At 39.8% G+C, this 288,358-nt stretch overlaps 8 protein-coding genes and 2 long non-coding RNA genes across 19 annotated transcripts; 4 read left to right on the top strand and 6 right to left on the bottom strand.

The window, feature by feature from the left end:
• Window positions 1-7,107: 7,107 nt before the first annotated feature.
• LOC121634341 (zinc finger protein Gfi-1b-like) lies at window positions 7,108-10,255 on the top strand. 2 transcript variants are annotated; one of them, XM_041976913.1, is made up of 7 exons: window positions 7,108-7,179; window positions 7,316-7,394; window positions 8,140-8,411; window positions 8,519-8,682; window positions 9,442-9,579; window positions 9,661-9,826; window positions 9,937-10,255. In XM_041976913.1, exons 3-7 carry the CDS (start codon window positions 8,162-8,164, stop codon window positions 10,155-10,157), a joined length of 939 nt encoding a protein of 312 aa, XP_041832847.1. In that variant the 5' UTR covers window positions 7,108-7,179; window positions 7,316-7,394; window positions 8,140-8,161; the 3' UTR covers window positions 10,158-10,255. The 2 variants fall into 2 exon arrangements, with proteins under 2 accessions (XP_041832847.1, XP_041832840.1); XM_041976906.1 differs by lacking the exon at window positions 7,108-7,179 and having other exon boundaries at window positions 7,331-8,411.
• Window positions 10,256-10,381: 126 nt separating this feature from the next.
• On the bottom strand, window positions 10,382-35,740 carry engl (endoglin, like). Of its 5 annotated transcripts, XM_041976895.1 has the most exons (18): window positions 35,508-35,738; window positions 33,086-33,192; window positions 32,643-32,815; window positions 29,598-29,735; window positions 29,268-29,442; window positions 28,377-28,524; window positions 28,125-28,269; window positions 26,540-26,729; window positions 25,271-25,428; window positions 24,496-24,651; window positions 20,656-20,736; window positions 20,309-20,557; window positions 20,023-20,173; window positions 19,718-19,809; window positions 18,711-18,813; window positions 18,522-18,623; window positions 12,008-12,119; window positions 10,382-11,355 (listed from the first exon to the last, which is right to left on the bottom strand). In XM_041976895.1, the coding sequence occupies exons 2-17, from the start codon at window positions 33,189-33,191 to the stop codon at window positions 12,010-12,012; spliced, it is 2,277 nt and encodes a 758-aa protein (XP_041832829.1). In that variant the 5' UTR covers window position 33,192; window positions 35,508-35,738; the 3' UTR covers window positions 10,382-11,355; window positions 12,008-12,009. The 5 variants fall into 5 exon arrangements, with proteins under 5 accessions (XP_041832829.1, XP_041832803.1, XP_041832794.1 ...); XM_041976869.1 differs by having other exon boundaries at window positions 19,718-20,173; window positions 26,549-26,729; window positions 35,508-35,737; XM_041976860.1 differs by having other exon boundaries at window positions 10,383-11,355; window positions 19,718-20,173; window positions 35,508-35,736.
• A 3,480-nt stretch (window positions 35,741-39,220) lies between these two features.
• pkn1b (protein kinase N1b) lies at window positions 39,221-99,560 on the bottom strand. 3 transcript variants are annotated; one of them, XM_041976831.1, is made up of 22 exons: window positions 99,020-99,560; window positions 60,995-61,295; window positions 59,202-59,347; window positions 58,987-59,107; window positions 55,040-55,185; window positions 51,820-52,033; window positions 51,519-51,713; window positions 50,675-50,784; window positions 50,306-50,449; window positions 50,052-50,127; window positions 48,499-48,640; window positions 47,287-47,377; window positions 45,562-45,653; window positions 45,147-45,219; window positions 42,483-42,574; window positions 42,198-42,374; window positions 41,979-42,041; window positions 41,814-41,890; window positions 41,574-41,716; window positions 40,448-40,555; window positions 40,272-40,352; window positions 39,221-40,178 (listed from the first exon to the last, which is right to left on the bottom strand). In XM_041976831.1, exons 1-22 carry the CDS (start codon window positions 99,044-99,046, stop codon window positions 39,975-39,977), a joined length of 2,823 nt encoding a protein of 940 aa, XP_041832765.1. In that variant the 5' UTR covers window positions 99,047-99,560; the 3' UTR covers window positions 39,221-39,974. The 3 variants fall into 3 exon arrangements, with proteins under 3 accessions (XP_041832765.1, XP_041832757.1, XP_041832748.1); XM_041976823.1 differs by lacking the exon at window positions 99,020-99,560 and adding an exon at window positions 72,788-72,952; XM_041976814.1 differs by lacking the exon at window positions 99,020-99,560 and adding an exon at window positions 71,612-71,926.
• LOC121634356 lies at window positions 85,766-104,941 on the top strand. Its single transcript, XR_006009220.1, has 3 exons — window positions 85,766-85,902; window positions 94,227-94,228; window positions 104,931-104,941. It is a non-coding gene; the product is annotated as an uncharacterized LOC121634356 (long non-coding RNA).
• A 3,315-nt stretch (window positions 104,942-108,256) lies between these two features.
• wu:fb95e10 (cell surface glycoprotein 1) lies at window positions 108,257-140,939 on the bottom strand. Its single transcript, XM_041976957.1, has 5 exons — window positions 140,624-140,939; window positions 123,593-124,307; window positions 123,175-123,262; window positions 112,960-113,168; window positions 108,257-112,772 (listed from the first exon to the last, which is right to left on the bottom strand). Exons 2-5 carry the CDS (start codon window positions 124,131-124,133, stop codon window positions 109,696-109,698), a joined length of 3,915 nt encoding a protein of 1,304 aa, XP_041832891.1. The 5' UTR covers window positions 124,134-124,307; window positions 140,624-140,939; the 3' UTR covers window positions 108,257-109,695.
• A 6,216-nt stretch (window positions 140,940-147,155) lies between these two features.
• mcoln1b (mucolipin TRP cation channel 1b) lies at window positions 147,156-158,362 on the bottom strand. The gene is made up of 13 exons (XM_041977112.1): window positions 158,138-158,362; window positions 155,537-155,784; window positions 155,274-155,435; window positions 153,911-154,067; window positions 153,397-153,478; window positions 153,193-153,289; window positions 151,645-151,744; window positions 151,441-151,547; window positions 151,176-151,325; window positions 150,984-151,085; window positions 150,754-150,876; window positions 149,563-149,769; window positions 147,156-149,058 (listed from the first exon to the last, which is right to left on the bottom strand). Exons 1-13 carry the CDS (start codon window positions 158,178-158,180, stop codon window positions 148,924-148,926), a joined length of 1,713 nt encoding a protein of 570 aa, XP_041833046.1. The 5' UTR covers window positions 158,181-158,362; the 3' UTR covers window positions 147,156-148,923.
• A 5,356-nt stretch (window positions 158,363-163,718) lies between these two features.
• On the bottom strand, window positions 163,719-168,671 carry trappc5 (trafficking protein particle complex subunit 5). The gene is made up of 3 exons (XM_041977212.1): window positions 168,564-168,671; window positions 165,046-165,318; window positions 163,719-164,971 (listed from the first exon to the last, which is right to left on the bottom strand). Exons 2-3 carry the CDS (start codon window positions 165,313-165,315, stop codon window positions 164,675-164,677), a joined length of 567 nt encoding a protein of 188 aa, XP_041833146.1. The 5' UTR covers window positions 165,316-165,318; window positions 168,564-168,671; the 3' UTR covers window positions 163,719-164,674.
• Window positions 168,672-169,579: 908 nt separating this feature from the next.
• Window positions 169,580-174,221, top strand: pglyrp6 (peptidoglycan recognition protein 6). The gene is made up of 5 exons (XM_041977138.1): window positions 169,580-169,720; window positions 172,215-173,030; window positions 173,197-173,407; window positions 173,491-173,785; window positions 174,136-174,221. Exons 1-5 carry the CDS (start codon window positions 169,654-169,656, stop codon window positions 174,154-174,156), a joined length of 1,410 nt encoding a protein of 469 aa, XP_041833072.1. The 5' UTR covers window positions 169,580-169,653; the 3' UTR covers window positions 174,157-174,221.
• Window positions 174,222-177,141: 2,920 nt separating this feature from the next.
• On the top strand, window positions 177,142-215,790 carry si:ch211-194b1.1 (protein Wiz). Of its 3 annotated transcripts, none has more exons than XM_041976926.1 (17): window positions 177,142-177,509; window positions 178,033-178,187; window positions 178,270-178,471; window positions 178,756-178,831; window positions 182,782-182,930; window positions 183,024-184,598; window positions 197,477-197,905; window positions 200,428-200,844; window positions 202,466-202,588; window positions 202,979-203,536; window positions 203,629-204,081; window positions 204,196-204,702; window positions 204,811-205,380; window positions 205,468-205,679; window positions 210,724-210,973; window positions 212,420-212,585; window positions 213,006-215,790. In XM_041976926.1, the coding sequence occupies exons 2-17, from the start codon at window positions 178,104-178,106 to the stop codon at window positions 213,340-213,342; spliced, it is 6,108 nt and encodes a 2,035-aa protein (XP_041832860.1). In that variant the 5' UTR covers window positions 177,142-177,509; window positions 178,033-178,103; the 3' UTR covers window positions 213,343-215,790. The 3 variants fall into 3 exon arrangements, with proteins under 3 accessions (XP_041832860.1, XP_041832869.1, XP_041832877.1); XM_041976935.1 differs by lacking the exon at window positions 177,142-177,509 and adding an exon at window positions 177,822-177,918; XM_041976943.1 differs by lacking the exons at window positions 177,142-177,509; window positions 178,033-178,187 and having other exon boundaries at window positions 178,404-178,471; window positions 178,758-178,831.
• A 35,671-nt stretch (window positions 215,791-251,461) lies between these two features.
• Window positions 251,462-270,166, bottom strand: LOC121634544. Its single transcript, XR_006009254.1, has 3 exons — window positions 270,007-270,166; window positions 267,767-267,772; window positions 251,462-251,472 (listed from the first exon to the last, which is right to left on the bottom strand). It is a non-coding gene; the product is annotated as an uncharacterized LOC121634544 (long non-coding RNA).
• Between the last annotated feature and the right edge of the window lie 18,192 nt (window positions 270,167-288,358).

Consider the following 288,358-nt stretch of genomic DNA (forward strand, 5'->3'; position numbering starts at 1 on the left):
TTGTGTTCCAGGTGCTCTAGTAACGTGTGCAGCACCGTGGCGATGAAGTCCTCAGTTGAGCGGTTCTCTCTGTAGGCAAATTGGTGTGGATCCATTGAAGGTGATATTGCAGCTTTTATGTGTTTGATAACCAGTCTTTCCAGGCATTTGGCAGGAATGGAGGTAAGTGCCACAGGTCTGTATTCGTTAAGACATGTGACGTTTGACTGTTTAGGGAGGGGAACAATGGTGGCGGCCTTGAAGCAGGCCGGCACCAGAGCGCAGGACAGGGAGGTGTTGTAGATGGAGGTGAATACATCTGCCAACTCCGCAGCACAGTCCTTAAGTACACGGCCCAGCACTCCATCTGGTCCTGCTGCTTTCCTGATGTTAATGCCTCGGAAGACTTGTCTCACCTCGTGTGTGCTCAGGACTGGAGCAAGATCTGTAGAGGGGAGAGGGGGCAGGGCAGGGTCAGTGTTATCCCTATCAAAATGGGCAAAAACTCCCACATGAACAGTATCACCCGGTCTGCATATTTTCACTTAAGAAACATTTCTTGTCTCCGTCCCTCTCTCACCCCCCACACCACTACCATCCTCGTCCACAGTCTTGTTACTTCCCGGATTGACTACTGCAACTCTCTTCTCTTTGGTCTCCCCAATAAATCCCTCCAGAAACTGCAGCTCCTCCAAAACTCTGCAGCACGCATCATTACACGGACCCCTTCTACTCACCACATCACCCCCATCTTACAACAACTTCACTGGCTCCCCGTAAAACAAAGAATTAACTTTAAAATTCTCCTCATTACATTCAAAGCACTCCACAATCTGGCCCCTCCCTTTATATCTGATCTCGTGCACATTGCCACTCCGATCCGTTCACTTCGCTCCTCCTCTTCTCTCCAGCTTCTTGTCCCCCCTGCCCGTCTCGCCACCATGGGGAGCCGAGCATTCAGCCGCTCTGCTCCCCATCTCTGGAACTCTCTTCCCCCTGACATCCGTACCACAGACTCTCTTCCTCTCTTCAAATCACAACTTAAAACACATTTGTTCAGACAGTCCTATGCCATCTAGTCATTCTCCATCTTTCTGTTGTCCTCCATTCTGTTTAGTTTTGCACTTATTGTTTTTAACTGTTTTAATGTTTGTTTTGTACATAGTGGTTTTTAAACTATTTTAATGTTCCTTTGTACAGTGTCCTTGGGTGTTTTGAAAGGCACTTTTAAATAAAATGTATTATTATTATTATTATAAAAGAGGTGGAGATGGTTTCCTCCCGTAATCCGTGATGGCCCTGATGCCCTCCCAGACCTGCCTCGGGTCTGTGGCAATGTCAAATCTGGCCTCAATGTGCCTCTTGTGTTGTTGTTTGGCAGCTTTAATGCCTCTCCTCAACTCAGCCCTGGCAGTGCTGTATTCCCCCTGGTCCCCAGAGTTAAATGCAAGATTCCTTTGTCGGATGAGTTGTTGTACTCCTTTTGTCATCCAGGGTGATGTGTTGGAAAATACACGGTATTGTCTCCAGAATGTAACTTGATCCACACAGAAGCAGATATAGTACAAAACAGTGGAGGTGTAATAATCCAGTGCATCACGCTTGTCAATGGCCTGTTCTCTGAATACATCCCAATCCGTGCGTTGGAAACAATCTTGGAGCATAGGAATTGCGTCCCCTGGCTATATTCTCACTGTTTTGACGGTGGGCCCAGTACTCTTGATCTTTGGTATGTACCATGGGTGTAGCAGAAGAGAAAGGTGGTCTGAAAGACTCAGGTGGGGGTAGGCCTGGGCTCTATATGCCTCTGCTACATTGGTATACACCTGGTCCAACGTTCTATCTCCTCTAGTGAAGCACTGTTTTCAGATTCGCGTGGTTAAAGTCCCCAGCTGCGATAATAACACTGTCCGGATGTGCTACTAGACTGTTGTTAATGCTGCTGCTCACTTGTGCTAGCGCTAGCTTAGCGTTAGCGTCTGGTGAAATGTAAACAGCACCGATGTAAACAGCAGTGAAATCGCGTGGGAGATAGAATGGCCGACACTTTAACAGCAACAGTTCTGCATCTGGGCTACACAGTACATCCGTAACGTTAGTGCACCAGGAGTTGTTGATGTAGATGCATAGTCCCCTGCCGGTCTTCTTACCAGAGTCCGAGATCCTGTCGGCTCGGTAGGCAGTGCGACCAGCTAACTCTATAGCCGCGTCCGGAATGGAGCCGTCTAGCCAGGTCTCAGAAAAAATCATGCAGCAACAGTTCTTAATAGCCCTCCGCGTGTTCATTTGCAGCCGAATCTCATCCAGTTTGTTCCGGATAGACCGTGCGTTTGAGAGAAAGAGGGTCGGGAGCGGTGGTTTGAATGGGCTAGCCTTTAGCTTGCCTCTCTTCCTCCTCCGCTCACACCTTTTCCTCCTCCCGCCCGCCTGTCGTCTTTACACATTATGTTTATTACATAGTACATGTAAAATATGTATTAGTTAAATTATTGTGGGTGTTGGCAGACCGTGGGTATGACATTAAAGACAGTACTGGATCAGTGTGTGCTGAAGTCAAAACACCTGCTTTCACTGGAGGAAACTGGAGCTTGAGGAGACCAGTGTCCTCCAGACACGAAAAGAGTAAAAACCAGTTTAGACAAGTAAAATAGGGCAGAAGGAGTTCACCATATTATAAATACACTCACTCATAGAGTTTTAAGCCAAGTCTTAAAGGTCCCATATTATACACTTTATTCCCAATCTGAGACCATTCATTAATATCTAAATGAAATATTTCCGCCATGGTATGGACAAATCGACCCTCAGTTTGAGTGCAGCGGCTTCTCTTCACCTCCCTCTTTTTAGCAGCTTCAGAAATGTGCCGTTTATGGTGGGCGGAACCCTGGTGGAGCAGCTCAGCTGTTGGCTCCGCCCATCGCATCGCCCGTCATGAGGTGATTGACAGGTTAGGCCTTAGCAGTTACTAGACGCTGATTACAGCGTAGTGAAGGATAAACAAACGCCGGAACACCGGAACCCATTCCTGAAGAAGTTCGAGCAAGAAGACTAACAGGACGTTAGTGAAAGGTTAGTGTGACTTTTACTCGTCCAGCCAGTAAAATTTCAGCCATTCCATTAGTCCCTGTCTTGAATTTTTTCCCCCTCTTTTGTAACTATGTTCATGGATGATGCCCGTTCATGCCGCTCTCGTGAACAGCAGCGTTATGGCAACTGGTAGAGACGCTGTCGTTCTCCCTTACCAGTTTGAGCCAGAGTCGGAGCCGGTAGGCGGGTCCATCGCTCTGTGGGGAGTGGTTATTGTCCCTTATGACGTCATAACGTACACGCTTTCAAACAAGCTCATTTCAGCGCTTACTTCCCTAGAGGTGGAGCAGGGGGGAGAGAGAGCGCCTGAAAGAGTTTCACACTTACGGGTCTCCTACACATGCGGGGGGACCAGTATGACTGTTCCAAAACCATTAAAAAGTGAATTTTGCATAATATGGGACCTTTAAAAACAGGCTGTCTGGTTGGTAGTTGCTTCCACCAGAAAGGAGGACCAGTTATATCATAATGTTAGAAGCAATTCTAACATTTTATGTTTGACAGCCTTCTCATGTAGTACTACATTTATGTTTCCACTGATCATTTAACTGAAGTGAACTCATTCAATTATAATGCTTTATAAAAAAGAGGGACAAAAAAAGCTTAACGTGGCTAAATTAATAAAATTCTGATGTGATAGTTTAACATTTTACATGCCATTTTGAAAAATGATGACCAAATAACCCATTTAAATATTTCTAAATTGCAATTACAAACTCTGCAGTGGTGCAAAGTCAAACAAATCTCACAGTGGTAGTGTTGATTTGTTGGGATATTTTCCTATAAGACTAGCCCAAAAGTAAAACTAATTCTGTCTTCCAAAGCTGCACAGACATGTGGTGAATAAAGAGCAACCTCTTTTACTTCAAAGATTTTCTCATATCAGAGCATAAAAGAAAATAAAAGGAAAAATATCCAGATTGCGACACAACATCGTTTAGATCTCCAAATGCAATTTGCGAATGATCTGTTGAGGATTAAAACAGAAAGCAGCAGATCAACATTTGCAGTCTCAGAGAGGATCGGATGGCAGATACTGCTCTGTTTCCTTTTCAAATAAACCGAGTGTGGTTTAGATAGAGCTGACTCTCTAGAGGTGTGTTTCACACAGCATGTCATCGATGAGGTGTCAACTAGGACTGAAAGAAAATCGAGAGTCCAGCGGGTGTGAAAAGAGACAGGACAGAGCAAAAACATGCTGAAACCAAAGATGAAACTAAAAGCATAAAAAAAGATCCTTGTGTGTCCCTGGGCCTAGTCAGGATATATGATCTCTACAATGACATTTCTACTCTCATGGCGTTTGAAGAGCCTAAGTCCAAACACGAGGTCCCCCCAAACATTTCTTTAAATATCTGCAACCGAGAAGCTTCATCTTAGCCAGACAAGGCAACAGTTTGAGACGTTCCCCTCTATCCACTATAAAAAAAACCTTACATTGAACTTTTCACATCTCTTTGCTGTATAATCTTGATAGTAGGTTTACTGAATCCTCACACAACACTCTACAAGCATGGAGGGCAGACTTGCAGGAGAGGAGGAATGGTCCGAAGCATGTGTTTTGGCTCAGATACAAACCATAAACACAAACTCTAAATTATTACAGTATAAATGGCTGAGTAGACTGTACATTACTCCATCTAAGCTTTTAACCCCGACATTCATGATACATGCGTTAAAAATCTTTATTCCATTGCATGTGGAAATGCCCCAACATACTGTTATTCTGGAAGAAAGTGTTGGACATAATCCATCAAACTGTTGGTGAAAAGGTGAACCTTAACCCAAAACTATTTTTACTCAATATTTATCCAGAAAATGTAGCTACATTTAAAACTATGAGATTGTTGTGGAGTACTTTCTGACTCTGGATGCCATGGTGGGGTTTATTTTGTGGAAGCAGGTGTTGTGGAGAAATAGTCTGTTGTGGCATTTTGTAGTTTATTGTCCTTAATAACGTTCTACAGTTTTGTGAAGCCGTCTTCTGGTTGATAACTTGTCCTCTCTGTGGTGCTGTACGGTGGTTTCCCCTTTAGTGTCCTCGGTGTCTTCATAGCCGTTTCTGTGATATGATGACTTCATCATATGAAGATCTTCGTCTCTGGATCATACTATTTTGTAGTAAATTACTTTAGGCTTATGCTGTGACAAAAATACTTTCAGGTAAAAGAAGAGCTCCGGACATCAGCTTTATGTAAAAATGATGATGGTTTATTACGAAAAGTGACATCGTAAACAGATATGCATCTCTGTGAGGTTTCTGAAGCCAATCGTAGAAAAACCCCTGACTAGATGTGTAAGTCTCTCTTTTATAGTTTTCAAACAAAGAACATTCCCCAGTCCTGAATCGGCCAATCATAGATCAGACACAAGTTTACATATAGGATGTTCGTGTGTTCTTCTCCGAATTTCATGTTTATATCCTGTGCTGGGAACGTTTCTAAGTTGCAGAGTACAGTCCTTTAAGACAGACCCTTATAAGAAAACAATCTACTGTAAGTGTGTCTTCCACAATGCTATGTTTAGATACTCCTAGAGGCCTATAAGCCTGTCCATGCTTGGATCCTAAAGCAAAGAGCCGTCTGCTTACAGCTGCAATGAAGTATAGTTCTAATCTATGTATTTTAAGTAACTCTAATTATGAAATGTTGAGAATAAGATACTTCAAGATCTTTACTTAAAATCTGCCTTTTAGAAGTGAAACTGTGTATAGCACATGCTTGGAAAAGTGGCTGAAGGCAATGACAAGTTTTGGAGTATCTGGAGTACTTTCTGTAAATTTATAGATGATAAAATTGTCAGTGACTGGAATGAAGATGAGATGATCTGAGTCGACCTTTTGTCACTGACACTGATGTTTCTAATAACTGGATATGATGTGTGTTATAGATGGAGGGATCTGTCTATATGTAATTTTGGGTAAGATTAACCTTAAATCCACAGATTAAAACCCTAAAGAGTCATTACTGCATATTGACTGTATTTTTTTTTGTATTTTTTGTGTTTTAATTTTTTTTATGTAACAGACTGAATAATAAAAATGGTTAAAAAAAAAAAAACAGATCCTATTAAAGGTCGCAAGGCCATTGTTTTCTGTTGGAGTTTTAATGTAAAGTTTTGTATGTGTTGATTTATAGCTCAATCATAATTTCACTCTCATTTACCCAAACTTTTAACCTGTTGTGTAGATGAGCTTATTTATTTTATTTATTATCTAAATTGTTGTGTTTTATATTAACTTATTTCCTTTATCCCATCATCTTTATTTAGGAATATGGCTTATTTAACTTGATTTTGCCTCAGTGCTTCACTGTAAACACTTTTCTACTCTGTTTTGAGCCAATTTCTTCATATTTGAATTCCTATGCTTATTATCATATAAGTAACTTGTATCTTAGAGAAATAAAATATAAATATTCTTATTCAAAAAACTATATTTGCAGTGTTTCATTCAGTGTCCTTTGCCTGTGGGACACCTTTATGAGATGCTATTACTAATTTTGACATTAAACTTTAAAATATAACATTGGAATTTAAGTTTGAAAATTAAATTATGTTCTCTTTAAATTTAGGGAACATCTTTGATGAGATCAGCTGAACAATAATGTCAATAAAGTGAAAAGCCTTAACCTTAAACATGACTCATAAAAGGAAGCGGGCATAAATACATACACTAAAAAGGAGGGGTATTTCCAAAGAGTCACCAATTACTTAATTTAACAGCACAAGTTTATCCCACCTCAAGTCTAAAGGTTCACATGTTCACATGAGAGCAATGACATATTCAAACTTTCCAAACAATGCTCAGTGCATATAAAAGTCCACCCACATGTATAGTCATTGTGGTATAAATCCAAGAGAGCCACATTTCTACCACATTAAATGTTTAATCTTGCCACCTTTCTTCACTCTAAGTCCAAAAGGTGCACAGTTAACTAAACATATGGAGATTCTTTTGGTAGATTTAGCTGAAAACCAGGGCAGCAACACATATACACTACTCTTCAAAAGTTTGGGGTCACTTCCCTATTGAATCCCATGGCAAAGTGACCCCAAACTTTTGAACAGTAGTGTAAAACACTCACAACCAACGTGGAAAAGGCTCATTTACTTGTAAGTTACGCATTTAAATGTAATCGTGTTGAATTCTTGTAACCTGTGTGGACTTTTCAGGTAGTTTGGGGTCCGGGGAAGCAATCCTCAGCAGACTTTTCAAATCAAATCAAATCTCTTTGTGTCATGTCATCAGTAGATGGGTGTGAGAAAGAGAAATGAGGACGTCAGTGATGAGGAATCAAACAGTCAGCATTCAGCTGCACGATACAGAGGTAAGATCTGCAATTTCTCTCAAGTCCATTTGACATGACAACATAATTTATATTTTCATATCAATTTATGCATCTTTTTTTTACTTTAACTAACTCATATTTACGCTATCATCTGGTTGACTTAACCTTTTTAGAGAAGTCAGTGTTCGATAATCTACAGAATGATCTGATTAGGAAGTAAAATAAATGTAACGACGGCGGAAAATGGAAAATCTCTTCAGGTTTTTGAATCAGTTAGAGTTTCCTTTTGCTTTTTGTAGTAAGCTTTCATCTTTTTTACTTATCTCATAACCTGTCGATAAATATACTCAAGAATATTTTGTAGATTTTAAACCAGCTACAGCATAGTTAACAATTCATGCAACTGCATAAATTATATGTTTGTTTGTTTGTTTAACTTTATGATCCTTTTTTTAAATTTTGCTTTAAATATCTATATAAATATCTCTCTATATATAATTTAATGTATGCACTTCAAACAGAGGCATAAAAAGCTGCACCAGAGTCAGTTAAGAGGGGGGGGGGGGTTATCCTTGGTGAGAGCCCTCAATCTTGCAGGTGTCAGGCTGAATTTGTTAAGGAAACCTCAAAGATTTGGCATTTTAACTGAAGACGTACCAACAGGTGTGCGACTTGTGAGTGTGTGAGCCTCTAAAAGTGACATGAAAGAGTTGACTTTTCAGACTCCAGCAGATTTACAGTGCAGCGGTTTGTTTTTCTTCCCCTCCCTTCCTCTGAAAACCAGCTCCCTCGGGCACCTTTTTGCCATGCCGCGCTCTTTCCTCGTCAAGAGTAAAAGGACTCATCTAATTAACCCACCTAAGGACTACTTTAAACAACAAATCCACCCTCAAAGAGATGCTGAGAAGCCTGCAATCGGACAAGACAGCAGGCAACTTGAAGAGGCCGTGCAGCCATTGCCCGTGGTCCGAGGCCTTATGGCTGAAGCCTCCTCACCGAGGGGTAGGATGGCCGACCGCTCTCACGATTCCCCCACAGATAGACCTTGGTCTTCGGGTATGAAGAGCTTCAATATTCAGTACTGAAAACCCACCAAAGATAAAACAAAGCTTAAAGTTTATTCTTATGATGTTTCTATCTTTGTGATCATTGTCATTTTCTAGCAAAAGCAAAAGGAGAAAACCATTTGCTGGTCTCCCCGTGGCCATTGGACAGACAAGGATCAGACAGGGAGCGGGAACTGGAGAGACTGGTCTTCATGTTGCTCAACCACACATCACACACTGACCTGAAAGCCCCCGTCAGAGAGTGCCCGCTCTGTGAAAGGGTAAGACAGCTCTGGAGGATCACCGTTGTCATGACGAAAGAGAGTGTGATGCGATTGAAGGAATTTAAAATAAAAAACAAAACTCCTTTCTCATGTTTGTATGCTGAATTTTAAAATAAGTTCATCTATTTTCGTAAAAAAATGAAAAAAAAAAGGGGGAAGTTTTTGCCTGGTGCAGCCTGAAAGTATTTAAACCATTATTCATTATGCTCATCGGCAAAGTGTGCTGACTTTTTTGTGCTGAGAGATTTGGGTGATATGTAGGCAGGATGATATAATTCTGCTCAGATTTTATACTGAACTCAGGGAGAATCTTACGGAGAGACAAATTTGATTTTGACCACCTGGAAATGTTGAATCAGTTTAAATTTCCTACCTCAGGTTGCCAGTTTTGCTATTAGTGTCTTAACTTTATTTTGCTTTTATTCCTGCTTTTGTTCTCTTATTTCATGTGTTATTTATACTGAATATTTTGGTATTTTGGGGTTGAATTTTCTACGTGGACGTTGATTTAAAACATAGCCAGTGTTGTGCAAGTTCATGCTTCTCATTACCTAGTTCATAAATTAGTTAATTTTAGTAGTTATAACCCTGACCGTAGCAGTGACTCATTATAAATGCAAATGCTTAAAGAAAATTTGTAGCTTTTGTACTTTTTGTATAACTGTATAATTCGAAGCTATGGATTTTGAAGTAATTCAAACATAAATCCAGAAATGCTGAGATTAGATCAGCACGTCATTCCTATTCTGTCCTCAGTCTGTTTCAGATGTTTTGATGTCAGGTGGGCTTCAGGAACATGCTTGCTCTGTCCCACTGACAAGATCATTCACGGCTGCAGAAATATCCCACATGCCCTTCAACTTCAGAGCGGATGGCAGCTACGGTCGAGCTAAGGTGAGAACATTTGCAATTACAACTACTATCCAGCATTTCCAGTTGAATAAACCATTATAAGCTTTATTTGTGTGTTTCCAGGAGCGCAGCTTTGGCTGCAAGGTGTGTGGCAAGGTGTTCAAGCGCTCTTCCACCTTGTCCACTCACCTCCTCATCCACTCCGACACAAGACCGTATCCCTGTCAGTACTGCGGGAAAAGGTTTCACCAAAAATCAGATATGAAGAAACACACTTTTATACACACAGGTGAGTGAAGACGCCAGAAAAAAGAGAAAACAATTAGTTCTTAAAAGCTTTAACTCCCCTGTCTGAAGCATGCTGTCCTGAATTATTTCCTGCCTCTGGTTTCTGATCAGGTGAGAAGCCACACGTGTGCAAAGTGTGCGGTAAAGGCTTCAGTCAAAGCTCCAACCTCATCACCCACAGCCGAAAGCACAGCAGCTACCGGCCGTTCAGCTGCCCCCACTGTCAGCTCAGTTTCCAGCGCAGGGTTGACCTGCAGCGCCACCAAGAGACACAATGTGGCTATGGAGACATGTATGCTCACACCCGAGCCCACGAAGCAACAACAAGATGATTCTACCGGGAGAAACAGTATTTGTACATAACTTTAAAACATTAAGCATTCCTTATTTTAACATGCATGTTTTATATGAATAAAGACGGGCTTGTTTGCTATGGAAACATTTTCTTAGCCTTGTGTGTTTTTTATTTTTAACTTTCATGGCATATTTTACAAAGAAATACCACAAAACGTTTTTCACAAATGATGATGAGACTATTTTGGCTTGCCAGGAAACAGTGTGCTTAATATTGTGCAGTGTTAGACATTACTGTGCACATGCAAGATTGTGTGTCCCTGTCTTATTTCACCACAACTGAAGGAAAAAGGTACACAAAAAACTCCCAACTTTCTCATCATTTTCAGTAGAAACCACATAAAAACACCTTTAAAGCTGCTTGACTCCAGGAATCATGTGAAGAAAGTCAGTAGATAATTATGAACCAACCATTTTCCTTCAGCTCTACTAACTGTTCATTTTCATAATTTAGGTATGTTTTCAGCAAAGATCAGTGTGCACTTTCTGCAGAGTATCACATTTTGGAGACTGCAGATTTATTTTCTAAAGCGTTAACTGAGACCACAGCAGAGATGAAACTAGATGCAAGATGCTAGAAAATGCAGCGGACAGTTTCCTGTGCTACCCCTGAGGGGCTGGAAATCTTTTATTACTGCTTCAAACAAACACATTGATATAACATCCAGTTTTCCATATGTCAAAACATGTAATTCATACAAAGCACATTTGATTTGACAAACATAAGACTCGAGATGCATCTTGGCTTGGCTTGCTGCTTGATCTTATTTGTCACACACACATGCAAAAACGAAACAAACGAAAAAAAAACAAACAAACAAACAAAAAAAAAAAAACCATCTGAATGCAATGGTGTGTTTTCTTTTTGAGTCACTCCAAACATGTTTAGATGTTGTTGCACCCGGATGAGGCGCTCTCAGCGTGACTTGCATCATCAAATAAGCAATCTTTCACTTTGAATCAAACACGAGAACGCTGCGATGAGTAAATTTTACTGTATTTACATGTTTTCTGGCCTCTTGTATCCTTGATGCACAGCAATGACACTCATAAAAACTGTACGAAAATGTCTCTGCACACACACACACACACACACACAAGCAGCTGTGTTCTCTTTCTTGATGCACACACAAGTTGTGTCCTAGTTCTCCTCTCTCAGATTTGCAGGAGGAAATCCTGAGAAGGAGATAAAAGAATAAAACTGTTCAGACTTATCTGGCATATCAGAGAGGAAATCTGCAGGTGCTCGCCTAATGGTGGCATATTTTTCTGGTAATGGCGCCTCCAACCGCTACAGTTTATTTTAATGTGCAGCTTTGGTTTCAAGTTCACACTGTTACGCCTTGCAAGTGTAACAAGTGCAGATCCATCGTCTTTAATAAGAACAAAGGTGACTGATAAGCTGCTGATTGGTTTGAATGGCTATTATTAGCATTCAGTTGGCATCATTTCGGTGGTTCTTTGAGGCATGAAAGAAATATGAACACAGCTGAACTCTAGAAACAGAAAAAATTAAAAGCTGTTGCATGTTTTTATCAAAGTAAGAAACAAAAAAAATATCTGTACAGGAACGGCTAATCCCAAATAAATATATATAAAACAGAATATTAAACAAAAATTAAATATAATTACACCCCCTTTCAATTATATAATTTTCCGTACAATAAAACATAACTAAGTTTTAATAAGATGTTTAGATGAGATAAACACAACCTCAGATGAACAATAACTCAACCTTTAGTGTGGCTTGATTTTTTTTACCTTAAAATGTAAAGAGGCTGTCCATCTACATGTGGCAGTTCCTCTTACATTTGTCTTCAGGTCTTACCTCTACACTGAGCTGGAGGACTGATCAGACGGGGATGGTGGAGTCCCGATGTTGTGGCCCCAACGAGTCTGGTCGGTTAAATGACCCTCTCTGAAATACACGGGACGTCCCCCTTCAAAAGAACCACATATACTGCTGTTCTATAGTTTCTACACAGGAAATATCCACAAAAGAGTGACTCATCTTTAATAGTTCTACATTATGTTTGCATCTTTGATGGTATTAATAAGTGGGTGCAGTGATGTGGTCATCTAGTGACCCAGACCAGATCAGCATGGGCACTGTTGTAAAGTTACTGGGTCACTAGTATTTCATTCACTTACAATCAAAAAAAAAATGTCTTCAACATCAAAGCATAATCCTGTTTCTTTAAACAAAATAAGCATAAATTCAAACATGAAATTGAGTATTTCCTACCATCACTTGGTGGTGCTGCTGTGTTTCTTTATGCCAAGAGGGTTTTAAAAGCTTAGTGTGTTTAATGCCAAGCAACAGTTTTCAGTTACAGTTTGCAAACAGCATTCAAACCTCTATTTTTGAGAAGAGGAGGTGGAGAAATAGCTGTATTAGTGTGAAAGTGAAAGTAAAAGAACAGACGTGTTTACAAATTGTTTCACCGCAGTTGTGTTGTAAAAATCCAAGTTAATGCAAATTCTTTACTGTAAATAAATGTGTAATGTACAGTATTTTGCATAGACTCACTAAAGTATTTAGCATAAAACAATTATGGAGGTCAAATTTAGCTCATATACAGGTTTTTGTTTTATTTTACTCTGTTTTAGCGCTTTAAAGCCCCATTCAGTCTTCAAAATATCCACTCATTCACACACTCACTATGGAGTGTTCACTGTGGATGTCACACATGTAGATCAATACTGATCAGTGGTCCAAAAGTACCAATCTAAATTCAAAATATCTATAAAAAAAAAAATAATTGTAAGATGTGCTTAAGTTAAAACATGTGGAATTGTTTCTATTTGCTTTATCTGAGTAACCAAAATGCTTTCGTTAACCTGATGAGTACAAATGTTGATATCTAAAGGTTTGGTGCAGAACTATGTCAGTCAGACTTGAATAACTTGTTATAACTAAGTTTTAAAAATATTTGGTTTGATTCTCTAAATCGGACTAAGTTTACAATTTGTCCTGCTTTTATGTCTACAACTAGAAATATATTCTTTCAGTTTTATTTTACATCAGAGGTCCCCAGCCCTGATCTTCAAGGCTATCCTGCGGGTCTTAGATGTCTCCCTGCTGCAACACACCTGATTCAGATTAATAGCTCATTAGCAGACTTGTGCAGAACTTGTCAGGGAGCCGTTTAACTTGAATCAAGCGTGTTGCAGCAGGGACATGCCCAAGACCTGCAGGATAGTGGGCCTTGAGGACCAGGGTTGGGGAGCTCTGTTTTGCATGTGAAGATTTTAAAGCTCAAAATATAGAATGTGCAACAGGGTTTTTGTTTAAGTAACTATACTGAACTTTTGGCATATTTTCTCACTGAGGCGCCCCCCAACAAAGGCTAATTCAACATCCATTTTGCATCCTGTCTCTTCTCTGAACTCTCTCCAGCCAGTAAAAATCAGTCCAATGTTGACTCTTTTCTCTTGCTTTGTGACCTTTTCTCTTTCTTTTCCCCATTTGCTTTAATAATGTCCTCTTGCATGTCTTTGCTGTGTGATCTACAGTCAGTGTGTTGATATCCAGTTTCTGGTGTGTGACACAGTGCCGTGAAGAACCGCACAGCTGTAAGCTGATGGCCCTTGTGATGTAAGAGTGCCTCACATGTCATGATAAAGAAAAAAACATACAACAAATATTAATATTTTCCACTGATCTGTGTTAAAAATGCATTTTCAGTATGACTCTGGCGAGCTGTGCCTCAGCTCTGACTGTGCCATCCAATACAAAGTGGGTTGCATGACACATGCATTTCGCCAATATGAACTTTACAGAAATATTTGTTATACACCATGACTCTCTACAGTCTTTGTAATGTATTTAATATATTTGTGAGAGACACCATCATGGTGTGTGAGTGTTGCCAACTTAGCAACCTTTTTTTGTTTGTTTTTTTAAAGTGACCAGCAACAAATCTAGCGACTTTTTCAGTATTTTGTAGACTGACGTATATGAAAGCAGTTTATTCTTCTTAATGAGGAGTGGGTGCTGCTGCGCAGGCCCCTCCCCTGTCCAAAAGCAATCAGAAGAGGCTTCTGGCAGCAGCAGTAGCTGCATTCAGAGCAGGAGATGATCACGTATTTCATGACCAGGCTGAAAATGAAAAGTTCAAAGCTGCTGCAGGATGATCTCGCGCTGGCTTACCGTCAGATATTAATGTCTATTAATGAAGAGTGTGGAGGAAAACAAGTGTTGTGAAAGCCTCCTAATTAGAAAACAACCTACACTTAATTAAATTAAACTAGAATAAAAGAAAATATTAACTAAAGAATTTGTTTTATTTTTATTAGTTTTGCCTTTTTAAAAATTTTTAGCTTGTCTTTTCGTCCATTTTTGCCTTTCCTATAACATTCCTCTCCACAGCAGCCTCCATGTACCAGGCTATTATGCACATTAGATGATGTCATTTAGCGACTTCTAGCGACTTTGAGGACAACCAGTAGCTACTTTTCTCACTGAAGAGTTAGTAACAGTGGGTGTGTGAGTGTAATTGAAAGAGGAATGCTGATGGGATATGAAGCATTACCAGTTGCATGTTGTTGGATGAATATTGAAATAAGATGCTCTTTTCAGTTCTTTGTAAATCAGTGCCTCTTCAACCATAAACTTCACCGCACGTCACTGCAGTTTTAGGTCTGAAAACTAAAGCCCCGTTTGAACAAATGGTTCCAGGCAGATGGTTTGTTTTGGTGTATTCTGATCTGTGTTGCGATAGGCGTGTCAGCTACGTAATAGCTTGATGCCACAGCAGCGCCTTCCTTGAAATATAAAAAAGAAGAACGTGACACAGAAACAAAGCAGGAGAATGATGGACATCCAGCAGTTTGAGTTTCTTCTTCATATGTGGTTTTTGACACCTTTCCCATTTTTTAGTCTGTGGAAATGCAAAAAAAACAAACAAAAAAAAAAGCATCTTAATGTAGTGTTTGCTTTTCAAGAACAAATTTTTCATTTAAATGTCTGATTGAGCTCAGGAATAAAATTTCATTTTGATATTGTGGTTGCTTCTGTACCATGGTGGTGTGGTGGTTAGCACCGCGGCTTCACAGTAAGTAGGTCCCTGATTTGAGCCTTGAAAAGTGGCCTTTCTATGTGGAGTTTGTGTGTTTTCTACACATTAACGTGGCCTCTTTTCAGGTGCTCCAACTTCCGTCCAAAGACATGCATGTTAGGTTAATTAATTCAGGTTAATCAATCTAAATTCTCACTAGGAGTGAGTGTGAGTGGTTGTTTGTCTCTCTCTGTTGATACTGCGATGTACTGGTGACCCTGAACTGGACTAAGTGATATAGAAAGGGAATGAGTTACTTTTTGTGATGTAGTATAAATGAAAGTGACTGTGTTAAATCAGCACTTGACGTCATCTTATATCGAGTGATGGTGCGGCGGCAACTAAATCTAATCAAACCAAAATTGTATTGTGGCAGTAATATGAGACTATCGCGATAGAGCTGAATCTGAATTAAGCACCATGTGGAACCAATCACTCCGGGAACATAGTCGGTCAGGTTAGGTTGACGTACAGCACAGGCGAAGCTAAGCAGCACGTGTGTAGTTTGAGCTGCAGTAGCCGACTAGCCGACGCGGCAGCCGAAAAAAATGAGTGGTTCGTCTGGAGAACCGTCAACCATGGATGACGAGGTCACTGAAAAGGACACGGATCAACGTTCAAATGCCGAAGAAATTGTTGAAAGGAAGGGCCCAAAAAGTTCGGTAGTGTGGAGGTATTTCGGTTATTTAAAGTCTGACAAAAAACAGAGTAGCGTGCACTGTAAACTGTGCAGAAAGCATGTTCCCACAAAGTCTGGAAATACCACCAACATGTTTTATCACCTGAAGCAGTGCCACCCACTAGAGCACGCTCAATCTCTAACTGAAATGAGTGCTCATTCTATATCAAAAACAACCAGAGGATCGCCTGCCCAGCAGCAACAATCCATACTTCTTTTATTTTGTATTTAAAAAAAACAACCCAACAGACTTCTGTATATAAGGACAAGGAAAGATTCTGAGAATTTAATTTTAATTTCTATCTTATTCATTTGATATTGACAAATGCTTGTCCATTTTATGTCTGTTCTCCTTTCGAACTTGAAAACGTTAATCTATTTTTTAGAATTAATATTTGTTTTTAAATGGAGTAGACCAAACACTTTAGTGGTCTGTTTTGTTATTGTTCTCTTTTGAAGCTTGAAAGCTTCTGCCTTGACTTTTAGTTTGTAATATGTACCTTTTTTTTAAGTTATTTTAAACAGTTGCATTAGGTTCCTTCAGTACATCTGTCATGCTGTACCTATTGTAGGAAATAAATAAACACCAACAAACCAGCAACATCCTGTTTTCTTTTCTGCTGTATCAAACTAAAAAACATTGACAGCAGATGTATGATAATGTTGTTCAGCTCTTTTATTGCTCCCTTTACACGCATATATAGGTACGCCCGTTTCAAACATCACTGCTCTCATACACCCATGTGTCCTTTACGTTGGTATGGTTGTTAGGCATTACATCCACCAGAGAGCAGTGCAGAGTTCACATCAGTTTTAGACTGATCCAAGCTTTCTTGACAAATTATAAATATTACAGAAGAAAGTGATACGTGTTACATCATGGGCCAGGTACAATGCTCCCTCGGATCCTCTTTTCCATAGGTATAGACTTCTAAAACTGACTTTCATAACGCTTGTATTATGTATGATGTAGTATTTAAGCTTAATGACAGACTTTGTCATCTCATACCAATTAGTTTACCTACTCATCAACATAATACAAGAGGAAAACAACTCTTAAAGGAAAGAAATGTAAACTGAAATGTACATGTTTTAGTGTAACATGCAAAGGTCCTCAGATTTGGAATGAGTTAGATAGTACTATAAAAGAGGTACAATCTCTCTCCATCAATAAATTAAAACAAGCACTTTTATTAGCATATATTTAGCTTTAAATAAAATCTGGCTGGTATATTAAATTAATATAATATTTAAATATAACTTATCATAAATTATATGGAACATAGCCCTTATGATTGCATTCAATGGAAATGAAGTCTGATGTTTAAAACTTGGAAACTAACCATATCTTCATAAATATAGAATTCTAGGTAGTTTTCTAGACTTGATTTAGATTGATGGAATTGATTAGATTGGATAAATATCATATTGTGTGTTTACTGGGGCCCCATTTATAAGCCAGCTATGGCTTCTAGGGTGTCCCATTTTACAAGGCCTATTTTGTGACATTTGTAAATTGTTTTATACTGTTGTCTTGTAATAAAAAGCTTATGAAATTTGATTTAGAAATTCGAAAACTTTAACAAACGTGGCAACGGTGCAGGAGATCGTGACAATGTTCACGTCTCAGAAAGACAAGCATAAAGAGGCAGCGCTGTGATGGCGTTGATCTGTGCAGTCACTAAGTATATCGCAGCTTCTTTGTTCTTCCATTTCGTTTCTTTGCTGGTGGCACATCAGCTATACGGAAAAACACTGCCCGACAGTTTCTGATGGTACTGCTCTGTATGCTGCGGCGGGCTATGCATCTTTAAACTCTCTGAAAACAGACCAAATTATGCACGTAAAGGATGATGGCGGAAGAAAGGTTGAGTATAAATGGGCCTTAAGTTATAATACAGTTCACTACTTAGCTCAGAAGTTTACAGTTTAAACTGAACTATAACATTTTAAACATAATTCTTACAGTATTTCTCAAGTTTTGTGTCTCAGGCAGAAAAGAGAGACGCTACATCATGGTTGAGACATGTGAGGAGTAATACTTGCTCACCATCATCTCTACACTAGTATATGTATAAATGTAGTGCATTATATAGTGAATGAGAAGTTTATCTCACTCATAAAGTGAACAAGTGGACAACTTGAACACAGCATCTGTTTATTCTGAGTTGGTCAAATGAAAAGTTAGCAATGCTGGAATGTGAAGCAGTTTGAGTTGCTTCAAACTAACCACTAGAACTAGACTGTCATTAAACAAACATTTTACATGGTATAAATAATAATAAAAAAACAGAAATAGAAAAAGGCCTTTCAGAGAGTTCAGAAGCAGTTTTTGCGGGACAGGAGGATATCCTTTGATCTATACGTTAGGATTTGTAACTGAAGACTTTTGTACTTAAAATAAAAGCAAAAAGAAGAAGAAGAAAAACAACAACAACAAAAAAAAAACCTATATAACACATTAACAGCATAGAAACAACAAAAAAAGACCTTTTTAAATACAAAGATCGACTTAGTATTGCATTGTATTCTTTGTATTTAAGATAATAATGTTTCAGTATGGTGTGTCAGAGGCATCAGGTGTTGTCGGTTAACCTTTTTACCTGTATGATTATAGATGCACCACAGCCCCCCCATCAGACCGACGCCAATTGCAAAAGCTGCCAAAGCAATTCCCATCACTGGTCCTGTCTGTAGTTCAGGGTCTGCAAACAGAGATTGATGTTAAGTTAAAGAGAAGCAGAGAAAACTAGCTGAGCAAATTATATTCTCTGCTCCCTCTGGAACAATACCTAATCTTTTGGTTTTTTGGCCAGCGAGAGTCCACATTTTAGGTGCCAGTGAAGTCATTGGATGGGTGACCACCATGGGTCTGGAAAGGTTTCTGATCTCACACTGTGATGGGAATACAAGAGAAAGTCTATTATTTCAATTATGTTGGATTCATTCCAAAAGTAAACTGAGCTAACTATGAGGCGTGAATATAGTTAAAGTTAACTAAAAGATGTAAGTCTATGAGTTGTCATGTCAGATAATGTGAATGGAGGGAGTTAAAAAAAATCATCCAACTTGAATGAATAAATAGTTGATCAGTGTTAAGATAAAATCTGTAGATCCGTTTATTATTCATTTATGATAGGAGATAAATTTAACGTAACTGTGTGTGTGTGTGTTTGTGTGTGTGTGAACTACAACATCCATAAGCCAAAATAAAGGTCAGTCCTGAGAGGACATACAGCAACTTTATCAGGTCCACCCTGCAGGTACCAGTTTGGACCCTTTTTACCTCCAACTGTCTTAATTCTTGGTGTCATAGATTCAACAAGGTGATGGAAACATTCCTCAGAGATTTTGCTCCATGTTAACATGACAGCATCACTTAAATCCTTTCTTCCTTGTTCCGATGCTCAGTTTGAACGTCAGTAAGTCGTCTTCATCTTGTCTACATGACTAAATACATTGATTTGCTGCCATGTGATTGACTGGTTAGATATTTGTATTAACAGCAGTTGAACAGGTGTTTCTAATAAAGTGGACAGTGTGTGTCAGTTCTTACCACCTTGCAGCACCAAAGTTGTTCTGTGGAAAACTGTCTGTTGTTCACCAAACTGTGGCCATTTTACTAAAGTTGCATTAACCACTCCTGATTCTTTTTCCCAGTGAACATTCCCATATGTTCCTGATTTAAGTTGTCTCACTAAATTCCGATCCAGAAACTTCCATAAACACAATGATCTTTAGTTTCACTGTCACATCTTAACTTTGTACAGGTTGAGTGGAACAACATGTTTTTTTTTACCTGATTACTGGGTGATCTAGATCCAAGTAGAGGAATATGTGTCCTGCCCTGGCAGTCATTCTTTACCACTTCCTTCATGGTTTTCTCTTTTGTTGAGTCAGACACACACAGGAGAACACTGCAGTGAAGAAACTGCATCGAGTCATTAAAAACTGGCCGCAGGATGAAACTAAATCTTAAAGGGTGTTTTTCTCCACTTCTCCAACTCTCGGCCATTCTTGAGCCTTTCCTTTCTTTGTGATAATTTCTCTCCGTCTCAGTGTTTTCTTCTTCCAGTTGACCTTCGAGTTCTTCTTTTAATTCACCTTTCATCTTGGTGATGAGGGTCAGCGATGGGTCTGAGGAACAACCGTTGCTTATCACGGTCCAGAAAGGAGATTTTTTGGGGTTGGACTGAGGAGATAAAAAACATGACTTCACTTGCACGACGTCTGCGAGGGGTGCTTCGGCTGAAATCTGCAGAGGAACAGACATAGGAACTTTTAAGAAAACATCATGTTAATGTTTATTTGAGTTGAGAAACACAATTTAAACCAAAGAAACGAAGACGTCTTGGCTTTTAAGCAAGTTGAAGAAATCTCAAAAGCAGACCTCAACATAGACTCTGTGGTCAGCCGTGATGACACAGGGCCCATAACAGGTCTGCTCATAGGTCTCAGTGACAGAAAGCTTTAAAGCAAGAGCAGGTCCAGATCTGTGCCTGTGAGTTGGGAGATGCCTGATTTCTGGATCAGACTCTGAACCTTGTGGTAGACCACTTGGAAATCGTCCAATCAGAGGAAGGGTCACGTTATCATCAGTGGCAGCAGGATGTGCGGCGATGGCAAAAAAGCAGCTAATCTGCGAGAGGAAGAAAAAAACAGGTCTGGAACATCATATCACAAATTAAAAATATGAAATAAATAAGGTACATGCATGAAAATATGCAAATATCACACAGGTATGCTAAGTGGGCGCTTGGACATCTCTGTCTCACTGAGAGCTACGGTGGTCTGAGTTTCATCTTTCCACAGTAACACCTGTAACATAAGAATACAGAAAATTTCAAAGTAAATATAATAATATTACCAGTAAAGTCTCAGCCACACCTTTCCATCTCACCTTCAGTTTAGATTCATCACTGTTTTCTGTTTACGTTCCCTTAAAGTCTGAGTGAAGCAGGTTTTTTTTTTATAGATTTGATGTAAAATGTGTCAGTTAAGAACATTCTGGCTTTGCACAAATGCAAAAAAAATGGCACATTTACATGATTTTCGCATAATTTTTTATTCTTTCTTCTTTCTACATTTTAGTCATTGTGAAACTAGTCACACATGCACACATGATTTTCACTCCCACGCTAATAAATAGGTTAACGTAATGAAAGGAACTGTAAGAAAACGAAAAAAATGAAAATAAAATCAGCTTTATTTTGGGTTCAGTCATGGAGTCAGAACCAGAGCAGACATTGCTGCATCAGAAAGACCGATGGGCAGCAACAGTTGCTTCTCTAAAATAATTGCTAATGTCTTTCCTCTTTTGCATTGTGTTAGGACATACCTTATACTACAGATGGTCAAAATGACTAAATTTCTGCTTTTAAGGAGGTAAATGTATTTAATTAACAACAACTGGCTGCTAATTACCCTTTTAATTGTTGTGGAAATATGGAGAATGTATGAGTTTTTCACATGCTGATACTAAATTTAGGTTGTTTTACTAAATTAATGACATGTTGCAAGAAGTCTGTTACAGCCTGTCCTGCCAGTCCTTCCACCTTCAGTCAGTCACCCCGTTCCCTGATCCTCCACACTTGTTCCTGATCCGCTCATCAGTAATCTAGTCAACCTGCCACACCTGTCTTTCTTTGTTCCCCAGTCCTTATATACACCAGCACCACAGCCATTCCCTGTCGGACCTTAAATCTACACACCTAATGGACTCACTCCCTCGCCGTTCCTGACTTCCTCAACCCCCGGTGCCTTCTCCAGTACTGGTACTAGTATGATTCTTCTCCTGAGTGCTGAGTTATAATAAAGTATAGTACCTGCGCTTGTCTCCTTGAAGTCCTGTGTAACAAAGTTATGTCTTTTTTTTTTTATCTGACATTTTAAATTCCTAGTTTTAAACGGCCTGACATGTCAAACATTACAGTTGCAAGATGGTGTAGTTTTTCACGTGACTGTATTCTTAATTTAACATTTTAAAGTATTACCCTTGTTCTTTTCCTTTCTTCCTTTAAGCCCATCTTTCCTTCCCATTTCTTGCCTCCATAGAGACTCTCACTTAATTTGCCTCTTTTTCTGGTTTTTAGGCTTTGACTTCGCCATGTTCTGGTCATGTTGACACAGGTCATGAGTCACCCAGAGATCATCCAGATAGCACAAATTAAAGTGTTCCTTATGCACCACATGGCTTGTTATATCATTGCCTGACATAGATGCAGTTTAAGCAGATGAAGCAGTGCTGAATAACATGTGGATTCAAACTGTGTGTCTCACAAACAGTTTCTACAGCAGCAGTGGCCACTGGTCAGAAGTAAAAGTCGTTTAATGGCCCCATAGATTTCAACTGAGATCCGATTTTGTGATTTGGTAAATTGACATTTTGTCCCAGGTTTTCTGCTTCAACCCTTAATAGGCAACTGCGAAAAGGCGAAATTCATCATTACCCAGGTGAAACCAAACAAACGGGACATGACAAAAGCAACACCAGCGGCAGCATCGTGCATGGCACTCCTGCATTGCTTCTCTCCAAAAAAAAATTATTGGTTATGACATTGGAGGGATTTTTTTTTTTTTTTTTCTTTTTCAAAGCAGTCCATGACAGACAAGGCATCAAGGATGAAGAGTCAGAAGAATTTGCTGGAAATGACTGAAGTCTTGCTGCTGACTCTACTGAACCAAAGAGAAAGACAAACCTGTGTTCATCCTGTTTTACAAACAAGGAAACAGCATGGTGAATATCATCATTTGATGGCAGAACTCAAGGTTGATCCAGATAAATCCAGGACCTATGTTTGGACAAATTCACCCTGGCGCCACGCAACTGCCTTTTTATTTACATCTCTATAATCTTTGCGTGAACTGAAGTATGGGAAAGTCTGACACAGCTAAAATGATCTTTTCTTCCATGTTGAAAGTGTTTGCAGACTGCACTGCTCTCAGCTCATTGGTCAGTCAATGAAGCCCCTCACTGGTTGGTTGTAGTCATAGACTATATAAAAGGTGGACAGAGCCTCCGTGACGTCACACGTAGGTTTCTGAAGAGCTGAATTGAAGCTCAGTGGACAGTTCCCACCGTCGCCATCTTGGCAGGGTCACATGTGTTGTCATTCCCAGAAAATCCAAAAATGAGCAAAGAGGTGGAACTGAGAGGGGGAATGTGAAGGTGGGGTGGATGATTGACACCCATCAAACTCTGAGCTGCCTGTAGCTAAGAGCTAACTGAGCTAACCTGGAACTAATGGTAGCTAACCAGCTAACGGAGGCAGGCGGGCTAAAGCTAAGGCACACTGTTAGCCGGCTAAAAACCACGGTTGAGCTAAACTCGCCCGGTTATTGGACAGCTGTCATTTAAAAGAACACGACCCTAATTATGCCGAATTTCAAGATTAAATAACATCCAAACGGATGAGTTAGAAAAAAAAACGTCACAGTTGTCATGACTTGACCTATTAATCCTGAAATGGTTTTTTTTTTTTTTTGTACCAGGCTTTAAACATGTTTATTTCTGCTGTGAAGTTGGTCTTTTTAACATGTCTATGGGGATTGACTCTGTTTTAGAGCCAGCCTCTAGGGGATGAGTGGGTGAACTCCAATTTTTTGCACTTCCGCATAGGCTTCAAAATTTACCGGCAGAGTTGGCTGTAGTGCCTTGCGACAGCAACAAAAGTACAACATTTTTTAACTTTCTTGTGTCGCGTTGCGAGCCCCCATGTTCATGTATGTGGACGGGTGCAACATTTCACGTGAACAAATGTCGCCTGTCTCTTGGCTGGAGGAGGGTAGTGATTTTTGCCTCATCGCACAAGTTCCATAGAAAATGAATGGAGAAGGAGTGCCGTCACCTCCTGTGTGTCAAACCCATCATCCTGATATTTGTTTTAAGCTTCTGATTCAAAACATGCAAAATTATGTGGAATGAAATATAGCAATATGTCAATATGTAGATATTAAGTTTACATATTGCATTTCCATGCAAAACCCCTTTGCATATATACTATATATATAAAAAAAAATTGCACACATACAATACATAAAAATACAGTCAAGTGAAAATCACCTCCATGCAGACTGAAAATGCAAATAGGACTGGAAATGATGTAATGTGCATGCCAGGGCTATAGTGGGCGGTAAAACTTTGAAATTAGACACCCTACGTGTGCGCTACGTCCTCATCAGACCCGATCGCATAACAACCAACTGTACAGAGGTTCATTGGTTAATTACCACATGTAGTCTGTGTGTCTTCGCTGACGGCATAAATGTTGCACAAAAAGCATTTTTTGCTTTAAGAGAGCAAAATACTTTATGAGATTCAGCAGCACAAACAGAACACAGAGTTGTGCTTTGTTTGTGTTGACATAAAAGACATCATCATCGCCAAAAGATTTCAGTTTGTTTTCACACAGACAGGATTCATCTTGCATTCTAAGATCTTTGCAGCTTTGTCCATCTAAAACTCCATTACCTTGTAAACAAGAGGCCAAAACTTTTGCCAGCATCGTCATGTAAATGGGACCTAAAACATAAACAGATTTTGCATGGCACTTAGTCTGTCAAAACTTCTTATCTCACCGTGTTTTTGTACTGCACCCCTCTGGGCTCTCCCACAAGTACGGCCTCAGTTCTGCAGAAAATCACTGGTAACGCTAACAGGAAATGGCTCCCATTGAACAGAGCCTGGCATCTCTGATCCTGCAGAGTCATGGCAGCAACTGGCAACGACAAGCTCTGAAGAAAAGAGCTGTTGTTAGGACATTTCACTTCTAAATGTAGTTGATTAATATTCAGTGTTAAAAATGTTAAGTAAGGCTTTCAGATGTTTTCTTGGTGGATTTCTTAACTTGATGGGGGGAGGGGGGGAGGGGTAAATTGTCCATCAGATAACAGGACGTTTATGTGCCACCAGACAGATAGCTGTCTTTTGGGAGGACCCAGATTTATCTGATGCTGATGATACAGATTATCAGCACCAACCAGGAAAGGAATAAACCTGCTGTAGCTTATAGTGAATGTCAGTTTCCTGATGATTGGTTTGAAAAGCTTTGCTGTAGATCTGGAGTGCTGCTTTATCCTGTTTATTTTATTTGCTGTTTCAGCAAGATCCTCAGTTGTGAATGAACATAGAAACAATCATCAATTTGCCAAAGCTGCTGGAGAACAGAACAATGACACTAAAACCAGAAGAAAGGTTTTAGCCTGAAAAACTAAATTAAACTTTGTCAAAATAAGGGAAATCCTGTTTAACTCTACTCAAAATTGTGAGGTGGGTAGCTATATTCTCATTTATTTATTTTATTTATTTAAAAAAACTGCACATGTCACTGCACATAATAGGTATGATGCACACCTGCAGGCTTTGCTGGTCCACTGTGACACTAAGGAGTCCACCCTCACATTTCACTGTGAAACTCTCTTGTCCTTCCCCAGTGTTCAGCCACTGCCGCAGCCTACTTTCCTCCACCCTAAGAGGCTTCATAACTAGAGAATTCATCGCTGCAACCTTATCTGTGGAAGAAACAGAGAAAGGAGGACATAGAAGTCAATGAATGTTTCAGTTTGAGTAAGTAAATAGTAACTGAAGAATTGACATGAATGGAGTAACAAACTGGAGAAATGGAAAAACTGCTTGTTTCTTTTATTTTGATTTGAATAAGCTAATCTAGCAGCAGTCAGGTACAGTTACCAGTAGCTAGTACCCGCTTACAGCCGTTAGGAGCAGCTAGCAGAAGTTAGCAGCAGCTAGCAGTAGCAAGGAGCAGTTACCTGTAGCTAGTAGAAGCTAGCAGAAGTTATCAGCAGGTCCCAGCAGTTAGCCTAAGGGTGGAGTGGTAGCCTAATGCTTTCAGAGATGGGCTTGGGTGTGGAGAACGCATATTCAAGTCTCTGGAGTGCAAACAGGTGAACCGATGTGTGCCCTTGAGCAAGGCCCTTAACCCCCAAAAACTGCTCCCCGGGTGCTAAAACATGGCAGCCCACTGTTCTCTAGTACACCTAGAGATGTGTCAAAGGCAGAGCTGAATTTCCCGATTGGGATTGTAAAAATTTTAAAATGTTATTAGCGACAGTTAGGAGCAGCTAGCTGATAGCTGCAAACACATATTAATCACTAAAGAGGAACATTATCAGGTTCATGTAGACGTCTTTTCTTTTTTTGCAATAATAATGCAAAATCTTTAGCTTTACATTAACACTAGCAATACAAAAAAGATAGTGTTAATGTTTGATGCCATGGATGTGCTAAAAATATACAGAATCATGAATAAACTTTAAATGTAATAATAGCTGTGTTATTGTGCCCAGCCTGCACAACAACAGTCAAAATCAAAATTACTGTAAGCTTGTCTTTTTCTTTTTTTTTAAGTTGTTTCCTGGAAAAATAGAGAAAGGTCTCCAGAAATGACTTTCAGCTGTTTACAACACATCTCCAGCAAGTACAATCTACAAGCTATATAAATTAGTAAATGAGTGATTTGATACCATCTGTCTCTAGTAACATGGTAGCAAAAGGGCTGAGCAAATAACCAAATTGAATGAACAAAAATAAGCTGAGTCAAAAACAGCAAAGAGAATATACTGTACTCAACAGTGACAGGCCCAAGACACAAGGGATCCTGACCTTTCCCACCCTCCGCTAGGTGGATCACAAAGTGATTGGCCAGACCCGCCTCCGTGTATGAGGTCACCTTGTAGTCTTTCTCATCAGCCCAGACAAGAAGATCAGATGTGGTTGAAAGGTCAGAGTCAAGTGTGCTGGACAGCGTTAGGTCAGGCTCAGGTGGAGATGGTGGGGACACACTGTTGGAGGACTACCAAGAAAGGAGGATGAAATAAACTGCTCAAAACAATGAAGGGAACACTTAAACACCACATCTTAGACCTTGATCAATGAAATATTCCAGTTGAAAGTCTTTATTCATTACATAGTGGAATGTGTTGAGAACAAAATAACATGGACAGTCTGTGATATGAAGTAGCAGTGGTGAAAGGAATGAGACATGATGTCCAAGAGGTTTGGACTCAGGTCTGTCCATAGCATCAATGCCTTTTCATACAGGAACTGCTGAGACACTCCAGCCACAAGAGGCTGAGCATTGTCATGCATCAGAAGGAACCAGGTCCCACTGCAGCAGCATATAGTCTGACAATGTGTCTGAGGATCTCATCCCGGTACCTAATGGCAGTCAGGGTACCTCTAGCCAGCACATGGAGGTCTGTGCGGCCATCCAAGGATATGCCTCCTTCACTGATCTACTACCAAACTATTCATCCTGGATGATGCAGGCATCAAAATGTTTCTAATCCAAACCTGCTCTCATCTGTGAAGAGCACAGGGCGCCAATGGAAAATCTGCCAATCCTGGCTGCATGGTGTTGGGCTGTGAGCACACAGGCCCCACTTGTGGACGTAAGGCCCTCATACCACCCTCATGAAGTCTGTTTCTGACAGTTTGAGCAGAAACATGCGCACTCAAATGTTTCTGGAGGTCATTTTATAGGACTCTGGCAGTGCTCCTCCTGTTCCTCCTTACACAAAGGAACAGAAAGCTGTCTTGATGCTGGTTTGCCGTCCTCCTAGAGTCCCCTCCATGTTTTTCTAGTATACTGGTCTGTCTCCAGGTATCTCGTCCGTGGTCTCCACACTGTGGAGGGACACAGCAAGCCTTCATGCTACAGCACACATTGATGTGCCATCCTGGATGAGCTGCATTACCTGAGCAACTTCTGTGTGTAGCAGACATGCCTCGTGTTACCTCTAGTGGTGGGGGCACTGGTAAAATGCAAACACAGCCAAAAATCAGCCAGAAAGAATGAAGACAGGCAAATGGTCTGTGGACACGACCTCCAGAATGATTTGTTTATAGGGGTTGTTTTGCTAATTGCATCTCATTTCAACCTGGTGAAATTGTAACACCGTCAGTGTTACTTCCTAAGTGGACAGATTGATATACCAGAAGTGGGACTGACTTTGAGTTACATGGTAATGATTATGTGTTCCCTTTTATTTATTTATTTATTTATTTTGTGTGTGTGTGTGTGTAGTGTATACAACAAGCATATAATCAAAGTAAATTAATTGAAAACACCAAGAAAAGTTTGTCTTTAAAAAATACAAAACAAAACAAAGTTGTCAAACAGCTGTTAGTAATATTAATCAAATAAATTGTTGGACTGGTATTTGGAAATAAAGGCGGTTGTCCTTACATGAACATGGATGTGACCCTGGACACCGTGAGAAGCAATAGTCCAGCTGACTGGCTCTGAGCTGCTGAGAATCAGAACAACTTTATGTGACTTTGCACTGGCCACTGGGGATACAAGAGAGACAATCACTTTCCCATGCAGGTAGCTGAAAGAGATGAAGCATGAAAACAAGGTTACTCTAAGATAAAACAACTATTTCTCATTAATTAGTCAGATCTCTGATGCTGCAGGCTCTCATGACAGAGCCCTGACCCTGCAGAATGGAGCTTAATCATATGGACTTCGGGGCTCATTGGGGTGCAGCTACAACCCTTCACCGTCTGTGGCTGCAGGTCAGAGATCATGTAATTGTCAGAGAGGAACCTGGGCTCCAGCTGGCACAAAGCAGGTTGATTTGGATCTGTAAAATGGAGACAAAAGATGCCTCTAAACTGAGTTTACAATCACAAAATTTTTCTCAAATCTCTCCAACTTTAACCCAATGGTCTGTTGAGAACAAAGAGGAAATTAACTGTTACTGGAAACACATAAATAAAAAAAAAAAAACTCTGAAATATCGCTAAAAGTTTTTACGTACTCATGAGGTAGTTTTTCAGATGTGTCGACATAGAAGTATAATGCAAAAGTGTAATGGAAACACTTTTTGCACATTTACACATGACTGGATGTGACGCAGGGGGTCATGTGACAAGCTTATTTCAACTAAAGATGGCGCAGTGTGTATGGACAGAGGTGGAGACGGAAATATTTTTACAAATAATTAAAGCGAAGAATATAACCGTCATCTTTGAAAGCAAACAACTACAAAATGCAGAGTTTTACAAATAATTGGAAATCTCCTTCCTCCTCAAAGTGGAGTTTCATGTGTCGAGATTTTACAAAAATAACGGCTTATACGCTAAACACCATTCAGTGGAAACACCTGCAAATCGCAGTTGGACTGTCAAAGTTTTAGAAATATCGCTTTCATTTTGCAAAAAAAAAAAATGTAATGGAAACACAATTTATGATAAGATGTTACCTGATTTTTAACCCTACAGATCATTATTCTGGTGTTCAGATGTTTAGGTTAGCCATTAACAATGAGAATTAAATAGTTTATACTACAATAAAACTTTTCAGTATTGTTTCTTTTTTGCTCACCTTCTCCCAGTCGGATATAGACACGATTGCCTTGTGTTGTGTGTATCAGAGAGGACAGGTTGCCATGGTGCTTTAGAGCCCAGCGATGCAACGCAAAGGGGCGTAAAGGTAATGAATGAACAGCTTGGACATGGAAACGTAGGGTCTGTGACTGTACGCTGGAGTTTGGGGACACCTTCCAGATAAGGGTAAAAAATACAAAGAAGAGTTAAACAGATGGTATTTTAGTAACTTGAAGCTCATGGATAATCTTTTTACTTGTGTGCTCATACAACATAAAATCAAAATGTGCACTCATGAAAAGAGAATAATTACTAAAATCTGACTGACCTGCACCAGTACTGGGAGGTTTGGAGAAAGCTGTTCAGCCTCCAGTAACCAGGTTACTGCAACCTTGGAGCTGAGCACCAGGTGGATGGTTCTGAGAAGGGAAGGGGTCACGGACAAAGGCTTCAGTAACACTGTTACCTGTAAACAGAAGAGAAAAGATGCAGTAAGATATGAGGACCTTCCTCCTTGTACATACATTCAACAAACAAGAAGGCATTTCAGCCTCATGTCTACAAATACTACATGAAAAAGTCAATTACAGGAGTAAAAACTTATAACCAAATTCATTCTGTTTTTGTTGTTTGTACTTCCATTTTGAATTAGATTTGTAAAATTATGCAGACAATGTGGAAGCAATGTATCATCCACCAAAAAATACATCTGTTTTTCTTATAATAGGACCAACATTTACAACATAATTAGGCTGTAATGCTAATGATGATAAACTCAGAAAATTTTCACTAAGGTAATAACTTAGTGTTATTTACTTTCAGATTTCAACATATCTGGACTTTTTGTGACCACACGAATAGTGTTTTACTGGCCATTAGAAAGACCAACTCCACATTGGCTTCACTTCTCAGACCCAGAGGTAACATCCTCAACTCGACTTACCTATTGGATTTTTATTAACGATTAAAATAAATTTGAAGTAATTTTTTTAATGCCATGAAGCAGATTTGTGAATTAGACATTTCTATGGACTGGTTTAAAATAACTGACCTAGACTATGTAAAGTCACATAAAGAGCTAAAAGTGTAAAGAGTAAAAGTGATGTGGTAGTTATTCAATAGAAGAAGTAGTTATCCTAACCTGAGACTAGAGACTTTTGATTTAACTTGTCTTCTTCACAAAGGATAATAATGATAATAATAATAATAATAATAATAACAAAACTAAACACCTCAAGCAACACTTTATCTCTCTATCTCTGTTTTATGGTATTTGCTGTGTTTTCTTCCTCAGTTTCACATTTAAAACCATCTTGTGATTTCTCTGAGCAAAAACTTAACAATCACAACATAATATTTGACAATCAGCTGTTGTTCAGACACTATCAGGATTTATCTGCACGATAATTGTGTTTTTTAATAGCATTAATACTACAGTACAAATTTTTATAAACAAATTATATTAATGAAACAGTTGTTTTTATTTTATCATGTGTTTTGCTTAATAAACTGGGTTCTATTTAGAAGGCCGGAGTTATTTTGTTACGATCGGCAGCTTTGAATCTGAGCGAGTGGTCATGACTTGTGGAGTCCCCCAGGGGTCAGTCCTTGGACCTCTTCTGTTCCACTTGTATATGCACCCTTTGGGTCAAATATTACAGAACTATAGCATTAATCATTAAAGTTATGCAGATGATACACATCTTTATGTGTCTCTGTCACCAGATGACTGCAGCCCAATAGACTTATTGTGTCAGTGTCTGTAACACATAAACACCTGGATGAAGGAGAATTTTCTACAACTAAATGAAGACAAAACAGAGATTATTCTGTTTGGTAGCAAAGAGAAGAGGGTCAGCATTGGTAAACACCTGGAGACTCGGGCTCCTAAAATCACCATCCAAGTTCGTAACCTTGAAGTGTTGATAGACTCAGACCTGACTTTCAGCAGCCAAATCAAAGCTTCACTAAGAAGTTTTTTACCAGCTCAGAAACAGAATTAATGTTCAGTCTCCCAGAAAGACCAAGAGAAACTCATCCATGCATTCATCTCAAGTAGGCTGGATTACTGTAATGGTCTTTTAACATGACTTCCTAAAAAGAACATTAAACATCTGCAGCTCATCCAAAACGCTGCTGCTAGAATTTTAACCAGGACTAAGAGATCTGAACACATCACACCAGTTTTAAAATCTTTACACTGGCTTCCAGCCAGTCACAGAATAGATTTTAAAACCCTTCTGATTGTTTGCAAATCCCAGAATGGTTTAGGCCCAGAATACATCTGTGATATGTTCAGAAAATATAAACCTAGCAGAGCTCTTAGATCCAAAGACTCTGGTCAACTAGTCCAGACCAGAGTCCAGACTAAACATGGAGAAGCAGCATTTAGCTGTTTTGCTGCAAACAAGTGGAACAAACTGCCAGTGGAGATTAAACTTTCACCAAATGTAGACATTTTTAAATCCAGGTTAAAAACATTTCTTTTCTCATGCGCCTATGCATGAAATCTGCATGGTAACTTTTTATATAATATATATATATATATATATATATATATATATATATATATATATAATATATAATATATCTTGCTTTTAATCATTTTAATGCAATTTATTATTTATTGTGATTATGTGTTGCTGCATTTTACTATTTTTAAATATCTGTAATACTGTTGTTTTACGTAAAGCACTTTGAATTGTCCTGCACATGAAATGTGCTATACAAATAAAATGCCTTGCCTTGCCTTTTGCCAAATTAATTAACTCTCAGAATATCTGTGTAAGAGGGTGGAAATACAAACTAACTGTACAGTAATAGTGGTGAAACCTAATAGTGAAAAGACAAACATAATTCAATAAACATGCGCCAAAATCTGTCATGTTAGCTGCTCTGCTGTGCAGCTCTGCAATCAAGCTTATCTGCAGATTCTGGCGCAATGTGCCTGTTGGACTCATCGCCTTTTCCATGATCACATCCACTTTTTTTTTGGCAACCTTTTCCTGTTTAAAACTAAGATTTGTGTGTGGCTGAACTTCTGGGTTTTCAGGAGCTAATCATTACAAAATCTGGTCCTTGATACAGTGTAGGCTGAAATTAAGACTAACAGAGTATGTGTATGAACCACAGGCTGACAACCACCTGCATGAATCCACTTAATTTTTAAAACTGTCCATTTTCATTTTGTGGAAAAAAAGAAAAAACTAAGAAATGTGAGTATATTGGACCTCAGACTATATAATGGTATATTGCAATATTTCTGGTTCAGACACTTTGAAAAGTCAGTCACTTTTCTCTCGTTGCCACAAAAGTTTACAAGTCTGGATTTCTTTCTTTAATCTTTTTCAAATTAAAGTATACCGTATGTTACCTTGTTTTCAGGGCTTTTTGTCACTCTTCTTAATCCAATGACATGAGTCTCTTTGTTCCCGCGCTCCCTCGCAGCACAGCCTGGGCCCGCCTCAAACTTTTCCATCAGACCCTGAACAGGGTGTTGCGCCCCCACCGGGCCAACCAGCAGACATCCCATATCAGTACTTAGAGCTTAGGAGGAATAAATGCATGATCATGTAATACAAATTTACCATGGAATACTGGTATAAGGATGCATGTTATCGTTGCAACTTATTGACATTGATCCAGCAGGATCATAACTTTCTAATGTTGGTGTGTTTGAGTTAATTCTTTCAGAAAAGACTGGGAAATTTCCCAAATTTGATATTCGACTCTTAAAGTCCTTGACAAAAATCACAAGCAATACATAATATTTACTACAAAGTTGTTGTTGCTGGTGCAGATGTGATCTTACTGTACCTGCCAGTCTCTCCCATAACAAAAGGAGGAAAAAAACAGTCCATCCAACCTGAGGCAGTGAAGGCATCGTCGACCTGAACTGACGTAGTGGAGCCCCTGGTGACATCCTATAAAATTAAATATCTGCCTTGTTAGCTCCATTTTTTTTTAAAAACTGATACCAATAAGGTAAGGCTTTGAATCAGCTAGATCGGGCCATATAACTGTAATAAATTAATCAAAGCATTTCCTCATAATATAACTTTCATAATATCAAGATGCAATTCTTTTAATTTATCATATAATTGGCCAATTGCCAAATTTGAAAAATGCCTGAAACTGTTGACAGACAGCAGCTCAGCTAGCAAAATGCAAAGCGAGATTCACAAAGCACCTACGCCACAGGTGGAAGACTTTTCCCCTCCTGAATCTCTTCAGTCTGAGCCGTTAGCGCTGTTACGCTGCAGCTCTGGAAAGCTGTGGAGACTCACGGCAGGCTGTGGCAGCTGCAGGAAGAGCTGCTGTAAGCTGCTGCTGCTACGATTTGAGCTGTTGTCTGTCACCAGATGAGGATCAGCAGGTAAAGAATAAAGTCCGGTGTTACTTTTACACCCCTTTTAAAAATTTTTAACCTCTCTATGTCACGAAAAACATAACCTGGTTTTATCCTGTAGAGGGCATTATGAGCCATTTTTACCCACAAAATCCAGTTTTTAAAACAAACTATAAAAAAATTAAAAATTTTATCCACAGTATATGTGATTTTCATCACAGTTAAGTAATTCTGTGTTGTTTACAGCTCAAAAAACACATTAATGGGCGCACTTCCCCTTTAATCTTTAATCAGACCAGATCTGATGCAACATCTGTTTTTACCCTTCAAACTTAAAGCAACACGTGCATCCAGTCAACATTTTCAGAACATCAATAGTTGATTTCTTATAGTTGATAGTTCAAAAAAGTATTTTGTATAATATTTGTATACACACACTCACTGGCCACTTTATTAGATACACCTGTTTAGTCACGTAGACACACTGAAGACAACTTGCTGAAGTTCAAACAGCATCAGAATGAGGAAAAAAAAAATTTAGGTGACTTTTAAAGTGGCATGGTTGTTGGTCTGAGTATTTCTGCTGATCTACTGGGATTTTCACACACAACCGTCCCTAGGGTTTACAGAGAATGGTCTGAAGAAGAGAAACTATCCAATGAGCTGCAGCTGTCTGGACCAGAATGTCTTGTTGATGTCAGAGGTCAGAAGAGAATGGCCAGACTGGCTGGAGATGATACAAAAGCAAGAAGTTAAGTAACCACTGGCTCCAACCAAGGTATACAGAACAGCATCTCTGAACACACACATGTCCAACCTTGAAGCAGATGGGGTACAGCAGCAGAAGACCACACCGGGTGCCTCCTGTCAGCTAAGAACAGGAAACTGAGGCTTCAATTCACACAGACTAATTCCAAAACTCAAACCATCTCCAACTGAGTTAACTGGACTCCAACGGCCTCCACAGCCACCAGATCTCATTGCCGCAGAGCAGCTTTGGGATGTGGTGGAACAGGAGATTCTCATCATGGATGCAGCCAACAAATCTGGAGCAACTGTGTGATGCTGTCACGTCAATGTGGAGAAAACCTCTGAGGAATGTTTCCAACACCTTGTTGAATCTATGCCACTAAGAATTAAAATATTAAAGCCAGTTCTGAAGGTTAAAGGAGGTTCTAATAAAGTGGCCAGTCATAATATAATGTATAAACACATGAAACATAATGCACAAATTCATATAAAAATGAAAACAATGAATAAATTACATTAAAAGTAGGAATAATTTCTATTTGTTGTGTAAAATGTTTTATGAGGCTGAGAGAATAAAATAAACATAAAAAATTTTTGGTCAGATGTTTAAAGTTTTACAGAAATCTTAAATTTTATTAAACTTTTTAAATTTTAAAGCTGATTGCATCACAACAGTTGTAAAGATCTTGTTAAATGTCTAAAAAATACTTGTTTCCCTCTTTTTTTCCCATTAAATATGAACTTCCATTGGCCAAAATATCTGAAAACATCCCTAGTTTAAAGTTTCTTAAGTGAAAAAAAAATTATTTATCTCAAATTTGTTATCTGTCACAAATATTGTATAGCTCATTAGTGGACATATTTCTGGAAAAATCTTGCAGAATAAAGATAACTACACAAAACACTTTAAAATGAACAACCTGATGCACAAGATTGGCTAATAATAATCTTTTTTTTACTTTCATATAATGTTTTTTTTTCTGTGTACTTATAATTAAAATAATTGTTTTAGTCAGTGAAAACAACTTGCAGCTAACTTGTCTTTCTGTCCTGCATAAAGGATAATTTAGGATCACTGAAACTCTCCTTCCTCAGAAGACAACCATTCAAACTGAGCATGAAAACAAAAGTGAGACTCACCTGCAGCGATGCACAGAGGGATTACTGACCCAGCTGCAAGCACAGGCTGCGCGGGCTGGATTCTCAGCTCACGCCCCCCTCATTTCCTAAACACACAGCCACACATCAACACACACACTGACTTTTTACGTCTTCAACCAAACACAAAAGAAAAAGAAAAAAACTAAATTTCTGTGAGTTCAATTAATTTCCTGTTTGAAATATGGAACGAAGGGGTGAAACACTTATAAACACACACTTAAAAGGACATTATGGGAGGGACTGTGGGATGGTGTGACAGAGTGGAGAGAGAGAAGGCAAGGAAAGGAATAAAAGGCTTTGCAAATGTTTCCAAGCTTGGATGGCAACAGGAAGGAGGGCCAGAAGAAGAAAGAGGGATGAAGAGGGAGGACCTTGAGCTTGACTGGCAAGTGAATGATTACAGAGGAGGGAGTTCAGAGGCAAAACACATGAATAATTCATATAAAAAATAAGTAAACTAATTTACTTTAAAGTTTTTATGAATCAGAACATTGAAGAGCAACACAACTTTTATTTATTTTTTATCTTTTTAAATTAAGGTTTAAAGTTCAACCTTACTGCTTCCATATCAGTTAAGAGGGTAAGTAACAGCCACGAGATGTTAATGTTAATCAGAAAATTAAATAGTTTTGGTACCTATTGTTTTATATTTTTCATAATGTACTGGCTCAACATTGTAAATCAGAGTATTTCAAACCAACCACTGTCTTTTACTAAACCTTAAAAAGTAGCTTTTATTCCTCACCCTAACCGAGTACCTTTGGTGCCCAACGCTGGCCAGACCAAAATGAAAAGAACATGAAAGTGAAACAGAAAAGCTTAACTGCCTCTTCTTTCTGTGTCCTTTGACTTCCCTCCATACTTCTTCTTGGCAACTTCTAAAAATTTTATCAGTTGTTTATTAAACAGAATAATGTTTGCTTTGTTTTCTGTTTGTGTCAAAGGTTAGAGATGTCTTTAAGCATATACACCTCTTATTAAATAAGAGGTCTATCTTCTCTGGTTTCTTTCTTTTGCTTGTTGTATATTAGCTATACTGCTCAACACGGACCCCGCGGTTTATGGTGGTGTTGCTCCGTTTGCTGCGTCAAGCAACAGATCCGCAAGGCCTCTGAAAATGCACCAATTAAATGTGTAAACTACGCAGGAGTCAGACAAAGTGTCCGTTCGTCAGCATTTCCGCCTTCTGCGTCGAGCATGAATAGGGCTTTAGACAGAAATCAGTTCTTCTCATTGACTACAAAGAATCAGCACTCAGAGCTGATTCGTTCATGAATGCCACATCACTACTGAACACTGAGAGTTAAGCAGCAAAGGGAAAATGTAGGAGCTAGCTCTTACACGATGCAAGCTGGCTCCTCTAATTCATTCATTTTTGAGCTAATTTTTCTCTTAGCTCAGTTTTGGTTTCCACTTAGCCCTGAAAAATATCCTGTTCCCTTAAGCTTCTAAATCAAGGATGTCCAATCCTTGACATTTAAAATCTGCAAAAAGGGACTGGAGTTAGACACCCTTGGGCTAAATGATCTTTTATTTTAACTAGCTAGATGGTACCTTTTCTGTTTGATGCCACCAAAGTAGCCTACAGATGTCATTTGTGGCCTAAAAGGATGCTGCTTTTGTTGCTAAGCTATGAGGCTGAGCAAATGTGGTAGCAAATTTGCAAGCCATTACAAAACCATTACAGTTGATTAGTCCTCTAGTAAAACTGATCACCCGTTTTGTGGTTTTGAAATTACGTTTTCTTTTTAGTTAATGCAGGAAGTAAACTGCAAGTTGAAGCAGCACTAACTGGAATCATGTTCTCATTTGTAATTATTTTTAGTTTAAAAAAAAAACAATAATAATTAAAAAATCCTGCTTTGTAGCATTTTTACAAAATGTCTGTGTGTGTGTGTGTGTGTGTGTGTTGAATGTCATTTGCTTTTACTCATTTCTTCAAAACCAATTTTCATTCCCACTAATGGCTCCACCAATGTTCTCATGTACATCCATTAAAGCCCACCATTAACAACAGCAGCTGGGTCTCTCGGTTGCTTGGACATTTTTATCCAATATTTTATTTTACCTGCATGTCTGATCCAGGAAACCCATCTGAGTATTTCTGAGTTAGGAGAATTGGCATTGTCTTCAACTGTACTGATGTCACGGTGACCCAAAACCAAAATACCACAGAGCATACCATTTGTCCACCGTCCTGCACATGTATTCAGAGAAACATCCATCCAATTATTTGCCAATAAAAACTCTGCAAAGTGACAAATAGGAACCTAAAATTTTAATTTATTTCAAGTATTAGTAATAAATGTTTTTCTCCGCAGTGAGGTGGTAATACTTGTTTAGTCATTCTGCATAATTACACACTGTTGGGTTAAAGTTGGAACCAGTACGTTTAAAGGCTCATTTTTCCTCATCTTGGATCTTTATTTTGAATGAGTCATGCCATAACAACTGCTAATGGCTGCAAGGGAACAAGCCATCTCTATTGAAGTCATAGTCATAACTCTATATGTGTGTGTGTGTGTGTGTGTGTGTGTGTGTGTGTGTGTGTGTGTGTGTGTGTGTGTGAACAAACATTGATGAAGACACTGATAAAACTGATGACCTGTTTTTTCTTTTAATCACTGAAGTGTTTGTGCGGCAGTGATAAAAGTCTTACAGCAGCATCACCCAAAGTAAACACACCTGTTGATAAAATAGACCATCGGCTGTTTGTTTTATGAGTTTTTCTCACATTTTTACATTACATGATCACTTTAGTTGTAATAATCAGTTCAACATTTCATAAAATCTAGACCTAGACCTTTTCCTGGTCAGTGCTCCTGCCTGGTCCCCAATCAAAACTTTTCTAGACCCACCCCTGCGTAGCTGAAGTATAAACCCTGTCTACCACCAGCCAACTACTGTGTTTGAGAAGGTCCTGCAAAAAACAATACTTTTGGGTAAATATGTGACATGTGAACCATAAACCGCGAGTTTCCTTCTTCTCAGCTGAACCATAAACAAACGCAACAAGAGAGAAAAGCCGATCAGCTGATCACCGACAGCCGTCATGATTCACAGAACATGTGGAGAAGAGGTAGGAAGCTGCTACACAAACACTGAGACGACCAGAGGAAGCTAGAGTAGACATGTTGGCGCAAACGTTGGTGCAGGATCAGTTTAAAAAAACAAAGTGCATTTGAGGTTCATCTTTTCGTCCCACTGTCATAAAAGAGAAATGACGGATGTGTGAGGCTTGTCATGCCATGCATGCGTTAATTGCATTAAAATATTAAAGCAATTAATTACATAAAACAGTCACCGTCGTTAATGTGTTATTTTTGACAGACCTAAAATAAATATAACAATATGCCATGGAGAACCATTAAGGGACCAGTAGGAACATAACTTTTACACAGTAGACTTTATTCTGTGCAGATTATTTTATGGATGAGAGGTGTAGTTTTTAAACCACAATATACCTTCCTATAAAAGACAGATGGGGGATTAGGTACTTGTCTTTGTCCTTGTTTGTTTGCAGCTTTAAACTGATGAAATGAAACCCTGATCTCCTCAAAAACTAAGTTACATTTCAGATTGTGAGACAATCAAAATAGTCACAGTATGTGAGTGGAAGTAATTTGTATGTATTGAAAAGAAAAATAATATTTAAAATGACCATCTGCAAAAAAATGACCAATGCCTCTGTGTTGGTTTCACATCTTTACTGAGTCACAGTTCCAACACATTTCACCAGCAAATGAATAAAGAGTAAACACAGGAGAAAAAAAATATCACAGAAATCATTAAAAAATATGATGTACCGAAAGACAGCATGAGGAAAAGATGAAGTGTCTTGTGATTGAGGAAACGGCAACGGCAGCTAATAAAACACATGAAAAATGATTTGTTCTCCTCTGGCTCCCCCAAGTGGCATTTTATAGGTACTGCATGATTGTGGCTGATTTGATACATTCAAGACCAAAGAAGGGTCACTTTTCACAGCTAAACACAGATTTGCAGGAGCAAACTGCAGGGATAAAAACAACAACAGTGGAGCAGATGCAGAAAGAAAGTTAAAACTGCTTCCCTCACTCTTCACATCTGTGATTGTGAGGCTTTCTGAGGATTTCAAACAACACAGTGGGATCTATTGTCTGATCTTCCATTTATTACTTAATCTGGATTATCTTCCTGCTGCTCTAAAAGCCACACCAGTAAGTTTATCTTCAAGACATGTGTGGCACTGCAGATGTGTGTGACACGCAATCACGTCACACAAGTTTTATCCTTCACGCCGTCGATGACACACAGAGACAGAGTGACACCGATCCTCGCCTCTCGTCACCATGAAGTTCCTCTGTCTTTACAGCACAGGTAGTCAGCCTTCGCTTGTCCATCTCCTTTCAGGGTCTGCCGTCGACACTGAGCAGATGATGACCCTTTGACTCCTGAACCCAAACCTTAGCAGAGGTCAGAGACGTAGTCAAAATCCTTGAAGTAGTCCTGCTCCTTACGAGAAAGGGTGCGGCGCTCACGGGGAGGCGTGAGGGTGGGTGCCTCGGTGGTGAACTCGGCATCGAAGTTGCTGACATCTTCCTTTCCTACGATGGTTGGGATGAAGGGGGGCAGGACTTTCCTCTGAAGAAGTGCTTCCCAGTCCATACCCTAAATGAGTAGTTACAGTTAGTTTGTGGTTAAGTTAAAGTTCTCTCTTATCAACATTCATGAGAATTTGAGCCTAAAAAACAATACACTCACCCGGAAAAATGGTTGTTTCTTCACATCTTCTGCATCCTTTTCTCCAGAGCCGAGGCGTCTTTCAGGGTTTCGTCTCAACAACTAGAAACACAAAAAAGTTAGAAACAAACTTCCTTGAAAAATGAAGATGTATTCACAACCTAAATGTACAGTTTAAACATGTGGAAGAGTCTAACCCGTCTCATGATGCCGATGCCCTCGGTGGAGAGGAAGCGCGGGTAGCGCACCTCATCGTTAACTATGCTGTCAAAAACCTCCTCTTCATCGTCACCTGGGAATGGAGACTGAAACAGACACAGAATTTAGTAATGTATTTTATTACACATCATGTCTTTGTTACACTTCAGAAAAATAATCAATAAGACTTTTGTTCATCTTTACCTGATGAAACCTGGAATTATGGTCATATCAGGTAAACATCACAGTCCTGACTTGATTAACCCAACTACACAGTTCAGATGGACATGACATAACAATTTTAAGGTAGTAGTATTATAAACAAGGTATGGACACAATGATTAAACATTTTAAGCCTACAATATGTGGCTAACATCTAAGCCAGTGGTGCTCAAACTGGGTCAGGACCCCCATGGCGGTCACAAGATAATTTCAGGGGGTCGCCATATAATTGTTAAAAATATAACATCTACATTTATCAAATAAATTTGGGATTTTTACCAGAGCTGTCACAATTAAACCATTAATGGAGAGATAAATCTTTAAAATTAGCACATTAATTTTTAAACACAATTACACATAAACAGCAAAGTTAGTACACGTGCCATATTACAAATGTGAAGTTGACATTATTTTGTCGAAAGAAGCTGATTTTAGGCATGTAGGTGTCTGGTCACAACAGTGAACCACCAAAAAGCACTTCATTTTTATATAGATTTATATTTTTATAAAGATTCTCACATTTTTACCAGCCTTACATTTAGAGGATGCTGCAGGATGACCCATCTGATACATGACACAATGAATCATTTAGTCGTCACAAGAGGGTCGCAAACACCAACTCATGTTATCTTGTGGGTTGTGGCTCAAAAGGTTTGAGAACCACTGATCTAAGCAACCTGTTGCTTGGTCCCTTATAGCTTGGTTGTCCTCTGCTAAGCCCCGTAACAAAGCTGCTAACTTTGTTCAGAAGCTAGCTGTTAATTTAATGCTGTTTTCTTTTTAGGGGGTTCTTTTCTTTTTCCTAACATATCTCTCAATCTAACATATTGCACTCTGCAATAAAGCTATAGTACAGTTAAAGTAAGTAGCCATTTTGGATGTATCATGCAGCAGAACCCTCACCTCTCCAACCAACATCTCATAGATGAGCACACCAAGCCCCCACCAGTCGACGGCTCTGGTGTACGATGTGTCTGTCAGCACCTCCGGGGCCAAAAACTCAGGAGTGCCACAGAATGTACTGGTTCTGTCTCCAAATCCCATACCTTGGAGGAAAAAAAGGACAGTTAAGAGATTAAAAATGCAACAATTCATTTGTAGAAAGACAGATTCTTGAAATTGTGATGAAGAGGAAGCAGACACCTTCTTTGCAAAGCCCAAAGTCTGCGATCTTCACAAAACCCTGTGTGTCAAGGAGCAGGTTGTCCAATTTCAGATCCCTGATTAAGAAAAGAAATGATAGCCATAATATCCTTCCAGTTTAAATCATCTGTGGAAAGTGAGGACAAAGACAGTCCAAGTTCTCACCGATATACGATCTTATGGTCATGAAGGAATTGTAGACCCAGGACTACACAGGCAGAGTAGAACCTGTTGATTAGACATTGTGTAGAAAGAGGGAAGAGTTTTAGAAAACATGCGACACAAACATCCATTTTCACCATCAGTGGGAGCTTAAACGTAGACAGATTCCAAGAAGGTCCACACATTTGGCTTGTTTTCTTAAACACACACAGCAGAACTCACACAGCGCGTGGCTCAGAGAAGACGTCGGCATGTATGTGCATCATGAGGTCTCCTCCTGCCGTGTACTCCATGACAAAACACACATGTTCTGGCGTCTGGAAACATGCAAACAGGTTGACCAGGAAGGGGTGGTGCGAACCGTTGACAGCCTCAAAGATCCGCTTCTCACACATCAGACTGGAGACAGGTGCATGAGCGAGGGGGAGATATGAGGGGAATGAGCTGTGTGTGTGTGCAGAGGAAATGTTTATTGAATCAGAAAATGCTACGTCATAAAACACTTGCCTTTCTACCTCGTCCCTGGCAACAATGTCTCCTTTCTTCAGGGCTTTGATGGCGTACTGGCTGCCTGTCTTTTTGTACTCCGACAGCAGCACCTAAAGAGCAGAACAACATCAGATTGGATAAATTTGACCATTTGGGTGAAATTTAGTGATAAATTTATCATTTTTCTATTAAATCTTCCAAACTGTCTTAACCTCTTTCATTGCAGATAGTAGGAACTCAAGATATTTGTTCTGTTATCATTCCTTCTCATGACTCGTAAAAGGTCACTTTTATAAATAAAATAAAATTGAATTTATTTGTGTATCACATTTAAAAAATAACCAAAGTGTTGAACAATTTTTAAAAGCAATAGATAAACAATAAAACAGTTATTAAAAAAACAGATGATGTCGTGAAGATGAAACTCGTTGAAAAATAACTGATTTTTTAATTTAGCCTTGAAGATATGTATATAGGTGTCAAGTCTTAGACTGAGATGGGAAGAATGTTACAAATCTTGGGAGTTGCTATGGAAACAGCATCATCACCCGTTCTTACTCTTCTAGATAAGCAAACGCAGCTTTGAGACATCTAATGTGCTATATGTGCAGGGGAGCTCAGCAATGTATTACCTCAGTACCTCTGTTACCTCAGTGCTGAGGAAACAGATTTTAAGTTGTTTTAAGAGCAGAACAGCTAAAGTTTGGCTGCTCTTCTTAACTGGAAAAATTATTTTTTGACAATAGAATTGATGTGTTTATCAAATGCTAACTTTGAGTCAGAAATTACTCTAAGGTCCCTGGCCTGCTGGTGGATATGAACTGATAGAGTACACTAGTGACTGGCTATTTGCTTACTAACTGTTTTCCCTCATCAAACGTACCAAATAATAAAACGTTTCAGGTGTTATTCTTCCTGCAAACAGGTGTGAAACAATACAGGTTTGTATTTGCATTACTCCCCCCCTTTCAGGATTCTCTGTGGGTTCTCTATTGGGTACAGGCCAGGATTGCAGACCAGCCAGTCCTGTATCCTCCTCTTCCTCAGCCTTTCCTTTGTAATGTGTGCAAAATGTGGTTTTCTATTGTCTTGTATCTGGAAAAGATGTGGTTTTGAAGGCAGCATATGCTGCTCTATGGCCACTGTGATCTTTTCTGTATTAATATTGCCATCACAGAGGTGGAAATGAACTGTGACAAAAGCTCTAATAAAATCTCATACCATCATATAGAAAGTCGGGCCAAAGGGGGGTGACCTGGGGAGGCACAGGCAAACCTCAGATGTCCAAGTGCAAGTGAATGCAGCATGCAGTGCACTTCTATGTGTTGTTCTACATCAACCCCACCATGTTTATGATCATAATGTAACATTCAAAAAGCATCTTCTAGCTGTCTGTAAAAACTATTTACATTTCATAAGGAGGATGTAAAATCATAAAACCACCATGTTGAGACTGCACATGGTATCCTTTTCCTTCAGACATAAATAGTGACTGGTCTTATCACAGTACATGTTTCTACTGTGTGATGGTCCATCCCAGATGCCCCCGAGCACAGAGAAGTCAACACCAACTCTGGACAAGGTTAACATAAGGCTTCTTTGTTGCACAGTGAGGCCTTAGGGTGTTTGTGAATGTACCGCAGATTACTCACAGTAATCAGCTGTTTATAAATTACATGAATTTATTTTATTATTTATTATTTATCTTAAGGATTTTTGTGTGCATTCAATGATAAACTTGGGTTCTTTGGTCTGTCTTTGCTTCTTAAAGGCTCAGTTTTATATGAATGTTGCTTATCAATCACCCGTTTTCATCACCTGTTACATAATAATGTGAGATCATTATAAACTCTAATTCGTCCCCCGTCTCAGTGTCTTTTAGAAAATGTTGTAGGCCTGAAATATAGAAATAAATGTTCAGAATGTTAACATACATTCAAGCTGAAAAGTTTTTGAGCGTCTGTCCTACTTTTTCTGTGAGGCGGAATGAAGATGACATGGCCCGTGTGCTTCACCAGAAAGACGGTACTGCTCTGACCAACTATCGACATGGAATTCAGTGATTTAATTCAGACTTTAGTTTAGATTTCCTGGAGCTAAATAATACAAAACCAAGGAGTTGTGTAGTAGGGGCAGATAGAAACTTTTAACTCCACTTTTTACCCCTTTAAGTATCCAGGGTCAACCTGGTACTAGATTCAAATATCTGGGAACAGAGACTCACTCATATCTGTCTTTGGAAAAGCACAAACTTGCCTCCACCTGCTGAGGAAAGTGAGGACTTTCAATGTCAGCAGACAGATTTTTCACACCTTCAGTAATTCATCCTGGTACAGCTTCCTCTCCATCAAGGTCCCATAGCTCATAAGAACTTCTACAAAAACTCCCTCATTCCCTCTGCAGTAAGCACCCTGAACAAATCAAACAGCCTCCACTGCACATGGGTTTTACCTTTTAATGATATTTTTAACAATGTTTAATTTTTTATTAATTTTATTCCGTCAGTTTGAAAGCGTTGAATTGTTGTATTTACTGTAGCCATGTCAAAGACCAGTTTCTGTCACTGGTCTTAGACAGATAATAATGTTTATTGATACATCTATCTATCTATGTTTGGGGTAACACATCATGATGCATAGGTAATAAAACTTATATGGGGTTTTGGTTCATTTTTAACACTACCTTTCCAAAGTGGCCCCTGCCGAGAACCGCTATCAGCTTGAAGTCCTGCAGGCAAAGAGAACCTCTGGTGGGTCTGACAAAGAGATTATAAACAGATTTTAGAGTCAGCGAATGCAGCATGCAGTAAATATGACATCATTTGACTTCATGCTCTTACCATTTATTCTCATACAAAACAAATTATGACTTTTACATGCTAATATGAGCTATAATCCACATTAATTATGACTTGGATTTATTAGAAGGTGTTAACAAAACAACACAGGCCCATATTGTGCAGGGCTGGGGGAGGGTGGGGGGTGTTCCTGATATCATGCTGTGTCGACCATATTGCAGAAAGATGCTAAGGTGTGAGTTTATTGTGTATGTGAATGCGTGTTTGTAAGAGAAGGGGTTTGAGGTGTGTTTTTTGCACCTGCGTAAAGAGTTTTGGGACAGCGATCTGGTTGGCTGTTCTTGAGCAGGAGCAACCGGCGTGGGCGGGGGCTCTATGACCGGCATCTGTTCCTGAGAACACATACAAAAAACATTAAACAATGAAGACAAAGAGCACATAAAAATAACGTGACAGCGAGGGGCTGATCAGTTACGAGGACAAAAGGACTGCGAACATCTGTAAAAATAGTTGTCACTCATTATGCCTGATCCCCAGATCTCCTGCTGGCTGATGCTCCCACTCCTCCCTTCATCCTCTCTTCCTGCTCCTTCTTCTCCTCCTCACTGTTAATTAGTTGTCTAAAAACATCAGAGTAATTAATCCCATAATACTTCTGCCTCACTGAACACACCATCTGCTACATGCCCTCATCTGAATCCCTCAGTGTTCCCTAAAATTCAATGTCACAGTCAGGACCAATAACAGTATGAGCCAAGGAATGATGGACACGGTCCATAACACAAATATACTGATTCAGAATGGCAGAAAAATTAATTATAATAAAATAAAATAAAAACATGTGGGAAACATAAATAGAAATTTAGTTTAAAAGACAAAAGTCAATATTTGGCATGACCATGTGCATTTTGCAACACAGTCTGAACATTCAAATTCAGTTATTTGTGTCTCAATCTGCTATATTACATTAATTAAAAGGAAATTATAAAGGAAAAAACTGAAATATCCATAAATGTAATGTCATAAAATGCATGTAGAAGAAAAGTACTGTTCAGAGGGCCTCTAAGAAGTTAAAAGTGAAGGAGTCTGTGATTGTTAATGGTGTATTAGAATCAGTTTAAGTTTAAAACAGGTGGCCATCGTGTGTGTGAAGAAAAAACATGAAGTTGTGGTTGCAATTTGAGAAAATAAGCATAAACATTGGTGATTGTTTTAGATAGGCTAAACAGGAGGCTTAGATTTGTCAGCGAGTCTATCAGGTACATCTTACTACTACCAGGTTGGACCCTTTTACATTCAGCACCTTAAGTCTTCATGTCATAGAAGGAGGTGTTGACAACATTCCTCATACTAACTTGACAGCATCACACAGCTGCTACATATTTGTTGGCTTGATCTTGACCATGTCTACATGACTAAATGCATTGAGTTGCAGCCATGTCATTGGCCGATTAGCAAGCAACTTAACAGGTGTACCTAATAAAGTGACCTGTGAGTGTAGGGGCCATTTGTTTCTGAATAGTGACCAGACAGCTTTTAAGATGACTGCTTTCCCCACTTTGAAATCTGGATGTCAGTAATCATTTTGCTGTTCTTCAACAAAAGTACAATCTTGTGTAAACAAAACTTTGGATTTGGTGTGAAATGAAACCAAAAAGAGAAAGCAGGACTTCTGTCTTCCTCCTCTACAGTTTCTCCTTTAAATCTGCTTCAAACATGTGGATTTGTGCTTGATCAAATTAAAGCATCAGATTAAGTCTCACTTAATCTGCCTCCCTGAGATTTTACATCTCTGTTTCTCATTAATTCATCCTGTCTCCTCTCTTTCGTCTCAGGCCCCTGCTTTGCCTGTCTTAGATTTCCCTGCAGCACTCAGCAGAGCAGCACCATGACCGAAGCACTGTGCCCAAGACAGAGGAAGGGAGCTACTCCAGTAACACGATAGTATTGAGAAGCCCGACTTTTCCTATTGGAACATCCTCAGTCTGCTTCCTCTGCTCTTTGGCCTCCATCCACCGTACTCACCAAGGTGGCCGGTGCGTCCACCACATCTCTCCTGACTTCAGCTTTAGGAGGAGAGTCGCTGCCCAGATTCAGCTTCTCCACCGAGATTTCTCTGTAAACACATGGACACGAAACAAAGCATGAAAGTTTACATTGCAGAGGGACAGTGAGCTGCACTTTGCAAACAGTGGTGGTGAAAAAGCTGAAACAAACATGGTTAGTTTATTCATCCTCTTATGAAATAATTACAGAAAATGTAAATACCTTAGTCAAGCATGTCTCTGAATCTATACTCCCTAAATAACATAAAATATAAAAGCAAAAAGCTTGAGCTTTATCAGGTTTATCGGCCACATTCAATCATCCAATTAGCCGATCAGATTTCTTAATTCCAGATCAAAACAAAAGAATCTTAATCAGGTTGTTTCACTAAATGAATTCAAACTAATTCTAGACATCTTAAATACTTGGCTTGACCATTCTGCCTCCTTTGACATGCAGTGACTGTAGCAATTAAATTTTCTTGCATTTTAACCTCCTAATGTCTGAAATTATGATAATTTTATAGCTTCTTTTTGTTATTTTTTATATACATTTATTATTTCTGTGGTGTAATGTATTTGTTATTGTTGTCTATCTTGTCCAGGACAGTTTTGGAAAAAATATTTTAAATGTCAAGATGTTTTATTTCTTGAATAAATAAAGGTTAAATGAACAAATTAATAATAAACATGTTGAATGAACAAACATCTTTACATATAAAGCAGCAGATAAGCTTGGCCATAAATTTGCCCCAATAATGCAATAATTATTACATCAACAAGCCATAAATACAGTAGATTAATACCTTCCTGTTTTAAGATTGTGTACCTTTTAAAACATTACTTATCCTGGTAATGTTTTAACCTTATAGCTGGTTCTGCAGTTTTCAGGCTCAGATGGTTCTCATTTCACACACAGTTATTTGTCCATTTAGAGACACCGTAGTAAAAATGGTGGCACAAATATGACAGCTGCCATGTATGTGGTCCCACGGCAAGTAAATATAAATGGCTCATTCTAAGAGGATAACATACAACATTTATTTTAGTAAAGCGATTGGATACCAATAGAAAATTTGACGGGTCCTAGAGCACCGTTTATCCTGCTTTCTGTCTGTTAGATGTCTCAATAAGTGATTTTTGAGGTGTATTTATGAGCATTTTTGACAATGACAGATATTCATTTACATACCCTGTGGTGTGTGACAGGGTGTTGCTTGTAAAACTGGGAGTGTAAGTAGGTGTGTTGCTCCCACTGGGAATGACATTCCTGAGCAGGCGGACCCAGGTAGCGATGTCCACGTTCATCTGACGGGCACGTAGGAAAGCTTTCCCTGAAACACATGTTGGAATGTGTGGCATAAACATGAAATATGAAACATGTAAACATCTGCAACATGACGTGTTTCATCTCCTGTAGCTTTAAAGATGCAACACAGCTGAGCTGGTGCATCACTTGTGGATACATTTCCTGAAATGCTGATAATCTCGCTTCCAGAAAGAAATAGAAGTCATTAAGACTTTATGAGCAGCAGTTTGTCGTAACCTCCCTGGATTATAAAACCTTTCAATGTAACATAACAGGCATAAAGTACACAGTTATAGCAAACCATTCAGCAGATGATGTTCAGTCAGGATGTAAATAACTCATCTGAGATAAACACGCTTGTAATGGATTAATATTTTATAATTCTTGCTTTTTAAACTGTTTTGATTCGGCTTGTGGGAACCTGCTGGGTTACACTCATATAAACAACACACATGTACAGCTGTTAAAAGGGAAGTACACATACCCTGTCAATTTTCAGATTTCATGTATTAAAAGTTCTATTTATGTAAAACTTCAGATGAATTACAACATATGACATATTACACTGTGACATTAAAAAAAAGAGGCCAAAGCCAGAAGTGTGCAAAAAAAAAAAAAAGTACACCGTTAGATTTAATAGTTATTAGTTTACTAATTTAGCAGCATTAACTTAAATTATTGCCTTTTGATCAGTCTCTCACATTAATAATGTGAATGCAGATCTTTCTTGAGGTCTCACCACAGTTATTTCAGTTAATTTGAGGTTTAGATTTTGGATCATTTCACTCAGTCTTTTGTAAATTTGCTTCCAGGTTTAGGATCATCGTCCTATTGAACAAAGTTCTTCTTGGTTGAAACTGTGATTTCAAGTCAAATATGAACTCTGCATGCCAATGACCCAAATCATCACCCCTCCACCGCCGTGCTTGACAGCTGGTATGAGGTGTTTTATGCTGATATGTGTTTAGTTTTTGGACTCCATATTGTTAGGAAATCTTCTTGGAATCCTTCCCAGATCAGTGTCTGTACCATTTTTTCTCTAAGATCATTGCTGATGTCTGTTCACCTCCTTTATTCAAAGTTATCCTGATATGTAAAACCTTAGAAGAGAAAGAGGGATTATTTCTTTTTCACTTGACTGTGTTTGTTTGGATGGCTGATCATTGAAGGTGCTGCTCCTTGTCTGCAGGTAGATGGCGTCACAGAGTACCCAAACTGTAAAACCTATCAGTTAAAACTCAGTATTTTAATAACATTTAGGGCCCCAGTTTGTAGTTTTGAAATTCACCCACTAGTTCAATATAATTAAAAAACAGGTGGACCAAATTAACAAAAATTTCTTAATGTAAAAGTTTAAATTAAATTCTGGTGTTACTCTTCCTGAAGGGAAATCATTAGTGGAAAAGTCGGGTGTCTGCGGGTACACTTGGACATACCGTGTTGTTTAGAAAAGACTTTCTTCTGCCTCTGGAGTCGCCGTCCTCTCTCTATGACGGGGTTGAAGAAGGTCACCTGACACGTGCAGATACATGTTAAACAACAAGCTTCTACCACACTGCATGTGTGTTTGAGGTAGTGCTTGCAAACACACATGATGAGGAGCAGTGTGTGCTATTATTTGATCATATTTTATGTTTTATGAATTAATTTCATGTTGTTCTTTGTGTACAGAGTGTGTGCTGTCCTGCACCTCAGCCAGTAGCAGCCCCTGAGGCTCCAGTTCCAGCTGGACTTGGTGTCTCTGGTTGTCCAGGAACTCCTCCAGCTTTAGGTACTTCAGAGCGCACAGGGAGCGGTAATCTCTCCAGTGCACCGCTATCTCCATCTCCCTGGACTAAACAAAGCAGAGAAGATTTATTTCAGCACTTTGATGAATTTTAAAACAGCTCATCTCCAGATTCGTTCAGAAACAAGATTGCAGCTCTTGCATATGTTTACAGGAAGGTTTGCAGATTTATGATAGTTGCACATATATTTGCTTATCCACAGGGACTCTGATGCATAACCATCAGCTAATTTGCATTTCCTCTCTGAATCCCAGTCATTTGCCATGTCTTACCCTCTCCAGTTCTACAGTGAAGGTCTGGTCCCAGGCCTGTTCTCCCACTGTTCTCCAAGCTGTCTGTCCCACCACAGTGTTCTCCAGCTTTAGCACTGCACTCACCTCCACTGGAAAACACATGTATATGCAGAGGCATGTCAATTTTCTAAGAGAAACACTGAGCAGGGTTCAACATAATATGCAACATTTGCTTCTTGTTAACGGGAATATTTTGCTTTTATACAACAGATTAGGCACCATAATCTAATCTCCTAACAACACCTCCAAACTTGCTTTTGGTGTTTTATTGTTTTTTTTGTTTGTTTTTTTGTTTTGTTTTTTTTTTTATCTAGATTTTGTCACTTAGGTTAGTGTTCTTCCTTGTTTTTGGTCTTCCATGTTTCTCATCTTATTTCATTTTCCTGGTTGTTTCTCACCTGTATTTAGTAACTCATGACCTTTCTCTATGCAGCTACATACTGTCACTGTCCACTTTATTAGGTCTACCTTGCTAGGAATGGGTTGGACCCCCCTTTTTCCTTCAGAACTGCCTTAATTCTTGGGGTCATAGATTTACCAAAGTGTTGAAACATTCCTTAGAGATTTTCTCTAAGTCATGTATTGACATGTGATGCTAACATGTCAATACATGATAGCATCACACAACTGCTGCAGATTTGTCAACTGCACATTAGAATCTCAGTATTATTAAAATTATAGGGAGCCTCTTTTGTTATTGTCAGCGTGTCGTAAAGAAAACAGCCATGCCCCTACACCCCTCATATTTCCAGTTGGGAGAGAGCATCTCCAACAGACTTTAGCTAGTGACAATGAAAGTTAATATAAAAGCAAAAACACTTACAGGAGAGCTCTTCGTTCTTGCTGGGAATCTTGAGGCTCATGCTGCTGGTGCTACGGCTGTAGAGGCCGCTCAGTTTGAACGAGGACCGTCCATCTGCAGTAGAGTATGAAGGGAGAACCACGGGGGTCCCCTTGCTCCTCCCTGGAACCACCTCCAGGAGTCCTACGCAGCCCAGGAGACGAACCTGGAGACTACCTGAACAGTAAAATATATAAATAATGAGAGACACGCTCAGAGATAAAAAAAAAACAACTAGATTATCATCCACACAGAGACATCTACCAGAGGCTTCTGCACCTACCTGTGAGTGGTGATGGTTTGCTCAGCGTGCTGTACTGGTTGTGGACATACGGGGTGCTGTGGCGGGAGCTGAAAGCCGAGGAGGAGGCCAGCACCAGCTCCTCCTTGATGAGGCAAGCTTTTGGATGATCCTCTGGCAGATCTTGCAGCCTCTGCTCCAGAGAGCACCTGAGCAGGTCCAGACGCTGGGAGGACTCACTCAGACCACACTGAGCCTGCAGAGAGACGCAAGGGTTCAGGATTTCTCTCGTTTTCTCTCATCCATAAAAGCTGATTTTTGTGTGTGTGTAACTTAACAAATGGATTATATGTACAGATACATTATAAATAGATAAGTTTGCTCTAAAATGGAAATTATCTGTGTGAATAAAAGATAGTATTGCTTGTATTTAATCTTTTGAATTTTGCAGGCTTGTGGTTTTCCAGTGAACGAAGCGGTGGTCAAACACACACAAAAAAAAAGGAGAAAAGGAGATAAATACTCATTAATCCAGTTCCCTGATGTCTAGAATTAATTGGTGCTTCAGATGAACTTCTACCTGGCAAAGCAGTTGGGATTTAAAACCCTTTAAGACCTTTCATGCATTGTTTCACACATTTTGGTGTTTTTAATTCATCGTTGCTTTTTATGTTTGGTGAAAACAAACTACAAATGGCTGTTTTACTCTATCATGAGCTAGATTTTTCATTGGGGTCTGCTGTCTTCTTCATAAAGAATGCTAAGACATCCTTGTAAAATAAGCAAAACCATTATCTGATGTGACAATTAGCTCAGCTCATGTTTTGTCGGGTTTTTGCTTAGCAAAATCTTAGCAAGTAAAACAAGACAGCAGGTATGGATTTTAACACCCCTTGAGTTTAAATTTACCAGAATTTATTTTTAAAAAAACAAAAGCTAACCAAGAAAGACCCTAAACAGCTGAAGTGATTTACACATATTTAATCAAGAGATAACTACAAACTCTGGCAAGTTTTGAGCTTCTTTTGGTCCCAACAAAAGGTTTGCAAGCCAATTTTCTTTTCAGAAAATTCTTGGCTCGCTCTCCTGTTTTTATAAATTCACGAGTGCCAGACTATCAACAATCAGTGTCTTGATTTGAATGATCCAAAAAAAAAAAAGAAGAAAAAAATGTAAACACCAGCATTTTTGGCAAATAACAGACTCACCAAACAAAAGGAGTCTGGTCTAAAAGGAGTTAGGCTGACCCCTACTTCATTTTATGCATAAACTAATGAGGTAAACATGATGCCACATTAAAACATGCAAAACCATTAAAGTTGACTGAATTTCAGTGCAGAGAACCAAGTCCAACAAATATAAACAAATAAATTCAACTTGGTCATTCTTTTATTTAGAAAAATTATCCTAAAATTTCAGAATATCAGAATGATGAACATTCTTGTTGTGAAGCAACAAGAAATAAACATTTAGTTAAACTGTTAATCCATCCCGTACATCCGCTTAGATGAATTTTAGTCCATTTATTCATACAGAACAGCTTCATCTTTGTACTGTTGATGGTCTTCCTCACATGGACCGCTCACTTCAGGATCTCAAAAGCATGTCTATTGAATTAAAATCAGGACTTTGACTTAGCCATTAACAAATATACAATTAATCCAGTTTAACCATTCTGCTGCAGAATGACTGGCTTTCTGTTAAGAGTCCGTTCACAGACAGATTTCCACAGAATTTACTGTAGATTTCATCAGTGATGGTTCTACTCAGATGCAGTGAAACCAGCCCAAACATGATAACACCACTGCTATGGATCACAGATGAGGGTAGGTTCTTATTTTAACTTTAAACCAAACATTCTACTTCTGCTTGACTTGTCCATGTTGGCTTTACCATAAAGAAGACACACCGAAGGGTTACCTTTGGAAAGCAGAGGCTTTCTCCCTGCAGCCCTGCTATGCATGTTATAGAAGTTATAACGAAGGCTGACTCTGTAAGGGGACTGTGTTGAAGCCTCTGAAACTGATGTTTCAGAGGAGAATGCTGCACAAGCTGCTAAACATACTGGACAGCACAACACACCCTCTGCAAAGCATACTGATAAAATAACAGTGCCTTCAGACAGAGGCTTCTTCAACTTCACTGTTTTCTTTAACAACCACAGCAGTGTCAGGAGAAGACACTTATCATCTTTTGATCTTATATTTTCAGTTAAAAACTCCAATTAAACATTTTGGATCAATAGCTCTGTTTCAGAGGGCCTCAGAAATCTCCTTTTGCTTCTTGTGAAACAACACAGATTTTACCGAATCCAGGCTACTTATGCCTCTGTTATAACTTTTTTTTTTTTTTTTTTTTACCCTGTCCTGTCCAGCATCCTAACATACAGAACGGTGGTCTGTGTGCCATGTTTTGCTTGACAGATTTGCTCTACCAAGGGAGACATGTTATATACATGGCTGCCCTTGATATTTTTATTATTTTTATTGTAATCTTATTTTCTTTAGTCTTATATGTCAGTGCCGAACCTGACAGGGAGATAGAGGAAGAAAGAGAAAAAAAGGGAGAAAAGGACAGGATTAAAATGTGGAAATAACAGTTGTCTATGCTGCCCAGAACATATCACAAAAAAAAAACAATATTAACTACCACAGTACTACATGATACCAAAAGAAAAATGGGATGATGATGATATGAAAAATTACAATAGTCATCAAACGTACCTGCAGATAAACGTACCAACACACAAACATCAGCTACATCTAGTGAGAGGCGGATGGAGATATAAATGGTCCACAAGCTGGGCCTAACTGAGGTTATGGCTTGTGTTATACTGGTCAGATGTGAACCAAATGTCATAAGCTGGCTTTAACAAGGGTTATTGCAACTGTTGCCATGGTGAGAGGTGACTCAAAAGCCTAAAATAAATGCAGATTTAGACTTTATTTGGTTGTTGTGTGGCTGAGTTTAGGCAGTCACATTCACCTGAGTCTGTCAAAGCTAAATGAGGGCCAGAGAAAACTGCAGGCATGACTCAGATTTTGGCCAAATACTCTTTGCTTTCATGTTATTCATATGAAACAGAGCATCCACTCAAGAGGTTCATACCCTTGCCTCTCTGATATGTAACATTGGATTATTTTCCACAACAAATAAATGACCCAGTGTCATATCTCATAGGTTAGGTCAGGTCGTATTTATAAAGAAGCATTCACAGTCTTTCAAGCATGTTTTAAACTGAGCCATCTCTCATTTCTCTGACCTCAGCAATGGCCTTCTTATCCTGGACCTTTCCTGCACCCAGTAGTCGCAGCATGTTCTTGGCTCCCTCCGCCATGGCGTGCTCCACACGATAGTGATGCCAAAGCTCCTCCACACGCAGCTCCACCCCACACAGGTCCGGCTTACCTGGGGTAAGGTGTCAGGTTTAGTGAATAACATTTGAACAGAGCATACAGCAACATGTAGTAAGTTTAAATGAAGGGGCTGCAGGACCAAGCTGGAAGCATCTTTCTTTTAAAGCTACAGTATGCAACTTTAAAGCAGATCATCATCATCACTGTTTCCTCATCATGTTTTAAGTTGGATGCAATCTGCATTTTTGCAACTAAATGTCATTAATTCCCACAAAGTGTTCAAATCCATAAAACATGTATTTACTTACTGATATTCAGAAATTTCAAGTCATGTTAGCATTAATCTGATTAATCACGCTGTCACTTTGGCTGTATTATGACCACAGAAGCCTGTTCCATGAACTCGTGGGGAGATATTTTATTATAAAAATGACATTGATAGGGATTACACTAAACCTTCAGAGAGGGGTTTGCAGAGCTACACATTTCTAAATAAAAAGAGTCATTCCAGTGTTTTATTTCCCCTTTATGCTTCAGTTTCATCTCAAGATAGCTTGTAAAATCGGCTAACTTTATGTTATTTATTGTTTGTCAACACAATATAAAGATTCAGTGTTTTATGTCTGCTTTAAACTGCTGAAAAGGCACCAAGGACTGCACTGCAGAGGCCGAGTGAGCGCCAGCTCAAATGAGGGAAGAGAGCTGCAACTGTGAAAAGACAGCAGGGAATCTGAGAGTAAAAACATTCATCTATGACACAAATAAAAATGTCCAAAAGATGTGTAGGAGTATAAATCACGTTTGATCAGGAAACAATAAATTGATTCAACTGGTAACAGTTCGAGGTTAGCCGATATGCACTAACACACAACTGAAATTTAAGCAGTTCAGGTCCAATAAACAACTTGAAATTAAACAAATGTACGTAGTGAACTATTGGTTTAAAGAAAAAGTTGGCTAACCAAAACTGAAGACTAATGTATATTTCAGAATTATAGAAAAAAGCTTTGACAGGTCGATCTACGTTCCTACCCTCACCTATGGTCATGGGCTGTGGGTAGTGACCGAAAGAACGAGATTTCTAGTACAGGCGGCAAAAATGAGTTTCCTCTGCAAGGTGGCCGGGCTCTCCCTTAGAGGTAGGGTGAGAAGTATGATTGTCCGGGAGGTGCTCAGAATGAAGGAGAAGTTGGATTAAGTGGGTCAGGCGTCTGGTTAGTATGCCTCCTTGACATCTCCCTGGTGAGGTGTTCCTGGCATGTCCCACTGGAAGAAGACCCCGGGGAAGACCCAGGACACGCTGGAGGGACTCTATCTGTCTGCTGGCCTAGGAACGCCTCGAGATCCCCCTGGATGAGCATTCAAATGTGATCAGAAAGAGCGAAGTCTGAGATTCCCTGCAACCCAACTATTGGTAAGTATCCAGAGAACGGATGGATGGAAATAGGCTTTTGTTCAGGAAACAAAAATTATTAAACCTTAAAAGTTGGCTCTACCATTTCCTATAGGTATGCCAACCTTTCTTGATTACTTACAACCCTTCTGTCTACATAAAAGCAGTGTTGGAACACAGTGGCATCATAACCTTGGGAGAATTAGTTAAAAATATTTCAGAGAGAAGGGAGTTGCCATAAAAATGGCAAGAAAAGGGCAATTAATATGGAAGAGAGACCATCATAACACTGAAAACTGTAGGTCTTTACTACAGAGAAATTGCAAAGACATTCTAGGTGTGAGATAATTTCTTTTACCATCAAAAGGGTCTCAGAAACGGGAGGAAACTGATATAAAAAGCTCTGGTAAACCACAAACCCTAACAGAATCAGAAGTTTCTCAGAGTCAGCAGCTTGGTCATGAACCACTCTGTTTCAGAAATAAAGCTTTGAGTGTATTCAGCTATTATCTGCCAAAGAAGGCAACTTTAAAGAGTCAAAAGTTTAGAAAACATTTAGATTTATAGAAAGTTTACATGATTTCTTTCTTTAACTTCATCAAATTTTCACTAATTTGACCAGAAACTATTCAGCTAATAACAACTGGCCATGTCTTTCAGATAGAATTAGTCTCCAAATATAACAAGCTCATTTAAATTTGGTCAGCTACCTAAGAGTGAAGCTCTTAGAAAGCTTCTATAATAACAAGTACTGCTTCTCCCTCAGAGCTTGAAAGCACCTTCAAGCTTTTTCTTGACCACAGAGATGGTTTGTACATGAGTGCAACCAGATGTCTGCAATCTACTTCTCATTATAAATCATTATCATTATAAGTTAAGATGTATTATTGGTTGTAGTTGTCTCATTAAACATTGTGATTTACAAGCCAAGGCTAAGTGGCCCTCTTTGAGTTCCTGTAGATACACCTACTGGTTGTTGTTGATATATAAACTCTTCTTGGATTGGTTCCAACCCAGCTATCTTGCCTTCCTCAAAGAACCAATAATCTATTTACCTTATGTGTTTGTATAAATATAAAATGTATTATCTGAATGTTCCCAGAGTTTGGACTGAACAGGGAAAACAAGCTTTTAGTTGTCCCGCCCCTAGTGCTCGTACACCTTTTAATCTAACGCTGTTTCACGTTTTTTTTGTTTTTTATTTCTCTTTTGCTTTACAGATAAAAGGAAAAGATGGCTTCTTTCACTTCTGTTATCTATGTTAAAGGGGAAAACCAACATTAAAGAGTGGAGGTGTTTATCTGTCCAACACTTACAACACAGCCTTGACTCTCTTTCCCAGGCAATTTCAAAACCATTAAAAACTAAAGTTGTGACCAAAACACATCATATGCTGGCAGGTAAGCAACTCACAGGTGGCATCCATACTAATGACCCACAGGATGATTGGGTGGGTCATTGCCTCTCATGTATTAATGGCCAAACTACATCTTAAAATCCAGGAAGTCCTCACCAGCCAGAGGACTTTTGGATGAGTTTTCTTTGAGTCAAGCTCTTAGTAGTACCAAGAACTAGATGAATCTACTCCAGAGGTGTCCAGCTCTGATTCTTGTGGGCTGCAGTCCTGCAAGTTTTAGAGGTTTTGCTGCTCCAACACACCTGATTCAAATGAAATGCCTTAACAGCTTGTAGTGCTGCCCAAGCATGTTGAGTCATTTATGTTATTTAGGTGTGCTGCAGCAGAAAACATCTATAACATGCAGTACAGCAGCCCTCGAGGACAGACTTTGGCCACCCTGATCTACACCAACATGTGGCAACTGGATAAAAAAATTGGGGTGCTGTAAAACTTTAAGTGATTTATCATAATCACTTCCATTCAGATCAAATTACAAAAAGCAAGTAAAATATTTAAAATGTCCCTTTGAGAAGTTGAGAGTGACTCCGATGGCACACACACATGTAAAATAAATGTTGATTTCAGCATCTAGAGTGACAGCATGTGGAGAAAAACAGGGCAACTCATGACAATGAGTTCAAGTCTGCAGCTCTTAGCCTTGTTTTTTCCTCTCTGTTGATTCACGGTTTCATGTCTGACTCAGTTTAATCGACTGTCCTTTCAGTCTCACTCTCTTCCTGCCCTTCCCCCCTCTCTAACCTCTGCTAAATGAAGCATGGCTTTTAGTTGTTGGGCAACATCAAGAGGATGTGGGCGCATCAACAAGCCTCTAACCTGAAAGGGCGACAGGGCTGTAATGGACAGCTTGCCTGGGAGTGTGTGTGCGTGTGTGTGTTTTTGCCTGGAAGACTATGCACTGTGAAGTTCTGAAGCAAGAATCGATCGATTACCACTCGCGTCATAAAATATGCAGTGTTTATGAGCTGAAAGGGCGACAGGTGGGATGAAAGAGGCGATGAAAGGCCAGAGACAGGATGAAAACAAAAGCATGATGTATTCACTTTGGCTGTCCTCAGATTGCTCCGTGGCCTGCATGGCCTTTCGGATCTGCATGCGGATGATGTCAATCTTTGTCTTGCTGTCCTGCAGCATCTGCTGGGCCGTCTGGAGGAGCTTCTTGTCCTGCAAAGGGTTATAAAAAGGAGATGAAATGGACATAAACAGTAAAAAAGAATGTCAAACAGACTCCTGGCTGATGGTTGTGTCTGTAACATACCTTTGTGCCACCGTTGGCGTATATGGGGATCATGTTTTCTGCTCCTTGCTTGACCTTTAGCTCAATGTTCAGCTGCCGCTCTAAAGCTGCAATGCGATGCTGATTGGCCGACGTCCGATTGACTGAGTTCGGAGACTTGGTGGAATCTGCCAAGAAGAACAGATTGACGGTAAAAGGTCAGGTTGCTTTTGGTGCATTTGTTTGTACATCAGAGCTGTCCTCTGGTAGAAGATGAAGCTAATGGAAGTATTTAAGGATACTTTAGCTCATAAAGTCCTCATAACTACCTTACAGCTTACAGAATGTTTTAATATTTATGAACTGTCTTTGGAAAAGGCAATAGATCAGTTTATGCCAGTTAACATTTTATAAGATGGAATTAATCATTCAGTTTTTTGACATTAAACCAGCACAGTAAAGGTTAAATATGCTCTCATGACCACCAGATGCAAAACATCTGACTCCAGCAGACTCCAACTCAGAAGGCCACAATTTCCCTCTTGGAACACTTAGTATTTTTTTTTTTTTTAACAAGTCATTATGGAGTCATTAGATAGATTCAGTAATTCTGGCCAGTGAGCTCACAGTCCTTCATATTAAAAACATGATGCTGTACAAAAATCCTGGGCTACCTCTCTAACTATAATAAAAGAAAAACAAGAAATAGTTTAATCTATTCTAACATGCAAACATAAATGGAAATACAGAATATGGGGCAAAATGGAGTGTTTGAGCAGCTTTATCTTCAACACAGTCTGAACCCTCTTAGATGTGCTTTCTTTAAGTTCTTCAGCCTTCTTAAAGGACTTCCCAAAGCTCTTCTTTTGATGATAGATGTCTCTTATTTTGTTCTCATTAAACACCTACACTGCTTCAATAATGCTGCTCTGGCTTCTGGGAAGGATTCATCAGTCTGTCAAACCTGTTGCTTCTGATTTTTAGTCTAGTTCTTGTGTCATTGGCATACCTATATTTAAGAAAGGCTCCTTGACAGGACTTCTTACCAAATTGTTCCCTTTACTTTGACTACAAACTCATTTCATTATGGGATGCAATATTTCAGGCCTAATAAAAAGGCACAGGGCTCAAAAGGGACAAAGCTCGGAAAACTGTTGGCCAATACCAAAAGCTTATAAGAAAGCCTGGCTTGTTGGAAGATCACTTAAAGGCATGAAAAGTGACTATACATATTTTATTCAATCTGGTTTAAAGTAGCAGTGTTTAGCTCAACAGTCATGTCTATTTATGATCACACTTCATGTCACGCCAGTGTGTCTGAAGTAGCTATCCTGTTGCACTTAATATTTAATTTCTTTTGCATTATTAAATAATCAGTTGGTAAAGTAGCAGAATTTTTAAAGGGATTGCTTATTGGTTTGTTTAAAACAGGGACCACCAAATCTGAACCTCTTGGGCCAGTGACCTTAACTCAGTGTTTCCCAGCTCCAACATACCAGACTCAAATTAATGAGCCATTGTGCAAAACTTCATAGGCTGTTGGATTCATTTAATTTGATTCAGGTGCGTTGGAGCAGGGACACACTGAAAATTTGCAGGACAGCTTGTAATTTCGAGTAATCATAATTAGATTAAAAATACTAATTCCTTAACAGAAGAGGCTCAATGGCCACACATCTGTACTGGCATCAGAAATCAGTCACATTTATTTGGGAAATATGAGCATATTGGATGTCAGCTAAACTGCTATATCATGTTTCCCTACTTTAAAGAATTTACACGTCCCACATAGCTACAAAGGTTTGGAACCTCTTTCTACATGATGTATACGCTACCTTTGTTATCATCAGGACCCTTGACAACAATGTGTGCATCCAGTTCCTGCAGCTGAGCCTGGAGGGCCTCCAGTTTGCGCTTCGAGCTGCGGAGCTGCGAGTCCACTTGCTGGGCATTTCTCTTGTCTGTAGTGGCCCTGCGCAGGTTTTCTGCACCCTCCTTGATCTTCAGCTCCTTACGAATCTCCCTGCGGATTCTCTCGCGGTGCTCATCCAGGCGCTGCTGCACACTGGAGTCTGAGAAGTCTGAATTTTGGTCCAGACCGAGCTGTTGGAGCACCGAAAGGCCATCCGGATCAGCCTGGGAAGAAGAAGAAGGAGGACAAGATGATGTAGGAGATGACACAAAGGATAAAGGAGGTGAATGTTAAGAAGTCAAAACAGAAGATGTTAGCAAAAGAAAGTTCTAGATTTAGCCCACTGTCCATTAGATGAATTATTCACTTTATGCTGAAAGATAAACAACTCATTGAATTATATATATCAGACAATGATGGAAACTGCTTAATTCCACAAGCCCCAGCAAAACGTATGGAGGATGTTCATTCAGTTGATGTCATAAATGGCTACTTTTGCCTTTTTACACATTTCTGAATGAGAAAAATGTCAATCCTTTTCCCATTCTCAATGCATCTTGTCTCTTCTCCGAGCTCTCTCCAGACAGTAAAAGTCAGTCTGACGTTGACGCATCTCTTATCTCTTGCTCTGTCCCTTTCTCTCTTTCTTTTCCTCTCTATCTCAAATGATGTTGTGTTATGGGCTGTTTTGTTGATATCCAGTTTCTAGCTTGCGTGAAGAGCAATTTCTTGGCCTTGGAATGCTGCAGAAAGTTACATAAAGCTACATTATGCACTTTATTACAGTAGCTGTGCTTACGTAGAGGACTTTTGATGCGATCAAACGTCCAATCAGAATGAAAATGCATCATGTCAACACATCAGCTGATTAGATCGTCCTCAAATTGGAAAGAAATTTTAGAAGGAGTGGTTAATACTTCTCAAAATAGGTTGAGCGAGAAGAAATAACCATGTATACACCTATTGAGATGGTTTCTGTGGTGGATGTTGTTTCTGCACATTCTTGAACAACAGGGGGGTTATGTGACATAATGAGTTTCAGGGGAGACTGAAAAATGGTGGCAACAAAACAGAACTGGATTGTGGTGGATACAATGTTTGTGTTGGAAACTGAAAGAATGAAAGGATTATTGAGCATCTCAGTAAAAGGTTCAAAATAAAAAAAAATCTTTTTCATCTTATTCTTCTGAATTAGTAGGCATTGCACATGTTAAAAGCATTACAATTTTAATAAATCTGTCCATCATGTAACATACAAATGATCTGATCACTTTGACCAGCATCCATGTAAACATGTCTGCTGGAATCTCTGATTAGATTGATTTAATTCAGATAGATTAAATATTTTTCCATGTAAATGTAGCTATATGTCATCAGTGATTATGGCCGATTGCTTGTTTTCTTCAGGCGGCTATCTTTACTTACACTAGGCCTGCATCAAATCAAAGTTCCTGCATCCATGTCCAATGCAGATTTGTGATCATCAATATAAATCACGTTCACCCAGTCATACACAGTCTATGCTTGCTTCTCTTTAGTCTACTGTAAGTTTGTTATTTTAATCTGTCCAGGTGTGAATGATGGTTTACATTTGGCATTTCTAGATGCCAAACATATTTCTTTAAGATTGTAAACACATCTGTGCTTTCAGATGTCTTCCCTCAGACCCTGAAAACAGCCGTCATCAAGCCACTACTGAAAAAGAAAAACTTTGACTCATCATTTATGAGCAGCTACAGGCTGATATCAAACCTCTCCTTTTATAGTAAGATTATAGAAAAGGCTGCTTTTTAACAGCTACACAACTGTTTTGATGTCTACCAGTTAAGTTTTTGGCCACACCGCAGCACTGAGACTGCTCTAGTTAAAGCCTTTAATGACATCCTGGAAACATTTCAGTCCTGGTACTGCTAGACCTTAGTGCTGCATTTGACATGGCCAACCATAACATCTCACTAGACTGGCTATAAAACTGGGTAGGACTTTCTGGTGTTGCAATTAATTGGTTTGAGTCCTACTTAAAAAACTGACTATTTTCTGTCTATGGGTAACTATAAATCTGAGTGAACCAAAATAACCTGTGAAGTTCCCCAAGGCTCCATGCTGGGGCCACTGCTGTTCAACATCTACATGCTCCTACTCGTTTGGATTACAAAAAACAACAAAATATGTTACCATAACTATGCTGATGACACATAAATCTACACAACCATTTCACCAGGAGACTATAGTCCAATCCAAACACTGATCAAATGCATTGATCAAATTAAAGATTAGATGTGCCAGAACGTTCTTCAGTTAAATGAAGACAAAAATTAAATGATAGTTTTTTGGGAAGAAAGATTATACGTCAGGACTCGGCTTCAAACGGAATGCTGACTTTTAAGCACTTAGTTTGAAGTTGTGGATGATTTCGTAAGCCGGTGTGATAACCTTTTCTTCCAAAGAAATGTTTCATAAAACCAAAGATATGGTCATCGATTCTAGAAAGTCTCCACCATATACCCGCCATCTGCTTTCATTAAAGCAGCTGCCAATGAGAAGGTGGACAGGTATAAATATTTGGAAATTATATTTTGAGCCTCATACTGATGTCACCTCTAAAAAGGTTCAAAAGAGGTTATTCTTTTTAAGAAAGATTAGATCTTTTAATGTTTGCACTGAAATCTTGTCTCTTTTTATAAAAGTGTAATTGAATCAGTTTAATCTTTTTTGTACTATTGCTTTGTTTGTGAGCTTAAATCTGGCCCACAAGAATGGGTTGGGTAGTTTACTGAAAGCTGCTGGCAAAGTTTCTGGGTCCCAGCAGGAGAGAATTTTGGCCATCTTTAACAATAATGATGTGAGGAAGGCTCATTCTATATTGAACTGCCTGAACCACCCTCTCCAGAGAGAGTTTGTCTTACTACCTTCGGGCCGTCGTTTCAGGGCAAAGAGATTTAAGGGGTCATTTGTCACTACTGTTGTTCACCTCCTAAATGGTAATTAGCACTAAGGTCATCTAGCTGGTCTCTGTTTTTGTTCAAGGCTGTGATTTTATTTATTCTATTTTATTTTATTTTATTTGTTGTTTTTGGATTGTGTGAATCTCTTTTTTGACATGTGCCATTGGTTATGATTTAGTTTATGATTATTGTGATATATGTCCTGTATGTCTGTGTTCTCGCTGCAAAACCAATAAAGGATTGAATTGAACTGAACTGAATTGAATCAAACAGCAAAGATAAAAACTAACACCAAAGCTAGAAAACATGGAAGAAAATTATGGACTCAGACCTGAATTTTAGCAGTTACATTTAGATAGTAGTAAAGTGGCTCTGTTAACATATCGAGGATTAAAGGACTGATGACTCAGCAGGATTTAGAAAAAAGTTGTCCATGCATTTATCTTCAGTAGACTGGACTACTGTAATGTAGTCCTCACAGGTCTCCCTAAAAAGTCCACCAGACAGCTGCAGTTAGTCCAGAATGCTGCTGTTCGAGTCCTCACCAAGACCAAGAACGTAGATCCTATAACTCCAGTTCTCAGATCTTTACACTGGCTTCCTGTCTGTCAAAGATTTAACTTCAAAATCCTGCTGTTAGTTTACAAAGCACTGTATGGTTTAGGACCAAAATACATCCAGGATCTTCTGGTTTGTTATGAACCAACCAGATCCCCCAGGTCATCATGGTCAGGTCTATTTTCTGTTCCCAGAGTCAGAACTAAACATGGAGGCAGCGTTCAGTTTTTATGCAACTCATATGCAGAACAAACTCCCAGAAAGCTGCAGGTCTGCTGACTCAGCAGTTTTAAATCAGGGTTAAAAATTTTTCTATTTGCTGCCTTTTGTCAAAACAACTGTTAATTCCTCACACTGGAACTTTTATTTCTTACATAATCTTCTGAATTATCTTCATCAGGAAGTTTAATAAGCCTTTTTGTCATTTCCACTGAAACTATCGTTTCCTGTCAATTAGCCAAGTCAAACAGTTGGTTAAGATCTCCCAGAGCTCTCTTGGGGATTGGAAATCACAAAGTTATTCTGTCCTTTTTCTTCTACTTTATCAGACAAAATGCCGGTAATTACAACATGTTTTGCAAAGAATATTTAACTGTTAAATAAAATAATTTTGACTTATCTGTGGTTTTTATTCTTCTAAATAAACAACAGCTGAGCAAACATCCTCCAAGAGTGTTGTCTCCATATTTTGATAATAAACATGAAGGATTGAGGAAAACATGTGAAAACTGCCAAGCTGAGACTGTGAGACAGCATCATAACAGGAGCGCTGTTTAAGTGCATAAAGATCTGAGTGCTCACATCAGCGCTCCTCCTGATCAACACTAACCAGATTACAGCAGATTAGAACAGCATTAATACAGACCAAAATCAATCAGGGGCCCTTCTGCTCCTGGGTGGGTCACAAGTAAGTAAACACAAAGCCAGTGTATATGTTTAAACTCAGATCAGAAAAAAAAAAACTTTCCTTGAAACTGTCATCTAAAACAACTGAACTGTAACAAGAGGAAGATAAGAGGAAGCTCATTTTCAGACAGATTTCTTTCCTCTGGGGAGTACGAGGCATTGATATGTGTGAGATGGAGGTGTTCTCCATATTGACAAGACAGCATCACACAATTGCTGTACATCCATGATGAGAATCTCCCGTTCCACCACATCTCAAAGCTCCTCTACTGGATTGAGGTCTGGTGACTGTGGAGGCCGTTGGAGTACCGTGAACTCATTGTTATGTTCAAGAAAGCAGCTGGAGATGATCCTGCTGGAAGTGGCCATCAGAAGATGCTACACTGGTCATTAAGCGATGGACATGGAAGTAGGCTGTGGTAGTTAAGTCATGCTCGGTTGGTACTTGGGGTCCAAATTGTGCCAAGAACCTATCCCCAACGTCATTACATCACCAGCAGCTTGAATTGATCCAAGGAAGAATGAAGCCATATTTTCATGTTGTTTCTACCAAATTCTGATGCTACCATCTGAATGTGGAGATGAAATGGAGACTCATCAGACCAGACAACATTTCTTCATCTTCTATTGTCCAGTGCTGGTGAGTGTGTGTGAATTGTAGCCTCGGTTTCCTGTTCTTAGCTGACAGGAGGCACCCGGTGTGGTCTTCTGCTGCTGTAGCCCATCTGCTTCAAGGTTGGACGTGTTGTGTGTTCAGAGATGCTATTCTGCAGACCTTGGTTATTTGACTTCCTGTTGCCTTTCTATCATCTCCAACCAGTCTGCCCATTCTCCTCTGAACTCTGACATCAACAAGACATTCTGGTCCAGACAACTGCTGCTCACTGGATATTTTCTCTCTTTCAGACCATTCTCTGTAAACCCTAGAGATGGTTGTATGTGAAGATCCAAGTAGATCAGCTATTTCTGAAATACTCAGATCAACAACCATGCCATGTACAAAGTCACTTAAATCCTCTTTCTTCCTCATTCTGATTCTTAGTTTGAACATCAGCAAGTCGTCTTCACCATGTCTACATGACTAAATGTGTTGAGTTGTTGTCATGTGATTGGCTGATTAGATATTTGTGTTAATCAGTTGAACAGGTGAAACTAATAAAGTTGCCAGAGACTGTATGATACTGTGTGAACATAACTTTATTTTATTGTTTCCTCGATTTGCTTTTGTGCTCTTTAAAGCAATTTGTGCTACTTTCAGTTTGCATGAAAAGTAGAATGAACCAGTTTCAAATGAGCATGAAAAGCACTTTAAAAAAAAGCTTTGGCAAATTAACTGATTCACCACTTAACATGCACAGTTGAGCAGAGCTGCACTGGAGAGTTTCAGTTTCACTAAACAATGTCAAATGCGTAACGCTGCAGACTGTGTGGAAAAAATGTGTCAGACTTTCTGCTCCTTTTAACTCTCTCTGTTATATGTAGGTAAAGACAAAGTCACTGCACAGATGTTGTCTTTTAGTTTTCTGATTGCTGACTTTGTCAGATAACAACATATATCTAAATAAGGATTTTATAACAATCTAAAAAAAAAGTTTCTTTTCAGTCATAATTTCTTATAGGTTCAGCCACCTGACAAAAACAAACAAACGAGTTTTAGTATGTACTCATACTCACTTTAACTTACTTTATTTACATGTTGGGTCCAAAAATACACACATATTATCAAACGAAAAAAATTTCAGCATTTATTTGAATAAAACTTCAACTAGATTTAGAATCAAATCAAAATTCTCTCGTGGCAGAATTCACTGACAATCCACTGATTTGATTGATTTGTGATCAAAGTTGTGATTTACACCCCTAGCATGAAACTATCAGTATCTGGGTGCATGAAATTCATCTTCATGGTAGGAAACAAACTGGGCTCTGCTTAGAGGTCGATATGTCTCCAGCAGTATCTGGGATCTAAAAACTTCTGATCACCCACACAGCTTGTTGAAGACCACAGAGCCTTTATATCACAACATCAAGTAGTTGAAAATTGTGCCTGTATTTCAGGGTTGGGCGATATGTAAATTTTTTTCAATCGCCTATCGCCAGTCCAGCAAATGGCGATAGGCGATATATTCGCGGACGTGACGTCAGAACTTTTTTGCGCGCTGAACACCTGTTGAAGCAATTTAGAAGACAAAAATGGAGGGACTTCACTTGGCCGAGTTTGAAAAATTGAATCACTGTAAAGACCCCATAAATAGGCTACAGTTATAGGTGAAAATAAAGAAGTTGGTCTTTGATTCCCACCATTGTGGTTATTGATTAAATAAACGTAATTAATTTCCGAGTAGCCTACTTCTGTCATTTTTTCTTTCTGTTAAGTTTGAGTAGCCTAAATTGGTGCTGCAATTGGAGGCAGGTCACAGGCGGGGTGGGAGGTTATGCACGGTCCTTTAGTGTGTGCGCGTGTGCACGAGACTTCTGAAAGAAGGCAGCACCAGGTATGGAGAGAGGCTGGATGATGGAAAAAAAAAAAAAAACTCCCGACACCTGCTGCACGAGCCACAGCGTGCGCCTGCGTTGTAGCTAACTAAACGTGTTGGCTCATGTACATACATACATATATATATCTCTCTTAATATCGCTCTTATATAAACGATCGTCGAATGGCTCAGCCTATCGTCGATGGTCAATACATTCGTTCAATCGCCCAACCCTACTGTATTTATCCTTGTTTATCATTTATTCATTATCAAATTAAAAATGTATAATTAAATAAATAAATAAGATAAAGAAATAAAATGTACAACCTTTGGAAAACCATATCATTGCTATGCTGAATGAGGGTGCATTTGCACAGGATGGTGTGGGGAACTCAGTTTGATTGGGTGGGAAATTTTAATAAATGACATACATTTCTTTGGTTTGGACAACATCACAATGTTACAACCAAGCAGCAACCTCCGCCTGTAAAATGTGGAGCCTATGCGAAAGTGCAAAAAATTGCAGTTCACCCCTCATCCACTAGGGGCTGGCTCTAAAACAGAGCAAATCCCCATAGACTCCCAGGTTCAAAAAAAAAACTTCACAGCACATGTTTAAAGCCTGGTACAAAAATCCATTTTAGGATTAATAGGTCATGTTTACCTTCATGACAACTGTGAGGGAGGTGAATTTTTTTCTGTCTTATCCGATGGGACGTTACTTAATCTTGAAATTTGGTATAATTAGTATTTATTAGGTAACTTCCTGTGTCTGTGTGTGGTTGTGTTGGGCAGGAAACAAAGAATTATTATTCCGTTTCCATGGTATCGGATGGTGTTTAGACAGAAATACTCACTGATAACAATCCCCTTACTTTTGGTAGGATCAGCGAGTATTTCCGATGATCGTATTGGTATCGCCCCATCCCTAGTTTAAATCAGACCAAACAACAGCCCATGAACACTCCAGATTAGTAAGTACCAGGGCTGGCCCAAGCCTTTTTGGGGCCTTAAGCAGAATTTGGGGGCCCCTCAATCAACACAGCACCATTCGTACTCAGTGTTTCATACACTGTAAATGCAACACATCCATGTGTTAGCTTTATTTGTAGTTGGCTTGCATCATAGCAGTATGGTTTTTAACTGTACTGGGATAGCAAATTCAGTAAAATTATCTGGTATCAATTTCCACTTTTCAATATTTGTAGTGTGGCAAACTGAACTTGTACTTAAAATTAACAAAACATCAGCAGACATTTAGAGTCAACCAGCTTAATTAGTGCAAGATCGGTCATCTTCCACTATAAAATAGCTTCAAACCATAGCTGATTTGTTCTCAACTTCTTACATTAGTGAACCTCAGAGATCCTAGAGTGGTAGAAAAACCTACAAACATGCACAGTATGACAGAGGCAATAGCCTGCAACAGAAACTGAGTAAACCAGTATTATCTGGCACAAAACCACAATGAAACTGGTATAAAATTAAGTTTTTGTATGTATTGCCATTTTTATTAAAACTGAACAGTTTGAACAAAAACTTATATATTTCTTTCTTTCTTTCTTTTTTTTACTTAATATATCTTGATGTTTCAAGTGCACCAGGAAGCCTCTTGGAGGCGTTGGGGCCCCATGTGGGCACTTAGTTCACTAGTGCCTTGGTTTTAACCTACAAGACTTTAAAAATTGAAAAACCTGAGGTCCCCTTATTGAGAGACTTTTGGCCCTTCTTGGTCACTTAGCCCAGCCCGACACCACCCCTCCCGATTTGTAGGGATTCCCATCAGGGGGAGTAGATACAGTTTTAGCACCTACTCTGTCTGTAGTTCTGAAGGTGTGGAGCCGGACCCAAAATCATGACGCGTTGCGATAGCAGGCCACTATTGGCCAGAATTTGACGTCATGGGATGAGTCATGACAACAACTCCCGACCCCGCCATCTTTAAAACCCTGAAGCCATGACTAAGATTAACAACACTTGCATTAAACCAAGCAACACGTAAATCATGAGCTCGACGTCCTCCATTGTTATGTGTCTCGGAAACAAATGACTTCACAATACTTTCTAGTCGCCTTGCTAAGACGACCCCACCCACACTAAATGTGGCCTCAAATGCCCTCATTGTAATGGGAACAATCAAAACTGGGGTGGTGTGGTGTCTGCTGAATTAAGTTAGGGCTAAGTGGGTACTAGTGGGAAAGGGCCATTTGAGAATAGATGGTGCCAAACTGTGTCATAATGGCCATTTTGGAGCTTTCCTGATCCATCTGTACTAAAACCTCTCTAGATTAGTTCTAGTCCACTTTATCAGTTGTCCTTTACAGAGACCACTGGAATGTCATGATTTTGCATGATTCTTATCCACCTGCCAGGCCTCGCCCTCTCCACCAGGAGCCAAAAGCTGCCATCACCTCAAACATAGCCCCAGCTCACGCAACAAGTCCCACAGCCACTGGCCCCACAGTCCTAGTAGCGACCGAGGTTGCCGAAACACAAAAAAAATAGCTTAAAGGCGCATTCCTGACAACTCATTGTTGTCAGTAAACAGGGTAATTTAAAGGTGAGAGACCACTCAGGAGGCAGCATGTCATGATTCTGATTTTTATCAGACTTTCAAAATGTTACACCAACTGCAAACATACCAGCTCAGGCAACACATACATCATACTTACACATCTTAACAAATGTTACGTGTTCCGTTCAGTCCGACTCCAAAAGCTGTCAAACTGACCTTGTAGTTGCAAAGATATTCTCATTTCATTATGATTTTCAAGCACCAGCCTACAAACTACTGAAAATAATTCTGTAAAACTGTCGTATTTCATGTATTTATACACTTTTAAGACATTAGATCTCATGAGAATCTTTTTCTCTCTGTCACTCACACACAATCAGATATTTGGACACTAAGTACTGTCCCCTCCCCTCCTCGAGAGTATAATGACAGGCTGCTCGAGGCCTTTCACTGCTTCGTGCAGCCATCCAGCTTAGCAGATCTGATTACGACTTCTTAGGTCTCTGTGTCCATCCAGCTACATGCAGACTGGGACCACAGCTCTGTTCTCATTAAAGCCATAATCCATCTGCAACACAATGCACTACATAAGTCAGGCCCAGGCCAAGTAGCCAGCCAGTCCACATGGTGAAGTCTGAGTGCTGGCAGGATTTTAACAGCTGCTTTAAAGCAATGTTACATCACAGCATAACTCTGCAGCAATATAACCAAACCAGTAGTGGAAAAAGGCTAAGAAGCTACAAAACTGAGTTATTGTGTCATCACGCATCATTCTTGATGAAGGCTAGGGAAGTCTCAGCATGAGCAGCAGCCATTTGTAGCAGAAGAGAAAGCAGAGCCAGTTGCACACCATGAACAGCAGGAAGTTTTTGCTCTGACGCACTCCCGTTCAGCACAATGTCACTAAATCCCCAGTGTTTTCCAACAAAGAAGCTCTAGAGCGAAGTGTAAGACAGCGGGGTGAAATCACCACAGCAGACAGGAATGAAAACTCTGGAGTGATTTGCGTTCAGAGAGCAGATGTATTTACAGGAAGTGAACGAGGAAGCTGAACAGAAAAGACGGCCATAGTTTTGGATGGAAAGAAAGCGCAGAGATGGCAGCAGGGTTGCGGCCTGCGCCGGCCACCGGTTGCCTACCGAAGACTCTGCGTCACTCTGCTCGGTGGGTGGCGGGGAGTCAATGGGCTGATCCCCTGGTAGGTCCTCTAAAGTGTCCTCAGTGGCCATCAGTGGGCCTCCACTCTGGTCCCACACACACACACACACACACTCACACACACACACACACACTTAGTACCAATCAAAAACCCAGAGTGCTATTCCTGCCTCCTCAAAATCCAGGATGTCTTTTCGACCAGGAATCGAACGCTGGGCTAAATCTGGAGCAAGTGAACGATGTGGAGGAGAGGAAAAGAGAACAGCAGAGACTGCACCCCACCTCACTGCTTCCTGTTCTGCTCTTTGCCAGATAGAGACTGAGGCGTCATGCACTTTGTGCAAACACACACACACACACACATTCGAGTGGTTTTGCAAGTGAGAGCGATCACAGTCGCTCTGCTTCCTGAGACTAGCGCTCCAAAGCCGAGAGAGGGGCTGTCGAGACAGATAGTGGTTGTTTTAAATGGACTGTCACAGCTTGTACTTGTTCATGTTGATATCTGGGCAAATATGAGAACACTGACAGATATAAGCTGATAAATAGGCTGAACCAGCCTTAGAACTGGAGTCAAGGGGCAAACCAGACCACCACACTCCAAAAAACTACAATCAATAAAGAAATGACACATGAACTCAGCTTTTCAGCCCAATTTTCAATATAATGCTTCAAACTGGAGACAAACTGCAGAGATGGACTGCTCACAATCTAATCACAAGAAAAGGTCACACACTGACAGCAACGACTGGACACAGACCATACGATGAGTTTTAAAAACTATGGACGGCCTCGTCCGTGTCTGACTGCTGTCCTCATCCCGTTACCTACAGTTAAACAGGTCATGAATCAGACCCTCAGCAGTGCAGGGTTACGGACCCTGCGAGCCCTCGCTGTGCAGCAGATGGCCCTCTCTGGCACCAAGTGCTTCCCACAAAATGAAAGGACAGAAAAATACACACAGCATGACGGCTATGGAAGCAAAAGGCACCAACAGTTCTTCTTTGTTCTTCTGTAGGGGAATAGGAAGTGAAATAACATGAAGTTGAACCAATTCATGCAAAACACAAGTTGCACTTGTTCTCGCTACCAGCTGGATGAAATATAAAACGCAGTGTCCTGTATTTGTGAAGACAGGTAGTAAAATCCTTCCTTACCAAGCAGCTGTGGCTCTTGCTTGCTGTGTAAAGTGGACTGGTGGCTGCAGAGATAGCAGCCCCCATGCATCCATACTGCCCCAACACCTTTACAGAAACAACTGAGATGTCCTTGTTTTCTCTACAAGGTTCCAATTAAAAAATTAAATGTCCAAAAATGTCCAGAAACTGCTGTGATGCCGCAGTCACTAACTGTCTGTCTCATTGTGCCATGGAAATAGATGCAACAACTAAAAAAGAGCTAACCACAGTACCAGGAACTAAGATCACATCACTGTACACAAACAGCTCTTAAAGTTACAGCCTTATGCCATTTACATAGTTAGGACTGGACTGGAAAAGACAGAAATCTAACAACACACAAGTTCTTACTTAAGGAAAATACCCTTAATGGCCATTGTTTGGTTGTATAAATAGACTGAATCCAGCAAGGAAAGTATTCAACTTCTAAATAGTCATGGTGATCAAATGTAAATAATCTAAAATATCTCTTAATTTATGTTTTAAAGTGCCAACACAATATACACTCACAGGCCATTTTATTAGGTTTAAGGTTTCAATTGCTTGTTAATACATACTTAATCAGCCAATCACATGTCAGCAAATAAATATATTTAGTCGTGTAGACATGCTGAAGACGACTTGCTAAAGTTCAAACTGAGAATCAGAATGAAGAAGAAAAAAGATTTAAGTGGCATTAAACGTGGCTTATAGGTTGTTGGTCTGACCATTTCAGAAATTGCTAATCTATTGGGATTTTCACTCACAACCATCTCCAGGGTTTACAGAGAATGGCCTGAAAAAGAGAAAACATCCAGTGAGCAGCAGTTGTCTGGACCAAAATGTTTTGTTAATGTCAGATGAGAATGGGCAGACTGGTTAACCAAAACTGGTATGTCACTGGTTGCGCGAGTGCTGTAGCAAACTCACCAGTGTCAGCTAAGCCATAGCCAACCGCACGCAGACGCCGTGTGAGCATAAATCCGCATTTACTCTCCTCATTGAGCAACAGTGCTGCCTTGAAGCGCTCACATGAGGCCTGCTGTTGTGCCAAAATAAACACCCCTGTCAGGGAAAACGTGCCTTTTACGGCAGTGGTTGCAGCAATCCCTCCCAGCTATATCACATGAGATATTCGCCTCCGATTCACATTAACACTGAAAATGAGCAAAGCTGCCGCTGGCTGATCCATCCTGGCTTACAGTCACATTTTAATTATGTCTATGTAGACTGTAAAAAGTTAAAAATATTCATGTTTTTATAAAATTATTTGATTAAAACAAAGCAATATTATTAACCATGTTTATATCTGTGTGTATTTATATAAACCTAACCTATATATATATATATATATATATATATATATATATATATATATATATATATATATATATATATATATATGTATATATATATATATATATATATATGTATATATATATATATATATATATATATATATATATATATATATATATATATATGTCAATATATATGTGTGTGTGTGTGTTTGTGTATGTGTAAACTACAACTGTTTGGGGCAGCAGTGGCTCAGGTGTTAGAGCTGGTCATCCAAGGTTGGCGGTTTGATTCCCACTCCCCCAGTCATCTGTCATTGTGTCCTTGGGCAGAGCTGGTGTATGAATGTGGATGGATGTTCGGTGATGGTCGACTGTGTGAGAAAGCAAGATGTTTTGATGCATATTCAGTCGCTCTTGACAAGAGCACAGACATAACTGACACTGCTCAGCTCACAATTTATGTCCGTGGTGATGATAACAATTTTGAAGTGATGGAGGAGTTGCTTACAGTAATTCCAATGCATGGCCAGACCACCGCTCACGAGATATTTTGCAAGCTGTGTGATGCCATTGAGAATGCTGGTTTGCCATGGAACAGGTTTGTTGGAATAACAACTGACGGAGCACCATCGATGACAGGGAGGAAAAATGGACTGGTGGCACTTGTTCAAAGAAAATTGGAGGAGGAGGGTGTAGAGGAGGCCATTGCTTTACACTGCATTATCCATCAGCAGGCCCTTTGCAGCAAATGCCTGAGGTGTGACATTGTGATGTCTGTTGTTGTGAAATGCATCAACCAAATCAGATCCAGAGGTTTAAAGCACAGGAGGTTCCGTGCTTTCTTAGAGGAAATGGAGTCAGAATATGAAGATGTGCTCTATTTCACTGAGGTACGTTGGCTCAGCAAGGGTTTTTGAGTTGAGAGAAAAGAAGTGAAAACCTTCATGGAGAAGGATGGGATGGACGTGCCTGAGTTGAATGATCAGAAATGGCTCATGGACTTAGCTTTTCTTGTCGACATAACATATGAGCTGAATGTACTGAACAAGAAATTACAAGGCCTGGGGCAGCTTGTCAGTGCTGCCTATGACAATGTGAGAGCATTCTCCACAAAACTTGTATTATGGAAAGCCCAGCTCTCTCAGACAAACCTTTGCCATTTTCCAGCTTGCAAGTCACTTGTGGATGCCGGCACACCATTCAGTGGTGAGAAGTATGTTGATGCCATTTTGAAGCTACAGAAGGAATTTGATTACAGATTTGCAGACTTCAAGACGCACAGAGCCACATTTCACATTTTTGCAGACCCCTTCACCTTTGATGTGCAAGATGCCCCTCCTGTGCTTCAAATGGAGCTCATTGACCTGCAATGCAGCTCTGACCTCAAAGCCAAATTCAGGGAGGTGAGTGGAAAAGCAGACAAATATGGGCAATTATTGAGAGAATTGCCCCCCAGCTTCCCTGAGCTTTCCCGAATGTTCAAGCAGACCATGTGCCTTTTTGGAAGCACATATTTGTGTGAAAAATTCTTCTCCATCTTGAACTTCAATAAGTCCAAGTACAGGTCGAGACTTACTGATGATCATCTTCAAGCCATACTGAGGGTCTCACCTGCTTCCTCTCTCAAACCAAATGTGGCTCAGATATGCGAGAAGAAGCGCTGTCAAGTCTCTGGCAGCAAGGAGTAGGCAAGAGAAGCCATGTTCAGAAGAACCGTTCATGATCTTCATTCAGTGTTCCATTCATGTTCAGGATACTTTATGTTCAGGATACTTCATGTTCAGGACACTTCATGTTCAAGAGAAATCATTAAAACTGTTAATAATGACATCTGAGGATTTTTTTAACGTTTTTTTGTGGAACCCCTAATGCGGCCCAGACTCACCCAGACGCTGCCTCCAGGGGCCCCCAGGTAAATTGAGTTTGAGACCCCTGGTGTACAGGGAGGATAGACAAGACTGTGACTCAACAGTCAGGTCATCTCACTACTTGTTTCAGTGAGTTTTTCTTTGTAACAGACATCTGACTGAACCATGCCACCAAGCAGAAAGACAAAAAAACAGATGGCCTCACTTGAATCAGATTTCACTTGTGTTAGCTAGACGTACTGCCTGCGACAAAAAAAACAAAAACAAAAACATGGATTGAGGTAAACAATGCCATCACAATGCACTAAGTCAAAGCATGACAAGTGCTGTGGAGAAAGACGAATTCAGAGACACTGTGGAAAAATCCGATATTGACATATCTGTTGCCCCTATATCAGTATTTTGAAAAATACCATCATATCATCTGCAAAATGGAAAACCCTGAGTTTTTTAGTATTAACATCAGACTCCCACACGTGTACTCCGAAGCAAAGGAAAAAAACTGGATGAGTTATAAAAAATGCTCAGATCACCTGCAGATATCACATTTAGCTTCAGATATTTTGGAGTTTATCAACCAATTTATTGATGAACCGAGAACAAAATTCTGTTTACTGTATCACATATTTCTGGATGAGATGAGGCTCCACAGTCCTGACGAAGCGTCATCGAAAATCCTCCCTGCAATTAAGTTTTAATGGTCTGTAGGCTCAAAGTTGCATCTAAAAATAGACATCAAGTCCATTTTCTTTAGAATAGAAGCACTGTTGAAACACCTCAGAGGTGAGTCCTAAATGTTTTATTTCTCATTCATTCACTCACTCACCAACGAGTCCCATGCAGCTATAACAATAATGGGACTCGGGAGCAGACTTTCAACCTGATTGTTCTGATCATATTATGAACATTAATTATTTAATGAATGAGGTCTAAGCCAGGTTTTGCATGGAGTGAGGTTTTTGGGAAGCAGGATTTGGATTTCATGGAAAATAGAGATGATGAAAACATGTTTATTATAATGAAGATGTAACATAAGCTTTATTTATTTATTTTTTTCCTTTGCAGTTTCGCAATGTGTGATCCTGTGATCCAAACACACTGAAAAAATGGGCACAGACAGAGAAGCAGAGAGGAAAACAGACGGCGCAGTTCAGAGGTCAGATTTTTGGGAACTGGGCTTTTCATCCGGGTGAGTGACCGAAACAAAGCTTGTGGAAAAAAACAAGAGAAATACTTTGAATTTGAGAGAAAACAGTAACTTTAAATTCTCCTCACATCATCATGTCTGCACACAGCCACATTCACAGATTTGGGTTAAGAGGGGGATGGTGGGGATTTGTTTGTTGGTGGCGGTGGTGAAGGGGGTGGAAAAAACAATTAATCTTCCTCTTTATGGAAACACACACTTCTGACCAGCACATAAAACAAAGTACTAGACACCAAATAAAAAAAATTAATAATACACTGAGGTGGAGGGATAGCTCGGACAACACACACACACACACAAACTCTCAGGTCTAATGTACCATTCCAGGCTGGTAATGAATAAAACACCACTGCAACGTAATATCAGCTGGATGATGTGAGGATTAACAGGACCAAGTGCTGGTCCTCATTATGTCAACACAGTAGATGGGAGTCTGGCCTATGGAGGACCAAACATGCCTATATTTACTTATTTTCACATAAATATATGGCTATCTACATTATTTATTTATATTTTCTACATTTGCAGAAACTTGGATTGCACAACTTGTTAACATACATGAGGTTCACACCATATATTAAAGTATTTATTTATATATCATCTGTCTTTCTTTGCTGTGTGGTAATAAAATACTACTAATAGATATAGAAATTAACCATAAATTAAATATTTTCCAAATAAATAAAGAAAATTAAAACTTTTGCCATATTTTTGCCATGTTCATATTTTCACATCTATTCATTTACAGATTTATTAACATATTTATATTTACTCTATTTAATTATTTCCACACTTAATAAAAATTAAATAATAAAACAGATGTAGAAATAAACACATGAAATCATAAAATAAAAAAATACTGAATAGTTAAATTGTGTTCATTTCTATATTTAATGGTGTACTCCTGCATATATTTATTTATTTCTAATTATTGCATTTTTGTTTTTCTATAAAACCAAAGTTCAGTCTGCAGAGTTGACTTCAGAACACCGAGCTGACTAATGTGGGACAGTTTCCCTGTAGAACAGCACTAGTTCAAGTTGAAAATGCTCAGTAACTCACTTTAGTTACCATTTGACATTTATGTTTGGCCTGAGATGAGAGGGTTGATACGACTCACATGACTGCTAAATATAAAGCTCCGGCCAGTAATTGGTTAGCCGATATTGGTACAAAGACTGGAAACAACAGAAAATGCTATTAAGCATTATGGGCAGTACGGGACAGAAGTCAGGAATCTTACAGCTGGATATTTGTTTTTGAAAATGTCTTTTGCAAATCTTAAAACTTCACCACAGAGAACACTGAATCCTTGCAGCCCCCCCACTTTAGGGTGTAAATTAAAAACCCAACATTATCGAGTTTTATGCATCATGAAAATGTGCCTCTGTGTTAATGAGTTAGCAGCTTACACAGTGTACCTTGGACTGTGTGTCTGCTGCCCGGTTAATCCCTAAAATCCCTCATATTCCAGAGAAATGCTGTTACCAAATCTCCTTTCGCTGCTTTATGCATACGAGCTCAACATGGAGGCATCACGTGCACGAGCCTCAGCAAACAGGAGAGAAGCTGTGCTTAATGTTGGGTGAGAAAGAGGGTCTTGTGAGTCCCTGAGCGCACATCTGTCTGCATTTGTGTTGAGGGTGTGTTGCAGTAGTGTCCGCTCCACAGCTGGGGAGGAGCAGATCAGCATGAATGGCATCTTTGTGACAGTCTATCTTCTCAAGAGGCCTCAGTAAAACGGTTATGTGTTTGTGTTCCCAGCTTTGTCCATTGTGAGTGTTCCTGCAACAAACAGGCACTCTGTTAAGCAGCCTGAGGAGTAAAACAGCATTAAACCTGAAGAAAAAAGCACTGACTTAATCAGGCTCTCTTGGGCATGGACATGAGCTTAAGAAAATTAATATTAAACAAGAGAAAATAACACTTTTGGAGTAGATATCTTCTCAAGCAAGTAGAGAGAATGTATGAGGCACTTGATGGGTTCTACATCAAAACTACTTTAAGCAGCATCTAATTTTTAGTGTCAGTTTACTAGATGTTTTTCTAGAAGGAAACGCAATAAGAGATGTCTGCAAAAGCAGGTTCAGATTATGAAACGATCAACACATTGTGGACTAAAGCTTCAGGTTTACTTTGGGTCTCAGTCTGCAACATATGCTGCACACTTAGCAGCCGGCCCCTATGGACAAAGGCCAAAAAGAAAGCTGCCACTGGGAAGAAAAAAAAAACAAAAAAAACATGAAAATCAACACTAAAGTTTGCTAAACTGTTCAGGAATAAACTGCAGTCTTTCTAAATTTTTGTTTTGGTTACAAGAAATCAAAGTAGAGTTGTTTTTGTTTAATGCAGTATATCTGTTTGTTTTCAGGCAAAAAGTTGAAACTTCTAAAGAGAAGAGCCTAACTACAGTGAAACATGGTAGCACTGGAGGATGTGACGTCAGTGTGATGAACGAGCGCCAAACACAACAACAACAATGGCGTCCGTGACCAACTGTGTTGTGGTGCTGCTCCAGACAGTCCTGGCTTGTGTACAGCTTTAGCACCAAAATGCGCTGCTTTTACAACGCAGTGCTGCGCTATTGTACCATCATCAGCGGGAACAAGCAGATATGTCATTATCTGCGCATGCGCTACATCTTGTTCTAGCTCTGGAGTGTTTCTCTTTAATCATCGTAGCGCCCCCCACAGCCTGGTAATATGTACTACAGCGGTTATGTGGGGATGTTGAAGCCGTTCTCTAGTTTTCACCACCGTTTTCACACCTGAACCGGCTTCAGTGCCGTGTGGACATAACCTAATTCCTAAGGCTGCTAAATGCATCATTACAGAAATAAACTGAATATTATTTTCATTTTGTGCCGGGATTTTATGGTGAACTGTGGACTTCCTGTGATCTGTGAATTATTTTGCATCCCTGTCCCTGGTGGTGGTTGTGCTGATGTGACAGTGCTCAGTAGTGGATGGTAACTGTTGCATTGGGCTCTTTTATAAATTTTTTAAATCTCTTTTACTATATTGTATTTCTGTTGCTACGGACAGGCTGCCTGCAGGAATTATTTGACTTTCAAGGAATAATAAAGTTTTCTAAATGGGAATTCTTTAGATGTTGGCTGCCTTTTGTTCTGTTCGGTCCAAATGATCCCACACTGCTTCAGTAATGATGAGGTCCGGGCTCTGGGGAGGATCCATCACTCCCATCAAACCTGTTGCCTCTGATTTTCAGTCCACTTCTTGTGTCATTTGGCAAAGCTCAACCTTTTCTACCCAGTGCACGTTCAAGATGACCAGTATGTTGATATCCAGTTGCTAGCGTCTGACACAATGGCTCAAAGCAAAATGCTGCTGTAAAGGGATAAAAGGGAATAAAAAGTGAAAAAAAAAAAGTTGTGAGGTCTGCTTTAAGAACTGATTTTTCTCATCCAGTTTGGCTCTGATGTTTATTTATTTATTTATGACTTTGACCAGTGCTGTCTCTGTACTGTGTTTTGCCCTGAATGCGGACTGGCAGACCTCAGAGATACTACTGTCTTTCATAAAATCATCCAGTTGATTACTGAACAAGTTTTTCTAAGATTGTGCTTAAAAAAGGTAAACTGGATTCACATTTGTAACTGTTAAAATCAGAGTCATCTAAATTTTTCTCTCTTTGTGTGTCTAACCACAGCAGTTTTACATGCAGCTGGAAAGACACGGGTCTAAGAGGGTAAATAACCCTCTAAAAAGGTTCAAACTAAAAAAAGAAGAGCTGTGGGGATGGGATCTAAAAGACAAGTTGCAGTTTTTGCCTGGGAAATAACTTAGCTGATCCTCTCTGCATCAACCAGGACAAAACTGCCCAGTGTTTTCTTATTCATAAAATAGGCTGCAAATTCACTGCATTTAATGTTTGTTAGAGTCACAGTTGCATCTCTAAAAGGACTGGTTAAATAAATGATGTTAAAAAGGGTCTTTGGTTCATTGTGGTTAACCATGATGATCTTGGAGAAATGTGTTTGTCTTGCCTGTTTTATTGCTTTATTGTATATGGTTAGTTGTTCATTGTGAATTGCTAGTTTAATATTCTTCCATTTTCTTCCAGTTCTACATTTTCTTTTTAATCTTATTTCTTCATTTTGCCATGGTGGTTTTTGTTTTGTGTAAATATGTTTGATTCTGAGAGGAGCAGCAGAATCCAGGGTGGACCTGAGTTTACTGTTAAAATCATCAACAATTAAATCACAAGGAGGTAAGATGTGAGAAGAACTTTTCTGTAAAAGGTGAGTAAAATGTGCAGCCAGTTCATGGTTAAGACAGCATTTCTGAGTAGTCATTTTAAAAGTATTTGTTGGGAAAAAATAATTTAGGATAAAAAATATGCATGAATGGATTGAAAAACCTACATCAGTCACAGAACAGACACAGATAGAAAGGCCATAGGTGATTAAAAGGTCCAAAGGGTGGCCTCCGCTGAGTGTTGGTTCTGTAATATGCTGTTCAAAATTTATTTATTTTAGGACATTTAAAAATTCTCTGGCAAAAGCGTCTGATTGATTGTTAATATGTAAATTAAAATACCCTAAAATAACCATTCCATTAAAGTCAAGTTAAAGAGGAATAGAGTTCAGGTGGTCTGTAAACAGTCATGCACAAGATTGCTAAAAAACAAATGCATTATATTGAAAAGATAGATAATTGTTAAAAACAATATCTTCAAAACCAAGACCTGATGTGATTATTGAAGCTGTATCTCCACCTCTTCTCCCAGTCCTCCTTGCATATGTGTACATTAAATTGGAAGGTGTGGCTTCATTTATAGTAATTGGCGCATCTGTGCGCAGCCATGTTTCAGGTAAAAACATGAAATCTAAGGTATTTTTATAAAATCGGATCATCAATGAAAAATGTTTTTGTTTAAAAGAGACCTCACATTTAAAAGAGCCATGTTCAGAGATTTAAGGGAAGTTTTGGGGCTGTGTACTGACTGCGGCTGTGCAGAGGAAGAACGGTTTGTGATGTGAACAGTCAGTCCTGTGCAGCTGTTTGCATTGTGTAGTGTAAGTTAGATGCCAGTACTTGTGACCCTAAAGCATTTGGGTGCAAACTGTCAGAGCTAAGAAACGAGGGAGGTTCCAGAAAAGGTTAAAATTGTCAATTAAATCCACGTTCCACGTGTGTTGAAGCCAAAGCACCATCTTTTATGGTGTAGAGTGAGAGCGGGCCACTGACAAAAACAGACTTGCCACTGTTTTTTAAAAGGTTAAAAAGTTCCTCATAATCTCTTTTGGTCAGTTCAGATTGTTGGTGGGAGGGGTTGTTGGTCCTGACATGAACTACGGCCCATTTTACAGAGTCTGGGAGAGTGTGCAGCAGTTCGGGGAGCTTATCTAAAGTAGCCGGCACAGTGGCTCTGGGTAAACAGTTTATGGTGGCATTTAAAAACCTGACATTGACTTCCCAGTAATGAGGGCCAATGGAGGGAGAAGAGAAGCTGCGTTGTCTGCCGATGAGGAGGGATCACAGAGGACGCTGCTGAGTAGGGGATGCTTCAGGACAGGTCACCCAGTGGTGGAAACTGTCGCTCATCCAAGATGATCCTGCCAGCAGTAGCACTGGGAAGACAGGGCCAAGGAGCCACTGCTGACATCTGGGTATCAACCGGATGAACCAGTGCGGCAGAGAGTCTGCAAATGGCTTCCTTGTAAAGTCTTTAACGCGATGCTGAGGACAAGGACACAGTATGGGACCTCAGTCTGTCGGGACCCCCAGTCGGGCTGCTATGTGGACCACTGGTTGCAATGGACACCAATCCAAGTATCTGACCGGTCGCTGCCTCCACATCAGCCACTGCTAAGGCAGGCCCACAGTTGTGGCTCCTCTGGTCTCAGATCCCTCCAACCTTGAACCCAGCTGATCTCTGCTCATCATTAGCTTAAAGGACTTTGGATCAACTGCCAGATGCTCCACCAAACATAACAACGCATCAAAGGGATTTTGGAGAATCACTTTGATGAAACACCAAATAATATAATTAATAATAATAATGATATGGCTGTAATAGACTTAAAAAAAATTTTGTGCTGTTAACCAAAAGCGAAACATGCAAATAGAGAATTTGCGTTTTTCCTTGCCATTGTTGCTCCAAGGTGCATCTAATAATAGACTGTTTTGTATTGAGACGCATTGTTGTTGGTGCTAATTACATGAACATGTATTGAACCATTAGAAGCATCTTTGGCTGTTAAGGGGCAACATGAAGGTCAAGAATCTGGAAAATGTTTAACCTCAAATGTCTAATGTTTTGCCTTCTCAGCTGCCAGCCAGCAGCCTGACAATAGCTAGCAGGGTATACGCACGTTGAATGTTATTATTTACGTCCGGTAATCCCGCGCATGCGCACTGCGCTGGAGGGCAAAAAGCTCTGCTTTCGTGATGACCAAAACATTGTAGTGTACAAGTATATCGTCATTTTGACCAAATCTGTTCACATAATGAAAACTAAAGACTTAGGTATTACTAGTTTAGATCATATTTGTGCAGATGATCGCGAAAGGTACAGTGCAAGGCTAACTGTATTTAGCGAAAAGCTTACAGACCCATTTAAAATAGCTGACGATCTATGGGTTGACAGTCCTCAGAAATGACCGCCAGTTCAGTATGGCGATATCTACAACTACCTCATTAACACGCCAGGAATTTATACAGCAGAGGCGATGAAGGCATACAAGTCACTAGATGGCTATAACTTCTTTGTGTCTGGACATGTGGGGCAGATATTGTACCACAGCAATGAACGCATGAACGTAGTGTGTTTCTTAAAGTGTGCCGTAATGCCATCGCAGAAGATAACCGACAAGAAACGGAAGCATCAGGTGTGGATCTGCTTGGAAAAATTAAAAGGCCACGTAGTGTCTGCCCACTGCACATGCAAAGCTGAGTAAGAATTCATATCCAGTCGCATTCTCCTCATGGCTGTTATCCACTGCTTTCGGCGTTTTACATCCGCTGGAAACCTATTAAATTTGACATGACTGTCCTTCTTTCGTCTATTTGTGCAGCCTACAGCGCTACACGTGTTACCTATACTGATTTAATAATATTTCAGGGCGAGATTTAGATTTAGCGTAACTTGCTGTCAACTTCACGTCTTCTGACAGTGGAGGGCACCGGCTTTTTGCCCTCCAACTGGAAACTGGGTCAAAGAGCAAGTGGGCGTGACGTCACTCGTCAACGTGCCTATAGAAATTCAGAACAAACAAAAGAAATGAAAACATTTATTTGGATGGGCTAGAAATAAATGTAGGTTACAACCTGCCCCTTAAAATACCAACACAGGACAGGATTTGATTAATTCAAATCTGCACACTGCACTCAATGTTTTTTATTGTTCTATTCCTTCTTATTGTTTATTTGTATGTGTTGAAGGTCTGAAAGGCAGCTATAAATACAACCTATTATTTTATTATTATTATTCAAATCAAATCAAACTTCATTCATAAAGCACCTTTCATGCCACAGATAACACAAAGTGCTTTACATGATTAAAACGTTTATGCATATTAAAAACAAAACAAAGTGGAAATACATAATGATAGAAACACCCACCAAAATATTTCACACAGCCGCCCGCACATGCACACACACACCAAGCATCATCAACATCAATGTTCTCTGCAGCCCTGAGGCCCTCCGGCAGACTGTTCCACAGACGAGGGCTGTAACAATGGAAAGAGACCTCGCTGTATGTCTTGGTCCTCACCCTTGGAACAACTAAAAGGTCAGTACCAGAGGACCTCAGGGTCTGCGACGGTTCATGACTTAAAAGCTGGTCAGATAAATAAGAAGGCCCAAGACCATTAAGACATTTATAAACTACTAAAAGAACCTTAAAATCAATCCTTTCAGGATTGATTTCCTGTCCAGGTTTTGTGAAGATTAGCCTAATTGCAAAATGAAATACCAAAGCTGTTTGAAGTCATTTTGTGGCCTATTAATAACACTGAAATGGATTTATTACTGGAAGCATTACATGTATAGTAAGTCCCATCCGACAATAGAGTAGCAACCAATCAGAACCAAGTTCTGTCGTCAATGCAGGCGGGTCCACAAGCTGCAGTTCGTGAGCTCGAGCTGCCTGTGATGTTTTAAGGTTTGTGATATAGTCACATTTTCTGGTGCAGTCCAGCCGCAGTCTGAACTCAGACAAACTTTTTAACCAACATGCAGTGCTCCAGAATCACAGTCCCCACTATATCAGATGGGTTGCGTTGCATATAGCCGGCCTCACACTTCTTTTTTTGTCCTACACTTACTTGTCTAGTGTCTTTATATATTTAAGGACTCGCTGTGCATATTGATGCCAAGTTTTCAGCTCATAGCTCTTTGGGAATCATTTTGTTGGTGCAAAAAATACTCTTTTTTTTTTGTCATTTAATGGCATGTAAAGCTGGATTTATAGTTGCGCTGCGTTTGCATATGCTAGGGTAGGTGCAGCCTATGGCGGTTATGCAGCGTCTGCGTAATCACCGTAGGCTCGGGGTAGCTCCTCAGAGGCTCGACGTGCACCTCTTTCAGACCTGACGTGCACCCCTGCTACGCAGACAGTTACACAGACGCCATTGTTGTTTAAAAACAGAAAATACCTAGTGAACTGAAGTGAACCATTAAAAGAACTCCGACCTGGTGAGTTTATCGGCCGATACCACCCCTGTTGCCACCTTCACATTAGAAGGAGAAACTGCAAGATGACACCAAAACAGTAAACAGACTAAACTCACCAGTGTCAGCTATGCTGTAAACGACCACACGCAGATGCCATGCGAGCATAAATTCGCCTTTATGCAGACACCGCGCAAGTGTGCAAGTCCACCTTAAATATTAATAGGGAAGGCTAATAGATGTTTATGTTCTCTGTTACAGTAAACAAAAACCATTTTGTTTTTTATTACTTAACTTTACATTTTATAATTAAATATTCTGATTATATTATATCCTTATTAGCATTTTTCTCAGAAGTTATCTTTTATCTGTAGGTTTAATAATCATAAGCAGACTGTATGCTTCCAAACTCTGACAGAGGGAAAGGAAGTTTCTGTCCAGGTTAAAGGAAAGAGCGAAGATATCTAAGATTAAGAGCTACGCAGTAAAGAAGGGGAAGGTATTACAGGCTGAGATGTAAGATGAGAAATAAAAACATCACCAAAAATAAGAAGAAAATGTTATGAAGGAAATGATTTCTAGAGAACACTAGATGACCCACAGTTATTTAAACTTCATATTAATAGAAATATTTACTCCTTTAAGCAACATGACATCTTGCAGAGATCCAAGGCAAGCCATGTTTATGTCATGTATGAGTAGTTGTAACAAGAAGTTGTAAAACGAGTCTTGGTGATGTGTTCCTTTGTGGTCGTTCCATAACTCAGCATCTTACAGCCTTGAAATCTCACAGAAGGTGGACAGCCTAAAAGATGAATGAGCAACATCTACGGCAGGATTTGATTCACTACTACATCCCCCATCTCTGGGACCGATCCAAACTCAGATGTTGTGTAAATCCTGCACGCTTGTCCACCAGAGATTTCACCAGAAACTCAAACACATGCTTTTAAATCTGCAGCTATTAAGATGTTATCCTCTTGAATCTGTGTCCTCCTCAGTCACATACTTTACTGTAGACACCACACACTACTTTCATATCCTAGCAAGTCACAAAGAGGTGGTTAGAGCTGGACATGGGGAGTGGATAGTAATGGAATGATGGTGCAAGGATGATGGTAATGGACGAGGAAGATTAAAAAATGATTATGGCAGGAGGGTTGAGGAGGATGAGGTCTGTTCTGTTATGCAGATGATTATCCCTCTTTGCTTCGCTGTTGATTATGATGGCACTCACAGAAAGAGAGGAAACACACAAGCAGCACAAGTGTTTACAGTTCAGGTAATCTTTATTGCAGTATAATAGCCACGAACGAAAACAAGACTCCATTAATAAGGTCACAGCAGTCCAAAGAGACACCATTGTTTTTGATGTTTCTAATTAACATAGGCTTATGACACTTTATCATGATTCAGTAAGTGAATTGCATAAAATTAACTGAACAACAGCTTAGAAAATACTGACAAAGTGTTTTTGCAGATTTTATACATTTAAGAAGATTTGTGAGAAGATATTGGTGAAGGAGGCTTATTAACTTTTGACAAAAAATGTGTCACCTCCTGGTTGGATTAAATTAATAATAATCACACAGGGTTAGAAAACAATCATGGTTAAGACTAAAATACATTCTTTATACAATGCAACCCTGACCCTATTGGGTCACTGTTTTTACACTTCACTTGCAGTTGTTGTTAATCCAACCAGAGGGCAGACTTTTATTATTTATTTTTATTATAGTATCCATACAAGCCTTTGTCATGTTTTGGAAAGAACAAAATGACGTTGATGAAAGCAAAGTTATTCAGCAAATATCCCAATGCACTTCAAGGCACATCAAACCAATCGCTTGTAATCTAGATTGGTGGGTCAGAGGTAGACGAAGAAGAGACAGTGATTTTTAAACAACAGTACCGTCTCAGTAACAAAGCTACCAGCTATATGTCTCGTCACAACTTTCCTTTTCTGCTTGTATGCGGAAATTCCCTGTGCAGATGCTGAATTCTTTTCTTTAACTACTATTTATACTCCTCCAGTTACAACTTTCATCATATCCCGTCCATTGTTAATGGTGGAGGAGGGAAAGCAGAGCTAACAATGGCACCTGGCTGCTGTTTGTGCCTCATTATCCCCCTGTTCCAGCAATTCAGCCTCTGAGACATTAATAACAAAAGCTGCAGTTTCAGTTACAGCATGAAGGGTAGGCATGTAGGGCTACACTGCAACCATCTCTGTGCAGCAGGTAATAATAGATGTTTTTCTTATCTGTCTGTCTCTCTTTTAGGGCCCCTGGGCTGACAGAACAGACAGTCCACTGTTGAGAGCGACATCATGGCATAGGTGTGCTGCATTCCCCATGAAGCCTCAGCTCTGTGTCCCCCTTAAATCCAACACCGCTTCTGTAGACCAACAAACAGGCTATCACATGACCTTGGTACGGTGGCGAGACAACTCATTTCAATGCCTCATGTAACCACAATCAGGTCACACTGTCAAGGTTCCTGTTTTCTCTGCTTCAGTTTCTACTACAACAGCAAGTGTCAACCTTTAAGATAGTTATTAGCTTCTAAAATAAGCACACAGATGTATTAACACTTCTGTAAGACAGTTATAGCACGTTATAAAGGTAGGAGTCTATGCAGGTTTGCTGTATTTAAATTAATATACTAAATTATACAATAAATTGAATTATACTTTTTTCCACAAAAAATCTTAGTTTTTATGGAATTCATTTAAGTTTTTATTTTAAATCCATGGTGATCTCAAAGTCAATACAGATTTCGTACAAAGCTACTGACCTAAGCATTTCAGCACTAAGGAAATGCTTACTCCATAGTTTTGTATTTTTAACTTTATTTCTACAGCAGTAGGGAGGATGTGTCACATTGCAAAGGCTGAAGGAAAATGACATGACTTCTGTATAAAACCTCTGCTCATTGTCTATCTCCAGTTCGTGGGTCACGCTGCTTTTTTAAGTCACGTTGACCACTGAAGATGTGCTGCTTTGTGTTTCATTTTGTAGTAACATAAATATGGCACCATGAACAGAATTCTGAACGTGCAATAGGATAGCTAACACCCAGTGGAGTCTCATCACGTCTTTTACATAGCTTTATCATTATGTAATTAGCTAAGTGTTTAACATTATCTTCATACTTTTCTCCCAACACTAGTTTTTGATATAACAAACAGTAAGCTAGCCAAGCTAGGTTTGAGCTAGCACGTTGGAATTCTAACACATTTTTTTTCCCATATTTTCTTTAAAATGTGTAAAAGTTTCCAAAATGTAATGAGTACAGTCCAAGGGAAACTACTTAAAAGACTATATCACATGAAAAGTAAGCTGGAACATCCTAGCTTAACTAGCCCACACTTTCTTTAACATGTCGAGACCTTAAAAGCTCTCTGGCCTTCTGAAAAGATGTTGTCAGTGCCCATGTAGCTCATAGTGTAGACTTAACAAATTCCAGTTTTCTCACGATGGGCCATTATAGTTATTATACACCAAGTGCTAACTCTGCAAGCAAAAATAATCCCTGTGAGGTTCGCTAAAGATTTCCTTGGAAGATCAAAATCAAAAGTCCATGCACTGCTAGCCGGGGTTTCATTTTAGTAAGGGAATGTTATCTATGAGGCATTCAAACTTATCTGAACATTAAAGGACACCTTTTAGCCAACTCTGAGGATTCAGTTCAGTTTAATGCAGCTTTGTTTATATGGCACTTTTACAGAAACAGTCCAATTTAGTACAAGTTATCATAGTCTAATTATAATTCAATTAAAACAAATCCATTACATGAGCCACACTAGTCCAATTTATAACAACTGTGGTCATAGAAACCAATCAATCAAAAATAATAGTCTAGCTAAGAAAACCAACAGATTAGGTCTGTGAGCAACCGAGAATCCACTCATTTTGACATTTCTACAGAAAAACCGTTGTTCTATTGAGTGATTTACATATGAACACACAGAGCCTGTATGTCTCATGAGCTTCCCAAAAAATGCCTGATATTACTTTACATGGGCGGTAAGGAAGTGAACATTACTCATGGGATTATTCCCTGAAAACCTAATTTACATCTCATTTGGACATCAAAAAGCCCTGCTGATGTCCTGCTGAAAAAACTGTAGTGGAACACAAGGGTGGACCTGATAAATATCTTATAAATAACTAGAGTCTCCTTTGTTTGCTGGAGATTTTTTAAAAGAAGTTAAAAAAAAAAACTAATTTCGTCACAATACCTGCAGGTAACTTTGCAGCTGTTGATATAAATGTATGTGACTACAATCTATTCAAAACAGTTACTAAAATTTGCACTGACGTCGCTCAGGTTCATTGTTTTTTTCTTTATTTATATTTTTCTATATACATTTTTCAAATATTGTATAGTAGATTTTATATAGGTAGATATTTTAAGTATTTCTTATTCTTTTATATTGTGAGTTTTACATCCCTAAAACGTCCATATGGAGAAATTTTGGAGTAAAGTTGTTTTGAATTGAAGTTGATTGTAGTCCGCTTAGTTTTTGTTGTGCCACAAAGTTTTTTGGTGAAGAAAAATTCTAAATGGTGATCCCGGGTCAAAGCATGGGGACATGGAGACACCTTATGGAATTATCACATTGAAAACACAAGACAAAATTAATTATGACCAAAATTTGAGAATAACAGAGTACATGTTGGTGGGTGTCAATTTAAATTATTCTGATGCCAATCTTACCAAACAATTGTTACCAGTGATTATTTTCGTGATTAAAATTAGCTATTGAATTTTAAAAACATAAATAAATTTGAAAAAATTACAATGAACCAGTGTTTTGAATGGTTCTTTGAAAGGAGCGGCTTCTCAAGATCCAGTTCCCTTCAAAGAGCCATAAATCCCATCTCTAATTCAGGCAAAGACCAGACCATCCGTCTGCAATAATGTGCTCTGGAGATGTAAAAAAAAAAGTAGTTATTCAGCCACAATTACAGCAGATATGTTTGGCACAGACTAAAAACAACTGCCATGGAGAAAAAAACCTCAAAACAACTGAGAAAGCATGGCGATGGAAGTGTGATGGTTTGGGATTTCTTTGCTACCTCCAGAACTGAAAAGCTTGTACTGATTCTACAAATATATTGTTTTTATTCTTATTATTAATATTATAAATAAAATCTGTCTAAAAGCTACCACAGAAGAAATAACAGTTCAAGAAAGCCAGCAGCAAAAACGGAAGAAAAAGACACAACAAATATATATAAAAAACAACAGAACATTCACTCTAAAACTCAAAAGGCAGCATGGGGGCACATTCTGCCAATGAATGGCTCAAACAGAAGAAGGGCCCAGCTCCGGTCCTCAAGGACCACAATCCTGCAGGTTTTTGATGTGTCCCTGCTCCAAAACCACCTGACTCAAATTGATGACACATTGTGCAAGAAATAGGCTGTTGGATCTATTTCATTTGAGTCAGGTGTTTTGAAGCAAGAAACGTTGGAAAATCTGCAGGACAGTGGCCCTTGTGGACCGACTTTGGGCACCCCTGGGTTAAAGAATGGCAGCGTTGCCTTGGCTAGAATCAGTTTTAAACAGTTATTGTATCAAAAAACTATGTGCAATGAAAAGTTTTCAAAATGTCAGCAAACATATGTATAAGACTGGTGGACAAATTGTGCACAAAGGCAACAAGAAATATTCTCTGCAGAATATTTCAGCATAATATTATATCTAGTGATGCTTTTGTTTTAATTAAATATTTTAAAAATTTGGTTTCCCTTCAGCTGTGCTCAAGTATTCCACCTTTACTTTTAAAACAGGTTTACGAAATATGTATAAAATAAAACAATTTCCACTGGTCTGAATTAATATGACTATTAACCCAAGGGCCACTTTATTAGGTACACCTGTTCAACTACTTGTTAACACAAATATCTTGTCAACCAATCATATGGCAGCAGCTCAGCACGTTTAGTCATGTAGACATGGTGAAGATGACTTGCTGAAGTTCAAACTGAGCATCAGAACGAGGAAAAAAGAGGATTTAAGTGACTTTAAACGTGGCATGGTTGTTGGTCTGAGTATTTCAGAAACAGCTGATCTACTGGGATTTTCACACACAGCCATCTCTAGTTTGCAAAGAATGATCTGAAGAAGAGAAAATATCCAGTAAGCAGCAATTGTCTGGACCAGAGGACAGAGGAGAATGGCCAGAGTGGAAAGGAAGTCTAATAACCACTGGTTTCAACCAAGATATGCAGAATAGCATCTCTGAACACACAACAAGTCCAACCTTCAAGCAGACCACCCTGGGTGCCTCCTGTCAGCTAAGAACAGGAAACTGAGGTTACAAAATGTTGGAAAATTGGAAAAAATTGGAAAATGGAGGCTGAAAAAAACATTGCCTGGTTTGGTGAGTCTACATTTCAGCTGCAACATTCGGTGGGGTAGGGTCAGAATGGAAACAACATGAAAGCATCCTGCCTTGGAGGAATGGTTCAGGCTGCTGGAGGTGTTTTGGTGTGGGGGATATTTTGGGCCCCTCAGCATCAATTAATCATCATTTAAACAGGATAATGCATCAGGTGACAAAGCTTCAATAATTCTAAACTGCTTTCTTGAATGATTTCACTGGACTTCAACGGCCTCCACAGACACAAGATCGCAATCCAGTAGAGCAGCTTTGGGATGTGGTGGAACGGGAGATTCTCATCATGGACGCAGCCAACAAATCTGTCATGTCAATCTGGAGCAAAACCTCTGAGGAAGGTTTCCAACACCTTGTTGAATCTATATATGAAACAAGAATGAAGACAGTTCTGAAGGAAAAAGGGGTCAAACCTGGTTTTACCAAGGTGGATCTAATGAAACAACCTATGAGTTTACAGTAAGATGTTGAAACCAATAAAAATAAATCATTTTAACTCCCTAAGGGCAATACTGGCAAAAAATATTTAGGGCTGCATCACAACGATCCATGTAAAATGCAGTTTTACTTATAATATAAAATATAAAATAATTTAAATGTTGGATTATGCAGCTTTACAACACTATTTAATTTTCCAGGGCAGGCACTTTATAATCCTTGCAAAATGGTTTTCATTATACATTTTCTCATGATTTATTAGTTTATTACCAAAGGCTCTAAATCAGAACAACAGTTTTATTCATTTTACAGCCTCATTTTTGTTCTTCCTTTATTTCCTTTTAGTGTCAACCACAGGCCAAAAACCCTACTGTAAGCTATTTCCCAGCCAACGGTGAGCCTTGGTGCCCTCTGACATTACAAAACAGCGTCAATGCTGACTTCAAATTACTCCTAAATGTCTCCTTTTTCTATTGAGTTTCTTTTTACAAGTGATCATGACAGATTTTTCAGTTACAGATAGAACGGAAGACTTTTCTTTCCTTAGCAACACATTCATAAATGGTCCAGTGTCTCATCCCTTTAAACTTGGAAACAAGAGCATAATATAACTAAACACAAGTAACCAGCATAACCAGCAGCTAGTGAGTATTTATGGTTAACCAGTCTCCTTTTTTTGGCTCGGCGTCGGTGATAAGTAATCCTCTGAGAGGCTGCTGGGTGCGGCAGCTGGTGTTTGGGCTGGTCAGCTGAGTGGAAATGGATGTGCTGAATGAAACCATCGAGCTGAAATACTGCGAGCTGTGGAGATTTTTTAGATTTCCTTTTACGATATCAGCATTCCTCCATGGAATCAATCTGGACCTAACAAGCAATCTCAGGGTCAGACGCACCCATCTGTTTAGCAGAAGAACACCACAAAGATGTCTCATAACTGCACTGAAGTTGTAATGCAGCAGTCATAAGCTTGTCTCCTGGGGTGTCTGTGAGACAGACAGATTTGTGCATACACAGAGTAATCCTGGATTCAGGCAGGAGGCGCTGGGTGGTATATATGAGCATGAGCCTGTGTGGGTGACTGAGGGCATTAATACTTCCCTCCTGGGAGGTCAAAGACAGAGAGAAGTCCACAGTCTCCTAATCCTATTATCCATAGCAATGGTCACTGGAGACACGCAATGTTATGGGTGTGATGCAAACACATCACTGTGTATTAAAACACATGTGAGACCATCAACAGGCCGGGGGCTGTCTGCACTCTCTTTGAGGGATCAATAAAAAAGTCATTTGGAGCCTCTGCTCTTCAACACTGAGAGGAGCAGCAGCAACTCCTCTGACGTGCCTCTTACGGATAATGACTCCAGGAAACCGACAGAAATAAAGAATTCATGAGAGAGTATGGCTTTCTCAAAGTGTGCATTATGTTATCGAATCAGCACAGAGGCCACATCCTCAGCAGAAAGCTTGATTTGCATTCCTTCCAGCCATCAGAAGGGGAGGTTGGCAAATAGATAAACAAGCTGTAAATCGATGAATTCAGGAGTGCCAAGAAGACAGAGTTGGCAGGGAAGCAACAGACGTCCAGCTACATGTTAAACTGACAGTTTGGCTCTATGCATCCAGGGATAATGGGTTTTTAACAGATGAGGTCATTTTATTTATTTTCCTTAACAAGACCTTCAGTAAGATGAGACTGGACCTCATTACAGTGTTGATGACGTATTGAGTAGGAACTAAAAAGAAAAAAAGCACGATAAAGTCAGTATAGTAATCATACGGATGTGCTGTAGTACACTGACAGGTTCAGCTTATCATCATTACCAGCGTGGCCCTTTGATCCCAATCAGCTGTCGCTCTCTGCCGCTGCCTCTCTGCAAACCTGCAGGGATGATGATTGAGCTCCCGTCATTGTTGCTGAATTCATCCCTCCGGACAGAAACTGCTCAACCTGATTCAGTCAGGTGGCTGGAGAAGTTTAAAACGATCATCAGCGCAGCAGGGTGGGAGAATTTTACAGCTACCTGTGCTGCAAATGACTCACAGTCTTTTGTGTGCAGCACAAGGATGGACAGTGTACCAGCCGGTTTGAAAGTGGAACATTTTGTTGTCTGTAACCCTGGTGAGAACATTTTTGCTCCTTCAAATCTGTAAAGAAAACCGTGCATAAAGTGGGGCGCTGCTTTCAAAACAGATCAAAAACTGATGAAAGATGGCACATGTTGCTCATTTGAGTTCATACAGTAGATAAGTGTGACACCAAACTGCTGCACTTCCACTTTAAATGCACCACCCTTCACTACAGGCCGCAGTGTAAGGCTTCCTCTCCTCACTTTTTAAAAGCTATATGTCTTTTTATCTTCATGAATAAAGACACATGAAAAAACAAATACTCTTTAGCAGTATTACTACTTCTGCTTTAAGAAGACGGGTGTTTTTTCAAGCCTTACAGCCACTAAAACACTGATTAAACTCCCCTGATGAAAAATGCTGACATAGTGGAAATACAGGAAAATCGGAACTGGCAGTATCAGTTGAAGTAAACACAATATACCACTTAAAAGGAACATACATGGAAAAAATACCCATTTTTTCTGTGTTTGGGAGCATACATGAAGTCAGTATGCTATCAAAAGCTTTGATAAGGCTCAGTCTTGGCATTTTGTCTGGAACCCCCAAGATTTAAAAATATATCATTCACTGAGCTTTAGAGGAAAAATATTCAGTGTTTTCATATTCATCTCAACTCCACTTCAACTTTAAATCATGCTGCTTTCACTTTACTTCAGGAATATGGAGCTCTAAGTCTTTCTTCTTGCTTTTCACTTTGCTATTAACAGCAAATTCTTATAAGAACATCAACATCTCACCCAACTTTGAAAATAAATTAGCTATTAAGGCTTTGTGAGTATTTTGGTTAATGTTTTTTTGTTGTTTTTTCCATCAGCAATCTTTAATCTTTTCCTGCTAGAAATTTGAATTTTGGTTTCACTTTTTTTTGTTGAAAGCATCATCGTGATTATAAATACAAACTTTGGTTTAACCTGGGTTTGGCCTGGTTTTATCTGCCATTAAATCGGCTTTGTTCATGAAGTGGTGGTCGACCTCGCTCATTGTCGAGCAGAGCGTGTGGGCGAACGTGTTCTTGGTTGGTGGAAAAAAATGCCATACGCTTGTGCTGCTTTTTGTTATTCTGTTTGTCCAAGTCGTGAAACTGATCGAAGTTACTTCGGGGTTTAGGAAGTCATATAAATGGGGTGAGCCAAGGATTTTACCAAAAGACGTTAAAAAAGTGACTTGCAAACTTTTTGTTGGGATCAAAATAATCTCAGTTGCCAGCGTTTCATCAGTCTTACGAAGAATCAAACAGCCGTCACAGTTTATATGCTATGTAGATACCAAAATGCATACTTAACGGGAGCAAAACCAAAGCAGGATTTTTCATGAAGGGTCGTAATCCCGCTGCTTTTAGTTATAGACTTCTTAACTTTTCCATGTTTTTATCTACTATGCCGTAGAAACTCATCTGGAGCACCAAATAGTTCAAAAAGTTGGGGAACTTAACTGAGGGGTATTTGTTTAATTCAAGGCTTACAATTTTGTTGGATGACACAGAAGGGTTTATGCTACCACATAGCTCTGCATTTTTTAAGGTATCTACTGCGTGCATTTGCATCTAAACTGTGTAAATACTCGGATAACGTTTTGCTCAAGGTTAGCCATTTTGGTTTGTTTGACTACCACTTCTTTATCTAAATGAACGTAAGCCTGTAAAAGTCACACAACTGAAGCTCAGCCATAAGCAACAGTTCTTATTATTAGCCACTAAAAACTGTTTTTAAAATACTATGGTATGGGGCTAAAGTGGAGCAAATGGTTTATTGAGCAGAAATATGACTTCATTTTTTAGCCATACAGTGGTCAAACTGTGGACAAGGGAAATGTCCTGTTTCTACCAATGGGTCTGGTGTTACACCAAAATCTGGGGCCCACCACTGCTAAATTGTTAGTGCCACGCCTTCAAAATGCTGTCAATTTAATCGTTTCACGTGGACAATGTCAAAATTTGTTAACTGAGCCGGCATTGCCACCTCCAGAAGCACAGCAATGATAGGCTACTCTGTTGTCAGACATCTGCTCTGCGCATGAACACAGTTAGTTGCGGAGTCTGTTGAGAGAAAAAGTAGGTGCTGATAAGTTGCTTTAGATTTTACAAGTTAAATAGATATTCCAATGCAGCATTTCCAAAAGGGGCATGCTTGTAAAACCAGCGGATGTGCATGAAAATTGAGTATGTGCACGGTTAACACCAGGCGCGTGTATGTGATACGAATGAGTAAACTAGTAGTGAAAACACACACCGTGGGGGGACATTTCTGCACTGCGAGGGAATAACACAGAGAATCTGCATCGTGAGGGCCTATCAGTCTGCCGTGTACACACACGTGGACCAATGACCTCGCAGCGGTGACCAGCGAGCGCTCAAATCTGTCACTGTACACTAAACAGTCCTCACTCGCTCGAGTTTTGACACTTCGGAAGTGGAGACTTTGGATGACGTGTACTATCCTCTGATTGGTCGGTTTCCGGCCGACAACAGCGCTAATGTCAGAAAAAACTTCTCTTAAGTGTTGTAAACACGTAAATAAACAACGCTGACGGTATGTGTAAAGGCTGATTCTACTGAATTCTTGGGAATCTAGACCACATTAGACCAGCTCCTATGAAGTCAAGTGCCACAACTTGGCACTTGACTTCACAAGTAAAGTACCAATGACATTTTACTTTACTACTTTTACTTTACTACTTGCAATAGTGTACATGCAGAGAAATAGATAGATAGATAGATAGATAGATAGATAGATAGATAGATAGATAGATAGATAGATAGATAGATAGATAGTAAAACATACATTTGGTTTTAAACAACAAAAAATCCACATTATATTTAGTGTCAACCTTAAGTCGATCAGACTGGAACCTGAAAAAAGTAGGGCAGGTCGGATCAGATATTCTGCCACCTGTCACATTTTTGCCTGTGGAAACGCAAAATAAAAAAAGGGTACCAGCCTGTTCGGTAACAACCTGCTGGTAGAAACAGGGCTTTTACAAACACAGTTTAGTGTGTTTTAGTCTGAGCTCGGTTTGCTGTGCATGCTAGTATCAGCTGTGAGACTGCGCACTGCATGATTTGTCAAACTCTACAAGCTTTGGGGGTCTCTGAGTGTCATTTTCCCCCATTTGCTTGATAGATTAAAACTGCGGTACAAGGATGGATATTAGAGATGTGTTGCTCAATGCACGTCCTAAAACAAGCTGCAGTGAAAAGAGCTATAATTTTATGGTTTTAAAGGGAGGCGCTGTATTACTGTATATTTCTAGTATTTTGATCTAAACATCTCAAATGCTTATCATTTCATAAATGACTTTTCTACGTTGAAACTACAACTTTTCCTGCCTCTATGAACAACAGTTGGAACAGTACAGGACTTCATGGCTCACCAAAGCCCACATCAGCTGTTAGTGCTGATCCTCACACCCACATAGACGTTGCAGCTTTCCAAGAAACACCAGAGTCAACGAAGAATTAGGTTGTCCTTCAAAACAATTGATTCAGTCGTGTTGTATAACAGATGGAGTGTGACTAAGCTAAGAAACAGGAAATATGAGTCGTTTGTGGTTGTAATTATTCACCATCACACAAAAATCCCAACTTTTTTATTTGTGTGGTTCAAGTCTCAGAATTTTCTATTTATAAAAACAAACTGAGCTTGCACTCTGCAGCAGTGTAGCCTAACATGGGTTTCCCATCCACAGAAAAGCTGCCCTGGCTTCTGGCTCAGCCCTTACTCCTTTAATTTTTAACATTTCTTCCTCCTCTCCATCCTGCCATCTGACACCAGAGAGGCTCTGACACCACAACGCTCCTCGTGACCACCACCCCCTAACTCCACCTGAGAGCAAATACTGTGGCTCGGATGGGAAACAGCGTGATTAAATTTGGCAAATCTAATTTGTAGCCAGACTGTAGTGACAGTAGCAAATGTGGTTATTTTTAATCCGTCAAATGCGGTTCTGTTTGCAGCAGCAACGCGGAGAACACATTAAATACTGAAAACTCGGCATCTTTGTAATGAAATTTCCTCATTTAAGGATGTTTTTCAGTGTATGTTGGTCAGATTATGTTAATTAAGATGACTGTACTGGTTTGAGCTTTCATGATTGATTCTCTGAGAGGTTTATTGGGCTAAAAAAAAATCTATAAAATCTTCAAATATGTCAGTATTTGAAAAAGAGGTTAAGTTTACATGTGTGTTTCTGTTACACCTTCTCAACATATAGCGGACAGTGATGGGAAAGTTGGGAAACTCACTTGTAGCTCGTTGTGGTTGGCCATCATGTCCACCAGCTTTTAGATGACTTCTAGCTCCAGTTATAGCCGTCGGATCATTGTGGAAAATCCAGCTAAATTCCTCCAGAGGTTGAATATAAACAGTCCTGCGTTTAATCTTTGTATAACTATAATGTTAAAAAATACAATAAACAGTCCCAGTGAATGTGGATGTTCCGAGTTTCACGCAGGTAAATCATGAAAGCCTTCAACCAGGAGACACCGCAGAGGAGCAAGTAAGCGGAGGGGAGAGGACGCCGTCACCTCCCGGCTGCTGGATGTCAACTCTTGGACTGCGGTTTGCATCACGCAGAGTGGGGTGTCCTGTGATGGGAGCGCCGCTGAGGGGGTTTTGCCCTCATCGTCGTCTGGCTTGACAGGACTCTCGGGGAAGGTGTAGCCGAAACCCGCCGGGCTTTTCACCATAAGTGTCTGCTCTGGCCGCTGGAGGAGAAAACTGAGGCCATCTTCCCCGCGGCGGTGCAGTCCTGCTCGGCTCTGCGGTGAGCTGAGAGCCGGTGTGTGAGTGATGCTGTCAGAGAGGGAGGACGTGAAGTCCTGCAGAGAGGACAAATGCCACTTCCGGGTTAGGTCTTCAGCATAAAATGACAATGAAATAATTTAGGTTCAGATGTGGTCACAGACCAACAGCTGCAGAATACCCCCACCCCCTCTTTTTAAAAATCTTTTACTCGTAGTAACTCATAGTTTTATGAATAATTAATTTATTAAATTTAAATCACTTCAGCGAGGAAAACGTATTGATAAATTCATTTATACACTGAGTTGATCTAATTTCTGAGAGAACACTGGAAGATTTGGAAAGCCTCCAGTGATTGCCCCCCACCCCCGAAAAAAGAAGAATAAAAAGATATAGAATGATGCATTAAATGACATCTTTGTTTTGTGATTTGGAAGAAAAAAAAACTAGAATGTCATGCATCCTTTGTTTTGTTTTTCCTCTGGGGGGAAAAGTAGGTAAAAGACCGTAGAATTAGCCAGGCATCACAACCCATCTGTTTTAATATCAAACAAAAAAGTGGGGGGAAAGACCTTACCACAAAGCCATACATACTAAAATAGATTTGTTTATTTTGTTTTGTTTTGTATCAGGGGGATGATTATAGCACAAAGCCATGCATCATAATTTAGTTGTATGTGGAAAAAGACTTAAAATAGACAATTCTTACTTTTATTGTGGCTTATATTCTATAACAAATACTTGCTACGATTTAAACTGACGATGATAATGATGATGATGACCCTTGTTTATCGTCGTGTAGGATCTTTTCTTGTGAAACCTCCAGTCTGCCGGTGTTCTGAGTCCTCTTTCCTCTTCCAGCTTGATCCACATGGTAAAAACCAGAAGCGAGCGCCTCCTGCTGCAACCTGTTGATACTGATTATTATACTAAGATGCTGCTTTGAATTTTATACTGTGGACTAAAAATTGGGGGTGGGGGTCTTTTAAAAACACTTTTTAAATCTTTTATTATTATAATCATTGCTATTTTAAATTGTTATTTATATATATATATTTTTTTTTTAAAAAAAGGATGAGACCTGTTTTAAAGCAAGTGTTTGCATATCCATGTGTAAGAGTTCACCTTCTTTATTGTGGTGTTTTTCTATAGGCTATCTAATGTGCTAAATGTTTCCAGTGACAGATCTGGGGCCTCATTTATCAAGCTGGCGTAAGAACAAAAACCAGCGTACGCCAAATAGTCAACTTAAGGGATTTATAAAAACCAAACTTGGCGGGAAAATGCTCCTACTTCCACGGAAACTCTGACCATGGCGTACGCACAAACTCTGGGAAAACGGGAAACTGCCACACCGACTATACAGAATAAAAACAAAGAAACACGAGGTGGACAGTCTGCCAACATGCACCGGTCAGTAAAAGAAAATGCGAGAAGTAAGCTTTGGTCCTTCATTCCAGCAGAGCAGGACGCAGACTGGCTGGAGGTAGAAGTGATGCAATGCTAATGAAACACACAAGAGGTGGATTTTCTTTTGTTTATTTATTCTTACACAATGATTTTTTTTTAATTGTTGTCTTAATTTCTGTCCAGATGGTCTTTATTTCCCGCAACTCCATGGCCACATTGTTAATAGCGGAGATTGTGTCCCTCTCACCTGCAGGACTTCCTCTGAGTGTAAATATTGTTTAACACTAAACAAACTTTGGTACCAGTTTCAGATGTATATGTACATATTTAAAGAATTAAAACAAATGACTTAATTACTAGCATCAGTACTATCCTTTAGCACACGATTTTCACCAAACTGATTCACTCCTGTGGGATTTGAACTTTTGGCTCCACATGGGAGACGGATGCGCTGCCAACAGAGACACCCAGCCGCATTACTGTGGAGTCATGCTGTTATGATTAATAGTAAGCTAATAACACTAGTGACACAGTTCCACAGCTTCCAGAAGAGTACTTCTCTCTCAGACTGCATGTTTACTTGTGGTTGGCTCCGTCTGCGTAAAACAGAACAGCTTCTTTGGAGGCACCAGATTTGAACCAGCTAAGCACTGGTTCTAGCACCAGCACCAAGACCCACTTTGGGTTCAGGAAGCAGACGCAGATTAGTTATAGGCTTGGGCTGCTGGGGGATGTCCCACAGTGCACCGAGAGCCTCTCTGTTTAATATTCTCTTACTCTCCATGTGGAAACATTATTGTTGACCTTAACTTAGGGTTCTACTTTGTCATTCTCAGCAGATATCGTTGGTGTAGAAGAATCTATTGTCCTTGTTGTCTTCTACACTCGCAACCAGTCAAAGCACACGGTCACTCGTCCTGACCCTGCTTTGGCTTGAGGTTTTTCCTCCCCACTGTCACCACATTTGCTCAAGATGGAGGACTAAATCAACAAGCAGAATCAGTGCAATACATTGCCCTGGTTAAGTTAATTATTATGAATTGCCCTTATAAGACCTCTAATGTAATAAATTGGACCAATGGGTGTTATTGATTAAGGACCCATTATCCTTCCCATGGCCTGTTTTCCATCCTACCATCAGGGAAGAGGAAGGAGCCTCTGAACCTAATCCAAATGGATGTTTCATACTTCTCCCCCTTACATAAACGCTCTCAGTATCTTAAATATGTTTCACTTTAAAAGGGACATTTTAACAAAATGTGCTGCATTTTATACATTTTACACTGTTACAGTATTATGGTATCTAATTTATTAGTATTATTTTTGTTTTATAATTTTTTATCAGATTTTATGCTTTTACTGCGTATTTAATTGTTTGTGGTTCTGAACACGCTGGGGAAACGATATTCTGTTGTTTCATGTTAATGCACGTAGTGCAAAAGAAACAACAATAATGAAATCTTGACTCTTGATTTAACAGGATTATGACTGAATCACAGTGAATTGGATTGAATGTAAATATAAAGTGGCTTGCAACAAAATTTACCTATTTGCACTTTTATTCACACAATATGTAAAAAAAAAACAAAAACAAAAAAACAAAAGACAAGAAAAAAAAATTGATGTTGCAAAGCATTTTTTTTATTATCAAGTAAATAATAAAAACACAAATAAACATAAAACTTCAGTTTACATTTAAATGAAGGTGGATCATATAACTCCAGTCCTCAGATTTTTACACTGGTTTCCTGTTAGTCAAATAATTGACTTCAAAATCCTGCTATTAGTTTATAAGCACTGAATGGTCCATTATGAACCAACCAGATCGCTCAAGTCATAGCAGTAACCTTTATTTATAACCAGGTGAGTCAGTTGAGAACCGGTTCTCATTTAGAGTGATGTCATCAGGGTCAGGACTACTTTCTGTTCCCAGAGTCAGAACTAAACACGGAGGCAGTGTTTAGCTTTATGCTCCTCACGTGTGGAACAAACTCCCACAAAACTGCTGAAACTTTCCAGGTCCCAAGTAAAAAAAATCATCATTGGAGCATGATGCTGCCACCTCCGTGCCTCACAATGGGAATGGTACTCCTGAGTTGTGAGTCCGTTTTTTTTTTTTTTGCCAGACAGAATGTTTTCCTGGATGGTTAAAAAAATCCCTTTTTGGTAATATCTGACCAGAGGAGCTTCTCCACTGTCCACCTCATTCTCACACAAACCTTTAAATGTGCTTTCTTGTTTCTTAACCCATAACAGCCCGACGTGACATATGTTACATACAGTTTCTGAGACATTTTGCTTCAATTATGATGTAAACTTTGTTCAAAATCCTGTTGAACACAATCTAATACTCGTCTTCTGTCCCCTAATAGATATCCAAAAGCAGAAAACCACATATAATAATAATATTTTTAATGTATCACATGGTAATAAATGGTAGATATCCCTCCCAAAAAAAGTTTTTTTTTTTTACATTTTGTTAAATGGCCAAATAAAAACCTCATATTAAAAAGTTTTACTTTTCTTACCATTTTTTCATGGGTCAGGCCTTAATGAGTTAATCTGTAAACAGTATTTGTAGTGTGTGGAGTGTACAGCTGATGGTGGACCTATGGACAGATCCAGGAGTCTCTGCTGTGGAGCTTCCAGCCGCTCTAATGTCCTCTTTACCCTGTCTGAGGTTTGGTGGACAGTCCTCTCTGGGTGGGTTTGCTGTCATGCCGTTTTCTTTTTGTTTTGCGATTATGGATTTAATGGTACGTTATAGGATTTTAAGTTTTGTTTTTTTAATATGCAACCCAACCCTGATTTGTTCTTTACCACAGTTTGTCCCTGACCTCCTCATGATATTGTCATGTATTGGGTATGTGGTGTTAGACACAGTACATGTGACACTTGTACTGCACACAGGTGGACCTTATTCTGCTACTTAAAGTTTACCATAAACATTAATACACAATTACACACTCTAGATTTCAAACAATTTTATTTAATACTTGAAGCAGCACTGAAGCACCAGCACAAACTTTCTGCCATACAAAAAGACTGAGAAACACAGAACCATTAATATGACTGTCTCACTGCATACTAAGCATAATATATCAAATTTCATAGCAAAGATATGAAAAAAGTGTAAAGGAGCTTGAGGCACTGCAGACTGTAGGTGCACATACAGGTATACTCTTATATTTGCATGCAATAAAGTTGTGTCAAGATAAACCAATAAAATCTCTAATATCAAATATAGCAGCATACATCAGCTGGGATTTATACCTTAGACATAAACATAATCATACAGGTCATGCATAGTCCAATGTCACTATAAATACTTTGGAAAACTAGCTTCTGTTCTCAAATGTTATTTTTATATAATTAATTTTGAATTCCCATAACTGTTCAACCTCATATAAAAGTGCATTTGTCTAATCAGAGGTTGTAGTAATAATGTTTATTTGATGATTGAAAACAGATCTAAAGGGGAAAGATTTTGTGATGTCTCACTCCTGCAGCCAACAGGTGGCAGTGCTGCCCCTTTATTTTCATGATTTCAGACTGCCATCTTCTACCTTATGCAGACACAAAGAAAAACAGAAGTGCCTTTTCCCCCCTTTTAATTTACAACAGATACAGTAACATAAGATAAAATATAAAGTTCTAACCTGATAATTCTTGGCACAAATACCAAAGTTTGGGATAATATTGCACAAATCAATGTAACACAACAGGTGAAAACATATAAAAATTCATTTTAGTACGATAAGATTTATATAAAGTAATATATCAAGTGTGGGCTGAGGCCTTGTACTTAACTACCATCCTTCTACCTCCCTCCACCCTCCCAACCTGACAAACCCCGTCCGCGTGCCCATCCAGGCTGGTCCATTGTCTCATCTCAACATCCGCCTTTCTCTCTCATCGTGACTTCATCTGTAACCTCGGAGACTCCCTGAATACAGGCCGACCCAGGAAATGAGGCTACAATCCCGGAATGCGAGAATGAAGACGAACCCCCCGCCACCACCACCACCGCCCACAAAGCCTTTTCTTACAGCTGAACAAGGAGGTCCTTCTCCTCTTCATTCCCTTCCTCCTCCATGACTGACAGTTCTATTAAGTCTATAAAAACCTGGTTGTCTGGGGAAGTCACAGTAACACAAAATACTCACCACAGACTTGTAGTTGGAAGGACTGAGGATGGGCCTGACACAGTTATCCACCCCCCCACGACACAAACATTTCACCAAGATTTAAGACATAAACAACATAAATAAATGAATCCATTAACACTGAAACTTACCTTCAGAGATACATCAGCCCACAAAATAAATAAAGGACATGAGTGCAATTTGTCAGAGCTTAATGATCCCTCCTTAATGAGGGCGACCACTTTGGTCTCAGTTTCTTGTGATACAAAGGAGACGGTCCAACACGAGTAAGAGTCTCTAAAGCAGTTTCAGTGCGTTTCAGAGGAAGACAGTCGAGGAGTGCTAAAACTGAAACATGCTGTGATGAGAGGTCGAGGTTAGAGTAATCAGTTAACAGGGTGTCTGCGGGGGATTCGTCATAAAGGAATCCTAAACTCTGTAGTGGTGAGTCATTTTTATCATTAGTATCCCTGTAAAGTTACATTTACAGTAGATTTATTGCATATTGATAACAGATTGTCATTTGGGGAACTAATCAGTGTTTTGGTGCATTATTAAAAAAAAAAAAAGTCCAAATGTTTTCTTCAGTGTTGGGTCTCCACCTCCACTACAGTCCAGTCTCCAGCTGGAGAGCTGCTCCTGCTGTCTGGGGAGTAGCTGCTGACCGAGGTGACTGTAGCAGCAGGAGGGCTGAACTGTGGAGGCAGGTTGGGCCACATGCTGCTCTCCAAGGGGCTAAGAGTGCCCCCAGTCCCCACTGGGAGGAGGAGGAGGGGAGGGCAGCCTCCATCACCAGACAGAATCAAGGTCTGGTTGATGAGTTGCTGGACCATGTCCACCTTCTTGTTCCATTCCAGGTCCCGGGGCGGCATAGGGCGCAGCCGCTTCGGGAAATCCTGCGCATTCCCGTTCTGCTCTCCGTTGGCATCGTCCTCCTCGTCGCTGGTTTCCATGGCTTCATAGATGGTGCAGAGGCCGGAAGACGGGGACAGCATCACGCCGGTCGGGCTCCTCCTGAGCTGCTGCTGCTGCTGGATTTGTTTCTGCTGCATGCGGTACTGGTGCTCCAGCTCCAGCTGCCACTGCAGGACCTGCCTGCGGTGGCGGTGTTCCTGCTGCTGCTGGTGCAGCTGCAGCTGGAGGAGCTCTCTGCGCTGCTTCTCCAGCTGCTTCTGCTGCTCCAACCTGAGCCGTTCTTCCTCCAGCCACTGCCTCTTCTGCCTCTCCTGCTCCTGACGGTGCTGCATCTCTTTTAACTTTTCTTGATGCTGCTCCAACTTCCTTAACTGTTCTCCACCAACGTCAGCGCTGGTCAACAGCGGAGGTGGTGTAACCTTTGTAAAATGCTCTGCCAAAGCCGGATCAATGGGTCTCCTGTTGCCCGGAACTAATGCCAAGTAGTGGCCGTTTGCTATGGGAAACGTGTTGTGGTTCTGGTTCCAGTTGTCTTCCTGCGAGTGTGTTTGAAGCTTGTGATCTTCATCCTCTTCGGTGCTCTTCTCGTCTCCTGTGAGACAGTGAGGATCACTTGGAGCATCCATAAAAGATGCATGCAAACAGAACGGGTGAAGCAAACAGGGGCCAATGAGGAGATAATCTGACGGGGAGGTGTAACGCAAACAGAAAAGGGTTTCCAAAAAAAAAAAAAAAAAAGGCAACACAAGCCTCACAAAGAAACATCAGAGCAAGGGCACCATGTGTGAAGCATCTCTCTAGAGCAGCAGAACTGCTTTGATCATATAAACTGAACATGACCAACATGCAACACAGCAGTCATATGTACAGTTAACAGTACAGCAACATACAGAAAGAAGACAAACACAAGGGATTAAACTGACAAAGGTCACAAATCATTTGTTTGGTTTTAAGATGTAAAAATAGAATTTTGTGCTTCATTTGTTAAATGTACAATCACAAAGCCATTAAAAGTAAAGGTAAATTTAAATGTGTCCTAAAGCCTGAACAGAAGCTTGTTTAGCCTCACAAACATAAATGAATGTTTGTGAGAATTTGATACAGAGGTTGAAAGTGCGACCCTGTCAGGGTTTCATTGAGCAGGAACAGGCATGTCAGAGGAAGGGATCATGAAAATGTCTGGACTTCTTGAGTTTTGACATCTGGATGAAATCCTGCAAACTTGGCAGAGATGATGGTCTCTCTTCTGTGTGGATGGCAGCCTGTCAGATTGGAGTGTGGTTTCTAAAGTCTCTAAGAACAGAATGGGAGGCAGAACCTTTGGATATCAGGTCTCTCTTTTATGAAACCAGCCCCCAGACTGGATTTGGGAGGTGGACACCCTTTGCTACCTTTGATTTGACCCTTTACAGCTGATGTATGTAACACATACCGTTTCTGAGACCCTTTGCTTCATCTTATGGTAAAACACCTGTCAGATACTTGTCTTCTGCCCCTTAGTGGATACCTTTTGCCTCTTGCTCTACAAGAATTCTGATAAATCAAACAGTAATAAAGCACACATTAAGGAAATTATTAGGGTCACATAAAGACTTGATTCAAAATTTTTTTTTATCCACTATATCCTGGGTTAGGCATCGGGGGTCATGATTAGCCATAAAATTGTGGTTGATAAATCTTATTTAGGGGTGGTTTCACCATCCCCTTTAGTGCTGCTGCTATAGGCCACAATGCACTGACCACCACAATTAATTATTTTTATGAATAGGCCTACACGAACAGTTATTAAACTGGACAAATGCAGATCTGTTTTAATTGGTTCACAATCACTGATGGCTGGAAGGTACCTGCAGCTGGTTAAATTAAACACATGGAAATGACCCCCATTGTTGTTAACCGTGTAATGTGGCGTATCTGACAAGTCAGGTGCTGTCAAGAAGTTCATCTCTGCTCAGTTTGTGCATTTTTGTTTCCATATTGGTTGTACATCACTCCAACATTAGTGGTAAAGCGTGAGTGTGATGTACGCTGGGAAACCACTTAGATTATTACTTTATTGGTTTTGACCAAAATTCCATCTTAGATGCAACACCATTGTACAATGTTGCATCACTTCCTGTTTATCAGTTATTCCCATGGTGAAGAAAAAAGAGAGACACGGAGGAAATACAACTAGAAACATAAATATACAAAACACATAACTGGAACACGAGGACAATAAATTCAAACATGCTGGATCCACTGGGAAAGTAAGAAACAGGAACAGAATGCCTTACAATGATGTTTTAATGGAATTTTGAAAGGTAACCTAGTGTGAACCATTCAGCTCTGAACAAGTCTACTGAAGAACTGTTTCAACTTTCAGGTAGTACACAGTCTTTTTGTTAGTTAAACATGCAATATACTGTTGAAATAGTCAACCAAAAAGCCTGCTATGTAAAAGTTTCCGAGTGTAAAGCTCAGCTGTGATACCCATGTAGGGTTATGCAGTCTCGCCAAACATTAGACTAGCGGATCTCTCCTGCAACATAAACAGTATCAGCTAACTGAGGCTTGAAGTTTAGCCTCTTAAAAATGAAATCCTGAAACATATACTGTAAGTGACTGCACGTTTTATACCTTAACGACCTATGCAAAAAGCGTAGAACCCGAAGCACACATTAAAAACACCACCAACTGCAATCTAATTAAGGGCTGTCCCAAATACCATCTGTGGAGGTTTCAAAGCTTTTGTGACAACTTCCTTGTACATTTATGAGTTTTTGTAGACCATATATATCCAGATACTGGATTTTTTTCAGTATTTTGCAAAATTAGTTCAGTGCTTGCAGCATTAATCACACTTAGATTTAATATCTTTGACTGAGAGTAAAAATGATGTCGAACATGATGTTTTATTGGCTGTTCAGGATTTCTAACGATATGAATTACATATACTAATCTGAATGTCAATTTCCATGACAACGGTCAAAGCTTCGAAGCATTTGGGTCAGCCCTAAATCTAATCCTCCCACACCTAATTCAATAAACCTGTAAAAGGCAAAACAGCCATGTTAATATCTAGCTTTTATTGGATAGCTAAAAGTCTTGCAACAAGAACAAAAAAACTTTCAAAAAGAGTATGTGACTATCGCTATGGTGCCGAACATGGAGAGTGTGTACACAGGGCGGGGAGGACCAGGTTTAACAAAAACAAACAAAAAAAAAAAGTAAAAATAAAAAAAATAAGCAAATACAAAACAAAACAAAGAAATTTGACATTTGTTCGGTAAAAACAGTAGGATAAATACACAATGAGTCCATTTCCTTCCATCAGTGTTTTTTTCTTTTTTTCCTCTTTTTCCGTTTAAAGGCTCAGTCTCATTGGACCATTCAGTCAGTACCCCATCAGGAGCTACAGAATATGCAGTGTTACTTAAAAAGAACATTTTGCTAGAAAAACGAGTGGCTTTTGTAGGTAATGGAGTTTTAGCCAAACACTCTGAACCATGACCGGAACAGTAAGAAAGAGGGACGCTTGATTTAAAAATTGCTACAGTCATATTTTCCATGTCCTTCATTTGTTTTGAAAAATCTTCTACAATTTTGCTCTCCTTTTTATTTTTTTTCCTGCTAAGACATCTAACCCAACTGGAGAGAAAACAAACAACAGGGAAAAGGAGGTGGGTTACAGGGAAAAGGTGCATTCCAGGGATAATAGGAGGGACTTATACGTTACCTTCCAGAAAACTATCAGTCTTATCACATATGGTAGAGTAGTAGGGTGGCTGGCTGTCGCCGGGGTCTCCGGATTCCTGGACCCCAAGGTGTTGGCTGGGCTCCAATGGGTCGCCCTCCTCAAGATGTTCTGCTGCCATCTTTCCTCCGAACAAGTAGTGGTGGTCGTCCAGACTGGGAAAGTTGTCTTCTGCGTGGCCCAAAGGCATCAGGTCCACAGGGCTGCCCAGCAGGTCCTCGGCCTGGGCGGCAGCAGCCGATGGGAGAGTCAGCTCCTTGATGAGGGAGGGGTCCTTGGCCTCCTCTGGAAGCTGCTCCTCGTTCTCCAGGGAGAAAATCCCTGGGCTTTTCCCGCAGCTCTCGGCCATGGAATGGGCGTTGGAGTTGGATGTGGTGCAGTCGAAGCCATAAGATGCCACAGAATTGGCTGACTGAGGGGTGGCTCCACCTCCATCCTCTTCGCCCTCTCCGGCTGCCGTGTCCACTGCCTCCTCATCCTCCTCCAGAGCTGGTAGGCTGCAGGAAGGAGGGGGGCTTTCAAATCCAACCCTCTCGTCATCCATCTCCACTGGTGCCTCTGGGTCGTTGATTTGCATCTCACCCTCTGTGTCACTGGCCTCATCGCCTGAGGTGGAGGAGGATGAAGGGGCAGACGCTGGAGCAGTTGGGGGTCCAGTTCCTAGAACCTCATCAGCAGGCAGCGTCTCAGCCTCCTCTTCCTCTCCATCACCTTTCTCCAAGTGAATACCCAGGTCTTGCTCCATGTCAGGCTGGACTGCAGTGGGCACAGGGGTGTGCTGTTTATCAGAACGGGACTCCACCCCAGAACTGCTGTCGTAGTCCTGGAGCTCCTCCGGCGTGCTTGTCTCGCTGCTGCTGTGGGCGGCCAGCGCTGTGCCGCTCAGGGTGCTGGACTGGGACATGGCCACAGCAGGGGCGTTGAGCAGGTCATGAACCTCTTCAGGAGCCGAATCCTTCATCTCTGATGAATGATGGTGTTGGGGCTCCAAAGGAGCAAATGAAGGGGCGCTGTTGTCTAAATATGCCTGGGCAGGAGACTGGGTGGGTGTCTCAGATTCGGCGGCACCGTGGTCAGAGAGGGGGCTAGGGGAAGAGACGGAGAGCAGCGAGGATGGCTGAGCCCAGGTGTCGGCGAAGGGGTTGGTCTGACCCCAGAAGGGAGCAGTGGGGGCACAAGGAGGAGGACCAGAGTGACTGAAGTTATCTAAACACTCCTCTTTGTTCAAGTCATCTTCATCGTTCCCAAAGCCCTCCATCACTCCTTCACTGTGCATCTCTACATCTTCATCCTCCTCCTCCTGAAACCCTCTTTGATGCTCCTCTGCTTTCTCTGAGCTCATGTCGATATCATCCACCCTCTCGTCCTCTTCGTTCTCATCCTCCTCTTCCTCATTGGCGAGGGTTTCCACATTGGGAGAGCCCATGAGATTACAGTCTCCCTCTGAGCCTCGAAGGCTGGAGTCCACCAAGGCGTCTGAGCTCTGGGTGCCCTCCAGTATGGCGGTGTGGAGGGTGCTGCTGAGGTCTGACACCCCCGGCTGCCGGCTGCTCGTGCAGCTGCTCACGTCCTCCGAGTCCATCCCAGACAGCAGGTCGTCACCGTGCCAACCCGCTGAACCGCCAAACGCTGAAGACCGGACTTGGAACTCGTCAGAGGGCTGAGAAGTGCTAATGTCAGTCGCCATGGATGAAAGCTGCTGGCCTAGTCTCCTCTGTTCTTCATCATCATCATCATCCTCTTCGTCGATATCCTCATTGATCTCCTCATCAGCCTTCTCCACTGCCACCTCCTTTTCATGAGGGGATATCAGCTCTCCGGAGGTGAAGTCACCCAGAGGTGAGGCACCCAAAAAGTGAGGTTGTGCAGGAGCAGAAAAGGCCTCTGGAACTGTGGAGGTAGGCATCAACAAGTTCTCCTTATCTTCATCCTCTTGCTCCTCCTCTTCTTCCTCAGGCATCTCCTGCGGTTCATACCCTTTGTTATTTTCCTTTTCCTCCTCTGTCTGGAAGTTCATATTAACTGGGCTGTGGGTAGCGGGGGCCTGGTTCTGGTCCCAGGCATCAGACTGGACGTCCATGTCTAGCAGAGAGGAGGTGTTCTGTGGTTCTCTGATGGGAGAAGCAGGACCCGGCGGGGAGGAGGGAGGAGACATGACAGTGGTTCCCAGACACGGAACCGACTGGTCAGACACTTGGAATTTAAAAGGGTCCATCTGGGCTGATATTTGTACACTAGAAGCTGGTTCATGGACAAATGCAGCTCCTAGTTCTACACCTGCTGATGGATGAGAGCGTTCTGCTGGGAACTCAGGAGATGGTTCCCGTACAGGTTCTGGTGTGGGTTCCCAAACTGTTTCCGGTGTCGGTTCCCGAATTGGTTCAGGAGTTGACTTCCACACTGGTTCTGGTGTCGGCTCCCGGATTGGTTCAGGCGTTGGCTCCCACACTGGTTCTGGTGTCGGCTCCCGGATTGGTTCAGGCGTTTGCTCCCGCACTGGTTCCAGTTTGGGCTCCTGAACCGGTTCGAGTGTCGACTCCTGCACAGGCTCCAACACTGCTACAGGGACCAGTTCTGGTGTGGGCTTGGGTGTTTTGTCTGCAGCAGACGGCTCCACGGCAACTTCTGCTGGAGGTTGTGACTCTTCTGGTCCTGCAATGACAGTGGCTGCGGTAGCAATGGCTGCCGCAGCAGCTACAGCTGCAGCAATTTCCTTTGCAGGCTCAGCCACTGCTGCAGCTTTGGGGCCGCGCTTCACTGGAGTTGGGGTGCTACTTCCCACAGTCTTCTTGGGGCTGGATGTCTTGGTTGGAGCTGTTTTGGTGTTAGGGGTCTTATGGGGTGTGGGCTTACTCTCTTGTGTTTTGGAGCGGTTTGGAGTCTTTGTTTCTGCAGTTTTACTTGCAGAAGGCTTTTTGGTAGCGACATCAGATTTTGAAGCTGACTTGGGGGTCTCAGGTTTTGCTGCAGACTTTGTTGTAGAGGAAGGCCGTGTCAGGGGAGAGTCCGTAAGCTTTTTGGCTGCTGGAGTGGCTGGTTTGGAGACATCTAGGAAAAAACAGCAAAAGGAGCAATTAAGCAGAGTTTTACTATTAGCTCTCCAAAACTAAACAATGGCGTCTTCTGCTCTGTACCAATTTTGTAGTCTAGCCGAATGTGAACAAGCTTTTTCCCCACTCTATGCTTTTATTGACCTTTCGCTATCCATCACATCCTACATGTATCGTTCTTGTACCTTTTTTCACAGGGGTTGTAGTTCTCGATGTCTGCGATACTGGAGGTTTGCCACCAGAGGGAGTAGTGGAGGTTGATTTGGGAGTAGCAGGCTTGGCAGCAGTGGAGGCAGTTTTAGGAGTGGCAGGTTTGGATGTGGCCGTGGAGCTCTTGGTTAAGCCGGCTGACTGAGATGAACCAGTAGCAGGACGAGGAGTGCTGGATGAAGGCCTTTAGAAAGACAGAGAAGGTGGTTAAGAACAAATCCAAAATCTCTCTTAGGTCTGCTGAAGACCAAGGCTGCTTTACAATCATTCAGTATGACATACATATTTCATTGAAGGGACAGTCATTTGTTTTGTAAATACAACACATGATGATTAATTCAAGTTGACTAAGCATTTCAGTTTCCAAAACATAAACATCTCACATCTCGTCCCGGCTGTGTGAAGATCAACCCAAAGTTGTGAGGGCCTCAGCCTCCGGGATGTCAACATGAGTCACTTCTATTGCCAGAGGACGCCCCAAAACAAAGGTACCCCAAACAGGCATAGATAGTTGGAATGAAACTTGAGACCGTGCATTGCATATTTGCTCTGAAACTATGAGGGAAAACTTTATTACTACTGACCTACTTTATTAGGTATTTTGCTGTTCCCTTTTCTTGCATTCATTCACTTGATCTCATTTTATTGTATTGGTACGGCTCTCGTATGAAAGATAAAACTGTCATAAGCAATTCAATCTTCAGCTCATCAGCATCTGAAGCCATTTAAATGACAAGCCGAGGCCCAGCTAATGCCCTCAGCCCCATGACACACTCCCCACAGAGATGAGGCAAAGCAGTATGGAAGGTGAGTCACGGAGCCCGGAGAGGCATCCCAACCCCCAAAGTCTTCCCCTGTCCCCTCATCTCTGTCAGCACACCCCCCACTCCACGTTAGCCTGCCTGCTCCAGCGGTCCTGGCCTAGAAGCTGCCTTGGATGTCACATCTGAGCGAAGTAACCTACATCTAGCAGTCCTGACAAGGCTATGGTGTGCAATCTCCAGGGTCCACGCTGTACTAACTGCCTGTTTCTAAATAAAGAATTGAGTTAGTGCTGGCAGAAAGAGAACAAGCAGCTGGAAGAAGGTAGAAGGAGTGCAAAGATGGCTGAGGCTGTGTTAATTTTTAATACTGACAGAACAGAAAACTTCTCCAAATACCCCCCCCCCCCCCCCTCAGTTGGAGACACAGGCTTTGTTAAAAGCACATTGCATCAGGGTGATGAAGAGGCGGGTGCTGTTCACAACCTGGCAAGTGTAATGGAATACAGTCAGTAAGATGAAATGAGATTAAAGTCAAAGAGCAACGGGTGGCAAAACAGGGGCGGGGTCATTTTAGAGGTTCAAAAAAGGTTTTAGAGCTGATCCACATCATTCAGTATCAGATTTGAGATGTTTTAAGTTGCATAACTGATCTGATAAGGAGACTGTTGGATCACGTCAGTGTGTTTCTAATAACATAAACCTGGCCATGCAAGACATCTGTAAACTCATATTTCCTGTTCCTTCCATCATAAAGACAACATCCCAGTTTGCCTGTCAGTGCCTGAAAAGAAATTAGACATTTTAACTAAAGAATTTTGGACTTTTTTTCCCTCTCAGCTACAGAGTCATGTAGCCACAGTACCGTGTTATGCTGCTTTGAGTTAAAACAAGTTCTGAATTAGTGCCGTCTGTATTAGAGAGTAAAAGATAAGAATTACAGCAAGAAGAGAATGCGAAGAATTGAAAGATAAAGGCCGGCATTAGAGAGGAAGTATGCTAATGGGATATTCGACAAGAGCAGTCCCAGTAATCTGTGATAAAAGAAATACAGATAATCCAAGGAGGCAGGAGGAGTTTAACGAGTGCTGGAAATTAACCAGGTCACTGACTAAGAAAAAGGCAAGAGGGAGATGTAGAGAAGGGAATTGAAATCCATATTCAAGACTCCATCCTTTATATCTGTAGAAAACACAATTTATTCAATGATATTTTCTTTCTTTATTGAAACAATATTTGCAAGAATATCATACAAAAAAGGAATCTGACTGCATTAAGTAATACTAATATTCATTCCACTAAACAGATCTGAAAGAAAGAGATTATACAGGTGGGGATCATACAATCATCTACTTGTTTGCTTCCTGATAACCAAAATGAGACCAGAACTGAGTTTATGAAGTTTAACTCAGCTTTGCTCAAGTGTCCAGGCCTGAACGCAGCCATGCTTCAAGCTGTAATTAAGCTCACTGGCAGGTGAATGACAGAGAACCAAACAATGGCTCGACATTTAACTCAAAGGGCTGCTTGTGTTAAAAAACAAACGGTTTCCATCGTCTACATTTCACCACAGGCCTTGTGGAGGGAAACACTACAAATTGAGGTTAAAGCTAATGTTTGAATAGAAAAGTCATTGGAGCTGAAAACTCAACAGAGTGATGTTTGTTAGCTACAGGCGACCGGCGGCATACTCGGAGTTTGCCTTGGTCGCCCGAAGGTCGTCAACAACACTTTAGCTTCGCTGCAGATGTCTTCAATCACCATTTAAACATGGCCGCCTGCTGGTGCTTCTTTGTTGCAGTACAAGAAGAGGCAGGCTGTAATTTGAATAATGAGACCCATGAAAAAGAGCCAATGAGTAAGTAAGACAAAAGCAAGCATGAAGGCAGACATCTTCCCTGCAGCAGAGGCGACCAATTACGGAGGAGTTCGCCTCTTTATGATGAGCAGAATATTAAAAACGATGCTGTATTAATTACGCAGCACAAATATGGAGGCAGAATTATGATCCAGTTAAATGAGGCTGATCCGAGTTTTCATCACTAAATGGATTCTGATTTTTGTTTTCTTTGACTAAGTACTTCCATGTAAAATGGCTGGTAACAGTCATCTTTAAGCCATTCAAGATTAAATTTGGATTATAAATGAAAAAAGAACATAAAATACAAGTCTGCTAAACACCTACATCATGTTTGCTGTGTCTGCAGAATGAGCCAAACGCCCACAAACAGACACACATTTGTCCCTCTCTCCAACTCACTCCTACCAAATCCATTTGTTAATTGGCTCTACGGCTGCAGCCAAATAAAATTATGCTGGTAGAAAACTGCATAGCAGAGTCAGCGGCCGCACCCAAAGTAAAACAGGAAGATTTACAGCCTGCGCAACATGTCGTCTGCTTGATGCAGGATTACAATGAGGGCCCTACCTACCTACTGCACTCAGCAGTGATGAGGCCATTACTTCTAACTGTAATTTGTTAGGTCAAGAAAGCTGCATTCAATTCACTTCAATAAAAATTTATCATCCCTAAGGGACCATCAGAGGAAAACAGCATGACTAATGTGGGAACATGGGCGGCTATGTTTGCACATTAAGGATCAAATACCCTTCCCCTGTCCTCTGAAACAAGGAAATGAGTCCTTTTGTGTCACACTGAGGTGCTCTCTGATGCTCAGCTCCCGTTTGCAACCTCTTTGTGTCTTTCGCGTGCTGCCTCTTTGGCAGCTGTGATGGGAGCTCAGCAGGGACGGCATGACTTATTCAACTGTGCAGCTTCCATATTCCAACACAACCCTTTTTCCTGCATCCACAGACGGAAGGGAAGGAAGAAAAAAAGCAGCAAAGCGTCACGTGCACACATACCACATGTCCAGCAAGCCAGCATGTATGCCACCCTTCCCCTTTTTACCTCCAGGTAATATCTAGTATCATACTAGAGACTAAACTCACGCTCTGCATTCTAATTGGCCAGTGTTTCTCCACAGCGGGCATCACATTCACAACGAACCGTCTCTATACACAGAATACACACTTATTACTGTAGATATCTACTTATAGGGAGCAGACTTATTTACTCCACTTTGGGCTCCGTTCATTGCCAACTGCACCGTTATTTACTGCCCCAAGAGAAGACATGCAGCTTTCATCAAAACTTGGAGGGACTCTTCTTCAAGCAAATCTCCCAAAATACAAATTAAATGCAGTTGTCTTCTTGTCTCAGATTGAAAGGCGGCGAATCCTCCGGTAGTGAAGAGATGACAGACCACCCATCCACGGTCACTGGGTTAGGGATCTGATGCAGTTTACATCTGGAGAAAATTAGATGAACTCAGAGGGTTCTATGACAGATTTCATAAAACGTGGCAGTCACTTGTCTTATTTGAAACTAAGAATAAGAGAAACTTTGTTATTGCACAGATCACAGTTGTATAGACTGGACTGCTAAGAGGCATCTTTGTGTCTTATTAATAACTTATAAGAAAAACAGATTTCCAGAATAATTCTTCTTTACTTGGCTGTGGCTGCTGGAAGAAGAAAGAGATATTCGTATAAAATGATTAGAAATGCCAGGTGTAGTAAGAATGACGGACAAGCTACCTCATTTTAAATTGACTGGAGGGCATCAGTGACCTGGAAACTCTAACTAGGAGTCATAGAGCACCAAAACACTTTTTATACTTTTATTGTATTCTTTTGTTTTCATTTACAATAGATAATACCCTCAGCTGGAAAATGATTATTCACCTTTTCTTCCAAGATTGTGAAGGAATATAATGCTACTATTTGCATTTCCTAGAACAGCTGTAGTTGATGTCCCAGAGGTGGGCAGCAGTCTGCACTGACAGCTGACATCTAGGTGAGTCTGAAAGACTGGCCTTGTTATTTTGATTTAGCTACATGTTTGATATTTTCCTCATAAATGTGTGTGTTGGTTCCTGAGCAATTTAAGAAAGAAAAAACAGACTTGAATTTATTTAAAGGGAGAAGTCTGTGCAGATTCAGGATCTCATCTGCAGAACTGAACACACCCACGTGCACTATTTTAATTTGAGATCACAAGCTAGTTTGGCTGGTTTAGTAAATCTGGGCCTTAGTACTGAAAACACAGACATCATAGGTGACAGATATCCTGTGGAGTAACTGACTATTTTGAATTGGCTTAACCAGTGCTAAAGCTAATCACATATTTTTGATCCTTTTTTTAAAAAGTGCCCTTTTACATTTTAAGATGAACAAAGAAGAGAAAGAGGTTTAGGAATTATAATCTAGTGCATCAAGCAGATGAAGGGGATATACTCTGGCGCAGATTAATGAACAGGCTAACATAGGCTGCAGCCTAGGGGCCCCACATGTGTAAGGGGCCCCTATTGACCAGAAGATCTTGAACCTTGACCTTCATTGGCTCACTACAGATGATTGGCTGGATCCAGTTTACTAGATCACACACAAAAAAAAAAAAAAAAAAAAAAATCAAATTTCCCCCCAAAAACAACAGAAGAAGAACAAAACAACTGCTGAGCTGAAGAGAGCCAAAAATGTCCAATAAAAAGTGTGAGCGGGGCACAAAAACGCAAAACAAAGACCATTGCTATAATCATGTTGTCTTAAATTATAACAATTTCTCCCATTAAGCGTGTTAACGATGCAGTGTCACTAAAATGTGTGTAATTTAAGAAGAAGACAGAAAACAAACTTGCGATAAACAGTCACTTTTAGTTACAACTATAGAACCTAATTTCATTTAGCTATAACCTCTGGATAAAGAGGATAAACATTTGTGTCAGTTTAAATTAGATTGATGCCACTCAGTGAACCTGCATTTGCTCGGTACTTTTATTGGCCCGATAACTGGAGCCTGTTCTAGCTGGAATTAAATCAACCAACTCTTCAGAGTAGGACTAAGGGACACACATCTCTATCTCACTGAGCTGATAACGGACCTAAATTAACGACTGACTGAGGGAAGAAAAGGGCAAAATCTGATTAAAGCTGAAATTTATGTCCCTGTAGAAGCACATGACACATACAAACACTAACATGCATGTACACATGTTACACAGTCTGCCTTCAAGGGTATATAGTGCTGTCAGAGCCTATCGTTAGTAGTAGTAGCTTTCTCATATGTTGATATACTGCAGCTAAATCCTCCCTCTGTCACGCATCTACTAAATGAAGCAACGTTAACAACAAGAAGTCGTGAATCTTAGCAGCTCTCTGATCTTGAGGCAATTACAACCTCTGAAAAATTTAAACTTATATTTACAAATATAAACTAATCCCTACTTGGTTACTGTTATGGTGACTTTTTGGTGGAAAAAAGCAGACAAAATGTTCTAAAATATAATCAACTTTAACGGTAATACAGATATAACCACCATGACTTAACAATTTTGAATCTGACTCAGAAATGAGTTAAATTTCTAAAAATTAGACTTCTCTTTCTACTTTTACCTTTTGCAAAGACAGAAGGTTTAAAGTTCGACTTTTATATCCAGCCTAAATGGTAAACTTATATAGCTCTTTTATCCAAAGCGCTTTACATATACATCATATTCACACACAAATTCACACACTGATGGCGGAAGCTGCCATGCAAGGCACTCAACCACAACCCATCAGGACCAATTTGGGGTTCGATGTCTTGCTCAGGCACACCTCGACATGACGGGATTGAACCGGCAACCCTTGGGCTACAGGACAACCACTCTACCCACTGAGCCATGCAGTCTATTGAAGATGCATGTTGCACGGTGCATTTACTCTGCAATGCAGTTGGAATTTTGGCTGAATCACAGGCAATCCATTTAGTTGGGTCAAGCTATGTGTAATGGTAGCTAAGGCAGGTTTTAGGTGCAACCATGAATGACGGGCGGTCTGTTTAAAAGCTTCAAGCATTGGTTACTTCAACAGTGAAAAGAAAAGAACAAACACTGAAAGGCTTTTCCCTCTTCAGCTGCCACCTGGCTTTGGAAAGAGTCCAAAGGATGAGTCGTTCTGATGATCTGATCAGTTATGCTGTAGATTGCTCATGATAAAATGGTGGCACATCATTCATTCAAACTGGTTGTTATTTTTGGAAGTGCCCAACATTTTTTTTCTTTTAAAACATGTTTTGGCAAGGTTTCTCAGATGGTTTTGTGTTGCAAACCATCTACAGTGTCAGGTTAACGAAGCAAAGTGCTCACCAACAATGGGTTAAAGTTACATGCAGTGATGTAACTCAAATTATTTACAACTGTTTAATATTAATACGAAACAGTCACGTCAGTAACCATTTGAAGTAATAACGGAATCTGTACACCTGAAAATATTCTTACACTGAACTGATACTTTACATTTAAATAGTTGGGTTTATTTCAGCTACACTGAATCACCGTTCACTGACATGTACTTGTTTATTAGTTTTTCGGGTCATTTTATTTCCAAAAACAGAGGGTAGAGGGTACAGATGGTAGACAGAAAAGGGACCAGTTGTAGTTAGAAATGAACCCACCTGGACAGTTTAGAAAGGTTGTATAATACGTGTTCTGCTGGTGATTACCAACGTGACCTTGTATAATTCTTTTTAATGAGATGTTTGCACATTAACCATTGTATAAAGCTGTAATCTGAGCATAATCTCCACAATCCAGCTGCTACATGTGGTGCAAGGAGAGTGGAGGGGGGAGGGGATCTGCAACACCTCACTCGTGCTGGCAGGCCACTGTGTGACAGGAGGAGTTACAATGACTAAATCATTCTGGAAAGATGATGCTTTACGCTTTTCCTCAGCTGGGCTGCACCTCTGATCTTGTTTTAAAATGTAAACTGTAAATTGTCCCTGATCATTATTTGCATCATTTTTTATACCGATTGCGTTTTTTTGTGACAAACATATTCTGACCTAGATCTTTACAATAATAATAAAAAAGCACCATGTTAAAACAGATTTGTTGTTTTTATGTCTGTATTGAAAGCTTAATAGAAAAAATAAATAAATAAAAATAATAATCATCATCATCTATTTATATAGTACTTTTTTCCTAAGTTCTTAATGTGGCAGCAGAGAATTAAAATAAAGTAAAAAAGTGAGACATGACAATGAGGATCACTCTCTGTGTTTTTCTCTTTCGACCGCAGTTCTGATTTGAAACACTGGGTGTCAATGCTACTAATTTTCCCTTTAAGGAAGAATTTAAACGTATCAAGATTTGTGTGTCTGAGATCAGCGGGCAAGGAGCTCGATGAGGTGGGATCTTTGATGGAAAAATCCACATCTCCTGTTGTTACAAGCTATAATCTGGGGATGGCTAAAAGGGCACTAATCTGTGTATCTCAGTGATCAGGAGCCCACATATCAGATCAATCTGTGCTCATAACTTATCAAGCTACTGCCATGTTTGCATACTTTGTACAAAGCCAAAACATACAGTTGGGATGACATGGAAACGAGTGGCTTGGAGATTGTTGAACCAACTATATAATAAGCTAAATCTTCTCAAGAAGTTGGACAGAGTTCTCAACTAAAGACAAGATGAAGAGCTGGAGGTGGTTTCAAATTTATTATTTCCAAATATCAAACTTTGAGCATCTTCTCAGGAATTCTTTCACTGTGAGCGTATATAACCAGTGTTGTTTTACAATTTCTCTCCAAGTGATCCAATCTGTTTTCTAACATGTGTACACACATACCAGCAAGGTGACATAACAGTAAGGAAGAAAGAACCCATTTCTTTCCCAAACAAATAAGCTACAGGAAAGGACTCCCAAAGGCTCTGTCTGATCACAATCACCATCCTTTCAGACAAAGGCCTCCTTCAGCTGACTCTGCTGGAGTGCAGCCAAGTCACCTCAGGATCCAGCATCATCTACACAGTGTGACTCAGGTGAGGGACACATGCTGATCTGATCTCTCACACACACAAAATACAACTCTTACTGCTGCACAGAAACAAAAACAAGCTTTGGCACTAAAGAAGCAAAACTGCTGAGAGCGTTGTTTTGTTCCTGCTGCACCTCCATCCCTCTCGAAAACCCTCCCAATGCTTGTTTTATTAATAAAGCTGAATAATGCTTGTTCTGATGAAACTCTGCGAGGCATTCCTCTAAGGCTGCTTGCTGGCCTATTTATGCCCGGCTTCGCCAAGCCTCTATGTGGGGGATCATTGTCCTTCACTCCCTCCAGGGTGTTCTTTCTTTAACGGCGTCGGTCTCTTTGAACCTGTAGCCAAGTGAAGCCTTTCGAAACCAACTGAGGAAGTTTTATGCTGCAATCGCTCAGTGTCTCATTTATCAGGTCATCTATTTGGATTCACAACCGTTACGGGGAAAATTTGCAAACAAATAATTGGAATTTATCATAAAATTGTGTTGACTTTGCAGGAGAACGTATGAGAACAAAACCCAGATATAAACAGCCTGTGCCATCTGCAAACACACACATGCACATGTACAGCAAGGTTGTGTGTAGCAACCGATAATGTTATAACAAACAATAATGTAATCATTTTGACCATTTCATACATTTATTTTTATCACATTTATATAATAAATAAAATGATATATAATGTAATAACGTTTCTGACCCAACATTTTTCTCTGGTAATAATTTAACATTATTAACATAATAATCTTATTATCAAAGTTAATATGCATTAATAAAATCCTTTGAAAATGTAATAAGTGCAGCCGATAATACAATAATACATAAATAGGACTGTACTTCTTGAAAATAAAAGATTTTCTGTTGTTTTGATGCAGTAAGTTAGTTTCTTTTTTTAACATTTCTAAATTTGTGTTGCTTTATGTTGTATATCGGAGTTAAATTCCACTGTACTGCCAGTGTAGTTAGAAAAATACTGTTTTAAATAAAAGAACTAACTGCTTTAACAGTTTCCTTAAAACATGTTTAAAAGAAGTTTTAATAAAATGTTAATTAAATGACTAATTTAAAAATGTACTTAAATGACAACGCAACACCCAACAAACACCAACATGAAATAATATATTTACATATCTAAGCAAATGAACAATATTCTAAATAATGATTTTGTACAACAAATAATTCAGACTGGCTCTTAAGAGCATAATTAAGGAGAGATAATGAAGCATTGAAAGCCTCCCTGATGAACGAATATGACAACTATGACATTACTGTATTATTTTGATGAGCTAACTGCATAAAAACTGCAAAAAAATCTTAAGTTTCCAAGAAACGCAGTCCTATTTATGCACTGTTACATCATCGGCTTCAGTTTGAAATTTTAAAGGACTTTTTAGACGCTAAGCCAGTAATGTAATAACCAGCTAATCAAGTAATAAACTATTACATGATTGTTATTACAAAATTACCTTTATTGCACTTAAAATAGCAAAAATTGTTAAGTTATTGGCAGGTTATTGTCGCTACAGGGTGAGGCTTTAGTTGTAAGTAAATGTCAGCCCTACCTGGTTGTCTTGGAAACAGGTGGCTTCTCGAGTTTGGGTGAGGAAACAGAGCTAGGCTTGGTGGAAGTTGTAGAAGGAGTCTTGGAGGCTAGAGAAGAAGGGGGAGGTGAAAGAAGGGTGCGGGAAACAGTTAATAAATTATATATATAGAACATTATTCTCTGTTTCTGGAGTGTAGAAATACACATTTTACAGATATAGGTCAGGCAGTTCTTTCATTGTGTTACAAGGATCTGGGGCAGTTCTAGTTCGCAGCAGCCTCTCTGGCATGACTAACTCGCATGCTAAATTGATGCAGTGAGCCGCTATCTGCATGTTTTCACAATACAATGAACACAGCTTACAAACAGCTGGATTTCTGAATGATATTTATTGTGGACAAAAACCTAAAAGTTAGTGTAAGTGGGAATAAACCAACCTGTGGGCTTTTTAGCAGCAGCTGCAGACGTGCTGGATTTGACACCATTAGCTGTCATGGATGGTGTCTTTTTGGCTGCTGGTGCTGCCTTCGCCCCGTTGGTGGCAGGGCTCATACCCGTGGCTTTCTTCTCGCCCACTTTATTGGTGCTCTTGGAGGCTGAGGCCCCAACTGTCCCCGCTGGTTTTTTTGGCGGGAGCTGTGGTCGGGGTGCTCTTCTTTTCTGCAGCAGGGGTAGTCTTTTTAGCCACGCCGTTAGTCTGAGGCTTACCATTTGAGACGCGGGTCTGCGATGTATTTGACCGCGGACCGGATGGGGTCCTGGGTGAGCTAGTGGTGGCGGGTTTTGTCTTGGCCGCGGCCTTGTTGGTAGTCTTGGCTTTGGAGTCTCCTGAAGTCTTGTTGCTGGTCTTGGCAGCCGGGGTTTCCTTGGCCTGGTTTGGCTGTGGCTCTCCTTGACCCGCCTCTCCCACAGGTTGCTGCTGCATCTCCTCCTGGTTGGGCTGGTTGGGCTCCTGCTCCACGGGTGGTGCTGCCTCATTTACTGGATTGGATTCCAATGTTTCCATCGGCTCCAGCGCTGCCGTGGCAACCCCATCCGGCTTCATCTCCCCTTGAATGGCGGTGTTCCGTCTCTGCAGGACAGGGCTGGCTGTCTTAAATCTTACAGGTTGACAACAGTTGTGGAGGCTTCTCGGATGCAGTGAGGGTAAGTCTGGGGGGCAGACAGAAAATATAGAGAATGAAACAGTCAGTCAACAGCAAGACCAGACATGAAAAGTTGTTCTCAGTCTCTACTGTCAGCAGACAGCCCAGGAATGTTGGTAGCCTTAGGAATCAGATAAAACATTAACTTCCAACTACAGATACATAGATTTAAGAGACAGGAGGAAAACTGAGTGTAAGCAGGAATAAAGATGTCCCATAAAACAATTTGCAAAGCAAAAAGACAACCTGACTGATGCTGAGACCTTCCAATCATCAAGTTAGATGATTAGATTTTAATTTGAATACTACTGTTTTTGTACGAGTTAATCTTCTCAGATCATATAAGATTTGTCTTCTTTCTGCTCCTTTTTATTCAAGCGTTGGGAGATTTGTGTTTGTTAATAGCTTTGATTGTTTGAAGAATAAAATTAATTCATAATAAAAAATATGAAGACTTCAATAGACTTCATTAAGTAAAATGAACATTAATCCGAATATTTCTGTCCATGTAAACATGGCGGTGTGACAGCTGATCGAGTTATTTCACAGCTTCACGAATCCAATATTAGGATCAATAATACCAAGTCATTTTCTGATCAGTGTGTGAGCCATGAATGAAGCCTCAGAGGCTGGAGAGGGGCAACATCTCCTCTGCAGAAACAATTTATTCTACAAATAGCCGACATTAATCTCGATGCCAACTGCACTGAAATTGCAAACGCTCCCCTCCCTTCTGTGACACTTTAAAGCTCAGTGACACACTTGGCCCAAGTAGCTGCTCTGGGTTGTGTTTGTGGATTTTTTTTCCCCCTTGATGAAAATTGAATCAGTCACTGGTGTGGAAGACTAGTTTTTTAGTGTGTAAGGCTGTCCAAAGAGATTTCACACATAAATGTAACTGCCACCTGTAATAATGTTAAAACACTCAACTGTTTAATGGATGAGAAAAGTCAATAAGGCCTGTTTTCTGCCATGAGGCTGAAGTGGTTATAAACAGAAAAGTAGCACTAGGTGGGGAAATGACTGGGATGCATTGACTAACTGGGTCAAGACGTGTACTGTATACCGAATAACCCCAAAGACAGGAAGACAGCTTGTCATTAACAGAGTGAAAACAGAAATAAGAATTAGGATAGGAAGCATATGAGTCATAAAGTTAAAATAAAAATGATTTATACTCGTTTATATTTTGTTTTCCAGCTACTTAAAGATTGAAGTTTGAGTAAAGGACATAGGGGAAGTGGGTGGGTGGCAGGAAACTGGTTTGTCGCAGTTTACAAACAGAGTGAGGAGCCGGCAGTGAAGGAGGCCAAATGGTGAGACAAACACTCAGGCAATGCAGAGGCCAGCCCAGAGGAAGACGCTTGGCCTGTGGAGCATGGGAACAGAAGAGCAAGCTTAAAGAGAGAGAGGGAGAGGGAGGAGAAGAAGAAGAAAAACGCAAGACGTAAAACGAGCTCACTGTTGGCTGCTGTTTACTGGTCCGACTTTAAAATCCAGACATCACTAGTCATCCTAGTTTCCACTGCCCTAAACTTACGAGCTATTTCTAAAAGAGGACAGACATCATCTTTATGCTGCCGGCTTCTTGGAAACAATTCCTACACACACTTCCGTCATCTTTCTATCCCTCTTTTGGCCATCCTCTAGACTAAATCTTATCCATCCAAAGGCCTTCTTTCATTCTCAACTGATCCTTCCTTTCTCTTTACCATTTTCTCCTCCTTGATTTCCTTCCTCCCCCCCCACTGCTCCCACTTTCCGTCCATCCCTCTGTTCTCTGTTTACCATTGCACAGATGGCTGGAGCAGCTGAGCGGGGCCAGAGGGAGAATGAACAAGACTTAAAAAAAAAAAGAAAAAAAAAAAAGAAGATCCATGTATCCCAAACGCCACATAAGAGCAGATACACAGCAAGCTATCGCAACAGGCTGCTACCCCAAACAACCCCCACGATAGCTGCACCCATCAGTAACATGGAGCTTTTAAATACCAGTAAGGCTTCAATTTGTGGACAGTTGCTATAATCATGTTACTACTAGTCACAGCTCTGATGAGAAGGGCAGGGTGATAAATAAACAGGGCGTAGGACTTAAAAAAAAGAATAGCTAGTTTTCTGCACTTTTCTTTCACTTACATGAAGTGAAACATTTGTATTTTGCTGTAGTTTGAGAATATATGATTCCAGACACAGATTCAGTTACAGCTAGCAACACTGACCTAGTTTAACCACAAAATCAACCACCAAATATATCTGTGTCCGAGCACCAATCCCTCCTTTCTCCGTCTGGGTCCTGATCTTCCACAGCAGACTGGCCTGCCTCTTCATTTCTCCACTGCTAAGTACCCAATACTGCAGCGTGTGTTTGTGTGTATGAGTGTTAAACAGAGTAATAAATCCTGACTGCATATACACAGCCAAAGGAACATTTCTATTTCTTCTGCAAGTCTCCAGACAGATGTTAGATTCCACTTCGTTGTGGCTCGGACACCCGGAGCTGCGTCATCAGGACGATCAGAACCACAAAGAGGATTCTCTTCCATCATTTATTCTCTGCAGAAACTGCAGAAGAGTGGAGTCCATCCAACATTAATGGAGTGTTTTTGAGTCCAGATGAGCAGAACTGATGTGAAGAAGCCACATATGGCTTGTTGGCAAGTCATTTTCCTACAGTGGAGTTTCATTTTTACCCTGTTAACAATTTCCTTCAAGAACTTGCAGAGTTCAAGTTTGTTAAAACAGTTGGAATTTTTTTCTTTAAAATAAATTAAATTATTTAAAAGCCAAAGTAAATAGTCTTCATCAGTAAACTGGAATGACAGTTTTGGATAATATCAAATACAGTGTTTAATTATGTGTAAACCACAACCCTGCATGTTTCAGATGTTTTTCTATTCCAGCTCACCTGATTCTGACTAATGAACCTGCTCATCAAGATCTTTGCAGACCTGTTAATTAGCCATTCATTTCAGCCACGTGTGGAACCTTCTAAAACAGGAGTACTTGCGCACCAGGACTGTGAAACGCTTGTCTGGATGGACAGTGAAACCATCATGGAGTAAGATGACATTTCTGAAGCAGTGTCTTCTTTCAGCTGTTTCCTTTAAATGAAAGCGTTCAATTAGCTAATTCCCACTTTGAATGATTTTATTTCAAGTTTGAAGCAGTACTTCTGTCTAAAATATTTGAAATTGTAGCATTTTGCACCTATTTATAGCTCGCAAAGTGAATAACTAACAGCTGTAAACTGTAAAGCTAAAGTGAGTTTCTAAGAACTGTTATAAAAGTTTAGGCGTTCACTGAAATTCAGTGACCATTAATCTGTGTTTATTTCACTTATCTGTAGATTATTAAGCAGAGAAATTCTCTCTACCAATCCTGAGCCCAGAGGCACAATTTCTGTTTGAAACCAACCAAATATTATTTCATGTTGTCTGGTTCAGTGATTATTAAGTTCCAGCTGCTGAAGGTGGTTTAATATTTAAGGAGTTACAAAGCGTTCATTTTTCTTTGTCCCATTACATAACACTTTTGTATTTCCTTTAATCTGGAATCTACCAATGTGAGAATAAACCTTTTCTTTATTAGGAGAATAAAGTGTGGCTACAAGCGGTCTTTAACATGAGAGAAATCTGTAAGAACCAAGTTAAAACCCCAGATTCAGTCTGGGGTATCCTCGACAGAGATGAGTAAGCCTGAGACATAATGTCTTATGATCCGAGACAGATGGGTTTGTTAGCCAAAAAGATGTTTAATTTTAGGCACTCTGCCAAATGTTAAAAATACTAAAAGGATTATAAAAACAGTTGCTGGTTAAACTACGTCCCATTGCGACCATTACGCGTGTCAGTAATCTATCTGCCCTTCATTGGAAGGACATTAATATAATGATGAGAATTAAACTGGAAGCAGTAGCAGATCACACTGTGGATCCTTAGTGTTGACATTTTGTCTTCTTCACTGAAGCAGTACTTCAGTGAAGAAGACAGACTTCGATGACGATGCCTGCTGACAGTGAGTGAGCGGCCATGTTCTGTCAGGTTGACAAATGTCTCAGTAATTGATCTGCATATGGCTCTCAGTTACACTGTGTAGTGTGGAGGAGCATCACGTTTCCAAACAGCTCTCTATGAGATCAAACAGGAGTTAAGTAATTGTCAGTCTTAGTAATTTTCCCAAATATTCACAATAACACAAAATAGGGTAATTAGGGTAGTGATTTCAATCTGCCCCTCATTTTCCCTTCACCTAGGATTTACAAGATGGAAGTTTCTTGGTGAGTTGCTGTGGGCTGTGGTCCAAATGTTGACAAAAAACAGCAAGGACTCTTAAAACTGGACCGAGTGCATTTTAGTACATCTAAATCAAAAACCAAGTCTGGTTCAAAAGGTAACACTGTTCATTCACAGTAATCTAAAGCCCTGTTTCCACAGGTAAAAACTGCTACACAAAAAAATGTGAATTGTAAACATTGTAATTTCTGAATTTACTTTTCAAATATTTACCATTAATAAAGTTAAAATGAGAGGAAATGTGAATGTTTGCTATGCAAAGCGATTTCAGTGTGCGCCCCTAAATTTTCTCCTAAAAATTTAAGTTAGGGGCCACTGTGCTCCTTGTAAAAAAAGTTAGTCTGGAGCCCTGCATGCGCAGATAAAGGCTCACTCCGTGTTGCAGGAAGTACAGAGAAAAGAGGATAGCTGAGGATTCACTGCGAGGCAAAAGAGAAACATTTCTTTTGACAAATGAAGTTGAGCTTCTTCTTCACAAAATGCTTGACTACAAAGCATAAAAAACTTGAGGAAGGGTGTATTGACGTCATATATAAGTTGTGCGGCTTCACTGTCCGCACAGTACCACCGACGTTAGACGACTCAAACCTATCCCCTTTGGTACCTGGCTTCAGACATGGTCGGTTTCATGGAGGCTAATCCCTGGCTTCGTGGGAATGAAAGGTGGTTTGCTGAAATACTTTTTGGAGTTTTGCTGCAATCCGGCGTCGTGGGGACGGCCCCTGGGAAGGGTGCCAGAATATATGTCCTAGTTTTTTGGGAAACACCCGTTGGGGTCCCAGCCTTACTGATCCAACCCTGAAGGGTGGCACTTGACACAGCAATTTATTGATTGCTAAGAAACCTGAAGGTTATAGTAGCACCAGAAAAAAAGCTGCGAAAAGTGTCTTTTTTCAGCCATGTAGGTCAAGCTGAATTTCTTCCTTGTGTTCTGATCGTAATCAACTTTGCAATAACGTGTCGGTCAGCCTTCACAATGTGTCCATGTCATGTGCTTACAGCTTCCAAACAGCATCCCACTCCAAATTCTCTACAAGCCTCAACGATGAGCTAAACAGTGACTGAAAGCAAAGTAAACCCACACAAACACAAAACACTGTAAAGAAAATGGCAGAAGCTAAAGCACAGGAAAGAACAGGGACTTTATTTCACCATGAATTACAAATGGCTGGTTTATACACTGCATGTGTGTCAGCTTGAGAAACCGATGCCAACACTCAACAAGCAATACTCCTGGTTTTCCAGTGGAAACCTGAGGATATCCAAATAAAGGATAAATCAGTCCAAGAGGCTGAATCATTGCTAGGCGACGGTGGATAGTTTTCAGATTGTGTTTTAGCAAACATGAACATTTTTATGTCAATATTTATGTATATTATTTAGACAATATTTGTTTTGAACATATACAGATCTTTGCTATCTTATATCCAGAATATTTTGCCTTTGTCTATGTTTTCTCTAACACTTCTTTTCAGTAAATGCTGTACTGTTTACTTTTGTTGCTCTTATTGTAAGGGTTTTTGCCTCAAGTAGTAAGTTAATGATGGCAAGCTAACTCTGCAAGGTGAGATCATCCTCTAAGGAATCATCCCTCCCTAATACCCACAGTGGGATACAAACATAACATGTTTATGCTCACACATGAGTATTCCTGTAACACTACAGTCCAGTGGTGTCAGTAACTGGAAGGCATCCAGTTCTTTTGAGGGGATCTAAGCTTTTCTGACTGTCTAGACACAAACATGCATCTCTCGAATAATCAGGTCATTAGCATATTTTAGCAGCTTTCACCCCATTTCTGCATTAGTACAGTCTTCTATAGTGTGTGGAGGAGAGTATGCATGTATATAGTTTTAAATACAGCAAAAGGTTGAATTGACAGAACTGCTCAAAGGGCAACAGGAACATTTTTATTTGTGACTGCAAATTTAATTTAAATGATGCAGGGTAGCTGTGACTGATAATGCAGATTTTAATGAAGCAGCTGCTGTACTATGCTAAGTTTTAACTTAATGTCTGATCTGCTGTTCACATCAAACTGCATCCACTATCAGTTAAAACACGCAACTCTTTGCCTTGTCCCATACAAAGACTGAAATCAAAGCACCCCCACCCCCCACCGTCCTCCTCGCTCGCTTACTTGAATCAAACAAGTATCCTAGAGCATGTATGGACTGCTGTTGGAGAAAGACAACTCTGCTTTCACAATACACAACTGTGTGCACACATGCTCTGAGAGCCTTCTTCTATCCCCGGGGCCTGCTCTAAATAAGGGAGGGATTGTGGGGGAAGGAAGCGGTGCTGATGGTGGTGGGGGGTGGGGCAGCTTAAGACACCAGAAAAAGATGCAAAAAGAAAGTGAGCTTGTTTAGGACGATGCTGGCCTCTATTTATATTGACCTGATCAGGACCAGGGCTCACTGAAATGACTTATGGTGTGATTTTTCTTTCACTTAGTTTTTCTTATTGTTTGGGGGGGGGGGGGGGGGGGGTGCTTTTTAAAAGGCTTTTTTTTACCAGCATGTGGTGGCCTCTGATCCTGTAATTGGCACACTTTTAAGCACCAAACACAAGACACAGATCTAACAAACTGTCTCTCCTCTGCCTGCTGGCGAATCCTGAAATGTGTCTTCCTTTGCTGAGTCAGTGAGATGCAGCATATTTTAGGCTTGATCAAGTAAACTAATTAAAATTTAAACACAAACAGACTGACAATGTAGAATATTGAATGTTCTTGTTAAGTACTAATACATTTTGGCTTTTTTAAAGCATTTTAGTGGCTTTTCTTAGCCAATAAAAATGAACACAATGGACAGACTTGTCTTTTCAAGTAGCACAACTCTGCACTGTTGGCTCAATAATTTACTGCTGCCTTGTTTACACACCACTCAACACTAACACTGGGCTGGGCCGATGCAACCACAAAAGATCAAATAAGGTGAAATGAATCCATGCATCACTCCTCTTCTCTGAAAGAAGGAAAATGTCATATTCATGATGCCGCTTGCTGGAACAGAGCCTCAGATTGTCCGATCAGCCCACTCTGTATTAAACAGTTGTTTTTAGTCTCCATCCCATTTGCAGCTACTTGGACTCATGATTCTCATTTTATGAAACAATCTTTATGTCAGGTATTTTATTTGAATGTCACGCATTTAAAAAGTGTAAACAAAACCTAATTAACTTTTAACACCTAAATTATGGAAGCATTTTGTTTCCATTTGGGAACAAAATGACAATCAAAGATGTTTTATAGAAAAATTAATTTTCTTGCTTCTTCTCAAATCAGAAAAAACAGAAAATATATTTTTTTATGTAAAGTTATCTCTTTATTTCAGGATTATTTTTCCCAAGTGAAAGTAAAAGGAAGTTTATTTATGTAGCATTTTTCAGGGTTTTGCTTTCACTTCCCAACATTATTACTTTTTATTTTTCATTTCTGTATTCATTATTTTATTTATTTTTTATTTATTTATTATTCAAAGCAAAGATCTTTGGTTCAAACTGGTTGGAATTCACATGAATACTGCTTACATTCAATTGAGCCCAGCATGTCCTCTTCTTTTTTAGTGCACAAAACTGCTAACAGCAGTGATAGCATGCATAGCATTAGTTAAAACAAAGGTTATTATCAGCCTACGGGATATAACTAGCTTGTATCTTCATATCAACATCTGCATTCCACTTGGAGGAAAATCCTAGTTTTGTGCATGCACAGCTGCAGAGGTGGAATGGACCTTTGGCAATGCATGAGGTTAAAACCATATATGGAATTACTCGTGTATATACATATATATATATATATATTGCAACATATATCGTCATTGCAATACTTAGCTATATCACACGTTTTCACAAAATCATGCCGCTCTAATCTACAGAGCTGTGGAGTCTACTCATGCCACATGCTAGCTGTTCAGACCTGTGACATAAATCCACGGAGAAAAGTCCATAACTACCAGAAAAATCACCCTTTAGCAGTAAAGTCGGACATTCTTCAGCTAATAGACCCACTCCTCAGAGTAGCCTAGTTAAACGGCTTAGAAACAGTCACTCAACTGAGCTATTAGTGTTAAAGTAGTGATTGAGAGGATTTTCTTCTTCTCTTCATCTCACACTCATTAATTTTTTTCTGGAGTGCAAAAAGAGTCCACGCCGCACTTCTTCTGCACGCTGTCGTCATTTTGTTGTGGGAATCAGAACAAAATTTGGAACTTTAACTGTGGAGGCATATTTGTAAATGATGTTTAGACACAGCTGGTGAGGTTTAGACTTGGATAACTGCAGTCACAAGATATAAGGAAGCAGAGATTATCAGACAAATCTATGCAAAGCAACAATTCAACAGCTGCATTAGTTGCAGTTAAATGAAGAGATAGATAAAAAAAAAAAAGAACATAGCTCCAGTGATTTTATACATCTTGTACATCTTTCTCATTGAGTCTCACTATTAGGAAGTTATGTAATGACACTCTCAGGACAACAACAAACTCTTGAAAACAAATACAGCTTGTAATCAGCAGCCCATTAGATCATAACATGCCACCAGCTCCTTCTCAGACTCAGTAAACAACAGTATGGCTTGTTGCTAAGCCCATTAGAACCCTGGCGAGCCAAACACGAGATTCTCATCAAACAGATGCTTGATGAGGATGAGCACAGCTATGGAGTAGCACAAACAATGGGTGCATGTTCAGGCGTTCCAAGAAACCGACAGTCGCGGTTGTGAGCTGCTGCCTCCATCGACTCAATGCTAATCGTTGCTTGCACATTTTCCAAACACCCCCAAGCTGAGGTCAGAATCTGCCTCAGTCCAGCACACAAACTGCAAACAAAGCTTGTTGCTCTGTGTGGCATTCCCTGCAGACCAGGGGAGGGATGAGCAAACAGGGAGCGAGGGGCTGCGAAGGAAAAGAAGCAGCCAGAAAGTATGCAAGGAGATGGGAAGAAAAGTTCCATCAAGCTGTTGCACAACACTGAGAAAAATAACAGAACTGGCAAATAATGCCACAGCATCATAGGTGAAACATTTCTTTCCTAATCAAATAAAACATTAATTTCTTATGTTTAATTATTTATACTACATAGTGCTGTATTTAAACTAAATTAGGGCTGTGCAGTTAAATACTTTTTTTTTTTTTTTTACTATTTTGACTTCAAAACTTGGAAAAAGACGGAAATAAAAGCAGAACACCTTTCCTCAGTCCAAACTCCCTCCATGCCAGACGTTAGCATCTTTAGCTCAGCTTAAACTAAGACAATAGAAATAGACCTTTTGTTTATGCCATCAAGGAGTCAAACAGAGAAAAAAATAAATACAGATCAACAAATGTTTGGGGTTTCCACAGAAGATATGCTAAATGATCACTTTGTTACATAACAATAAAACAAGTAATCACTTATCAGACCAAATAAATGTTATTTTGAGATAATCAACATTTTTACTCATTTAAGAGGCCAGTGAACCAAAAGTAAACAACCTCTAATTGTGGCTGCTGTGGAAAAATACTACTGTACTTTATGTAAGATTGCAAATTTCGAGAAAGAGCCCTAAATCTTTATTTTTCCTTCCTTCCTAACAAGGTTCCAGCAATTTGGCGTCTGACTTGTTACATGGTGAAATTGTTGCATTTTAGAAGATGCAAAACAAACAAGCATGACATTAGCATTAAACAGCATCCATCAACCTCCTGTTCCTCTAAATATTCAATTACTGACCATTAAAAGATTATTTCCAATCAGACACTATGTATGAAATACATATAAAGCACTGAATAAACAATGTTCAGAACCTACCTCGACCAAGAACAAAAACATTGACACCCGCCTCCTCCTTTGCTAGCTGGGAAATTAACTCCTTAATGGTGCACAATATAGTCAATTCTACCCATTGATTTCTAGCAGCTCTGTGGACCGCCGCGATGTGCAGTAAGACAAACGTACAGCAGAACAAAGGCTTCGCTGAGAGGAAGGAACAAGTCTTTATCTGCCTCCTGGTTTACTTGGCTGCTGGCATGTGTGAGGGAGAGCAGCAGATTGTGTGTCAGTCACCTGGATCACTGAACCATGTGATCAGAAAGGCTGGCACTAATCCTACGGACTCTGGAGTCCAACACTAAGATTTTACAATGTCCCCAATTGGTAATTCATCTGAAAAACAGTTTTCTGTTTAGTTTAGTTTTTCATGAGCAAAACATGTTATTATGAGTGTCACAGAGGGTAATTAATGCCAGTAGCTGTTATGGTTTAATTATGAAGCTCATAACCCCCCTTCCTTCTGACAAATGTGAAAGCTGATTCATACAACAAACATACAAACACTTGAACCCTGTGCTTCCCATGGTCCGCCCGGGCTGAGGGAAAGCAGGCCCCCTAGGGACGCGCAGATTAACACATGACAGAGCTCGTTAACCCTGGACAAAGAGAGATGCTAATCTTGTACAGTCGGCCTCGACTGTCCTCAAATGGTACAGAGACACGCTGAGAGGGAGAGAGAGCGACATAGAGGAAAGACAACAGGAAAACAAGGGGAGGTATATATAGCAGTAACAGAGGCCTCAGTGTGTCCCATAACTAGACAATACCGTGGGGAGGTAGGGCTATAGGGTCTATCAGCCCCAAAGCAGTAAGTATAGAGATACAACAAACTACAAACAAGGCCCCAATGCAACCGTGATGGCCCCTACAACAGTCTGGCTGAGCTCCACCGCCTGCAGCGATGACCAGCAGGGCAGCGCAAAGCTCAACTCTCTGGATATTGATCACACAGGAGAAAGTGGAGAGTCAGGCAGGCAGCTCCACAGATGGCCACGCCATGGCTAGAGACAGACAGAGGAAGTGCATTAGCAAGCCAGGTTCCTCTGATGCTGTTAGCTCTCTCCCCTGGGAGATAAGGCAGACAGTGACGGCAGGAAAAAAAAAAAGAAACAGGGAAGAGGACGAGGAGAGACAAGAAAAAACAGCAAAACAAGAAGTGAGACAGAAGACCCAGCAGAGAAACTAAGGCTAATTTGTAACTTGAAGAGTTGCTGGATCATCTCCATAATGGGCTGTCTGCCCACAAACAAGCTCCTCTCTGGGGGTAAATGAGATCAGGCCAGGCCAAGACCAGCTGGTTGCTTGGATCAATGACACCAAATAGAGCAGATACAGAAATGTGGGGGGGGGGACCAAACCCGAGCATCTGGACAGGACGGCAAAAACGAACCCAAATGGCTCTGCCGTTCTTTGGGAGATTGCACACAGACGCCCGCACACAGAGTACAAGGGGAACGACTGAGTCCATAAGAGGATTATGTGCTCCTGTTTGAAGAGGAACACGGCACGTTCCAGATAGAATCTGATCTCTCGCAGGACGGTGGACAGGTTGGGTTGCAGACGAGATCAGAGGCTGGTGAAATACAGCTTTTTAAGAATGACAGAGCGGAACACACATCTGGCCAAAAAAAAAAAAAAAAAGAATAAAAAATCTGAATTAAAAAAAAAAAATAATAATCCAATAAGCCCCTTTTTTGCCACTTTTACAGCAACCACAAAGGAATTTATTTATTCCTTCACAGCAGCAAACCAACACAAGTAACTGTGCCAGCACTAATGTCTGGCACAGATTCCTATCATTCCATATGTGGCTACATATGGTGCAGCTTCTCATACAACTCTGGCCACAAGAACCAGCGGGCAAATATAGAGAATGTCATTGTAAAGAAGAATATCTCATCTGTGAGCCAACTGTGACAAAGCAACTATAATACTGAGCTCAATGGAGTTACATCAAATGAGTAAACACCTCCTACCATTGTGCCATTTTACAAAAAAGAAGTGGTGTAGAAGCCTAGCAACAGGGCTCTGAACCACATCCATTATCCATCCTCCTCCCAGAGGAATTCAGAGTGTCCAAACACAGCAAATTACTGCAGCTGCTGGCAAATACTGCCTCAAAACTGCACCACCAGTTGCCAACCGCGTGCACCGACAACTGTGATACCACCGACCGTGGCGGCTATCGAGGCTGGGAGCACAGACAACAGCAAAGTTTATCTCTGCTTTATCTTCTTTGTGCAAACTCACTGTGGTGCCCGCGGCCATTTCCTTTAAGCCCCAATCACCCGGGAAACAGAAGGAAATTCAGCCAAACGTACCGTTTCTGTGAGTGTTTTGATAATCTCAAGACAAGAAACTATTGTGCAGTTGTTTCCAGAGGATTTAAAAGAGCTGCAGAGGACGGTGGTAATTTTGAATGACGCCAAGGGCCGCTGGTGCAGGCTGAAAAAAGCTTGATGACCAGAGGCACAAGCTTGCCCTTGTCACTACTGAGAAGTTCAGAGATGAAGGGGGGGGGGGGGGTTCAGTCTGAGTCACACACCCACCAACACCAGTCCTTAGGCTAAGGGCGAGCTGACACACAGGTCTATTAATGCAACAATCTCGCTTTCCAGGGCTAAAACACAGGTCAGGAGGCCGACTCAAAGCAAAATAGGTAAAATTTTACTAGCCCAAATGAGCAGATATCTAGGTTGTGTAAATGACTGATGAGTCCGTTTAAAATAGGCGCAGATCGATTACTGCATTTAAAGAGTAATAGCTTCTAATTAAATTAACTACATTAAACACCGACAAAGATAAATGCTAAAATAAGAGAAAACTGTTGCAACCCCAACATGACCAAAATATCACTTGAAGTGAGCAACCGGAATAAATAAAACATATTTGCGAGTTATAATTAGGAAGTACAATATTAAAAAATGCATGGTTATAGCAATATGAAGATAAACAGTATAGATAAAGGATGTAACAATACATCGATTCAATGATTAACAAGCCAATATCATCAATTTAAAACAAAAAATATTGATAAAGACATTAGACATTTGTAAGATGTGCATAACTAAAATAGACTTAGATGTCTATTAATATATATTAATATATTAATAGACTTTACATGATGTGAAAATTTTAAATCTTAATATTAAGAATGTGGTACATTTAAATGTGTGATTGAGCTCAGGAAGAAAATTAGATTTTATATATTTTCAGTGTTTTTTGTGATTTGGTATGAATGGAAGTGTTTTTAAATCAACATGTGTTGATTCGTCTCATATTGATAGCTGGCTCCTGAATATAATCAAAATCAGTGTGACATTTAAAGCTTGTCTGTGGTAATCCAGACTAGTTTCTTTCCACCAGGTCCCAGCAGCGATTGTTTGTCTCAGACCAGCAGCTACGTTCTGCCCGGTGTGATGTGGAAAAAATGAGTCTGAAGACATTTTGTTTTCACGTTGAAATCCGCATCAATTAAATGTAGCGCAACATTTATATACGGCTCTATGGTGCGGCTTGACCACAGGTCCGCAGCGGTGGCGAAACATTGGACTGTAGCCACGTCCTTCACAACACCCTCACAACACTCATCACCCAGGGCAGGGAGAGACACCACTAACATGGAGACGAGATGGAAGTGATGCTGTTTGTCCAACGTGTTGATGAGTTTCTTAAATCCCGGGTTGTTCACTGTGTTAGCTGAGAAAAAAGTTCTGTTTGTTTATAACGTTTGTTGTCTCTCTGTGTCTCTGTGGATTATTTAGTTGTGACTCACAAAAACTGAACATTTTTCTATTTTCTTGTGTCACATCGCAAGCCCAGGTGTGCAAATCTGTGTCAATGAGCACAACATTTCACATGCACGAATGTCGCCTGCTGCTTGGCTGGAGGAGGGCAGCGATTTCACCTCATCGTGCAAGTTCCATAGAAAATGATGTAGAAGGAGCGACGTCGCCTCACATGCGTCCAGCCCTTAACTGGCCAGGTGTTTGCAACTTGCGTTAAATAAAACTAAAGCAGTGTGTCTGTGGGAGGAGTCTGCAGCAGTGGGAGGAGTCTGCAGCAGAGCACTGCAAAGCCAGCTGCGCTAGATTTGCAACTGAAAACAGCACAAGAGGAAACTGAGAAGACCAAAAATAATCAGATCATTTCATTTTTATGATTGTTGAAAACCCAGATGGTAACTGTGATTAAAATTCGATTACTCGTCCAGCCCTAGCTTACATTTGACATGTTATATTATCATGCTAGTCTAGTTTACAAATTTAGTTCACAGTTTACAATTTAGTTCTAACAGTTATATCTTATTTTCCTAATATTATTTATATCAACCAAGTTATAATGGAGGGTAGAAACTCAAACACAATTTAATCAGTTTACTAATTAATTTAAGGGATTAACTGATTGATTAAACTGGTATGTCAGAAGCAGGAGACATAATATCTGAATTGGGGAGCATCTCTACCCTGGCAGTGTGCTCGCATTAGTGAGAAGCAGACACCTTAGACACCCACTGACTCAGACTCTTCTGACAAAGACAAAGAGATGCACCTTGATATAAAAGACATGCCTAACAATAAGGACAGGAGCCAACTGTACCCTATTCCACCATAAAAAGCAGAATACTCTGCCTCTTTTTCGCCCCCAAACATAATAAAATACTGCCCTTTTTTAAAATTTGTTTTCTTTTTCAGTTACAACGACCTGCTTCATTTTTCAGGTTAAGTTTCTGACAAATAGTCTTCTCTCACAGAACGCCTCTGGTCATAATCCACTTCTTCTGACTAATAATCTTTCAAAGTCCTACACAAATAACTTCATTAAACCAGAGTGTGCCTTTTAATGGCAGCTAAATTTAATTTCACATGATTGCATTAGGCTGCCTGCCTGTCATTTCCCTGCCTCATCCACCACCACAGTGAGTCAGCCATTCGCTCATCCATGCACTCGGGAGGAGGGGAGGGTTGGAGGGGAACTTGTTGTTGGCTTAGCCCACCTCTGACTTAAGTGTGCTGGAGTACCTCCAAGCCAGCCTTTAAAAGTGCTCATATTCGTTGCCATGGGATGCCATTTACTTTAGGATGACATCAACATCACGGTGGATCACTGTGTGTTATTGCCCAGTCCATTCCCACTGAGACTGAAAAAAGCTTAAGTCAATTTATGTTGCCGCCTGCACCACCTCATGGGAAGAGGATGGACTTGTGAGCAAAGGATTAAGATTTTAAATGCTTCGTGTTTGCAGCTGTTGGGGGATTTTTGGGCCAGGCTTTTTTTTTTTCGTAATTGTGTCTTCTCCTCCCCATTGTTCTTCTGTCAGAAATCTAATTTATCTTATGCACCAAAAAGAGTTTAAACAGAACCCCTCCAGCCTTCAACCACAATAGCTGATCACTTTTGGGATGGGGGGGTTGACATTAATCAGCTCTGATTACATGCCAGCTGTGCACAACTCCAAGCTTTAAAAACTCTCCCTTCAGCATCTGAAGAAGTGATCGCTTTAACATGCAAAACACCCCCAAAGACATATTTCATTAAGTGAAAGCAAAAAAAGCAAAGTGAGCATCAGCAAATTCATCTGCAGTAAAAAAAAATCTCCCCATCTTCTCCTCCTGAAAGAACTGAAACATTTCTCAGCTCTCACACTACTTTGCCCATCACAGAACAATGGGAATCCACGATGGAGGATGGAGGAGGGGAGACTAGAAGAAGAGAAAGTTTAAGGTGAAAAGGCGAGACAAAATGGCCACACTAAGAAGGGGGACACGTTTCCTAAGGGAAAACAAGCGCACATTCAAATAAATAAATTGTTGGTGTGAGTTTAGGCTAACAGGTCTGTTGAGCACCATGCAGCCTGCCACCGCCCCACCAACCCCCTTTCACCGGAGTCACGTTCACTCAAACGGAGCGGCTCCTCGACAAAAAGATGACATGACACTAAAAGTAAACATTCTTCACATTTCCTGAAACATGTTAAACAAAAAATTAATTCACACAACGACAAAAACGCATTTTAAAAGCATTGTTTAGTCCTAAAATATGAGAACGCCATTAATGACAGCGGAACTGAGACCGAAACAATCACGTCTGCAACTGCCGACATACGTGACATTAATTCTAAAAAAGTGGTTTTTATAAGAACGTTAATTAGCCAAGCTGTAGTGAGTACCTAACGTTAGCATGCTAGCTAAAGCTAAAACAATCTCGACCTTACCAGTCGGTGCAGAGGCGAGCTAGCAAAATCCTCTCCAGCTACGCCCAGTGTTAGCCAGTCCACCACGGCTGGATCCTCCGAGGCAGAGCAAGAAAGTGAGGACGAAGGTGAAAATGAAACTGGGAGGTAAGAATGTTGGGTCAGCGGAGGGATTCGAGTCGCGAGGACAGATGAACTTGTGGATCTCGAGCGCCGTTTTTCACAAGTGATGCGCGCACCCTGGAAGGAAGAAAGAAGGAGAATGACGCTTGTCTTCACCACACTCACATACACACTCACACACGATAGTAGACCGGTGAACGGATGGATGGACAGGCGGAGGAGAGGGCTGCTGCTGCCTTCAGGGGCATTGGAAATGTAGGAATTAGTACATGTCCGCGATAAACCTGAAACTTCATATACATCTTTTAACACAAAAATTTGAACTTATCCAAAAGCTGACTAGATATTCTAGATAGTGTCAGTTTTAAAACTGTATTTTACATGTTTTATATTTTTACGTGATCAACTAAAAAAAATTGTGACCCCATATATTACCATCATGTTTAGAAAGAACCACCACAGTTCATGCAAAATATACATTCAAGAAATTTCCTGCATATGAAACACCAAACCACATTTGACTGACAACAAAAAGGAATAACTTAACATGGAGAAAAAAAGGCGCGTAACTATGAGAAACCTTGTTTACTTACAGGTTTTGGTTAGCTTATGGTGAGGAGTAGAAACATGTTTTGCAATTCAAAATATAAGAAAATCCACATGCAATTCCAAAGTTTACGAATGTGTTACATTATGTTATCTATTAAATTAAACAAATAAAAAATAAATTAAAAAAGAATAGTTAAAGATAGTGATAAAGATAATGACATAAGTAACCATTTATCATGACAAAACTAGCTTGTTTTTTTAAGTTAAAAGTGTAATTTACTGGTGATATTGAAAATATTTAAAGATATTTTAAAACACATATACCCTCATTCACTAACACGTAAGTTAATATGAAGTCCCCCAGGTACAATCAGCAAAAGTTACGGCCATTTTTTCATATACTTCTTGCTAATGTTGTGATTATCATTATTCATGTTTTTCTAAGTTTTTTTCCCTGTTGGTGCTCTTTATGGTTCTTTGCTTTATTTTTTTATTTATTTATTTTTTATTTATTTTTTGTCCAGGGTTTTAATTGTAAAGTTAGGGATTGGCATCTCCTTTTTCTTCTCTTTATTCTTTTCTTTTCTCTTGTGTTCACCTTCCCTTTGTCAGGACCAGCACTAATAAGCAATAGACAAATTCAGAAATAAAGAATAATTCTTAATATCAAGTGAAGCCTTGTATCCACATAGTTTAATTTCCTTAATATCCATAGAGCACCCATTTGGCAAAGTAAATTTAAACACAACAGGCCAGGCTGGCTAAATAATATTGCACATTGTTGGTAAGAACCAATTTGGTTCTATAAGAAAAGCATGACAGTGATGGGTTTTGATAAAGTCTTTTGTAAGTGTATCACAGATTACCTCCAGCCACACCCAAAGGTGGACGAACAGCTAAAATTTGGTTATTCAAATGGCATTGCAACATTTTGCATAATGGTAATTAAGGTCTTACTCAAGTTGCTTTCTGTCTTGTCATGTGGTCATACATCTTGTACATCCTCACACCACATATGCCGAGATAATAATAATTAAAAAAAAAACTTGTAACAAGATAAACACGCTAAACAGTACACTTCCTCTAAAATTTATATATGGGTAAGTGACAGAAAAGGATTTCCAACAAGCCTTTTCTGTGTTCTACTAAAAAAAAATCTGAGCTTTGCTGTGCGTCCTTGAACGGAGCATTTACCAGACAGCGCGCCATGCCAAAATTGAAAGGGGTGAATAGCGAATTGCAGTAGAATTCTTCTTTCTCTGCGACCAGCCAATCACCTTCCAGGCTGGGGGATTATTCAAATTAAGGATGATGTCACCTCTTGCAAGTCACCCTACTCTCTTGTCCGAGTTTCTCCCAGTTGTCTGTTGCCCTCCCCCCAGGCCCCTTCACCCTTTTCTCTAATGTTCAAACTGTTTTCTTCCATTCTCCATGCTCCAGTGAACACACTCACACACTTTAACGGTGGACTTGCGCTGCACCACATGCATCAAGTGGCCTGCAGTGTCTGCCCTTTATGTTACTGTTGCATCAGGGCTTCAGACCTGGTAAATTATTTGGAATCAGCTTATTAGTTTTCAGACCACGTGTATATTTGATTCCATATACTTTTAACACTTAAGTCTAAAAAGCCTTATTTCCAGCAGATACATTAAAAATGTGCACCTGTTAGCAACTTCAGTCTGGCACAGAGAGAACAGCTACTTACTAAAAAAGAGGGAGCTGACCGAAACGAATAAAGACAGCAATGAGCAGCCATGCTTGTCTCTAAGTATGATGATTTTTAATTAAGTAGTGTGTTTCCTCTATGACAAAATTAGATAGACGTTGTTTTGATGCTCTTAAAAGCCTTTGTTTCTGTGTGCTGTGCTCCTCTCCAGAGAAGAGCTTTTCATGGGAGACAGTCTGGGTGGGCATGTCGCCTGTCTGCCTGTCTGCTGCGCTGCATGCTCAGCTCCCAGCAGCCGCCTGCCCCTGTCTACATGAGCCAGGCTTTTGTGTACTGGTCTGTTTTGGATGAGCTTCTTTTCATGTCAAGCCTGTGGTGCACTTGTCTTTTTTTTCCCCTTTTTTTCCACCACCAACTGCTACATTGGGGAGCTCATTTTGGATAAAGTATTGCACAAATTTAACAAACCTGACTGGAGTAAAAACTAAGCCAGCATCTTATCTCTTGGTCTCTCTTTATCTCTCTGAAAGAAGCTTTGTTTGTGCTTCTCTGAAGCAGACTGACCTCAAGACTACTCATCTCATGGCTTGCAAGGATGCAACCTGAATAAATTAGCATTTTCTTCTTGTTGCTAGGTGGTGTCTGCTCTTAAACAATTCTATTTGTTTTGTTGACTCATAACTGCAGGTTCATTTATACCTGTTCATATTAGCAGGAATAATCGAATGTCTAGTCAGACAGAGCTGAGGTTAAACATGCTGTAGTTGTATTTGTAATGTACAGCATTGTTGTGTATAGAGTTTGCATCCAGGTGTGTGTGCTGCACAAAAGGCAAGGAATAGACCAGGATGAGGAATTGTGTACTGGGCTGGTCAGTGCCTGCTGACTTGAGGCTGATGGACGTGTTGGCACGCTCAGCCGAGTGCAACAAAGAGAGGAAGGTGGAGGTTTTTTTGTTTTTTTTTTCACAGGCAGTGGTAAGCGGCAGTGGAGACAGGAAGGGGCAGGTCCATGTACCCCGGTGCACAGTTCCCGTGTTATTTATTTCATTGTTTTTTCCCGCATAGCTCACAGTCCAGCTGGGGTCCAGTCATAGCACAAAAGGGCTGGAGTTGGTCAAAGCTCCAAAACCCGGCCTCCAGTGGAGAGTCCGATACCTTTTCCAAACTCTTACACAACACATCAGTCATTTAACCAGCAGTAGATACGGGCTTGCTGTCCTTGTGTTACATTTACATGAAGAGTCAGATTGCAGGCAGGTCTGAAAATTTGAGAACTGGCACTGAGACACACCCATGTCATCAGACACTGTTACAGATTATCACAAGTGGCTTCCAAATACACAAGAGACATCCTCACCAAAACACTTCACACTAATGACTCAAATCTTATCTTAGAAATGGGGTTTGTATGGATAAATAGCAGGCAGATACAGGTTAGCACACGTTGATGCAGCTGGTGCTCTGTGCACATCATGGATTCCCTGAAGAACACAACGTGCCAGCACAACATATCATTAGCAGGCAGGATGCTTCTACACTCTCTGACAAGCAACTTGTGAATATGGGAGGCAACCAGAATCTCATTAATGAAACATATTTACGGATACACTGAGGCATATTCTTCTGCAGTATGTGGGTCAAATCTGCACTTCACAAAATGTAACATTGATTTTGGACTCCCAAGCCTTTAGATTCCCTGTAAATGATATTGGACAGAGATGATTGTTGTGAATGCTGATAAATTTCATCTCTTCTAAAGAATAACGAGGAATATCAGCAATCAATGCCATGATTGGGGATTTCTGCTTTGAATCTGATCTGCAGGGTACTACCCAAGGTCGCAGAAAGTAAAGGTCAGATGGAAGATCTACAGATGATTAGAGGAAATGCTTTTCTATAAGGCTCAGTTATGTGGGAACCAGTCATAACTATTTGCATGGCAGGGCTGTATGCTACATTTGTGTTCACTTCTAAAAGTTTTAGACCAGTGGTGGGATAAATCTTGGCCCACGTCCTGCAAGTTTTCCATGTGTCCTTGCCCCAACACCTGATTCAAATTTATGAGTCACCATGCAGAACTTGATTGGCTGATGGATCCATTTGATTTGAATCAAGTGTGTTAGAGCAGGGACACATGGAAAGCATGCAGAACTGCAGCCCTAAATGACCAGAGGTCCCTACCACTGTTTTAGGCTAAATAAATAAATAAATAAATAAATAAATGAATGAATGAACTTCAAAAAACCAGTCCTGGTGTATTTCTCCCGTGTCCTCCGGTCACATAATGGTAACCTGACGTCATGATGATGCTGATGCTGCTATTGTTAGATGGGTTTTAATATTCTACTGATTTAAAATTGGTTCTTAAGCACAATGTTCTTTAAATGGAATACATTTAATTCAATTTGTGTTAATTTGTTATCTAACTATTTTCATCATTTATTTTTAATGTATTTTTATTTCATTGTCACAGATATATTGTAATTTTTAAAGGATTTTTTTCAAGTATTTATCTTCATGAATTTTATTTATATTTCATATTGCCCTTGCAATATGAAATATGAATGCACACTGTACATTCAGGTGATTTCCCTTTAAGGTGAAAAACAGTTTAGGTTTAGGTATGGATAAGGGCATCAGTATATCGATTAAAAAGTACCATAAAATAATATATCATATCGAAAGGAAAAATGTTGGTATCACCTATTCCCAGTGGGCACAACCTACAGGAAGCAGGGACTTGGACTAGATCGACGAGCGTTCGCTTATAGCCGGTCACTGGACCGGGTTTGGTTGAGGGACTGCGTGCTAGCGGCTGATACCAGATGGTGCCTACCCTGCTCATGCTAGCCGCTAGCAGCTGGCAGGCAGAAATGTTGGTGGGGCCACATTTAAAACTCCCTAGCACTCACCATTTGCTAAATGAGTAAAAATGTGTACATATGCAAGCAGTTTTAAGGCTATGGCAGCATTTTTTTCATGGTAAAACTTTGTAATTTACTATTTTGAGCAACTCAGACATGTTTTAGGATTAGGACTGTTAGCCCTTGCATCTTTAAGTGAATAATGCATGCATATACTGAGTGTATTGGACAGCTGTACCACTCAAATGTACTACTGAGTGAGTCTGCACATACCTGCCTTGAACTTTGAGTGGTCTTGTAATCGCTTACTTGGGTCTACCTACATAATGACTGTGCATTTTCCTGCATCCATTTACCTTGGGTTAAGATGTAAGATTGTGTGTGATAATGGCAGACCTAAAGGTCAAGAGCTTTGCTCAGCATTATTTATCTTTAATGTGGGAAATGTATTACCCCACTGCCTCGTAAGTGCCTGTGGTTTCCCTTTCTATCATTTCTGTAGCTTTTCATTGTATTGATTTCCGGTGATAGGGTGGCTGGTAGCAGCAGAGAGAGCATGCTTCCCCCTCTAGTGGTGTATTGTGATACCAAGCAGATGCACAGTAAAAAATCAGTAATTTAAGGAGTCATTTGCAGCTAAGCTCTATGTTGCATGAAACAAGGTACTATTGCAGTTAGATGAGATTGGTTCCTTAGATTTCTAACACATGAAAACCTGAATGAATCCCAGTATTTGAGACTGTTATTGTGGTTATTTAGTATTGTCCTGCACAATGCGTGTAGAAGAAATTTAGTACTCCATATAGAGAAAACACTATTTCAATGTTATTGTTTGATACATACAAATAAAACCAGCTCTGACTTAATTTCTTTTAGAGTTTATTTAGATGAAGCGTGAATTCATAAGACTGCATCTGCACAGAAAATATGGTAAAAAACCTGTACATACAAACCAAATTCCCATTTAGTTATTATTCTCAAAATACAGTAAATAAAATAAAATAAAGCGCAAGAAAACAAATACAACGAGCAGCAGCCGTTGGCATGAAAGTCATAACAGCATGAAGAAGCCTTTTCTTAGGCATCAGTGGAACATGGACAGATGCAATTTACAGTGCTTTTCTCTGTTGTGATGTTTGACTTCTATGCAGCTTATTCAAATTAAATGAAGCTTTAACAGTTTGTAATTAGGTGCAAATAAATAAGTGCAAATAATTAAAAAAAAAAAAAATTCTACCTTTTTATGATTGTAAACAATATTATGTGTCTACACTACCGTTCAAAAGTTTGGGGTCACTTCCCTATTGAATCCCATGGCAAAGTGACCCCAAACTTTTGAACGGTAGTTAAAAAGCATCAGTAAGTTTCCATAAACTATACTTAGGGGAAAAAAAAAACAAAGTGCTGGTATGCACAAGTAACCTTACTCAAACACAGATAAAATGTAATGGCTGTGTCACACATAACAACAATGTAATATAAAATACAGGCAACTCTCACAGTATATAGAGCCCTATAGAACCAATACACAGATTCGTTTGAAACTCAATTAAAATAGGGATCTGGTTTTTGAACATCTGTTTCTGTCATAAATAATATACCTTCAATAATGAGCAATTATGCTAGGTGGTAAAATAGTAGATTAGCTTTCACTGCTTTAAAGATAGTTTAGATTTTTTTAAAATATTAAAAAAAAAAAAACCTAAACAATAATCAGATTTTTGGACAGGCTACAGTCAATATTATACCTTAAAATGGGTTGTTAAACTAGGTGATAGTAAATAAGCTTTTACTAAAAGTCTAGGATGCATTTAAGCTAGCAGCTAAGCTCGCTTTTAAGCTAGTTTAGCTTTGAATTAAGCTAGTTATAGAGAAATGACCATTAAATAATAATGTAGAACTCATAATAAAATGCTAAAGTGGAAAAGCTGGGCTTGAATTAGCTTAGTTTATCAGAGTAGCATTCTAGCAGAATTGACAGGATTTCGTTCAGTTGCACAACCATAAATGAAAAAATTAATACATCACACATTTAGCTGGATTTTAGATTCATGAAAAACAAATTCACAGATTCAAATGGACATATGAGCTAAAATAAGAATTAGGAATGTGTGCTTGATGTTTTGTGTTGTCTGTAAGTGTAGTATTCAAGTGTACCAGTTGCAACATTAATAAATAAATAACCTAAAAAGCCTTAAAACTATATAATCCTTTTCTTCAGTTACTACCCTCTGTCATTTGAAGGTACTATAGTCTAATACAATGTCCTACTCCTACAGTTTTCCAGTGTAAAAAAGCTTCCTCTATGCACCTGGCTCCTCAGGCAGAAGCAGTTCATACATATTGATGGCTAAATGGTCAGCTCCAGGGCTTGTCCTTCCTCGTGCAGCTATCATCTCTTTTCAGCCATTGGAGGATGTGAACAAAGGGATAGAGGAGCGAGAAAATCAAATAAGGCAGAAACAGCCTTAAGTGAAAACACTGCTAAAGCTAATGCATTCATCAAGATAATGTTTTTTTTCTTACCTTGCGTGGCTGACTCTCATATTTGTTCTACCACTAAGATCCACAAGTTGAATATTTACATAATTATGAGGCACAAAAAAATAATAGGTAACCATATAGACAATTAAATAATAAAAAACCCTGTATATAGTTGATTGCTCAAGCAAAAAGTTGCTTTCATTCTACTTGATGGACCCTGTGTCCAGTCTACAGAGATGAATGTACTTACTGTCATTATGGTTCTAGTCATGTAAGGCCTAACAACCTGACATTTCAGAATGTGGCAATAAATTATTCATACAGTACAAAAGCTTAGGCAGGTAATTGGGCTTATGACTGTGCAGTGCAATCTACTATTCCAGCACAAATTTAAATGCAAAATTCAAACACTGGCACTGGTGGACAAAGTAATTCAAGGTCAGCCAGTTCACTCTCCAGGTGCTTATCATCCCTGCTGAGCGTCAGGAAAAAAGGCTGCAATTTCTGTCAGCTGTCACTGGAGTGGAAATATGGTGCTTTAAAGATAGAGAGGGGAAAAATCAAAAGTGTCTTGCTTCTCAAACACATCCTGTTTAGAGCTTCTGTACATCTTTTATGCCCTCCTCCTCCTCACCATTCACAGCAGCACAGGAAGGAGCATGAAGACCCCTCAGGCACACGGAATTTGCCAGAACTGGGTGTGTCTGTGCACTGTGCAATGAAAGCATGGAGATCTGTGATGCGGACCTGGTCCTGCGTTTGGGCCTGAGAAAAGAAAACAAAACGAAGTATTTTCAATACACTAATCACACAAAGAAAATTGACAAGCTCTTATGTAATCTAGTAGAAGTGATGGACCAGCTGAACATTAGGGATGCACCAGTACCACATTTAAGTATTTGCTGAAATCCGGATAATAAATCCAGTCACAGTTGACTGGTAAGGAGTGTGGACCAGAATGCGAGCTGTGACGACTGAGTTAATTTTATATTATAATACATGGGTCAGCCTGCAGCCATCCTCTAAATGTAAGGCTTAAAAAAATCTTCTTACATAAGGAGAATAAAGTGGTTTTAGGTGGATTATGTTCACAGCTTCTCTCGCCGAGATAATGTCAAATTTGTATTATTGAAATGGCACCCGTAATATCTTTGTTACGATACTGGTATTGGTGCATCCCCACTGAACATAACTACAACCCTTTGAGCTGCTAGCTTAAAAAGCAAACAAGCAAGCATGTACTGAAATAAAAACACATCAGGACTGTACCATAATTGTGTCATAGGCTCCAGTAATGAGCGCGATGAAGAGGGACAGCACCATGTAGATGAAGAGGGAGATGAAGGTGTAAAGGTAGACTTGGCTGAAGATCCACACCAGTGTGCTGCTTTGCTCTATCTCAGCAAAGGTTACAAACATGTCGTCCCCATTGATCAGAGAAAACAGACACTCTGACACCATGGACAGGGAGCGAAACTGCAGACACAAGGGAAATCTTTGCTAGAAACTATTAAATCACAACTTTTAATGGTGTCTTTGCACCAGAAAGTAGAACATTTAGCCTACATGGAGCTGCACTAATGAGTAAAATATTGTCATATTGCTGTCATGGTTCATATTTAATAAATATTAATTTTGTTAACTCATTAATCATTCATAGCTACAAACTGGCAAGCTGCTGGAGTTTTTATGATAATTAGGCTGATCTGACATGTTCAGCCATGTGAAAAAGAAAGTCTGCTCAGTCTCACTTTTAAAGATTCATGGATCAGGTCACTATAAAAAATTATTTAGTTTTTTTTTATTATGTCTACCATACTTAAATACACTGAGTTGCTGCCCTGTGATTGGCTGATGAGTCATTTGTGTTAGCAAGCAACTGAAAAGGTGGACCTAACAAAGTTACCAGCAAGCGTGACATTATTTACCTACCAAAAACTAAGCACTGAGTGAAAAGCTAAGTACACCCTCTGATTTTAAAGATTGTGTAACCATTTTAAAAGCATGTTCACACATAATGAATGCCTCCAAACTGAGATGTCACCACTCTGTCAAGCTTTAATTTTCAGACAGATGGCCTCACATTTGACTTTAGAATATTTTGTTATACAGAAGAGTTCATGGTCTACTCAATGACTGAAAGGTGTCCAGGTCCTGTGGCAGGAAAATGAGCCCAAATCATCACCCCTCCACCACCGTGCTTGGTAGTTAGTGTGAGGTATTTGTGACGATATGCTGTAACTGATTTTTCTCCAAACATCATGACCAAACATCTCTACTTTGGTCTCATCTAACCAAAGAACATGGGAAGATTTACAACTGTCCTGAATGTTTTCAGTTTCTGAATAATCTTGCAGAGCAGAATGATGGACTCAAGGGTGTACTTTCTGTCTTTACATGACTATACTTCGTGTCCGAGTGACTCTTGGTTAAAGCCACTACAGGGTATGTGTCTGGTACCTTAGTGTGATAGGGTCCCAGTACAATCCATCCACAGAAGCAGTATCCTAAATAAATAGCAGCTACACAGCAGCAGAAGCGGATGACATTTGGAAAAGCAGCTCTTAGAGTTACAATCAAGATCTGTGAGAGAAGAAAATAAAATAAACTCAATAAGATACAGGATACAGCCAAACATAGGCTGCAATTAAAGGATTCCTCATTGCAAAGATAAATCGGTTTTCACATACGTTGTATTTCTGAAAGAAGCTGAGGTAGCGGATGACTCCCACCCACACCAGCAGAGTGGACGTTCCCAGCAGGATCCCACACACATCATATGAAGACAAAGTCTACACCATAAAGGACACGTTATTAAGGCCAGAAATCATCATTTTTTTGCTATTTCAAACAGCAGCAAGAATATCTTGCGTAACTGTTACCTTAGACTCGATGCCAATTTTAATGAAGCTGCCGATGATAGTTAACAAGTCGCTGATGATGAGCAGGATGTACCAGCCGTTGATGAACTCCATTCTGTCTCCCCAGCTCACACTGCGGCCAAGTTTGTGCTTGAAAAACTGCACGTACTCCTGTGGTGGACGTTTTTACGAATGGGTCATTGTTTTGTTTGTTCTTACCCACAAACATACAGGAAAAACAATACAGTCTGACAGGATTAGGGAGGCGTTTGTCCGGCTTTCTTACATGCTGCAGGAGGATTCCTCTGAGGATGGAGCGGCCACACAGCAGCAGAGACAGCAGGCAGACGATCGCCACCAGCACATCAAAGAACTCTCGAGCGTAGCTTTCCGCTGGCCGAAGAGGACAGAAACAACAGATCAAAGGCAATTTAGAAAATCTGTTGACTAATGAATTGATATCCCACCCACCCATCCACCAGTCACTCACCATGTCCAGACACATTGGTGTCTTTACACTCTTTAATGGAGGCCTGGTTCTGTAAACTGATCTTAACTTTACCGCTGTGTGCCCGGTTGTCCATGACGATCTGAGACCACAAACAAAAACCAGGTAAATAAACCACCACTGGGTGTGAAAATGTTTAATCAGCAGCATCAACACATGAAATATGTTTGTGAATTGATCATTTGCCTTAATATTGACTTTATGAAATTAAAGTTCTATCATATGTAGAAGTTACTTGGTTTTACGTGAATAGTTGGCACATAGATTTCTTATTTAGGATCGTTTGAACTCCATATGACCTTGATGGAAAAGTGTGGTTAATCACTGTAAAGGGAGAAAATTCCAGTGAACAGGATTCGAATTACGGGGCAGCTAAGGGGAGCTTGGCTCCCCTGAAAGGCAGAGGAGCTCCCCTAAAGAGATTCAATACTATAGGGGGATCCCTAAATATCTTCCAAACGACGCGGATGATCTGTTCTGTTTCCTTCAGCACTGTGGACAGCAGCATTGTTTGTGTGTTGTGTGCTGTGATTGTCCACACAACCACCTGATGTGCTTCTTTTTGTGGTTAAAGAACTCTCCGTCGCTGTTTCTGATTAAACAAGCTGTATACAGTATTTTTTTTATAGGAACCATATTTTTGACTGCGCTACATGCACTAACATAAATGTGCGTGCATGTGACGTGAAGTCGCTGTGCATGTGCGAAAATAAGGCTTCCCAAAAGCTCCTGTGTAATTTGAGTGCTGCCAGTGAATCCCAGTTTTTAAAAACCCAGTTTACCAATATAATAACCAGTGTGTAACCAGTAACTATCCACTGAAATGTAATACAACATGTCTATCAAAATGGTTTACTTTTTTTTATGTAATGTAAAACTATATTAATTTTATGTTCATCTCATTTAGACGAATTACAAGAACACCTTTTCAGCTCAGGGCTGCTCATTATCATCCACTGCTTTCATTAGCTAAAAGGTTTGTTATGAAAAATTAGAATGAACTGGAATGAATTGGACTGAAGTGGATCAAAATACACTGAATCGAATGGAAATAAACTAGTTTAAATTAAAGAGAAATGGACGGCAACAAACTGGATGAATAAAAAAAAAATAAATAAATAATAGATTAAATTGTATATTAACTTTATTCTATTGAAACATGTCGTAATAAACTTGTTTAAACTGGGTAATAATTATTTGTTTTAATTAGAATATAGAAAATCTGAGAAATTAAAAAATTTAAATGGATTAAAATTGGTTCAAATGAACTAAGTGAAATTACATAATGAATTGGATTAAATTAAATTATAATGAATGTGTTTTATTTGGACTTGTAATGAACTATGCTCAAAGGAAAATGAATTGGATTAGACTGAATTGATTTGAATTTGCCTGGTTTAAGTTTTAATACTTAACAGGGCTCTCTTATGAATGATTGATATAAAATAAGTAGACGTAGGTGAGATACATTTCATGCATGGTGATAATAGAGGATTTTAGTTTAGCAGAAATAAAGAAGAACCATCTCACTGTGATAGCGAAGGTGTAGCAGTCGGGGATTTCGTTGTTTATAATGGTCTGGATGTTTATGGCCTTGAGCTGGAAGTCAATTGTTACATTGATCAGCCTGGAGACAAAACAGAAGACAAAGACATATGCTGAGAATTCAATAATAATAAAACTTCTGAGGAAGAATACTTTTCTTGAATTCAAAACAACAAAATAACGTCTAACTTGTAAAACTCGAGTGTAAAATTCTTGTAGTCACTGTTTCCAGGAGCAGAACTGTCTGTTATGGGATTCAGGCCGATGCAGTCTGAAAAAAACACAATCAGAAAATAACCTTCAAGGAACTGAAATGTATCATAAAAGGAAGTAAAGTTTAAAAACCACACAGTAGACAGCCTTTTTCCACATCGCATAAACTCCACACTTCCTCTAGATGTCTAAATGGAGCTGAACTTTAAATCTAAACACATCCAACACAATATCTGCCAAGTCAGCAGCTGTATGCAAATAACTACTTTCCCAACATGACACCCAGTTTGTTGCTATTAGTAAAGTACATGGAAAAACAAATCTTGTAAACTGTGTTTCCACTGATAGCAATTATTCCAGGTCTTTCAAAAGTAGGACACAGTTTGAAAGCATGTCTTGACTCAAGGAGCAGAGAAACAATCATTCCATTAAAAGCTATAAATCATTTATTTCACACTTAGTTAAAAATGAATACATAAGCTCCTCCTACCTGTAACAACACGAGGGTCGATGTCAAACGTATCATTGACCGGGTCGATGGTGCCCTTACTGTAGTACCTCTGACAGAGAGAGAGCGCGCTCCCTTTCACGCCAACGCCCATCACATATGCGTACCGACCAACCGCGAGCTCAGGTAGAGCCAGGTACTGAAGAAGTAAAGACAGGTGGAAAAATGGAGACTGATAAAACACACAAAGTCTGAGCCCTCTTTTTTTAGTAGTGTTCAGGAGTAGTTCTCTGGATTTTTTCAAGGACTTTCCAAAGCTCTTCTTTTGATGTTTTCTGCCTTCTGTTCTATTCTTTGTCAATATGATCCCTCACTGTTTTAATAATGCTGAGGCTCTGTAGAGGCTCAACCAAGCCTGGCAGTGCTCCATTAGGTGCTCTTCTTTGGGATTTCTGTCATGTTGGGAAAAAGAATGCGGTTGCTTTCCAGACGGTCCTGCATATTGGATCAAACTATCAATACTTCATAATAATTAAGAATCTTAACAAGATCCTTGCTGCAAATGCAACCATAAATCATGATACCACCTCCACTGTGTTTAACAGGAGGCTGTGGACATTGTTGTGGCTCTCTTGTGACCAAGAGTTTAACCCCCAACCACTGATTGACAAACCTGAGTTATTTCTCCCTGTTTCCCTTTCTTAAGAATGGCTTCTTGCCAGCCACCCGTCCAAGGAGACCATTTCTGATGAGGCTTCAATGAACAGTAGATGGATCAACTGAAGATCTTTGTTGGACTTTTTTAAGGGCCTGTTTTCAGATACTGATAATTTGCTGTAGATAGTTTTTTTTCTCCTCTGCTTGTCCAATTTCCTCAATTATTTAAAGGACACACTGCACACCATGCTGAGATATGCCATATTTCCAGTTAATAGAGCCCCTTTCTTGGCACAAAAACATTTTATGTCAGTCAAAAAGGTGTTATCTGTGGTATTTTTCACAGATGCAACTAATAAAATATAAAGGTTTTTGTTACGTGTAGACAGAACTAGTTCATCTACACGTGAGGCAGGTGCCTTTTTTATGCTTGAATGATTCATAGGCCGGTGTTATAAGTGACTAAATAACAAAAAACACATTGCTCAGAAAACGGTCAAGTTCAAGGTTTTTACCAAGGATGAGAGAAAAAGCTGCAAATGTCCAAAGAAAAACTCTGGAAGACCTTTGCAAAACCCGGAAAACTATCATTCAAGAATACTTTAGGGTTGGAAGGAAATCTGGCTGCTTGGAAACTAAATATAAAAAACACAGGCGTGGCTTCAGCTTTTTCTACATGACTACATTGCAGCTTTAAATTCTTTGAATGACACATAGTTGTTACTCTTTCTAGTAAGCTTTAGGCTACCTGCTCTATGGCAAAGTGGATGTGGCTGTAGAGCCCTGCTTGCGTGTGGACGGCCTGAGCAGCTTTGTCCTTGTAACCCTTCAGGAAAAGGTGCTTGAATGCTGCTGTGTTTTCCTCTTTGAACGTCACGACCATCTGGTTAGTCAGTCCAAACAGCACCAGCTAAAAGGCAGAACCACACACACAAAAACAATTCAGCTATAACTTAAGCTGTACTATACACACAGGCCCACATATAGAACAGCTGGTCATTACATATTTACCTGCACAGTCACAGTGATGATCTTAAGCAGCTGCAGGCCCAGTTTGAAAGGCTTGCGTCCCTTCGCATTATATTTGTCACAAGGGCTCATGAAGAAGTACTTGAGTTTCCTTCTCAGGGCTTCTTCCTCCTCTTCATCCTCCTCCAGCTGCCGCTGCAGCTCATTGCCCACCAGAGCAGTGGGACGGGGCCTCCCATGCAGATCATGGGACCCATAGCTGGACGTGGAGTAGAGGAGCCTATCCTTCTCTGAAAAACACGCAGAAGTTATTATTTTTTTTTATTTAATTTAATTTTTTTAAAAATATGTTAGCATTTTTAAACTTGAGATATTAAAAACCTACTCCATAACTGTTTGACCTGCACTTTTTTTAGTCAGAGATGTTAGCAACCTATTCCAAAGTCTCTAAATCCTACACTTCCTATATGCACACCTACATGAAATCCCAAAACACTTAGGTTATTTTTACGGCAATAGTTTTTTCTTTATTTCTTTGATTTTATTTTTCAACCTCTGTGGAGAAGGGGTGGTACATATAAAATTAAATCAAATAACTAAATGAACTCATCAGGCTACGTCTGACCCGTGGCCTGTTCCACAAACGTAAGATTCAGATATCCAGGATAAATAACTTAGCTGGGATCATCGAATCCAAAACAAGATTGTCCAGACTTACTGGTTGCACAAAGAGCAAGCCAGGATGAGCAGACACGAATTCATCAAGCCAGGTAAAACTAATCCTGGATCAGTGTGCTCTCACACATTCCTTTAATAGACCCTTGCAACATATCACAGACCTCAGCATTTTCCAGCGTTTTCCTTGTAGGGATCGTATGTGAGAGATAATGAATGATTGTGTGTTTTTAATTTGGTTAGGTAAGATATTTGGATATATAAAGGCTTATTTTAACTTTAAATTTAACCGGTTAAGGCCCGACCCCTGAAAAAATGGTTAGAAATGTCCAATTTTTAAAATATGAGGTCTTTATTTGGCCCTTTAACAAAATTTTTAAAAAATTAACATTTTTGGGGAGGATATCTACCATTTATTACCATGTGATACATTAAAAATATTATAATGTGATTTTCTGCTTCTGGGTATCTATTAGGGGACAGAAGATGAGCATCAGATTGTGTTCAACAGGATTTTGAGCAACGTTTATATCATAAATTGAAGCAAAATGTCTCAGAAATGGGTTAAAGTTGAAATTATTTTAATTTGATACTTAATTATTGATATTATGTGAAGTGCTTTGTGCTGCTTTTGCTATGAAAAGTGCTATACAAATAAAAATTTGATTTGATAAACAATGTATTCTGGTTAAGTCCTGTCATTCAATGAAGCAAATATCAACATATAGCCTTACTCTTTTTTTTTTTAAACAGGGACAAATCATCTTCTCTGTGGCGTTTCTCATACATGTTTTATTAATTAAATGTTGCAGGAAAAATCAAGGTTACCAAGATAGACATTAAGTGCTCTACTACAGTCACTCCACCTGGTCACTGACTCACTAAACCACAGTACATGGACGAAAATGGATTGGATGCACAGGTTGTAGCCTTATAAGTGGTTTTTATTATTATTATTATTATTATTATTATTATTGACTGATACATGTATTATTGAGGATACATGTGTTAAAGTATTGTAAAGCAGATTTTGATGACCCCCATTTATTCACTTTGGGATCTGGTTTAAAAGGTTTTCAGTGTATCTTGACTCCCAGAATGTCAGTTACATGTGAACGAAATGTCCAGATGAAAATTATTACAACAACAAACAAACAAAAAAAAAAAAACTGCGGTCTTAATTTTTAATTACAATCACTCTGAATGGTCAAAGCCTCGGGGACCCCCTGTGCTCCTTAGGGGACCCCATGGGGGATCCTGGAGCCCAGGTTGGGAAACACTGTTGTAGAATTCTGTGTGATTTATGTTTTGACCAGAACTCATGGTTTAATTGCTTTGATTTATTCGTATTCAGTAAAGGAACATTATGTTACTCTCTTTCTCTCTTTACATACATATATATATATATATATATATATATATATATATATATATATATATATATATATAGTGTTTAAACTATTACAGTGGATCTAGCTGAATGCTACATGAAATGAATGTGATAACAAGTGGTGTAGTGACAGTGGAAAAAATACTGGCTTTCCATTTGTGGTGACTGCTGACTGTACCGAGGGATGAGATTAAATAGATCCTGGAACTTAAGACAGGTCTGGAGCTGGCTGGCTCCACAGAATGAATCTCCATGGTAATTTATGTCAAACATATCCCACTTTCCACTATCAAAGATGAGTTGAGTCAGGATGATCAAGTTTACAATGACTGGTTTATAGCGCACAAGGCCCCAGATCTTATCGCGATAACACAATAGAGCGTGATATACCTTTTAGGCTTTCATTTACCTGCATCTGTGAATGAAAGGCTTCAGAAGAATTACATTTAGCGTCCTTTGTACATCTTACATTATTTACACGCGAATTGCCTTAAAATTCCTCTTCTAAATTTATTAGTAACAGAGACACAATCAATCACAGGGATTCATTCCTCCGCCGAGACGACGTGTTGACAAACCTGTAGCGTTGTCCTGGCTGCAGGTGTAACTTGAAGACGCCATGTTGGTGATGGAGGGGGGGACTAAACCAGCACAAAGACCTCTTGCAGGGCCGATTCATCTCATTAAACCGTCTTGGATTTCATTGCAGATACAAGATGTTCAGTGTCGCAGTGGATGGATGACACATAGGTAAACACATCGCAGCTTCCTGTTAACCACGTGACGCCACCACGTGATAGATGCGATCCGCGCTGATGCTGGGAAAACAAAAGCCCTGCTTCAAGTGCACTTCCATCTTTTCTTTGTTTTTATTCCAGGTTTATTTATGATGACAACAGCTGAGTAAACCCATCATAAGATGAACATATTAAGCGCATTATAAGCAGGGAAGCTGCAGGATTTTAGATCTGCGGAGGTCATGAGCCTTTTCTTTTCTTTCCAGTCCAGATACCAGAGTTTCACCACAGAACTGAGGATGTGAGAAATGTGATATAACTAATGCATGTGCATGAAGCTTACAGCCAACAGCCTGCAGTGTTTATACAGTACAGTTTTTTATTTTATTTTATAATATAATATAACACATCCTTGGTTAGATTTTATTTAAATAGGTTAGTTAGCAAATTAAATGTATAAGTTCTGAATAGGGTTTCTTTTTCTTTTTTGTTGTGTTCTACAAACTTTTATGTTGTCTTAATTCTCTGCTTAGTGGTAACAGAAGCACAAAATAGCCACTCTACCTGAATTTATTTATTTGTTTCCCCATACTTTCCTTGCATATAATCCTTGCTGACTATAAATCTGAGCCCCTCGTTATTTATCTGCTTTTATTTTATTTATTATGATTTATTTTTTATTTATCTGCTTTTAAAATAAATTGTTGTTGACGACTTGGACTGGTCCTCTTTGCACTGGTGAAGCTGCAGTGTCATCTTCTATTCATCATTTAATAAGTTTTATGTCCTTTTAGTTTCTATACTTTTTGACAAACACATAGTTATCTAGTAAAATTAATAAGTAATTAATATTTATTGGGGACCTTGGTAGTTTGGGGCCTTAATAATTAAGATTCAAGAAGAAGGAAGCGTTAATAATTTCTAAAAAAAAAAAAAAAAAAAAAAAACTGTTGGTCTGGTGTGTGGTAGTCTGAGCTCTCACCGTGCATGTTTGCCAAATATAAAATTATTATTTGCCTTGCTGGTGTAATTTGGACCACTGCAGCGTTTTTGCATTGTGTAACAACAAGCAAATATTTACCCTTCTGCAGAGAAGGGATAGGGGGGGGTTAAGTCCTTTTCCCAGCATGAACCGCAAATGAGACCATTTCTGTTGTGTCTTTATATCAGCTGTCGACATTCCCGAAATAACAAAAATGGAATCATGTCTTTGTGGTTCAAAGTAGTTTGACGTTTGCTTGAGTTAAAGTACAACGAAAGATCCATCATGTCCATTATTGATTGTCGCCCCTGGTTACACAGATTAAATTTACTCAAGCTCTCATTGCTAGGAGGTTATCAAAACAGTGTCATGTGAATCGTTCACCCAAACTGAAATACTTTAAACTCACGCATTTGAGTATTCATGTTTACTTAATGTCCCATTCATGTAAAAAAGCTTACATATGTAATTGTGTCTTTTCATGGCTATTTCCTGCACTCTGTACTGTTTGCATGGTAGCTTGACACTGTGGGACGGACTTAAGACACAGACACTGAAAGAGTGTATTTTGACTAAAGATGTGCCAGCCATTTCATTTAGATCTCAGAAACTGTGAAAGTCAAAACATGTATTAAAGTGTATTTAATACACTTTAATACATGTATTGGAAGTAATTAAACTTCCATGAATGATTATTGTTAAATTATTTTGATCCATCCTGACAGACAGACGTAGTTACTCTGCTGCTTCCAGACGTTTGTGGCAATGAAGTCAGGGCTCCAGACTAACTTTTTTTTTACGAGGAGCACAGTGGCACCTAACTTAAAATTTTTAGGAGCACAAGCAGGAAATTTAGGGACGCACACTGAAATTTCCTTGCACAGCAAATATTCACATTTCCTCTCATTTTCACTGAAACACCTGCACGGTGGTGTGGTGGTTAGCGCTGCAGCCTCACAGCAAGAAGGTCGCTGGTTCGATTCTGCCTTTCTGTGTGGAGTTTGCATGTTCTCCCTGTGTATGTGTGGGTTCTCTCCAGCTTCCTCCCACTGTCCAAAGACATGCATGTTAGGTTAATTGATTAATCTAAATTCTCCCCAGGAGTGTGTGCGGAGTGTGAATGGTTGTTTGTCCCCTATGTGTTGGCCCTGTGATGAACTGGTGACCTGTCCAGGGTGTACCCTGCCTCTCACCTGTTAATGCTGGGATAGGCTCCAGCTTACCTGTGACCTGTAATAGACCAAGCGATACAGAGAATGAATGAAAAATAGTGATAAATACTTGAACAATAAATTCAGAAATTACAATGTTTACAATTCACTTTTCTTTTTTTTTTGCAGTTGACATAAAAAAAAAAAAAAAATCTTACTTTGTCACCATCATCCCCCATAGGGCATGGTATGACTTGTCCATGTAGTGCCTGGCAATAAATAGCTTCAGGGACTGATACTCCTCTCCAGCCACTGTTCCCAACTCCTTAGTAAGAAAAGTAGCTATTGGCTGTCCTAAAAGTCACTAATTAGCATAATCAGCCTAGTACATATAGTTGTAATGGATGCTGCCATAAAGTGTGTGCAGAATTATTAGGCAAATGAGTATTTTGATCACATCATCCTCTTTATGAATGTTGTTCTACTGGTACAGGCTTGAAAGCCTACTACCAATTAAGCATATAAAGTGATGTGCATCTCTGTAATGAGAAGGGGTGTGGTCTAATGACATCAACACCCTACGTCAGGTGTGCATAATTATTAGGCAACTTCCATTCCTTTGGCAAAATGGGTCAGAAGAGAGATTTGACGGACTCTGAAAAGTTAAAAACAGTGAGATGTCTTTCAGAGGGATGCAGCACTCTTAAAATTGCCAAGCTTTTGAGGCGTGATCATCAAACAATCAAGCGTTTCATTCAAAATAGTCAACAGGGTCGCAAGAAACGTGTTGAAAAAACAAGGCGCAAAATAACTGCCCATGAACTGAGGAAAATCAAGCGTGAAGCTGCCAAGATGCCATTGGCCACCAGTTTTGCCGTATTTCAGAGCTACGACATCCCTGGAGTGCCAAGAAGCACAAGGTGTGCAATACTCAGGGACATGGCCATGGTAAGGAAGGCTGAAAAACGACCACCACTGAACAAGACACACAAGATAAAACGTCGAGACTGGGCCAAGAAATATCATAAGACTGATTTTCTAAGGTTTTATGGACTGATGAAATGAGAGTGAGTCTTGATGGGCCAGATGGATGGGCCTGTGGCTGGATCAGTACAGGGCAGAGAGCTCCACTCCGACTCAGACGCCAGCAAGGTGGAGGTGGGATACTGGTATGGGCTGGTATCATCAAAGATGAGCTTGTGGGACCTTTTCGGGTTGAGGATGGAGTCAAGCTCAACTCCCAGTCCTACTGCCAGTTTCTGGAAGACACCTTCTTCAAGCAGTGGTACAGGAAGAAGTCAGCATCGTTCAAGAAAAACATGATTTTCATGCAGGACAATGCTCCATCACACGCATCCAAGTACTCCACTGCGTGGCTGGCCAGAAAAGGTCTAAAAGAAGAAAAAATAATGACATGGCCTCCTTGTTCACCTGATCTTAACCCCATAGAGAACCTGTGGTCCCTCATCAAATGTGAGATCTACATGGAGGGAAAACAGTACACCTCTCTGAACAGTGTCTGGGAGGCTGTGGTTGCTGCTGCATGCAATGTTGATCGTGAACAGATCAAGACACTGACAGAATCTATGGATGGCAGGCTTTTGAGTGTCCTCGCAAATAAAGGTGGTTATATTGGTCACTGATTTGTTTTTGAATGCCAGAAATGTATATTTGTACATTTTGAGTTGTTATATTGGTTTCCCTGGTGAAAATAAGTGAAATGGGTATATATTTGGTTTTTGTTAAGTTGCCTAATAATTATGCACAGTAATAGTCACCTGCAAAGACACAGAAATCCTCCTAAGATACTAAAACTAAAAAAGCCCCACTCCAACTTCCAAAAATATTCAGCTTTGAGTCTTTTGTGTTCATTGCGAACATAGTTGTTGTTCTATAATAAAATTAATCCTCAAAAATGCCTAATAATTCTGCACACCCTGTAAAGTGGGAAGGTCAACCTAAAATGTTTAGAACAGCATAAATAAATAAATAATAAATAAATAAAAATAATTCTGTCAATATTTTCTTAATTTTTTTTAGTTCAGTTTTTGTCTGGGACATGTCACAACACTTTGTCCATACTCTTCATTAATAGGCATTACTCTGACGGTAAGCTAGCGCATCCTCCAGCAGCAGCTTTGTACGTTTCATTTCAGCCTGGTCATGAAACAGGTGAACGTCGTCTGCTCTGAATGCAGCTGGGAGCTGCACAGCACCCGCTCCTCATTGGGAAGAGTAAACTACGTTCATTCACGTCAGTCTCCAAAAGTTTCCAATAATACCAGAAAAAGTCGCTAGATTTGTTACTAGTCGCTTAAAAAAGGCCACTTGAAGGGTCTAAAAACTCGCTAAATAAAGCGATAAAGTCACTAAGTTGGCAATTACCCCAAGACCCGCCTCTTTCCACACATAAGCCAATCACAGTGGTCGTTCGTCCTCCGCTGACGTCTTCTTCGTTGGTGTTCGTCTCCTTTTCTCTTATTATAGTCAGTTGAGTCGGCAAACCGCTAATTTGTGGATTACTGTGAACTACTGGGCTGAAGAGGGGAGCAGAAGTTTCTTAGCGACTAAATAAAATCAGTTATAACTACTACAAGCAAAAGACCGGCAAATGTGTTGGTCGCCATTGCACGAGTAGATGAAAAATTCATTCGCACTGTTTCACATTTTAATCGCAAAATGCAACCATTTGGTCGCAGTCTGGAGCCCTGGAAGTTCATTGATTTTTGGCCAAAAGGTCACAAATGATTTATCAGACTGATGTTTAGTGATGTTCCGACCTATTTTGCTGAATTTCATCCACCTTCATGTTAGATCTCTGAAGCCTCCAGATGAGTTACAGCAGCCCTCTATACAGTGAGATGTGCTTTATACCAGTAAGAGGCTGGGTGGGGCAGCATACAGGGTGCAGACCAGGCTTCTTTGATTTGTTATAAATATGCAATGCATATAATGTGATAATTCTGTAAATAAAGTTATTGTAAATATGAGTGAGATACAGTAGATGCTGGATAGAATTTGTCTCAAGCATATATGCCGCTATTATTGCTCAATATAGTGTTTCCCTTTGGCTGCAAAACTTTGAGACTATTCAGGATTTTATAAGAAATATAGCAAAAATGTAACTCCACACTAAAACAAATACTTTATATTTGCATTGAAAAAAACAAAGAGAAATGATCATCCCTAAACTGTCTCAGCACAAGTAGTGAGGACATGATGTCAGTGTTTACGCTAGTCACGTATTCCCCAAATCTATGAAATCTGCTATTAGAGATGAAAAATCCAGTTCTTAGTTGGACGTATTTATTTTACCGTATAGAACGCATTCTTTAGCAAAAAGTGACTTTCAATAATTGGTTAATAAAGCAACTGAAGAAGATTAGCAACCAAATAATATGACATTTATTTACAGCATGGTGACTAAATAAAAAAAAAAACAATTATTGTACAAAAACTGCCCAAAAACACATCCCATACATTATATATGTTGTTGTTGTAACTGTTGTTGTGTTTGTTTGATGTTTCTTTTTATGGACCTTGAGTCCGACAAATAAAGATGATGATGATGATATATATATATATATATATATATATATATATATATATATATATATATATATATATATATATATATATATATATATATCCCGAGGAGCAGCTCATTTTATGCTGCAGCTACTGGTCCTCTGGCCCCTGACCTGCAGCATTCAGATGTTTCTCTGCTATAACACACATCTGGTTCAAGGTGGATCTTTTAAACAGATTTTGCTCAAGTTCTGCCAAAAAACTGAACCAATAATTTGAGTGAGGTGAAAGACAGCAGGACAGTAGTGCCTGAGGACCGAAAATGGAGAAGACTGGCTGCAACTACAGGGCCCTGGAGGGATCGTTATGACCTGGGATTGCTTCAGAAAAATGTAAAGCATCTCTGGTTGGAAATGAGTTTTATGACTTAGCATTAGGTTATTACATCAATACACGATCAAATCAAAGCAAATATGGTCCAATAAAATATTACAAGTGTGTGCCTTTTATTTTTGGCCAGTTGCTGTATCATCTGATGCAATTATCTTTTATTTACTGTGTAAAATAAGTGTCAGACAATACTTTAACTGAGACGATCCACAAAACTGCCTAGCTGCATCATTTCTGCTCTACTTGTGGCTCAGTGAAGTCTTCAGCACATCAGTCCGTATCCGATGATTCCTCCTCATCCCACATCCTTTCGTTCTCCAGCCTTTCTTATCTACCGTCCAAAGCCTTGTCCCTGGCTATGACCGACTCGTTGAACTTTATCATCAGCGTAGTTCCTTTGTGCCAGTGGGCGGTGACCTTGGCGGGGAAGCCGCTGTGTGTGAGGATCGCCTCCACGATGCCTGCGGTGAAGGCGGCGCAGTTCAAGCTGCTGTTCTCTTTGGGCACAGAGATGTAGACGTTGATGAGTGGATCTTTCTCGATGATGTAGTACGTCTTGTCGTCGTCGTTGGCCTGCTCCAGCTTGTCCGCCTCCTTCCCAAACAAGGACTTCCACACGTTAACCTTGATGGGAAGAAATAACCGTTAGCTCCGGCTGCAAAACGAACCGATCCTCCTCAGTATTTATGTCCTCTCACCTTGATGAAGAGCAGCATGTTGAGCACTTTGGTCTCCCTCTTCCCGTTCTTCTCCCTCAGCACCAGCACGTCCAGCATGCTGGCGCCCACACTCTGACCCATGTCCGCCAGGCGCGTCTGCAGCTCGGACACGGAGTACACGCGGCTCTGACAGTACTGCACCATCTCCGAGAAGAGGAGGGCGAAGGCGCTCAGACTCACTTCGGTCTTGGGTCGGGTCAGGGGGCGCTCCAGGATGGAGGACTTCCCTCGAGTGAACCGTGTGTCCATTTTCTGTGGAAAGTGACGCCAGACACATTTACATCAACTTAATGCATTTTCCATGAAGAATAGTTAGTAAATTAATATTATTGTAACAAACAGAAATTTAAATATAATATAAAAAGCCTACATAATATATAGATAGATTTTAAATTAGGCCTAATCACTCTGCGTAGTCCAGAAAACTGGATTTTTCCTAATTTGTCCTTGATTATAAATTTACACCTGTGACAATATCAAAGCAGCTCTTTACGATAGGATAGGTAATTATTTCCAGATAAATAATGCATGGTACATGTAAATGTATAACTAACTTTTCTCATGAGGCGCCCCCTGACAACGGCTAATTCAGCATCCATGTCCTGTCTCCTCTCTGAGCTCCCTCTAGCCAGTAAAAGTCAGTCTGAAGTTGGTTTTTGTCTTCTCTCTCCCTCTTTCTCTGATAACGTACTTTTGGATTTCTTTGATGAATTGGCCATGATGCATATTTAAAACGGCCAGTTTGTTAATATCTAGTTGCTAGTGTGTGACATGGTGCCGTGACGTGAAACTATGTTGTAAAGTGATGCACTGGGATGGAAAGAAGTGCTGTTTTTCAGCCTCTGAACGCTGCAGGGCAACCACAACAACCAGGAATGTGCATAATAAATCAGTCATTAGGTTTTATATGTAGTGAGTCCCAGAGACCCACCGGTGGCGATTTAAGTGGGTCCCTGTGAAATTCAATAGGTCCCAAATTTTTTTTATTTTTCTATTTCTTAAATTGTAGTGTTAAACTCCTCTGATTGTGTCAATCACACCATATACTAATTCTGAATATCACTCTTTCTGTAACTGATGCCAATGTTTTTATTTATTATTAAACACAAACCAAACAACAGGCATCATAAACAATAAATGATTCACTAATATGTACATCTATCAAGTTAAATTTGTCAGTGACACAATTTGCATTCTGGCTGTTGGCATTTTATTTCATTGTCGCCTACACCACTCGCCTCCCCTGCTCCCCCACTCGACTTTCCTGCTTCCTCTACCTCACCTGTGTCATGCTGTGCTGCACCTAAGCCTTGGGCTACTCCTGCATGTCAAACAGCCCATCCAAATATGAAGATATAGTTTCTTTTTTTGTAATCAGGGACTAGTCTAATGTGATCTGGGTTTCCATGAATTCAGGAATTTACACATCTGGTAAATCTCAGCATAGTTCTCAGCAGCTGGGAGAGCAAGGACTGTTTAACCAAGTGTGCAGTGACAGAACTGACGCACAGGTCACTGCCGCGAAGACATTGGTCCACACAGTGGATTGATAGGCTCTTACGAGGCAGATTCTCTGCTTGCAAATACTGTGTTATTCCCTCGCAGTGCAGAAATGCCTCCTCGCGGTTCGTTTTCATGTGCATGGACTGTTGTCAAACGCACCCCTTTTGGAACTAAAGAAGCCATCGATGTGCACATCACTAATGTCTATGAAAGAAATGTCACTCTGCATGCAGCTGCGGCCAACTCGGTTTCTGGAGGCGGCAATACAGGTTCAATTAAGACACGTTCAACAGAAACTATTTAATTCTCTACATTTTGAAGGCGTGGCACCTTCATGTAGGGGAAACACTGAAGTTTCTTTTGCTAGTTACTAAGATTTTAAACATGAGTTGTTGTTCACCATGTATTGTTTTCATGTGAAAAATGAGGTGCATCCCTGGGATGCATTGATAGTAACTTTACTGCATTCTTTCAGATTTTAATGCGTCAGGGATGCAGGATGCAAACCTAGCAACATCTCTGATAAATGTCAATGCACCATGAAAATGAGTCGAAAACATTTTTTCCTTTTAGGTCAGAAAGTTACATAGTGCTACTTTAAGTTACAGTCTGGATAGTTAATAAATCATAGTGACCATTATTTACAGTCCTTGACAACAAAAGTATAATATCATGACCCCTGGATGTTAATTACAAATTACAAATATGACAGAACTCTTTAATTTCACATCTAAATATTCTGGCTATATAAATGATCAATTGAAGTAAATTAATTATATTTAAATGAATAAATACATTTTTAAAATCCATCATTTTAAGCACCCCCTATTTCCTTTATCTGGTTTCCTACTGTTTGGTTGTTAACAACTAACTTGAATTTCTGCCTTGAGGGTTTGTTTGCTTTTTTTTTTTTAATTCGCTTTGTAGCCTGCTCATAACTGTGGAGCAGTCAGTCTCTTCACATTAGAAATGCTCAAGCACTTTCTGGTTTTAAGTCCTTAATTGAAACCCGCTTATTTGAGCTGACTTTTAAACACATTTGGTCTTATGCTTTAACCTTTTATTCTGTTTCTATTATGTCTGTATTCTTTATTTCATTCAACAGCTGTACTTTGGATAGCCGAAGTTGTTGTAAATGTGTTACACAAATAAACTTAACCTTTTTTTTGCATTTCGTATTTTTAATGTTTTGTTTTTTAGATTTCTTTTCTGATGCTTTTATGCTTTCATTGTCCTGCTTGTTTCTCTTTGACACACTTTCCATTATGTGTGTACTTCCTCCACATTTTGCACACAGCTGACTGGAAACCAACACATCTAGCCACACTGTGCTGAATAATCTACCACAAGGAACTTTAACCATTTCACTAGTTTCAACTAAAAATTCCATATTTAGATTTGTGTACAAATGCAAATTACACAGTGAATGTTTGACTGTAAAATGATAGTTTTATGGCATTTTTGTGACGGCCTTCATCTATTACAAGATAAGACAACCAAACGTCCTCCAAGTGGGGATTTCAAACATACATGAAGGCTAGAGAAAATGGCCTTTTTGGTTAAGTAGTACTAAACACTGCAAACTGGTGATTTAGCTTCAGTCATTAAGAGGTCATGACATAATACAACAACAGTAAAAATGAAATTGCGGCTACTTCTCATGGGAGTGTTCCACTGAAAACACTCAAGATATATGTGGTTTTTTACGCATAATTTCACGCTGCATACATACAAATCTTCTGACATTTGTACTAGCTGACCCTATTTTTTTCCAGCCCACTTTCGCACCTGACGGACAGCTGATCGCAGCTAACCGTTAGCAGCTAGCTATTAGCAACTAGCTACAAATGTTAGCTTGGTTCTTCTTCTAAAGATAAGTGCCTGCGAAAAATCCAACAATAGAAGCATACACTTCCCAAAACCTTCCAAATTAAACAATTCTTTTTTCCAAAGGTAATTACATTTAAATGAATGAAATCTCGGAGTAAACGCACCTTGTTGGAGCTAAAACAGCTATGCTACGGCTCTGGCTCCTGTTTCGTCTTCTTCGTCTCTTTTGGTGACTGGAGTGGACGTTAGATATTATTTCGCCACCTAGTGTACCGGATCCTGTAGCGAGCTTTTGTTGTTTTTGATATATTTGCTTGCTTTTCATGTCATTTTTATTTCGAGTATGTTTTATATACAAATCAGATTTACTGTAAATGTTCACAGCAGTAATCTGAATCAGCTGAATGTAATATAAATACCAACTACGCCTCTTGGTCCAGCAACCATTGTAATAACGCAGCATCTGTATGTTATTAGCTGTACTTGCGTTCAAATGAACATGTTACTTTTAGTTTAACTCCTAATTTTTCCTAGATTTTGAGCATCTCACCTTCAAAAATGTAAAAGGTCCTTGTTATTACAGATGACAGTAATCACATTTTTGACCTGTTGTTGTCTGCATACCAGATCCTCTGCAGGGAATTTTCCCCACACCAACCAGTACATCCACTTCCTGTTCTTCTGGTCATGTAAATTCTGCAAGAATGTATGTGGGATTTTTGTCATTGTGTACATATAACCGAAACAGCAGTACCTATATGACTATAGAGAATAAATGTTGTGTCTATCACTGAGCACCTCCTCAGTTTGCACCCTTTGCTTTGCATCTCTAATAATTAGATAAGAGCATCTGAGTTGCCTCACAGAGGAGTGCCAGTGATTTGTAAAACAGTGAACAGTCTGCTGCTGACCAACATTATTCCCAGAAAGTTTCTTTATCAAGCAGCAATGACCTTAATGACAAAAGTGAGATGACTGAGATTTATTACAGAACTCGTGAATTTCTAAAAAATGTCCAAGTCTGTCACCTAGGAAGACCTTCAGCTGTAAGAACAACACAGTGTCCATGTTACAGCTGCCAGTTTCCCACATTGCTCAGGCAAGTACAGTAACTGATTAAACACAGGCGTAGCTTTATCCACAGCACTAGTGTTGCATAACCACCCACTTAATTTGTATGTGAACTTCTATAAATGAGAGGCGGACAAAGTGCACGCAGTTGACTCTTGGAGCTGAAGTTCTTTACAACTCAGGATGGATAAAGGCTGCTGGAAACCATCCCTGCTCTTTCTGGTGCTGTTGATCATTACGTGTGCGGAAGGTAATCACATTTGTTTCATCTGATTGGTTTAATACCATGCAAAAAATGTTATAGTTATACATCCTGGGAAATCAAGAAACCACAGTGATTTTGTACATGTTGTCTTTTTCATTTTATTCCTTTTGGACTCTTTCTTTTGTTTTATTATGCTACTAATATTTAATGAAGGTTGCATGTATGGACTGCTGGTATGACAGTTTAGCTCCCAGACTCTTTCCACCGAGCCATGCTATAGTAAATACTATGGTTTAACATTGTCTTGCCTTCCCTGACAACTGTTTTTATTTTTTAATGATGAAAAGCACTTTGGGTTAGAAATCGTCTTTATGAAAAATGCTTAAGAAATAAAGTTTGATTGATTGGACATAATCTGGATGACCACACATTACTTTAACATGTCCTCACAGATATGCATGTTACAGTATTTAACACTACATAAATTATCACCACATATATTATTTGGAAGAAAAAAAAATTAAATAATTTAATTGTATCTTTTTTTAATCTGATATTTTCTCCCAAATATGGAGGCCAAGCATTTATGGAAAGGAGTGTGATCGGTGTTCAAGCTCTTGCAATGATTTCCACTTCAGAAATGTGTCTCTAAGAGGTTGTTCAAAATTATTCTTTTTTTAGAAGTGTGTCATTAGTGCAAAGATTCTTCTAATTTCTTTTAATCTGTTTTTTAGCAGTACTATGAGTAAAATATATTTATTGTAGCTTTAATTGATAAATGGTATTCTTAAAATGTGGAACTATTTTCTCACACTGTATGCTACAGAGCGGTGAACCCCTCGCTATCTCCCCCTCTGATAAAAGACTATCTTGCTCCCCAAATTGACCCACAGGTAGTGGGCAAGCAGCGACAACCTAAAGTACAATCCCTTTTAAATGATATTGGACATCTAATTGTCATGAGCAATCAACCACATGTGCAATTTCATGAGTATCTACTGGGATGTTTCAAAAAGAATGTTTTAAGGTCTTGCCATGATTGATCTAACAAAGTGATTTAACGGCCTAAACTCAGTCAGGAAACTTTTTAGCACTTTAGGGGACACCCCAAAGGGGCATATTTAAGGGTATAAAAGGTTGTTGCTTTGACTAGAGGACCTTTTGCCTGAAATCCTCATCCTGTCTGGTCTGTTTATGCCATATGGCATGCAAGCTACTTTCTTGTGACCATATTTCACCTGTCATTTCTCAGTTTAAAATAAATTTTAGCATGATTTCTGTCATTAGTTTTTAGGTCTTCATAATCCTAGAGATCAAACCTATATCTTTAGAACATACCATTTATATGTCTTGCAAACAGGCTTAAAGGTGCAGCATGTAACAAAATCACAGGACAAAGACAGAAAAATGAATTATATCACCAAAGCTGTTTCTACTAGTATCTAATCACTTTATAAAAATAGCTGTTTTTTATTCTCTTAAAATGAGCCATTTATATCTATTTGCCTTGATACCACATACATGGCAGCTGCCATATTTGTGCCACCATTTTCACTACAATGTCTCTGAATGGACAAACTGTGTGTGTTAAGTGAGAACCCTCTGGGCTTCAAAACCGCAATACCAGCTTTGTTTGATAGGTGCTGGAGCACTGTTTGGATAGGTAACACCTTAAAAAGCACAAAGAAGAAGACAGTATGTGTACACAGTTCTGAAATTATTACCTGTATCGCTGCACCTGAGGGCACTGGATCCACTCACAAACAAAAACATGTTTATGTCTGGAAGAATTTTGGCCACTGACGGCCACCGTCCATTCACAAGTGTGCTTGACATTTGAAATCCTTTCTATGCCCATCTTTACCACTAGATGTCACTAATTTTCACACACTGCACCTTTAATACAAAGAGTAAGATTTTTCCTGATAAGCTTGTTCAAACATAATCTAATTGGATTTCGGTTATCAGATAGGATCAAATCTTAAAAATGGGTTGTTCAAAAGGGAAATCCAAAACCGGCTCGGATCACATAATTAAATCCTGGTTGTTATCCGAATAAAACCCTCAGTTTGAGTTGTACTTTTGAGAAGGATCTGGATAACGTTGATCCGAAACAACAGGATTATCCTGATCCCAACAGACGGTTGGCGATCCTGAAAAAAGGGATTCTGGATCAGGGTTATCCTTACGTGATCCGCCGTCCTGAAAAATGGGATTCCCAAATCTGGATGGCTATTATCTGAATAAAATTTTTTGAACAACCAGCCCTTTAAGATAGAAATGTTTCCAGATTGTAATAGGATTTATGTTAAGGTGGCATGCTTGTTGCTTTTTTGTCAATAAGCTAACTGTTGAAGGATTAGCTGGTTAGCAATGCTACATAGCAATACTGAACTAACTGGAGATATACCAGCAAAAAGAATTCACACATCCTTCAGTCACAGTCTGAGAGCTCTGATTTCTAAGTTACTCTAACCCTCAAACTTATAAAAAGGTCTTCATCTTAATGGCTAAAATATTAATGTCTTTTTGTTTCCAGCTTCATTTTCCTGCCACATGGAAGACTTCATTAAGGCTATAAAGCAGGTGGAGGATGGGCACCCTGGATTGGAGCCAGTCGCTGTGTTAAAGAGGCTGCGCAGGGTGGCTGGCCTTAATGATGGATTCATTCAGTTCTTCCTCACAGATGCTGACTCCAGTGGTCCAGAACTGGATGCCAGCCTCACAGGTTACATTCGCAAGGTTGTGCAGCACATTGTTCTTGAAGATGCCAGGGAAGAAGGAGTAGTTTTGACTCCTGATGGCACCACCGTTGCCCTCAAGCCACTCCTCCTGGGCATCGAGGCTGGTTTTCGCTCCAAGAATCGAGGTCTCTACCAGCTCACTCTGGCCAAAGATCTCAGTCTTTCTCTCAAGCACAACTTTCCTAACACACAGCATCTCGGACCCGACGGCTGCTGGGATAGTTTAACCTCCCCTCAAGTCTTCACCCTCTCCGACAAACCAACACGACTCACCACTGCTCAGGTCAACGGAGGAATGGATGGTATGGTTCTGGGGAGGGAGGTTTCTGCCAAATCCATACGTCCTCTCAAGCTCAGCAGTCTGCTGACAGAATACTACTGCCACCAGCTGGACAGCAAAGGACTGGATGGTGCCCCACGCCTCATCAGCAGACGTCGCAGAGAGAACTTCAGAGGGCTGGTCTCCCCTCCAGTGCTGGCCAGACAGGTGGTGAAGTCAGTAGAGCTGCAGGAGAAACTGGCAGGACACCCAAAGATGGAGGCGAAGAGGAGGAAGCAGCTGATGGCTGTGGTGAAAGAGGGAATGAAAGAGTTTGTCCAAATGTACATGGGTGAGCATGAGATCAGACCATAAGGGAAGTGAAAGACTTCACAAAGCACTTTTGGTCTGAGAATGTTCTGTACCAAAATAGTCTTGATTATCCATCAAATTAAGAAAAAAAAGGAGAGAAAAAGAGCAGCGACATGCAGAATATTAAGTTTCTAAATGTGTTTCAGATTGCCCACCCATCATTTCTCGGTGTATGTGGGGTGCAGAGCCGTACAGAGGAACACCCACAAACCTGTCTCTGCCTCTGTCCTCTATGTACATCCATCACACCTCCTCACCGAGCAAGCCCTGTCTGACCTTCCAGCAATGCTCTGCAGACATGCGCTCCATGCAGCGCTTCCACCAAGAAGACAGAGGCTGGGATGACATTGGATACAGGTGAAAACAGAAAGACTATTTGGTCTTTTGAACATCTCAAAGGAGCAAAGTTTAGAGTGTCTAAGATCTGCTGTGTTTCTCAGCTTTGTTGCTGGCTCTGATGGGTACATCTACGAGGGTCGAGGGTGGCACTGGCAAGGGGCCCACACCTTCGGACACAACTCCAAAGGCTACGGCGTCTCATTCATCGGGGACTACACTACCAGTCTGCCGTCTCAGCACTCCATGGGGCTGGTGAGAGACCAGCTGGCATCCTGTGCTGTGGGTGGTGGCCGACTGGTGAGCTCCTTCATTTTGCAGGGGCACAGGCAGGTGGTGAGCACATCCTGCCCTGGAGACGCCCTCTATGGAGAGATCCAAGGCTGGGAACACTTTGAGGTATGTAGAAGTACTTACATGCAAGCAGATGTTATTTGACAATAAATATGGTTGAAAAAGATCAGCTGGTCAAAGAAATACAGCTTAAATATTCAGGGGCCTTCATGTTTGCAAACTTTAATGGAGATAAGACTCAGCTACATCAGCCAGACATCATAACAGGCCCATATTCAGCTTGTCAAATACAGCTGGACGACTTGAGGACCAGGACTGAGAAACACTGGTCTAAAAAGAACAAACTAAGCAATGATTTAGATTTTCTAATAGTATTTTCACAGTGTTGCAGACATAGCATGTATTATAAAAAGATCCAATTCACCATTTTTCCTGTTTAATTTGTGTTTTTTTAGGATGTGAAGAAATTGAAATGATCTACTTGACAAGAGGAGGAGTCATGGATACATCCAAACATGAAACAATAAATATTTCTTATTCACGTGTGCTTATTGTTGACACGTTCTTTTAACACTGAGTTTATTAAACTTGTGTTTATATTTACTTGAATTCTGTACATTGAACCAAACCTATTTTATGATACTTTACAATTTCACTGCATTTATTAAAAATATTTGTACTTTTCATGCAATTGAATTTATTTGACAACAGCAGTTACTTTACGTATTAAATTTGCTGATGTGAGGATTTAAAACCACACAAAGAATACGATCATGATTATTTCTATATCGATTTTTATAATAAAAACTACTAAAACAAGTTTATACACTCCAGACATTTACTTTGGTTTACTGTATCAGGACTTAAAATAATACAACATAACTAAAGGAGAACATTCTAGGTGGTGCCCCATGATGAATTTTTCAAAATAATGATTTCACTGAATAATAATAACTCTCTTTGGACACTAATTAATACTGGCTCATAACTGAACTGGTTCCTACCACTCCCCAGTCGTACAAAAAAGTTCACCTCATGTCAAAAGGTTTGGTCAGTTTGTGCAAATTTCTCACTAAAGTCTTGGAAGTTTGCAGGATTTCCAAAGGTTCTCTGCTCATTAACAGCACATGTTACTGTAATATATACAGTTTCAATTACATAGCACATGTACTGATGTCACATATGTGCTACAGTGATAGGTCATGCAACATTGCAATATTTATTTATTTTTTTTTAGCAGTTTTTGTCCTTATGGGAACAAATTCAGATGTATGGCTGTGCATGGGCAGCGATTTAGTTTTACACAATGTTGTTCCATCATTTAACTGTAGGGAGTGCCAAAGAGATAAAATAAATAAATAAATAAATAAGCAAGTCTTTGGGTATTTAAGATTAAACTACAAAACAATTTGTAGGAAATAAACTTAATCTTTAACATCTTCCACCTTTCTGTTATTGCATCAAGTTTCAGTGCAGCTAACTTATATTAATTCTTTTCAGACATAACAAGACAACCAAACATTTGAACTCTTCTTGAAACAGTGGCAACAGAGAATGGTTACATGCTTAAACTCACCTAAAAGGAAAATGAGCTTTTTCAGTTCTTTGTTTTAAACAACAGGTTATCAGTCAATGTATTACTTTGCTGGAAAAGGGGGATCAGGAAAGAAGTATGTCCCTGTTTTACTGTAATAACTTCTTATAGTATATACATGATTCTACATCATTTTTAATGAGTCTCTAACATTAACCTAAGTGACAGCTTTAATGTTTGAAAGATTAATTTATTTCTACATGCGCTGATACTAAATTCATAGTTAACACACATAGTAAATGCAAGCTGTTTATCTCCTAATGCAACAAAGCAATCCCAAATCATAACACTTTCACCACCATGCTTTACGTTTAGTTTAAGGTTGGTGTCCAGAAAAGCTGCTTTTGGTCTTGAGCAAGCATGCTTGCTGTTAAACAGCTGAAACTTAATTCATCTATAAAGATCATGCTGCTCCATGAGACCTGGCTGTGCGATCATTGGAGAACTTTGCAGTTTGGCAACCATTGCTCTGAAACTGCTGGCGTGACCAGAATAGTGTGGCAAAGGCTCAAATCTGAAACATTTTTATTTGAATGAAAGAAAGTGGATTGAAGTGACATTGATTGTTGGTGGTCTGAATATTTTAGAATCAGCTGATCTACTGGGATTTTCACACACAATCATATCTAGAGTTTACAGAGAATGGTCTGAAATACAGAAATATCCGGAGAGCAGAAGTTGTTGTTGTCAGAGGTCAGAGGAGAATGGGCAGGCTGGTTGAAGATGATAGAAAGGCAACAGTAATTCAAATAACCACTGGTTCCAAGGAAGCAGAATACCATCTCTGAACACACAACATGTCCAGCCTCGAAGCAGAAGACCCCACTGGGCAGGAAACTGTGGCTACAATTCATACAGACTCACCAGAACTGGACCATAGAAGATGGAAAAATGTTGCCTGGTCTGATGAGTCTCCATTTCAGCTCAGAATTGGATGGAAACAACATGAAAACATGGATCCATGCTGCCTTGTATTTATGGTTCAAGCTGCTGGTGGTGTAATGATGTTGGGGATAGGTTCTTGGCAGAATTTGGACTCCCATGGTTTAACCACCACAGCCTACCTGAGTATTGTTGCTGACCATGTCCATCTCTTAATGACCACAGTGTAGCATCTTCTGATGGCTACATTCAGCAGGATAATGCACCATGCCACAAAGTTCAGATCATCTCCAGCTGCTTTCTAGAACATGACAATGAGTGCACGGGACTCCAATAGCCTCCACAGTCACCAGGTTTCAATCCAGTAGAGCAGCTTTGGGATATGGTGGAAAGGGAGATTCTCATTGTGGATGCAGCCGACAAACCTGCAGCAACTGTGTGATGCTGTCATGTCAATATGGAGAAAACCTCTGAGGACTGTTTCCAGCACCTGGTTTCATCTATAAAACCAAGAATTAAGGCAGTTCTGGGGGGAAAAGGGGGTCCAACCTGGTACTAGCAAGGTGGGTCTGATAAAGTGAGTGTATGATCTTCAAAGTCTTAGTCAAGTTGCAGTGCCAATAGTAACCACTCAGGGGCGTCAAATATCCATCTAATGAACATGAAGGCGATTATTGATTTTCAGCATTTGGGGGAATTTATTAAATAAACTATTAAACAATACATAACTAATATTGTAAAGCAAGGGATAAATATGCATTTTAATGTGCTAAAATGGACTTACAACAAAGTAATACACAAGATAACATGTTGGATGTTTAATCTAAACTGACTTAGCTGATTTAATAGTTCATTTAATAACTTGAAATAATTTTAATAAAGAAAACGTATAAAGAAATAAACAACGCCCTCTGTGTAGCTTTCATGGACAAATTGCTCGTCGTGATTTGTACGCTATAAACACAAAAGGGCTTTCTACTTATAATTTACACAATTTAATGAAATAAATAAATAAAATAAACTGAGCAGCCGTGAAAAGTTGTAACTTCTTTAACTTGTCCCGGTGGGTTGCTCGAAACTCTTCCCTTCGCCCTCCCCGTCGACGTTTTACGTAGACTGCCGTGGCGTGCCTGCAAGCTGAATAACATGGAGTCCTTCGCCTGGTATCTCCCAGGGATCCCAGCTAGAAAGCCGAGCAGTGGGTAAAAAGAGCGACCCTCTCCATGGCAGCGGCCAAAGCCGCCTGCGAGCATCGACGCGCGGCCTCAAAGCTTCAGCTCCGGCCTCAAACTATGACGGACGGCGTTTAAACAAACAGCCTTTCACTGCGATACAAGAACCAGGCCGATTTCAGTGAGTAACTGTCCTAAAAAAAGGAGAAAACACATTAAAAAGCTGCAGTTTTAAAGGCGCTTGGGGGGGATTAAAGGACAGTGTGCATGAATGTGACGGTCTTCTAATCACCTGACAGCGGCTGGATCGATGTCAGCCACGTCCTCTGAAGCTCCACAAGCTAAACCGTGGGACACCTTGATCTACTCGGGCATTTTCCTGCCTTCTTTTTCTAGAGGGGCAGCAGGAGAGGACATGGGCCTGAATATAAAGGCCACTTATTTATGTAACCATCTGAGCGCCCCATTTTATTCTTTAAGCTCAGACTATTGTGAAAATAGGCCAGACAGTCCGAAAACTGCAGGTGGAAAAAAATAAATAACGGGGACGACCAAACCTTGATAGGTTTTGAAGACTAGATTATTTCCTAGTATGTTTTGCATACTTCCAGCTGGCTACTTTTATAAATGCATGCGTTGTGCTGCAGTGTCAAAGTTTTGCATCATGAAAAACTTCAATATACTCATGTGTGAATGTTTTCCAGAGGAAGAGGAGGCTACACGATGTAGGAAAGCTGTTTACCTGTGGGACTCCATACTGTTCTCTGGGGGGATCATGGAGCTGGATGAGCAACCTATAACCCCAGGGACCAGCTATGGGCCCCCACCCTTCAGCTCAGCACAGCTCAACACCGTAGAGGTAGAATTTTCTTTACTACCATCTCTTAAGCTGTCATTTTCATAATCCATGATCATTAATTTTCTTACTTTCCATCCATCAGTCTTCACGTACTCCAATGCTGAGAGATGGTCTGATGTCTGCAAAATGCACATGGGACCTGGCTGGAGAGGAGGGCTTGGAGCAGAATATGGGCCCTCAGTCCAGCACAGAGCCGGGGAGGAACGCACAGAGGAGATTCAAGTCCTCAGCCTTTCCTTCCTCCCTAAGCTGGGATTCTGACTCTGAGAAAGAAACTCTAGATGGTAACAAATGGTTTAATATACAATTGAAACTTGTTGCATACACATCTCCAGGGTAGGACAATAATTAGTTCCTCTTCAGCAAAGCTAGAAGTAGTTTTAAATCAAGCTACCACTCTGTAAAATGGATGCGTGTATTTATGGTTGTTGTCCTCTTGTTATGTTTTTCAGTCTGCTTTAGTCTCATTTTGCTGAGTTTGAACAGAAGCTTTAACTGTGGATTTTAACTGTTGAGCTGTGCAGTGATGTTTCTGTGGTTGTGTGTTTTGTGTGCTGTGATGTGTCAGAGGAGGAGCAGCAGAACTTTTCTAACCCTCACGGTCTGGCTGCTCACAGCCCAGGATCTCCCTCTTCTGGACTCAGGTGAGGAGAAGGTGCAGGGGGACATATTACGCTATTGCAGAGGTGCCCAATTCCAGTCCTTGAGATCTACTATCCTGGAACTTTTAGATGCAACCCTTCTCCAATACACCTGAATCAAATGGTTCAATTCCCTCCTCCACATGTCATTCAGCTCTGCAGACGCCTGGTAACGAGTCATTCATTTGCTTCAGGTGTGTTGGGGAAGGGTTGCATCTAAGATTTGCTGGATAGTAGATCATGAGGACTGGACTTGGGCACCTCTCCGCTATTGTGTTGTTTTGTTTTTAACATCAGAGTTTTACATAGTTTTGTTTTTGTTTGTTTTTGTTGTTGTTGAAGGCAGTCTCAATTCAACTTTGCTAATCTTTCCCAGGCCAGAGAAGAAGCAACTAGTTTTACCATCAGTTAACCAATCAGGTCTAGTTTGTGTCTTAGTGCGCATTAACACTGGCTCTGGTCCGCTTTAAACAAACCTTGGTCTGCCTCCTTGGATAGTACGGTTTGTTTGGAGCAGTGTGAACCTGCATTTGAACTGATCTGCTTCAAAACAGGATACCAGTATAGTCCCTCGTACTATCCTGGTGTGAATGGGTCCTTAAAGACACAGTAGCTATAACAAAGAAGTTCACGTTTCGGGAAGAAGTTGCAGCACCAAAAGACATTATCAAATATTTTAGTTATATGTTTTATATTAATGCTGAGTTCACACCAAATGATTTTAACAGTGGCTGACTAAAAACGTAAGTCTTTAGAAAATCTTAGGAGTCTTACTGGAGTCACAGCGCTCTCCCGTCAACTTGATCGTTAGGTTGAAGCTGGTAATCTGCGCTGCTTCATGTCAGTCTTTCCTTAGTCTTGGGTCTGCGACAGTATCAAACGTGTTTGATATTATCGCAAGTTGCAGTGATGAAACAATCAAGAACCAATAGATGAGCCATACAAAAGCAGAAACGGGAATCCCGACAGTCAGAACACCGGCAAAAACAGACAAAAAATCGGGGGAAATAAAGGAAAAAGACGAATAAGAAATGGTGATGAAACGTCGTTGGTGGACCGTCCAGAAAGAGGAGTGGATGGTTATTAAGAAGTAAATGTCAGCTGTGGATCATTTATGTGTTACAGTATAATGATCTAAGAAAAGAATAGAAAACTCATTCATCCCTCCAGTTTCTGATGAGTCGGTGTAACACCTGGTGGAGATGCAAAGGCACATTTAATAATGACGTGTAATTCCTTATTGATCCTGGAGGGATACTCTCCCCTTGTTTGCTTTGCTGTGGGCAGATCAGCCATGTTCCATATCAACTGTCCAACGTATCACACAAAATGCTAAAAGAAGCTAGTTGTAGTCCTGTAAATAGTGATTCACAGTCTTTGTCAAATCTCAGTCTGAGACTAGGCTAATACTTAAAACTCTAAACATTTGTCTTTAGATGTGAGCAGGTGTGAGCAGGTAGTTTTCTAGAGTCTTTTGCAAATCTTTTCAGTCTTCTGGTGTAAGCCTTTAAACATTTGTAGTTAACCTAAAAGCTACTTAAGAGTAGGCAAAATTTAAAGACTGGTTCGAATTGTGCACTTATTCACTAAGTGGACAGTTTCAGTTAGTGAAGAGCCATTTTTTTGTTGTGCTGTTTGTTAAATTTCAGCTAAAAGTTAGTGTGCTGCAAATTTCTTATATAGAGCACCAAAGGTACTGTACAAAAGCTCTGCACTACATATAAGTGAACCATAATGCATTGATGCCTTGAGCTAAGCTAACGAAACACGCTAATGCTAGCTACGGCTAGTGCTAGCTTAATGCAGCTTGTTATTATTTTCTTAACCACTGTAAATATCTGGTGAACTCTTGAGGTCCCAGTGGTACTTTTGTGGTTACTGAGCTAGTATTTTTCAAACACTAGTGATGAAAAATATGAGGGATGAAGTGAACTGTGCGGAGCTATTAGTTTTGTTGAAATGTTAGCTTTGCTCTATTGTGGAAGACAAAACAGAATTCAGTTGATGCTATGCATTGATTTACTTAGGTGCCATATTGTACTTTTCCTTGTTCAGGGCTCATCACGTTTTTTATGCAGCTTCCGGACAGTGTTTCTAAACTTAAAACAATAGGATCAGTCCCTTAAGTTATGTTCCAGTTAATTTATAATCATAACTATGCTAAACATATGTCCACTGCAAGCCAAAAAACACACCTTCATTATTAATAATGGCCTATAAAACCAAATGCATGTGACTATAAAACAAACACACAGCTGAGTGCATTTGCATGTACTGTGATTTGTTTGCTTTATTAAATGGACAAGAAAAGGGGGTTGGATTTTATCTTCCTTTACTTTTCTCCATTAGATTTGCCTAAAGAAACAAAACAAACAAAAATAAAACAAAACATAACTACAGTAACTAGGCAACAATTTCAGTAGAAATGGCTAATGTGAGAGCAACCCTTGCACAGTTTTCATGAGGTACCTTCACATTCTTTATACAGAAAGTGGACAAGAATCTGCTTCTTTGATGGAGTGACAATAATAAAATTGTCCAAAGCAGCTGTTATCTGTACCTTTTTATCCTGTCATACTTCATCCCACCAATGGGAGGGGGGTATTTCCCTTCGCGAGGTCACAAAGGGAAAGACCTCAGACTCACCCATTTGTCTTCAAGTGAGAGAGGTGACATAATTTTCTAATTTTTGGTCCTCATACACAGGCTATGAGGACACATTTGACTGTTAGAAAACCTTTAGAAAGTGAGTTTTGCATTATATGGCACCTTTAAAAACCATGCCAGTGGCAGAGGGAATGATCAGTTCCTCAGCTATAGTGTGAGGCATTTAAACCAGGAAACTGCAAACTACTTCAGGTGAGTTGAGCATTTGATGAGACGGATGCTGCTATGATAAAACAACTCTGCTATTTAGGTTAAGTCATTTATTTCTAAAGTAATCAACAGGATTATTTTTGTGTCCACGATGAGACGTGGTGGTGTAACATACAACACACTGTGGTCTCTCTTCATTACCCACTGTTGACAATTACCATTACTTGACCATTACCTGGTCAAGCTCACGGAAAGATGCCTCATCATATTTCATGTCTTTGTTTTGGTAGTTGAAATGTCTGTTGTTAATTCATCATCATTTGCCCATTGGTACTTTAACAAATTTGCCCATATTTTGCTAGAAGTGCAAAAACTAGTTCCACTCCCCCCGGCATACCTCTGGGACCCCGTAGAGGGCCCCCCCCCCCAGTTTGGGAACCACTGGCTAAAGCTAACTTTCAGCCTGTCAGCATTTGACCAATGCGTAGCATCGTCTCTGAGGGCTGTGCATTGTTTGACGTTCAAAGGATTCCGTGTTTGTCTGTTTTTACATTGAATAAAATAAAGAGAAATTGTACTGCACGTCTTACTTAAGGATTGAATCACAAAAATGGCAATCGGATATCTTAACTGTGAAGTGGCTCATTAAAAAAAAAAATACTGTAAATGCTAAATACTACTATACAGTTGCAGGAGCAGAAAGTCGATACGGTACAATTTAGAAGAGAAAAAAAATGTCCAGGGTGTACCCTGCCTCTCTCCTATCGCTGGGATATGCTCCAGCACCTCTGTGATCCTGCATTGGAATAAGCTGGTATAGAAGATAAATGGATAGATGGATAACACTGGTTTCTCACAGATATGTATCATAATGTTTTATGCCAGTGTTGTAAAGATAGATGTTAATTCCAGCATAATCTTAACCACAAACCTCAAACATGTGCTGTCCATGACCTCAGATTTGAACGTATCCTGCTGGTGTATGTTTATGAAACGCACAACTTTAAATATCCGGTACTTAATCATGAAGTACTGCTGCATTCATATAGTGCCTGAAATGCATCCACAGCTAGACACCACTTTAGTTATACAATTTAGTTCTCTATAATGGCATACAACGTGTTCCCTTCCCACAGGCTTGGTGATGAAGACGACCAAGAACCTGAAAATCTACAGCCCTTCCATAGCGAGACTGACACATCTGCCCCGGTCGGGGGGCCCGGTGACAACACTGAGAGCACAAAGACTGAGGAGCCAAATACATCTCAGCTTGGCCAAACAGAATGTAAGTACCACAAGGAAGACACTGAATCTGCCTGCTCTTTTGATATCTTTCTTTTTATCTCTCACTTCATTCAGAATTCTTGTTTTTTTCCAGTGGCAGACAGCAAAGTCTGGAATGTATCTGAGGGGGCTGAGCCATTTTTGTCCAAAGCAAAACCAAAGGAGGGGTGTCAAGTGGAGGAGGAGGTTGCACACAGTGAGAGGGAGATGAGGTCCAAAGGAAGCAAAACCAAGGAACCTGAGAGAGATGTGTACACCTTCCCTGGAGACTCAGACCCAGAGAGTCCCCCTCCTGCTCCATGGGCTCATTGCACTTTTATTCAGCGGTGCAGGAAGAAAAGGGTGCTGCTCAGGCCCTTCTCTGGACTTGGCACATTCACGCCACCTGAGTTGGCGAGAGCTAAAACCGCTGAGGATGTCAAGATGAATCGAGGGGAAGGTGTTTATGATTTTGAGGAAGTTGGCTTTGGAGAGAAAGCTGTTGAGACAATAAAATTCAGAGACAAAGTTGGGAAAAGAGACCAAGAGGAAGAAGAAAGCACGACGAAGCCGAGCAAAGAAATTTTCACCTGTGTCGAGTGTAGCATCTACTTTAAAAAGCAGGTTCACCTGCAGGAGCACATGGCCGAGCACCGTCAGAGCGGTGTGGGTGGCGGCAGGCGTTCGGGAAAGGGCCATCGGTTTCGGTGTAATGAGTGTGGATGGAACCTGCCAAACCGTCTGGTGCTGGCAGATCATCACAGAAGGCACCAAGAGTCCCGTCTGAAGATCCTGGAGGAGATTGAGAAACTGAATGAAAATAGAAATGCAAAAGAGATGCAGACAGTGGTGAAGCATGCTCTTGACCCAAATGTTACACAATATACCGGCCTGGTCTCAAATCAAGGCAAAATGTCAGACCCAGAAATAGGACGATCTCCTCCTCTTTCCCCAGCTTCAGTTTCAACACCAAGCACAGACAAAGCAGTCCTCAATTTAGATACAGCTCCTCCAAATTCAGCTCGAACTGCTACTCAGCCCCGAACTGTCTCTGGCTACCGCCGCCGCTTTGTCTGCTCAAAGTGTAACTTCAGCACAAGAACACCACAGGCACTGACTAATCACTCCAAGATCCACAACAGAAAAAAATACGCTCTCCAGGCGGACTCTCCGTCTCCAGAGACGTCCTCGGGTTTGGCGTCCACCTCCCTGGCCTGTGGTCACTGTGCCTTCCTGGCCTCAAGTCAAACCATACTTAGGGAGCATCATACACTTGTTCACCCAGGAAAGGTGTCCATCAGCGGGGAGAAGGATGATCAGACCGGCCAGTCTTCAAGATCTAATTTGAATACACAAATGTCAAAAATCCCCCAAACTTCTGAGCAACTTTCTGACTCGCTGCCTGTTGCAGCTCAAGACAAAAGCCAGCAAGAAATCACTGCCTCTGAGGACAACACGCCACCAGAAAGTGCTGCGGCTCTGTCCTCGAGCCCAGGTGTCTTCAAATGTGCCAGTAGATCCAGCACACGAGGGAAGGCTTGGACTGATCCGGCCAAGTTCAGTCAGGAGATGGAGGATGACGGGCCGCCTGGGATAGAAGAGGAGGAGGAAGTTCAGAGACGGGACCTTAACTCTGAGCTGTCCCAGCAAGAGGGAAACTCACCTGTGGGAGGGAATCTGCACAACACTGGTGAGTCTAAATTCTCAGATGTTCAGGTTACATTTAAGTAATATATCAATCTATTAATAAAACCTCATGATCAAGCAAGATGATTTAGAGCCATAATAATCGTTCCAGTTCAAAACTGGTTCAAGTTTAGACCCAGCTAAGAATTAGCATGATTTTCCACAGCCAGACAGCCGCTGAAGAACTACACATTTGAACATATCGTATATTCAGATATGCTCATTTTATATCTCACCTGTGTATTCTGAACCTCTGTTGAGGATCTAATGATCTGAAACAACTTTAATACACAGATCAGTGTTTCTCTCATTGTCCCTTCAAGCTGACGTTTTCTCATCACCAGTCCATATTATAAAAGTAAATGCAAACTCCGACTCTGCAACAAAAAGTCACAAACTGTTAATAAATTAAGTTAAAAACATCAGTTATAAAATGTAGGGCCCTATGATTTCTGCCATGTGGACAACAGGGATGGAGTTGTGGAATTTGACAATGACACTAAAATCAGTTGTAAAATGTGGAATATGATGAAATGTGCTCATATGTGCTTGTAATCTATGGCTCCTAATAATTTAAGAGTTGTTCATGGTGCCTGAGCCAAATGAATAAGAAAACTTGGATAAAAGTTTAATGCAATTTGACCGCTGCAGCCTCCCATCTGTGTGATGTCACCCGAGCTGATGGACAGAAGATCTGTGAAAGAAGAAAAAAAAAAAAAAGATCAAAGTCAACAAAACTACCAATATGAGAAACTCAATTTTTTCCTTTAAAATAAACGAACAAAACAAAAACAAAAGCTGGATATTTATGGCTCAAATAAAAATGCAGCCAGCCCAGGTTAGAATTCCCAGACTAGAGTCCTGTGCTGCAGGTTTTCCCCTCTTTCTCTGACCCCTTTTCTGTCAAACAAATGTCTAATAAAGGCCTCTAGAGCTAAAAACAAAAAAGAAAATCTTAAAATTAATAAATAAATAAATGGGATTTTTCCCTACTGAGCTTTTGAAATGTTATACACCCATCACATGACTGGACACATTCCCTGGAAAAATTACATCACATTAAAAAAAAAAGAAAACATGGAGAAAGACAATCTGGAAAAGATTAAAATGGATTTATAGGGCTGTAGAAATACATTGTTGAAATTGATGTTGAAATTACATACTTAAGAAACTGAAGAACTTTTTTTTTTATGAAAAGCTTCACTAGGGGGCAGCAATTCTCATAGGTCTGATCATTTTTTTTAAATACAGTTGATTTTTTTTGTAGACAATCCAGCGTTTTATAAAGAGATTTTCATGCTTGCTCAAAGGCTGTGCTACTAAAGTGGTTTCTCCTCATATTGTACATTGGACACTTCAAGATCTGTTATGAGTATCCATGGCAATAGAAAAGTTGTTTACCAGTGGGATACACTAATCAAGCTCTAAAAGCAAATTGATTAGTGAAATAATCCCACATGATCTGAAGAGAAGGCAAAGAGGATGCAGGGCAGGAGAAAGGCAGAGAGAAAAGTGGAGGAAATTCAAAACATTTCTTTTAACCTCTCACTCCGATGAGAAATGTGATGCAGTTTGCTAACATAATGAGCGAGCTCGAAGCGCTAATAAGGACAAAACAAAACTTTATTACAACTTAAAACGTACTCTTCTGAGCTTGGTTGCTGATTCGCCACTGTCTTGTGCGCAATCAATTCTGGGAGAAAAGAGGCCGCGAAGGATGCATCACCAGAAGCCTTGGTGTGGGGCCAAACGAAGTGCAGATTTGAAGGGTGGATTCGGAGGGTCCTTCAAATTCTGTGAATTGGGACAGTACTGTGCGCACCACGATGACGTATGTGGCCAATGAATCTGCACTTCCAAGTGTGCAGACCCTGAATTGGGGACACACTTTGAGACAATAAAGTTAGCGGAAAGCTCAAAGAAGGAGGTCCTGCAGCACTTTTCAGCTTGGACATGGCAAGGTAAAGAAAAGATCTGCACAGGGGACGTCAAGCTGTGAGTTTAAGTCCATATTATTTGTCAAGAATGAAGTTCAAGAAAGCTAAATCTCTGCTGGGGACTGAGCTGGAGCTGATTCTTCATAGGAAAATGTTGCACAAGCTCTTGAACATGATGGACAATTCTTCACATTCTCTACACACAGTCAGGAAACAACAGTGTCATCAGTCAGAGGCTTCTTCATGCACCTGCAGGACAGAAAGACACAGGATGTTATTCCTGCCAACAGCCATTGCCATCTGGAACAACTGAAAATGATTTATAAAAAAACAAATAAAAAAAAAAAACACTTCAACATTATTAATTCCCTTAAGAGAAATTTCAAAGTATTTTAGTTTTCGTTACCTCCGCCAAGGCAATCTGTGGCATTGATTTGTCTGTTAGCAACATAACTCCAAATTTTATGGAAGGATTTTGATTAAATTTTCAAGATATTTCAGAAATGGAATAATGAACAAGTGATTTAGATTTTGGGGTGCCTGGGTTCATGAATTTTTTAACAGATTCTTTGCCACGGGGAAAATTTGCCGTTAGAGCTTCTAACTTAAAAATATGCCCATCATTGGCAAAAAAACTCCCCAAAAAAACAACGTTAAAATGGCTTGGTGGAGATCTGCACTTTCCGAGTGCATCTAGTTTAATTTAATTTTATAATTAACTCATAATCTTCCACTTTGCTTTTATGTCCTTGCTAAAGCTTTTTTAAAACTGTTTAATTTTTAATGTTCTTTACAGAAGCATGAAACTGTCGCCGTAATAAATTTTATTCTAAGAACATGAATCAAAGTAGCCTATTGTAACCAGTCAAGGAATAATTGTTTTCTGATTTATTGTTGTACAAACATGAATGTGGGACAGTTATGAGCAACACCGTACATCAGCTGCCTGCATGCAGTGTGTGTGTCTGAGTTGCCATAGACACCTATGGCTGTCTTCTGAAAATAAAAAAGTAAAATTATAAAGGCTATATGCACCACTAGGACTGGGAGAATTAAGTTGTCCTGTTGTAGTCCTGTCTGCTTTAAGGGTGCAATTTCAACAATATCAGTGTCCTCCAAGCTTCACCAAATCTCTCTAATTAAGTACAACTTCATCCCATTTGGTAAATTAGACATTTCTCTGACCATAGCATGGACATTTTCCCCATACAGAAATGAATACGGTTTATAGTCCACGTTTTCACCACAAAACTTATCATGTTATAACATGATACGTTTCATGTTTATACAATAAAACTAGTTATAATGTAATATGGTCCTAATTTTTCTTTATTTGGGTGGAAGCTCCATGCGTCCATAGTTTTAAATAAAATAGACTAGACACAACATTAGCTGGGGTTCTATCCATTAGTAAAGCAAAGCCAACAGGATTTGATCACTCAAAAAAGCCACAAAAGGAATGTGAGTCAGACATATTTGACCACTGACTGGTTTGAAATGAATAAAATGGGCTGCGTGGTGGTGCTACAGGTCAGTGGTATGTAGGCTACATTGTTAGTGGTTGTAATTCAGTAGATAAAGTAACTGTCCTAATGGAAACAAACCTCAAATAAAGAGCTCTTCCTCTGGAATTACTTTTATATTATCTTGGATATTGTATCTAGGAAGACTCCAGTTAGTCTCCTGTCTTACTGTTAGTCCCTTCAGACCAGTAACCATTTGTCATGTTCATCTTTGTCAGGAAAATATTAATGAAATTGAACATTAAGAGAAATAGAGGCATAGTCCAATTCAGAGAAGCAAATCTGCTTTTTTGGTGCATTAGTGGAAGTTTTTTTTTTATTTTTAGCATTTCTATTTACCTTATTTGAATCTTCTAAATGTTAGTCAAAACAGCAATGGAGACCCAGTAATAGAGCTTGCAGCTGTACCACCAGTTTTCTGGTTCTGGATGGTAGGGCTGCTCGATTGTGGGGAAAAAGGATAATCACGATTATTTTGATTGAAATTGAGATCTCGATTATTTAACACAATTATAGATAAGAGGTTTGGGGGGGTGACATTTGCAGTGTTTAATGTGGTAATGCCGACTAGTTTCTTTCCACCAGGTCCCCATAGCTATTGTTTGTCTCAGACCAGCAGCTATGTTCCTCCTGGTGTGATCTGGGAAAAATAGTCTGGAGACACTTCGTTTTCACGTTGAAATCCGCGTCAATAACATGTAGCACGACATTTCTATATGGCTCTGGTGCTGCTTTACCACAGGTCCGTAGCGGTGGCGAAACATTGGACTGTCACCACGTCTTTCACAACACCCTCACTACACTCATCATACAGGGAAGAAAGAGACAGTCCACTAAAATGGTGGAGATGACAGTGATACCGTTTGTCCAACGTGTTGAGTTTCTTAAATCCCGGATTGTTCACTGTGTTAATTAAGTAAAAAGTTCTGTTTGTTTATAACGTTTGTCTCTCTGTGACTCTGGGAACTGGTGGATTATTTAGTTGCGACTCACAAAAATTGAACATTTTTCTATTTTTTTGTGTTGCGTCGCAAGCCCCCGTGTGCATGTCTACGTGCACGAACGCAACATTTTACATGCACGACTGTCGCTTGGCTGGAGGAGGACAGGGATTTTCGCTTCCTCGCACAAGTTTACATAGAAAATGATGGAGAAGGAGCGACGCCGCCTCCCGTGTGTCCAGGTGTCTGCAACTCGTTCTGAATAAAACTAAAGCGGTCGGGGCTGTGGGAGGAGTCTGCAGCAAAGCGCTGCAATGACAGCTGCTCGATTTGAAAACAGCACAAATCGAAGGACAAAAAATAATCGGACCATTTCATTTTTATGATCGTTGAAAACCCAGATCGTAATTGCGATTAAAATTCTATTAATTGCCCAGCCCTGCTGGATGGGGATTTGGTGGTTGAAGCATAAAGACTTAGGTCTAAGTTAAGCACTAACTCCGGAGATTTTGGTGGAAAGGGGGCAAATGAGACCTCCTGTAGAACTTATTTAAAGAGCAGTAGAACTTGCAGTAACACGCTTCCTAAAACAAGTAAATATTAGTTAGTTTAGTTTAACTTAGGAGATCTCAACATTTAAACCAAAACTGTTGACTAATATTATAGAGGAATGTGTTAGTGACCTAAGGCTCTTAGTGTGTACCACATTACCAGCTAGTTTTGTTTCCACATCAAACAGGCATTAAGTATCATAAACAGCCATTTGGAGTCAAAGTTTAGTCTTTTAGATGAATGGTAACCTAACTCCCAGCACTTTCTGCTCTTCGTTCCAACCACCTCCCAAAGTAAATATGTGACTCTTCAGTGGCTTATATTTCATTGTGTTTGCCAGCTGATAACTAGCTGCCTCCGTGGTTTGGAGCTAGACAGAAAGTATACACTGGTTCATATCTGAGTCTTGTAAAAAAAAAGAAGAGAGAGAAAAAAGAAAGCAGCTTGCTGAGGTTAAAAACAAAGTAAGAGTTGTGAGAGGGGAAAACAGTTGGGGTTTTAAATGAAGTCCGTTTGCTTTAAGAGGTTAAAATGAACTGAAGCAACACCTTTCACTCAATACAGTAATTTGATCCAGCCTTTACCACCTAAAAGTATGTTAATAAAATTAGTTTTTCACTTCCTATATGATTTTCAGATATGGCTTTATCTTTGCATGATAGACCTTCAACCTGCATTTGTCGATTTCAGGGTGAATCAGTGAGTTTTGGAAGTGTTCCTGAGTCCATGCAGTAATTTCCAGTAGAGAATCATGTCTGTTTTAGTATCCAGTTTTGACCTTTAACTTTGTCCCGTGCACACAGAGATTCCTCATTATTCTCTGAATCTTTTGATGATATGATACATTGTAGATGGTGGGATTTTAAACTTTTTCACAAATTTAAATTGAGAAAGGAACAATTTTTAGATGTATTTTGTTACAGATTGTTAAACTTCTGTCCATCTTTTTATCTGAGAGGCACTGCCTCTCTGAAATACTCCTTTTATACCCAGTCATGTTTCTTACCTCTTACCAGTTAACCTAATTAGTTGTCAAATGCTCCTCCAGTTGTATTTTACTTTATGCCAATTACTTTTACAGCCTGACTTGCTGCTGCCATCAAATTAAAGATGAACCAATATTTTCCATGAAATTATAAAATGTCTGTTTAAACATCTCACATGTTGTTTATGTTTCAGGGGGATATAAAATGGAGATTATGAGATTGGTAAATTATTGCAATTAGTTTATTTATACTGTAAACAGTGTTCTAACCTATTTGGAATTGTGGGTTGCACATTTTCTTTTTAATTCTTAAATCAGTGTAAGCTGCGTATGGAGCAGTGTCCCACTCAAGGTTTTTGTTCGTCTCCAATACTAATCCAAGTAATTTAAGACCGCTTATAGACCAATACTCAGTCTCGTTCCAGTACATGAATTTTCCTTGCACGCAGTCAATGTACTTGTGAACCAAAGAAAAAAAAAGCAGGTAATATTTCTAAATTGCTCCCTGGTTTCTGTCTTTTATAATCCTTTAGACTCCCACTAGTTCAGTAATTGGCCATTAGACACTGTTTCATTTCTTTGAAGAAGCCTTTCAGTTGAGAAGTGAAACCAAGATGTCCACTTGCTTTTATTCCAGCTCCTGTAGGGTCACAGCCAGGACTCTTTAATGAGGCACAACATCCCGATTAAAATATCTCAGAATAGCTGAAATCAAGACGAATGGATCAAGAATTTAACTGAAGCAAACTGCTGAGATGTGAAACCAGAAATGCACCCAGTAGATATGAAAAGTTTCAGTCATCATATCAGTATTAATAAATTGTGCAACTTCATGTGCACTTTATTCTCTGTTGCTGTGGTTCAGCACAAAAATCCTTCCATTGACTGCAGTGAGACTTTGGTCTGCTGACTCCTTGCAAAATAAAACAACAGTGTGTAATAACACATAGATCTGCTTCTCTGAGCTGATGTGTTGCCAGGTCTGCAGCTGTGCCCCATTTACTCTCCACTCTGAACAAAATTTGTCAATTTTTTCCTGAAATTTCCTCTACAATTTAAAGCAACACCACATAAATTTTTGACTTTACAACTCTGTACTTCCAAATTGTTTTCATGGCACACTGACAACATTTATTATGCACATTCCTGAAGAGGTTGTTACCCAGTAGCATCCTAGGGCTGAGAAACTACACTTTCAAGCCTGGAGCTTCAGGTGACAACAGCGTTTTGCTTTATGGTATCGCCGTTTTGGAGGCACACTGTGGGTGATTCAGCAAGAGAACATTATCTGAGGAAGAGAGAACAAGAAAGAGAGAAACTGACACCGTCAGACAGACTTTTACTAGTTGTCGGGAGCTCAGAAAAGAGACAAGACAGATGCCAAATTAGCTGTCATTAGGGGGCACCACACTGAGAAACTTTGGTAGCGCTGCTTTAAATGGGCAGCTTGAGTTCTACAAATTTCACCATTCAAGCAAGATGCCAAATGGTTAACTAGCAAGCCACTAGTCTGAGGCAATGTGTAGTGTAATGCCTTTATTTTTTTTCTAGGATGAATTGCACCGCTTTGAAGTATTTTATTTGCACTTATATGTATATTGTTTTTAATTGCACTGCTGCTTTGTCCTGTGATGTGACTGACTCTGCCACAAAGGAACTAGGGATGAAAATTAGCTCTGGCTAAATCCCGGGCATTTTATGTATCCCAGGCAGACTCAAATATACAGATCTAAACAATTAAATTAATCTTCACAGAACCAGAAGAGTCAATTGGGTTAGCTTGCAAAAAGGGGAATTATTTAAGCTACTGGTTGAAAGTTTCCGGTGAGGGTTGAACTCCGCCAAGGCTGCCCTTTGTCACCGATTCTGTTCATAACTTTTTGGACAGAATTTACAGGTGCAGCCGTGGTGTTGAGGGGATCTGGTTTGGTGGCCTCAGGATTGGGTCTCTGCTCTTTGCGGATGATGTGGTTCTATTGGTTTCATTGGGCTGTAATCTTCAGCTCTCACTGGAGCGATTTGCAGCTGAGTGTGAAGCGGCTGGGATAAGAATCAGCACCTCCAAATCTGAGACCATGGTCCTCAGCCGAAAAAGGGTGGAGTGCCTTTTCCGGGTCGGCAATGAGGTCCTGCCCCAAGTGGAGAAGTTCACGTATCTCGGGGTCTTGTTCACGAGTGAGGGAAGGATGGAGCGGGAGATCGACAGGCGGATCGGTGCGGCGTCTGCAGTGATGCAGACTCTGCATCGGTCTGTCGTGGTGAAGAGGGAGCCGGGCCAAAAAGCAAAGCTCTCAATTTACCGGTCGATCTACGTTCCTACCCTCACCTATGGTCACGAGCTGTGGGTAGTGACTGAAAGAACAAGATCGCGAATACAAGCAGCCGAAATGAGTTTTCTTCGCAGGGTGGCCGGGCTCTCCCTTAGGGATAGGGTAAGAAGCTTGGTGATCTGGGAGGGGCTCAGAGTAGAGTTATTGCTCCTCCACATAGAGAGGAGCCAGGTGAGGTGGCTCGGGCATCTGGTTAGGATGTCTCCTGGATGTCTTCCTGTTGAGGTGTTCCGGGCACGTCCCACCGGAAAAAGGCCCTGGGGAAGGACACACTGGATGGACTACATCTTTCAGGTGGCCTGGGAACGCCTTGGGATCCCCCGGAAGAGCTGGTGAATGTGGCCGGGGAGAGGGAAGTCTGGGTTTCCCTGCTTAGGCAGCTGCCCCCCGCGACCTGACTCCGGATAAACGGCAGACAAAGGATGGATGGATGGATGGTTGAAAGCTTAAGCAGCACATTAATTTTGTTATTTGATATTGTAGTCAAGTTGAAGGCTCATGATATCTGTATGTACAGTAACAACAATTTACCAGCTATTTGACATAATTAAATAAGTTATAAAATCTAAAAAGTGGAGAGCGTATTTATTTTTAATTGATGTACTTCATTTTTTGTGATTGACCTTTACCTGGATAGACCTTGGGTACCAGAGTGCTAGTGAATGCATTATGTAATGTACAGTGTGTGCAGAATTATTAGGCAAGTTGTATTTTTGAGGATTAATGTTATTATAGAACAACAACTATGTTGGCAATGAACACAAAAGACTCATAAATATCAAAGCTGAATATTTTTGGAAGTTGGAGTGGGGCTTTTTTAGTTTTAGTATCTTAGGAGGATATCTGTGTGTGCAGGTGACTATTACTGTGCATAATTATTAGGCAACTTAACAAAAACCAAATATATACCCATTTCACTTATTTATTTTCACCAGGGAAACCAATATAACAACTCAAAATTTACAAATATACATTTCTGGCATTCAAAAACAAAACAAAAAAAAATCAGTGACCAATATAACCACCTTTCTTTGCGAGGACACTCAAAAGCCTGCCATCCATAGATTCTGTCAGTGTCTTGATCTGTTCACGATCAACATTGCGTGCAGCAGCAACCACAGCCTCCCAGACACTGTTCAGAGAGGTGTACTGTTTTCCCTCCCTGTAGATCTCACATTTGATGAGGGACCACAGGTTCTCTATGGGGTTAAGATCAGGTGAACACGGAGGCCATGTCATTATTTTTTCTTCTTTTAGACCTTTTCTGGCCAGCCACGCAGTGGAGTACTTGGATGCGTGTGATGGAGCATTGTCCTGCATGAAAATCATGTTTTTCCTGAATGATGCTGACTTCTTCCTGTACCACTGCTTGAAGAAGGTGTCTTCCAGAAACTGGCAGTAGGACTGGGAATTGAGCTTGACTCCATCCTCAACCCGAAAAGGTCCCACAAGCTCATCTTTGATGATACCAGCCCATACCAGTATCCCACCTCCACCTTGCTGGCGTCTGAGTCGGAGTGGAGCTCTCTGCCCTGTACTGATCCAGCCACGGGCCCATCCATCTGGCCCATCAAGACTCACTCTCATTTCATCAGTCCATAAAACCTTAGAAAAATCAGTCTTATGATATTTCTTGGCCCAGTCTTGACGTTTTATCTTGTGTGTCTTGTTCAGTGGTGGTCGTTTTTCAGCCTTCCTTACCTTGGCTATGTCCCTGAGTATTGCACACCTTGTGCTTCTTGGCACTCCAGTGATGTTGCAGCTCTGAAATATGGCAAAACTGGTGGCCAATGGCATCTTGGCAGCTTCACGCTTGATTTTCCTCAGTTCATGGGCAGTTATTTTGCGCCTTGTTTTTTCAACACGCTTCTTGCGACCCTGTTGACTATTTTGAATGAAACGCTTGATTGTTCGATGATCACACCTCAAAAGCTTGGCAATTTTAAGAGTGCTGCATCCCTCTGAAAGACATCTCACTGTTTTTGACTTTTCAGAGTCCGTCAAATCTCTCTTCTGACCCATTTTGCCAGGAATGGAAGTTGCCTAATAATTCTGCACACACTGTATTTATATGTTGTTCATCAAAATGCGCTATCTATTCAGCATCATCTCACCAACTATGTCCTTGGGTGGATAATGTTTGTCTATCCAAAACTGTTTACATCAAGAGGAAGTTAAAGTCATAAAACTACCAGATGTAATGACTAAAGTCACATCTAATGACACTGATAAAATCTGCGGTATGGTTCAAAGTTTTTCTTATCAATGAAACACATGTCTTTGTACAGCATTGATTAAAGCCATACAATGCAGGATCTTTCTCAGTAAAATAGTTGTATCTGAAAGTATATCACTGACTGTTTTGTTAACGTTAAATTGCCTCTTGTATTGTAAAAATCAGTTCATTATTTCGTAAAATCCAGACTTGGTTTTTCATTTATTTAAAAAAAAATATTTCTAAATTCTCAATTACATGTGCCACCCTTTTCTCAGTTTTTGGCCCTGCATGGCCCCCCCATCAGAGATTTTCTAGCTCTGCCCCTGCTTTGAGCAGATAAGACAAACCTGGTTGATTTTCAATGTTAAGGCTGGTACACACATAAGGACTTTCTAAATCTGAAGAGATTTTTTATCTGTTAGCATTTAAGAGTTTTGATTATACTGTGTGTGGTGTGCTCCGATAATCTCATCATAGAACAACACAAAAATACTACTGTTAACAGAAAAATCTAGAACTGAAAAAAATAACAGACTGGAGACACGGACTTTATATCCTTCCTTGATCAATGGTTAGCTCGCTCTCTGATTGGCTACAGTCCATTCCACGTCACCATCCACACAGTCACAACTCAGGTGTCGTTGCCTTTCCACACAGGTGAAGATTGTTGGTCGTAAATATTGAACGTTAAAGATTTCCGATTGTCGTCCACGACTTGTTTCGGAGCAGATTGTTGGGACGAATTCACTCTGAACACACCTCAGAAAACATAATTTTATAGGGAAAATCTTATAGGACTTAAGATAATCGGGTGTTTGCGGGACAAAAACAGCCCGATAATCTTTATGTGTGTACCTAGCTTAGTGATTCAGAGCCTCATGTCATGTTAACCTGTAACACATTAGCTGTTTGTTTAGTTCCTGACACACACAAATGAAAACTGACCAGAGTGGAGCGCAACACATGATAGGAGTGTAGTACCCTTGAGTTAAAACACAGATCATGAGTAGGCATTTCTGCACTGTGAGGATCAACAGAAACATTCTCCTGAGAGACGATCAATCCACTGTGGGTGCAAATGTGGCCCAATCAGTTGCTCATTATGGCCCACTGCTTTATTCTCCTTATTTATGAAGGTTCTGATAGATTTAAGCTTTAGTATTTTATCATTTGATGTCCAGAAACAAAGTTATTACCGAAGCTTTTATAAGTCTGAATTTGGCCCCGTCTCAGTGAGAGAAGCTAATTTTGGGGCATATACTAGTTGTCTCACAGTGGTGAACAGAAACGACCTAAAACCACTTTTTAAGCGGAAGTACAGCTTTTAAAGCCCAAAGCTGGATTTATAGTTGCGTAGCCTCTGCGTACGGTAGGGCCGGCGTAGCTGATGCTGCTGAAATGTGCTCTCGTACTTGAGCGTAGTTATGGTGTCGTGTTGCAGTTTCTCTTCTGCGATTACCGCACAAATTGAGTGAGAAGCTCCAGAAATCTGGAAACACGTAATCACAAACCAATCGCAAGGAAAAACTTCTGCTTAACCTTGCTACAAGCAGGGGTGCACGTCGGGTCTGGAAGAGGTGCGCATCAAGCCACCGATGTGGAACATATGGCGGTGACTCTGTAACTAACCTCACAGATGCTGCACCAGTATAAAACCAGCTTTACATCTAGAGGGAGGCCGCATGATGACCCATTTGATTCATCACATCAGGTTTTTTTTTTCGCTCTGTGCTGATCTGTTGTTGTGGTTCAGACATGATCTTTAATGTAAAGCGACTATATTGAGGAATCTTTACAAATAATTATTTGTGGTGTTTAATACTGCGAGTAATTGTGAAATTAAAAAATTGTGACATCATTACACTCGACTTCTTGGTATTTCACAGTAGAAAAAGAACGACAAAGGAGTTTCATTGTTTTAATTGTTAAAAATATCATTTTAACTATCTATAACCAAAATCTTGAGAAAGGTTAATTGGCCATGATGAAGCACCCCTTGATGTGGCCGGCTTATGTGCCCAACTGAACCTATCTGTTACTGTCAGATTTCTAACAATGTAAGGAGTAATTATGCGGTAGATCACCACTCTGACTGACTAAAATTTATATTCCTCAGAAAAAGTCTCTGGCTTCAACATGCTTGTGAACAGCTTACTTTGTTGTATCATAGAGCAGTTTTGCATCATGCCTAATGAATGAGGTAAAAATGCAAAACCACTGAAGGCATGAAGGATTATTTTTGTTTGTTTTGAAGAACAGAAAAGAGTTTCTGTAGGTTTAATCAGTGCCAATAGAGGAAATTTAAGGTTTGCTTTGGTCCTGTTTCAGTCTGAGCTGAATTTGATGGTTGTATGTCTCATTCAGGAGTGCTTTGATTCAGTGTCCCTTCTTGATAGATGACTCTTCAAGACGGCAGAGCCCTGCATCGTCGCCACCCGCTAAGAAGGCCATAAGGGCAGAAAACAAGCTGGGGGTGGAGAGAGAAAGAAAGGTTTTCTTCTTGAGGAGGAGCAGCAGGGTTACCGCTGCTCCAGCACATACTGACAGCGACAATGACGACGACGACATTGATGATGAACGTGTGCGATGTTTCCTGTCAGACGAAGACAAAGACGAGATTGATGAGGACGAGGAGGCAGCGAAGAGCGTGGAGAGGAAATGCCCCTACTGCCCCGATCGATTTCATAATGGAATTGGGCTTGCCAATCACGTGAGAGGCCACCTAAACCGAGTAGGCGTCAGCTACAACGTGCGCCACTTCATATCCCCTGAGGAAGTCAATGCCATTGAGAAGAAGTTCTCCTATCAAAAGAAGAAAAAAAAAGGTCAGAGCTTGTTGCATGTGTTTCTTTAGGCTGTGTAAATTACTTTTTTCAATGTTTTGGGGGTAAAACATGCTTAGAATGAGAAATCTGATAAGCAGGAGGCTGTGTTCTGAACTGTCTTAGCTACATCAAACTTCCCAACCCTAAAAAACAAATTATTTTTAGATCTCTTGCAATCTGCTGAACCTTTTGCATGTATTTGGATTTTAAGCAAAGAGAAGCAGTCGTTGCCAAAGTGAGGGTCAGGACTAGCACGACATGAATCTTCAGGGCTGTATAAATTATTCAGATTACATGAGAAAAGCCAGACCAAGACTGAGTAGGAGCAACATTAGCTCAATAGTTGGTGTATCAGGGATGAAAAAAAAAAGAGGCTCCAGCAAATCCATTGTTCCTTTAGAAATACAACCAAGACCCAAGATTATAAAAACTTCTGAGACCTTATTTAGGGGCAATGCAGGCTGCATAAGCCCACATTCTTTGGGCAGATGTGTCCTGGGGCGCAGTTAAGGATGCTGTCCAACAAGTCTAGTTTGGAGTTGTAGTCCAGGTTTGAAACTTGTTTCCACCATAAATTATTTATTTAGCATAAAGCTGCTGGCTAATTGTTCAATAAATGATGCAACATTTTGAAGTAAGAGTCTGTGTAATTGAGGTTTGGTCACATTTTGGGCCAAAGGTCTTATATTAACAGGATGGAGTTGATTTAGAGATTACAGTTGTTTTTATTTATTTTCCCTAAATAATCAATACAAATGAAAGTGAATATGATTTTTGTATCATCACTAATTACATTAAGTTCTTTGAATCATCTTAATTTCACTGAACAAAATGGCCAAAGATTAAACAGCTTTTTTTTTCTTTCTACCAAACACTCTAAATATGGTGTTTAAAATTCGTCTGCATAGCTGTTTCAAAACATTAAATAGGTTTTAAAGAACTGAAAAACATAGAGGGCCTTTACAAAACTCTCATCCATTGAGCTTGTTAGTCCATGGATAGTTTCTAGCTGGATCTCATCTGAAGAGACGAAGAGTTGCCTCACAAAGTTGTTGTTTGAGGTCTGCTGCCCCCCACCCTCATAGATCTTCCTTTTAAGGATGCTCCATGGGTCAGGCGATAATGGTGGCCACATTCCATGTTTTTCTTGATTTGTACCCATAGCAGCCAAATGTTCAATGCTTTTTTTGCAGCATGGGATGATGAGCTGTCTTTACTCCAACTCACCATCCCATGCTGGTGAGTTGGAACTTAGTGTTCCTGCTGTGGTATAAAAGAAAGAACGAACTGTTCTTCCTTTTATACCACAGCAGCAACGCTAAATTAGAAGTTGGAGGGGTAATTTTGACTCCCTCAGGCTCCTTAAAGAGGCCTACCATCTAACTCCCCATCTTTCCAGCCCAAAAACCCCTCTCCACAATGTCCTTACAATGCTGCCGTTAGGACATGGCAGCCATCCACCATCGATCCAGAACTTCATCTGTCAGGACCATCCAATGCAGCATGGCATTCATCAGTAAAGAAAACAGTTTGAAAATGAGTCTTTATGTGTCTCTGAGAGGGGTGTGTTGTTTGTGAACAAGGGGGCTGATTTTTTTATAGTGAATGAGAAGAGCCAACTCCTGTTTATGTTTAACTGACTCTTCTTCAGGGGCGGAGCTTTATTTTGATTAGCAAGATCGCTATGCAACCAGTCATAAACTAAGACTGTACCATTATGAGAAGAAAGGGGTGCAGACTCTTAGAAGACAGTGAGTGTAGTGGTACAGGTGAGTAGGAGTGCTGGATTTAACTTACAAGTGTGTGGGGAAAAAGGACTTTCTTTGTTGTTTTCTGTGTTCAGTTCATTTAAATATTTCATTAAAATTTTAAGTGGTAACTATTTTAACAGTTAATGCATAAAAACAAAGCTTTTATGAAAAAATCTATGAAAAGATTCCTTCCCAACAAACAAACCAGCTTGTGTTGTTTCTCCTAACAGAAAAACTAAAAGCTGAATGCTTAATTAACTGAAATCTTACATGCAGAATAACTTGGACCGAAGCGTATTTGGTTCTAGTACCCATGCAGACTGAAACAGATGAAAAGGGATTATTAGTCAGAAATTATGCTTGAGCTGTTCAGTAGTGCTTGGAACACTGAAATCTATGCAAATTCCAGGTCTGAAGGGGATTATTAGAAATGCCAACTATTGCCCATGTAGTGTTTTGATGTTTAAACTTTTATTTATTTTTATTGTATTACCTGTTAATTAAGCATAGAAACCATCTCTCACACAGCTCTGTTTTATTGGGGGAATTCTGGGGGATGGGGATCTAAATCTGCTTTGAATTTAGGGATAACTCATCCTCTGGGACCAATAAGTGCACCAAGTTTCTTGGCAATCAGTCTTACAGTACCTGGGACAGACCAGTGGATCTTTGTCTGCATCTCCAGCTAAATTAAATTGCCCACGACTGGTACGTTTTTACAGCGGCATCACTTTGCTAAACTTCCACCTGCGTTGCCTCTTCTCTCCCTAGTTGCCAACTTTGACCCAGACACCTTCAGCGTGATGCACTGCGAGTTCTGCAGCGCCGGCTTTGACACCCGGGCCGGCCTGTCCAGCCATGCTCGAGCCCACCTCCGTGACTTCGGCATCACGAACTGGGATGTCACAATCTCGCCGATCCACATTTTGAGGGAACTCTTCTCCAGCAGGCCGGACCTGGTAATTCCCACAGCTCCTCCCAAGAGTCCTGGCAGTTCTCTGGAGGAAGAGGAGGATGATGAGGAGGAGGAGGGTGAGGATGAAGAGGAGAAAGATTCAGAGGAGGAAGGAATTATAGAGGTAAAGCTGGAGGGGGAGACAAGTGAAAGGCCTGTGTCTGCTTCGGAATCTGATAAATTGGCTTCGGTATCGCATCAAGGCTGGAAGAAGGAAGAAGATGAGGATGAAGGTAAGTTTTCCTTATTTGCAAAGTGACTGGTTGTGTGTTTGTCTTATCTGGTGAGCCTGTCAGTGTTTGGAGTTTAACTTAGCACTCTACAATGATAAGAGTCTTGAAGATCATTAGAAATGTTAAAAACAGGAAGAAATTTATGTAAAAACATGAATAAGATGTGAAGTGTTCACAGAAAATTATCCTCAACAAGAGATGGTTTTGTATGTATGTGCGTGTTAAAGAGAGTAAAGAGAGAAAAAGAGCGTCCCTTGATGCCTACGGTTGATGTGACACTCCGGTGCATTTATCCCCACCTCCGCCTCCACCGCTCGATTGGTCACGCCTTAGCTTGGCGGTGCATATGGGGGCAAAATGGCTGCTTCCACCTACCCGCAGACCCAAACAATAGCAGAAAAACGGTCTGGCTTCAGCAGCCGGGAGTCCGATGCACTGCGGACCGGTGAGTAACCGCGCGCTGTGATTCCCGAGCACCGCGTGCCCCCCTCCCCCCTCCGTTTGAATCACAACGGCGACGTCGCACTGCACGTCTCGCGCTCCGCATATTCTCTGTCACATTCTAGTCAGACAACAGCCATAAAAAAAAAAAAAAAAAAAAACTAATCGCGTGAGGGCACGTTAAAACGTGAAAGGAAAAATCAATGTCGCGCAGGTAGCCCTTGACATGCCTGCCAGGAGCTCATAAAGCGGGTCATTGTTACTGTTTCGAAGAGGTTTGTGGAGGGAGGGGGGGTTGTTCTGTTTTCGCAGTTTAAAAAAAATGTTAACAGTTTGTAAGCTTTAAAAAAATGTCACGCACGCGTCTCGAATGACGTCCATCGTTTCCAGCACCGCAGGGTCTGTAAAAATTACCTCCAGTTGCCCAATCCTCGCCATTTTTACTCCGCTTTGATTTTGTATAGAGGACACGCTGTGCTCTCAAAGTGGAAACATGCATGTTTTGAAATAAACTGTGTGACACAGCGCGCGAGGGAGGGAAACACTAACACTTTACGGACCAAAAAGTGGCGGTGATCGGTCATCTTGTTGCAACTTATATGGATTAACCAAGTGTAATCGGAAGTGTTACTTTTTACTTGCAAGTGTCGGCTCGCTTCGCTGCTTTCTCTGGATACAAAGTCAAACTCTGTTTTTTCCCCCATTTAATAGACTGTAAATACTAGGTTCACTATTAGATATAGTCTCCATTATAATAAATGGTGTTATAACGCTGCGCTCCGAGGTGTCACATCGCCTCTCTTTTACAGTCAGGAGATGAACTGACAAGCGCAGAGCCGCCCACCAGACAAAAAGCATTGTCTGTCTCCACGTCTCTTTTGATTTAGCGATTTGTCGCAGAAAAAGGCACTTTTGTCCCAGGAATGGTTGACTGCGGGGAACCAAGGCTGCAATGTTTGTTTAACACAGTAGCTATTTATTTTTTTCACATTTTTTTGGAGTGATTAATTATGATATTTTTGTGCATTTCCTAACAGAAGATGTTATAATGTGCTGCTGCTACACGGACTGAGAAATTGCAGGCAATGAGCTCACAGGGCGACTCTTTATTAAATGCTTCACAAAGCTGACTTATTTATTAGCTTGTAGTTTTACCTTTTATGTCTTTTTTTCTTGTTAGGTGATGAAGAGGAAGCAGCCGAGGAAGAAGATGAGGATGATCTGCAGCTTTCAGCTCTGGACGGTTTGAACTCCAGCGGGAATGCTGACAGTCTTTTTCCCGAGGAGGATGCAGACGATAAGGGTGAGAGAGAAATTGTGGGGGGATGCTGACCCTAGAGTGTTGACCGTGAATTGGATTTGCTTCGGCTTCGGCTTTGTGAAACTGACCTTAGGTCACTGTTGAAGTGTGGCGACACTACAACAAAGTAGGTTGCCCAGAAGGAGAGGCAGACAAAATGTTAGGATCTTATAAAGGAGAACACTTCTGTGTCAGTGTAACCAGAGAATTCAAGGCAACAAGGTGAAGTGGGGTGACTGTCTTATGGGATGTCTTCGACCTGCAGACAAACCTTCACCACCTGCTGTTGTTGACATACCCAGGATCAGGATCTGTAACCTGCAGCTATGTATTTGGCATTCTCAAGTTTTTCTTGGATGTCTAAATAGCTGCTTTTTTTTCTCTGTTTTGCAGTGAACGACTTGAAGTGTGAGGTGTGCGACTCTGAGTTTGAGAGCAGGCGTGGACTCTCCAGCCACGCCCGCTCTCACCTGCGCCAGCTGGGCATCACCGTCTCGGAGAGCAGCGGGGCGCCCATCAACCTCCTCTATCAAATCTCTAAGGAGCGTGACGTAGACGGAAAAATAAGCTCATCGCATCTGGAGCCGCTCAACCACTCCCCGTCTGCTCCCCTTAAACATGAGGAGCAAGACGACATGGACTTAGACGAAAAGCCTATCCCTCTCTCCATCCTGGCCAAAGCACCAAAAGCAGTCCCACCATCCTCTTCCTCCCCTACGTCCACGTCTTCTTCCGGTGCCTCTCCAGCTCTATCACACTCTGGCTCCCCTTCCTCGGTAGTGAAGAAAGCCCCCATTTCCTCTCTACTGCCTGTGTCTTCCCCCTTGCGCTCCCCGGAGCACAAGGCTGGGGGAATAAAAAGTTTGACCCCCAACCTCTCGGCCACATCCACCATCGCAACAGCCAAACCCCTCTGGGCACCACAGGAGAGCGATGCTCCTCTCAACCTCAGTAAGTGTCATTCTTTAGGCTTAAACCTTAAATCTGCTAGCTGTTAATTTTTCTTCTGTTTCTCAGTTCAGCGGTTTTCTTTCCATTTTCAGCACTAGAAGTAGACCCCAATAAGGACATTGTTTGTCAGCTGTGTGGCGCCTGGTTTGAGACCCGAAAAGGTTTATCCAGCCACGCGCGAGCCCATCTGCGACACTTTGGCGTGGAGTACTCCGAGTCCAAAGGCTCTCCCATTGACCTCCTGAACCAGCTCATTGATACTGATGACTTCAAGCATAAAGCCAGTACGTTGCAGCTTGACAGCCACACGGAACCACGGGACCTCACCACAACGCTTCCTTCCCCAAAGCAAGCGCTGCTGACTCTCGCCTCCTCTTCTTCTTCGTTGCTCCTCTACAAGGTGACCGCAGCTGGGGGTGGGTCAACATCCAAATCTACCTCTTCCTCTGCCTCGTCTTTATCTGGCCCACCTCCCAAGCGTCTCAAGGCCTCTTCCATGCAGGTCTTCCGACTCAGTAGTGGGGAACTTATGGCCCTTCCACACAGTGAGTGAAAAGTGATAAATCGTTGAGCTAAAACAGAATGTATCAGGAAAGTTTAGGTATCTTTTTTCCTTTTTAATACAATTTTAATAAGTTCTTTTACTTCTGATTTCTTAGATGAACCTCCAAAGGAAATAGGCTGTGAATTCTGCGGTGAGTACTTTGAGAACCGCAAGGGACTTTCAAGCCATGCCCGCTCCCACCTGCGCCAGATGGGCATTACCGAGTGGTCCGTCAACGGTTCCCCGATCGACACCCTGCGGGAAGTCATCACAAGGCGGGGTCTGCCTTGCGCCCTTCCTCTAAAACCCCTCAAAACTCCACCTTCATCCTCTCCAGGACCCCCTCGTTCTCCTCTGTCGCCTTCCACGTCTCCCTCGGCTACCTGTTTGGGCCGCCTACCCTTCGCCTTCGCTCGTCCCTCCAGTCCTCCTCATTCTGTACTGTCCAAATCCAGCCCGGCTCCTCCGTCGTCTTCGAGTGGCCTGATTCTGAAGCTGAAACCTGAGCCGGTGCAACTGGAGGTCACTGCTCCGGCAACGGTGGGGAGATCTGGAGGTTTTTCCACCGAGTCTCTCAACTCTGGCTGGAGCAGCTCTGACAATATGTTTCCCCTTAACTTGGGTATTTTGAGTACTGTTATTCCCTGATAAATCATAGAAAAAAAAAGAAATAATAAATAAATTAGGTCTGTGTTATAATACAGTTTCTCTTACCACCCTGTTTCTTTAGCGATGGCCCATGAGGTGGAGCCCACGCGAGACATCCGTTGTGAGTTCTGTGGGGAATATTTTGAGAATCGTAAAGGCCTCTCGAGCCACGCACGCTCCCATCTACGTCAAATGGGCATTACGGAGTGGTCTGTCAACGGCTCGCCCATCGACACCCTGAGGGAAGTCATGCACAAGAGAGGGATAGGGGGCTCTTCTCATTCAGACCATGGAGTGAAGAAAGAGTCGAGCCAAGTAGCTAACAGTCCCTCATGGGAAAGTGTCAGTGGTGCCAGAAGCTCAGAGGGTTTGGGTGTTTTGGGTTACCAGTCCTCCAAATTTCGTAAATCTCCACTCAGTTTGCTGCAGCCAGGGTCAAAGTACCAGAAGCAGGGCTTGGGTAGATCTTCTGCAATCCCATCTGCAGGGAAGTTTTTCAGGATGTCCCCTCTGGGGAAGAGGCCTTTATCAGAGGAGGCCAAGTCAGTGGAGACTGTCCACTCATCACCGCATCGGCTTAAGGCTTTCTCACCCCTTCCACAAGACTTCTCCCTCAAAAGAAAACCGTCCCCGGACAAGCCTGGACACCAGGGTGAGTTGTAGCGGCTAAATCCCATCTCATCCTGGTCATTAATCTGTAATGAAGTTCCTCCATTTACTTCTACCCTGTGTTTTTCAGACCCCAGTTGCGAGCTTTGTGGCTTCTACTTTGAGAATCGAAAGGCTTTAGCCAGCCATGCGCGAGCCCACCTGAGACAGTTTGGTGTAACTGAGTGGTCTGTAAATGGATCGCCTATTGAGACGCTTAGCGCTTGGATGCGCAGCAGGCCACAGAGGGTGTTGGAGATGCACCGTAGCTACATGCAGGGTAACCGCTCTGGGCTTAAGAAGGTGAGGAGTCTGTCGGTTGTTGGTAATGCACAACAGAGTAGTTTCTCAGATCAGTGTGTGTGTGTGTTTTTTCTGAATGGAAGGAACTGCATGGATTCAATATAAGGCCTCTGACTATCAAATCCTGTTACTGATGTGAATGGGCTTTATTTGCTCACAAAAAAGGAAGCTATCAGCAGAAGAATGTGTGCCTCCTGCAAAGGCTAAACAATTATACATTAAAAGAATTGAGCCCACTGAGCTACTTTTTTTTGGCATCCCTGCTCTCTTCACAGTGCCTGTGAATAGGCGTCATGCTTTGAGATCTAACGAGGCCTCAGCTGGTGGCATGACAGACATTTTGTGTCTTGGAAAGCTTCAGACGTGTTGTCTCGCAGCTTCGAGCCTTATTGTAGATCCTATGTCTTTTACACTCAGTAAAAATCACTGTGGGGACAGATGCCAGAACAAGTCGGCTATTGACTTGATAGTTGCCATAGTAACCAGGCTGCCTGGCAGCTTATGTTTCATCTTCAGATAAATTATGGCAAGCTGTTGATGGAAGAAAATGTATGGTTTTTTTTTCTCTCTTTTTTCCCCCTCTTCTGGATTAGTTTCTGGCGCATTTGCGTCACTGTCACACCTTTTCCCTGAGCTGTGATGTGACACACATACAGAGCAGATTACCTTTTAAATGTCCTTGTAATTTGTTTTGTTAAGGATTTTTTTCTTATCCCAGCGGTAAACCAAATTAAACACTGGGTTTTAAGCTTGAGGTCTGAATTTAAGGACTAAATATTTATAGATTGTATGATTAGAAATAATAAACCACTGACTGATTTGTCAATAAACAATAGACAATTGTTAGCTTTGATTTAAAATACAACAAAAGAGCAGCCTTGGCGATTTAAATATAAAAGTACTTACCATCAACTAGATTTATGGAAAATTTGTTTATATATGTTTAACAATAATATTGGAGTTACTTTTGTGTTATTTTATTTTATTTTATTACACTTCTTTAGTTAGGTTAGTTTAGCTAGGCTGACTTTGAAAGTAAGAAATGTGGATCCACAATAGATTTCAGAAGCTAAAAAGCTAATAGACCAGTCATATTTTTAAGCTAAAAAAATGTCAAAACATAAAACAATGGGCAAGGTTTAGTTGAAATATCTATTATCAGAGAGAAATTAGTTGTTGGACGCAAACCAGTGGGCATTTAGCTAACAATCGCTAATTTTAGCTAACAGTTGTTAACACTAGCTAATGCTTTTCACTGTACTGTAAGGTTCAGTTTCACATATTAGTTTTATATTACTCACATATTAGTTAACAATTTCAGAGATGTCTGAGCTAGAGCCAAAAGATATATCAAATCGGAAAATTAAAGATAAACATTTGCATTAAAAACAGAAGATTTTTACTGTCCAGTTTCCCTATCTCTTAGTAAAGTTCCCTCTCTTAACAAAAGTAGAATACACATATACGTGCACGCCTGCACATTGCATTTTAAGATTTAACAGCCTTAAAAAATTATTGTGCTCTAGCTAGTTGACATTTTTTTCTTGAGGAGATAATCAGCAGATTAATTAATCAATCATATGAATAACATGCCATAAGGCAGTTCAATTGCCTTGTTCAGTTCAAACCCAAATCAGTTTACAGTGATGTCTAGCATTTTTTTTAAACAAATGATTAAATGATCAATATAATCCTTATTATGCCTTTGATTGTCCTCAGTAGACTAATTATTTGAGCCTTTTTTTGTTTCAGCCCAATTATAAGTAGTTGAATACAGTTCATAGTAAACTATATTTACCAGTGTAAGCATTAATGTACATTAATAATAAAAAAAGAGTTTGAGACCAGTAAACAGGGATACATTTGAAGATCATTTCAGGTTATGAAGATGTATGCATAAACCACAGAGCTTAAAGCCTCTCGCAGCCTCACTGGTGTTTGTTTCTAGCTGATCAGACATCTGTTCAGGGTGAGGTTGGGTGGAACTATGCTGGGAAGCGTATGATGTCGCCTCTATTAATAGGAATGATAAATTCACATGTTAACAGTAGAGGGGGGAGCTCAGCTTCAGTTAATTGTGGGGTAAAGGCTAAAAACCTCTGTGACTTGTTCACATTTAATTTATGAGGCATGCAATTTTCTTTGTTCCTTTTTCACGCGTCTCAGCTTCTGGCTGCTTTTTGCTGGCTGTTGTAAATTCGTATAGAATAGCATTGTCTTTACTTCATAAGGTAGATGTTTGTAGTGGAGATGAGGACAACTAGCTGACTGTGTTCCATGAACATCAGCTTATTATTTTGTTACTGAATCATGTCAAACACGATAAGTTTATGTAATTTAAAATGTGCATCATAATAGTGCCACCGAGCCTTTATGCTGTTTTTGGATGCAAAAATGCAGTTTTGACACACCCACACATGATTGCTTTGTAGACATATGTAAAGCACAAACACCAGTCGCCATGATTATCTGCTCTTTCAGCTATTAAAGCAGCAAATTATAGAACTGATTAGGTAGTACACATCGTTGTTGCAGAAAAATGGGTCAGTAATTATCATGACCCATGGTTTGATTTCTGAAGTGAAATGAAGTAAATGAAAACCCTACAGCAAACATGTAAAAAAAATAGTGTCTCTCTTTATGTTAGTACATTGTTTTATTTTTACAGTTGTAGATAAAACTGCTAAATAGTATTTGTTGAGGTTTGGACACCATGCAACATAATAACACCAATTTAGGATGTATTTTTTTCTATCCAGTTTGTCTGTTTAGATTTTCATTCTGAGACATTTTTGGCTGTGCTGCATACTCTGCATGTCAGATTTTCTATGATATTTGGGTCAGGGGGATTTTGAAGGACTCTCTAAAAGCTTCTGCTTGTGCCTCTAAATCATGGTGGATTTTGAGGTCTGCTAGGGCTCATTGTCCTGTTGCAAAAGCCAGCCTCTTATCATTGTGTGTGTGTGTATGTCCTGTGTGACATTCTTGAGATTTGCTGCCATTTAGTAAAATGTGCAATGTTTAGTTTGCCCTTTTAGCCCAGCATAAACTCCGTTTTATCTAAAGTTAAGTGCTCCAGATCTTGTTTCTGACCTAAACAGTTCCTCATCAGTGCTCTCGACTGTTTTTTTTAAAACCTCAGACTGAATAATTTATTAACATTTGAGGAGAGGCAGTTTTTATTTACTGTTTTTCTTTTTCATCAAGGGAATTGTAAATTGGCACAGACAGTACAAAAACGGGTTTGGTTAATTATTTCTTTGTTATAACAATGCTTCTTGGCAATTATTCTTAACACCGTTTGAGAGCCTTTTTATTTTTCTTTTCAAAAGGAGACACATTTTTAAGGGAAATACATTTGTGGGATGAGCCGGAGAGTTTAGTATGTGGGTGGTGCCCATGGCAAACTTGCCAAATCTTTTTTGCAAATGCCAAACAGCCTATTCTGCTATTGGCTCTTGTTTGGTGTTGTTTATTGAACTGAATGATTAAATGCTGAATATACAATATTGACAGTTCAACACTTTATTCATTTAACAATCCGGGGCCTCAGTAGAAGGACCATACACAGCCACAGCATCCTGGTACCTCATCTCTATGCTGATCACCAGCTTGGTCCCACACTGCTGTGGGATTAAAATGGAAATAAACTGGCTTTCCAGCAATCTATGGTATAAGTCTTGTTACAACAAAGAAATAATTACTTTTTGTGCTTAGTTTCTTTATTTTCATCTTTTTTTCTTGGAAAACAAAGAAGCTAATTAATCCAGCCACCCTACTACTTAGCTTAACTTAGCTACCTTTAAGGAGTTAATATGCCAGATAGTTTTTTTTTCCAGCAGCAGACACCTATACGTACTCCAGCACCTGGTGAGCATGTCTGTTTCAAAGTAGATCACAGCTGGTGTTTGACTTAAAATATTTAATTTGGCAAGTGTTGTAAAAACATTTACACATAACTCTTGCTTATCCTCTTCCAAACAATATAGTCTTCCTCAATGACAGCGGTTCCCAAACTTTTTCTGCAGTGCACCCTTTTCATCGACAAAAATAATGTATTATCCCCCTGAATCCCACCATCACATGAACCCCAATGCTTACAAAGAAACATATGAAGAAATGTGCCACAAAATAGTCTTTAGTTCATTGGCTGCTACTTCATTAATTATGGTTAAAACCATGTTGGTGGCAGTAAGGGAATGATGAATTTCTCTGCTACAGTATGAGGCGTTTAAACCAGGAAACTCTGCAAACTTCTTCAGGCGAGTTGAGCTTTCCATGTGATGGATGCTGCTTTAGTAAAACAATCTGCTATTTATGACAATTGAGTAGTTTATTTCTAAAGTTGTCAACAGGCTTTTCTTTGTGTTCAGGATGAGAAGTCCCCAAGTGATGTTGTAACTTGTTTGGCTTCGTACTGTCAGATGCTGATATTTTGAGACACAGAGCACACTGTGGTCTATCTTCACTATCCACCATTAACCATTCCCATTACTAGACTTATTACGGATTACGGAAGAGAATATTTACACTTTTATTTATTCTATTATTCACTAAGATTGAAACCATTCTCATAAAAGGCTAAAGCTAGCTGCTGTTTGGCTAACTTTAAAATAAGAAGTTAATAAATTAACCTTTTTCATTTATATTTTACCACATATAATCACCCTTAAAATATTGGCATTACGTATTTTCCACAATAATAATTTTATTTGAGCTATTAAATTAGCATACTTGTGGAACTGGTTGCTGAGTCCACAAAACCAGGCTATCTTTATTGATTTTTTTTATTTTAAGTTAGGCTAAGCTAACAATTAGCTGGTTACAGCTTCATATTAACCAAAGAAATCAGCTTTCATTGTTGTAAAATATCTTGAGACAGTCAAGTTTAGTCTTTTCAGCATAACTATGAAGCCCTGTGTTTACATCAAGACATGTCAGTCTTTATTTAAACAGACAGTATCACTCATTGTTCATCCTCTAGCAATTTGCGTCTCGCTCTGCATCAGCAGATTCTGATCATATCTTCCCAATCTCATTGCAGAAGGCCCACTCTTCTTCCTCCTCCTCTTCCACTCAGTGGTCTTCTTCTTTGGCTGTAAGCCTGGTGCGGCCGCTGAGCCGCGAGGTCAGCCAGGGCTCTTCCAAGACCACCGAGGACGAAGCTGGTACCAGTTTACATGCGGCTCCCATCAGGCCGGGTCGCAGCAGTCCCAGTTTCTCACGGCTCGGTGGCGGCCTCCCACTTCAAGCACAGGTGGCTCGCAGTGAGCTGAATGTCCGCCTGCCCAGAGGTATGCAGGGATACAGCATGCTGTGTGTATCTGAATAAATACACCTCCACAAATTACATCTACTTCAGCGATTTTGGTCTTGTTAATTTAACTTTTGATTGAACATTTCATTTACTCTTAAAGTTGAACCACTACAAATTAATTTATTTTTAAAAGGTTGCTTAGCTGCATTTTTGCTGTGATGTGGGTTGTAGTTTTGAAATTAAATACAGTATTTTACTAAAATGACATGCAGCCTTTCAAATGATTAATAGCAATGAATGAAGGGTATGAAATTTGTTAATGTTCGATCAGTTGTAATCATGCTGGTAACTGTAAAAGATTGTAATCATGTTAAATTTGAATTTAATTTAAAATGTATGCACTCAAATATAGCAAGTAGTCAAATGCATGTATGGAAATGGCTTCAGTTGTTGTTGTTGAACTGCAGCGAGTAACTTGGCACAATCTGATCAGCCACCTTTACTTTAAGATATAACTTGTGAGGATGGTGTTTTTGTTAAATGAGCAACACAGGTAAACGTGGGTAGTGTTGCCAAAAAATGTGCCACAATCCCCTGCAATATTCTTCTGTTGGTATTCAGTCTTGTTTCGAGTTTCTTGGTGGATTTTGTGATTAAACTCTCCCACAGTAATACACTTTAGGTGATATATCTGTCAATTTAGTACCAATCAGGTGCCAGTAGTACATTTGTGACTGACATACACATGGCAGCACTTGAAACTTGAAATAAGTTAATACCAATGGGATTTTGGCACATTTTTGGGGGGCACAGCGCACACGTTTAGCGGTGTTTCCCATTTCACAGAAGCATAATCCTTACAGGTTATACCTCGTTGTAAAGGGGAGTAATCAGGCTTTTCAAAGATGTATAATACAACATCTGTTGGTATTATTAAAAGGCAGAAATAATCAGCCAAATAACAGGTTTCCTTACTTTTAGTGACAAGGTTATAACACAAATTTAGTCTGTTTTTTTTTTTTTAAAAGAAACAAATGCAGAAACTGAACCTTTTCATCGGGAAAAATGTTCAGAAGAGAGCTACAGTAACATGCTGTAACTCATTCACGCATTAGGACAGGATGCTATATGTGTCTGCATATTTTTCTTTGAATGGATGCAGTGTTTGTTATAGCCTGATGTGCCATTAGCACTCTATACAAGTCATTTTATTCAAAGGTCGAAGCTTTCAAATGGTTTTTATTTCATGTTTCCATCTGACATGAGCTGAGAAAGTTGACAATGTTGACTTGTGTTGTTTCTTTTTATATAGTGTCTTTGAGGATTATTAGAAAACTGGAGGAAGGTGTCATGTTTTAACATTAAACATAATCGATAGCCTTTGTCCAAATTTAGCCTTGCAGTTTTCACTAACTGAATTCCCTCCAGCTGAAGCTATAGCTTTGCTTTGCACCAACACCTTATATGGCCTCCTCTCGCCAAGGTTTTGAGCGTCGACCCTTAAAGCACCCGTCATTCCCAGATGGAACAGAGAGGGACAGTGGCACGCCTAAACCTCCACGCACAGGCACCGTCCCCGCCCTGGTGCCCAAGCCACCCTCCTACCCACTGGTCAAACTCGTGGGGAAGGTCTACACCCTGAAGTGCCGGTGAGTTAAACTTGGATACTGGGGCGTCATCTAAGAAGGCTCAAGGAAAAAGGTTCAGGCCTCCTACTACTAGAAATGTTAAGACTGTATCATTAATAGAACTGTCTAAATTTAAATAGTCTTATAATCCTCTAGAAGCAGTCCCTTCCCCCACAGCCTGCTAGGGAGCTCTTTACTTTTGGTTGCTAATGCGGCATATTGAGAAACAGGAACCATTTGGGATTTTTAAGCAACATAAAGGAGAGCTTAAGCTCTGATGTAACTGCAGTATAAATGTTTGACGGGATCAGCTTTTCCCCAAGGGAAACGCCGACTTAATAGCATCAGATTGTACGCTACGTCTTTGTGTGACATTTTATGTTGCAGTCATTTTGGTGTCATTTCCAGCTCAAACGTTTAGATTTTTTTTGTCTGCACCAGGTTCTGTGAGGTGGAGTTCCATGGCCCGCTGTCGGTGCAGGAGGACTGGATCAGACACCTCCAGCAGCACATCCTCAAGATGAACTACGACAAGGCTGCGCCCGCCAAAGCAGCCACCGCTGACGACCAAGCCCTGATTCACAACTCTGCCCCGGCCTCCACCTCTACCTCCAGAACCACCTCCACCCCGACTCGCTCCACAGCCCCCAACAGCCGCTCCCCGACACCTCTGGCCGAGTGTGCTCCTGCCATAACTGCCGCGGAGATTGTAAAAGTCTCAGAGGAGCAGCCCTCCCTGATTCCAACTTCCATTCCTCTCCCCACCCAGACGGCGTAAGCTTAACTCCACCGCCATCAGCGACTGTCATCACCTTTTTTCATCTTTATCCAGTTATTATCCAGCCTCCCCTTTTCTTTCCTTTGGCCTTCACGAAGTGTTCAGGAGGAGCATTTTCCCTCCAAAGAGCCCTCTGAGCCCCCAAGCACCTTTGAAGCAGCTCGAGACTGTTACGAAGTTCTGTTACCATGGGAACGAAGCTCCCCTGGCTTATTTGTGGATCGGAGATGGGTGATTATGGGAGCTGTCCAAGGTTATGAGAAGAAATGAACAAATGTTTTGTTTTTGCCTTGTTTATATTGAATGTCCAGGTGTTACTGTACCTCTCCCATTCACTGGGAGATTTGGGGGATGATGCAACCCTTTATAAAACCTAAACCCACTCCCCCCACTCCTGTCTACTACACTTCTCCCCAACCTTTCCCCCTTATGAACAGCGCACTACTAAAACCTTCAAGACTTTGACCTTTTTTTTATCAAGACACAGGTTGGTTTGGCTTCAGCCTCTTACTTAAAAAGGTCCTGACTGATCTAATCATGCTAGTCTTGTGGTTGAGACTATAAACATGTGGTAAAAGGCACTTTTAAAGTTGTCACTCAGCACTTAATGGGATGCCCATTTAAACGGCGTTAACGTGGACTTGATGCCAACTAATTCCGATTGGAGAAGTGGAAGCACACCCAAGAAGGGAAAATCCCTCAAGTTAACTTTATAACGCAACACTGTCCCCCCTCCAAATATACATTTAGCTTGAATGTAGCTCGAAGCACCTACTCATTCCTTATTATGCACACATTCATACGCAATCCTTTGTATGGTCCAGTACTTTGATGCCATTGATGGTTTTTACGTGGCGTGACGTTGTTTTTCAGCAGGTAGCGCTGCTGTCGTGTTGAAGGCGTAGTTGCTTTTTTTTTTATAAGCTTTGAGATTTTGAGAATTGGGGCCACGGCTCTCATGCTTACACAGTTCCATTCACGGTGTTGCCATTTTCTTCCTGCCTTTTCTTTTCAATGTAACCCAAATAATTTATTTATTGTTTTGCATCTGAATGTGGTAAAAGTTAGATCATTTAAAAAATATAACTTAGGAATGTTTGGAAATAATAGTTCAGCAGTATGCAGTATGAGTGTGTGTGTGTGTGTGTGTTTAGTTGGTATGTTTTTGTACATACATAACAAATGTGTTTGCAATTTTGTCTCCCACTTTCTTTTTTTTTTTTAACTGAAGTTAACCTGCTTGATTGAAAGATGCCTCCTTAGCTCTGTTGCAGTCCAGTCAGGACTTAAATGCATCCGTCACCATGTTAGGATGTGCCAAAGAGTCTGTTTACTCCCATGTTTTGCCTCTGTAAATCTGTTTACATTGGACCTGATGGGGAGGTGGAGGGGGGGGACTCTGCAAAGCTACGACGGAACGAACAAGCTGCAATCTGAATCCACATGGAGATCCCTCAACTTTAAGACCCAGGCTCCTGAACCGGCCTCATGCTAGATTATTAATTATTATTCCAATTAATCATGAAGACAAACCAAACTTCAGTTCAAGCAGGGCTCCTGAGAACTGTAAGCCCTCAGTCCAAATACAGAAACACATCTGACCTCCTGGGATCAAGTCTGGGCTGTTTCTTTATTTTATTATTATTATTTGTTACATCTGTGCGTTCATATCCACCTAGAAGTGAAGCATTAAACAAAGGGTCCATGTAGGAAACCTTATAAAGTTTGTTCCAGTGTTGCCCGAGCTTGAAACATGACTGTTCAATCCAAACAACACCCCCAGTCCATTTCATGGAGCATAGATACTTACTATATAACTACATATACTTCGACTGCTGGTGCTGATAGAGCTATCGGCAGTTCTGTTAGCAAGGTAGTTAAGAAATAAGTGATCTTAATTCCTCTATGGTGATTTGATTTTGGCATTTGATGCTATGTATTTTTAATCGCTCTGTGCATTTCTGTATTTGCAGTCCTGCTAGGTGAATCTTTTCATTTTATCTGTTAGCTTCTCCAAGCTGAAACTTTGGTGCTGGTGAGAGTGGCAAGTGACTGAACGCGAGGGAAATATTTTAACATAATAAGGAAATCCTGGTATAAAAAAGACCCCTAAAGAAAAAAAAAAACAAGTAGGCCTGTAGGGGGACAACTTTACAAGGTGAAATAAGATCATCCCTCTCTGCATTCATGGGATATTAGAGGCTGTTGCCTCTTGTGGCTGCATTGATGTGTGAGATGTGAACTGGAGCCTCAGCTGGTGCAAATTGCTGTTTTTTTGTATGTGAGTGTGTGCGTGTGTGTATGTGTGAGTGTGTTAAAAATACAGTGAAATGACAATAACATTAAAAGGAAAAAGATGCAGTTGAGGAATGAACTGTACTGTACACAAAGGGTTAAGTTTTAAGTGAATCAACTACAGAACAAACAATAAATGTGATTTCAATTTCAGACTGTGTCATTGCCTGCATTTTTACATTGGAAATCTGGTCCTCAGACTGTGTCATTGCCTGCATTTTTACATTAGAAATCTGGTCCTCAGACTCTGTCATTGCCTGCATTTTTACATTGGAAATCTGGTCCTCAGACTCTGTCATTGCCTGCATTTTTACATTAGAAATCTGGTCCTCAGACTCTGTCATTGCCTGCATTTTTACATTGGAAATCTGGTCCTCAAACTCTGTCATTGCCTGCATTTTTATATTAGAAATCTGGTCCTCAGACTCTGTCATTGCCTGCATTCTTACATTGGAAATCTGGTCCTCAGACTGTGTCATTGCCTGCATTTTTACATTGGAAATCTGGTCCTCAAACTCTGTCATTGCCTGCATTTTTATATTAGAAATCTGGTCCTCAGACTCTGTCATTGCCTGCATTTTTACATTGGAAATCTGGTCCTCAAACTCTGTCATTGCCTGCATTTTTATATTAGAAATCTGGTCCTCAGACTCTGTCATTGCCTGCATTTTTACATTAGAAATCTGGTCCTCATGTCTGTGCAGACCCTTTGGATGTGATTGGCTTGGACCACTAGGGGGAGCTACAGTACTAGCTTCAGTTCCATTTCACATATCTGTCAGTGTAGATGCTGAGGAAAATGGCAACTTAGGAAATTAATTTACTGCAATGGATAAACTGCCTTTAGCTAAAATACAAATCACAAAAATAATAATAAAAATATGACTGAGAAGACAAACCCTTTGAGACATTTAGGGATACAATGGTTTCCCAACATTTACAGGAGGGTCTACTTAATGTGAAGCAAAGTTTGTTCAACCGATGAAATGATTAGTTTTCTATTGTCATCAACTTTTACTTCTAAAGTTCAAGTTTCTACAGCACGTTTGAAAAAAAAAAAGTTGTAGTCACATGGAAAGTCTTGAGACTGCTATTGGTCCACCTAATTAAGGAAGTGAGCACCTTTCAAGACCCACCGCAGTCTACTTACCACCCTGGGGCTGTGGTTGAAGATGCTGTCGTTCACCTGTCGTTAGAGGATTTTTCAGCTTCAAATAATGACAGATAAATTAAATCAATCCTGCTTTCTATAATGGCTGCTAGGCACAGTGATGTCATCTTTCAGCTAAAACATCTAATGTATCTGCATGCCTTTTTTTTTTTTTTTTTCTTCAGGTAAAAGGTCCATTTTCATTGATTACTGTAAAATATTTATTTTTGGAAGTGGTAATGTTATTGTATATCACTCTTATCACTAACTTTATATTGACAATGGCTAAAATGACCATAATGATGAAGGATCCCTTCAACCCAGTCTCAAAACTAAATGTGTGATAAGTCAGTTGATTCACACCTTAAAACAAGTTACTTTTACAAAACAAGACTTTAAAGGAGTCATCACCCAGAAATTGCACTTTTTCAAGTTTAAAAGTATATTTGTGTTGGACTGAAGTGTTAACTTCCCTGAAAGCCTTTCTTTTGAAGATGGTCGAGTTTTTCATCTGGGCCCTTTGTTCACAGCAGAACCACCAACAAGGGTAAACTCTCGCAAACACATGATTTTAATTTGCTCCTGGAATTTCTTCATGACAGGAGGCTATTTGAATAAACCAGCCCCTCTTCCACGCCTAAAGTCATGCTTAAGTCGTGGAATGGTCTGATATAAAGTCATGTTATACTTAACATGCTTTGCTTAACCTCCTGCAATGTACAAATGAGCCCCGTGTTTTCTTTTTTATATATCCTCTGCCACTTAAATTTTGTAAACATTTTGTTGTAAACGTGCTTCTTGCACTATCTCCGTGTCTTCCCTCTCAGGCTCGGAGTCTGAATTCCGTAAGCTGCTGCTCAGTCAGGTTCGCTCGCCGTCACTAAGCTGTTGAAGTTTTGGAGTTGGACACACTGTGCATGCACTGGGCCTCTGGGACTCTGGCCTCCCTGTGGCCAATCAGCACGCACTTCATTAACATTAGTCAAAAGCTTGCATGAACTCTTACAAGACAAAGTTGCAGTATGAGCAAAGGGTCAGAACAAGCTCCGTGTTTGATTTGTTTTTTTTTTTTTTTTTTTTTTTTTTTAAATAAGCTTTAAAAAAATATTTAAAGACAGTAGATACGTGAAAAGACCAGGGGCCTTATTTATAAAACTGTGCACAGCAAAGCAAACTACCATCTGCTGCACAAAAAGCAAATGCTGCACACTTGGTAGGCGAGAGACCTACCTTTTTAACTTAGCTTTTAACTATTTGTTTTATTATTATTTTAAGCTATTTTTAATTTTATATCCTTTTATTTTCATTTCATTTTACTCAACTGTATTTATTTGTTTATTTTCTTACTCTTAGCTTATTGTTTCTTAAGTTTATTTAATCTTTGTTTCAACCCCAGTATTTTTCTCATGGGGATCCTCCACACTGGGGGTTCTGTCTGCTCAGTTTGGGGGTTGTTTTTCTTTTTTTTCTTTGCTTATGTAGTCTCTTTTGATGTGTGCAAAGGCTCATTTTGTTTTTAATATGCATAAATTGAATTTACATGTAAAGCACTATGTGTTGCCCCAGCATGAAAAGTGCTTTATAAATAAAGTTTGATTTGATTTGATTTGATCAATTGCATGATGGCTCGGGAGGGAAAAGGAGTTAAGAAGTGGAATTTTTCAGGGTGAGAGACAGAGATCCTGATGGACCACATTGGAAAACATAAAAATGTTTGATTGGTGGGCATGGCATGGCCATTATTTGTGTCAGAAAGACAGAATAGTGGCCGCAGGTGGCAGATGCTGTTACCTAAGTGTCAGAAGGCAAGCCAGAGGCATTGGACGTTGTGGTTGGATGTCAGTCAGTAGAGCATCCGTCTGCCATGCGGGAGATTGAAGTTTGATTCCCCCAGGGGTGAACAGTAACGTCTTCCAGTTGGGGCCTTAGGCGAGACGCTACAGCCCACAGTAAATCATTTTGGAGAGAAGCGTCTGCTAAATGACAGTAATGATGCCGGTAATGTCGTCTTTAGTTTTAATGTATAAAATAAACATGTACAGATACAGCTGAGACTGATAACAGTTTGTTTAGTGTTAAATAATTTATTATAGTTCCTGGGTGTTCAGACTGGTTCGGCAGTGCTGCAACTGTGATCGGAGAGACTTGCAGCACCGCAGCAGCCGTGTCCTCAGAGGAAGTCCTGCAGGTGCAGAGAGACACGATCAACGCTATTAACAATGTGGCCAACGAGTTGTGGGAAATGGAGACTGTCTTGACCGAAATTGGGACAACAATTATAAAAGCATTTTATAAGAATAAATAAATAAATAAATGAATAAACAAACAAATAAATAAATAAAGGAAATCCACCTCTTGTGTGTTTCAGATGTGTTGCATCACTTCTAGATACTCCAGTCTGTCCCACTCTGCTGGATCTCAGAATGAATGACCGAAGTTTACTTTTCGCATTTTCTTTTACTGACTAGTAAAAGTTGGCAACAGACTCTCCATCTCAACATTTCCTTGGTTTTATTCTGTACTGTTGGTGTCGCAGTTTCCCGTTTTCCCAGAAGTTGACTATACTGGGTGGACGCCGGTTTGTGTACCTACGCCAGCCCTATAAATAAGGCCCCAGGTGATGATGCCTTTAAAGTGTTAGGACTTTCACTCGGGGGCAACAGATTATGTACTGTTTTGTACATTTGCTCTTTGCAGTTGCTTTTCCCTACTATTGTTAATTATTATTATTGTTATTTTAACTTAGAGTCACTTGTTAGGTTTAGGCACCAAAACTAGTGAGTTAGGTTAAGGACAAGATCAATGATTTGTTTTATACTCTTCAAGTTGCAGGAAGACAAGTTCCCTCCCATGTTGCTTTTGACGATCTAGTTATCAGACATGTCAACAAAATTAAAAACTTCTTATTCTGATTAGTGATGTGGTTAATAAGCTTTTGGATCCTTTACATGTTGTGTGTTTTAGTTATTTCAACAGTACAGATCACCAAAATAGGCAACTAACGTTTTCTTTCTGAACATGTTTTTATATCTGCTGAGCAGCTTGGACAAATTCCTGTGACTAAAAATGTCCAAGGACCATAAACTTTTTTCCCCACAAACTGTTTTGATTGGACAAAAGGCTTCCTTAAGAAGTGAATAAAGCTGTCTTATATTCCTGGGAACATCTGTGTGGATCTCATTGTTTTCACTTAGTGATGAAAAAACATCTTGTGATGTCAGGAAGAGGACAGAGGTAACACAAGAATGACAAATACAGATGCAAAATACAGATAATAAAAAACTATTTAATCCAACCAGGAATATAAAAGAAATCTGAAACAGTATCAGAAACAAAGACCTGGAAAAATGTTATTGAAAAAATAACGCACATTTTATTTTAATGTATATGAATGGTGCTTTTAAATGTATGAAGTCTATAAAACCTTGTGTAGTAAAAATAGTTTATTCTCTGTCATTCTTTGACTATATGAAAGATATAGCACATGTGGTCAAAATTACAATAATAGTTTCCAAGAAACTAGGACAAAAAAAAAAAAAAAAAAAAAAAAAAAATTAAAAAAGAGACCACAGCTATTTATTCTTAAATCAGCATCTCTGAGCATTACAAGCACATCTCATTCTGCTTCACAGGGACAGCACAGCTACAGTCTGGCACAGGGTGAAAACAACTTTGAACTGAAAGGGATGATCACAAACCTTTCACTCAAGAACCATGAAGTGACCTTTAAAGGCAGCAGCTGATTGAGACTGGGGTGAAGTGAATGGGAAAAAAACAGCTGGAAACGTGCTCCTGTAGGCAGGACTGGAGTCAAATGAAACACCTTAAATGGTGAGAAGCATGTTGAGGTTTGAAAAAGATTACAGCAACTGGACAGTAGAAGACTGGAGTAAGGACGTCTTCTCTGAGTCTAGTTTTCAGCTTTGCTCATCACCTAGTCTTGTTATGGTTGGATGGAAACCTGGTGAGGCATACAAACCACAGTTGCACACTGACTTAAATATAGAGGAGGATCAGTGATGATCAGAGGTGCTTCAGCAAGACTGAAATCCGATTTGTCGTTGTGAAGGATGCATTAATAAAACCCCATTCAAGATTATCCTAGAAAAAAATGTCCTTCCTCATGCTGAGCTCCTCAACTCAGAGGATTACAGCAGGACACAGCCAGGGGAATCCAGGTCTGGATGGAGCACCACTACATCAAAAGCCTGTCATGACCAGTTCAATCTCCTAATCTGAACTCTACTGAAAGCCAATGGAATCTCATCAAAAGGGAGCTGAAGGTCACAAACCATCAAGTAAACTTGAGCACTTTGATTTTTTTGTAGTATGGGTGGTAGAAATGAGCCCAACAGCAGTTTGAGCAGTGGTCTCTTATTTTTGGCAGCACGCCTGAGCTGCTTAGGCCTGGTACACGCAACGATTTTTGAGCTTTTTTTGTCCGGATTTGGCCTCTTCCCAACCTCGCATGGCAAACAATCATCGTGAGATTTCCTTGTCCAATCATCATTTGGTCTGTGGTGTGTTACGAGCCCATTTGTCCTGATAATCCGCTCTGAAAAGGGTCGTAGCAGACAATCAGGAATATTGAAAATGTTCAGTATTTCAGTGCCAATTTCTGAGGAAGGTGACTACTCGTGCATTGTGACTGCTTGGATGGTGACGTGGTACAGAATGTAGCCAATCAGAGAGCGAGCTGGCTGGGGAACAAGGAAGTAAAAAAAGTTCATGTTCACGCCGTCTCCAGTCTGTATTTTTCAGTTCTGGCTTTTTCTGTTAATAGTCCCAAGACCATCATTTCCTTGTCTTGTAGATCAGTTGTGGGACAGCATCGTTATGTGTGTTGTGATTTTCGGCGCACACCACACACAATACGTTCAAAACTGATTTTCTATCTTCACTTGTGAGGTCTCGACCAGACAGATAAAAAAAAAAAAACAAAACAAAAAAAAAACCCAAAACAAACAAACAAACAAAAAAAAAAAAACGTGTGTACCAGAGGGGTATTGCACGAAACCAAGATAAGGGATTAAGCCGGGATATGTTGGTTATCCTGGCTGAATTTAGCCCTAAGTCAGTTGCATGAAAGCAGCTCAAACTAATCCCGGCCAAGTTACTGTGGTGATTTATCTGCTGCAGCTAGCCTGCTCCAGACCAGGCTAACTGCTAAGGCTAAGATTAATCCTAGCGAGTCACCTGCATGTCCAACATCAATTCTATGAGGAATTAATGTGTTTTACGGCATGTCCATGGTTTTCCTAAGTATGGCGCATCATTTTAATCATCCAGTATTAAAATATTACATATACAGTCACTGTACATTTAATCGAAATCTGTTCGTAATCGCAACAGCCTTTTTATATGGATTTGAGTTGTAGTAATATTATTCTATTCTATTCTACAGTCATTTAGCAGACACTTTTATCCAAAGCGACTTACATTTGAGAGTAAGAACAACACAAGCATGAATTCAAACAAGATGGGACGTCATAATTAAGTGTTAGTCAGACCGCTTTTGACTCCAGTTAGACCCAGGTGCTGTCGTGTAGTGCTAGTGCAGTGCATATAATTTTTTTTTTTTTTTAGTCATTTTATTTAAATACAGGATCACGATTTCATCACACAATATCAACTTGGTCATAAGTGCATGATTTCATCAGGCCAAGTGTTATATTGCTATGCTAATGAAGACTGCTCGTCAAATTGCTGTCAGAGGTTTTATAAATATGTGTTTTATTGCATTAATTGAGATTACAAAACACAGCGGATGAGGTTACAAAGCTGTATTCAAAGAAATCCGTGACGAGGGCAATGTAGAATATTCAGGTCCAACTCCCCTTCACCTGTTCCCTCTTCATAATGGCTTGCCCTTTTTCGGAGGATGTGCTGGACGAGGAAGCCCGCATCCTCAGAAGAGCATTCAGACGTGAACGAGTCTTCAGGGACAGCTCACATCCCCTGGCCTTTGGAGATGACTATGTCATTGAGAGATACAGATTTTCGGTTACTGGATTTCCAGCAGTTTTCTGAGTGTCCGGCGTTTAATCTCAAGATCCAGCTCCATTCCTTGGAGCTTGCTCTTTTTGAGTCAGCTTTTAACATCTGCCAGCTCTATCTCTCTCTCCAGGTGCCCTGAATAAAGCGTTCTGACAGTTTGTGAAGTCTGTAAAGGAAATGTCAATTAGCACAGCAGGATTTGTGCATAATGTAGATTTACTTTAGCCAATACTCACAATGTTACCAGGCCGCTTAGGAGACTGTGCAGCATCCGGGTCCTGCTACACATTTTCTATTAGCACCACATCACTGACTTCATATCCTTCATGGAATAAATAAGGAGGCCAATCCCATAAAACTGACATGCCTCAAGCCTTCTGGATTCCACTGACACAGTCTCCTCATCTGCAGACTTGCATTCTGCAGCTGCAGATGTGCCTTCCCCCTGCCGTATACATGTAGTGAGAGGACTCGGATTAAGATTTCACAGAACATACCAAGCCTGTGATTTCGAGACACTGTACTAACCGGATCATCTTCTGGTGGCTCCAAAAGTGTAATTGTGTTCCCAGACACTGCAAGGTTATCCAAAGTCAGACACTATATTATATTTGATTGTGTTCCATGTGCAGTAGAATTGCAGTACGTGATGTACCTTGTATGAAGCGGACAGTTTCTGTGGCTGGGACAGAGTTAGTTATTGTCCCTCCCTGGATCCCCTCCATCACTGGCCTCCCTTTATTTAAATGGAGGCCAGTTCCTCTGCTGGAGTCACATCCTGGCTTGGTGGGCCGCCCCCTGTGCCAGTTCTATAGGCTTTTTTTTTTAACTGCTACAATCATACAGACATTGAACATGTCAGCAGACACCTCATCTATTCACCTCATTTGTTCACGGTTATCTACTTTGGAGTCACTTACCAGCCTGCAAAATGTTCTTATATTTAATTTTTACTTGCTGCCAGGTCCTTTTATGGCCAGACAGGTTTGTCCTTTATGAAGGACAGAAAGATAAAATAGATAAAAACGTTACATGAGGAAAATAGATTAAATCAGAGGTCCCCAACCCTGGTCCTCAAGGCCCAATATCCTGAAGATCTTAGATGTCTCCCTGCTGCAACACACCTGATTCAAATTAAATGGTTCTATGACAAGCTCTGCACAAATCTGCTAATGAGCCATTCATTTGAATCAGGTGTGCTGCAACAGGGAGACATCGAAGACCTGCAGGATAGTGGGCCTTGAGGACCAGGGTTGGGGACCACTGGATTAAATGACACATTGTGGATAATTGTTTGCACCTAATCATACTCTGCATTTCCTGAGTAACATGCACCTGCTTGTCACTCTTAAAGTATACAACAGTTAGTGGATTTGAAAAGTAACTCCTTTAATTGTAGCCTAGTTATGACTGTTCCAGTGGAGCACTGTTTATTAATTGTACAGTTTTTGACCACTTACGCATTGAGCCGGTCGGCTATTGTCTGCCAGGCTCTCTCGCGTTCTTTACTTATGGCATTGGTTTTGTCTTTTTTCCTTATAATATCCTTAACTTCGTCAGAGAACTCCGTCAGGAGCTGTTGTTCAGCGGCCGTGACGTAGGACGCGCGACTTTTATCCATTTCCCCATCGGTGATTCTGTGAGCGATCGCGAGGTCTGCTTCAGTATGCCGTGCACACGCACTTATCCCAACTATCTTCACCTGGCTTAACCTAGCCGCACCTTCTCATCCTGGCTCAGCAAACGTGCAATCAATTAAGCCAGGATAGGCCGCGCAAGCTAGGTCAAGCTGGGCTTGCTTAATTATCCTGGATTTCTTTATTCTGGTTTCGTGCAATACCCCTCAGGCCTTACTCATGCAGTCTTGTCCTTGCGTGTTAAACAGCTGCTGTGTGTTTAAGTATTCTAACTTTCTGTTTGTTTAAGACATGTTTTAGTTCAGTTGAAGGTGATTTAGTCTGACTAAGATGAACCAAGACGATCTGGCAGAGGGAGCTTGTCACACACAGGTATATAAAGAGCACAGCGCAGGTGGAGCGCATCAATAATCAGTGAGAGTGGAAGGAGGGTGTGTTCAGGGCAGCTGGGAAATCCGAACGCCATAAGACAGACCATGACACAGCTTAACAGTGGTGTGGTGGTTAGCACTGCTGCCTCACAGCATGAAGATCACTGGTTTGAGGCTCGAGTGTGGAGATGTTTAAACAGGAGCCTTTCTTTGCATGTTCTTCCCATGTATACATGGGTTCTTTCCTGGTACTCAGGCTGCCTCTCATAGTTAAAAGACATGCATGTTAGGGTAGTTGGTCACTTTAAAGTCTCCCTAGTAGTGGGTGTGAGCATGAATGGTTGTTTCTCTCTCTGTGTTGGCCCTACAATGAACTGGTGACCTGTCTAGGGCGTACCCTGCCTCTCGCCTACTAACTACTGGGATAGGCTCAGGCTTCCCCATGAACCTAATTTGGAATAAGTGGTATAGAAAATAAATGAGGACCAAGAAAATGCTTTGAAAGATCTGAGAATGAGGGCAGCTTTGTGGCTTGAATTGCTTCAGGGTCATCAGTTCATGGCTGTGGCCATATTTACATTCTGTAAAGGGGCCAAAAAAAACCCCCCAAAAAAACGGGACAAGTTTAGATGAAAGCACAAAAGATTTTTGAGGTTTTATCAGAGGATGTCCCCCTGGAGTTCATCCTTTGATGAGTCCCAGCTTCCTGGTTATAATGATGCTAATCAGAGTGTGACAGAGCAGGTCATCCAGCTAGTTCATCATCCTTCCACACAAAAACTGCAGGGATCAAATTATCAAGATCAAACTATCTGCACTGCTGAGTGTTGTGTCAGTATCATGCACCGTATCAATATGGTGACTACTGTAGTGGTGTGTCTTTCTGGAATACTGCGCTTTAGCCATAGCTCAGCACTAATGCACCTGGAGGTATTTAGCCCACCAACCATAATTTAAAATCTTAGATTGGAAAAATATTTACATTTTTAGGTAGGTTTGTTATTCTGGCTGCGAAGAAATATTTCATCCATATTTGGATTTGATTAAAAAAGTAATTTAAAAGTCTTTAAACTCAACACAATCAAATGTAGGTCAAAACAGAAACGTTTTTATTGGCCAAGAAATCATTCTTTGGTCAAACTAAAACCAAGGTATCAGATTCAGAATGAAAACATAGTGGGAGGTTATAAGAGCTCAATTCATTGTCTTTTACTGTGATCTCTTTCTATTTCATACCCATTTTTAATAATAATAATAAAAAAGCATTACAGTGGATAATCTATCATTCATCCATGGGCCAGTCTAATAAAAATGCATGTTGAACCTTATTGGCGTCATGCATCTTCATGCTTCCGTGTTTTGAGATATGCTTAGAATCTTTAGAGACATAATTAGGAGATGAGGAAGGAAACAGGAAAGAATTTAATCTCCTCAGTAAGAGGAGATTAAATCTTTGGACCCCTGAGGTGCCACATGAATGCCCAGTTACACAAACAAAACAATGCACCCCAAAGTCACGCAACACAACATACTCAGGCAGTAAACACCAGTATAAGAACATTTTTAAAAAGTAAAAAAACAAACAAACAAACAAAAAAAACAGAGAATTGTAAACTAATACAAGCCAGAAATTTATTTAATTATATCACAGAAAAAAATCATATATCTGCACTTGTTTGACAATGTGTGTCCCGGTTGTTGTAGATGGATTTTAGATGTCATCTGAAGCCTCACAGCGGAAAATGATAGCTGACAGAGCAGTACTGTTAGCACTTTAGCACTTAGTAAGCTAGCAGGGGTCAAGTTGCATCATTTGTGCTGTTTGCAATTCTGCCTGCAAAACCCTCCATTTACTAGATTTAAGAGACACAATTTAGGGTGGAGTGTGATTTATATATTGGGCTTGCACACTGTAAACTGGAACATTGGTTTTAGTTTATTTGTAGCACAATTCAACGACAGGGGGATTCAAAGTGCTAAACAGAATACAAAAAGCATAATTTAACATGAAAAACTAAAAAGAACATTGGATAAAAATAGTATTAAAACATGATCAAGTTTGAAAAATTTAAGCTAAAAAAAAACAGAATCAGATTTTTTTTTAAATAAAAACTAGTGAAATGCAGCAGAGAACAGGTGGGTCTTTAACTCGTTAAGGCCTGACCCATGAAAAAATGGGAAGAAAAGTCAAATTTTTTTTTAAATATGAGGTCTTTATTTGTTCCTTTAACAAAATGTAACAAAAAAATAAAAGTTTTTTTTTGGGGGGGGATCTACTATGTGATATATTAAAAATATTATAATATGGTTCTCTGCTTCTGTGTATCTATTAGGAGACAGAAGACAAGTATCAGATTGTGTTCAACAGGATTTTGAGTAAACTTTATACCATAAATTGAAGCAAAATGTCTCAGAAACTGTATGCGACAAATATGTCACGTCAGGCTCTTTTTGGTTAACCTAGATTTAAATAAACTGAGTTTCAGCTGATCTGAGGCTTTCTGGGAGTTTGTTCCAGACATGTGGAGCATAGAAGCTGAATGCAGCTTCTCCATGTCTGGTTCTGACTCTGGGAACTGATAAGAAACTGGATCCAGATGACCTGAGGGTTCATACTGGGTCAAGAGGTCACCGATGTATTTTAATCCTAAACCCTTTGGTGATTCGCAAGGACCCCTCAGAGATAGAAGGATGATTAACAAGGTTTATTGATGGAAAGGAACAAGAGGAATGGTCTTACGACAGGTAGAACCATCAGAATAGATGACAGAACATCTGGGAGCTATGGCACCAGGGAATGAAAGAGGATCAGTCCAGTAGTGAAGCAACGATAAGGTCCGACAGGCACTGTGTGTGGTGCTGGAGAATATATAGCAGGGCGAGTGGATTGGATAGGAGTGTGAATGATGATTACAAATCTGGGGACTGACTGCTGTGGTACATGGATGGCAAGGTGAGCAGACTGGAAACAGGTGTGGATAATTAGTGATCCAGAGTGTGACTGTAGTGGAGCATGGCTGAACCTGGTGTAAGTGTAACATTCAGATCTTTATAGACCAGCGGCAGACCTTTAAAGTCTATTCTCTCTATTTTCTCTAGTGTAAAGACCTCAGAACTGGACTGATGTGATCCACTTTCTTGGTCTTAGTGAGGACTCGAGCAGCAGAGTTCTGAATAAGCTGCAGGTGTCTAATTTTTTAGTTAGATGAAAGCATGGACTTATTCCAGATCCTGCTGAGATATCAGATCTTTTACCCTTCATATATTCTTAATATTTTTTAATATTCTTGTGATATTCTTAAGATGATAGTAGGCTGACTTTGTGATTCCCTTAAAGTGTTTTTCAAAGTTTAGGTCTGAGTCTATCAACACATCCAGATAATAGAATATATTTAGTGGCTCAGTGTTGCCTACATCTATAGAAATTAACAGTACAAAACTTTCCAAACTTAAAGCTGCTTCTGACTTGGTTTGATGGCACACTGACATTCATTATGTACATTCATGGAGGCATTGTTGCCCTGCAGCGTCCTGAGGCTGAGAAACCACACCTCACAATTCACAACTTTTTTTTTTTTTTGTCCCGGCCCGATGCATCATGTGATTTCTTTATGGCAACAACTGGATATCAACACATTGGCTGTTTTAAATGTGCACTATTCATCAATGAAACAGATTAGGGTTAGATGATGTTTTGATGCTTGGAAGGAATTATGATACCAAATGATCTACTTTGTTTTACAGAAAGGATGGTTGGTAGTTTCTGAAAGAAGATGATAACTAAAGGCTGAATCTCCATGAGCATCTAAACATGCCTGACAATATCCAGTTGATGTAGGAATCTTTCTAACCAGAAAAAGGTTATTCAACCAGAAACAAGGCTGGATTAGCTTTTGAAATGAATGCAAATACAGTTTGATACAGGAAATGCATGAATGATTTACTCTAGGAGCTACTTTATAAACTTAACACAGAGACACAGATAAACACACACACACATTGCCCTGTTAATGTTTTAATGAAAAGCTGAAAAAAGGGAATTATTAGATGCTTCTTAGCTAGGAAGTGGCTACATCCAGCCATGAAAAAGTACAGTTTAGCTTTGAGGAAAACAGCACAGATGACATGTCTGGGTTGTGTAGCAAGCCAACATTTTATTTATAACTGAGAGGAGCTGGCAGACATTTTTATTTGGGAGTAGAAGCTATTTTTAGTGTCTGTTTCTACTTTGATCTGTCATATTTTAATTTCATGGCTTTGCAGGATAAAAAGATGCTGAGCAGAAAGAGCCAGAACAGTCTGCCAACGATTCTCCAGGATGTTGTTCATCACTTGGGGATATGTGAGTGGGTTGGCCGGCGTACGTCAATATGATATCTGAAGCTATCTATGGTGCCTTAATGGCTACAGACTGATTGCTCCCTTAAGTGAAATCTAAAGGACAAACAGCACTCTGTCTCTTACAGTGCACCTAAATTTGCACTCCAAGTGAGGTCACCACCTCTGGCAACATCTCTGTGTACATTAGATGTAGAAAAAACTCAGTTAAGTGACCTCCTCGTTCATCTGTGTTGTGTTGCTGTTGAGTGTACTGCTCTGAGCTTCAACTGCTATTTAAAACATCACTTTTGTTCACCGAGAAACACACTACTGTGAAATGTTTGTCTTTTCCATCCCTTGGGAGAAGATCTGTTTATAAATGATGCTTTGGAGTCTTAAACAGACTTGACAAAGAAAACAGCTCTAAATTTACACACTTAACTTCCTTGTTTTGTTTACGATCATCAGCAGAGTCGAGTACAGTCCGTTGATTGGCTGGACCAGGCTGAAGCTGCAGGTGACCTCATTTGTTGCTTGCTCCCAAGGGAAACAGTGATGAAATAAATTTTTTTTTTTTTTTTTGCTCTGCCAAGGGGAGGCCTATGGATAAGGCTCCTCTTGATAATCTGATCCATTTATTTATTCATTTACTTTGAATCACGGAATCTATGTAATCTTGCTGGACCTGGCCGGAGGGGACAGAAAAAAGATGGAAAATAGCAAAAAGATGCAAAAGGGAAAGAAGAAAGGAGACAAAAACATCACAGACAGAAGGAAACTACCCTTCAATCCACACCATCACCAGACAACAAACTCATACACCTGTACATGAACACACCAGAAAATTTCCTGCAACTTTTACAAAAAACAAAACAAAAAAAACAGGGCTGCTAGTCATTAAGAGTTTTTAAATAATAACCAAATCAAAAAGACATATCATGAAAGTAGCATAACAGTGACCAGATACTAACTCACGGGAAAAATAAAAAGAAGAATTATCTCTTAGTATAAAAACCCACTGGACAACTCAGTGACTGTGTCAGATTAGATTAGATTAGATTAGATTAAACTTTATTGATCCCACGGACGGGGAAATTCACTTATTACAGCAGCAAAGCAGAGAAAGTGAAAAAAGAAAGAATAAATAGATAAACTTAAGAATTAAATATAACATAATAAACATAAAAACAATAACAGTATAAGGTGACGGTATAAATGACTGTGTAAACAGTGTAAACAGACTACAACATGACAGCCTGATTCAGGTGTTACAGATTGTTGTAGAGTCTCACAGCAGTTGGGATGAAGGACCTGCGGAGCCTCTCTTTTTTACACTGTGGATGTAACAGTCTGCTGCTGAAGGAGCTGCTCAGGGACCCCACAGTGTAATGTAGGGGGTGAGAGGTGTTGCTCATAATGGATGTCAGTTTGGCTAACATCCTTCTCTCCCCCACTTCCTCTATGGAGTCCAGAGGACAATCCAGGACAGAGCTCGCTCTCCTGATCAGTTTATTGATCCTGCTCCTGTCCCTGTCTGTGCTGCTCCCTCTCCAGCAGACCACAGCATAGAATATGGCTGAGGCCACCACAGAGTCATAAAAAGTCCTAAGGAGAGTCCCACACACTCCGAAGGACCTCAGTCTCCTCAGCAGGTGGAGGCGACTCTGGCCTTTCTTGTAGAGGGCGTGGGTGTTTGTAGACCAGTCCAGTTTGTTGTTTAGGTGAACACCCAGGAATTTATAGTTCTCCACCACCTCTATGTCCGATCCCTGGATGTTCACCTGTGTGAGAGAGGATGCTTTCCTCTGGAAGTCCACAATCATCTCCTTTGTCTTGCTGGTATTTAGCTGGAGCTGGTTATGCTCACTCCAGCTGACAAAGTCCCTGATGACTGTCCTGTACTCCAGATCGTCCCCCTCAGAAACACAGCCAACAACGACTGTGTCATCGGAGAACTTCTGGATGTGGCAGTGTGTGTTTTTGTAAGTGAAGTCCGAAGTGTAGAGAGTGAAGAGGAAGGGAGAGAGCACCGTACCCTGAGGAGCACCTGTACTGCAGAGCACCACGTCAGACTCACAGTGCTGCAGCCTCACATACTGTGGTCTGTTGGTGAGATAGTCCTTAATCCATGCAGTCAGGTAAGCATGCAGAGCATGAGGAATAAGGAGTGTTCAGTGATGAGGAGCAGTGAGTGAGATCGTGCAAATGCGACCACACCTCTACGGAGGTCAGAGGCAGACCAGGGCAGCCCAGAGACCCAGGCCCCCAACAGCAGCCATGCAGCACTAACCCAAGCTACCCCACCATGGGGACGACTCCTGCCCCACCCGAAGGGCGGCAGAAGAGAGCCCCAGCAAGAGCCCCCCACGGTCTCGGGGCACAGGTCCCAGTGGGCCAAAATCGGCAGCCGCCTGCCCTGCCCAGGACCTGCCACCCAGGGCAGCCCAAGCGAAGGGCCCAGGGCCCCAGGAGCCCAGAGGCGGCCGCCCCACCCCTCAAAGGCAGAGGGCCCACACCATGCCTAGGAGTGCGGGATTTGCAGAAATATTACATTTAAAACAATGTTGACATGTCCACACATACTTGAAGCCAGAACCTGCGGACAGGTGTGCAGGACCACAAGGCATGGAGATAGTTGTCAGTTGTGTTTTCGTTGCAGTGTGGGCAGATGTTTGATTGTGACAGACCCATCCTAAACATCCTTTGTCCTGTATAATGAGTTCTATGCAGAATTTTGAATTGTATCAGTTGCATATTTGAATTCTTAGTCATTTTAAAGGTGTTTAAACATATTTGTGACCATTTATCTTTATTAAAGTTACTGGATAAGTCAGCCTCCCATTTTGAAGTTGGAAGACAGATTGAGTCTTCTAGTTTAGATAATAGTATATATGTTTTTAATAATAGCTTTGGGGCATTGAGATTCATGAATTCTGCCACCCTAATAGGTAGCTGTAAGTTTAATTGATTAATGGTATTTTTTACATCTAATTGATTTACGCTGGTGATATTCTAAATTTTTTTCGCTACTGATTCCATATTGTGAAGTGAGAATATTAAATGAGAAGAAGTTTCCATTTTCTATTATATTCCTGTTTTATTCCTTTATTTTTCCATTGAGTGAAATTGATAAGCTTTTTGTTTTGCAGGATTTTACGATTGTTCCAGAGGGGTGTAAACTTACATTGAAAAAGTGAGGATTTGGTTATTTTTAGAAATTCCCAGCAAGCCACTAAAGAGGAACTGATTTTGATGCTTTTAAAACACTTATGTGTTTTGATGGCTGAGCTGATGAATGGTAGATCAGAGATAACCAGATCCTCACACAATGCCTGCTCTATATCTAACCATGGTTCATCCAGCCAGCTAGGTTTAAGCCATTTGGAGATATACTGCAGCTTGTTAGCTAAGAAAAAGTGATTAAAGTTGGGTAGCTCCAATCCGCCTCTATCTTTGGTCTGTTGTAAAGTTTTTAGACTGATACTTGATGGCTTGTTTTTCCATAAAAAATTAGATATATGTGAGTCCAGTGACTTAAACTAGCTGGAGGATGGTTTAGTGGGTATCATTGAAAACAGGTAGTTTACTTTAGATAGAATCATCATTTTAACCGTGGCAACCCTCCCAATGAGTGATATAGGTAACCGCCTCCACCCTGAGAGATCATCCTCTATTGCTTTAAGTAGCTGGACATAATTTAGCTGTGTTAGTTCAGATAACCTGGGGGAAATGTTTATGCCTAAATATCTAATGTTTTCAGACTGTATTGTAGTATTGGGTGTCTTTTGTAGGTCACAGTTAATGGGCATAACAATAGTCTTGGACCAGTTAATAGTGTAGTCAGATATTGATGAGAATGTGTTAATAAGTGTGATTGTCTGAGAGAGAGATGTTGTGAGTTCTGGAGGAAAAGTAATACATCATCAGCATAAAGACTTATCTTATGTTATATAAGATATAAATGATATAATGATATAAATTAATTCTTTTGGGAAAAACTTGAACTTTATTTAACAAACAGTCAAACTATATTATTGTGAACTTCTGATATTTGAGGATTAACAGGGTAAAAAAATAAATGGCATTGTAATGGTCTTCTTTAAACCCCAAATTCTCCTCTACTCTCCTCAATAAGGATACTTCATGGTAAAGTGGGAATAAGCTCTATTACTGCAGTGGAGACTCTATCACCAGTGTCTATATACACCCAGAGGGATTTTTTTTTTCTTTTTCCAACTTTATTTATTGAACATTTTTTAACTTCGTCATACAGAGAGGAATATATACAAAGATGAAATAATAGAAGGGTAAAGAGCTGACTACCCTTTTAAAAAAAACATCTGTCTGCAACATACTCACACTTACATACATTTACATTCTCAACCCTCCCCCCGGACGGGAGTTTATCATTATTGTTAAGACCCCACAATCTTGTTGACCACTCAGAGCACTTTACAAAACACATTTGGTTGTATCTTAGTCCAGTGGTTCCCAACCTGAAGTCCAGGACCCCCCAAGGAGGTCCCCCAAAGAGCACAGGGTTTCCCTGAGGCTTTGAACATTAAGAACCATTGTGATTAATACCCACAAATTGTCCCCATTTTAAGGAATAAAAGTAAGGCTACATGTTGTTCATTTAACTTTGGCTTTATCAAAAGATGGGACTCAGCCAGAATACATTATTTATGATGAGAATCTCACTTTTTAAAGCCTAAAACCAAACATGGTTTCAGCACAGGATGGGGCAGGTGGTCCACGGCTTTTTAGTATATGCATGATAGGTAGAAAATAGGTTGCAACTGTTTCAGTCCCCTTGTATGAGATCAAATTATAAACAGAGAGCTCATACTACTGGAGGGAGGCGCTGCTCCTCTGAATTGAAAGGAGTTAGCTGAGGTTGTTTGGCCATCTCATTAGGATGCGATAGAGTAAGCATTTGAAAAATTAACAATCATTCTAACTGTGTAATGTAAGAACGAGGAACAGCATGGTAATCCACCTTATAACAATGAAAACAAATTAAGCTAAAGGATTTTTGGAGTATGTGAAAGCAGAAAACAAGAATAAACATTTCTGTGGCTTTTCAAGCAATTTAGACTGATGATATAGATGCAATTTGATAGTAAGTGCAGCATCAAAATGATTGCTGTCTCCAACTTGGTCACAATATCAGACATTAAAGGTCCCATATTATACACTTTATTCCCAATCTGAGACCATTCATTAATATCTAAATGAAATATTTCCGCCATGGTATGGACAAATCGACCCTCAGTTTGAGTGCAGCGGCTTCTCTTCACCTCCCTCTTTTTAGCAGCTTCAGAAATGTGCCGTTTATGGTGGGCGGAACCCTGGTGGAGCAGCTCAGCTGTTGGCTCCGCCCATCGCATCGTCCGTCATGAGGTGATTGACAGGTTAATATATTTTCAAGCTATCAGACTAATAAGGCCGAAACGATAAAATAACTGCCAGCTCTTACCTCTCCAGCTGTGTCACGGACAGTTGGTATTGAACCTGGCTTCAGCTTCAAACGGTTGGCGAAGCCTGCTTTCCATGCCCCCATGTTGTGGAAACAGTCCTCTTTGAAATGCTGGCCACAGACATGCAAAACCTTTGGAAGTTTTCCGGGTAAATTTCCTCCAAAAATAAAATTAATCCACTCAGTCCTCGTGGGTTCAGTGGATGGAAGTAAAAAAAAACGTTTTCGTGTTCATTTATGCAGCCACAAACAGAACAGTGCCTCTGTCGCTTAGCCATGTCCGCTAACGAGGGTTGCCGAAGAGGGAAAAACACTGGGCGCTAGGTGATTTTTAGAGGGCGGGCTTTGAGAGCCGGTAGACGGGTCCATCGCTCTGTGGGGAGTGGTTATTGTCCCTTATGACGTCATAACGTACACGCTTTCAAACAAGCTCATTTCAGCGCTTACTTCCCTAGAGGTGGAGCAGGGGGGAGAGAGAGCGCCTGAAAGAGTTTCACACTTACGGGTCTCCTACACATGCGGGGGGACCAGTATGACTGTTCCAAAACCATTAAAAAGTGAATTTTGCATAATATGGGACCTTTAAAACTCATATTAATGTTTTAAAAAGGTAAAAATAAATTGAAAGAAATACTTGAAACATCCTTTGAAAATATTCTTTGCTTGTACTCCTGGGGGGAGAACCTGGGCCAGACCTTTTACTTGCTGTGGAGATTATATGATCCCTATGGCATTGGACTGTCTTGGGACTCCTCAGGTGAAGCTGGAGGGTTTATTTCTGACGTAATAACCACCATTTGCAGAGATGGATAATGACTAATTATAAAGTTTCAGTCTGTGATCCCCAGGGTAAGGCCACAAGGAAACACTTTAGCATCTAATCAGTGTATTTTAATGGGTTTAAAAGCAACTGTGTTTCATAGAGAGTACCAAGGTTTTCACAACTTTCTCAGAACTCTCAGTGTGTTCCCCGAACCGAGGCTGGAGTCATCATCAGGTAAACATCACAAGATTTTCAGCTTTCTTGACTCAGGATCAGTTGTGTCTCTACATCCTCTTTGCCCAGCTAGGTTTTAAACTATTAATGCTTCTTTTTTATTTGTGTTTTCTGTTAGCTGAAAAGATGAAAGTATTCTATTTAATAGATTATTTGTTATTACGTTCATACCAACTGATCCATGATATGTTAGGATCTTTTATTTTAGTATTGTGCTCTGAAACAGTAAAAATAATGTTGGTTTACTTGCATATTAGGTTGTCTGTAGTTCTATTCTTTCTTTTATTTACCTTGTCTCATCCAGGATCATAGCAAGCAGAATGATGGTATGGCTTCTTTGTTGTACTGAACAAATTTGCTTTGCCAAAAGGAGCTTACTGGATATAAGGCCCCTCTTAAGAATGATTCTTTATCATTCAATTTATTTATTGCTGATTTTACATATTTATGCTGGATCTAACAAAAGGGTTGGGGAGGTAAGAAAGAAGTACGTAAACAAAAGAAAGATGATGAAAGAGGAGAAGAGAGTGAAGAGATGAAAGAAAAACTACACCTGTACGGAAACAAACAACAAAAAAACACCTGAAACATCTTTAAGAAAACAAAACTAATAATCATCAGAAGCACCTATAAAGAAAAAGACAGGTGCAGAAAAGCAGAAAAAAAAAAATCAGTCATAACAGCAAAAACAGCAAAACAAAGAAAAACGTGAACATAACTAGTTTTAGAGATTAAACCCACAACGCGACACAGTGACTGTCTCAGCATGCAGGTTAGTAAATAACAGGAATGAATAGTGATCAGTGATTGTGCAACTGGGCCACCGCAAAGATCAAAGCCATCCCAGGGATACCCAGCAGACCCCCAAAGAGCACGTATCCCCCCTGTGATGGAAATTATTGTGTGAGCTTGGCCTAAATTTTATTAGAGCTGTCATAATTTGAAAACATAATTGTAATGCTTAGGATATGATGATCATGTGGCTTTTCATCCTCATGTGGCCTCTTCACACTAAAAGAAACTTACAGATGCTGGCCAGTTCTCTTCCAGCTTCCCCTTTTTCTGTCTACTAGCGAGGTGAAAGTAAGGCGAAAAGGTCATCTGCTGTCTCAAAGCTTGTCTAGTTTCATTTTATGTAAAACTCTCTCCAAATAGTTCCGTTTTACGAAGAACTCTCTCTACGTTGCCCCTAGCAACAGCTATTGATAGATATCTCCATCAAGTCATGATGATGATGATGACAGTTGGTAAAGGCGTAATCAGAAACCTATATAACTTTGTGACACTTCCTTGTTTGTCAGAGAGCTCTCTCTGCATGCTTGACTGCATGTATTTTTTTTATTTCTCTTTGCTATAATAAATTTGTAAAAGACAGTTTGACTCGGCATCATTTTTGATTCTCCCCACGAAGATTTTTTCCAGCTCCCCCCCCCCCCCACCCCCCCACCCCCCCTTTCCCAGGTAGACCAGGTCCCACCATACAGCCACCCAGTGCGGGCCAGCAACCATCCCAATGCCCAAGTCAGACAACACAGGGACTGCTCCACCCCCAAGGTATTGGCAGGGACTCAAATTTAGTGTCAAATTAAGGCTAAAGACCATTTTGGCTATTTTACTATATACCAAGCAAAATATTAAGCATTTACTTTGTTTTAAAGACTTTCATGTAAAAAAAAAAAAGTGCTAAAACTCAGTTCTTAGCAGGGCTGTGCATCTTATCTGGTCTCAAGATTTGATTAGATTACAATTATCTTGTCAACGATTTGCTCAGTGCATCACTATGTGTTGCATCCTTATTTTTCTTTATCACTAGACATTGCTATTTTCTTCATCAATGAATACAAATAGTCAAATAATTATAAATTCCCTGTTTATTTATAATTAGTTTAGAAATCAGTCTGAATGTTCTGGTATTGAAAAACATCACAAACATGTAAACAATGATGCTATTTTCAATGTCATTATTGAGTTTTAATTGTTCATTTCCAGAAAATAAAGAGACATTACTATGATGTGACATATTGTTATCAAAAACAGTCCTCTAGTGCTGAGGTTTCTTGCAGTAAAGTATTGTGTTTTTTCCCTTCAGTATTTCCATAGTCAGTTCAGACAGAATAATGGAAGTTCAGATGTTTTTCAAGCTCTTCTTTATGAACAGAAAACATTTAGCAGTAAGTATTCTAGTCAATTTGTAACTGACCATAACTGCTAGCTTGCCAATGGTATTTTCCCTGTGCGTTAGCGTTAAGCTTACTTTTTTTTAAAATTTTTTACATTTTTGTGTGTAATCTTATGTGATTTCCCTTAGACAATTAATGTATTTCCAGTGAGATACTGGGGTATTTTCTGTATGTTTGCTTAGTATTACAGTTTTCCTAAGTGAGGGTGCCAAGACATGCCTCGGATCTACCGAGCTGTTGCAGCAGCTAGATCCCACCACATACGCAAGCAACAGCTGAATTTATACATTACATTATTATAATCGATCATGTTCTGTTGCTGCATCGATGCAGAATCATCAACGTCCGCATCTCAATGCATTGTAGAAATGATTAAATACAACACCCCTAGTGTCCAGGTTTCCCTTAAACTCTGTCACCACTGTCCCATACAAAAAACATGGCCTGTGCTGTTATTTTATTTTTTTTTATTATTTTTTTACTGTTTTAAAATCCCTAAACCCACAATTTTCCTCGATTTGACCAATAATCAAATAAATTTTTTAAAGAAACTGGTCAAATTTAACCTGAAGCAGCCTCGGGGTACAAAAATCTGAAGCAACTACACAAAAGTATTTATCTGAAGAAATAGAGAAAATCTCTGGAATTAAGCCTTATTTGTTAGTCTTCAGACACACTGGTGGCTTATTTTCTGTAAAACACTTTAATGTTTCACAAGACCTCAAAAGACTGTTAGGCTGACCCATCATTACCTTGATAAACACGAGTCCAACTTCTTTCAGCAGAGTGGGTTGAAGTGAGTGGGAGCCAAAAAGTATGCTTTTAGCCCTCAAAGCCAGTATTGATCTGTTTGGCTGCGCTCTTAAAATCTGGGGATGCATTAAGAGGATGAGTGCTCCCACAGCCACTCCACAGATGAAAAGCAAAATGCAGTGAAAGCCAGCAGAAGGGAGCAAGGAAGAGTCATTGATTTCTGATAAACAGAGTGACGAAGGAGATTACACTGAAAGAAATCGTAGATTGGGCGAAGCTTCCAGCTGCTGTTCTATACATGTATGAATGTAAAGGGTACAAGTCAGCCATAAACATAATGTTGCTAACTTTTAGATAAATAAAGCTGTGGGATTTCAGGCACAACTTTGCTCCTCAACAGCAGGTCGTTATGTACGTCAGAAGATGCTATCGGTAAAATCTCTGCTAACCTCTGACCTCAACTGCCAGAACTGGTCTGCAGTCCTGGACTGCTGTTGTTGTCCATTCTGCAAAGAGATTAATCAGTAGGTTACACATAGACTGAATTATGTTGCACAGGATACTCCTACAATAATGCAGCATCCTCCTGGGCCAATGTAGGTGATAATGCTTGTCTGTCCAAACTGTTTACATTTTATGAAGATGATGTAAAAGCCATTAAACCACCAGCTGTGATGATTGCGCAAAGTTAAACAGTCCAGAAACAACACTGATAAAACTTGGAAATTGGCTCAAATCTAGTATTTCTCATTGTAAAGTGTAAGTGTTTATGGAGCAGTGACTATTCTCAGTAAACAATTGTTGATGACAGAAATATTATTGGCTATTTGTTTTTACAAGTATTCCTTTACTTTTTGCATTAGACAACCACTTTAGTAGGAATGAATAATTATTCCATAAAGTTTAGACCCTTTGTGAGAAGCTCTCATTTAGAGATGCACCGATCTGAATCTGATATCTGAAATTTGGATACTGACATTTATTGATACCATACCAGTTTATGTGACCATTATTACTATTTTTATTGTGTAGTGTTTCATCTGGCTGTCATGAACCACATCACTTCTTATTAAAGAGCAACTGATAAAACAAAATGTATCCAGTTTAAATGTTTTTCATAATTATTTATAAGAAAAAACCTTCTAAAGTAAATTGAAGACGATATCTGTAGCTGTTTCTTTATCTCAAAAACAAAAGTAGCTGCAATTTAGCAATAACAACAGATTTTTTTTTTATTTAAGGTAGAAGAGAATGTGTTGAAAGGTACCCAGGATGAATATAAATAATTTGGAAACTCAGATTGTCGTCTGCAGTGTCGGCTCAGAGGGTTCGCTTTTGCTGACGAGGACTTCTGATCAATAGAATTTCTGATTGCGAATATTTAAAATGCTCTGTGGTTTAGGTGCATTAGTGAAAGCATCGCTAATAAGGCCGTCATGCTCAACAAGCTGCAGCTATGAGCATAATAACCCAAGCTGGAGATTCCCAAGTCTTCCTTCACCTTCTCTCTATGTGAGTCACACTGTCACGCTAAAGTAGTAGTGTCTGTTGTATTTTCTCTTCCCTTCTTAGCTGAACAACCTTTTACCCTTTTACCTTGGCTGTGCACACATTTCAAGATGCTGTCTTGGTTTTTAATGTTTCAAGACTAAATTATATCTAAATTAGTGACAAGCTGAAGCAGCAAAGACAGGTCATTTCCCATCAGACTTGTCAAAGCAGGTAAATCAGAAATCAGAAATACTTTATTAATCCCTTCAGGGAAATTTGTGTTTCCAGTACAACCCATCCAAGACTAGACAATAACAACATATAACACAAACAGGATCAGGCATACTGAGGCAGCAGCCGTTTCTACTGCACTAAACGGTAACACTACGTCTGAACTAGTAACGCTGAGTAAAAAACTAAATCCTATAATTATTAACATATAAGAGTTCTAATGGAAATATTTAATGAACTGATTCTGCACTAAGGTGAAGGCACTAAACCTGCATAATACTAATAATTTTTAAACACAGGACCACGTAAGGTCCATCCATGAATCACTGCAATATCGGAGCCCGAAACTAATATTGGATCGGATCGGTCCCAATTCTAGTCGCATTAACAGGTGCCACCTTTTGCAAAGTTAAAAGTTTTTTATTTTTTAACTTTTGCTCTAAAAGTGCAAAGTTAAAAATGAAAAAACATGCATGGGACTGGTTTCTCCCATGAGTTTCAAACATTTCTTTCTTTTTAAAAGATTATGAGTTTGAAGTAAATTGTGTAGAAATTACTGACATCTAGTAGCCAAAATTGAGATAGCAACAATCTCAAACATCTCAGGAGCAAATAATGTAGAAATAAATTGCATTATTCTCACCAGATGCTAATTGCTCTTTTTCTTTTTGGGTGAGATGGATTCCCACACGGCTGCTTGTTCTTAAACTTCTAAACTGGTATTATCCTCATGGCTCTATGTACTCGCAATCTTATCACAACGAACCATCAGCTGTTATGACTGACACTGCTTTTTTGTTGAGTCATTAATGTTGGTGATAGTCACTAAGTAAAACACCAGTTTCCTTAGCTTGAATCATTGTGTTATTATGTCAGATGACAGAATCAAAGCTACAGATAGTTCAGAGAGAGGAAGAGATGCTGAGGAAGGTGCACATGCAGGTGAGCTTTAGTACTCAGAGTTGTGACTTGGTTACATAATTAATTAAGATGAAATCATGATATGGCATTATAAAATGTTTACCTGAACTATATATAAGATTATACATAATATAACATGTTTTTAAATTAAATTTAGAATAATAATTATGCAAAAATAAACATTTCTTCTAATATCACTGATTATATAAAATTTCAATAAGTGAAAATGATCACATATAGATTTTGTTAAATAATTATAACTATAAGGATGATGATGCGCTGTGTAATAATGGCTTGTCATTGTGTTTACAATTAGCACTTTGTATGGACACATTTTATCCTGTGTGGCATCAATATGTTATTTTTGCCGTGATAAAAGCAAAGCTGCCTGCTCAGGGTCACGGATGAAGCCTTACCTTTAGAAGAAATATTTCTATTTGTTTCCTCTAAAGGTCCCAACATTACATAATTCATTTATTACAATAATCCAGCATTTATATAGACAAAAAACCTTGATGTCAGTCAGAATTTGATCTTTGATTCTAAACATTTGCTCTAAATCACATGATATTGCAAATTAATATCTATCAAGAATGCAAAAAAATTACTTCCAGGGGCCTCTGTAAGCCACTTTAAGTCCATTACAATGTGAAAATCAAACCTATGACCTTTGACTTAAACAGATGCAGCAGATTTTAATCTGCCGGTAACAACATTTCAGATAAAAATCTAGCTGTTACATTAGGCTCATTTTGTCTGCTACTATCATAACTCAAGCCCCTTGTTTTAGAATAATTACTGATCATTTTACATGACAAATCCCACACAATTATTGCTCTAAACTGCATGTAAAAAGAAAAAAACAAGCCTTGAAGAGAAAGAAAGCTTGGCAGATGTGGCGTCAGGGATGGGATTTGAGATTAGCATCTTCTCTACATTTTCATGGAAAAAGTCTAAATAAAGAAAGAAGCTGAAAGTGTGATTATTTATACAAATAGTAACACAGAAATAAACATGCAATTCACCCGCTGGTTCCTGTTGGTAATGTAATAAGCAACATTTGGATTATTTGTCTCGATGTGTGTGCTCCAGTTTATCTCATTTTAGGCAATGATAACTCAATTTTAGCTGGCTTGTTGACGATTCAGCCAAATTTAAATGAGGTTTTGTTTCCAGTGTTTTATCTTTGACTTCATAATCGTTCTATTTCAGTCTTGACATTTCTGTTTTTCAATATTCGGTGCATAATATGTTGAACTATTTCATCACACTTGGTTGATTTAACTTGTCCACAAATAAGAATAGGTATCATTACTCAGTGTTATTTGTACAACTTATTATGCACATATATTTACCCTAAATATTATTTTTAAAAATAGAAAATGTGGTTATAAAGAGAAATGCTTCCTCAAAACAAATTTCCAGAAAAGCTGAGAAGATTAAAACAAACTAATTTGTTTATTTACCTTTATACAAGTACATATCATGATTGCTGCTCTGCTGAGCCTCCAGCTCCTCATCAGGCTCATCTGCTCCACCTGATTACTGCTTCTCCTCACCTGTTCCCCGCCCTACTTTATTATTATTATTATACTTTATTATTCACTCTCCGGTTTCTGTTTCCCTGCCAGATGGTCAGCTTGTTAACCCTTGTCGAGACTCTGCTTTTCCCTTGTTTCATGTTCTTGTTGTCGACCCTGTTACATACATACCCTGGACCTCTCATGCCTGATCCACGTCTGACTTTTCCTGCCAAATGGTTATCTGGGTATTGACCCCTGCTTGGAACGACCACAGAGATTTGCCTGCCCCCTGATAAGTAGTCTGCTCTCTGCCTCTTTGTGTTTGACCATTGCCTGCCTTATGACTATGCCGTTTTGGATTTGTGGATCTGTACATTAATATCGGGAGTCTTTTCAGGATTCTAACCTCACAGCCCCTCAGGATTTCTCTACCACTCCTTATTGGACTGCATCTCGTTTTCCACTCACCAGTCTCCTGGTTTCAATAAATGATACTCTGTTCAAACCTTTATTCTGTGTATGTGTGTGGCTGAATTCCCAGGTCTTCAGGGATTACTCACAAGTACATACAAACACACACTCTGCATGAGCTCATGCTATTGGAGCTTGTGTAGAGTGAAGTCTGGCATTTTCCTTCTGCACAAACATGTTAATGAGCCATTAATCTGAATCAGGTATGTTGAAGCAGGAAACATTGACAACTTGCAGGACAGCGGAACTCTAGGACCGGATTTGCTGGTCCCTGACCTATACAATATGACTCTAAAATACACCTGTACACTTCTGGTACTTTCAGATCTATGTCACCCATGGCCACAGATGGCCATCCATACCATCACAGATGTTGTTCTTTGCACCTTTCACTAATAAGAGCCCAGATGGTCTTTTATCTTTTAGCATGTAAAACCAGACCCATCTTCCCCAAAAGCAGTTCAGTGGTGCTGACTTATGGCTTCCTCTTTGCATAACATTCTTTCAAGTTGCATTTTTTTCAATCTATCAGAAAACTCTAATGTATTGATCATCATGACATGAATCTCCTGACTCATTAGTAGCAAGAACTATTTGTTTATTTCTATCCAGGATTAGCTGCTCCAACCCACCCCATACTCCCTATCACCCCCCACACACATGCACAAGGTGAGCTGCACAAGCTCCAAAGTTCCATATTTCTTCATCTTTTTGTAAAAACAGACATAAATGCATTTTAATACAGCCTAATTCCTAATAAAGCTGCTCTTGTTCACATTTGGGTATTACTCATGCATGGAAAGCGGCTCATTAAGACTCTCCATCATGACTCATGGTCCAGACTGCTGCTCTGCTCTCATAAAATCCTGATTATAACTGCAGCGTCATCTGATAAAACCACTATTGAAGCTGTAAAGACAACATCTGTAGGAAAATAAGCTTCTCTACACTTTCAAATAACCACTGACTAAAGCCCACAACATGGACTGAGGACCTTGGTTAAAGATTCAGGGACTGTAATTTGTTTAATTTATTGTCTTTATTCAATTCTTCATTACAGAAACAACTATCTTCACATTTATGAAACATATTTGCGGCATAAGTAGAGGCATGAGACTAACATTTTTAATGCGATACACTATAGATTCTGAAAGGCAGACGTTCTTTACAATTTAACATTATTTCTTTGAACTGATTAAAGATTGTCTGGTATAGTTTGACACAAAGTGGTGTGAAACAACACATCTTTGCTTGGAAAGTCTGAGCCTTTGATGGAGTCTCCTTTTATACCCAGTCCTGACACCCTTACCTGTCACCAATTCATCAGCTTATTGTGACCTTTTCCAGAAAGCTGTTGCTGGTATACTTTGTAAACTTTTCTCATTCTCTGCCTTTTATCCTATTTTTTCTGAGCATGTTGCAGCGTTAGATTAAATATTTTAATTCAGTTCAGCTTTATCTATATAGAGCCACTTCACAACAATGGCATCTCAGGGCACTTTACAGAGAAATCATTTCAAGCCAGTTCATAACAAATAATAGCCTAGTTAAGGAAACCCAACAGATTGCATCCTGAGCTTGCAAGGGGCGGCAGTGGAAAGGAAAAACTTCCTTTTAGCAGGAAGGAAAAACCTCCAGCAGAACCTGAGAGGACAGCCATCTGCCTCGAGCGGTTGGGGTGAAGAGGACAGCAAAGACAGACCACTGCAACTTTTAGCCAAGAAGACCTGCTGATAGATGAGAAATATGTTAATGATGCCAATATAGTCATATGTTTACTGTATACATGGAAGATAAGGAGCAAAAAGGAAGTGCTCAGTGCATCATGGAACGTCCCTTAGCAGTCTAAGCCTCTGGCAGCATCGCAAAGCGGCTAACCACCGCTAACTATGGCATTTATCAAAAAGGAGGGTTTTAAGTCAGATCTCTAAAGGTAGAGAGGGTGTCTGCCTCCTGAACCCAAACTGGGGGCTGGTTCGATAAGAGAGGGGCCGATAGCCGTAGGCTCTGCCTCCCCTTGTAGACTCTGGGAACCACAAGTACACCTGCAGTCTGAGAGCGAAGTGCTCTGTTGGGAGTGTGTGGAACTATGAGATCTTTGATCTACATATATTTGTTCATACTTCCTAAATACAATAAAGGTGGTCAGTGAAGACACTGAAAATCATTTTCTTTGTACTTGTGTCTGTTGAATAAAGGTTCAAATAAACTGTAAATGTATTTTTTATATCTGTATTTGTTCAGTTATTAAGTTTAATTTGAATTTATGTTTTTTTTTTTTTTACTTTTCAGAAATGTGCTTTGTCATAATTACGCCATTACATACTTCTTCGCACTTAGGCTCATTTATTTTGTTGCAAATTTATTAGAAGCAGATTTTTTTTCTTAATAGATGTGTAGTTTTTAACTAATCTCTGGCCAACATTTGTTTAAGAGGGGAAATACATGTGGTCATTTGGCACAGTTATTCAAAATGTTTTCCTCTTAGTGAGGAGATCATCTGTGAAAATCTGAATGTTGGTGTAAAATATATACTTTTTAAAACATTGTTCAAAAAGGATTAAACCCAAACAAAAAAGATAGATCCTCTCTAAAGTGCCAAGTTAATTATGCAATAGTGTAATCACGATCACATTAGTAGGCATGTTTATGATCATTAGAAGCTGTGATGTAAGTGTGTCTGACTGTTTATTCAATATATTGGAATAATTTGTGTTTGTGTGATTGTTTTCTTTCTGTGCCAAATTCCACAAAGAAAAAACCATCTTTCATCATCATCATTTTCATCCTGACTCTATCAGGCTGTTGACATCATGTCGGTCTGATTTAATGTTGTTTGACCTAACTTTATTTAGAAGAAATTCCAGCTTCCAAATGTTTGTATGTTTTGTAAGCGAGAGTGGTGAGTAATGCCCTCAGACTTTCTCAACAGCTCTTCTCAAACTGCAGCTTATCACACCCTCCAAAAAGTTTTTTTTAAGATTTTGTTTCTTTTGACAGGCTCCTGTTGCCCTCTTTAACCTGTAGATGGGAAGGGAGGATCAAAACTGTGCTTCCTTAAGCAAAGGATGTTTAATTTCAATCAAAGGTGGAATTTTAGGCAACTCAGACAAATGTTTTGGAGACAAGATGTAATAAGATTAGAAGAAAATTAAACATCCTTTGTTTTTAAAAGCATTGTGGGAAAACCATCCTGAAACCGACCCTTTTTAAATAAATTGTTTGGGTTTGTATCAGTAATATGTTCAGCTTAGAGTGGAAAAGATTAAGGATCGACTGTGAGGATCGCAGGGAATAACAGATACGTAAACTAATGGCCCCGTAATGGTTGCTTCTGACGTGCCAGTGAGAGGCACAGTAGTTGCCATAAATATGACTTTAAACAGGACAGTTCAATTTTAAACACAAAGCAGGAAAAGAATAAAAATAACAGCAGTATTGGAAATGATGCTGCACTGTTACAGTATATTTTGGGGTTGTTTATATTTCTGCAACTGTGAAATACCCCATGGACACATCTAATCACCTTTTCCTGCTCTACACTATTTCAACATGTCAGATAATTCTGCTCCAAGTTCAATCAAATCTAAAAGTCACAGTAAATATGGAAAAAAAATAAAGAAAAAACTTGTACTGTCCTAATTATTGTGCTGTGAATTTTCACAAAGCAGACGGAAAAGCATAAGGAGTTGCAGGCTGTTCATTCTTGCTGATACGATCTTAAAACAATTATCCACTGGCTGACAGTAGCATTTGATTTCAAGACATCAATTATGAAGATTATATCTACTTTATGGTTTAATTAATTTAACAGGAAAACAACTCTAAAACCAAACTGAATGGAAACATAGATGAATATGGATTGGCTATAATTACATTTAGCAGCTGATATCTGCTAGTAGCTGTTTTCTTTATGTTTGAGTTTATACATTAAAGCTGTTTATCTCTTCTATGTAAACTCAGAAATATCTCATAATTATTAAAACACACATAGAGTGCCTTTACAAATCAACATCCATGAAACTAAGAAACTGTTCTGCACATGAACACGACACGTTAGCATTTAGCTTTAAGATGAATGCTAGCATGCACATGGGCAGACTGCAAATGCTAACTTCCACTTGTGTCAGTCCAGGGGCGTTGCTAAAATTGGCTCTACTGGGGCCCCTTTTTTTAACCATGAAGATTTGTTAAATTAATAAAAGGGTTCATATTATGTTCCACCTACATCCTTTATTAAGCATACAATTACTGCTGCTTCCAAACAACTGCTTGATCCTTCGCTTTGTATGCTGTCAACCAAAAGTGAAACAGAAAAACTGGAGTATTCATAATCTAATCTGATGTGTAAGTTAAAATGGATTCAAGATAGAACATAATTCTAACTGCATATAACGTTATTGTGGGAAATGCAGTCAGGTCATTTTGCTCCCACCTGAATTTGGGGGTTTTAGGCTGAGAAATGCTCATATGTGCATCTGTGTATAAACACACAAATGAAAAAACATAGGTGTCTTTATCATAGACTTTAACATCTTCTTTATTTTGTAAGTAAATTGATTGTACAGAATAGCGTTCTATCAGCATTTCCTGAAATAATAAAATTAATCTGTCAGTTCAGGAAGTGATTGTGGTCAGCTCGAGCAGAGCCAAAGCCATTAAAGTCGTGGTATAAGAGGTCTGTGTCAGTCTGTAACAGTAGCCCTAGGCACAAAAACTTTCTTTGTGTCTTCCTCTGATTTATTTTTTTCGGTGAAAACACTAATTAAAAGAAATTCTGTTTTGGTTTGGTGATGTGTGTGAAACAAAATTATAACTATTGTTTCGACATGTATCCATGCCAGTGGGACAGTTGTTAACGTGTGGGAGCAGCTGATTTGAATGATGCCCTGAATCCGACCCCAAATCCACGGTGAAGGTGGTGAAGAGGAGATGTGTAGGAGGTAGGGCAGGAGCAAAATAGAAAGAAAGGAGGAGAAAATTTATACATTTTTCCTCCCTAATGGTCAGTGGGATGATCTAGCAAATAAAATAGACAAGCATGTTATGGTGATGAGAACAAGAATATCAGGGATGCAGAATTATTTGTTTTACTGAGACATAGCTTCAGAAAAATGGCATATTCTGGAGGTTTGAGACTGTATGCATAGAGACTGCAGTCTGAATGGTAAGAGTAAAGAAGCAGGGAATGCAGAGCTTGTTAACAGATTGCATAATCCTCAATATATTAATGAAGACTGGCTCTCTGTACCCTGGATATTGAACTGAAATTTCAACTTTTATTGTTAGCGAGAGTTTATCTGCTATTGCTAAATTTATCAGCTTGCTGTCAAACTACAAACAAAACACTGGAACGTGTTTATCTCCAGAAATTTCACCCATGTTTCTCTTTCTGCTATACTTTCAAAATGTTTGCCAATTGATTTTCTCTATTTTTTTTTCTTTCTTTTTTTCTTCTTTTTTTTAGGCAAATGATTTGATTTCTGTAATTAATCTCATGGGCATCCAGTAGTTGGGATATTTCACTGAGGGCCAAAACACAATGACACTACATAGAAAAACAAGCAATCCTCTGGGGGAGGCCATAAATGTCAAAAATTAATTTAATAGCAATCCATCTAATAAATACCTGGATGTAAGTGCTGGACCATCCAGCATTGTCTTAGCCATGCAGTGAGTGATGCTAATGCTACGCTAGTAGCAAGCTTACTGCAGTTAACAGCCCGACATTAGGATATTTATTTTTCCCTCTGTTCCCTCTGCTTTGATGTGATGTTGCTGAATACATACTCTGCAAGATTATGGATTATTTAACCATGGACTCACAAGACACATACACACTGTTTCTAGAGCTGCATTCGTATAGTTTGAGGCCTTTCATTACTTGTCACCACACTGATCTAAGTCTCACCCAGGCCATTAAATTGTGAAAACATTCTAAAAAAGGGCAGAACAGGAAATATGTGACGCTAAGGCTGAGTCATACTAAAAGAACCTGGAGGTCTTTGTGTTTCACTTCATGACAGCTTTTATGCACTGGAGGTGCAGAAGAGATGATCTTCAGTGAAGCTTCACAGCTGTGTGGATCAACGGGGAGGGGAGGGAGGGGGGTTGCAGCCTGACCACAAAAGGAAAAATTCAGCACAGAGTCACATTGTAAATCCAAGAGTGAGAGTGAATGTTATCGTGGCAGACGTCAGGCCTTCCCAGTAAACATTGCTGCTGCAGATGATCTGTAATAGTAATAGAATTTAATTCTTCACACGCTAGCTAGTCCTTCACACTGTGGTGTGACAACCATGTAAAAACAAAAGGTTATGTCAGAAGTTTACCTCAGGAAAGGCTTGATCCTAATAAAAGTTCAAACCAGTCATCAACAGCTTATTAATAAGTCTTTTGTTTATGTGCATACAGTCACATGTTTATCAGATGTGATTAGTCAATACTGCTTAGATGACAAGCAGAAACTGTTTTAGATGTTAATATAATTTCCTGTGGCTACAGATTCTGCGTTTTTAAAAACATATAGTTATCTGTTTATCTGTTAAGACTAATTGCAGTACAGCTGGACTACATACAGCTCAGTTGCAGCTGTATCAAGCTAACTAATCTAAGGAAGCTGTGTGAAGAGGTGAAAATCAAACGTTTCTGAGCGTTGTGCAATGTCTGTTGGATTGTTAGAATGTAAACACATAATTCAAACATTAAAAAATTGCTGGGGGAGATAGTTTTAGACGCCGATCTTTTTAGTTTGAGGCATAATTTAGGACATTTCAGCTAACTGCTGTGGTTTCTGCAGACTGCAGCGTTACTGTTTATCTCAAGGCTTATTGCTCTTATCTAGACTGTTTCGAGCTACACAAGATATTTTAAGGAAAAGCACTAGTGTTTACCCTGCAAACAACAACTGGAGGGCAGTTGCTGGAGGAGCTAACATTCATTAAGGGGCAAGAAAAATTACTTCAAAGGAATGCTAGTGTTGCTGCATAGATTAAAAAGAAAGTTATTGGCTGTGTTATTGTCTATTATGTTTTATTAGTATGTATATATATATTACTATATATATATATATATAACTATATATATATAAACTATATATATATATATATAGTTTGTAGTTCATGTTTTTCTTTATTGTCTCTTAATGCAACTTGAATCAAATCTTCTTTCAGCACCACAGTGGCAACAGAAAAGAGATGTTGTGCAACATCTCAGACCTGCCCCTGTTTGTCTATGTATTTATAAAGAAGTGCTATTAATAATGCAAAGCTTTTGTGCTGCTAACAAAACAAGAAAGTCATGAAGTGAACTGGGAACATTAGGAGAGTACTGGTTTCAGTGGGTACGTGAAGTGTTTATTGTTCTAACATAATGGCTATTGTTGGTGGTCAGTTGTTTAGCTCAGTTCTTCACTTCCCCTGGTTCCCCAAACCGAGGTTATATATTTTAGGAATATTATCGAATGATGTCATTTGAGAGAAGGACAACTCTCTTCCCATCACCCACATACTTCAAGTTAGTTAAAGTTGCATCATGCGGTTCATCAGAATCAATGATTTAGTTATTTTTGGCCAGAACACAATAAATAAAAAGATCTACTTTTATTAGGACATCCTAAATAAAACACTGATGTTGACTAACCTGTACAGTGAAGGAGGCTGAAAGGTCCAGAACTTTAAATGCCATCCAAAACATTGTTATATATTCACACAAGCCCTGAAAATAAATAAAATCAGAGAAAATGAATGAGAAGAATGATCTGGTATGTGCACCTCAAGCATCAGCGGTGAATTTGACGATGAAATCAGTTCGTTGTTTACAGTCCGTTGGATGATAATCAGGTGTGAGTGGGTTCTCTCTCTTTTCCAAATCCATCACTGTCTGATTTTTAAAACACACATTTGTGTAATTTTATCATCGCACGAACAAAAGACCTCAGAAGCAGAGTTGTTGATGCTCATCAGGCTGGAAAATGTTGCACAACTTTGAGAGTCTGAACTCCGCCAACTCACAGACAGACAGACTGTATCCAAATGGAGGGAAAAGTATGCGATCATGGTTACCATAATCATAATCTGTTGTTGGCTAACAGAGATCATGCATATTATAAAGATTTTTAATATACTACAAGATTACAAAGAAACTCAGGCTAATTTTTGCAGAGGATAATGTGTTCATGGGTCCATGCCAGGGGAACACTGATAAACAATAATGTGTGTGGCACAACAAAACATTTCCAGACAAGAGAGGAGATTAAAAGTTTGTTTGCTGGATTAAATGGGAAGCATTTTGTTGAGAGAAAATATAAACAGCTCTGCCATTTGTGATGCATGGTGGTGGTAGTGTCATGTTAGGGAGCTGTTTTGCTATATCTTGGTTTTCAGTGACTAATATAATGATAAATTTTGCATGCCATCACCATATTTTTAAATCAAGATACTAGGGGTGACTGGAGTAAGCTTTCTAACTAACAGCTTTCCTGGTTTAACATGAAGATCTGCAATTTCTTCTTCAAAAATTATATGTTGGATTGTACAAATTAGGTATTATATTCCCAAAAGTAGAGAAAATAATTTCATATTTAAGGGTTTTTAATGATGGGATTTTGGATATGTATATTTATCACTTCTGTCAACAACCAGAAAAACCTCCATTTTAACCATGTTTTTGGAAATGTTCAATAAATCAGGCTGTGAATGAGATAAAAAAAATATCCTTCTGTATAAACCTTAAGGATACAGTTGGGAGCATAAATGGAGAATCTGGTGTGTGTAAGTTTGCTGGATTTGCTGGTTATTGGCAGGGACACGTTTTAACCATCTCTACCTAAATCTACATCCATGGTACGATCTTCATCTGAACACAAACTTAGTAACACAGTCACACATCTGCTGCTGGCAAACCTCCTGAGAAAATTATCTTCAGACATTTGGACTTTAAAATTCAACACAGTTTTGTTAGAAAATACTATTTACAGACATCAGATCCAATCAAGTTAAAACAAATAAAGCAAAACATCTTAAATGCATCAAAGCTGACAAGATGCAGAGATTTATATCCTCATTCTGTTCCGATTTTAGGTGAAATGCAGGGATTCCTACGACTTAATTTTATCTGTCTATTAACTGAATATCAAGCAGGAAAATATGTTTGAGAAGAATCTTGTTAATCTTATGAAATAATGAAGCTGAAGTCGTGGCTTTGACACCTTTTCTCACAAGTGTGCAACAATCCACTTCTGGCCTTCGTTTATTTCTTTACATCTCTTTTTAAAAAATAATTGATGTGTTTTTATTCAGTCTTATTTATGTATTTATTTTTACATCATTTTTCTATCATTTATTTAATGTTTAATTTGATTTTATTTTATTTAAGTCTTTATTTTTTTCCAGATTATTTAGATTTTTGTACTTACTTTGTTTTTATATAATTGTGAATAAATTCTTGCATTAAGGGGTTAATAAATGTTATGAAAAAGCCTGAAGTGTGCAGTTCATGTGAGGAAACCCACTAGCATCTCAGTGTTGTTACTAGTGTGGATGACAGGGGGACTAAAACTCATCTAAGCTGAATAAGCAAAGTCAATAGTTCCCAGAAACATTTAGTTGGAGTCATCGAATGATGACGCATGAACAATATGAAAAATAATAACTTGTAGATTTTTGACACTGATGGGTTTGTAACACTGATCAAAATAATATGTTGTTCTTATTGGTTTATTTTGGTTTTGTTTTTCTACTTTTCTTCTCTGAATGAACTTCTCTTCAGGGCTCAGCTTATTTATAATAGCTGGAAACAACCAGAACATTATGCCTCTTGCAGTATTTAAAACCATGATGGAAAAAAGAGGAGATTTTCATGAGTGAACCTAAAACAATCCATATCTCAGGCATTTGGCCTGGCTTATTCCCGAAGAGAAGGATTCAGTTGTTTATATTTCTGTGTGTAAAGACTGTGTGATGGATGAGTATCTCCCTTCCACCACCTCTGAGTGTACAGAATTCCACTGGAGTGTCTTCAAGTCAAGTCATGTTTATGCTTTGAGTTGGGCTTTAACTTTAAGTTGCTTGTTTGAATGTGTTATTTCACCCCCAGGCTAAAGTTTTCAGACGTTTCAGTCTGTATTTCCCAGAAGAGATCAAATGTGGTTGAGATGAGAAAAGAGGAACTTATGACCTGTAAAGTGTTGCTCACATTTGACTGAATTCTTTGGTATTTGTGATAAAATGATCAATAAATGATTTACAGCGGTGTGTGATCATTTGGCAGATTTCAGCAATAAGTGAAGCCTCATCTAAAAAGAATCTTGTAAATGTGCTCATTTACACCCTGACGGCATCCTTCAGTTCCAGTAAATGCCACGATGTTTTTTCAGGTTTTAGACAATTCCCCTTTGGGCCTTGGAGGCAGCTAATACAATGACATTTGTGTCTCTGATTAGGTTTGTCTCTGAAAATGAACCACTTAACATGTGCTTCAACTTGGGAAGCAAATTTCATGAACATCTGTGGGCCAAAATATAATCTGATTATTTTAAAAGACTCACTAATGCATACTGGAACAGCTTCAGTGATCACTTTATTCTACACATAGTACCATCATCAGATCAGCGGCAGTCTCGCTTAGTGCTAATCAATAAACCACAGTGTAGGTTTTACATAGAAACAATGCTGCGCCTCACAGCCAAACCATTTCCCACATTTTAATTGTTTTATCTAAAAATGAAGAGAGTCAGTTGTACGGCCACATCCACAGTAATGAAGTTCAGTCTTACGTTACACCCAGGTGTTAGTGGATTTGTGCCATATACATTGTGAATTGTTTTATTGACACATTTCTTGGGAAGCTCTAAGCCAGGAGGGGCACATTCGCTTTGTTCAGTTTAACCCTTTTTTGTCTTTAGAATTTGTTCACATTTTTCTCAACCTTTTTCATTCATTAGGTGATTATTTTGGCTGTGTTACACATTAAGGCATTCATTTTTTGCAATAACCTTTTTCTTTAATCCACTTTATAAATCCAGTGTCACAAATCTTTTATACTCAAAACATTTTGAAACCCTTTGGTGACATTCGTGGCAAAAATATACACACAAAAAAATGTTATAAAAAGCATCATAAATCAGTTATCTTCCTGCCTTTTTGTCATAAATTACTTAAACTTCAGGCTTGCTAAACACTACCAAATATTAGTTTTCAGGATGTTAACATTTTAAGTAATTAACGTCCTGTTCACATTCACAGTACTAAAACAGTACCCAAATATTTGAGTAGACTGGGATTTGTGAGTAAGTGTGGGATTTTGGACACGACCGCTGACTAGCATGCTAGCTGTTAGCATGCTACTATGCCAGCTAGCATTAGATTCAAAGATTCAGTGTTTATTGTCATTTGCCCAGTACGGTCACAGGTTTCCCTGAACAATGAAATTCTTACTTTGCCATCCACACTGAATACCATAAAAGATTATAAAATAGAAGAAAGCAATTTAAATAAAGAAGATAAAGATAAAGATCCACCCTTACATTTATCCATAGTAGAAACTGTTTTTGGGTTAAGTGGATGCAGTTAGCTAGAATTAAAACAATATGAATCCAGCAGTAAGGACCAAAGTGGACCAAGCAGGTTTTTGTTCAAAAACCCAAAATTTAAACTTTACACAATCCAAAAAATTGAACTAAAAAAACTGATAAAAGAGGCCAGCTAAATATAACTAGACTCGAAATCAGAAGGAAGTAGAACTTAGGCAAGCAAACAAATGAATAAATGAACGTGAACACAATGACCTCCTGATCTAAATCAAGTACACACAAAAGGGGAAATACAATGGCTACTAAAGTCAGGAAGAAACAGATTATATCTGATTTACAGCTTGGCCTTAAAGTAAGCTACTGTATGTATAAAAGACAAAACTCTTATAGGCAGCAGGTTCCCTGTACAAAGAGCAGCTTTAGGTTAAGCAGGATTCTCACAACATAGCATGTTAAATCATGGCAGTGGTTCCCCTTTATCCCTAATTTAACCTCATATGACGTCAATGTCATATCCTCTATTCAAGTTTGTGTTTTTTTCAGCTTCACATATTTACAGGCTTAAAATAAATAAAAAGTTTCTGCATGCATCTCATACTTACTGTCAGTGAGCTGTGGATTTCTTCTACAGCTGCTTTTTTTAATCAGTAGATGCTGATACACCAGTAGAGCCTGGCTTCTAATAATCTCCGATCCATTTTCCATTAACTTCATGTTTAAATGGGATCTTTAACAAACAGTATGGACTGTTTTTCTCCACTGTGTTAATAACTCTAGCTCTTGGTTTCTATAGGGTTTCACAAAAAGGTGAAAAGGACGCCTGAAAATTGTCCCAAATGGCCCCAGGAATGAGGTGCTCAAGGAAACGAGAACTACCTTCCTTATTGTACTGCTCAAGGTCAGTAGGAAATGACAGGAAGTGATTGGATGAATGATACAGAAATGAGAGGGATTGCAAATCAAACTGACATTTTAAGGAAGGGAAAATGAGCAAGGAGTGATGCTTATCTCTGATTGGTGTTATTGTTTAACTTGTGTAAGGGATTGTGTTGCAGATCTAGCAAAGAATGACTTCATACCACAGAGCAGTGAGGCAATTGTCCTCCTGTTTCTAAATGATCTAGCCTTTATATTTCCGCCACGAAACCCAACATTAACTGCTTTATGTAGATTTCTGCAACGGTCCCTTCTCCTCAGACCAACACGCTTCATGCTTTATGTGAGGAGTTTGGGTGAATTGATGCTTGGAGGTGAATCCACCCCTCTCATAAAAATCATGCATTTTTCTCCATCTCGCGCCAGAGCAGATTGACTACCTTTTTCTGCCAAGAACTGACAATCAATACTTCATCGGCCAGTAATGCCTTCTTTTTATGGGAAACGTGCAGAGCTTATGCAAGAGGGTTCATTATTTCATACTCAACAAAGACAAGAGAAACAAAAATATTTAGAGGGAATTGAAAAATAAACCAAAATCATATTGCCATTGTGGCAAGAAATCAGCCCTAAATTGCTTTTTCTACTAGAGATGCAGAGAAGAAAATTCCATAGGCTTAACAGCTTTTATATACATGGAGATAAAGCAGGTAAAGGTTTGGCCTATTATGTTAAAAAACATGCAGAATCCCAAACTATTGCAGCTGTATCTGACCTAGAAGGGCACAAGGTTTATAAAAATAAACTGATAAATGACTGTTTCAAGAATTTCTATAAAAAACTGTATTCCTCCGAACAAGCTCCAGAGGGGGAGCAAGTAATGAACAATTCTTTGCTCAATTTAACGTACCAAATTTGTCAGAAGAGCAGAAGACTGCCCTTAATAGTCTAACCAAGACATTTAAAAAAATTACCAGGATCTGATGGTTTTTTTTGTGAATTTTAGAAACAATTCCACCACAGTCTTGTAGAACCTCTTCGATATGTTCAATCATTCAATCACCAGCAGAATTCCCACAGACACTGAAGGAGGCCAAAATATCCTTAATGTAAAGAAAGGGAAGTGTCCCAAAGCTTGTGCATCCTACAGGCCTGTAGCTCTCTTAATGTGGATAGGAAGATACTTTTTATTTAGAAAATCTCCTAAAATTAACGGGTAAAGGAAAACTAGAGAGGTTTTCTAAATGTTAGACGCTTGCTCATTCAAGCTTTTAAAAAAAATCTATTAACAGTCTGGTGCTTTATCATGATGCAGAGAACTTTATCAAATTGATCAATTATATACTAGACCACAGGCAGCAGTCGTGACTAATGGCTCCGGTCTGATTACGTCAACACTAACAGAGAGGGGGATGCAGGGCTGTCGTTTATCACCTCTCATATTTGCTTTGGCCATTGAGCCACTTCCTAAGGGCCATAAGAGTGACATTTACAATACCAGACAGCTGTGTCACAGAATAACAGCTGATGTTCTGATCCTTCTGACCAACCCTGAAACATCTGTACCAGGTCTCTCTGATGTGATTGACAGATTTAGTTGTTTTTCTGGTTATAAGATCAACTTGGTTAAATCAGAGGCTACGTCTCTTGGTTCTCTTTCAACAAAACGCTGCTGTCGGCGCAAACCTCCATGTCCAAAACTGTTATTTTTCAAAAAATGAATCAAACTGTATGGTTTTTGTAATAATGGACATAATGTCATCAAACTTGGTATCGTGTTCTACATCATATATCTTTGGTCAAGACTTCGTCTTTCTACAAATAAGGCATTTTATCTCTAATAGCACAACTCTTATTGATCACTCTGAGACATCCCCTGTTGAGAAAATGCTGTTCCAACAATAACTGAGATTCTCTTTGAGCTCATTTTATTTAATGGTTTATCTATTATTGATGTGCAGGGGTCAGAGGTGTGTGGGAGGAGTTGTCTGTCACCATAAATGAAGAAACATGGGATACCATCTGGTCTTTTGCAAATAAAATTTCAATTTGCACTGGAACAAGATCAATACAACCTAAAATTTTACACAGATTCCTTATTTCCCCCTTACCACAGGCATCTCTTCAGGTGTAAAACTGATGTGGCTATTGAAGAGATTTTTTTTTATAAATACAGAAATGGACCCCATGTCCCCGATTCTGGGTCTTCCAAGTAAATATGTGAAAATAGTGGCTAAGAGTGTAACGTTTGCAGCTAAGAAAAATATTCTTTTGCAATGAAATTAGGGACAAGATTCCTTCTGTCTGTGGTTAGCGCAAAGTATTTTCTAACTAATCCCCCTAGAATATCTTATCACCATTATACATGGCTATGTAAATCATTTCTACAGAGTGTGGCGTCCATTTGTGGACTATTTCGGACAGGACCTCTCCTCCACCTTTTTAAAAGGACCCACTATTCTATGCTATAGTTTCATTTCTCATATAAGAGCTGTTGCGTATGCTTTATTGTGCGTCTTATTTTTAAAGACACTGTTCTAAACTGAAAAAAAAACAATGAAAAAAAAGCTTTCTATAAGTTTTATGATAATTTAATTTAATGATATATGAGCACATTTGTGTGATTTATTGTGGTTTGTAATTGTAGCAAACTCATGAGTTAGTATGTGAGTGTGTGTTTTGTGAAAAGAAAAGTTATTAATTAGTTCTGCAACATTAAGCTTGCTACTTGGAAGCAGCTTGTTCTACTTTCATGTCAAAACCTGTCTGGAAACACTGGCCAAGAAATGACTGAAAATGTATTAAGATAATATGTAGACTTCCTTGTTTTTCTTTCATCTGCAGCTGTGATTAACCAACCGATCATAACGCCACGTCTGGCACTAACTTCAGCTTCACATTACAAAACCAGAAACCCTGTAACATCTGGATAACATGTCCAAAATCCACGTCATAATCCATGGCTGTGAATTAGGAGTTGGCATCGTATTCCTTGGCTGTTGCTATTGTGGAGTTTGCTTCTTACTTTTCACTCAAGACTTGTTCCTTTGCCATGTTGTGTGTTCTGGGAGACATGTTAGGCTACATGTACATGGCAAATGCAGCTTTGGAAGCACTGATAGTTAACCTATACGTAAATGCCTTCCAAGGTGAGGATTTTTGGAAAATCCGGCTTTGCTGTTTATGTGAGGACAGGATGAGTGTCAGAGTCAAGTTGTGCGGTGCCGTCTGTGTGGCTTGAGCCATAATATGTGCCGCTAACTTTTTATGTTTACATGTCAATGGCAAAAGTAGCTAAGAGTGTGTTGGTACTAATCTTGTTAACAGGACTTTTTACATGTCTGCACATAAATATACAGTTACCATATTACTACACAGAGGAACAAAGATGTCAGCATATGCTTTAGGGTCCATAGCATCAATGCCTTCGTCTTGTAGGAACTGCTGACACACTCCAGCCACATGAGGTCTAGCATTGTCTTGCATTAGGAGGCCCCAGGGCCAACTGCACCAGCATATGGTTACACAAGGGGTCTGAGGAGTTCATCTCGGTACCTAATGGCAGTCAAGCTACTTCTGGCGAGCACATGTAGGGCTGTGCGGCCCCCCAAAACAATGCCACCCCACACCATTACTGACCCACTGCCAAACCGGTCATGCTGAAGGATGTTGCAGGCAGCAGAACGTTCTCCATGGCATCTCCAGACTCTGTCACGTCTGTCACATGTGCTCAGTGTGAACCTGCTTTCATCTGTGAAGAGCACAGGGCGCCAGTGGCCAAGTTGCCAGTCTTGGTGTCCTCTAGTAAATGCCAAACATCCTGCAAGGTGTTGGACTGTAAGCATAAACCCCCACCTGTGGCCGTCGGGCCCTCATACCACCCTCATGGAGTCTGTTTCTGATCGTTTGAGCAGACACATGCACATTTGTGGCCTGCTGGAGGTCATTTTGCAGGGCTGTGGCAGTGCTCCTCCTGTTCCTCCTTGTACAAAGGCAGAGGTAGCCGTCCTGATGCTGGGTTGTTGCCCTCCTACGGCCTCCTCCACGTCTCCTGATGTGCTGGCCTGTCTCCTGGTAGCACCTCCATACTCTGGACACTACACTAACAGACACAGCAAACCTTTTTGCAACAGCTCGCATTGATGTACCATCCTAGATGAGCTGCACTACCTGAGCCACTTGTGTGGGTTACTGACTTCGTCTCATGCTACCACTAGAGTGAAAGCACCGCCAGCATTCAAAAGTGACCAAAACATCAGCCAGAAAGCAGGAACTGAGAAGTGGTCTGTGGTCACCACCTGCAGAACCACTCCTTTATTGCGGGTGTCTTGTTAATTGCCTATAATTTCCACCTGTTGTCTGTTCCACTTGCACAACAGCATGTGAAATTTATTGTCAATCAGTGTTGCTTCTTAGGTGGACAGTTTGATTTCACAGAAGTATGATTGAACTGGAGATACATTGTGTTGTTTAAGTGTTCCCTTTATTCTTTTGAGTAGTGTATATGTTAGCACATGCTTATATATAGATCACAGCTTACAAATTTGTTAATTATGATTAATCATGATAATCACCATTCGGGACTACCTAAAATTTGCCCGTTTTTATTGCAAGTGTAACCCACTCCTGGAAATACACGCTTCTCTAGGTCCTGAAGGAGCGAGGACTCGAGTGCAATGACCACAACACCACGGTTTCAGTTAACTGCACTTTAACTGTGATATTGATTAATAACAAAAAAAATATGGAACACTTTTAAAGAAATTATATTTATATGAAAAAAAATAAAAATGAGTCCCTTTAAAGAAAATAAAAGTCTCTGTGAGTTTTTGTGTTGTGTGTCTCTCAGTTCAATCACTGTTTTTAAAAGTCAGAGTCAGTCATTTCAGCTCTGTGTATTCTGAGCTGTCTTGATCCAAAAGTCAGAAAATCCGCACGGTCTACAGATTGTTGGAGTGCACTCTTTCTATCGTGTATTCATGTTGGTGCCGCCTCAGGTGACGGCACAATCCTACCACAGGCAGACAGTTTGTCGGCTAGTTCCCAGAGAATTTGTCGATCCTGTGTCCTGGAATCAAGCTGGGTGGCTCGCCATCTACTGGATCCCTGGAGTTCTTCAGAATCTTCTTCTGGAACTTTTCGTCCCAAATAAAAACCTGACCGAGTTACATATGCTCCACTATCGAGGCACGCCGGCGCCTAGTCTCGGGCTGCAACCTCGACAAGTGGGAACACTCGCTGTTTTTAATTTCAGTTTCTGCTACTGCCAGGACTCCACTCCCTTAACGTTTCGCTCCTCATGAGCATGCTCTTTGCTGCGACGGCAGAGGCAAAAGAGGAAGTAAAACCTCTGCGACGCTAAAGTCTTTCCCAGTATGGGTCATACTCGGCATCTGATTGGCTCCTAAATGCTAGTTTGCTACAACTTGCTGGCTAGCTGATGCAATACAGAATATGCTGCCTTTAGGTGTCCTAGGACTTTTCCACATTTGGCGAATAAAAGAAAAAAAACTAAATTAATGAAATAATTTTAATGAAATAATTTTCTCTTTTTATTAAATTAAAATCAGTTAACCTGGTTTTTTACCTGGGTTACACAAGCCAATCCAAACAATTATTTAGTGTTAACTGATCTTCCTTAGATAAATATCAGATGTCCGAGGTTCAGTAAATGCAGCATATAATGTACTTCTATATGTCGTTCTACATCATCTCCCATCATTTACATATGATCACATGGGGCCGGTTGTTCAAACGTAATCTGATTTGATTTCAGTTATCAGATAGGATCAAATCTTGAAAATGGGTTGTTCAAAAGGGAAATCCGGATTCTGAAATCCACTTGGATCACGTAATCCAATCCTGGTTGTTATCCGGATAAAACCCTCAGTTTGGGTTGTTCAGAACTTTTGAGCAGAATCCGGATAACTTTTAACCAAAAAAACAGGATTATCCAGATCCCAACAGAGGGCAGGATTACAAGGTGGATTTCTGGAAGAAACTGCAGCAAAACCTAACAGCTGATTAAATAAATAACTTTTTTTTTCAGGACATATGCTGATATTTCTATTTTGCACCTGTATTATAACCGTTACAGTGATAAAATGATTAACATAGGGACAGGCTCCTATTAAGCCTTTCATCGTAGTAAAATAAAATGGTAAAAAAAAAAATAAAAGGAGGATGACATTATCATGTCCCCTCGAAATAAACCCCCAAACAAATCCAATAATAAACACAAATAAAATATTCAATTGTCTTGTTATTCATCACTGCATAATCAGTAGAGAACCTGTCAAAAAAATATTTATTAACGATTGCATCCCTCTACACGTCCTGTCCGTCCATCATTCTGACAGAATGACAGAGGTTGGACTGGTACCTCAACACAGGGCTACGGTGTGTTATTAACATTGTCAGAAAGAGGGAGCTTTAATATGGTCGCAATGTTATGCAGGACAGTACATGCACATATTATGTTACAGTGGTTCCACTCACAAAGCATGCAAACGGCCTCGTTTACCTGTTTTTCTTCACATGGCCGGCAGCACACATTGATCTACATATAGGAAATCCAGATTTCGTGGATTTTGGATCAGAGGGATCCATTCCTATTTTGCTTTAAACAACTGGGGTAAAAGTAAGCTGGATTATGTGATCCACCGTCCATCCGGATTAACCACCAAATGTTGACAACTGAAGTTAAACAGCTGATATTGATGAAGAAACTAATAGAACTAATGATCTGCCTAAAAACACAAAGGTCTCATTTGTGCCCCTCTTTTCTTGCTCCTGCTTGGTCCCCCTTCAAACCCGCCCCTGCATATACACAAAGTATGAATCCTTTCTACAACTTATCTGCTACTGTGATTGAGAAGGGTCCTGCCAAAAACAATACTTTGGGGTAAATATGTGCTGGTATGAATAATGAACTGCTAGATTCCTCCTTCTCACTTGAATGATAAACAAATGCTATGAGACAGACGGTACTTGCATAAATGCTGATCAGCTGATAACCTTCAGCCATCATGATTCACGGAGCAGGAGATGGAGGGAAGGAGCAGACACAGAGAAGACCAGAGAGCCACTAGACCAGCCACGTTTATACACAAAGCTGTAAAAGAAAAAAAAAGTGTGGATGTGGAACCCTCTCAATGGAAAAGTATGGATGTTAAAACACTCCTCCATGGGGACAATGCCCATGTGTTCTTCCATCAGTGTACTTTCTATGAAATCCATCCATTGAGTCAGGCTCATCTTTTCCATCTTGCCTCCACGTCCTACCGTCATAACAGGACTTGTCATGCCATGAATACTTTAATTGCATTTAATTACATGAAAAATTACTGCTGTAGATGTATATATATATATATATATATATATATATATAAGTTAGGAATTTGAGAAGATCTCAGGCACAATGCTGTTAAGAAAGTCTTACTTTACAGCCAGGTTTAAATATGACTGTCTGACTTCTTGTTGCAGGACAATAGAAGTTAATCTCCTAATACCAAAAGTGCATGAGGAATAATGTAAGGGCTGGATTAAACTGCGTGATTGTCCACTGCAATATATATAACATCTGGTCAACAAACTATCCACAATGATAATCTAAGCTAGCATCCAACCAAAAAAAGAGGCACCATATTGAGCGGCTGTATTCGTGCTATAAATGTCTGCTTCCTCCTTTCAGCATGCAGTAAGGACACACAGGGGGCTGTGTTGGGCTGCAGAGGGAGCAAAGCATCTGGTCTTCATTGAAGAGGCCTCACGCAGGAAGGACTATTACACTCTGACTGGCACTCTGTGAATGAATCCTTTATGAGGGGTTGGGATTCTGCACACCAAAAACAACCAGTTCAAGCCACATTTTGACATTTAGATTTGTTTTCAGTCCATTAGCTGTCAGGTGACCAATGCTAACATTTTGTTAGGTTAATGAACATTTCAGCACATACGGAGTCAAGAACTTACCTCAGACAAATCGTTTCCGTAGAAATAACATGATGGGAATGGTAACCATGCAACAACTAGAATAGGGTGTTATTTTTTCGTGCGCACACTCACATGTGTATTTATCCATAAATACTGCCCTTCTGTCTTTTTTTCTACATCACTTGTCTCTTCTAAAAAGTTTTCTTTTTCTAAACACCCTCATTCTGAAAATAATGTTTTATATATATGTATATATATATATATATATATATATAGTTTGTTTATAGATCTATATATGTACAATCTGACTTTTCTTTCAGAACTTTTTTAAATACTTACATTTTTTCTCATTTCACTTCACCATTAAATGAGGTGAAAAAATAAATGAACGAAAAAAATGACGTGAAAAGAAGGAATACACCTGCCAAAAAGGACCCGACTCTTTCAAGCCACTGCAGATCTTTTCAAACTGCTCCTTTCTGAATATTATGACATTTTCCAGCAATATCATCGAAAAAATTTCAATTAAAAATGTCTTTTTTTTTTATTTGGCCTATTAAATCTTTGACAGCGTGACCTGGAGTAATAAAATATAGATATTGTATTATTAATAAATATTGACAGTTTAAGGAAAATATTTAAAATTATCTTAATATTTCTTAATGTTTCTTTTATTATAAACTATTCAATAAATTCTAAATAAATTAAATGTAAAAATAAATGTAAAAATAATTTATTATCAATATAAATATGCATAGTTTTGAATTTCAGTATTAAGCTAACTATAATAAATACACATTCAAATATTTAAAAATTTTATAATTTTCTTTACTACTAACTGTTTTAAAATATATATTGTATTTTTTACACATTAAAAGCATCTAAACTTATAGTGTTACACTCCAAATAAAACATAACACACCCATTATAATTTAACCAACAATGAAATGAGCATAAAATGGGCTCTTTAAATTTGGACACTTTTGTTCATAATAAATTAAGTCAGACTTGGATAGTAGTGATGAAAAGAGAAACACCTGGCAGGTTTCTTCTCCTGTTAAAAGGAATAAAAATACAACAAATCATTTTGCAAGATTAAGTAAAACCTCTAAGAATAAAATCATAATTTATTAAAGTTGCATTACGCAACTTCCCAACCTTAAAACTTTGCGTTCTGGACTCATTTGATGCCACCGTGACTTTACAACAACTTTACTTTACAACTTTTTCATCCGGGACGCTGCATGACATTGCAGCCGAGTTACACATACATGTGCTAGCAAACAGATACCAACACACATACTGTTTTGAACGAGCACTGGGGCTTATTCGTCAAAAGAAACGCAAGGAGACCTTACTGGAGGAAGAAGGGAAAAGAAAGAGAGAAAGAGACAGAAGAAGAGATAAGGCAAGGGTCAATACAAGACTTTTAGTGGATGGAGAGAGCTCACAGTGCAGGTAGGATGCAAGATGGATGCTGAATTAGACGTTGATAGGGGGCGCGTCACAAAGAAAATCTACAAACATTTTATATTGCGTCTTTAAAATCAGATTTGTGTAATCAGAATAGCTTCTTTCTATCTTTAAAGTGGTTATATTACATCAGTAATGGGTTAAAATACTTGTAACTTTAAAAGTTACTTTGTCGATTCATTATTCCTTCCATCTCGTCTATTCAGTCATTTATTTATGTTTTAGCAGCTGTATCTGTCATTTCATGCCACGAATAATAAAAGAGCCCATCTCCATCTCCACATGACAAACTTGAGCAACAATAGCAGCTGATATACTCACATTGTTCCTGGAAGTCATGAATGTCTCTGTTGGTGTTGGACTTGTGTGTATTTGCACAGCTGAAAGCCGCATGATATTTACCCACAGCTACACAAAGGATGGAGGAAGAGGAGGCGGAAGAGGAGAGGTGTGGCTTTCAGGTTCCTGTTGTGGGAAACAATGTCCCTCAGGGTGAATACCTAAAAAGCCTCATAGACATGTAATGGTGTGAAAACTCACATCAACAAGGATACCAACACCACACAGCTTGTACATAATGCTAAAAGCACTGAGTTGTATTTGCTGCCTGAGGGAGTGTGTTGAAAATTTACAGGACATTTCACATTTATTAAGGGGGCTGTAAATTCCAGGGCCAATAACTTGGATTTTATAGGGTCACCATAAACTAGATAATTACAAAGAAATGACTTTAGTAGCTTGATTTACAGTTCAACATGGACACGGAGGCTTCATCTGAAGGTTTTGTGGAAAAAAAAGATAAATCTTAGCCTTTCCACAGAGGAAAACTTAAACCGAATAAAGAGTAAGTTTCAAAACATTTTTAAATAAGCTTCTCTTTCTTCCTTATCTATTCAAGGTTTCCAGTTAATCTAAAACAAAATCTTTTTACTCGACCTTATGTAGCTACTTGTTTGTTTGCAAGAAATCTTCTCTACGATATGCTTGGGATTCTACATTTGCAGAGTGGGAATGAACAACATCGGTGGGCCAAAACACTTCAAACACACCCAAGAAGATAAAGCGATGAAGCATTAAGAACCCAAACCACTGATGTGTTTGCTTGGCAAGATTGTTTTGGAGACATTAAGCAGACATAAACATTGCAAGTGCTTTTAAAAACGGAAGAAATATGCAAATCTACCATGTCAAGTAAATTCCCATCAGTGAAAGGCATGGACTGTGACACAAACACTATATTTGTTCATATATCTGCCCACTTAATTTGTTGTTTTCCAGCAGTCCTGATGTTTACTCAACACTTTTCAAGAGAAAATAAGGAGTGTTTCTGTGCAGAAGCACAACTAATTAACTTTGTGTGTGTGTGTGTGTGTGTGTGTGTGGCTGTGTTTCTTCTTGCTGCATGAGGTTTACAGTTCAGGAGAAGCCATAAAATGTGAAAGGCTATATTCATCTCACAGACTGAGGATTAACCCTCTGCTTCGTGTGGCTGCACGCTCACAACTGGGCAAGTATTAAAAGTCTACAAAAATAAAAGACTCACGCTGTTTTGTACTTTTACATAAACTTTGAAAGCAAAAATAATAGTTAATACGCTACTCACAAAAAAGTTAGAGATATTCTTGTTTGAACTTGTTTGATGTTAAATGCACTGTAACCTTTACAGGTGAACTTAGTTTGACTTTTAAACCTTTGAATACACATGTACAACTGTTCAATGTTTAAATATTTATTGCACAAAAGGATGATTAATGCCAAAAAAAAAGAAAAAGCAAAAAGACAAGAAGCATCTGAACCATGAGTCAACCACTAAATGTTCTGGTTCAAAGTCTTCTTGTATTTAACCAGTCCTCTTCATCACATTGTTCATATTTTAACACAAGAACAAATATCCCACAAGTTACTGAGACACTCCTTTGTATGTGATATATTATTAGGTTTTCTTCAAATAAATATTTACCACTGTGAGATTCTACCGTACATTCGTTATATAATAACAGTGTAACATAAACTTTGGATATTTTCAGTAAACTTCACCTGAAAGTTGAATATCCCAAACTCTTTGTGAGGAGTAAATGTGAAAATAACAATATTAACCCTCCAAGTGGGAAAGTTGTAAAATTACAACAAGCACCAGGCCATGTTTCCAGAAAGAGAGTTTGTCTGTTACCACTTTCCACTGCTAACGTGCAGTGTGAAAGCAAATCAAACCAAAAACAACAACAAAAAAGAGGTGCAACATTTTTCTGAATCCCTGGTGTGAATCCATCCTGACTTCCGATCAGTTTGATCTGTTTTAACCATCAAGGCTTGGTGCTACAGAGGAGTAAAGAGCTGCTTATGATCAGGGCTGAAAGCAACCGGACCAGCTGAAAGTTTTCACTGCTGTATTTAGAAATCAAAGGCCATTGTTGCATTTAATCTTCTTGATTTAAAACATTAAGTTTCTTTTTCCACCTCCTCATCTGTGCCTCTCCATTTTTTCCAGATTGTTGGTGACTCAGCATTTCATCTATTCCATGAACTTAGTTTGCTCTCCACATGTGTTTCGCACATTTTGTTGGCAAGCTGAAACATTTTCCCAGATTCAGTGAGGATGTGGAATCAGATGATGGGTTAAATGGGTCCTCTTCCTCACAGGGAAAGGTAGGGGATGGTGCTCATGGGGCCTTGGGTCCTGCACTGACTGGGGCCATGTGCCTGGGTTCCATACTTCATGATGACTGCTGGTTGTCCAGGTCTAGGGGCCCTTTTTCTTTGCTTTCTGATCCTAATGATATGCATCATTAAACACAACCAGCTCCTTTTATTTTGCACTCACACACTCTCAGTCTCTAACACACATGCCTGTGCAGCTACTGTGTTGTCCTTCAGGTTTAATCATTATTAGCTGCAGTTATGTTGTCTTCCTGTAGATGCTCCTCATGGTTCTCCACTTTGCTTTCCTTATGCTGAATATATTTTCTGTTAGGTTTTACAGTTGTAGCAGCTGGTTGTCTGTTCAGTCTGTATGGGTTTTAACAGTAAAATTATTGTTTTTTTTCTGTATCTTTCACTTCTTTTTTCCTTATGTTCACTCTCTCCCCTATTTTGTTCCTCCTGTCAGGTTCAGCATTAATTTCTAATTCAGAAATAAACATATAAAAATGTATAAATACTTCAATTATATAAAGGGAAACCCGATCTTAATTTCCTTTATATCCATTAACTCTTAAAGGTCCCATATTATGCAAAACTCACTTTCTAAATGTTTTCTAACAGTCATAACCTGTGTATGAGGCCCGAAAATGAGGAAAGTCTGTCACCTCTCTCACTTGCTTGCTCCACTTTTTAGCAAATATGTGCTCAAATAGGTGAGTCTGACATCTTTCCCTTTGTGATCTCATGAAGGGAAATAACCACTACCCCCGGTAGTGGATACTGCCATTGCCCCCGCCTAGCTGAGCCTGCCCTCTAAAATCACAAACCGGGCACCACGAAATTCAGATCCTCTCCCAGAGAGGGGCGTGGACAAGCATCACTCGTGGGAAGGGATAACAAAACTGTGGCCAAATGATAATGGGCGAGATGTTCGTTATAGCTGCATGCAGCAAATTAGTTTGATTTAATCTTGGGATAAATCATAATGATACTAAATGCTGTGATCTTTGGTGATTCAGCACATTGTTTTAACAAGTAAGACACACTTAATTCAGGTGCTTCAGTTTGAAATGGTTTGAAACTAAAACAATATAGCGGACATTATGCAAGATCTTCAGGCCTTAGTAACACATAGCCAGGACATAGCGATGGGCAGATCAATATTCTGGATACTTTGATATCAGTCAAAATATCGGATTCAATATTTTGTTGAGTATTGAGATGCCACTGCAGATACAAAACATGACATTTGTTTTCTCTCAGAGACTTTTTGGCAAAAAAGAAAAAAGAAAAAAGAAAAAAAAAATGCATGCAAGTCCAGCCACACCATAGGCCTTTTGTGTCACATGATTACAGCAGCCAATCAGATGTCTTAATGATGCTGCTGTTGTTAGTGATGTTTGTTTTGATATTTTCCTGGTCTAATGCAGATTATTGCACATTATGTTTTATTATTTTTATCGTATTACTATTACATATTTTTATTTATTTAGTTAGTTAATTTTATATTAATCTGTAGTTTTATTATTTTAATTTTTAAAAATATTTATCTTCATTTAATTTACTTATCAGTATAATTATTGTTTATTTTAGGTACTGATGTAAGATATTAATGCACACTGTAAAATCATGATTTTCCTTTGAGAGTCTATAAATCGTTATCTATGACAAAGTACGATAAACTAATGGTTTCGTATCGAGTACTCGTAGCTATTCAGTAATATATATTTCTATATATATCACTAAATGGGCTCCGTACATGTAAAACTCAACCTTTCATGCAATCAAGCACGTAGTCATGCCTTAGGCAATGTTTAGCTTTCCTCTTTGACCTCCACTAAAGGTGGATCTGCATGGAGATAGGAGCAAACGCAAGTAAGAACAAGGATAATGTTGCTGCTTGGAGACTGTCAGAAAACCAGCAATTAAGTTTAAAACTATGTCAGACTGAGAAGACGTCATGGTTTTTTTTTTTTTGGTTTTTTTTTTTTTGTTTGTTTTTTTGTTTGTTTTTTTTTTTTTTAAAGGTGCTTTCTTGAAAAAAGTGATCATTGCAGATAGATGGGTCCTCGTCAAGCGGCAAGCTCCGCCTGTAAAATGTGAAGCCTATGCGGAAGTGCACCAAATTGCAGTTCAATTGCATCCCTCATAGCACTCACTCACTAACAAAAAAAGCAAAACATTTAAGGATTAATAGGTAAAGATTACCTTCATGACAACTGTGAGGGGGGTGAACTTTTTTCTAACTCATCCGTTTGGATCTTATGTAATCTTGAAAGTCAACATAATTAGGGGCGTGTCCTTTTGATTAACAGTTATCCAATATCCGTGGCAAGAAGGGAGAGTGCAGCACAACCATGGTTTTTAGCCCGCCTACATCTGTTAGCTGGTTACCTACCGTTAGCTCCAGGTTTGCTCAGTTAGCTCTTAGCTACAGGCAGCTTGGAGTTTGATGGATGTCAATCATCCAGCCCCATCTTCACAGTCTCCCTCTTAGCTCCACCTCTTTGCCTATTTTTGGATTTTTTGGGAATGACAACACACGTGATGCTGCCAAGATGGCGATGGTGGGGACCACCTAATGAGCTTCAGTTCAGCTCTTCAGGAACCTACGGGTGACGTCACGACGTCTCCATCCATCTCTTTTATAGTCTATGGCCCTTGCCTTGCAGGCATAGAAAACCACGCCCACCGATGCAGTTGAAGGGATGTAAGCTCAGCTGCTGTCTTCCAATCATTTCTACCTGTGTATCCCATCCTGTCTACTCTTTGCTCCCTGCTCTCCCCCCAACCCTTGCAGTTGCAGGCATTTTTCAAATTAAGTAGGAGGTGTAGTTAGACTTCAAACACCTTTAGTTTCACGCTGCATCATAGCTTACTGTATTTTCCTAAGTGCTTAAGGATTTCCTTTTCCCCTTGACATTTTCCAATGAGGTCAAGGAAAAAAGCTTGGGAAAAGATAAAAGTTGGTCTTTCTTGTGACTATTTGGCCTTTCCTTTAGTTTAGATATTGTTTGAGGCCAGCTTGGCATCTGTCAATAGTTCTCTAAGTATGTGTCTGCCAGGTTTTCTTTCTTCGTGGTCAGACCATTGTGTTGCCAGCAGTTCCGATTCCTTTTCCCTCTTATCTGTTCATCTTTGTATTTCACGTTTTCATGGACTTGTTAGTTTTCCTGCTCAAGCAGTGGTTGTTTTTCTTTGTCAGTGAAGCTATAAATGGTTGAGTTCTTGCTTTCATCAGCTGCCTCCTACGCTGTGGTCTGTATTTGAATCCAGGTTTTCATCCACTATACCCTCCATTCTCACTACAGAAATAGACCAGAGTCTTGAACTGCTGCTTAATACACTTGGATGTTTGTGTGGGAGCACGACAGTGAGTCACTGCAGCAAAACACTTCAGACATAAGACACAAGGCACTTTGTCACTGTATGTAAACACAGTTGAATTCTGGTAAATGTCTCAGTTTTGCAGCAGTGGAAAAAAAAGAAAGAAATCAGTAACTACATAAAAAACAATTTAATGCATTAACTGTGCAACAAACACTGATTAGTTTCTTCACAGGTTTGGGTTTAGACAAAGAGCTAATGAGATGCAACTCCTATAGACAACGTGACATACACGGATTGGTTGAAATTAAGCTGGACTGATGACAACAGATTTAAGATGTCATGGTCCATGGCAAAAGGAGGCCACAAACATAGGACTGACAGGTGCGCACAGAAGACTTTACTTAAAAGTTAACACTAAAAACTCTAAACTTGCTGCCACAGTGAAACAATAGCAAGGATCTACCCTTGACCATGAATATGATGAGTAAACAAATGATAAGCACAGGTCAGGTGGTATAAATTCAGAGAGTCCAGAGGGGTATTGCACGAAACCAAGATAAGGGATTAAGCCGGGATATGTTGGTTATCCTAGCTGAATTTAGCCCTAAGTCTGTTGCATGAAAGCAGCTCAAACTAATCCCGGCCAAGTTACTGTGGTGATTTATCCGCTGCAGCTAGCCTGCTCCAGACCAGGCTAACTGCTCAGGCTAAGATTAATCCTAGCGAGTCACCTGCATGTCCAACGTCAATTCTCTGAGGAATGTGTTTTACAGCATGTCCATGGTCTTCCTAAGTATGGCGCGTCATTTTAATAATCCAGTATTAAAATATTACATATACAGTCACTGTACATTTAATCCAAATCTGTTCGTAATCGCAACAGCCTTTTTATATGGATTCGAGTTGCAGTGTTATTACTCAGGCCAAGTGTTATATTGCTATGCTAATGAAGACTGCTCGTCAAATTGCTGTCAGAGGTTTTATAAATATGTGTTTTATTGCATTAACTGAGATTACAAAACACAGCGGATGAGGTTACAAAGGTGTATTCAAAGAAATCTGTGACGAGGGCAATGTAGAATATTCAGGTCCAACTCCCCTTCACCTGTTCCCTCTTCATAATGGCTTGCCCTTTTTCGGAGGATGTGCTGGACGAAGAAGCCCGCATCCTCAGAAGAGCATTCAGACGTGAACGAGTCTTCGGGAACAGCTCACATCCCCTGGCCTTTGGAGATGACTATGTCATTGAGAGATACAGATTTTCGGTTACTGGATTGTCCGGCGTTTAATCTCAAGATCCAGCTCCATTCCTTGGAGCTTGCTCTTTTTGAGTCAGCTTTTAACATCTGCCAGCTCTATCTCTCTCTCCAGGTGCCCTGAATAAAGCGTTCTGACAGTTTGTGAAGTCTGTAAAGGAAATGTCAATTAGCACAGCAGGATTTGTGCATAACGTAGATTTACTTTAGCCAATACTCACAATGTTACCAGGCCGCTTAGGAGACTGTGCAGCATCCGGGTCCTGTTACACATTTTCTATTAGTACCACATCACTGACTTCATATCCTTCATGGAATAAATAAGCAGGCCAATCCCATAAAACTGACATGCCTCAAGCCTTCTGGACTCCACTGACACAGTCTCCTCATCTGCAGACGTGCATTCTGCAGCTGCAGATGTGCCTTCCCCCTGCCGTATACATGCAGCGAGAGGACTTGGATTAAGATTTCACAGAACATACCAAGCCTGTGATTTCGAGACACTGTACTAACCGGATCATCTTCTGGTGGCTCCAAAAGTGTAATTGTGTTCCCAGACACTGCAAGGTTATCCAAAGTCAGACACTATATTATATATTTGATTGTGTTCCATGTGCAGTAGAATTGCAGTACGTGATGTACCTTGTATGAAGCGGACAGTTTCTGTGGCTGGGACAGAGTCAGTTATTGTCCCTCCCTGGATCCCCTCCATCACTGGCCTCCCTTTATTTAAATGGAGGCCAGTTCCTCTGCTGGAGTCACATCCTGGCTTGGTGGGCCGCCCCCTGTGCCAGTTCTATAGGCCTTTTTTTTAACTGCTACAATCATACAGACATTGAACATGTCAGCAGACACCTCATCTATTCACCTCATTTGTTCACGGTTATCTACTTTGGAGTCACTTACCAGCCTGCAAAATGTTCTTATATTTAATTTTTACTTGCTGCCAGGTCCTTTTATGGCCAGACAGGTTTGTCCTTTATGAAGGACAGAAAGATGAAATAGATAAAAACGTTACATGAGGAAAATAGATTAAATGACACATTGTGGATAATTGTTTGCACCTAATCATACTCTACATTTCCTGAGTAACATGCACCTGCTTGTCACTCTTAAAGTATACAACAGTTAGTGGATTTGAAAAGTAACTCCTTTAATTGTAGCCTAGTTATGACTGTTCCAGTGGAGCACTGTTTATTAATTGTACAGTTTTTGACTACTTACGCATTGAGCCGGTCGGCTATTGTCTACCAGGCTCTCTCACGTTCTTTACTTATGGCATTGGTATTGCCTTTTTTCCTTATAATATCCTTAACTTCGTCAGAGAACTCCATCAGGAGCTGTTGTTCAGCGGCCGTGATGTAGGACGCACAACTTTTATCCATTTCCCCATCGGTGATTCTGTGAGCGATCGCGAGGTCTGCTTCAGTATGCCATGCACACGCACTTATCCCAACTATCTTCACCTGGCTTAACCTAGCCGCACCTTCTCATCCTGGCTCAGCAAATGTGCAATCAATTAAGCCAGGATAGGCCGCGCAAGCTAGGTCAAGCTGGGCTTGCTTAATTATCCTGGATTTCTTTATTCTGGTTTCGTGCAATACCCCTCAGGTGTGCAGGGAGAGAAAAAACAAAACCAACTCAGACAATCTCAGACTATTAAAAATGTCTGTAACAGGTTTTTCCTGTATTTTTTTTAAATACAGGGAAATACCAATATTGTTAAGGAAACTGAGAGCAATTTTAAGTGTTGCATTTGTAAAACAAATCATTAAACTGCTATACATATATATATATGTATATTAACTTTTTAATTAAATGTGGCAGTTCTTTGCTGTTCACAGTGGTGCAGCCAACATTCTGCAGCTACGGCGCAGTTTCTGTCTGTTATGTTACTTTATTGGTTCAGTAGCGGAGGAGGTATTTGGGCTTGTTGAAGCTTTTACACGTAGAGAAGTTTTGCTTTTACATTATGGGAGTGTTGAAAGCTTCTGAGAGCCCCTTTGTTATGGTGACATCCAGGAATTTGAGATTGTAGATGCACTACATGACCCCACCAATGATGTGGAGATGCAGGGTTGGGTGATCATCGTAAAGTTTACAGTAAGTTAATTTCTTTTGTTGTTTCTGATTCATATTATAAAGATTTGAATATAAAAAAGGGGGGAATGGAAACAGTTTCCTCACTCCACATATTCATGTTGTTGAAAGTTTTGCTTTAAAAAGACATTAACAGAATTAGAAATTGGCATTGGGTGGTGCACATGAAAACACAAGATGCTCCAGACGTTCCTGGTGAGTGATTGGCAGCTTGATTAATAAGGACCCCGAGAGGTGCTGAAAGTTGAAACTGTGGGAAACGAAAAGTCTTAAGAATATCCCTGCAGACTGGCTAGAGCTACTCTGCAGCTATTAATAAGGTTCTCAACAGCAGATTTCTTTGGTAAACAGAGAAAACAGCGTTAGATTTAAGCAGGTGGGATATGAAACTTGTTCACTGATTTCTGTGTTACTTTGGTAATTTCTCCTAAAGGAAGATTGGAAGAGAACTCTTGAAAGCAGGTGAATAATTAGTTCAGGGTGTCAGGAACGACGCTGTCCTTGCTGATCTGTGGTGCTGTCTGTGAAGGCTTCAAAGACTCTCCAAATGCTGCAGCAGTCATTGTTTTCAAAGTGTCCCAGAGCTTGTTGCTTTTACATCTGTGGCTTCTCAAAAACCATTCTTCAGGTCCCTTTGAGCCATCCTGTGGACCTCTTTGTGCATCATCAACATCGCTAATTATCCTGATGATGCACCCATCCCTGCAGGACTGTAATTACATAATCACACACAACACAAGCTTGATAATTAAACACTATTTCCTGTCGGGAGGGGGCTGTAGGGGGGGGAGCAGTGAAAACAAGATGACCTTTTCAGTTTCTTCCACGCTTCACTAATGGAGGTTCCATTAGATTTATGTAATAACTGGGTGGTGAGTGGTCTGTGTTTTTCTGTTGCTGCCATTTCACACTGAGATCAGGAAGCAGCTACACATTACATATACTTGGTGAAAGATAAAAATTATATTGTGAGCAATTCAGTAAGATCTGCAAGATTAACAAGGCAAAGCCAAGCATGCACAATAGACCAGAGGCAGAACAGAAAAGACATATGAATGTCTGTCCTGTGTTGAGCTTTTCTGTTTTTTGACAGAGCGATGAGCTAAAAGCAATCGTTTTGTTGTGCTATGGTAATAAGTGGCACTCTTAGAGAGGTCAGCAGATGGGCTTTGCAGATTTTGGGTAAATTCGAACGGACACATTTTGAAAATGTTTGCCAAAAATAGTTTGCCAGAAAGCAGCTGAAACAGGAGCATATGAATTTAGGAAAAGTAAGACTTGTAGAATATAAATAGAGTACCATTTAAATGCTAGTCATATCGAGTGTGACTTTTATTAAAACAAATTTCTCTGGAAAATCTCAAACCTCATGTTTTTAGTGGGCTTAGTGTGTATGTTCCCTCTCCTGTTTAGATTACTGCCCTGCTTTGGATGTGCTGGGCTTAAGTGTTTAGCTAACTTTATGTGGGCTTACTAGCATGAATGTAACAACAGAAAATAGCTGTTCATAAAAATGAGGAAACTTAGTGAACAAATAAAGGCGGCTGCTGCTAATGTCTCGTTTACAGGCATACAAACATTAAAAAAACTTAGAGTCCAGTTGCATATGTGTCCATCTATTTTCGCTCAGCTTTCAACACAATCAACAGCAGCTGGTGGAAAAGTTGGGGCTGTTGGGTGTGAACACCTAAACATGCAACTGGATACTCAGCTTCCTGACAAAGCAGGAGGAGACAGTCATACAATCCTAATTCCTAAAAGCACTGTGTACAATGTAAATTAAAAACAGAAATGCAATGATCTGCAAATCTCATAAACCCATATTTTATTCCCAATAGAACATAAACAACATATCAGATGTTAAAACTGAGACATTTAATCACTTCATAGCAAATATGAGCTCATTTTGTATCTGATGGCAGCAACACATCTACAAAAAGGGTGATGTTTAGCATCGTGTAGCATCTCCTCTTCTAATTACAACTGTCTATAAACATCTGGGAAGTGAGGTGACCAGTTGCTGGAGTGTTAGGAGAGGAATGTTGTCCCATTCTGGTCTGATGCAGGATTCTAGCTGCTCATCAGTCCTGGAACTTTGTTTAATGGATTTTTGGTTTCATGATGCTCCATATGTTTTCTATTGGTGAAAGGTCTGGACTGCAGGCAGGCCAGTTCAGCAGCCGGACTCTTCTCCTGAGAAGCCATGCTGTTGTTGCAGGATGTGGTTCAGTATTTTCTTGCTGAAATCTGCAAGGCCTTCCCTGAAAGAGACGTCTGGCTGGAAGTAGATGTAGCTCTAAAACCTCGATGTACCTTTCAGCATTGATGGAGCTTCACAGACGTGAAAGGCACTAATGCAGCCGCATACCATCCAAGATGCAGGCTTTTCAACTGTCCACTGATAACAAGCTGGATGCTCCCTCTCCTCTTTAAGGTTAATTTATGCTCCCTTACGTTCGTAAATAGGGACGTCTGTTTCAATGTTGTAATACTTCACCATCCTCATAATTCCATGCAGCTTTTGTGTTGCCATGGTTGTTAAGTCAGTTCCTCCACTAGTGGGCAGTGCTGCGTTCAGCCTTCACTCCTGTGAGCTGATATCAGTCTCAGACACTGTTTGGTAGCAATAATGCTTGTTATAAAGTTTTTTCCAACCATTCTTTTCTTCATTCTTCTTCTGTTTTCCACTTTGCCTCAGATCATTTTAAATTAACTTTGGTCCAGAGAAGATGGCTTTTTTTGCATGATGGAGCTTTAACATGCATTTGTGAATGTCAGGGCTAACCGTGTTCACAGACTGTGATTTCCAATAGAGAGTCATGTCTGTTTTCCATGCAGTGCTGTCTGAGGGCCCAAGATCACAAGCTCACAGTTTCGACCCCTGGCTTTGTCCTATGTGCACAGAGATTCCTCCTGATTCTCTGAATCTTTTGATATTAAACACTGTAGATGGTAGGATATTCAAAGTCAATTTTACACTTTAAAACATTTTTCTAAAAATGTTCCACAACTTTTAGATGCAGTTTATCACTGATTAATTAACTTCTGTCCATCTTTACATCTGAGTCTTTTATACCCAGTCATCTTACTGAAGCTGTTGTCCATAAACCCAATTGTCCAATGCTCCTCCAATTGTTTATGATTTGTGCCAATTACTTTCCCAGTCTATTTTTCTCTTTTTTTTTCTTTGCAACTGTTTAATTTTTTTTAGATATGTACAGTCTGCTGCTGCCAACAAAATAAAAATGAATTCATATTTTCCATGACATAGTAAAATGCCTTAGTTTCAACATTTGATGTATTCTTTTGGGAATAAATCATGGGTTGATGATATTTGCAAGTCATTGCATTCTGTTTATACTTACATTTCACACAGTGTCTCCGTGTTTTTGGAACTGGGAAGATCCATCTCTGTGAGCACAGGCTCACTTGATGGTGTGACAGGACCTCCTACAGAATTGATGGTGTCTCTCCCCTTTTCCTGAAGGAGAGCTACCAGCAGTGCTGCATATGCAGAGCAATCTCCATCATCAAGGACCCCTCGCCACCCCTTTTATGACCTGTTCTACATCTTGTCATGTTGTAGAAATAGCACATCAGTTGCATAACCAGCAGGATGCTAAACAGCTTCTATGCTCAAGCTGTGAGACTGATTGACTTACTCACCATCTTCTTACTCCCACGCCTCTGTGAGACTCAAAAATGAACTGGGCCACCTTCTCCTTCTCCACTCTGACACACAAAACAGACACACTCAATTAAACCCCTTTCCATGAGAAACTGCTGCTCAAGAATATGTCAACATTTTTGTTCTGTACTGAGAATGTGTTGCTTTCATCTCTAAGTTTAGTCATAAGTCAGAAGCGGACAAGAAACATTTCATGTCAGCCTGTGTATCTTTGTAAATACTACTGTATGTGAGATGATGCTTCTTCATTACAATTTGTTTCTGCACACTATAGGTTTTTACTTGCTTTTAGATTAACTCACATTGCATATTTGTAATGTCCAATCTTGACAACAGAACAATGCTAATAATCTAAGTTATGGGTCGTAAATCCCATTTACAACAGCTAATGTCAGTGCCTTCAGTGCTATCCAGGCCCTTATGCTTCGGGACAAGATGATGAGGATGGACCACTAGTAAATGGCCCGTATTTATATAGGGCTTTTCTGTACCTGGATACCCAAAGCTCTTTACATTATACAGCACATTCACCCATTCACACACACATTCACACACTGATGGCGGAAGCTGCCATGCAAGGCGCTCGACCACGACCCATCAGGAGCAACTAGGGGTTCGGTGTCTTGCCCAAGGACACCTCGACATGAACACGACTTGGCTGAGGATCGAACCGGCAACCCTCGGGTTACAAGACGACCGCTCTACCTTGCTGAGCCACGCCGCCACTAGTCCTGGATCATCTACTTCACAGACAGACCAAGATTTGTTAGGCTGAAGGACATCATGTCTGACACTCTGGTCAGCAGCACTGGTGCCCCAGGGTACGGTGCCGGCTTTACTTCTACTCACCATATACATCTCAGATGTCTGCTACAACTCTGAACTGTGCCACATTCAAAAGTTTGTGGATGACAGGACCATCATGAGGTGTGTCAGGGATGACAGAGAGGAGGACTACAGGTGTCTGGTGAAGGACTTTGTCATCTTGTGCCACACAAACCATCTGCAGCTCAACACCTCAAAGACTAAAGAGCTGGTCATTGACTTTCAGAAATCCAGATCACGTCCACAACCAGTTGTGACTAAGGAAGTGGAAGTGGAGCTCGTAGCCAGCTACAAGAACTTCATGCTGTGGTTAGAAGACAGGCTAGACTGGACCAGCAACTCAGACCACTTATACCTGTACTAGAACAGACTGCACTTCCTGAGGAGGCTGTGAACCTTTAACACCAGCATGCTCTTTTAAGCTGTGATGTGCTGGGGGCCAAAAAAGCCTCCTCTAGGCTGGACAAGGGGATGAAATGGACTGGCTCTGTGTTTGGCATGAAGCTGGACTCCCTGATGATGGTACATGCTTAGATGGTAGGTAATTAAAGAAAATAAAGCCATTCTATACAATAATAAGAAAACAAAGGAAGCTTAACAATAAATCTAAACAAAAAAACAAAATGGCTACTAATTCCTAAGAACGAAAAGAGCGGGGATTCTCCTAGTGAGAATCCCCCTGAAAACTACAATACCAAACGAAACCCAAACGAAAATACCTGACACGAATCCAAAACAAAACCAAACCAAAAACACAACCTCTGTTGCACTGTCAGGAGTTAAATCGATTAATACGAATTACACAAAAGGATCCGCTGATCCACACAAGGCTTACTCACTAACAATCGAATTACACTACTCAGAGAACTCTCACGAAGCGAACTGTGCCCTAATGACACAGCTCCCGATGAATGGTGCAGTCCAGTATTTATTCAGGGGCAATCAGCCCGATGAGGTTCAGCTGAGGAGAGCGGGAGCAGCAGCAACGAATCAGCGAGCAGAAGGGGAGGGAGGACCGTCGTCATCTCAGCTCCGCTTGATTGGCAAGTCCGATGACCAATCCTAGGCGGCCAGGGCCCAGGCAGCTCCACTTCCTCGTAGCAGTGTGATGGACAGACTGGACGGCCAATCCCAGAGGGCCAGGGGCCGTAACAATACTACTGGCCATTATGGATGATGCCAGTCACCCATAATGGTCTACACCACATATGTCAAACTGGTCCAGCAAAGGGCCGTGTGGCTGCAGGTTTTTGTTCCAACCAAGCAGCAGCACACCAGATTTGACTGATTCAATCAACTGATCTCAGTCTTCAGACAGCTGATTGGTCAAACTGTGTGCTCTTGGCTGGCTGGAACAAAAACCTGCAGCCACACGGCCCTTTGCTGGACCAGTTTGACATGCCTGGTCTACACAGTGTCATCAGTGCACAGAGAAGCCTGTTCTGTGGCAGACTGTGACCCTCCAAAACATCCAGACTCAGAAGCGTATCTGTTCCTCGTGCCATCACCATGTATAACTCCAGAATACAGACAACTGGTAAAGAGGTTGAACAGAGACAAGAGGTGATATTTTGAACGCATTACTTCTGTGAACATCAAGGCATGAATAAGAATCCTTTGTTGGACTGTTTATACTCAATGTAATAAAAAGAAATTACTTTCAAAACCAACCTCAGTATCATGGATGGCTTGGGCCTCAGTAACAAACATTGCTCAGTTAATGATGTTTCAAGAGGATGTGTGTCTAAAGTCATTTTGTCATACTAAAAACAAGGAAAAACTAACTCTCACTGCAGCTGAATATGATCAAATAGCTTCTATTACCAATCCTTTTCTTTCCTTTACCAGTGTTGAATAATCCACAAAATAGCACGAAGACCACAAGAAGTGGTCTTAGATGCCTGGCCCTGGCCCTGTGAAGCATGGCGGTGGTAATGTGATGGTTTGGGAAGTCACATCGTGAAAGATTCATGGTCCTGTTACAGCACTGCATGGTACAATTACTTCTCCCAATGAATATCTCCCAGTAATGGTTCAACTTCCATGAAAATAATTCACACAGCTAAAGTAATTAGTTATGGTTAACCCTAACCAGAGGTATGTAAGTTCGGTCCCAGAGAGCTGCAGCCCTGCAGGTGTTAGATTTTTTTTCTTGCTCTTGATTAAAATTAAATGGATCCAACAGCCTCTCAAGTTTTGATCAACAACTCACTCATTTAAATCAGTGTGTTTGAAACAGGGAAACAAACAAACTTGTAGGACTGCAGCGTTCTAAGGACCTAACCCTACAGGACGACCTAGTTTGGTCTCCACAATCACCAGATTCAGGCTAATTATACATTGTTGATGCAATAACAAGCAGGAAATGGGGAATCCCCTCTCCTTCATCCCAAAAAAAGCTGGGAACAGATCTGTTTCAGCAATGGATTCAAACTTCTTTGCAGCTGTTTGAAAACGTGTACTGTATGACTCTGTTCTTCCGTGTATTGCAGCAGTTTTTGCTGCCAACAAAGGATCATCTAAATATTAAATAGTTCAACTCAATTCAACATGCTGTTTCATCCAGTAAATATACATTTTGGATGTATATCAGATTTATTGTTCATGAATAAAACTGCCACTTTGCCCATCTGCATCTTAGTTTGCACACCTGTATTCAATGAGTTTATCCCATTTTTCCTGGCAGGTCATCTAAAAGTCATCCTTTATGGCTGGGTCACTCAGACACAGACAGGGATTTGCCTTCATGTAATCAACCATTATCTTGGTTCTTTGCTGAAGGCGGTCTGGTTTGTAGGTGTTGTTGGTGTGTTGAATATTTCATGTGTACAAATTAACTCCCACCCCCCCTCCCGGAGCCTTGGCAAGACCATTTATGGGTTTTCTATAAAACTTGCAACCCCATCTGGATTTGTCTTTGTTTTATTGCTTCATGTCTTTTGGAGGGATCTTTGGGGTTGTTTTTTATCTAGTGTGACAAGGTTTTGGTATGAAAAGATGCTATTTAAAGCTGTCAACAAGAATTCCTGTTTTTGGGAACAATAAGTGGTATATTTCAGAAGGGCTGCATATTAGTTGGCACAGCAAAATATAAAAAAAAATAACAAAAAAGGTTTTGTGGTTTGTATTGTTTAATAAATAAAAGGTTAAAAAAAGAGAAAGTTTTCAGTTCAAATACTGGTTGGGGCCCTTTCTTTATGGAGTTTGCAGCACGGGTTTGTTCCCAGTACTCCTGCTTCCTCCCACAGTCCAAAAACATGCATGTTAGCTTGATTTGTGATAGTAAACTGACTGTAGGAGGGAATGTCAGCACACATGGTTCTCTGTGTGCACTGCAGTGATGAAGATTTATCATTGAGAATTTGTAAGAAAACCATAAGGGTAGGTTAGTTTGACTTTTCTAGGTTGTGAGGTGGGGTAAGTGGTGTAGTTTTCCTCTTTTTTTTTCTTTTTCCTGTGGCTAAATCTCAAACATGAAGCATTTTATTAGGTACACTGGCTTTGTAATTTATTTTTTCTGTTACTCAGCATGACATTCTCAGTACTGCAGAGTCACCTCCAGCTTGTTGTGGTAGTCAGCATTAAAATGTCTTATTTTTCTTTTGAATTCAGAAAACACAGATAGTTTGATGCTATGTTACTGCCATGTCTGTTTTAGTGCAAGCCACAATGTTTATTTATAGAAATAGGAATTGTACAATTTGTCATGAGATCTATGGAGTTATTTTTGTGTCTGATCGCATCAAAAACAATGACACAAACGTGAACAAAAATCAGTAGATTCAGCTTTTCTGACTGTTTCCCATTTTTATTTGATTATGGGACTGACTTATGTTTATTTAAAATATGTTTAAATTTAAGCAAAATGACTTGTCTCTTGTGACTTTAAATGTGTAACAACTACAACACAAGATAAGCATTATTTAGCTAGCGCTACACACTTCTGTATTATTAACCTTCAACAGCCTGCTCCACTGTTTTTTAGAGCATATTTTTCAGTGACAACAATAAATTTTATCAAAACTGAAAAGAAATAAACCTGCCTGAGCCATCTCTACCACTTGGTTTGGTTGATTGCAATATGGTTTTGAATTTTGACTGTTTCACTATTGCTACTCTATTATTATTAACTGTTATCTCAACCATTTGTTAAAAACACTGATTCATTTTATTGTCAAAAAGAAAAGAAAATAAGCAAATAAACATTTTACTGTAGCTTTTGTCTAATGCAAACTTTAAAGGATTCACTTAAAAATTTGCTGTCACACTTTTTGAAAGAGTTAACGAATTTTAAAGTTGTGACTGAAAATTTAATTTAGTCAAACTATGTTTATTATGATTCTCTGTCTATACACTCTTCATCAGAGAAACACAGTATTATTTTAACTAAAAATAAAACACTTTCAAGCTAATACCACCAAAGGGCTGGTTTGTTTTGCTAATCAAGCATTAATGCCTAAATAGGGAAGAATACAAGAAAAGAGACTGATTTAAAAAAAACAAGAAAAAATAGTCTGTTCCACAGAAATGGTTTGGCCACACATACAGTTATTCTGCAGACTTTTTTCCATAACTTCCTGACGTTCCCCAGAAACCCATCCCATTCTCTTCCAAAATCCCACAACCACACTGCTGGAAGTGTTAGAGGGCTGGGGGCGGTTGTTTGGATTTGCATGCCTTCATTCTGGTAAATCTGAATGTTGCTTCTTGTCATTCCAAGTGTTAAACTTTGACACTTTCCTCGGGGCATTGGTTTCAATAAATCCCAAAGAGGATAACAAGCATATTTATACAATATTGGACATAAAATTTTGGGGAATTATGAAGTTCTTAGCAAATAAACTCATGATTGTTTTTTGTGGCTGTGTTTTCTTGCAGGAATGCAAAGAATGATTTTACAAAACAGCAAGCCAAGAGTACAGCATCACTTCAATGGGGTGATGCTGTTCAGAGATGAAAAATTTCTCACTGGAAAGCAGAGACTTTTGAATAGAGCAAACATCATGAACACAGAGGCACTCTTGGGTTTTCCTTACAAATGCCAGTAATTCTGTTTATCTGTGAAGCCTTTTAGGCCCAGGGCTTTGTCATTTATCTAGCAGATTCCTGTGTAATGAGGACAAACCCTCTGTTACGTCCACTAGTTCACAATTACTTGTCGGACCTTGTTCCAACATAGATGGACTTTCCTTCTTTCCCCTTCCAGGTCCCAACTCAATTGATTTTACCTGGACTCCAACATTGTTGGCTCCTTTGCCTTACTCAGTAAGATTATTGTCATCATTAAAAATCTGTGTGAATCCAATCTGTCTCTGTAAGGTCCTTCATAACACCCTCTAACAGTCATCTAGTTGGTGATCTTTGCTTTTTTTTAGATGACTCAATCAGGTAGAGTTATTAAGAAAGCTAATTTCTTAATGCAGGGTTTTTTACCATGTGGTTGCTTTTCTGCAGTAATGCAAGAAAAAGTCCTTCAGAGTCAAGTGAGATTGACACTATGTGCAGCAGAAGGTAATTATTCAGCTACTATTTCGCTTTAAATAAGTTTGCATCTTTTAAGACAATTACTCTTGTCCTAGTCAAAAATTAACATGTTAGATGGCTGTGGCAACTCATTTATGTAAAGTCATAAAGGGAAGAGATAAAGAACTTTCCCACAGAATGGAAAACAGCCTGACATAATCTGCTGCAGATATGTGATAAACAATCTTTTTTTTTCTCTTAAGGCTTATTTCAGCTGTTATTCATTTTAAAAAAAAAAGCCAATAATTGGCAGCACCCCCTCCCCTCCCCTTATCCCTATTTTTCTTTGCAGAGACTGGCTTCCTGCCTCCTTCTAAACGACAATTTTATCAGTACATCGCCCACTGGTGCCCCGTCTCCTTCCCTGGCCTTTTTCATCAACACTGAGTTTTGATGTGATGAAAAACCTGGCAGAAAATGCCTGTTAAGTATAAATGTTGAGTCCTATTCAGAAGAAATGCACAGCTCAAATAAAAAAATGTGCTTTAAAAACATTTTTTAAAACCATGTTTGACACACATACCAGTCCCAGTTCACTGCACTGCCTGTCAGAAGGGACATTTTTCCCACACAGCTGCAGTACGTCCAAGAACAAAGAGACCTATTGTGTATGTTTTACTAACTTTACTGCAGAAATGACAATGAAATAAGATCTTGTCCTCCTTTTGACAAACAAATGCCAAAATATGGCTGATAAGTGAAGATGTGAATCTGACTGGCTCCACATTCCCTCTCATCATGACTTGAAACTGCAGCATGAATAGTTTGTTGATTGTCTTGAAATGTGCGGGGTGCCACTACTCCTAAAGTGTGGAGCGTTAGATCACAAAGGCTGGAGCAGCAAGAATCTGGCCAGTCTTCTAGAACACTGGAAAAGTATTTGTGATCACAGCTGCAGCTGCAGGGTGTAGCAGTGATGTTTATAGTGGCTGGAGCACAGCTGGTTCACAATGACAGAGGTAGACAATGGGGCCGATGAGAATATTCAGACCATTCCTGAGGTACTTGCAGATGAGAGTAAGTTATTGTGTTTGAGTTTGATATGTTTGAAATAGTTGAAAACCTTGTTTCCAAAGTCCCCTAGGTTAAAATGAACTCAATGCATTTATAAATATTGTAAATATGGAAGTTTTTGCAAGGAAAAAAATCCCCCTGGGTCTTTAAAAGGGTTTACGACTCCACACCTTTTTCCTAAATTTTTGATAAGGTATGTATGAATATACCCCCCCTTCACACACACACACACACACACACACACACACACACACACACACACACACACACACACACACACACACACATGTGCCATGAAAAGAGTAGCTAGCACTGTTGTCTTTGGAATTCCAAGGAATTTTTGCCAGAAATGACTAAATGATCTTGGTTTTTTGAACGGCAAACTTGTAGGTTTCATAGGACCCAGAGATTCCAGATTTTAAGATGGCTGCCCCTAGTACCACTTTTACTCCATTATTGTTATTAAAGTTCTTTATAATATATTTTAGTGTAAACAGCAGCAACTTGTTATCGAATATGTTTTTACTGCGTTTTTTTATTGTAAAAAATCATGTCAATTTGTGTGGTTTATTAATCCTTATCACCAAAGTTAGCTGCTGTTCTCATGGTGCACATTTTTACAATCGATTTGTGATTTTATAGTTTTATACAGTATTTGTAGATGCTCAAATTGGTAACTGGTAATGATGTCACCTACGCTCAGAATTATGAGACAACTGTAACGCACCAATAGACACTGTATTGGTTAGATTGTATGTCAACTGCATTGCCAGGGGGTCCCAGAGGCTTTGAAAATTCAGAACCATTGTGGTTAACGTCCACACATTGTCCCTATTGTAAAAAAAACAAAGAAAGGCTATATGTTGTTAATTTAACTTTTGATCTATCTAATGACTAGAATCAGCCAGAATACATTATTCATGGCGAGAATCTCACTTTTGAAAGGATAAAACTATGCATGGTTTCAGGACGGGGTGGGGCAAGGGGTCCATGACTTTTTAGTATTTACATGAAGGCGGTCTTCAAGGAAAATAGGTTGGGAACCACTGCCCCAGAGGACTGAACAGAGGAAAGGTGCCTGAAAACTATGGCAGAAATCGTCACATAGTTCAAATCAGACTGTAAGCATTACAATGATTTATGTTAACACTGAAGGTTATTGCGGAATCCAAGAGAATATTGCGAGATTATGAGTCAATCATTCTGTTATCTTGAGATCACGAAGCTTTTTTTCATAATAACTTACATTTTGTCGTAATCTTAAGAAGTTGACATTTTCTCAAGATAACCGCATACGGTCACAATCATGAGATTTCAAGCTGTGTTTTTTCTAGATCGCAAGATGATTTAGGTGATTTCAAAAATTAGCAGATAGTACCTAAATTAATTGGAAATTGGTCAAAATCTGTAACAGTAAGTTGTTATTGTGTTATTCTGCTTTCTGACCATGGCTTCGCAGAACTTTAACAAAGAATAACTTCTTTGTATTATAACAGTTTTTAAAGATAATGAAGCCATTTTCTTGTGATAACATTATTTATTCCTTATCTTAACCTCCTAAGGCCCAAGCAGTTTTTTACATGCATTTTTTATTTCTCTTTGCTATTTGGGGTTGTTTTAACCCAATTAGAATAAAAACCAAGCTTCATATATTGATGTTATGTACTTTTAGAGAAAAATGATGTCCACATATGTGGACTAATGTTCTGAATTTCCATAAAGTGCTGTCCACGTATGTGGCCACTAAGCCCTAACAAATGATCAATATGTCGATAATAACCTGTTAACAAAGGTAAAATAGCTTATTGCAGACTACAAATAATAACTACTAGACCATACTCTACATTGTTTTAAACATCTCTTTGCACAACATATTAAATGTGAACTCAGATCTGTATTTTTTTCTTTCTTTGTCATATTTTTGGGGGGTTGTATACATTTAGTTTATATTGCTATTTATCATCATAAATATATAACAGTATATATACAGTATGAACTGTAATAATTCAACCTGCGTCATGTTGGGGGTAAAAAAACAAAACAAAAACAAAACAGCAAAAAGAACAGTATTGACTTAAAGTTTTGTCAGGAAGGGTAAAGAGGCAGGAAGCAAACCTTAAGACAGGGAAATATCAGTTCAATTCAATTCAGTTCACTTCCTTTATTGTACCCAGAGGGAAATTAGTTTTGCAGCCAGAACACAGACATACAGGACATACATCACAATAATCAAAAACAAAATCAGAACCAATGGTATTGTCAAAAAAAATGATTCACACAATCCAATAACAATAAATTAAATAAAATGGGATAAATAAAATCACAGCTGTGAGCAAAAAGAGAGACCAACTGGGTCACCTCAGTGCTCATTACCATTTAGGAGGTGAACAACAGTAGTGACAAATGACACCTTAAATCTCTTTGTTCTCCCTACAGGGGCCCTGAAATGACGGCCCAAAGGCAGTAAGACAAACAGTTCTGTTCACTATAGAATGAGCCTTCCTCACATCATTATTGTTAAAGATGGCCAAAATTCTCTCCTGCTGGGACTTTGAGACTGCAGAAACTTTGCCAGCAGCTTTCAGTAAACTACCCAACCCATTCTTGTAGGCCAGATTTAGGGTCTCGAACCAAGCAATAGTACAAAAAGATTAAACTGATTCAATTACACTTTTATAAAAAGAGACAAGACCATTAAAAGAGCTCATCTTTCTTAAAAAGAATAACCTCTTTTGAACCTTTTTAGAGGTAACGTCAGTGTAAGGCTTAAAATATAACTTGTTGTCAAGAACCACATCAAAATATGTATAGCTGTCCACCTTCTCATTGGCAGCTGCTTTAATAAAAGTAGATGGTGGGTATATGGTGGAGACTTTCTAGAATTGAGGACCATGGTTTTAGACACATTTATTTGGAGAAAAGAGCTTACAAAAAAGCTGGTGTGATAACTAAAGCCTGCAGCACACTGACCCCGAGGGCCAGAGTTCAAAAGGCCATTCTTTTTTTTTTT

Source organism: Melanotaenia boesemani, chromosome 2, assembly GCF_017639745.1.
Source record: "Melanotaenia boesemani isolate fMelBoe1 chromosome 2, fMelBoe1.pri, whole genome shotgun sequence".
In the NCBI taxonomy this organism is placed as follows: Eukaryota; Metazoa; Chordata; class Actinopteri; order Atheriniformes; family Melanotaeniidae; genus Melanotaenia; species Melanotaenia boesemani.

Bases quoted from the DNA above. Each gene is read 5' to 3' on its own strand.
- LOC121634341 (XM_041976906.1), top strand. From the start codon at position 8,057: ATGAAAGAGTTGACTTTTCAGACTCCAGCAGATTTACAGTGCAGCGGT. The intron at 8,683-9,441 runs GTAAGACAGCTC...TTCTGTCCTCAG, and splicing joins AGTGCCCGCTCTGTGAAAGG to TCTGTTTCAGATGTTTTGAT. The intron at 9,827-9,936 runs GTGAGTGAAGAC...GTTTCTGATCAG, and splicing joins ACACACTTTTATACACACAG to GTGAGAAGCCACACGTGTGC.
- engl (XM_041976860.1), bottom strand. From the start codon at position 33,191: ATGTCACCAGGGGCTCCACTACGTCAGTTCAGGTCGACGATGCCTTCA. The intron at 24,652-25,270 runs GTGTGCATCATA...TCTTTTCTTCAG, and splicing joins TGGACCAGCAAAGCCTGCAG to AGCTTGTCGTTGCCAGTTGC. The intron at 20,737-24,495 runs GTGAGATAAGAA...CTTATGTTACAG, and splicing joins GGGTGCAGTACAAAAACACG to GTGTTACTGTGGAAAGATGA.
- pkn1b (XM_041976814.1), bottom strand. From the start codon at position 71,701: ATGGCCACTGAGGACACTTTAGAGGACCTACCAGGGGATCAGCCCATT. The intron at 47,378-48,498 runs GTATGTAAATGA...ATGTGTTTACAG, and splicing joins ACCCTGTCACACACCACAGG to AGAAATCTCGGTGGAGAAGC. The intron at 41,891-41,978 runs GTGAGAACTTGG...TTTCTTAATCAG, and splicing joins GACCATAAGATCGTATATCG to GGATCTGAAATTGGACAACC.
- wu:fb95e10 (XM_041976957.1), bottom strand. From the start codon at position 124,133: ATGAGGCAGCACCACCCGTGGAGCAGGAGCCCAACCAGCCCAACCAGG. The intron at 113,169-123,174 runs GTAGGGCTGACA...GTCTTTCTAAAG, and splicing joins CCTGTTTCCAAGACAACCAG to GCCTTCATCCAGCACTCCTC. The intron at 112,773-112,959 runs GTACAAGAACGA...GTTTTTTCCTAG, and splicing joins TACAACCCCTGTGAAAAAAG to ATGTCTCCAAACCAGCCACT.
- mcoln1b (XM_041977112.1), bottom strand. From the start codon at position 158,180: ATGGCGTCTTCAAGTTACACCTGCAGCCAGGACAACGCTACAG. The intron at 151,326-151,440 runs GTAAGAAAGCCG...CGTCCACCACAG, and splicing joins GAGGAATCCTCCTGCAGCAT to GAGTACGTGCAGTTTTTCAA. The intron at 150,877-150,983 runs GTATGTGAAAAC...CTTCTCTCACAG, and splicing joins GCTTCTTTCAGAAATACAAC to ATCTTGATTGTAACTCTAAG.
- trappc5 (XM_041977212.1), bottom strand. From the start codon at position 165,315: ATGGACACACGGTTCACTCGAGGGAAGTCCTCCATCCTGGAGCGCCCC. The intron at 164,972-165,045 runs GTGAGAGGACAT...CTTCCCATCAAG, and splicing joins ACATGCTGCTCTTCATCAAG to GTTAACGTGTGGAAGTCCTT.
- pglyrp6 (XM_041977138.1), top strand. From the start codon at position 169,654: ATGGATAAAGGCTGCTGGAAACCATCCCTGCTCTTTCTGGTGCTGTTG. The intron at 173,031-173,196 runs GTGAGCATGAGA...AATGTGTTTCAG, and splicing joins GTTTGTCCAAATGTACATGG to ATTGCCCACCCATCATTTCT. The intron at 173,786-174,135 runs GTATGTAGAAGT...GTGTTTTTTTAG, and splicing joins AAGGCTGGGAACACTTTGAG to GATGTGAAGAAATTGAAATG.
- si:ch211-194b1.1 (XM_041976926.1), top strand. From the start codon at position 178,104: ATGGAGCTGGATGAGCAACCTATAACCCCAGGGACCAGCTATGGGCCC. The intron at 182,931-183,023 runs GTAAGTACCACA...GTTTTTTTCCAG, and splicing joins TCAGCTTGGCCAAACAGAAT to TGGCAGACAGCAAAGTCTGG. The intron at 204,082-204,195 runs GTGAGTGAAAAG...CTGATTTCTTAG, and splicing joins ACTTATGGCCCTTCCACACA to ATGAACCTCCAAAGGAAATA.